This window comes from Ranitomeya imitator, chromosome 1, assembly GCF_032444005.1.
Source record: "Ranitomeya imitator isolate aRanImi1 chromosome 1, aRanImi1.pri, whole genome shotgun sequence".
Lineage (NCBI taxonomy): Eukaryota > Metazoa > Chordata > Amphibia > Anura > Dendrobatidae > Ranitomeya > Ranitomeya imitator.
In genome coordinates this window covers 690259426-690547783 of record NC_091282.1, presented here as the reverse complement: position 1 = coordinate 690547783, position 288358 = coordinate 690259426, and the positions used below count along the sequence as shown (strand labels likewise).

At 45.7% G+C, this 288358-nt stretch overlaps 1 protein-coding gene across 1 annotated transcript; it reads right to left on the bottom strand.

The window, feature by feature from the left end:
• Window positions 1–48691: 48691 nt before the first annotated feature.
• Window positions 48692–220947, bottom strand: SCFD1 (sec1 family domain containing 1). Its single transcript, XM_069730265.1, has 25 exons — window positions 220790–220947; window positions 216191–216261; window positions 203792–203880; window positions 203614–203704; window positions 203289–203411; window positions 195185–195272; window positions 183753–183842; window positions 179231–179286; window positions 166425–166510; window positions 164949–165048; window positions 149417–149556; window positions 138458–138548; window positions 133909–133982; window positions 131738–131819; window positions 91198–91294; window positions 69174–69244; window positions 65281–65360; window positions 65118–65180; window positions 64398–64473; window positions 63696–63749; window positions 60272–60324; window positions 59732–59765; window positions 58322–58387; window positions 56549–56617; window positions 48692–49459 (listed from the first exon to the last, which is right to left on the bottom strand). Exons 1-25 carry the CDS (start codon window positions 220818–220820, stop codon window positions 49436–49438), a joined length of 1899 nt encoding a protein of 632 aa, XP_069586366.1. The 5' UTR covers window positions 220821–220947; the 3' UTR covers window positions 48692–49435.
• Between the last annotated feature and the right edge of the window lie 67411 nt (window positions 220948–288358).

Here is a 288358-nt window from a genome sequence, read left to right as displayed (position 1 = left end):
TTCTCTTACTCTTGGGAAAATAAAAAATTGGGGGCGAAAATATCATTTTTGTGAAAAAATATGATTTTTTATTTTTACGGCTCTGCATTATAAACTTCTGTGAAGCAATTGGTGGGTCAAAGTGGTCACCACACATCTAGATAAGTTCCTTAGGGTGTCTACTTTCCAAAATGGTGTCACTTGTGGGGGGTTTCAATGTTTAGGCACATGAGGGGCTCTCCAAACGCAACATGGCGTCCCATCTCAATTCCTGTCAATTTTGCATTGAAAAGTCAAATGGCGCTCCTTTCCTTCCGAGCTCTGCCTTGCGCCCAAACAGTGGTTTACCCCCACATATGGGGTATCAGCCTACTCAGGACAGATTGTACAACAACGTTTGGCATCCATTTTATCCTGTTACCCTTGGTAAAATAAAACAAATTGGAGCTGAAATAAATTTTGTGTGAAAAAAAGTTAAATATTCATTTTTATTTAAACATTCCAAAAATTCCTGTGAAACCCCTGAAGTGTTAATAAACTTTTTGAATGTGGTTTTGAGCACCTTGAGGGGTGCAGTTTTTAGAATGGTGTCACACTTGGGTATTTTCTATCATATAGACCCCTCAAAATGACTTCAAATGAGATGTGGTCCCTAAAAAAAAATGGTGTTGTAAAAATGAGAAATTGCTGGTCAACTTTTAACCCTTATAACTCCCTAACGAAAAAAATTTTGGTTCCAAAATTGTTCTGATGTAAAGTAGACATGTGGGAAATGTTACTTATTAAGTATTTTGCGTGACATATCTCTGTGATTTAAGGGCATAAAAATTTAAAGTTGGAAAATTGCGAAATTTTCTAAATTTTCGCCAAATTTCCGTTTTTTTCACAAATAAACGCAAGTTATATCGAATAAATGTTACCACTAACATGAAGTACAATATGTCACGAGAAAAGCGTTCCAGAGTTATAACCTCATAAAGGGACAGTGGTCAGAATTGTAAAAATTGGCCCGGTCATTAACGTGCAAACCACCCTCGGGGCTTAAGGGGTTAAGAAATAAGAATTGATGTTTTTGGCATTAAAATGGACACTGTAGGTGCTTTCCTGTTCTCCACTCACTGCCGACTTTGATTCCCCATTGACTTGCATTGGGTTTCGTGTTTCGGTCGGCCCCCGACTTTTCGCAATAATTGGCCGATTTCACCCGACCCGACTTTTGAGAAAGTCGGGTTTCGCGAAACCCGACTCGATCATAAAAAAGTAAAAGTCGCTCAACTCTAATCAATTACTGATAGCTCAGTCATCAAATCTGGTGCAGGGGCGTGCTGAAGCTATTAGTAGCAGTTACTGACAGCTCACTCATCTAGTGTGGTGCAGAGGTATGCTGAGCTGTCAGTATTTTGATTGACAACTCAATTGTCCAATCTGAGATAGAGCTGCCTTAAGTGTTCCCTGTCTCAGGTGATTACCCAGCTACTTAGCTGGGCTGCCAGTCCCAGATCTCTGCCAGGCGTTAGTGTTAGGGGTCGAGTTCCCGCCTCTGCACAGGGGGAGTCTCGAACCATCTCCGCTGCGGTCTCCCATTCTTCTCCAGCCGCAGTGGAGCCTGCTCAGCGGACACATCTGTCTCAGCGTCTGGCTCAGCCTGATACTGTGCGGATGGTTGCTGCTGCCTTTCCAGGCTCAGCCATTGTAGCCAATACTGGTCAGCGGCGAGCTGACGTCTCTGGGACTAAGTCCTGCTTTTCCCCATCTGAGCATGCCCAAGGTAAGACCTCTCATTGGAGGTCGGGGGTCACATGCTCAGGTACTGCAGCTGCTCCCACTGGTCCTCTAGGAAGGTCCTGAAGTTGCTGCAGCTATAAAAGGTTGGCATGGCCGCACGGCCATGTGCTAGGATCAGCTTATGTCATGAGCTTTTGCTATTCAGTGGTCTTGTCTGCTCGTGGTCAGGGTCCAGCTGAAATAAGCCACTAGAATACCGGCACCTCCGGTGAGGAGTTTGTATGGTGCATTCAGGGCTGGCGTAAAGCCATTAGAATTCCGGCTCCACCGGAGAGGAGGTGTTTGTGTGCTTGCTGCTCCCTGACCACTGATTGCTTTTGCTTTGTTAGGCAGCTGTGTTCCCCTGTGACGCTAACAGGGCACAGCGTTTTCCCTACTGTGCGACTCTGAGAAGTAACAGAGTTCGCTTATACCGCCATATTGTGCCGCCATTTGCTAGCAGCAGGTTCATCTCCTGCATGGTGGACCCAGGACTGTGAACACAACAATAATAATATCTAAATATACTCGGTGCGTTCCGCCAGCCTTAACATAATCCTAGCGCCAGGGTCTGGCTAGCAATGGCGGACAAACAGCAATCTTTGCGGTGCATCCAGCAGCTGGAGGGCAGGTTGGCGGCTACACTAACTAGGTACAAAAAGAAAAATTCCTGTGGCGCAGTCTCTGATCAGCAGCGATACTGATCAAAGCGCTGTGGACACAGGAAGAGCACAAGTGCTCTGCGCGGGACGCCACACACAGGAAAAAAAGTGCGCTAAAAAATCAGTTGAAGGGGGAAGGAGGGGTACTGAAACAGGGATGGGGGGACAAGGAAAGGGGTGAGAGAGGTGCTGCTGCTGTGATCACAGGTGTCACACAGCAGGCAGATCACAGCACACAGCACAGCACAGAGCAGGAAGCTGGAGCAAGACGCTGAAGCAGCAGGCAGGAGATCGCTGGGATGATCACACTGGCCATCAATGGAGTCTTTGTCTCAGGTGATACAGAGGGGCTTAGACCACCTCTCTGCATGCCAAATCAGAGGTAAAGATGGCATGCAGGGCGTGAGCGCTATTTTAGATTAACCCCTTTGGCGCTGATTGGCTAGAAGCTATTGTAGAAGCACGGCTGTGATTTGGTGCTACGTCACAGAGCACAGGTCACAGCCTGTCACATGCTTTTTTTTTTCCAACAACTTTATTGTCAGCTTTGCTGTGATTGGCTGGTGAGAGTTCACCAGCCAATCCCAGCGATCGCCGACGCGCGCGGGGAGGGGGGGGGGGTATCAGCCCCATGTAGTGAAGTGCCGGGATGGTCTGCTATCAGGGACAGCAGCCATCCTCACCCGATCACCGCGCGATGCAGCTCGGTGGCCGGAAATAGCAGCGCTGTACTAGTACTGCAGTTTGCAGGAAAGCAGTTCCCGCAGAGCAGTACTAGTGCGGAGCATGTAAGGAAGGGGTGAAATCTATTTTTCAAGTTACTGAAAGTAGCATAAATTTTTCCATTGTAAAAATGGCTTATTTTTTTAATACCTTGCTCTCTCCATAAAGGGATTAATTTTAGGTTTTGAGTTGTCATTGCAAGTTCAATTGGAGTGTTTAACCCCTTAAGCCCTGAGGGTGGTTTGCACGTTAATGACCGGGCCAATTTTTACAATTCTGACCACTGTCCCTTTATGAGGTTATAACTCTGGAACGCTTCAACGGATCCCAGTGAATCTGACATTGTTTTCTCGTGACATATTGTACTTCATGACAATGGTAAAAATTCTTTGATAGTACCTGCGTTTATTTGTGAAAAAAACGGAAATTTGGCGAAAATTATGAAAATTTTGCAATTTTCCAATTTTGAATTTTTATGCAATTAAATCACAGAGATATGTCACACAAAATGCTTAATAAGTAACATTTCCCACATGTCTACTTTACATCAGCACAATTTTGGAACCAAAATTTTTTTTTGTTAGGGAGTTATAAGGGTTAAAAGTTGACCAGCAATTTCTCATTTTTACAACACCATTTTCTTTTAGGGACCACATCTCATTTGATGTCATTTTGAGGGGTCTATATGATAGAAAATACCCAAGTGTGACACCATTCTAAAAACTGCACCCCTCAAGGTGCTCAAAACCACATTCAAGAAGTTTATTAACCCTTCAGGGGTTTCACAGGAATTTTTGGAATGTTTAAATAAAAATGAATATTTAACTTTTTTTCACACAAAATTTATTTCAGCTCCAATTTGTTTTATTTTACCAAGGGTAACAGGATAAAATGGATGCCAAACGTTGTTGTACAATCTGTCCTGAGTAGGCTGATACCCCATATGTGGGGGTAAACCACTGTTTGGGCGCATGGCAGAGCTCGGAAGGAAAGGAGCGCCATTTGACTTTTCAATGCAAAATTGACAGGAATTGAGATGGGACGCCATGTTGCGTTTGGAGAGCCCCTCATGTGCCTAAAAATTGAAACCCCCCACAAGTGACACCATTTTGGAAAGTAGACACCCTAAGGAACTTATCTAGATGTGTGGTGACCACTTTGACCCACCAATTGCTTCACAGAAGTTTATAATGCAGAGCCGTAAAAATAAAAAATCATATTTTTTCACAAAAATGATCTTTTCGCCCTCAATTTTTTATTTTCCCAAGAGTAAGAGAAGAAATTGGACCTCAAAAATTGTTGGCCAATTTGTCCTGAGTACGCTGATACCCCATATATGGGTGTAAACCATTGTTTGGGCGTATGGCAGAGCTCGGAAGGGAAGGAGCGCCATTTTACTTTTCAATGCAAAATTGACTGGAATTGAGATGGGATGCCATGTTGGGTTTGGAGAGCCCCTGATGTGCCTAAACATTGAAATCCCCACAAGTGACACCATTTTGGAAAGTAGACCCCCTAAGGAACTTATCTAGAGGTGTGGTGAGCACTTTGACCCAACAAGTGCTTCACAGAAGTTTATAATGCAGAGCCGTAAAAATAAAAAATCATATTTTTTCACAAAAATAATCTTTTCGCCACCAATTTTTTATTTTCCCAAGGGTAAGAGAAGAAATTAGACCACAAAAGTTGTTGTGCAATTTGTCCTGAGTGCGACGATACCCCATATGTGGGGGGGAACCACTGTTTGGGCGCATGGCAGAGCTCGGAAGGGAAGGAGCGCCATTTGGAATGCAGACTTAGATGGATTGGTCTGCAGGCGTCACGTTGCATTTGCAGAGCCCCTGATGTACCCAAACAGTAGAAACCACCCACAAGTGACCTCATATTGGAAACTAGACCTCCCACGGAACTTATCTAGATGTGTTGTGAAAACTTTGAACCCCCAAGTGTTTCACTACAGTTTACAACGCAGAGCCGTGAAAATAAAAAATCCTTTTTTTTCCCACAAAAATGATTTTTAGCCCCCCAAATTTTTATTTTCCCAAGGATAACAAGAGAACTTGGACCCAAAAAGTTGTTGTCCAATTTGTCTCGAGTACGATGATACCCCATATGTTGGGGTAAACCCCTGTTTGGGCGCACGGGAGAGCTCGGAAGTGAAGGAGCACTGTTTTACTTTTTCAATGCAGAATTGGCTGGAATTGAGATCGGACGCCATGTCGCGTTTGGAGAGCCCCTGATGTGTCTAAACAGTGGAAACCCCCCAATTATAAATGAAACACTAATCCAAACGCACCCCTAACCCTAATCCCAACTGTAACCCTAACCACACACCTAACCCTGACACACCCCTAATTCTAATCCCAACCCTAATCCCAACCGTAAATGTAATCCAAACCTTAACCCTAGCCCTAACCCTAGCCCTAACCCTAGCCATAACCCTAACCCTAATGGGAAAATGGAAATAAATACATTTTTTTTAATTTTATTATTTTTCCCTAAGGCTAGGTTCACATTGCGTTAGCGAAAACCGTTTAGCACTAGCGGATTGCGCTAACGCAATGTCTTTTTAGGTGTCGTGTTTAGTGGTCGCGTTAACGTCCCCGGTCTGGAAGATCGGGGATCGGACCTCGGGCGCGCCGCGGACGCTGCAAGCAGCGTCTGAGGCGCGTCACAAAAGAATGGCACCTTGCTAGCGCGAGCCGAAAATGGCACGCTCTAGCGATGCGCTACACCCGAAAATCACATTGCTGTCAATGGTTGTGCTAACGGACCCGTTGCACGGCGTTAATTGTGACATTTTCGCCGTGCAACGCTGTCCGTTAGCGTTAACCCATTAACGCAATGTGAACCTAGCCTAACTAAGGGGGTGATGAAGGGGGTTTGATTTACTTTTATAGCGTTTTTTATATCGGATTTTTATGATTGGCAGCCGTCACACACTAAAAGACGCTTTTTATAGCAAAAAAGTTTTTGCGTCTCCACATTTTGAGACCTATAATTTTTCCATATTTTGGTCCACAGAGTCATGTGAGGTCTTGTTTTTTGCGGGACGAGTTGACGTTTTTATCGGTTACATTTTCGGACATGTGACAGTTTTTGATCGCTTTTTATTCCGATTTTTTGTGAGGCAGAATGACCAAAAACCAGTGCTCCCTGCAGGACCCGGATGCAGCCCGGCGGCCATTTTGGATCCGGGGACTGCATGGAGAAGACGCTCGGTACACGGTGAGTACATCACCGTGTACCGATCGTCTCAGGGAAGCCCGCAGGGAGCCCCCTCCCTGCGCGATGCTTCCCTGCACCGCCGGCACACCGCGATCATCTTTGATCGCGGTGTGCCGGGGGTTAATGTGCCGGGAGCGGTCCGTGACCGCTCCTGGCACATAGTGCCGGATGTCAGCTGCGATAGGCAGCTGACACCTGGCCGCGATCGGCCGCGCTCCCCCCGTGAGCGCGGCCGATTGCATATGACGTACTATCCCGTCCCTGGGAATTAAGTCCCAGGTCACCTGGACGGGATAGTACGTCATATGGGATTAAGGGGTTAATAACATTTTTTTTTTACTTATTCCTCTTTTCTTTTTTGAAAGCTTCTCCCAAGCATATAAAATCGCCGAAAAAATAGCGTGCTTATAAATATTATTGGGGGTTTTGTTTAGTATATATTGAAATAGAATTTCTTTTGGGGGTTTATTGTTATTTAAAGCACATTCCAAGTCTAACCATGTTGGAGGCTCATCAATTGAAAGTCAGTACTGGCTTTGTTTGATAAGGTTTGTTAAATAATATGCAGATACGTTAGGTAGGCCTATACCTCCAAAGGCTTTGCGTTTGTACAAAATACTAGTAGAGGTTCTAGCTTTTTTCTTATTCCATATGAATACCTTTATTATCGATTGGAGGCTTGCAAGAAAGGAGGTGGTAATTTGGAGAGGAAGAGTTCTTAGTATACACTATATAGTATTTTAGTGAGAATAAATGTCTTAATTACTAGTATTCTACCCCACCACGACAAACAGTCGTTTACCCCCACATATCGGGTATCAGCGTACTCAGGACAAATTGGACAACAACTTTTGGGGTCCAATTTCTTCTCTTACCCTTGGGAAAATAAAATATTGGGGGCGAAAAGATCATTTTTGTGAAAAAATATGATTTTTTATTTTTACGGCTCTGCATTATAAACTTATGTGAAGCACTTGTTGGGTCAAAGTGCTCACCACGCATCTAGATAAGTTCCTCAAGGGGTCTACTTTCCAAAATGGTGTCACTTGTGGGGGGTTTCAATGTTTAGGCACATCAGGGGCTCTCCAAACGCAGCATGGCGTCCCATCTTAATTCCAGTCAATTTTGCATTGAAAGTCAAATGGTGCTCCTTCCTTTCCGAGCTCTGCTATGCGCCCAAACAGTGGTTTACCCCCACATATGGGGTATCCGCATACTTAGGACAAATTGTACAACAACTTTTGTGGTCTAATTTCTTCTCTTACCCTTGGGAAAATAAAAAATTGGGGGAGAAAAATCATTTTTGTGAAAAAATATAATTTTTTATTTTTACGGCTCTGCATTAAAAACTTCTGTGAAGCACAGCGTACTCAGGAAAAATTGCGCAACAACTTTTGGGGTCCAATTTCTTCTCTTACCCTTGGGAAAATAAAGAATTGGGGCGAAATATGATTTTTTATTTTTGCGGCTCTGCATTATAAACTTCTGTGAAGCACTTGTTGGGTCAAAGTGCTCACCACACATCTAGATAAGTTCCTTAGGGGGTCTATTTTCCAAAATGGTGTCACTTGTGGGGGGTTTCAATATTTAGGCACATCAGGGGCTCTCCAAACACAACATGGCGTCCCATCTCAATTCCAGTCAATTTTGCATTGCAAAGTCAAATGGCGCTCCTTCCCTTCCGAGCTCTGCCATGTGCCCAAACAGTGGTTTACTCCCACATATGGGGTATCAGCGTACTCATGACAAATTGTACAACAACTTTTGGGGTCCATTTTCTCCTGCTACCCTTGGTAAAATAAAACAAATTGGAGCTGAAGTAAATTTTTTGTGAAAAAAAGTTAAATGTTCATTTTTATTTAAACATTCCAAAAATTCCTGTAAAACACCTGAAGGGTTAATAAACTTCTTGAATGTGGTTTTGAGCACCTTGAGGGGTGCAGTTTTTAGAATGGTGTCATACTTGGTTATTTTCTATCATATAGACCCCTCAAAATGACTTCAAATGTGATGTGGTCCCTAAAAAATATTGGCGTTGTAAAAATGAGAAATTACTGGTCAACTTTTAACCCTTATAACTCCCTAAGAAAAAAAAAATGTTGGTTCCAAAATTGTGCTGATGTAAAGTAGACATGTGGGAAATGTTACTTATTAAGTATTTTGTGTGACATATTTCTGTGATTTAATTGCATAAAAATTAAAAGTTGGAAAATTGCAAAAGTTTTAAAAATTTTCACCAAAATTCCATTTTTTTCACAAATAAACGCAGGTAACGTCAAAGAAATTTTACCACTATCATGAAGTACAATATGTAACGAGAAACATTGTCAGAATCGCCAAGAGCCGTTGAAGAGTTCCAGGTTTATAACCTCATAAAGGGACAGTGGTCAGAATTGTAAAAAATGGCCTGGTCATTAACGTGCAAACCACCCTTGGGGTAAAGGGGTTAAAAGCAAAAAATCCTGTTGCTCCTTTCTGCACAGTTCTCTTGTTTATTTGTCCACACTTTTGTGTGCAGCAGTCCTTTTTATTGCTGCCATACTTGTCCTGAGATCATTGTAGGGAGATTGAAATTGTACTACACAGCCCTTTTTTCATATATCTTCCAGCCACGTTCTGCCACTTATATTGTGTAGTGTAATACACTGCGCCTGAGTTTTGTTGCAGTCTCCCCCCCAAAAAAGGGAGATTTAAATTGGCACTAAGTGGATCTACGTCACAGTTCTGTTAGTTTGTCGTACATATTCCAGCCACGTTCTGCCACTTACGTTGTGTAGTGTAATACATTGGGCCTGATTTTTGTTGCAGTCTCCCCCCAAAAAAGGGAGATTTAAATTGCCACTAAGTGGATCTACGTCAGTTCTGTTAATTTGACGTATATCAGCCAGCCACGTTCTGCCACTTACATTGTGTAGTGTTATACACTGGGCCTGAGTTTTGTTGCAGTCTCCCCCCGCACCCCCCAAAAAAGGGAGATTTAAATTCTCAACAAGTTTATATACACCTTCTACCTTGTTTTACAGTACCACAAAACAGTCGTTATTTTTGGTTAGATTTTTCCAAAAATGAGGAAGTCTGGTGGAAGAGGCCGTGGGCGGTCGTTGCCAGCTGGTACTGATGGTGGTGGTGGAGCATCTGCTGGTAGTGGGAAAAGCAAAATAGCACCAAAGGCTAGAGGTGTTGAGCCAGCATCATCGTCTGGCTACACAAGGCCTCGAAGGCTCCCTTATCTGGGAGTATGAAAACAGGTTTAAAGCCGGAGCAGCAGGAAAAAGTTTTGGCTTTCCTTGCTGACTCAGCCTCTAGCTCTTTCGCCTCTTCAGAAGGTTTGAAATCTAAAAGCAGCGAGTCGTCAGTGGATTCTCCCGGTCAGGAACAAGTTGCTTCCTTGTGTCCTTCACTTAAACCAAAAGTGAAGAATGCGGCAGGCGACACTACAGTTTACTCCATGGAGTTCTTTACACATACCGTGCCTGGGTTAGAGAGGGAAATTGTTAAAAGCCCATTACAAGATGAATTGTACATGGAGTGCACAGATGCACAGCCACAGCTAGATTATTATGCTGTTCCATTGACTCAGATCACTGCATTGCCCTCGCAGTGTACTGAGCCAGAATCTGACCCTGATGAGACTATGGTGCCCCGTCACGAACGCTATAGCACCTTACACGGTGACACAGAGGAAGGTGCACATGACATTGAAGAGGAGGTGATAGATGACCCAGTTGTTGACCCAGATTGGCAGCCATTAGGGGAAGAGGGTGCCGCTGCCAGTAGCTCGGAAGCGGAGGAGGATGATCCGCAGCAGCCATCTACATCGCAACAACTTTCATCTGGCAGGCCCTTATCTGGCCAAAAATGTTTGTCAAAACCAAAAACAGTTTTAGGACAGTGTGGCCATCCGGTGAAAGTAGCATAGCGTGCAATGCCTGAAAAGGTAATCCATAGTAACAAGAGTGCAGTGTGGGAATTTTTTAACCAAGATCCGAATGATCGGTGCAAAGTTATCTGTAAGAAGTGCTCAAAGACATTTAGCAGAGGGAAGAATCTCCTAAATTTAAATACAACGTGCATGCATAGACATTTAACCAGCATGCATTTGCAAGCCTGGACTAACTACCAAACGTCCAGTACCATTGGTGGTGCACCTGCTCAGAATGAAGGTAGTCAGCAACGCTACATTGCTTCCCTCACTGTAAGCCCACCGGTTAGGACACCACCAGCAGCAAATGTGGAGGTATCGTCGCAAGGCCAAAGCAGTCAGGGAATCACAAGGTTCTTGGTAGGAAACACTGTAGGTAGGCCAACATCAAGAGTACCATCACCAACCCTCTCTCAATCTGCCATGTCCACCACCACCCCTGCTAGTTCCACCATATGCAGCTCTCCAGTCCAGCTCACCCTACAAGAGACTCTCGTTAGGAAAAGAAAGTACTCATCCTGTCATCCGCGTACATAGGGTTTGAACACCCACATCGCTAGACTAATCTCGTTAGAGATGATGCCCTACCGGTTGGTTGAAAGCAAAGCTTTCAAAGCCCTGATGGCCTATGCAGTACTACTCTATGACCTACCCAGTCGACACTTCTTTGCGAGAAAAGCGATCCCAGCCCTCCACCAGCATGTCAAAGACCGCATTGTCCATGCACTGAGGCAATCAGTCAGTAGAAAGGTGCACCTCGCAACAGCTGCATGGACCAGTAGGCATGGCCAGGGACGTTACGTGTCCATCATGGTGCACTGGCTTAATGTGGTGGATGCAGGGTCCACAGGGGACAGCCATAGTGGGACATTTCTGCCTAGCCCACGGTCTAGGAAACAGTTTGCTGTAGGCTTTTGCCACCCCTCCTCCTCCTCTTCCAGAAGTGAAAGCTTGTCCACAGAGCGCAGTCGCACGACCACTCCATCCGCAGCTGCCAGTGTTGCACACGAGGTGTTCCATTATGGAACAGCTAATGGTAAGCGTAAGCAGGCTGTGCTACCAATGAAGTGTTTGGGTGACAACAGGACACACCGAGGAAGTACTGGCCGAGTACTTGCAGCAAGAAACCCAGTCATGGCTGGGCAGAGTACATCTTGAGGCAGGCAAGGTAGTCAGTGATAACGGAAGGAATTTTATGGCTGCCATAGCCCTTTCAGAACTGAAACACATACCTTGCCTGGCTCACACCTTGAACCTGGTACTGCAGTGCTTCCTGAAAAATTATCAAGAGTTACCAGCCCTGCTCCTGAAGGTGCGAAGACTTTGCTCGCACATCCGCCGGTCACCCGTACACTCAAGCCCTATGCTGAATCATCAGCGATCGCTGAATCTTCCCCAGCACCGCCTAATAATCGACGTTGCAACAAGGTGGAACTCCACACTGCACATGCTTCAGAGGCTGTGCGAACAGAGGCGTGCTGTCATTTATTTGTGGGAGGATACACATACACGGGCAGGCAGTTGGATGGCAGACATGGAGTTGTCTGGTGTGCAGTGGTCGAAGCTCCAAGACCTCTGTCAAGTCCTTCAGTGTTTTGAGGAATGCACATGGCTGGTAAGTGCAGACGATGCCATCATAAGCATGAGCATCCCACTAATGCGTCTGCTGATGCAAAGTTTGACGCACATCAAGGAGCAGGTGTCTGCAGCCGAGGAGGAGGGAAGCCTTGATGACAGTCAGCCATTGTCTGCTCAGGGAACTCTCCTGGACAAGGTGGTGGACGAAGAGGAGGAGAAGGAGGATGATGGGGATGAATATTTATGGGAAGAGGATGCTTCTCGGGGCAATAGAAACTGGTGGCGTTGCAAGGTCAGGTACAGGGTTTTTGCGGGCCACAAGTGATGTTGATTTGCAAGAAAGTGCTCCTCAACCCAGTACAAGCAGTGAATTGACACCTGGAACATTGGCCCACATGGCAGAGTATGCTTGCGTATCCTAAAAAGGGACCCTCGCATTATCAAAATGATGACTGATGATGATTACTGGTTGGCCTGCCTCCTGGATCCACGATACAAAGGAAAATGACAAAATATCATGCCACATGAGAACCTTGAGCAAATATTGGCTACCAAACAAGCAACTCTTGTAGACCGTTTGGTTCAGGCATTCCCAGCACACAGCGGCGGTGATGGTTCTCACACGAGCTGTAGGGGGCAACATGGCAGAGGTGTTAGAGGTGCACAAATCCGAAGTGGCGTTGGACAGAGGTGTTTTATGACCAGGTTGTGGAGTGATTTCGCAATGACCGCAGACACGACAGGTACTGCTGCATCGATTCAAAGTGACAGGAGACAGCATTTGTCCAGTATGGTTACCAACTATTTTTCCTCCCTTATCGATGTTCTCCCTTACAGGTCATTCCCCTTTGATTACTGGGCATCTAAAATAGACACCTGGCCTGAATTGGTAGAATATGCATTACAGGAGCTCGCTTGCCCAGCTGCTAGTGTGCTATCAGAAAGAGTCTTCAGTGCTGCTGGTTCAATATTGACCGAAAAAAGGACACGTCTGGCTACCCGAAATATTGATGATCTAACCTTCATTAAAATGAATCAATCATGGATTTCAAATTATTTTGCCCCACCTTCCCCTGCTGACACGTAGCTTGCCTGAAAAATGTCTTGCTTTTGGCCTCCTCTTACGGACTGCTCCAATTCCTCCATTTGCAGCTGCTGAATGTCCACCATAGGCCATTTTTATAACTCCCCAAATGGGCTGACTCCTCCCACAGGGCCGTGGTCACCACTTGGTGCAAGCACCCGTGTGAGTGCCGTTTGCCTGGACAGGTGGGTGTGCCCACTCTTGGGCGACAGCACTGGCACAGAGTCCCTCATAGTACAATGAAGTGTCTCTGATGGTGGTGGTGCACAACCAACGTCAGACACACCGTCGTAATATGAAGGGCCCTGTGCCAGTACCGCCGCCCACGAGAGAGTGTTCCCCCCAGCTCGAACAGTGCTCTACCACTTGCAAAACTTACCTCTTCCTGCTCCACCACTGTGTAGTCTGTCCTTCAATGGCACTGCCAATACAAATTTGTTGAAATGATAGATGATAGTAAAAATATACAGGGGCCCTGGCCTCCATTTAGACCAGTTAATACTTTGCGCCAACTACCACTGTTTGCAGCAGAGGAGCCCACCGCTGTACCTAGCTATGCCACCAGTTTATTTATGAACATTTTTTTGCCTGACATTTATCCCACTTTATTATTTTGGCCTACTAACTGTGTCAGCCACTTATTACAGTTGTCCTCCACTGAACAAAGCTATGCCGCCTGTGTACTCGTTACCAATTTTGAACTGCATTTAGCCTACTTTTTTATTTTAGGCCTACTAAGTCTGTGTGAGCCTCTCATTACAGTTGTCCTCCTCCGCTGAACAAAGCTATGCCGCCTGTGTACTCCTCTTACCAATTTTGAACTGCATTTAGCCTACTTACTTATTTGGGCCTAGTAACTGTGTGAGCCTCTCATTACAGTTGTCCTCCGCTGAACAAAGCTATGCCGCCTGTGTAATCCTCTTACCAATTTTGAACTGCATTTAGCCTACTTTTTTATTTTAGGCCTACTAAGTCTGTGTCAGCCTCTCATTACAGTTGTCCTCCGCTGAACAAACTATGCTGCCTGTGTACTCCTCTTACCAATTTTGAACTGCATTTAGCCTACTTTTTTATTTTAGGCCTACTAAGTCTGTCTGAGCCACTTATTACAGTTGTCCTCCACTGCACAAAGCAATGCCACCTGTGTACTCCTCTTACCAATTTTGAACTGCATTTAGCGTATTTACTTATTTGGGCCTAGTAACTGTGTCAGCCTCTCATTACAGTTGTCCTCCACTAAACAAAGCTATGCCACCTGTGTACTCCTCTTACCAATTTTGAACTGCATTTAGCCTACTTACTTACTTGGGCCTAGTAACTGTGTCAGCCTCTCATTACAGTTGTCTTTCTCCGCTGAACAAAGCTATGCCGCCTGTGTACTCCTCTTACCAATTTTGAACTGCATTTAGCCTACTTATTTGGGCCTTGTAACTGTGTCAGCCTCTCATTACAGTTGTCCTCCTCCGCTGAACAAAGCTATGCTGCCTGTGTACTCCTCTTACCAATTTTGAACTGCATTTAGCCTACTTTTTTATTTTAGGCCTACTAAGTCTGTCTGAGCCACTTGTTACAATTGTCCTCCACTGAACAAAGCAATGCCGCCTGTTTAGTCCTGTTACCAATTTTGAACTGCTTTTAGCCTACTTTTTCATTTTGGGCCTATATCTGTTTCCTCCTCATCCTGCCCATTTCCCAGCCACTGCTAGATGAGTCTGCTGGTACATTGACCCAGACCACTACATTCCCCTTGCACTCTACACAGCCAGAATCTGACCCTGCTGAAACTCAGGTTCCCCTTCCCGCATACTATACCACCTTACACGGGGAGGAAGGTGCAGATGAAAGTGCAGGTTCCTTCATCAGGTGGGGGGGGGCATACTCGTTGGCACTGGCACAGGGCCCCTCATAGTACGCAAAAGTGTCTCTGGCAGTGGGAGGCGCCGCCCGCCGTCAAACACACCGCCGTACTATGAGGGGCCCTGTGCCAGTGCCAACTAGTGGGCCCCCTGCTTGCTCAGGATCACAGCACTTGCAAAGTTGAAATACTTACCTCTCCCTGCTCCACCGCCGTGACGTATTCCGCGTTTCCTGGGCCCATGAAAATCTTGAGCCAGCCCTACTCCCCCACAACTTTAGCCAAATTACCCCCCGTTTTCAATGCCTAACTATTATTATAAAGTAAATTAAAATTGACAAGCTTAAGAAATAAGAATTGATGTTTTTGGCATTAAAATGGACACTGTAGGTGCTTTCCTGTTCTCCACTCACTGCCGACTTTGATTCCCCATTGACTTGCATTGGGTTTCGTGTTTCGGTCGGCCCCCGACTTTTCGCAATAATTGGCTGATTTCACCCGACCCGACTTTTGAGAAAGTCGGGTTTCGCGAAACCCGACTCGATCATAAAAAAGTAAAAGTCGCTCAACTCTAATCAATTACTGATAGCTCAGTCATCAAATCTGGTGCAGGGGCGTGCTGAAGCTATTAGTAGCAGTTACTGACAGCTCACTCATCTAGTGTGGTGCAGAGGTATGCTGAGCTGTCAGTATTTTGATTGACAACTCAATTGTCCAATCTGAGATAAAGCTGCCTTAAGTGTTCCCTGTCTCAGGTGATTACCCAGCTACTTAGCTGGGCTGCCAGTCCCAGATCTCTGCCAGGCGTTAGTGTTAGGGCTCGAGTTCCCGCCTCTGCACAGGGGGAGTCTCGAACCATCTCCGCTGCGGTCTCCCATTCTTCTCCAGCCGCAGTGGAGCCTGCTCAGCGGAGACATCTGTCTCAGCGTCTGGCTCAGCCTGATACTGTGCGGATGGTTGCTGCTGCCTTTCCAGGCTCAGCCATTGTAGCCAATACTGGTCAGCGGCGAGCTGACGTCTCTGGGACTAAGTCCTGCTTTTCCCCATCTGAGCATGCCCAAGGTAAGACCTCTCATTGGAGGTCGGGTGTCACATGCTCAGGTACTGCAGCTGCTCCCACTGGTCCTCTAGGAAGGTCCTGAAGTTGTTGCAGCTATAAAAGGTTGGCATGGCCGCACGGCCATGTGCTAGGATCAGCTTATGTCATGAGCTTTTGCTATTCAGTGGTCTTGTCTGCTCGTGGTCAGGGTCCAGCTGAAATAAGCCACTAGAATACCGGCACCTCCGGTGAGGAGTTTGTATGGTGCATTCAGGGCTGGCGTAAAGCCATTAGAATTCCGGCTCCACCGGAGAGGAGGTGTTTGTGTGCTTGCTACTCCCTGACCACTGATTGCTTTTGCTTTGTTAGGCAGCTGTGTTCCCCTGTGACGCTAACAGGGCACAGCGTTTTCCCTACTGTGCGACTCTGAGAAGTAACAGAGTTCGCTTATACCGCCATATTGTGCCGCCATTTGCTAGCAGCAGGTTCATCTCCTGCATGGTGGACCCAGGACTGTGAACACAACAATAATAATATCTAAATATACTCGGTGCGTTCCGCCAGCCTTAACATAGCGCCAGGGTCTGGCTAGCAATGGCGGACAAACAGCAATCTTTGCGGTGCATCCAGCAGCTGGAGGGCAGGTTGGCGGCTACACTAACTAGGTAAAAATAGAAAAATTCCTGTGGCGCAGTCTCTGATCAGCAGCGATACTGATCAAAGCGCTGCGGACACAGGAAGAGCACAAGTGCTCTGCGCGGGACGCCACACACAGGAAAAAAAGTGCACTAAAAAATCAGTTGAAGGGGGAAGGAGGGGTACTGAAACAGGGATGGGGGGACAAGGAAAGGGGTGAGAGAGGTGCTGCTGCTGTGATCACAGGTGTCACACAGCAGGCAGATCACAGCACACAGCACAGCACAGAGCAGGAAGCTGGAGCAAGACGCTGAAGCAGCAGGCAGGAGATCGCTGGGATGATCACACTGGCCATCAATGGAGTCTTTGTCTCAGGTGACACGGAGGGGCTTAGACCACCGCTCTGCATGCCAAATCAGAGGTAAAGATGGCATGCAGGGCGTGATCGCTATTTTAGATTAACCCCTTTGGCGCTGATTGGCTAGAAGCTATTGTAGAAGCACGGCTGTGATTTGGTGCTACGTCACAGAGCACAGATCACAGCCTGTCACATGCTTTTTTTTTTCCAACAACTTTATTGAGAGTTCACCAGCCAATCCCAGCGATCGCCGACGCGCGGGGGGGGGGTTATCTGCCCCACGTAGTGAAGTGCCGGGATGGTCTGCTATCAGGGACAGCAGCCATCCTCACCCGATCACCGCGCGATGCAGCTCGGTGGCCGGAAATAGCAGCGCTGTACTAGTACTGCTGTTTGCAGGAAAGCAGTTCCCGCAGAGCAGTACTAGTGCGGTGCATGTAAGGAAGGGGTGAAATTTATTTTTCAAGTTACTGAAAGTAGCATAAATTTTTCCATTGCAAAAATGGCTTATTTTTTTAATACCTTGCTCTCTCCATAAAGGGATTAATTTTAGGTTTTGAGTTGTCATTGCAAGTTCAATTGGAGTGTTTAATAACATTTTTTTTTACTTATTCCTCTTTTCTTTTTTGAAAGCTTCTCCCAAGCATATAAAATCGCCGAAAAAATAGCGTGCTTATAAATATTATTGGGGGTTTTGTTCAGTATATATTGAAATAGAATTTCTTTTGGGGGTTTATTGTTATTTAAAGCACATTCCAAGTCTAACCATGTTGGAGGCTCATCAATTGAAAGTCAGTACTGGCTTTGTTTGATAAGGTTTGTTAAATAATATGCAGATACGTTAGGTAGGCCTATACCTCCAAAGGCTTTGCGTTTGTACAAAATACTAGTAGAGGTTCTAGCTTTTTTCTTATTCCATATGAATACCTTTATTATCGATTGGAGGCTTGCAAGAAAGGAGGTGGTAATTTGGAGAGGAAGAGTTCTTAGTATACAGTATATAGTATTTTAGGGAGAATAAATGTCTTAATTACTAGTATTCTACCCCACCACGACAAATCTCTTGTTCCGTAGAAAAGATCTCTATTTATTGCTTGTGAAAGTATTTTTAGATTTTTTTTTGTCATTATTAGGTTTAAATCTTTAGTAATAGTAATACCTAGGTACTCAATTTATTTTTCTGACCAACACCATGTCGAAATATTGTTAATTTTGTTTATTACAGATTCACTTATGTAAAACTAGATGGTGGCCTGATTCTAACGCATTGGGTATTCTAGAATATGTATGTAGTTTATTTATGAAAATTTTAGAATAATACAATGAATACACAGAATTTGGCCGGCCGGGCGCGTTACCACATTCTGAGAGCTATAATTTTTCCATATTTTGATCCACAGAGTCATGTGAGGTCTTGTTTTTTGTGGGACAAGTTAACGTTTTTATTGGTATCATTTTCAGGCAAATTACATTTTTTGATTGCTTTTATTCCGATTTTTGTTAGGCAGAATGAACAAAAACCAGCAATTCGCAAATTTCTTTGGGGGGGCGTTTATACCGTTCCGCGGTTGGTAAAATTGATAAAGCAGTTTTATTCTTCGGGTCAGTACGATTACAGCGATAACTCATTTATATTTTTTTTATGTTTTGGCGCTTTTATACAATAAAAACTATTTTATAGAAAAAATAATTATTTTTGCATCTCTTTATTCTGAGTGCTATAACTTTTTATTTTTTTGCTGATGACGCTGTATGGCAGCTCATTTTTTGCTAGACAAGATGATGTTTTCGGCGGTACCATGTTTATTTATATCCGTCTTTTTGATCACGTGTTATTCCACTTTTTGTTCGGCAGTATGATGATAAAGCATTGTTTTTTGCCTAGTTTTTTTAAATTTTTTTAGTGGGACACTTGTATAGGTCGGGTCGTTACGGACGCGGCGATACTAAATATGTGTACTTCTATTGTTTTTTTTTATTTACATAAAGAAATATATTTATTGGAACAATATACATATTTTTTTTAAATTTATTTAGGATTTTTTTTTTTTTTACACATGTAAATATTTATTTTTTTTTACTTTTTTCCAGGGTGGGACATCATGCTATAGTGTCAGATTGCTGATCTGACACTTTGCAAAGCACTGTGTCAGATCAGCGATCTGACAGGCAGTGCTGCAGACTTGCCTGCGCCTGCTCTCAGCAAGCCTCCTCCCTGCAGGACCCAGAAAGAGCCATTTTGGATCCGGGGCCTGCAGGGAGGAGACGCTCGGAACAACGTGATCACATCGTGTTGTTCCTAGGGTCTCAGGGATGCCCGCAGTGAGCCCCCTCTCTGTGCGATGCTTCCCTATGCCGCTGGAACGCTGCAATCATGTTTGATTGCAGTGTTCCATGGGTTAATGTGCCAGGAGCGGTCTGTGACCACTCCTGGCACATAGTGCCAGATATCAGCTGTGATAATCAGCTGACACCCGGCCGCGATCGGTCGCGCTCCCCCCGTGAGCACGGTTGATCGGTGATGACGTACTATCTCATCGGTGGTCATAGGGGCCCAGACCATCTCAACGGGATAGTATGTCTAATGTCAGAAAGGGGTTAAGATTTTAGAGTTTCCAGACTTAAAGGTTGACATAGACACAAATAATATGATTTTGATGGCACTTAGCAGGGAGGTTATTCCAAACATCTCGGAGAACAAACCACAGATCTTCTGTTTCTTTATGTAATTCCACACAGACTGGATGGTATGAGATTGGGGCTCTGTGGGCTCATATCATCACTTCAGGACTCCTTGTTCTTTATACTGAAGAAATACAGGCAGGTACTTATCCATCATGCTATACAATCAGGGAGGTGTCCGATAGGCCCCAAATTTATTCTGCAGCTGGACAACAGCAAACATCCAGTCAATGTCATTAAGAACTCTCTTCAGAATGAAAAAGAACAAAAAGTCCTGGAAGCGAAGATCTGGCCCTGATCTCTAAGATTTTAGGAACAACCTCCATGCAGAGTTCCTTCAAAAATGGTGTACAATATGAATCTAGAATTGACACTATGATGCTGTTTCGAAGGCAAATGGTCACATCAAATATTGATTTGATTTAGATTTCTCTTGTGTTCATTAACTTTATTTTTGTCAATTAACAAAATGCTAATTATTGTCACTTCTGTTTTTGAAAGCATGCTTACTTATTTGATCAACATTACTGCTACAGGCATTCAGATAAAACAACAACTATGTGCCTCTAAGGTCTCTAAGATCCTATCCCAATATGTAGTAGGACTAATAATAATATTAGCAAGTACCTCCAATTAGATATGTAGAATAGGTATAGTTTTTTTTTATACGCTATGCCACTTTCCTCGTGTGCAGGCATTGCAGGACCTTGGGTATCCATGGTCCTGCAATGCCTGTACAGTAGGAAAGAGACGTAGCTAATCAGAAAAACTATACTACATTTCTAATTGGAGGTATTTGCTAATATTATTATTATTACTCCTACTACATATTGGGATAGGATCTTGGAGATGAGAATACTTCTTTAAGTTTCTTCTGCCCCATTTAGAACACCGAAAATCGTCATCGGACAATCGTTATTCTATCTATTTATACATATGTATGTCCTGTCTCATTATAGTAATTCATTTTATTTCAACTAGCTAACACATTGCCAAAACATTTCTTTATTTTTCTTTTAAGTAACATATCTATGAAACTGCCCCAGCCCAAAATTGGAGATGCAAACCAGATAACAGAAGAGATCCAGATGATGAGAATGAGCATGGAAATCAAGTCTGTATCCATCATGTGAGCTATGAAATAGAAATAGGAATCATGAACATTCACATAATGACTCTCACTCAGGACGCTTATTTGCTCCTTTTACGCTGGATCCACAGTTTGCCTGGGGTTTCCTTTGGGAGGATTTTCCACTGGAAACCTTAGATGAATATATATATTGGGGGAATGCATAAGCCATCTGTTTAAGGCCACATTCACATGTTCAGTATTTAAGGTCAGTATTTGTAGCCAAAACCAGGAGAGGAACAATCAGAGGAAAAGTATAATAGAAACATATGCACCACTTCTGTATTTATCACCCAATCCTGGTTTTTGCTTACAAATACTTGTTCATAAATGACCAAATACTGAACGTGTGAACGTGGCCTAACAGATACATCAATTAAAAACAAAAGTAAAATTTGCTAATGTTAAAAAACTCAGCGTTAAATGGGTGCTTGTAATTGATGCCATGGAATCTATAGTATCACCCGTAGGCTACCATATCAAAACCATGGACATTGCACATTTTTACTGGATGTCTCTGAATTTGCATAGTGTAGTTTGCCGCCTTATTCTATACAGACAAAAAAAATGAAACTATTATATGTTCTGGCCAGCCAGAAGCCAAAAGTAAACTCTTAGCTTCTGTCTGATAAGTTATATGTTCTCCTGGACAACTCATACGAACTTCACCAATCATCAAATGTTAATACAATTGACAGACAGGAAAATATGAAATATTTCAAATTTGTCACATCAAGATTCAAGGAGGCGAAGACATGGGGTAAGTCAGAACTTGCACCATCAGCATTAATACTATACCTCGGTTGGGCTGGCCCCCCTTGAGATACCGAAGAAGGCTGATTGCCATAAGAATGCTAATCAGGCCAAAGAGGAGGATCAGAAAGCCATCAACCTAATAAGGTTGAAAAGACAATCAGGACAGAGTACAGATTCAAACAAGGCTCAGTGACTTGGTTTATCCTCAAATAATACTATATTCTTTTTCACCTAGACATAAATGTATCACTTGTATCATAAAACATCCACAAACTGAACCCTCACATTCCTCCCAGAGTGGTAATTGAATTTTATAGAAGTGGCAGGTGTAAAACACCACACATACCAAGTAAGGAGAGCACATGGACCCATTATAGCCACTGAGCCAATGCATATAGTCTATTTTCCACACGAAGCGATGGACTGCGTGAAAAAAAATTTACAGCTTGCATGATCTTGGTCCATTTCCAGATCAGAATAATACATTCAATGAAAGGCAGCTCCTCCACCAGTCCACAATGCAGATTGCGCATAGAAACCAGTCACATCCACAATTTGCAGTCGCAACTGCAGTCACAATTTTTAATATCGCCGTCTGAGCCCAGCTATTCTGGGGTTCTATTAAGAATTACTGTACATGTAAAGACAAAAACATTGCTTACACTATGGTGAAGAAGGACAATTTCACCTTCTTTTTTTGGTTCCTAAAATAATGCAGTTAGCTCTACTTTTTGCATTGTTTTAGAAGTCCTGAAATTGACTGGTCTCAGCTTGAATAATAGATAAAGTAACAAAAATCTCAGAGTGTAGATTACAAAAAAAAGAACAAGTAGTGGACATTACAAGCCAAAGTGAGTGTATTCATTGAAGTGAGGTACCACCGGCTGTGGCACTGTGGTGGACAAGCATAACCGGGACTGATGATACTGTATGTGTTTTTTGGAAAGTGCTGCATTTAGATTGTTCACAGTTTTCGATATACGTTTGGAGAAAATACTGCAATTTAAAGCAGAAGCCAAGATGTCTAGAGAAGGAGGAAGGGAACAAAAAGGTTTAGACTTTCTGCAACCATGTTCTCTATGTGTGACAAAGCTCCTGATGTACAGTACGTCATAGTCAAAAGTTTTAAAACTTTTTCACAAAGTTTTCTGCTTCAGTGTTTAGAGATCTTTGAGTCAGATGTTTCTCTGGTTACTTATAAGTATTTCACAAGTTTTTAAAGTGTTATTGACAAATCAAGTTTATGTAAAGACTCAATATTCACAGTGTTAACCCTAATTTTTCACTACATTTGCCCTTCAACCTTGGCAGCTGGATATCAGCTTCTGGGCCAAATCCTGACTGATGACCACTCATTCTGGTCTAATCAGTGACTGTAGATCAATACAATTTCTGTGCTTTTGTTTGTCCACAGGTTCTCAATGAAATTGACATCTTGGAATTTTCCCAGCCATGGACGCAAAACTTCAATGTTTCATTCGCTGAGCCACCTCATTATCACTTTTGCCCTGTATGTGGTCGGTCACCACCATGCTGGAAAAATCATTGTTAATCACTTAATAGCTCCTGGATGGTTGGGAGAAGTTGTTCTTGGAAGATCTTTAATTCCCATTCTTTTTTTCACGGCAGTGTTCTTGGACAAAATTTTTATAGCGTCCATTCCATGGATGAAAAGCTTCCACACGAGTGGTCTCCGGATGCTTTACTTTTGGCAGGACAATTGACTCATGAGCACCCACCATCTATTCTCCAATCATTCTTTCAGATGTCCCAATCTGTCTATAGGGGGCTTCATCAGAGAAAATATCTTTATCCCAGTCCACTACAGTCCAACCTCTGTATTTCCTGCAGAAACACAGACATTGTGATAAACTCCAAGCCATGATTAGTCAAGATTTGGCCCAGAAGTTGATATCGAGCAGCCAGGGTGAAGGGCAGAAGTCTTGAAAAATAAGGGCCAGCCCTGTAAAAATTAAGTGTTTGTTTAAACTTGATGAATTTGTCAAAAAAGTGTAGAAATGCTGATAAGTGTACTTCAGTAGTTAAAGAAATAGCTGACTCAAAGATCTAAAGAAACTGAAGCAAAATATTTTGTGAAAATCAAAATTTATGTCAGTCTCAGAACTTTTGGCCACGACTGTAGGAAGGAGAATTGTATGCAAGTCAAACTACTTGGTAAATTCATACACAAAAAAACATGTATAACCCCTTACATTGTCCATAAATCATAATATCCTAGTCCATGAAACAGCTCGACACTTCCTCGAGAGTAACCAAAATGGAGATTCCAGCATCAGATATGGTGAGGTTGAACATCAGTAGATCCTGAGAGTCCAAAGTTCTCCCGCGTCTACACAGAATGCAGATTACAGCTCCATTCCTCAGCCACTAGAACCAGCCTGAAGAAAGCAGAATTAATTCAATGTACAGCCTCGTTATGTCTATTTGTGGAGATTGAGATTAACCCCAGATACTTAACTTCATGTATTTGGGGTTAAAACATTTTTTAATTCGGTTTAATAAAGAATATTGCACCATTTTGGTTTTTACAAGCATTTAGTTTCCCTCCACATTCAACTTTGAAGTGGCCTATGGTCAAAAATAAGCCTAGAGCAGCCAGAAAACAAAACAGAAGCTCACCCATTGCATTGCTAGAATGAGCTCACTGATGGATTCTCAGTTAACCCATTCTGCAGCTAACAATAACAGAAAGGCTGTGGAAGGCAAGTGAGAGGTGGAGCTGCATATTCATGACTGTAATCGGTGGCACCACGTGATCGCACATACAGGAGAAGGTGCGGCGAGGACAGGATGCTGCGAGGGAGCCGGGTGAGTATTTAAATAACAGCGGGCGGGTGCACAAGGGGTGGGAGGGGTTCTTGGGGACAGGGATCTTTATTTTAAACACGGAAAAAGAAAAAAAAGGATTTTTCATATCTTCTATCCAGCGAACGCTGCTGGAGAGAAGATATGAATGACGGCTTCAGCACTATGTGGGGGGGACAGCGCTTACTGTAGCGCTGTCTCCTGCACGGCACACGGACTGCACACGGACAGTGTTTTACATGGATCCATTGACTTTAATGGGTCCGTGTAATCCGTGCGCTCCCACGAACACTGACATGTCTCCGTGTTTTGCACACGGACACACGGTCCGTGAAAACACTCTGACATGTGCAGAGACACATTGATTTCAATGTGTCTACGTGAGTCAGTGTCTCCGGTACGTGAGGAAACTGTCACCTCACGTACCGGAGCCACTGACATGTGAAACCGGCCTGACACTCATTAAGTCCATGCCTCAGAGACTGCAAGCTGTTATAAAAGCCAGAGGTGGTGCAACAAAATGCTAGTGATTGTTTGTTTGTTTTTCATGATTCCATAATTTTTTTTCCTCAGAATTGAGTGGTTCCATAATTTTTCCCCTATGCTTGTTTAAAAAAGTAACCATTACTGACTACCACATTTTTTGTTCTTGATTTCTTTTAGGCTGTGTGCACACGATGCGGATTTAGTGCGGATCCGCAGCGGATTTTTCTGCGCAGAAACGCTACAGATTCGCACTGTGATATACAGAACAATGTAAATCAATGTGAAAAAAAGGTTGTGCAGATGGTGCGGAAAAATCCGCGTGGAAACGCTTTTGTGCGGATCTGCAGCGTTTCTGCACCCCACCATTATAGAAATCCGCAGTGGTAAAAAGCACAGAAAATCTGCACAAAATACGTATCAATTCTGCATAAAAACCGCACATAAAATGCACAATATCCGCGGCAAATCTGCACCTGCGGATTCTGCCAGGAGATGCGGATTTTGTGCAGAAAATTCTGCACCCCATTCCGCAACGTGTGCACATAGCCTTAGTGTTTCTTAAAGCCAGAAAGTTGCCATTTGAAATGACTTTAGTTTTGTGCCATGTCTGTTATCTGCTTTTTTTCTACAAAATTAAACAGCTGAATGAACATCCTCCAAGGCCGGTGATTCCATAATTTTTGCCAGGGGTTGTATGACCACTTCCCAAGTTAAAGCTTGCAGAATTTCCGTTATGCTACACCTTTTTCCTACCAAGGAGGAGGCAAATATCAGAGTCTCCTTCATCAGATGTCCTTACACCGTTGGAAGCATTGGCCTGTGGAAAGGAGCTGTCTTTCAGGACCACATCCAAGATCTCTCCTTACAAATCTCTTGCATGATTACCAGTAGGTGCCATTTGGCTATTGGAGCAGGTGGGGAGTAAATTCTACTTTCCTTGATTTGACAGTGTTTGCAGCCTTGAGTTAATCCTCTCTGTCAGGGAATCATTGTGGCCAAGTAGTAACAGTGACCCCCTTTTCACACCTGAAGTTACATCATAAGCCGAACCGTAATCCTCTAAACACTTTTAGGCAATTGTTTACAGCATGAAAATATAAACTAATTTCCTGAATGCCACACTGAACTGAGGGAGTGTGATCATAATCCAACAACAAAACAATATGCTTTCAGTAAACAATATTATTCATTTTTCTAGCTCCAATCTCATTTGTATTTGTTTTCTACTGCTGAATTCACACCCCTGATGAAGAATGGCGAAACGTGAGTTGGGGTGACAGGGACACGGTGGAAACTGACTTCCATGTAAGTTAGTATTGTATGTATTTTTACTCCTTACAGTAGATCTAATTTAAGGGACATTCTACTTTAGCACAATTAAGCTATCCATAATGCGGCATATGCTTTAGTGTATGTGCACACGTTGCGAATTTGGCTGCCGATCCGCAGCGGATTGTGCTGCGGATTCACAGCAGTTTTCCATGCAGTTTACAGTACCATGTAAACTTATGGAAAACCAAATCTGCAGTGCCCATGCTGCGGAAAATACTGCACGGAAACGCTGCGGTTTATTTTCTGCAGCATGTCAATTCTTTGTGCGGATTCTGCAGCGTTTTACACCTGCTCCTCAATAGGAATCCACAGGTGTAAAAACGCAGGTGAAATCGCACAAAAAACGCGGTAAATCCTCGGGTAATCCAAAGGTAAAACAGTGCGTTTTACCTTCCGATTTTTCAAAAACTGAGTGAAAAAATCCGCACAGAAATCTGCAACGTGGGCATGTAGCCTTAGATTGTTACATCCATCTTACCTAGTCATCCTATACGAAACTTTCCCTGTTAGCGCTCAGCACCTTACTACTGTTTAATATTATATGATTTATTAGTTTTATCAATAAAGTATTTTTGGGCATAATATTCTCGTTTTATTGGGCTTTATTTGATTCCCTTTGTTTTCCTCATTTCATGAATTCTCTTAAAGCGTTTTGGGTATTTTTTGTGTTTGTGTGGCTAAAGACTATAATAAAATTATTGTAGGGAGAAAAATGGGGCATTGACCACTGCGCGTGAGTTTGCGGAGACAATGCAGCTGCCAGCCATTTCGCAAGTCACACTTCTTCTGAGCTCAGAGGAAACGTCTGTGAGCCACAAACTCTGTTTGGAATCGTGAATAAAGCGTATTTTAACTCACTGTAGTAAGTTAACCATTTTCCTCCCTACAATATGAAATGGACTTTTTCCTAGTGAGCCCCATCGAGAGGATTTACTAGCTGCTGTCTCTTGCCACAATTTTTTCGGAAGCAGTGCCATATCCCGGTTTTTCTATATTTACTATTATAAATTAAATTTATTTATACAACACTAAAAATGAGCAAATCGAAGCAAATTACATTTATGTCATGTGAAGAGGGAACATAGCTGATGAGTCTTAACATGGAGAAGCAGAAGCAGGAAATTCATTAGACATTTAGTGAAGAATGTGGATTGGAGGCAGGACGTTGTATTCTGAGCTCAGTCATTAACCCCTTAAGCCCCGAGGGTGGTTTGCACGTTAATGACCGAGCAAATTTTTACAATTCTGACCACTGTCCCTTTATGAGGTTATAACTCTGGAACGCTTAAACGGATCCCAGTGATTCTGACAATGTTTTGTCGAGACATATTGTACTTCATGATAGTGGTAACATTTCTTTGATATTAACTGCATTTATTTGTGAAAAAAACAGAAATTTGGCAAAAATTTTGCAATTTTCCAACTTTTAATTTTTATGCCCTTAAATCACAGAGATATGTCACACAAAATACTTAATAAGTATCATTTCCCACATGTCTACTTTACATCAGCACAATTTCGGAAACAACATTTTTTTGTTAGGGAGTTATAAGGGTTAAAAGTTGACCAGCAATTTCTCATTTTTACAACACCATTTTTTTAGGGACCACGTCACATTTGAAGTCATTTTGAGGGGTCTATATGATAGAAAATACCCAAGTGTGACACCATTATAAAAACTGCACCCATCAAGGTGCTCAAAACTACATTCAAAAAGTTTTTTTACCCTTCAGGTGTTTCACAGGAATTTTTGGAATGTTTTAAAAAAATGAACATATAATTTTTTTTCACAAAAAATTTACTTCAGCTCCAATTTGTTTTATTTTATCAAGGGTAACAGGAGAAAATGGACCACAAAAGTTGTTTTACAATTTGTCCTGAGTACCCGGATACACCATATGTGGGGGTAAACCACTGTTTGGGCGCATGGCAGAGCTCGGAAGCGAAGGAGCGCCATTTGACTTTTCAATGCAAAATTGGCTGGAATTGAGATGGGATGCCATGTTGCGTTTGGAGAGCCACTAATGTGCCTAAACATTGAAACCCCCCACAAGTGACACCATTTTGGAAAGTAGACCCCCTAAGGAACTTATCTAGCTGTGTTTTGACAGCTTTGAACCCCCACGTGTTTCACTACAGTTTATAATGCAGAGCCATGAAAATAAAAATTATTTTTTTTTCACAATAATTATTTTTTAGCCCCCAGTTTTGTATTTTTCCAAGGGTAACAGGAGAAATTGTACCCCAAACATTGTTGTGCAATTTGTCCTGAGTACGCTGATACCCCATATGTGGGGGTAAAGCACTGTTTGGGTGCATGGCAGAGCTTGGAAGGGAAGGAGCGCCGTTTGACTTTTCAATGCAAAATTGGCTGGATTTGAGATGTGACGCCATGTTGCGTTTGGGGAGCCCCTGATGTGCCAAAACATTGAAACCCCCCACAAGTGACATCATTTTGGAAAGTAGACCCCCAAGGATCTTATCTAGATGTGTAGTGAGAGCTTTGAACCCCCAAGTGTTTCACTACAGTTTATAACACAGAGCTGTGAAAATAAAAAAATAAAAATTTTCCACAAAAATTATTTTTTAGCCCCCAGTTTTGTATTTCCCCAAGGGTAACAGTTGAAATTGGACCCCAAAAGTTGTTGTGCAATTTGTCCTGAGTATGCTGATACCCCATATGTGGGGGTAACCACTGTTTGGGCACATGGCAGAGCTCGGAAGGGAAGGAGCGCCATTTGGAATGCAGACGTAGATGGAATGGTCTGCAGGAGTCACATTGTGTTTGCAGAGCCCCTAATGTACCTAAACAGTAGAAACCCCCACAAGTGACCCCATATTGGAAACTATACCCCCCAAGGAACTTATCTAAATGTGTTGTGAGAACTTTGAACCCCCAAATGTTTCACTAGTTAATAACGCAGAGCCGTGAAAATAAAAAATCATTTTTTTCTGCAAAAATTATCTTTAACACCCAGTTTTGTATTTTTCCAAGGGTAACAGGAGAAATTGGTCCCCAAAAGTTGTTGTCCAATTTGTCCTGAGTACGCTGATACCCCATATGTGGGGGGACCACCGTTTGGGGGCATGACAGAGCTTGGAAGGGAAGGAGCGCTATTTGGAATGCAGACTTAGATGGATTGGTCTGCAGGTGTCACGATGCATTTGCAGAGCCCCTGATGTACCTAAACAGTAGAAACCCCCCACAAGTGACCTCATATTGGAAACTAGACCCCCAAGGAACTTATCTAGATGTGTTGTGAGAACTTTGAACCTCCAAGTTTTTGACTACAGTTTATAACACAGAGCCGTGAAAATAAAAAATCATTTTTGTCCCACAAAAATGTTTTTTTAGCCCCTCAAATTTTTATTTTCCCAAGGGTAAGAAAAGAAATTGGACCCCAGAAGTTGTTGTCCAATTTGTCCTGTGTACGCTGATACGCCATATGTTGGGGTAAACCCTTGTTTGGGTGCACGGGAGAGCTCGGAAGGGAAGGAACACTGTTTTACTTTTTCAACACAGAATTGGCTGGAATTGAGATCGGACGCCATGTCGCGTTTGGAGAGCCCCTGATGTGCCTAAACAATGGAAACCCCCAATTCTAACTGAAACCCTAACCCAACCACACCCCTAACCCCAACCACACCGCTAACCCTGACACACCCCTTACCCTAATCCCAACCATAAATGTAATCCAAACCCTAACCCTAGCCCCAACCCTAACCCTAGTCCCAACGGGAAAATGGAAATAAATAAGATGCTTTTTATTGCAAAAAATATTTTTTTGCGTTACCAAATTTTGAGAGCTATAATTTTTCCATATTTTTGTCCACAGGGTCATGTGAGGTCTTGTTTTTTGCTGGACGAGTTGACGTTTTTATTGGTAACATTTTCGGGCACGTGACATTTTTGATCGCTTTTTATTCCGATTTTTGTGAGGCAGTATGACCAGGGCCGGCTCCAGGTTTTTGAGGGCCCCGGGCAAAAGAGTCTCAGTGGGCCCCCCCCCCCCCCCTTTAACACATACCCCGATTTATGATGCACAGATACGGCAGAGAAATGTATAGTACAATGCCAGATTTCACTTCTTACATGAGTGACAGCTATTGTAGATTCTGCAGTGTATATATACAGGAGGAAAGGTGCTGTGCAGTGTATATATACAGGAGAGGTGCTTTTCTGTTTTGAGTTTTTCTATGAAACAAATACTTTTCTACATAAACAACGTTGTTTGGTTTTGCGGCCCCAACAGATCTGTGCTACAAAGTAACAGGCGGCTCGGGCATTAATGAGGGACCTGATGCTGAATCCTTTCCACAAACCCTAATGACCCAATTAGTGCCCTGTCATTAGAAGCTCATTAAACGCCTCCCTGTCCTGAGCAGTCATGTACAGTATGGGGGGATCCTGCAGCCCACCCCCTGACTGCTCCATACCATACACTGCCCTCTGTCGCTCTCACTATTATCCTGTGCATTTCTCCTTCATCGTTACCCCATGTTACACTTGTTACCTCCCACTACAGAGTAGCAGGGCAGCCAATGTCACCCCCTCCCGGACCCTAATGGCAGCAGGAAATGTCTGCTCCTCTATTGGGTTGGAACCTGATTTAATCAAGGAATAATGTGGATTTGTTGCCGGTGGCTGCAGGGGAAGGGTTAAGTGATGCCATGTCCCTGGTGGGAGCAGTGGCAGCTGCTGGGACCTGGACAGAGACAACCAATGTTGCTGTGACTGCACAGTGTGATGTGGAGGAGAGAAGCTGAGACTCCGGAGCAGAAATCACCCACATGCCAGCACTGGGCAGAGTCCCTCCAGTCACCAGCCTGGGGCCACGGGGCCCCAACCTACAGCCCACAGCTCAGATTTATCCATGGCAGCAGCTCCCCTTCCTCCTGGCATCTGGTTAACCCCATTTATGCGGGTCGGATTGTTATCTTTAAAGTTCAGCAATAACCTTCATACAGATGGGAAGGGGTTAAGCTTCTTCCTACCCCACTGGTGCAGGTTTGGTGCAGCATGCATGTATTCTGGGTGAGCTGGGCGGCTACAGGCTGCACCCCACCAGCTGCTCCTCCAGACATCACCCACATTTTTAGGCAGCGGAGACAGACAGCAGCAGACTGAGCCACAACTGCAACCACTGCTGGATACCTTTGCACTCACTCAGGCACTGGTAGGACGGAGCTCCTCTGGAATCTGCCTGATAAACTTCAGCACTGTCTGCAGCCAGTCAGGGGGGAGAGCAGAAAACGTGCTCTCTCCGCCCACAATGTCACACTGGCTGCCTTCTGTTAACCCCTATGTGTGCCTGCCTGGCTGCACTGACTGAGAAGATGCTTGTGTCAGAGCTGGCACATAGGGGTTAAGAGAACGCAGCCAGCAGTGACTTTGTGGGGGGAGAGAGCATGTTATCTCCTGCTCTGCTCTCCCAGCTGTATCTATGACAGCATGAGTGGGCCCCCCTCTCTCCCCAGGGCCCCGGCATTTGCTCGGTGTGCCGGGTGCTGACGCCGGCCCTGAGTATGACCAAAAAACAGCTATTCATTAATTTCTTTTTGGGGGGGGGGGGGGCGTTTATACCGTTCTGCCTTTTTCTTTGGGTCAGTACGATTACACAGAGGGGCGTTTCCCCCCTCGGTGTACAGGTGCATTAGCCCTGAGCGCCACCTCTCTAGCTTCAGGCTACACAGTAACAGCGGTGAGGCACATTAAATTTCAGTATCAGCCCTGTGGGCGGTGTTAGGAGTGGGGGGCGGGACACTAGTAGCTATTTAGTGGGGTTTCCCAAGCAGACGGTAACCCTGATGAAGGACTGTGTTTCTTCGAAACGCGTCGGTTGTTTGCTTGGTCCCAATGTTGCTCCACACTTTTTGTGACGTCACACAGTGAGCGCTCCCGTCGGCCATTTTTTCTTCTTTTCCTTCACTGTCTCCAGGGACGCCACCGGCCGGGACGTTCCTTGTTTCCACGCCGACTCAAGGCCTTCCTGTTTGGCTGCTGCCACCTGGCGCTGGCCTCCTCGCCCAGTACTTGTTCCTAAGGATCTGCGTCTCATGTGCCGGACTCTTTCTGGGCGCTCGGATCCTTGGTACCTCTGGCACTACATCTAACATCAGACTTTGGTTAGTCAGACTCGTATTGGTTATTGCCAACACCTCTGGTACCACGTTGTGCTCAGCATAGTATTTATCACAGTGCACTTATCCTTACATTTTTTTTTCCATTATATGTAGCAGGGACTCAGCGGGGAGATTATTAATAGGGGTAACTTTGGTATACTCCACCTGTTGGTATATTGATTCCTCAGCACAGACAATTCCCTTTAGCGCGGTATCATCCTGTTTTACTAATATTGTTTACTTACATTGACAGCCCTGGCATCTGGCTGTTTTGATACCAACAGCAAAGGGTATTTTTTCTATTGGTAGCGCTGGTGTTTTCCTTTGTTATATATATTTTTTAACATTATTTTGCATGGATTCTTTTACTTTTATTGCCACTAGTTGCTCATTACTATATTTTCCTGTAAGGCACCCCAACATTAGTTGTGATTATTTGGGGGGTTTACCTAGTAGGTTTTTTTTGCTCCTTTTTAAAAAAATAAATAAAAGCGAAAAAAAAAAACTATACTCTTGACTGCAGCAAAGCATGCATGTCACCCACAGACAGGACTGATTTTTTAAACCTGTTTTTTCTTTTGCAATATTTTAAAGCCAAATCTTTTTGGCATTTACCTTGCAATTGTTTGTTGCTTGTTTTTGGGAGAGGGAATTGTGTTAAAGGAAAGAATCATCTTATTTCTCACTGCAAAATGCAAATAAATTTATATAATTTATACCATGTGATTTTCTGGATTTTTGTTTTGATATTCTATCTCTCAATGTTAAAATTAACCTACCCTTAAAATTATAGACTGTTCATGTCTTTGTCAGTGGGCAAACTTACAAAATCAGCAAGGGATCAAATACTTATTTCCCCTACTGTAATGGCGCCGACCTGACACTGTAGGTTACTCAGCACAATCCTGCTGACAGGTTCCCTTTAGTGTAGTACAGATATGATGTTGACTTTCTAATGTTTCTTGCTTTAATATCTTGCAGAGATTTACAAAGATAAAGTGTAATCTCTCGTAATCAGCAGGTCCTCTCTCTTTTATAGAGTGTAAGCTCTTTTGGTAGGTTGGGTTCTGTCTCGTCTGTAGAGTGTAAGCTCTTATGGTCAGTGGGGTTCTCCTCTCTCTCCTGTAGAGTGTAAGCTCTTGTAATCAGCAGGGTCCTCTCTCTCTCTGTCTTGTAGAGTGTAAGCTCTTATGGTCATTGAGGTCTTCTCTTCTATAGAGCGTAAGCTCTTTTGGATAGTTGGATTCTGTCTCACATGTAGAGTGTAAGCTTTTATGGTCAGCGGACTCCTCTCTCCTGTAAAGTGTAAGCTGGGTCCTCTCTTCTGTAGAATGTACAGTCATGACCAAAAGTATTGACACCCCTGCAATTCTGTCAGATAATACTCATTTTCTTCCTGAAAATGATTGCAAACACAAATTATTTGGTATTATTATCTTCATTTAATTTGTCTTAAATGAAAAAACACAAAAGAGAATGAAGCAAAACATTGATCATTTCACACAAAACTCCAAAAATGGGCCAGACAAAAGTATTGGCACCCTCAGCCTAATACTTGGTTGCACAACCTTTAGCCAAAATAACTGCAACCAACTGCTTCCGGTAACCATCAATGAGTTTCTTACAATGCTCTGCTGGAATTTTAGACCATTCTTCTTTGGCAAACTGCTCCAGGTCCCTGATATTTGAAGGGTGCCTTCTCCAAACTGCCAATTTTAGATCTCTCCACAGGTGTTCTATGGGATTCAGGTCTGGACTCATTGCTGGCCACCTTAGAAGTCTCCAGTGCTTTCTCTCAAACCATTTTGTAGTGCTTTTTGAAGTGTGTTTTGGGTCATTGTCCTGCTGGAAGACCCATGACCTCTGAGGGAGACCCAGCTTTCTCACACTGGGCCCTACATTATGCTGCAAAATTTGTTGGTAGTCTTCAGACTTCATAATGCCATGCACACAGTCAAGCAGTCCAGTGCCAGAGGCAGCAAAGCAACTCCAAAACATCAGGGAACCTCCGCCATGTTTGACTGTAGGGACCATGTTCTTTTCTTTGAATGCCTCTTTTTTTCTCCTGTAAACTGTATGTTGATCAATACGCAAATAGAAGTCAGGAAGGCAGCACAGCCCAACAGCGAGACTAGATATGGAGTCACTGGTTAAACAGCCGAGCCTAACACTTAGGGGAGGTGCTCACGTTAGAGAAAAAGTAGGCACATAGTAGCAAAAATAGAAAGAAACGTGGCAACACTCACCGACCCTGTGAAGCAGACTATTCCTTTATTGAAGCAATTGTGAGCGGGGACCCGTAGAAGCGCCGGTGTTGGTGTGAAACGGCTGTTGTCCTCTCCCCGCTCACCTCCTCTCGTTCCTTGTCTCCCCCGTGCCGTGAAGATGTGTTCACAATTGCTTCAATAAAGGAATAGTCTGCTTCACAGGGTCGGTGAGTCTTGCCACGTTTCTTTCTATTTTTGAAACTCTATGTTGATGCCTTTGCCCAAAAAGCTCTACTTCTGTCTCATCTGACCAGAGAACATTCTTCCAAAACGCTTTAGGCTTTTTCAGGTAAGTTTTGGCAAACTCCAGCCTGGCTTTTTTATGTCTCGGGGTAAGAAGTGGGGTCTTCCTGGGTCTCCTACCATACAGTCCCTTTTCATTCAGATGCCGACGGATAGTACGGGTTGACACTGTTGTATCCTCGGATTGCAGGGCAGCTTGAACTTGTTTGGATGTTAGTCGAGGTTCTTTATCCAACATCCGCACAATCTTGCGTTGAAATCTCTTGTCAATTTTTCTTTTCCGTCCACATCTAGGGAGGTTAGCCACAGTGCCATGGGCTTTAAACTTCTTGATGACACTGCGCACGGTAGACACAGGAACATTCAGGTCTTTGGAGATGGACTTGTAGCCTTGAGATTGCTCATGCTTCCTCACAATTTGGTTTCTCAAGTCCTCAGACAGTTCTTTGGTCTTCTTTCTTTTCTCCATGCTCAATGTGGTACACACAAGGACACAGGGCAGAGGTTGAGTCAACTTTAATCCATGTCAACTGGCTGCAAGTGTGATTTAGTTATTGCCAACACCTGTTAGGTGCCACAGGTAAGTTACAGGTGCTGTTAATTACACAAATTAGAGAAGCATCACGATTTTTCGAACAGTGCCAATACTTTTGTCCACCCCCTTTTTTTATGTTTGGTGCGGAATTATATCCAATTTGGCTTTAGGACAATTCTTTTTGTGTTTTCTCATTTAAGACAAATTAAATGAAGATAATAATGCCAAAGAATTTGTGTTTGCAATCATTTTCAGGAAGAAAATTAGCATTATCTGACAGAATTGCAGGGGTGTCAATACTTTTGGCCATAACTGTAAGCTTTTATGTTCAGTTGTATCCTCTCTCTTTTGTAAAGTGTAAGCTCTTATGGTCAGCAGGGTCCTCTCTCTCTCCTGTAGAGTGTAAGCTCTTACAGTCAGCGGGTCCTCTCTTCTGTAGAATGTAAGCTTTTATGTTCAGCTGTGTCCTCTCTCTCTTTTGTGGAGTGTAAGCTCTTATGGTCAGCAGGGTCCACTCTCTCTCTCACCTGTAGAGTGTAAGCTCTTATGGTCAGCGGGTCCTCTCTTCTGTAGAATGTAAGCTTTTATGTTCAGCTGTATCCTCTCTCTTTTGTGGAGTGTAAGCTCTTATGGTCAGCAGGGTCCACTCTCTCTCTCACCTGTAGAGTGTAAGCTCTTATGGTCAGCGGGTCCTCTCTTCTGTAGAATGTAAGCTTTTATGTTCAGCTGTATCCTCTCTCTTTTGTGGAGTGTAAGCTCTTATGGTCAGCAGGGTCCCCTCTCTCTCTCCTGTAGAGTGTAAGCTCTTATGGTCAGCGGGTCCTCTCTTCTGTAGAGTGTAAGCTTTTATGTTCAGCTGTGTCCTCTCTCTCTTTCTTTTGTGGAGTGTAAGCTCTTATGGTCCTCTCTCTCCTGTAGAGTGTAAGGTCTTATGGTCAGCAGGGTCCTCTCTCTCTCCTGTAGAGTGTAAGCTCTTACAGTCAGCGGGTCCTCTCTTCTGTAGAATGTGAGCTTTTATGTTCAGCTGTCTCCTCTCTCTCTTTTGTAGAGTGTAAGCTCTTATGGTCAGCAGTGTCCTCTCTCTCCTGTAGAGTGTAAGGTCTTATGGTCAACAGGGTCCTTGCTCTTCTCTGTAGAGTGTAAGCTCTTATGGTCAGCGGAGTCCTCTCTCTCCTTTAAGGTGTAAGATCTTATGGCCAGCGAAGTCCTCTCTCTCCCTCTCTCTCCTGTAGAATATAAGCTCTTATGGTCAGCAAGGTCCCCTCTCCTTCCCTCCACTCCAAGCGCATGCTCTGAACAATTACAAGCTTTCCAGGATTAAGATTCACATACATTTATTCATCATGAATCAATTTTGCGGGGAATATTCGGTAAAGTTGGCGAATTCGAATTTCAAAAGATCCACTCATCTCTTCTCATTACCCGTGTCTTGGGAAGGCATCAACAGTGAGCCATAGGCTGCACTGCTATTAATAAAAGATTTTTTTCCCTATCTAAGGATCTTTTCTGCACTGGCGCAAAGAGTTTCTCATTTTTTTCATAGCCATGTACCTTACATTTTATGCCTGTATGTTATTTCTTTGTATAACTTCTAGAATTACTTTGTATATATTTATTATATGGTTATTACAATTTTTTTTAATGTATTTAACATTTGGGGGATGGGATTTATATACCTATTTATGCTCTGTATTGTAATGCAGAGCAGCCAGGAGTGATCAGTTATTTCAGGGCCCCTGGGTTGGAAATGGTCAGTTGGGATTTTTCAATGTTTTTGTTTAGGGATGTTTTATAAACATTCATATTATATTTAAATGTCATATAACTGGTTTAAATATTATATAAAATTATATAACCATAAATACAAATACTTAAAAATAATAATATCTACCGTATATACTCGAGTATAAGCCCCATAAGATACTCCATAAAGGTTGATGGCCCCATAAGATTCTCCATAGAATAATATGTCACATATGCTGCTGCTGATTAAAAAAAATAAATAAAAAAATTACATACCTCTCATCGCTGGGGGAGAGGTGCCGGTTTCCTGAGCAGCCACCGCCATGCGCCGCTGTGTCTTACGGGTCTGTGAAGTGACTGTTCAGGCAGAGGATGTGCACTAAACACATCATCGCACCCTCTGACCTGAACGTCACAGCTAGAGGACGCGGAAGACATAGCCCGGTGGTGGAACGGGGACAGGTGAATATTGCATGGCTCACCCTCCCCCATCATACTCACCCCATACTGGTGCAGTCTCTGCTTCTCCGATGGTCTCAGGCGCCGGCAGCTTGTTCCTGTCTTCAGCGGCCACATGGTACAAGTAATGAGTGCAGAGTAGGAGGGCTTCATAAAGAAAAACTTACAGGTCTGTGAGAGCCAGAATTCTTGCTGGTTGGTAGCTCATCAAATACTTGATTTTCTCATTTTTATTTTTAGATTCTGTCTCTGACAGTTGAAGTGTACTTACGATAAAAATTACAGACCTCCATTATTTGTAGGTGGGAAAACTTGCAAAATTGACAATGTATCAAATACTTATTTTCCCCACTGTGTATAATATAAATAATAAAAATAAATAATAATACTTTATATGTAAATATTTTAAGTTTTTTTTTTGTTTAGGGATGTTGAATACATTTTTATATTTTATACATATTTGCTGCTTGATACCTCACAAGCTTTATGTTTGCACAATAAATGGATTACACAGAGACCAGATTAATAGATATTGATATAGATTGGATGGGTGAGCTGTGTCCACAAACTTTCTTGAATTACTGTTAAAATGTATGGCATCAAAACCATATTGGTGATCCTTGCTGTTAGCAGCAAATTATTAATCTAGGTGCATACTTTATATTCTGAACTCACTGTTGTAACTACGAACAAGGGAGCCAAAAAAAATTACTAACCTACCCTTTTCAAAAGTTTAAAAATGTATAATAGCCGCACGGCCATAAAAAACACTAACGCGTTTGGAGTCTGGCTGACTCAGGCAGTCATGAAATGCGTTAAATTTAATTTTATGTTACTATTTTAATGAAGTCACAAAGAATTTTTGCTTTTAAATCACTATTGCTGTATTGCAAAACCTCTTTTCATCATGTTGAACAAAGCTTCTTGATACCCCACAAGCGTTATCCGGGCACAGTGGATTACCAAGAGACCAGATCGAACAACATGTATAGATTTGGATGTGTGAGTTGTATCCACAAACTTTCTTATATTACTGTTAAAATGTATGGCAGCAAAACCAGAGAACCGGTAAATATTTGTCTAAGACTGAACCGGCCTCAGTTTTCAATACTTATTGCACTTTAACCCCTTTACCCCCGAAGATGGTTTGCACAATAATGACCAGGCCAATTTTTACATTTCTGACTATTGTCACTTTGAGGTAATAACTCTGGAACGCTTCAACGAATCCCGATGATTCGGAAATTGTATTTTTGTGACATATTGTACTTGATGATAGTGGTAACATTTCTTCAGTATGACTTGTATTTATTTGTGAAAAGAAAAACTTAATCAAATTTCAATTTTCATGCCATTAACCCTGCTGTTCTGTTCGGTCTGGGGAGACCTATTTTGAACTTTGGTATTTTTTGGGGTGTTCAAGATGCGGTTCTGAAACTTGTGGTTGATTGACTTAAATGAGGATGGGTCGGTCGGCCACGGGTTTCAGAGCCGCATCTTGAATATTTTAAAGAATATTGAAGTTCAAAGTCGGTCATTTTTGACCAACAGAACAGCAGGGTTAAATCACAAACCTATGTTACCAAAATAGTTAATAAATAACATTTCCCAGATGTCTACTTTACATCAGCACAATTTTGGAACTAATTTTTTTTTGCTATGAAGTTATAAGGGTTAAAAGTTGACCAGTGATTTTTAATTTTTTCAACAAAATTTACAAAACCATTTTTTTTAAAGGAACCACATCACATTTGAAGTCACTTTGAGGGGTCTATATGATGGGGTCACTTTTGGGTGTCTTCTATTATAAAAACTGCACCCCTGAAGGTGGTCAAAACCACATTCAAGAAGTTTATTAACCTTTCAGGTGCTTCATAGGAATTTTTGAAATGTGGGAAAAAAATAAACATTTAACTTTTTTCTCACAAAATTTACTTCAGATCCATTTCTTTCATCTTGACAAGGGTAACAGGAAAAAATGAACACAAAAATGTGTTGCGTAATTTCTCCTGAGCATGCCGATAGCCCATATGAGCAGGGCTGTGGAGTCAGAGTCGTGGACTCGGAGTCTGAGCCCATTTTGGTGGAGGCAGAGTTGGAGTCGGTATAAAATGGACCGACTCAGACTTCTAAAATATATAATAAATTGGGTACAGTAGTTCAATGCAGTTTGTGGGGAATATTTTGTTCATAAGAATTTGGGAAAGTTATGAAATGTAATATAAATGTCTGTCCTATTCCTGATCAAAGGTCTAGACTTTTAGCTGAGATGAATCTGTGCAAGAGTTTATGTTCATGATAAGTAGTGAGGCTCCTCCTCTACAGATAAGGGGAAAAATAACAAACACACATAGAAGGAAAACCTGCATTCATCTCAGAACTTCTGGAGTGAAAAGGAAAGCAGGATTAAAGAAGGTAAGCCCTTCTAAAGCATATCTAAACTTTCAATAAACTGTGCATAAATCAATAGTCCAGTATATGTTGTCTCTGTATGCTTGATGTTTTAGTTTGTTTTTCCTCTTAGCTCATGTTTGGAGAAGTTCGCTGCCCTGATGACTTATATACACTACACATAGAAAACAGTTTTTCCCCTTATATTCCAACATCTCAAATTCAGAAATACATTAACAGGATTGATGAGAACATATATTTGTGTGTGTTCTGCAATATTATTCATCACAAACATGCTTCCTCCCTCCTCCCCTCTTCATAGACTGTGAAGAAATATGATATGAAGCATTTAGTGAGCTGTACACTGAGACAAGCCTGACATTGTAAAATATGTTAGATAGCGTTATGCTGAGCTTTCAAACTTTATACTTATCATCTGTCCTATTGATTTATGCAAAGCTTGTTTTATTTATATCCTAAATTATACAGTGCATGATTACCTATTCTTGCAAGAATTACAAAATACCTTATTTTTTTACAGGACAAAAATATTTTGAGAGCGAATTTACATAATTACTTAATGTCTACGAAGCATCTTATGAAGTCAGCTGTATGTGAGCATTTTACAGTGACTCAAGATAAAAAAAAACATTTTGTGTGTCAGTGTATAAGTGACCCAGATGAAAACAAATGCTGTGATGCCAAAATCAGTGCATACTCAGGCAATGATAAAAATGCTCCTTCAAGAGCTTCCAATCTAAGAAGACATTTACAACGCTGCCACCCATAAATTTACAAAGCTGTGATTGATAAAGATCACAGCAGCACCAAGAAACCAGAGACCAGCACTTCCTGCCAGGCAAAGGAGGAGGAAAGAGCGTCTCAAACATCAGTTACAAGATATTTTGTAAGTGACAAAGTTACTGCAACAATGACAGAAGATGTGTTTGAAAAACATCTCATCGAGTTTGTTGTGAAGGACTGTGTACCATTATCATTATTTGCATGACCAGCTTTTACAGCTCTTAATGGAGAAAAGGCCCACAAATTTGGGGTTTCTCTTGAAAGAGAAAGTATTAGAAAATTAGTGATTGAAGAAGCCCTTAACCAAAAGGAAGATCTTAAAAAGACTCTCAAAAGATGCTTTGTATTTCTTAAAATGGATGCCTGCACACGTCACAGAGTGAACTATTTTGCTATCAATGTTCGATATGTTTGTGCAAACAAAAAAATTGTTACTAAGACGCTGGCAGTAAAAGATACTAAAGCTCTTCACAGCAGCCAGTTTCTCCACACCTTAGTGGAAAAAGTTCTGCAAGATTAAGAACTAAAAAACAGGTTCTTGCTAGTGTAAGCGATAATGCTGCAAACATGATAAGTAAAATTAAACTGATGAATGAGAATAATGAAGGTGAGCTAGAAGAACATTTCACATTCAGTGTGTTGAAGATGGAAGGCCTCAGTCCTGTTCCCATAACAGTGGAACAAACAGATATTACTACAGATGAACAGCAAAATGATTCTTTACAATTAGACGATCTTGTTGAAGATGCTTCACATCTCTTTCCTATTCATCACATGCGCTGTGTTGTGCACACGCTGCAGCTGGCAATAAGAGATAGTCTGCAAGAGGGACAAGCTGGAACTCTGATTAGCAAAGTGAGGAAATTGGCTATTGCTCCCAAAACCCCTAGAATTGATTCTATCTTCAAGAGACGTGCTGGAAAAGGGGCAATGGTGGATCAAGCCACTCGGTGGGGCAGCACCTTTTTAATGATTGAGTGATTGCTTGAGCTGAAACCCTTCCTTGTAGATATGGCCAACCTTCAGGTAACACTACATGAAGGTCAATGGACAAAGGTGGCTGAATTTAAGGAGTTTCTTCATCACCCATTTACAGTGGCTAAAAAGTTACAAGCTGAGGATTTAATTCCTGGCATTTTTTTTTATAAAGGAGCGGAAGAACTTGTTGTTTTGTCTGTCCCAAAGAGGAGGTTTAATCACAAATTGCATTGCTGCTTCAATGAAACAGAGAAACTGCTATTAGAAAATAAAACTCTTCTAGCAGCTATTTCTGTGGACCAGAGTCATTGTATATTGCTGGATGATCAACAGCTTACTAAAGGAAAATAAGCTTTGATTGAGGTAGCAGTTAAGATGAGCTACAGGGCTGCCAAGAGCAAGAGGACTCGGGTCCTGCCAGTGCTGCTGCTGCTGCCGTTCCTTCATCCTCATCAGATGAGGAGTTTGATTTCGACAAGTATTTGAACGACATGGGGCAGGTAAGGCGTTGCTGCAGGGAAAAAGATTCCACTCCCATAGAAAACAGATTGACCATATTTCAGCAACATTTTTCACTTGCTCTCAAAGAAGTAGAAGAGTTCAACCGTTCATCAAAACTGACAAGGCAATTCCTTTATACCCTGAAATTGCTAGAGATGTTGCTCATGTGGTTACTGATTTGCTACCAACCCAAATTAGTGTAGAGAGGTTGTTCTCTAGCCTTAAAATAATTAGGTCAGATGTGAGGTCATCTATGAAGGAGGATCTGATGGAGGTGATACTATTTCTCAGAACAAATTCATAGACTGCACAAATGCTATTCAGTACGTTTTTGTTGAAACTTACTGCATAGTGTATAATAAATTGTAAATATGAAAGTTTTTTGTTCTAAAGTTGTATTCCAATAAATATATTTTATGTTCTATCTAAATGGCTTGATTATTGCATCATAATAATGATTAAAAGCCTGATGTTACCATTTTACCACAGTAAATTTGTCACTTAAACATGAGCCATGTATGAGGGAGGTGGAGTCGCAGTCATTGAAATTGAGGAGTCGGGAGATTTAGCCTACCGACTCCACAGCCCTGCATGAGGGAGAACACCACTGTTTGGGTGCACGGCAGAGCAGCAAAATTTGCTGAAACAATTGGCGGATGCCATGTCGCATTTGGAGAACCTCTGATGTGCCTAAACAGTGAAAATCCCCTACAAGAGGCACCATTTTGGAAACTAGACCACTCAGGGAACTGATCTAGATTTGTAGTGAGCACTAGGGTTGAGCGACTTTTACTTTTTTAGGGTCGAGTCGGGTTTCGCGAAACCCGACTATCTCAAAAGTCGAGTCGAGTGAAATCGGCCGACTATGGCGAAAAGTCGGGGATCGACCGAAACACGAAACCCAATGCAAAGTCAATGGGAAATTCTCATTCATTCTCTCTCTCTCTCCTCCGTCCCTGAACAGAAAAGCTGGTGTTACACATTGCAAATCGCTACAGCGCACAAGCGACAAGATGGCGATAGGCGTCCACGCCCCTAAGACCTATGTCATCACTCTGCCAACGCTCCTTCATTGGCTGAAAAAATGGTGCCAAACGCGTCATACGAAACGCGACTTTGGCGCGAAGTGCCGACCGCATGGCCGATCCCACACTAGGATCGGGTCGGGTTTCATGAAACCCGACTTTGCCAAAAGTCGGGTTTCATGAAACCCGACTTTGCCAAAAGTCGGCGACTTTTGAATTTGTCCGATCCGTTTCGCTCAAGCCTAGTGAGCACATTGAACCCTCAGTGACTTCACAGAAGTTTATAACGTTGAGCCGTGAAAATAATAAAATCACATTTTCCTCACAAAAATGTTATTTCAGCCATAAATTTTGCATTTTCATAAGGCTAACAGGAGAAATTGCACCATACAATTTGTAGTGCGATTTCTCCGGAGTACGCAGATACTCCACATGAGGAAGAAAACTACTGTTTGGGCGCATGGAAGGGGTTTGAAGGGAAGGAGAGTCATTTGACTTTTTGAATGTAAAATTTCCTGGAATCACTAGCGGACGTCATGTCCCATTTGCAGAGCCCCTGATGTGTCTAAACAGTGGAAACCCCCCCACAAGTGACCCCATTTTGGAAACTAGACCCCTCAGGGAATTTATTTAGATGCGTGGTGAGCACCTTGAACCCCCAGGTGCTTCACAGAAGTTTATGACGTTGAGCCGTGAAAATAATAAAATTACCTTTTCCTCACAAAACTTTTGTTTTAGCCCCAAGTTTTTAATTTTTCTAAGAGCTAATAGGATTTTTTTTTTTTTTTTTTTTTAAACAAACTGAGGTTCATTTTTTCCTGCCTGCACCAATACCCTACATGTAATTGGGAAATATTTTTCAGGCACACGGTTATGGTTTACAGGTGCCTCACCCACTGGGAGAGCACCTGTGGTGCCAGAACAGCAGAACCCCCATAAGTAAGCCAATTTTACAAACTACACATCTCAATGAATTCATCTAGGGGTGCAGTGATCATATTGACAAAACAGGTGTGTCACAAAATATTATACCATTGAGCAGTGAAGAAAAAATAACTACATGTTTACCACCAAAATTTTATTTTAGCCTCAAATTTTACATTTTCACACAAGTGGGTAAAATGGCACCATAAATTGCCCCACAATTTCTACTGAATGTGGAAATACCCCATATGTGAATGTACAGTACTACTTAGCATTCCGTTCCTCCAGAGTCTCTCCATATGGCTATTTGCCTTCTGTAGCCAGACTTTCCTAGAACAGTTTGCGGACTCCATATGCAGAGCCCCTAATTGTTAGAAGAGCAGAATCCCCCCTCAAGTGACCCCAGTTTGAAAACTATTCCCCTTTGGGAATTTATCTACAGGTGTAGTGCTGATTTTTTACTCCATGGGTGTTTTCCAGAAGCATGCAGCAATAAATGTTGCCAAGTGAAAATTGCAAACTGCCGCTGTAGTGACCAGTACGTTTCAGTCACCAGTACGCTGCAGTCACCAGTATGTTATGCCCAGCCCGTGCTTCTGGAGGTATGCACCCATAAGTTAGGCGGGCTCTCATGGCTTAAAAAATGCCAAACATGTGGACTCTATATGTGGTTTAGGTACACTGTGGGGCTCAGACAAGAGGAGGCATTAGGATTTTGGAGAACAGAATTTGCTGAATTTCTTCTGGAGAGTTATGGAGCCACTTAGCTTTTCCAGAGTCTTTGTGATAACAGTAACATGGAAGCCCCCTATATTTCCATTAACAGATGACAGCCCTGAATGGGAACTTGCTTTTTTTGTGGATTGAGTTGAAGCTTTTATTGGGAACATTTTACATAACATTTGGGATCACACTTATCTGGCGCTCTACGCTGTACACTTACTTTGTTGTTTCCATCTAAATCTCTGAGTGACATGATTCAGATGAAACCCTTGAAGGATCCATTCACTATAATGAGGCAGCAGAGTTACTCTGGACTCCTTCTGGCCTCTGTTCAGCGGTGTCCTTCTTTTCAGAAGTGCACAAAACTAGTCCACCACACTTTTATGCTCGCCTAACGCAAGATCACAGGTCCTATGACATCTACAGTGCCTCCATCTGCCTCATTACAAAGAATATTCTGCCAGAAGTTCCATCTGAATCACGTATTTCAGAGATTTATACGACGTACAATAACAAATTGTATTGTGGTACCATGTTAGCCAGAAAAATAGATGTGAATACTTCCCAACGATGACAAAAGTATTCTCTGAGTGATACCTTTTTTCCTAACCAGAAAATAATATGTTTGCAAGCTTTCAGAGCACAGAAGCTCCTTCTTCAGGGCAAGATTACAAATAGATTAATAAGAAAAAACCACAACATTTAAAGAATAGTACAGCAGGACATTTGTTCAGGGGGTGGGAAGTGTGATGCCTTCTAAAGATAAGCCAAGGAAATCAAATTAAGCTTTAGTCACACTAAACAACTTACCAACGATCACGACCAGCAATACGATTTGGCCGTGATCGTTGGTAAGTCGTTGTGTGGTCGCTGGGGAGCTGTCACACAGACAGCTCTCTCCAGCGACCAACGATCAGGGGAAAGACTTCGGCATTGTTGAAACTGTCTTCAACGATGCCGAAGTCCCCCTGCAGCACCCGGGTAACCAGGGTAAACATCGGGTTACTAAGTGCAGGGCCGCGCTTAGTAACCCGATATTTACCCTGGTTATCATTGTAAAAGTAAAAAAAAAAAAAACAAAAAACAGTACATACTCACATTCTGATGTCTGTCACGTAGCCCGTCCACAGGGTTAAAACTGCTTTCGGCAAGAGCGCTGCTAATGCACACGCTGCTGCCGAGAGCTTCCCTGCACTGACTGTGTCAGCGCCGGCAGTAACAGCGGTGACGTCACCGCTGTGCTCTGCTTTACGGCCGGCGCTGACACAGTCAGTGCAGGGAAGCTCTCGGCCGGAGCGCGTGCATTAGCAGCGCTGCTGCCGAAAGCAGTTTTAACCCTGTGGACGCCGGGGGACGTGACAGACATCAGAATGTGAGTATGCAGTTTTTTTTTTTTTTAAACTTTTACAATGGTAACCAGGGTAAATATCGGGTTACTAAGCGCGGCCCTGCGCTTGGTAACCCAATATTTACCCTGGTTACAAGTGAACACATCGCTGGATCGGCGTCACACACGCCGATCCAGCGTTGACAGCGACCAAAAAATGGTCCTGATCATTCCTCAACAACCAACGATCTCCCAGCAGGGGCCTGATCTTTGGTCGCTGTCACACATAACTAGATCGTTAGCGGGATCGTTGCTACGTCACCAAAAGCGTGACGTTGCAACGATATCGTTAACGATATCGTTATGTGTGACTCCAGCTTTAGGCATTTTCTTACAAATGGAGAGGCAGTGGGAATGATGGTCTTTGTTATCTGGAGTCCGACTGGTGGAGGTGTGAATTGTATCTGTAGTGACTCATAAATCCAGATGTTAAACTGAGTCCTAGTGTCAAGGAATTGAACATCTTCATTAGCTTGAATTCCCAAATTTTTCTTACCCTGTCATCCTTAAAATGAGTAGTAACAGAGTATGTAGGGAAAAAGCAGATGTTTGGACCAATTACATCCAATACCTGGAATCGGCAGCTAAATTCCCCTTACGGTCCTAATAAACTTCAGCTGTAGAACATGAAATAGCATTACAGGAACTTGTATGAGCTTGAGATTTATGCAGAAAATAATGCAAATCTATGTTTAAAAAATATATGTTGTAGAAATAACATGAATCTCGCTAGGTTGCATAATTACATAGTTAATTAGCTCAACCATTCTAAAGACTTAGCTGGTTGATTTAGAAAAAGGCAAATCTCTGTCCAATGATTGCTACATTGACTCATGGTAGTTGGACAACTTCACTATATCAATTATGTATCAGTTAATGGTAAATTAGAAATAATCTTTGACATTTGTGATAAGCTGTGCATCTGGCTATGGATTAGAATGCTTAGTACTGTGCAGGGGAAAGAGGGGCAGTGAGGCATTTGCTCCAGGGCCGGTCCCCCATCTCATGCTCAGGGCTGGAGTTGCTAATTTAAATAGGTGACCGCTGCTGTCTTTAGCCCCAGCCAATGAGAGTGAGCAGAAGCCCTGCAGAAACCAATGAGAAGAGTTGGGCGAGGAACAATTACAGTGCTGAGCTCTTCCTCTCATAGCAATTCCGGCCTCCATCTGCTGTGATGTCACCAGCAGTCGGGAGAGGAGAATGACGGAGGTCCAGTGCGTCTGTGCATTCTCTCTACTCCTAAACAGTCCTCCATCTCTGATTGATGTTGATGACCCGTCCTGGGTCATCCACATAGCACAACGAAAACTTGTAGCGACGTAGTAGCATTGCTCACCCGCGCACTTTCATCTGATATCTGATTACATGATATATTTCACCGCATACACAATAATGTGCTTTGCTCTGCCCACAGTAGGACAGAGCAAAGTGTGCAGGCCTGCAATGCTACTACGCAGGTGCAAGATTTCTTTGCATTATGTGGATGATGCAGCAAGTGTCGTCAACATCAATCAGAGCTAGAAGATTGTGTTTAGAAGCAGAGAGGAGGCACAGATGTCTCAGCAATCACGCCAATCAGCCTGGACCATCCTCATTTAAATACCCACTTTTGGGGTTTTACGTGAAACCATGTAAACTTTGCCTTTTTTTCCTCTATGTTGTTTCAATACACACAAAGGAAATAAATGTGTATAACAAAACATGTGTAACTTGAAATCATTTTTTGGGAGAAATACTTCATTTTCTGCAACAAGTGCCAACTAGTGATGAGCGAACGTGCTCAGATAACATGTTATCTGAGCATGCTCACGTTTTTTCCAAGTATCTGTTAGGCAAACCCCGCATGTGTTGCGGCTGTCTAACAAACAGGCAATCCCCGTATGTGTTGCGGCTGCATTTCATATTTTCAATAATAATTGCTAAGCAAGATTAGATGTGTCCAACCTAAAAAATTAATTAAAGAACCATGAAGCATGCATCTGTTCCACGGTTACAGCACATCTCGGCGATCATTAGAATTCTCCTTTCTAAATTATTTTATCCTACAAAAGACTTTTAAAGGGTGCCCCAAAAATGTAATAAAAAGGCCCTCACCTCATAATTCAAACGACAGCCCATCCTAGTGACGAGTCAGTAAGGACTACAGTCTGAAGAAGCACAACTCCAGAAACCGATGTCTCAACTGTCAGAAGACCAGTATCGTAGGCACACATACAAGAGCTGCGAGAAAAATGTACGGTGGGAGAGGAAATCTTCTCGGCTGACTGAGCGCAGAGGAAAAAATCCTTTGTGCTCAGTCAGCAGCGAAGATTAATTTCTTTTCCCATCACACACGTCTTCGACAGCTTCTGTGTTTGTGCTTTCGATACTAGTCGTCTGTCAGTTGAGACACTGGTCTCAGAAGCAGTGTTCCTTCAGACTACAGGCTGAATAGGTGACATGTGAATAGGACAAGTTGCCTTTTGTATTAAGTGACATGGGCCATTTTATTATATTCTTTAGAACGTCTTTAAAAATACAAATTTCAGAGACTACATTTACACATCAGCTTGGTTTTGCTTTCCTTTATTTTTTTTCTAGTAGACATGGTATAAAAAAGAAAATAAATGGCAGTAACCAAGTGGTCATTCAGCATTTTTTTTGGTCTTTCCCTCCATTTGTATAGTATATCAGGTAAAAGATGGTGCAGTTAATGCTCTCACTGATCCATTTTATTGCTAAATTATCAGCTCTGTTGTCATCCATTGTTAAATTACCTGACCAACATTCTGTGGAACTTAAGTCAGTCACACTGTACAGGCCTACGACTCATATCAAGGCACCCCAAGAAATGTGTAGAAAGACCTACTTTCTTTTCACACAGATTACGATACAGGGTTTGGATAGTTGATGCTTTTGTAAGGGCCCCCACAATTTTGCCGTGTTGGCCTCGAATCCTGATCCAGTTAAATATATCGACTGTAAACATAAATTATGCTTTGCTTTATAAAATTATAAATTTTTTGTTTTATTTGGAAATGATCTCTGTGAACAGAGATTGTATTAATGCCTAGATACAGAGGCTGGACACCTCCAACATATTTAAATAAATGGAGTTGGTAGAAAACCCGGCAAGTCATATGTGTAGCATACAATAGACATCTGTGGGGAGTAGTTTCACCGTTCTTCCAGACTTGCAGATCCTGATGTCAGTGATGGATTAGTAGAACTGTACAAGTATGGTCCATATCTTTAGTCTCAGGGGTTTAGTTCACAGACACCACAGAGGACTGTAATGTGGCCACGGACGACTCTTACTTTTGTCCAAGATGAGACAACTGGAAGGGGAAAAGGGAAAACAAAAATTATTGAATTCATCAAAAACAGAATTGTACATGATATTATGAAGACAAGTAATGAAAAAGCAGTACTGAGGGATAAAACATTAACACATGTAAGATGATAGTGCAGCGAACAGGATGAACAATTACTTATTATGTCTGAGCAGTCAACTTTAACTAGATGTTCCCGAGATTCCCACTGTTTCAGCCTTTGTTCTTAGAGGCCACATAGCAACGTGTGCGGGTAAGAACATAATAATACCTTTCTTTCTTCACTTACTGGATAGGAATACAGCTCACTTTAATGTACAGTATTGCTGCACTACAAATTAAAGGTGTCACATATAAGAAAGAGGCGCTCATTTGTGCTAAACCCCCATGGTGTATTCTTCGTGCCTTTATGGGGCGCCTGCATTGTCCACAGCTTTAGGGTCGCTTTGTTGTCCACCATAGAGGGACAACTGCTTTACCACAATATACTCTTCCTCCCAACCTGTTTTTCCTCTCTCTTACTAATCTACAAACCTTAAAAAATCCCAACCTACACATTATCCAGGAGAGGTGATGGATGCCCAACAATGGCAGTCTACATTCACCACATACGTCACAAAAACAGGATTTTTGGTTGCTTACCGTAAAATCTGTTTCTTGAAGCCTCCATTGGGGGACACAGGAACCATGGGGTGTATGCTGCTGCCACTAGGAGGCTGACACTATGCAAATAAAAAAGTTAGCTCCTCCTCTGCAGTGTACACCCCACCGACTGGCATTATACTCTTCAGTTAGTGAGAAAGCAGTAGGAGATAATGAAACAAGGTTGAAAAACCATAACCACAAACTTGAGAACTGTAACGTGAGAACAGTCATAGAACAGATAACAACAGAAAACATTGGGAGGGTGCTGTGTCCCCCAATGGAGGCTTCAAGAAACAGATTTTACGGTAAGCAACCAAAAATCCTGTTTTCTTTATCGCCTCTCATTGGGGGACACAGGAACCATGGGACGTCCCAAAGCAGTCCCAAGGGCGGGAAAACAGACTTCCATCAGGTCAGAGGACTCACCACTGCCGCCTGCAGGATCCTTCTGCCTAGGCTGGCGTCCGCCGATGCGTAGGTATGGACCTTGTAAAATTTGGCGAACGTGTGGATGGAAGACCAAGTTGCCGCTTTGCAAAGCTGTAGGGCGGAAGCCCTGTGGTGCACCGCCCAGGAGGCGCCGACTGCCCGGGTAGAGTGAGCCTTAATCCCAGGAGGGGGCACTCTGTTCTTGACCCGGTAAGCCTCTAAAATTGCCGTTCTGATCCAGCGAGCAATAGTCGCTTTAGAAGCCGGCTGGCCTCTGCGTGTGCCATCAGGAATGACGAAAAAAGAATCCGTCTTCCGGAAAGAGGATGTTCTATCCAGATAAATCCTCACTGCCCTGACTAGGTCTAGCTTGTTCAACGATCGCTCCAGAGGATGAGTCGGAGCTGGACAAAAGGAAGGTAGAACGATGTCCTCGTTGAGGTGGAAACCACCTTAGGAAGAAAAGAAGGTGGAGGTCGGAAGACCACCTTGTCCTGGTGAATGACCAAAAACGGAGGGCGGCAAGACAGTGCCGCCAGCTCGGAAACGCGGCGAATGGACGTGATGGCCACAAGAAAGGCCACCTTCCAAGATAAAACTGATAGAGGAATCTCCCTAAGAGGTTCAAAGGGAGAAACCTTCAAAACGTCCAGTACCAGGTTTAGGTCCCAAGCCTCCACAGGGGCCCTGAACGGCGGGACGGCGTGGGCTACCCCCTGAAAGAAGGTCTTAATCTGTGGCCGAGAGGCCAAGGTCTTCTGAAAGAGGATGGAAAGCGCAGAGACCTGACCCTTCAGGGAACTAAGAGCCAGGCCCGAATCCAGTCCTGCCTGAAGGAAGGCCAAAAGAGAAGGCAGAGAAAAAACCATAGGCGGCACGCGGTTGGACTCGCACCAACGGAAGTAGGCCTTCCAGGTGCGGTAGTAGATCCTGGAAGACGAAGGCTTCCGAGCCTGAATCATGGTGTGAATCACCCGGTCCGAAAGGCCGGACGCTCTTAGAACCGCGGTCTCAACAGCCACGCCGTTAAACTGAGCGACCGAGAATTCGGGTGGCAGATCGGACCCTGGGACAGCAGATCGGGCCTGTCTGGAAGGCACCAGGGAGCGTCCGCGAGAAGGTTGACGAGCTCCGCGAACCAAGCTCTCCTGGGCCAATCCGGGGCGATCAGGATGACCGTCACCCCTTCCGCTTTGATCTTCTTCAACAGTTTGGGAAGTAATGGAAGGGGTGGGAACAGGTAGGGCAGCTCGAACTGTGACCAAGGAATGGCCAGAGCATCGACGCCCACTGCGAGAGGATCGCGGGACCTGGAGACGAATTGCGGAACCTTCCTGTTGATTCGAGACGCCGTGAGATCCACATCCGGAGTTCCCCATCGAAGACAAATCTGATGGAAGACCTCCGGATGCAGGGACCATTCCCCTGCCGCGAGACCCTCGCGGCTGAGGAAGTCGGCGGCCCAGTTTTCTACGCCGGGGATATGCACCGCGGATATCACCGGAACCGTTGCCTCTGCCCAAAGGAGGATCTTGGATACCTCGGCAAGGGCCAAGGAGCTCCGAGTCCCCCCCTGATGGTTGACATATGCCACAGCCGTGGCGTTGTCCGTCTGGATCCGGACTGGAAGGCCCCTGAGGATCCTTTCCCAATGGCGGAGGGACAGAAAGATGGCCCGAATTTCGAGGACGTTGATCGGCAGCGCAGACTCCTGCGTCGACCAACGGCCCTGAACCGTCAGGTGGCGAAAAACCGCACCCCAGCCGATCAGGCTGGCATCCGTTGTCACCACCTGCCAGTGAACCGGAAGGAAGGACCTGCCCTGGGAGATGAGAGGAGACGTCAGCCACCAGTTGAGAGACCGCTTGACCCGAAAGGAGAGTCTGATCGGCCGATCCAGGGAGAAGACCGACCTGTCCCACTGAGACAGAATGGCTTGCTGAAGGGGTCGAGAATGGAATTGGGCGAAGGGAATCGCTTCCAAGGTAGCTACCATCCTCCCCAGAACCTTCATGGCCGATCGGAGGGAGGGAGGCCGAGGACCCTGGAGCAAGAGTATGTCCCGACAAAGGGTGGATCTCTTGTCTTTGGGAAGGAAGACTCTGGACTGACGAGTGTCGAAGAGCATGCCCAGAAAGATGATGCGCTGAGAAGGAATAAGGCAGGACTTCTTCCGGTTGACCAGCCATCCGAAACGGGATAAGGTGTCGAGAACAATGGACAAGCTTTCGTGGGCCTGAGCAAAGGACGGAGCCTTGATGAGGATGTCGTCGAGGTATGGAAACAGGACCAAGCCTCTGACCCTCAAAATGGCCATCAGCGCCGCCATGATTTTCGTGAACACCCTTGGCGCGGTTGCGAGACCGAACGGCAGGGCGACGAACTGAAAATGATCTTGTTGCACTGCAAAGCGCAGGAAACGGTGATGTCCGGGAAATATTGGAACATGTAGGTAGGCGTCCTGGATATCTATAGAGCATAGAAATTCCTGAGCCTCCATGGAAGCAATTACTGAACGAAGGGATTCCATCCTGAAGTGTCTCAGGCGAACCCTCCTGTTCAGCAATTTGAGGTCCAGAATGGGACGAACCTTGCCGTCTTTTTTCGGTACCACAAAGAGGTTCGAGTAGAAACCCGTGTACCGTTCCTTTTCTGGGACGGGAACAATTACCCCGGATTTTAGCAGAGAAGCGATGGCTGCGAAGAAGCCCGGAAACAAAGCGGGATCTTTTGGAGGACGAGATTGGAAGAAACGATCCCTGGGTCGGGAGGCGAACTCTATTTTGTATCCCGAGGATACAACTTCCCTGACCCATGCATCCTCTACTGCGGAAATCCAGACGTCCCTGAAACGGAGAAGACGGCCCCCCAACCTGGGAGTTGGGCTGGAGTCTTGCCGAGAGTCATGCGGAAGTGGATCTTCCAGTCCTGGGCCTGGACGATCTACCCTGGGAATAGCGAGGACGCCAGGACGGAGTGGGCCTGAAGGACACCGCCTTCTTCTCTTGACGTGCCTGTGGCCTCTGTTGCTGCTGGGAAAAGGAGTTTGATGCAGCGAAGCGACGAAAAGGCCGAAACGAGCGAAACTGCCGTCTAGGGGGAGGGCGACGAGGTTTAGCCTGGGGGAGAAGGGAACTTGTGCCCCCAGTGGCGTCCTTAATGATCTGGTCCAGCTGGGAACCAAAGAGACGAGAGCCCTGGAAGGGCAGACTAGTGAGGGACTTTTTGGAGGACAAGTCCGCCTGCCAGGCCTTGAGCCAAACGGTCCGGCGGATGGCAACGGCATTGCTGGAAGCCTGAGCCGCACAAGAGGCGACATCCAGGGAGGCGGAAACCAGGTATTCACCCGCGTGGGAAATCTGGTTGGCAAGTTCCGCTAATTGCGCGGGAGGAGCCCCGTCCAGGATACCTCGCCGTAGATCCTTGGCCCATTTTGAGATGGATTTTGAAGCCCAAGTGGAAGCAAAGGCTGGGCATAGCGCTGCTGAAGCCGCTTCAAAGGCAGATTTCGCGAAGGATTCTATAACTCTGTCGTTAGAATCCTTCAGAGACGCTCCGCCGGACAGTGGAAGCACCGTGTTGGTGGACAGCCTGGAAACAGGGGGATCCACCGAGGGAGAGACCGTCCAATTGGCGGTAAGATCTGGTGAAAAAGGATATAACACCCCCAGGCGTTTTCCCCTCTGAAAACGTCTGGTCGGATTCTCTCTCTCTCTGGCCAGGATTTCCTCGAATTCAGGATGAGGAGCAAAAAATTTTGAAGGTGGTTTGGCCCGTCTAAACGAAACCGCCTGATCTGCGGGTTCCATAGAGGGATCCTTAATGCCACAGGTTTGGTTTATAGCCCGAATGAGGTTCTGGACCGACTCACTCATGGTGGCGATTTGGCTAGGATCCAGCTCCGAAATCTCCTCTGAGGGCGCATCAGATAAAGCCTCGCCTGACTCAGGGGAGGAGGAACGGTGCGACACCAACCGCGGGGGAGGGCCGGGCGGCGAGATGGAACGCGAAGAGGACTCAGACCGACGTTCCTGTCTGGACCTTTTGTAGCTTGGCAAGGAGGTCTCGGGTGGCGGTTCCTGCGACCCGCTGGCCACGGCAGGGGTCTGCAGGGGTAACCGATCCAGCGCGGACACCAAGGTTTGAGATACCCGTGTTAAATCGGCCACCGATTGTGACAGAGAGGCGGCCCAGCCTGGGATGGGGGGATCACTCTCGGGCGGAACAGTCGGGGGATCCTGGGCGGTGGGAACAATCGGGTTGCTGCAGGACTGACACAGCGGAGAGGACTGACCTGAGGGAAGTTTGCTGTTACAGGACGAACATGCAAAGTACGTGACTAAGGCAGAAGATGAAGAGGTAGGGGGGCGAGAGCGGCCCCCTTTAGAAGACATTTTGAGAGATCCCTGAAGATGCCAGTGGGTTAGGGGACAGTGGGGCAGAGAAGGGTGTCAGTCTGCAGTGCAGCTACTCACGGACCCGGTCCTGGAAGATGTCCCACTTGTTGCTGTATTCTTGCGATGCTGAGCCCACAGAAGATGCGGGCGAAGGAGCGTGGCGCGCTGCGTGAGGTGCTGCGAGGGCTGCTTGCTGTGTGAAGCGGCGCACACCAGCTGAGAGTCCCACGAGGAAGGGGGGCGGAGCCAGACGTAGAGGCGCCGGTGGGCAGGGCGCAGTATGTCGGGCGGGAAAAAGCCCGCCCGCAGAAGCGGAAATGGAGAAAGCCGACAACCGGAAGTAGGCCCCGGCCGAAGCCGGGGCCTAAATTAGGGACCGGCGGCCGAGAAAAAAAAAGGCCGCGGCGCCGAAATAGAGCGCCGGAAACAATGCGGCGTGAGGGAGGCTGGGGCCGCTGAAGGGCGCCGCAGACAACACCCTCCCGCGGCGCCAGAGCAATGCGCCGCAGGGAGAAGCGGCGTGACAGCCTGCAGGTCACAGAAGGGCGCCGCAGATAAACACCTCCTGCGGCGCCAGAGCAAAGCGCCGCAGCGAGAAGCGGCGCGACCGCCTGCAGGGCTGCCGCGCAAAGGATGTGCCCAGAGTAAAAACCGCAGCGCCGGTAATGCGCCGCGGAAGGAGCGTACGGCAGCCATAGAGCTGTCGTGGAAGAAATGCTGGCCACAGGGAAAAGAGCGCGGTGGCCTAAAAGGGGGGCCCCGCGCTGGAGAGCAGAAGGCCCCTGCAGAAAAGGGTAAGAAATGTGGAAATACCAGCCGCGCCACCGAAAGACAGGCGATGACCGGGTAAGCGAGTCGCCAGGGAGCCCCTAACAAGAACCCTATCAAAGGTCTGGGATGGGAGGGGAAGGGAGAATATACTCACCTAAAAATTCCACGCGTACTAACCTTGAAAAAGGGTTGAGACGTCCAGGGAGCTGATGGACGTCCTCGTCTCCTCAACCGACAGGCTCTGGTGGGCGAGTGGGTGGGTGACGGAGCCAGGACCGGACTTCTGAGCACGCTTGTGTGCTAGGCTCTTGGTCCTGGAGAGGGATCTATGAGGATACGGGGTGGCAGTACACACCGTACTCATAGTCCGCCTTGTGGGACTACAGGTGTGACTGTTCACCCTGTATCCCTCCGGGAAACCTGTAAAGGAAGCGACGCACATAGAGGTAGATAAGGGTCTAATGAAAGACCCGTGTCCACCTCCTACTGACACTAAGCTAAACTGAAGAGTATAATGCCAGTCGGTGGGGTGTACACTGCAGAGGAGGAGCTAACTTTTTTATTTGCATAGTGTCAGCCTCCTAGTGGCAGCAGCATACACCCCATGGTTCCTGTGTCCCCCAATGAGAGGCGATAAAGAAAAGGTATTGAAAAGCTCACGACTTATCGGTTTAAAAAATGTCTGTTTTCGGATGCATCTGTCACCTGTAGGCTGCCCATGTTAAATAAAATTACAGACTAATGTATAGAAAAAACCCCATATAAAAGATATACTTTATTAATAATGATATAAAAAGAATAAACATTACAAAAAAAAACTGTCTCAGGGGTGGGGGGGCACTTGCTAGATTACCTGCTTAACAAACTGTGCAGCGTTGAAGAGCTCGGTGCAGCCGTAGAGAATGTGCTTTGCTTGTTTGGTCTGGGAAGAGAACACGGGAAAGAAGAAAGTTTAACAAACACATGAAATGCAAAGGCTAAAATATGGAAGAAGGAAACAGCAGCGGTCCTACATGACCAAATGTATGGGAACACACAATTCAGGTTTCCCATTCAGTCCCATGGACACAGATTTATAAATTCCATCCTGTCTCCGTGCCGTCTGTCTTTACTAAACTTTGTGAAAGAATGACTCGTAAAGCGTTCTCTGATACCAGCGTGGTCCTGTGATGTTACATCGGTGGCGTCCTAAGTCAGTTCATAAATCTCTTCTCCATTAAATATTCCAAGAAGTGTGAGTGATATTATTGAAAAGTAGAATTGTTTAGGAACCAAAAGCTACTATCTCCAAAGGAGAACCCTGTTAAAATTACAGAATAGGATTGATGGACATTGAGGAGCATAGTGCATAAAAGTCATCAACCCTCTGCTAACTTATTAGCTGGAGGGTTCAAACCACCTCCGGCATTATCAGCACAAAAACATGGCATGGGTTTCAATAGCCGAGCAGCCTAATTCAAGTCTTACATCACCAAGCACAATGCCGAGTGAGTAAACGTAGTTGCCACTGGACTGTGGAGCAGGGGAAACATGTTCACTGCAGTGATGAACCACAGTTTTCTATCTGGCATTTGATAGATGAACCAGAGTTTAGCAAATGCCAGGAAAATGTTACTAGTCTTGTGAGGAAGGTTAATGTTAATACTATGGGGTTGATTTTCAAGAGTTGACCTAGGCTTAAAGCTAAGAGGTGTATTGTTTAGGTGTCCCAATTTTTCGATCCACTCTCAGTCAAAGGGTTAAAGAGAAAATGAATATATTAGAATTAGCAAAAATGGCCCTGTGAAGCGTTCTGAAGAGCTGACCATGCAAATAAATTCTATGCAGCAGGTAGCAAAGGAAAGACCAACATTAGCAATCGGCAGGAAGATCCAAGAACAAAGCAAAATCAGAGCCAGATGCCAACCATGAAATTTATTTTTTTGGGAAAGAGTGTCTACATGTCAATCAGCCAAAGTATCTGCTTGAGAAGGAGCTGTCCAAGAAAAGGTTACAATGAAGGAAAGAAAAAGATGGAAAGAATAGTGAAAATGCAGGAGAAGAACCACGGAATGATGAAGAGGTACAGCAGAATACAGCTGTCAAACAAGGGATAGTAAATATAAAAAATAACATACAGACAAAGAAGTGAAGAGTATTCTGAAGTGATAAACAGAATGTGAGAAAACTGAGGAAAACAAAAAGAAATCTATATCTACAATTAAAAGACCAATGACCACAAAGTTAGTGCGGTATTCCAATCTCCAATATGCTATCCCAATATATAGTATGTGGAATATTAACAAAATAAGCAAATACCCCCAATTAGAAATGTAGTATAGTTCTTCTGATTCACTATGTCGCTTACCCCATGTGCAGGGCATTGTAGTAGCTTAGGAATCCATAGTTTTGACCACTCATATAGTGACAGATACTTATTAGTGGTCTTAACCATGGATTCCTAAGCTACTACAATGCCCTGCACATGGAGTAAGCGACATAGTGAATTAGAAGAACTATACTACATTTCTAATTGGAGGCATTTGCTAATATCATTATTACTACATCTACTACATATTGGGATATGATCTTAGAGATGAGAATGCCCTTTTAAAAGCATGATAAAAAAAAGAGGCTCTCAGGTTACCTTTATGTAGTCCACTAGGTTCTGATACTCAATGTAGTTCCCTCCTCCTACCACAAATACAATGGCCTGCACAAAACACAATACATTCTTGTTAATTACTTTCACCAAATGCTACAAGTCTAAAGGTACCGTCACATTTAGCGACGCTGCAGCGATCTAGACAACGATGCCGATCGCTGCAGCGTCGCCGTTTGGTCGCTGGAGAGCTGTCACACAGACAGCTCTCCAGCGACCAACGATCTCACTTAGTAACCCGATGTTTACCCTGGTTACCATTGTAAATGTAAAAAAAACAAACACTACATACTTACATTCCGGTGTCTGGTCACATCCCTCGCCTTCAGCTTCCCGCACTGACTGAGCGCCGGCCGTAAAGCACAGCGGTGTTTGTTTTTTTTTACATTTACAATGGTAACCAGGGTAAACATCGGTTTACTAAGCGCGGCCCTGCGCTTAGTTACCCGATGTTTACCCTGGTTACCAGTGAAGACATCGCTGGATCGGTGTCACACACGCCGATTCAGCGATGTCTGCGGGAAGTCCAGCGACGAAATAAAGTCCTGGACTTTCCCCAGCGACCAACGATCTCCCAGCAGGGGCCTGATCGTTGGTCGCTGTCACACAGAACGATTTCGTTAATGATATCGTTGCTACGTCACAAAAAGCAACGATATCGTTAACGATATCGTTATATGTGACGGTACCTTTAGGCACTGGTGTAGCAAACATTAGAATAGACTCAGATTTATGACATTGCAACATGTGCACGGGTAGAAATGATCCAGTAACAAATGGCCGTCGCAACAGGGGCATGGTGGCATTACTAACGAGTGTGCATGGGCTCAGGCACATAAGTGTTTTTTAAGTCATGACAAGTGATGGCCTAATGCTAGGACCACCGGGATCTCCACTGATCACAAAAAGCGCCTGTATGGGGAACTGCATGAGGAGCGGTGCCAGTAGCTCGCCTCGACACTTATGGCACTGTGCAGGGTGAAATTCAGAAGGAGACGCTGTGTTCCATAAACACCACTAATAAATCGGAAATAAAAATAGTCTCATATTTCATGAGCTGCGAATGTTCTCTAAATATTGGGCAGCTTCTGCCTGTTTTTTATTGTAGAGGACTAATTCTAATAGTTTTTCCTGCAGAACGCTGAAAGGTTACCAGGTATATTTGTATCTCCCAGGCACATGAATATACTTTTATGGGATGTGAGTATAAGTGCAGCTAGGAAATGTAACAGTAAATAGCATTGCCACCAAACTAAAACAAAACAAACATCTTATTTACTTTGACTAATTGCAAAGATGCGAAAACATTAAATTATAGAGCAGAGGTGGTTAATAATCTACCCAACACTGAAAACTTTTTACATTTCCATGTGACCCTGCTGTCATTATACTTACCTCCTGAAAGGGATTTTTGTTCCTTGGTATAGAACTATTTTAAACACAAAAAAATTGTTTGGTCAAGTTAAGGCAATTTTTCCAAGAAAACACAATTGTATGTAAGATTATTTCATTTCAAAATTATTTCATTTAAAAACAAAAACAAAAAGTAAAAAACAAAACAGAATATCAATAGTTTAGGTTACATGTAATGATGCGCGAACGTGCTGGGATAAGGTGTTATCCGAGCTTGCTCGGGTACTAACCAAGTGACTTTGGCGTGTTTGAAAAATATGTTTGAGTCCCCGAACCTGCATGTCTCATAGCTGTTCAACAGCTGCAACACATGGTGGGATTGTCTGTTTGCTAGACAATCCATGCATATTTTGCGGGTGTCAAACAGCCATGAGACATGCAGGTGCGGGGACGCAAACATTTTTCAAACACGCCAAAGTCACTCGGTTAGTACCCGAGCATGCTCGGATAACACCTTATCCAAGCATGTTCGCGCATCACTAGTTACAAGCAGTCGACAAAAGGTATGCATATGCTCATCACCTGTCATTTCCACGTAGCATCTTGGGGTCAAAGTATCTGTAATCATCAGTTTCCTGCAGAAGGAAATCCCATTACGAAAATTTAGTATAAAAAATACCAGCTTAATGCAGATGGACATATTAAAGGGGTTGTCCAATACCTATAATGCTGTTTAGAAATACATATCTGTAAGCTCTAATTACATTTGCAATTTGCTTTCTTGTAAAATTCCCTACCCTGGTAATCCCTCTATCTGTTTTGCTACTTTACCTCTTGTGACTTTTGGGTCTCAATGGGACGTCACAGGAGGATGCCCCTGCAGTCATTTCTTGGCAGCTTCCCCTGAAACAGGACGACTTCCCTGATGTCATCCCAAATCAATAGTGGTGATGGTGGCAGAGAGGGGTGACAACCGCCTTATTTTACCGCCATCACATTTCTCTCAATGCTGTCTCATTCACTGAAATGAAACGTCATCAGGTGACGGTGATAGAAGCAGGGTAAGTGACGGCAGTACCGCATCTTGATGATGAACCATTTCAGTGAATGAAGTGGCTTTGACACTAGTGTGGCAGTACAGACTGAAAGTGTGGGGTGGTGGTGAAAAAAGCTGCAGTCACTTCTCCTGGCCTCCATCACCACGATTGATTTGAGGTGCCATCAGGGGATGGCGGTGACAAAGACTGTGGTAAGTGACCGCATTGCCGCCTTACTGATGAAATTCTGTTTCGAGGTTCAAAGGTGGTGGAAGGGTTATAAAACCGGTAGGCAAGTGACTGCAGGGCTATTCCCTAGTGATGTCCCATTTGCAAATGAACCGTTGCAGGAAGTAAAGTAAAAAACAGATATGTGGATTAGCTGTATAGGGGGAATGGAAAATAATTTTAAAATAAAGCAAACTACTAAAGTGGTTAGGGCTTACAGATGGTTATCCACAGGTATTTTTATGTATCGAACCACCCACTGTCACACGTGCCTAATATGGTTAAGGCCAATAGATATTTATGGACAACTGACATTCCTTAATTAACGTGCAAGATATTTTTCTACACATTTTTTTTTTAACACCAATGCTCATGAGTAATAAGACTATAATACATATTAAGTTCAAGTAAAGTTAAGAAATGTGTTACACACATAGAAGTATTATACACTGGCACTGTGCTGACAGAACAATAGGGAAGAGAGGGGACTAGATAAGGGTGGGGGAGTTGAGAAAGGGGAAGTGGAGCTGCTGGTGAGATGGCAGGGTCTGTGCTATACCCTGTCTGGAATGAAGCAATATAAAATATATCGATAGATCACCTGCGCTTATGGAGTGGTACTACTGGTGCATGCACTACAGCAACGCTTACACCAAAGGAAACAGAACAGGGTACGCTCTGTTTAAAGTATCAGGTTCAATAATCTGGCTGTGCCTCAGAGCTGTGTGTATGCTAAAACACTCCTGATCCTAGCGGGGTAATGACTTGTCTGTTAATAACTGATAGTGCCGAGGTTCTGCTTAGCATACAAACATACACTTACATTAAATCAGCTCAGTATGAGACAGTTTACTTAAATAATCCACAGACACGTAGTCATAGACCTACATGTAGTATCCCATGGTGGTCTTGTAGACCACGATGAACAATGTAAGTTTACAGTTGGATTCAAAAAATTTTTTCAAAAAATTTCTTAATCTTTTTATTAATATTTTAACCAATTTTCGTAATGAATCTTAGAATGGAACCAGGTGTATGTCCACCTGGCCTCTTAGATGTGTACGGTTTTTAGTTGTATAAAAACAAAAATAAATTATTACCTAAACCTACTTCTTATTAATCCCTGTGTATTTATCCCCCGTAACCCTTTCCCATCCCTTCTTTTCCCCTCTCCTTGTTCCTCCTCTAGTTAGGTCCCTATGACAGTTCATGGCCACGTACAGACACTATGTAGGTAATCATGCCACGGATGTCCGTACTACCTAGCAGCTATTTTTGGCACAGACCCGCTTTTAGCTTCACTTGTATAATTGCTATCTACCTGATCCAATTGTGGCCTGATATACATGCCTATCACACGTCACAGTATAGTCTATTACCCAATTAAGCACGTCTATGTTACTATCCGTGAGCTATAGGGGCAGGTCTCAATCAGGGGGGCGTAGGCTATATTAGGACGGGTCCTGCAGGGAACTCCAGCCCTGACGAAGGAGTGCTTCCTTCGAAACGCGTTGGATTGGTTGCCCTGACACTCGCCCACCCACCTTGTGACGTCACTACATTTACCACGCCCCCTACACACACACTGCTACTGCTCCGGTGTTGCTTCCGGCCGGGGCACGCTAGGAGTTGGCGGTTCCTGTCCCTTCTAGACAGTCAACGAGCAGTGACCTTCTGGAGATAGCCCCTCCCGGCACCTCTCCGCAGCCTCACGGTGAAGCCTGACACACTAACCCACAAGGAGTACGGACATTTACTGATCCTCGCAGCTACCCTCATCTCTGCAACTAATAAGTGTATGGTAACCAGAACCTCGGCACTATCAGTTATTAACAGACAAGTCATCACCCCGCTAGGATCAGGAGTGTTTTAGCATACACACAGCTCTGAGGCACAGCCAGATTATTGAATCTGATACTTTAAACAGAGCGTACCCTGTTCTGTTTTCTTTGGTGTAAGCGTTGCCGGAGTGCATGCACCATTAGTACTACTCCATAAGCGCAGGTGATCGATCGATATATTTTATAATGTTTTACACACACACACACACACACACACACACACACGGAATGAAATCATCAACTATAAAAGTGCCAAGATAATAAATCAAGAAATTGGAAAACTATGTAATGTTATCTCAGGGTTTTGCCTGTAAAATATTAGCTCAGTTTCGCAACCAAAACTCTTCATTTTCAGGGTTTAGCAGTTAGTAGAGGGATCTGGAGCATAATGATCCAGTGCACCATGAGCTCTGCACAGAAAACCGTCAAAGCTGTGACTGGAACTGGGCCGGACATTTACATGGAGATGAGACTTTGCATACAAACACATGGCCTCCAGAGCAATCAGTTTACGAGTGCTGGCAAGTCAATCGACTTTAAGGAGGGCATCCGGCTGGGGCCATCGTTCTTTCCAGAACACATGAACTGGTTTTTTTCCCCTCTCTATTTTTACTTGCGCTGAGTGCAAATAAAATAAAACTGCCAATAACAAAAAAAAAATAAACATATAAAGAGGAAAATAAAAACAACTGGTAGGAACAGAGTGATCCGGGATTAAATATATTTATTATGGTACTTTACAGAAGGAAAATCTGCAATTTATAATCCAAGAGGTCAATCATTACATAGAAAACGACTCCTGACATGAAAGACATCACCGGCAGAGCAGCACCTAAGGTGACGGCTGTGGTATGGCCTGCAGGAGTGTGTAACCCCCGCAGGAAAAGGACTCTTTCTTACCGGATTGGACTTCATTTCCATTAGACTATCAAGGACTCGAGTGACTGGCAAGTTCTATAAAGAGAAGAGTAGACAAGACGTACTTCTTAATGTGCAGAATAATTGGATATAGCACTGGTTTATTAGGTTTGAGCTGTATGATAGTTATGCAGAAGCCGCACAATGGACTACAAACTACTAACTGGACTTTCCTGGTCACAGAGACCTCTGGCTACAACTGCTGACATCTTCCAGCTGCCATTCTAAGAGTAGACACATTTACTATGGGCTCAGTGGGAGATGTGACAGAAAGTCCTGTGCCCTGTGTTTGTATCAAATGTCTAAACACATTCACAAAGCTTCTTGTTTTGCGCAGCCAAAGCAAACAGGATGGGGGAACTGGGCAGGATGGGAATGTAGCGTGATGAATCTATGACGGGGACATGGAAATGTTCAGCTCTACAGCACAGAAGCCTGCACCGATACCTCTCCTTCCAACTGAATAGCATTGACCCACATGAAGACTTCTTCAAGATAGGACCGCTGTGTGGTTTGGGTCCTCACAGTATAATGACTCGTGGGCTAACCTTCTGCACTCACTCATCGGACTTTTCTTTTTATAGGTGGCTCGATTACACTCACATCAGCTACCACTAGCAGATGGGATGCCAGCCAGCTGATTTTACACTTGTCAAAATAAATCTGCTTCTTTAGCCTGTTTACCTGCTGCTTTAGAACAAAGTTTTTCACCCCCTCCATGACAAACTGTGACCCCGTATTCATGACTCTGGAGAGCAGCCTGGAAGCATAAAAAGAAGTAGGTACAAGATGGTGCCAGCTACTACTCACTGAGCCGACTGCAAAGAAGGGGTCATTGTACATAAATAAGCAGTGTGTAGCTTCCAATGCTTCAGTGGTCTATGTGGTGTCTTACACTATTATGTGGAGGGAAGCTGGGGAACAAGAGACTCTCTGTGTACTACTTGTAAAATCCAGCCCGGTCGGTGAACGTTCTGCCATCAATAAAAATTGTTCAAAATACATTGGATTTTTGATTGACTATATGCACAATATCAGTACATGATGAAGTTAGGAGAGCTGTGATTGATCATCTCGACCGGGTGCTGGACTGGACTTCACAACTACTGGATTTCTTGGTGTGCTCGTTTGGCTGAGACCATGTCTCAGAATTGGGGAGAAACTAGGACGGAGCTTGTGAGAGTTATTATGTAAATGTGCAATTGTTCAAGACTATTAGGAGGGTCTAATGTCAAACAGGTCAAGGGTGAAAACATTACAAAATATATTACTATAAGAACACAGTAAATCTCAGTGTACTCTACGCACCACCAATAAAGAGCAAGAATTTCTGAAGCATGGAGCAAGGGGTTTCATTTTTATTAAATACCCTTTAATGAGTAGAAATTTTAAAGTAATCCTTACCCTTTGGATTTAGTAGCACCAATTCCATAGTTTGCTGGTGCTGCAGCCATCTTGGCAAAAGCCCTAGATAAATAAATGCAGACATATCCATATAAGAGGGGTCTTTGGTTTGCCAAAATCTGTTTGACGAGTAAAAGAATATAAAATGCACAAATGTCCTTACTTCCATTGCTTGATGTAGTTTAGTGGGGCCAAGCTACACCCAGCATCCTCTAAGGCTTTCTTATACTGATCAAGATCAATCTGTGGAAAGGAAAAACATGAATTAAATACATAATTATACAGATTAGCTTATTTAGCTGCTATTGTCCGAAGTTAAGAAGAGGGCAGTGTCTGCACATGGAGGGAGGAGAGGGCAAATCAGGAACACTTTGCTGCACTCATTAAGGGAAATAAATTAATTGTATTTTAACAGGCCGCATAGAGCAAATTACTGCTGTCCTTGATCCAATAAGTCTCAATTGAGTACTGAAATTCCACAACTAGCAGGTTCAATGTACACGTTATGTGCAAAAGTCTTGGGACGCCTACTAGTGATGAGCGACTATACTCGCTACTTGAGATTTCCCGAGCACGCTCGGAGGTCCTCTGAGTATTTTTTAGTGCTCAGAGATTTAGTTTCCTTGCCGCAGCTGAATGATTTACATCTGTTAGCCAGCATAAGTACATGTGGGGATTCCCTAGCAACCGGGCAACCCCCACATGTACTTATGCTGGCTAACCGATGTTAATCATTCAGCTGCGGCAAGAAAAACAATCTCCGAGCACTAAAAAATACTCTGCAGCTATTACAGCCTCTACTTTTCTGGAAAGACTTTCTAAAAGGTATCGGAGGGGTTTCTCTCTTCTTTGGAAATGTCAAAGATCCAGAGGAAGTGAGAGCAACCGCAGCTCTAACTACCTCCAGATGTCAGTGAAGGAGGGGACAGTGAAGTGGCCGCTGACTGGCCACAGTGATCGCGTGACACAATATCATGTGAGCCTTGGGAGCGCAAATGCTGACACCAGAGGTGTGTGAAGGAAACACTGGGATTTGAAAAAGGGTTGTTCGATTAGTGGACAACCCGTTTCAGAATTATTTTCAGCTTAAAAAAAAGAACAAGGAGTTCTGGAAGTGATGATATGGCCTCCAAGTAAACCTAATCTCAGCATCATCCAGTCTGTGTGAGATTACATGAAGAGAAAGAAGGTTTTGCGCAAGCCAACATCTACAGATCTGTAGCTAGTTCTCCAAGATGTTTGGAACTTAAACAACCTCCCTGTTAAATTCCTTCAAAAACTGCATGCAAGTACAAGTGTACCTATAAGAAGTGAAGCTGTTTTGAAGACTAAGGACGGTCACATAAAATATTAATTTGACTTAGATTTCTCTTTCGTTTATTCACTTTGCATTTAGTTCATTGTTAAAAATAAACTAATTGGCACTTCTCCTATTTTTGAAAACATTCTTAATTTGCAGAGTTTTTTTCCACACCTGCCTAAAGCTTGTGCACAATACTGTGGATCAATTTAATACTCTACATTCCTCATTCAGTACCAAAAAAGCCTTCCATTTATGTTTTTCTCCAAACAAAACAGAATCCATGCGTGAGAGACAGAAAGGCTTTCTTTTCGTAGAATAGGCCAAAATGATTTCCTTTAAAGTATGACTAACAAATAAAAACTAACCATTCCCATTGCACAAAGGAGGGTTGTTAGGCTAAAACAGAAGAATGCACCAAGCTTATTAAAATACATCACTCAGACATTCCACTTAGATACAGGATATGCTGGAAGAAAACAACGGGGCCGTTCCATCCTTCAGTTGTCTACGATCTGATGTTTGGTTCGGCTCCTCTTGTGTAGTGTTGGATTACATTTTAACTCTTGAACTTTTTCATCATTTCTGTTTAGCTACTCCATTAGCCCTTAGGGTCTGATCTTTTTATGTTGGATCCATTACAGATATGACAGATTCAACTTGTGCTGGATACCAATAACTTATAATGAATCTGACATTTCTGAGCACAACAATGGTAACCTGAGGGAAAGAACCTTGATGAGGATGCTAAGAGAACAGGTATGCCTTTCCATTCAAACATCGTCACAAAACCATAAAAAACAACAGGTATAATATAAACACAAAGATAAAAAGAAGCTCTCACAATCTGGAAAAAGAATAGATTTATAGATGCGAACAAATAATCTCTGGAGATGTACAGTTAATAACATGTAAATTCTAATATTAGTGACAGGTAGGAAAATATAAGAGCTTAACCCTTTCACAACATCCGCCGTACATGTATGCTGCAAGTTGGAAGTGGGTGTATGGAGTGGGCTCACGCAGCGAGCCAGCTCTATACCCGTCAGGTGATGGCTGTGTATTACATACTGCCAGGACATGCCACTAAAAATTGTGGGTGGAGTGGTGGTCCGACCGCGATTGTTAACCAACCTGTTAAATGCCACTGTCAATCTCTGACAGTAGCCTTTAACAAGCGCTGGTATGCATGCGTGTCATTCTCTCTGTTCATTGGCGCGACCGTGACATGATCGCGCGTCGCCGATAGGTTGTCATGACAGAAGGGGGACAGCTGATGACCCCTGTGCCTGTCGTTACGGAGCTCCTTTGAAACCCTGTTTGTGGCAGGGCTTAGAAGGAAATTGGGATTCTGCTAGATATAGTGTTTGGATGATCGCATCCAAGTCCCCTAAGGGGTCTAACAATAACAGTGAAAAACACAAAAAAAATTTTCAAAAAGGAAAAAAAAACAAAGTTCAAATCACCCCCCCTTCCAACATTGAAAATAAAGTTATGAAAAAAATGGGGGGCAAAAAAAAAAAACCCCACATGTGGTATCCCTGTGGCAGAAATGTCAGATCTATCAAAATTTAAAAACACTTAACCTGATCTGTAACTAAAAAAAAAAATTCTAGAACGCCAAAATTACATCACATCTATCCCAAAGTGGTAGTAATAAAAACGTGATCTCGCCCTGCAAAAAATAAGTAATCATACAGCTCCATCGGCAAAAAATAATAATATTACGGGTTTTGGAAAATGGAGACAACACCAAACATTTTCTTTTGCAAGCTTCAGATTTTCTTTACCACTACATTTTTTTTTTTTTTAAAACTGGACATATTTGGTATCGCCAGAATTGCCTTGATGAGGAGAATCATATTGCCAGGTTATTTTTTCCAAAAAATGTACACTGTAAAAACAATTCCCAACAACCAGTGCCATAATTGTGTTTGTTATTCACAATTTCTCCACAGTTGGAAATTTGTTTTTTACCCATTTTTTAGTACACTATGTGGAAATATGAATGGTGTCATTCAACAGTACAACTCGTCCCGCAAATAACAAGCCCTCATAGGTCTGTGGCCAGAAAAATAAAAATAAAAAAGTTATGGCTCTGGGAAGATGATAAAAATAAAAACGGAAATTGGCTTTGTTGTGAAGGGATTGTCCAGGCAAAATAAAAATGTTTCCAGAGTCTTAATATATTAAAAAAATAAGCAAAGCCTCTACGGTCACTTATCAGGATGCAGCACACACCGTTGTGTAGTCAACATCATAAGAAGCGGGAGCAGGAACGCTAGGACCTACGGTTGGCTGCTGTGGTCAGGTGACTGCAACAGCGTGTCATCGATGACATCAGTGATTATGCAATGCTGAAGTCACCTGACCATGGCAGCCAATCACACATCCCAGCAGTACTGCAGCCACTTTGAACCGTGATTACGTCCTTCCAGTGTAAGCGTAGACAGCGGAGCGGCCTGAGCTGGAAAATCCTGGATTTATGCTGGTAGGAGAGTATAGCTTCATTTGTTAATTTTCAATATAGTAAGCCACTTGTAAAAATTTTATTTAGCCAGGAAAACCCCTATAAGCTCACTGAGTCCTTTGAGAAGACAGAGAAAGACATTCAGAAGATGAATTAAAACCTTGGAATATTTCTCTCTGCAACAACATTTTCTTGACTTCAGATACGTTGGCATCTCATTCCATTTCATTCACAAAACCAATGAAATTTTTGTTTTTAATGATCAAAATAAAGCAGTTTTTGGTACCTCAGATGGGGGCTGTGCAGACGTGATGTAATAGATCAGAAACAACCGCATCTTGTCTTCTGGCGTCCCCGCTACAAACAAACAGTGGGAAACACACAAACATGTAAAACGTGCAATAAAAGAAACCATTTGTGGCATGACCACAAGTCAACGGAATAATAAATTATCGTTAATCCGGGAATAAAATTTTAAAAGGTGTAAAAGTAAACACTGGAAATGAGTCAGTGCGGCCTGAGGACTACGGTATTAAACACAGCAATAAGACGACACTGGGTTATTAGAGCGCTGCTAACAGTTATAGGAAATGGACAAGGATGTAACTACTGAAAAACAAGTAGCACAATGCAATCTGTCAAACAATTCCAAGTCGCCCGATGGGGCTCTAAACATTATATAGATCTGTTCAATATGCTAGAACATAAATGATTGGCATTTCTCCTCTACTTGGGCACTATATGTAGTGTCGGACTGGGATGCCAATGGCCCTTTAGTAACCAACTCCAGGGCCCCACTTTCCAGCTATATCCAAATCTGACATTATTCCCTGTCATGATACGCATACACATTTTACTAATTATTTTATTAAATTGCCATTTCTGCCCCATAAAGGCATTTTTAACTGATTTTCTGCTTGAGATACACTTTTTGCCTATCCATGTTTCTTGGTTGGTCTCTCAGATGATGTGACTTGCATGGCCGAGTCCAGTATAAAGTGCACATTTATATAAAATAATTAAAAGCAGCCATGTATAAATAAAGTTCGATCCGAATGAATACATTCAATAATTTTACGTTCACCTCTCTACGCTTAGAATGAACTTACTGCAAAGCCATCAAGATGTGATTCAAGTTTAGGGTAAGTTCACACAGGGCGTTTTTGCTGCTTTTTTTATGCTAATTTTCAGCTGCTTTTTACAGTACCAGCAAAGCCTATGAGACTTCAGAAACCTCATGCACTCACATTGGTTTTTTGTTTGATCAGTAGTTTTAGCTTTGCTGCCTTTTTTGGACATAGATCATATCACTTCTTTCAGTGTTTTTGCTGCGTTTGTCACCCATTGACTTTAATGGGTAATGAAAAAAGTGCAGCAAAAACGCAGTTATTATTTGCTACATTTTTGCGGCTGAAAATTCAATGACATTAGCATGGACAAAGAGAAAAAAAACCCGCACCAAATACGCAACAAAAATCACACCAAATATGCAACAAAAACGCACCAAAACCTGCGTTTTTGACGCACCTTCTTTCCTGCCAAGAAGATCAGGTTTTGCTGCAGAAAAAAAAGCAGCAAAAACGCCCTGTGTGAACTTACCCATTAGACTTTTAGTTTTTTGCTGATCCAAGAGTTATTTTTTTTAAACTATTTAGAAATTATTGAGATTTTTTTTTTTTTTTTTTACATAGGCCCTCCATTTCCACAGGCTGAAAAATAATTGAACACTTGACTAATTAGTGGTTTCATAAATCAGTGTGGCCTGTTAGCTCGTGATTTCATGACAGACTAAAGAGTATAAATGCTCTAAAGTTGATTAAGGCCCCCGATTCATCAAAGCAATTTTGGCAGAAATCTGGCATAAGGTGCTTTGAAAAGTTGCTACATTTTTGCATAACTCAGAGATGAACAAAAATTATATGACTTTTATTGTTTTCAATCCAGCTTCTTCAAAGTCTGCAAAAATGGGAATAGCTTTGGTAGGATGAGGGTATTACACTGTAGCTCTTCTAATTTATTATAAGCAGCGCCATTCCTTACTCCAGAAATCTTACCCTAGTGAGGGACTGGAATAAGATCTGTGGAGTGGTGCAAGGTTGCACATGACACTTGTCAGACACTCCTGATCCATTAAAGAGAATCTGTCAGAAGGTGATCTGGACTCATTTCGGGAAAATTATTAACTCCTTTACACAATAACACTAATCACTACAAATAACGCAACTTCAATTACACAACAGTCTGGTACTCTGTTTCAATTTAGGACCTAAGGGAACAATCCGACGGTCATTTCTACTAGAACAATCGCCGGTGATGATTTACGTCCATCCAGCAAGCATTGCCATCATTTCTTAATAAGTGCTCTTGAAGTTAACATCTTGGACAGATGGTCATAAGTTATGACTTTGCATCACTGGAAGTTTATTAAGAAGTTACAATTTACTGCGCCGTGCTAACATCATACAAAGCGCCACTCCCACACATTTCACGTGTGCAGCGGTTTTCTCGTATGAATCAGTCGGTGACTTATTCGAAGAATCTTGAGTCTTTTAAAGGCATCCGAAAATCTGAATTTATTACATGGGAACCCCGATCCCTGGATCCAATTCATAAAGCAAGTGATAATCTCTCTCACCTAATAAAGCATAACTCATTTCTTTGACGCAAGGCCAGGCAGCGGAGCTGAGAAATTATTATGGAAGTATAATAACAGCAGGGCAGCCACTCACAGAAGCCAAAGGCCAGCAGAATGTGGAATGAAAAGGTACTTGCTACAGATTAAATTTTCTACTAAACAATGTCTTAAACAATTCTACATGTGCATCTGCAGTGCTACGTATATATAGGTCAGTGGTCCCCAACTCCAGGCCTCGAGGGCCGCCAACAGTGCAGGTTTTCAGGATTTCCTTAGTATTGCACAGGGCTTGGAATCATCACCTGTGCAGATGATCACATTACCACCGATGCAATACTAAAGAAATCCTGAAAACCTGCACTGTTGGCGGCCCTCGAGGCCTGGAGTTGGGGACCCCTAATATAGGTATACAATGGTTCAAGGTGGTGCTACATCACAAGTCTACAAGGCAGCAATGCTGCTAACTCGGGTGACTGCGTCAAAGAGGACCTGTAACAGATCAAAAGTGGCCAGTGTTTGCACTTATTCATTACTATTGCTTTCCTGATTAATCCAATTACTTATATTTAGTCCGCCATATGGATCTAGAGACATGGGCCATTTAATTAGTACTAATTTTATGGTCTTTACCGAGGGGGCGTGACTTACAGGAAAATAATACAGAGCAGCCTAGACACCCCCCCGAGGATCCTGTGAGTCACAGCTCGTTGTGAAGACCATAAAAATTTGCATTAAAGGGAACACCACCACCATTAAGGCTGCTTTTACAGCATATAGGAATGATCTAAAAGTCCTTAATCCCCTCTGCAGATCCCAAAAAAAAGAGCTTTTATTATATTCACAGACGGCATGGTCTGGTCTGATGGGTCTTGATCGCAAGTAACTTGAACTAATTCACTGGTCACATTCCTGTGTTTGAGTAATCCCCATTAGTAATATGTGCTCCATTACGGACAATGCCATCCAGTGAACATCTTGTCGCATGTATGCAGTCCTTGACCAGTCGTTTGGGGGTGCACTCAGCTGTGAGAGATGTCTGCATGTTGTACATTCAGTTCCAAGGTATTGGATCTAAATGAGCAGCTGGCAACACTGTAATCCACTGACAAGATGGAAAAGAGTTTGCCAGAATTGCAATTTTTCGGTTGCCGCATTTCCCGAAAAATACATACAATAAGAAGCGGTGAAAGTGACGTAAGTAACACAAAATAGCATCAATAAAAACTACACTCGGCACCATAAATACAAACACTGACCCAGCTTCGTGGAAGGAAAAATTAAAGTTATGAGTCTCAAAATATAGCACAGTGTCTGCAAATTGAGATTCTGGTTTGGCTATTATCCTAAGTAATGTGACAAGGCTCGTTAAAGGGTCAACATTGACTTGTAGGATTGCTACCTTCCAATAGGTGACACTAGAGTTCTAGTTTTCTTCCGCTCTGAAGAGACAATTTGCATAATTAGCATATTACCCAGAGGAGCATTATGGCTTTAAGTCTCCTCATCTTGGCATGCTTAGCATGTCGATCTCTGCAAGGAGAAACGATACTTCTTGAATAACGGTCTGACGCCTCTCACACAGCCAAACCAGATCTCCGCTTTGCACTGACGAGGGGCAGTACCCCGAAACACAGTGTCTGCAAATTGAGATTCTGGCTTGGCTATTATCCAAGTCATGTGACAAGGCTCGTTAAAGGGTCAACATTGACTTGTAGGATTGCTACCTTCCAATAGGTGGTACTAGAGTTCTAGCTCTCTTCCTCTCTGAAGAGACAATATGCAGAATTATCAAAATATAGAAAAACAGATTATTATTATTTTTTTCTAACAAGTAAAGACCCGGGGAATCATATTGCCAGGTCATTTTTGCCACACAATGAAATAGTAAAAACAAAACCTAAAAAAAAAAAAAACAATGGCGGAATTACATTTTTTTCTCCACTTTACCCCACACATTTTTCCCCTTTCAGTACATTATATGGTACAATGAATGGTGATGTTGAAAACTATAACTCATCCAGCAAATAAATAGAAAAATAAAAAAGTGACTTATGGCAGAGGAGGAAAAAAAGAAAGCATAAAAACAAAAAAGTCTAGGTCCTAAGGAGTTTAAAACCGGTTTACACTTCTGACCATTACAACCCTGACTATCTGGGTTTCCTAACCTTAAAACCGTCACATAGCTGTTTATGAGGCTGTTAAAGCGAACCAGTCGGCAGGATTTTGCTAAGTAAACTACAGGCATTATCAGGTTGGCGCTCTTTTACCGATTAAAATGATACCTTGGTTGATGAAATCCGTCTTGCAGTTCTTATGCAATCAGTATTAGAAGTTTTCAGTTAATGATATGCCCATGATAAGCCCAAACATGTTCCTCATCATATAGACTGAGAGACACAGACTGTTTGTGCTTCGGGGCGGCCTGTGAACAGGACTTTCCTTGGTTTCTCTGGCTTAGAGCAGGAAGATAAGACTCTGCCTACAGTCCCGTCCCAGAGCACAGGCATATCATTAACTGAAAACTTCTAACACTGATTACACAAGAACCACAAGACTTTTCTTCACGCTAGATATCATTTTCATCAGTATAACGGTGTCAACCTGACTCTGCCTGTAGTTTACTTAGCACAATCCTGCTGACAGGTTCGCTTTAAGTTTTTATCAGGAGACCAACACTCTACCTGGACATCAAAATATATCCTCGATTTGTGAATGTTGGAATTGTGAAATCAGCTTAATGTAGAAAAAAGGTGACTGGACAAAAGTGTATAAACAAGAGTTAATTGTGAATTCCTTCACTGAGGACATCCATTTTATAGGTCATAGCTTATGTTTTCAATATCTGGTGTCAGTTATTCAACTCCTAAAACATTATATTTGGGAAGGAACTGGTAAATTGTGGCCACACGGATGACATGCTAAACAGCAATTGCTTATTCATTAGAACATTTTTTTCTACTGTGAACTGTTTCCATTTTAACTGTTTGTGTAGCTGGAGTGTAGACCTTTCCACAAAGTTACAAGTTGTCACTTATTTATAAGGGAGAATCTTGATTTGTTTGCTGATCTCATCGCCTACTACAGTACATCTACTAACATCACAACATTTTTCTTCCTTTTTCCTAATGTGCTATGAATAACAGCGATGTCCTCCCCAAAGGAAGAAAAAATGGACCTCAAAATGTAATAACACAGAAATAGATACCATTATGGTTTTCATGTACAAACCAGTGTCCTAAGTATCTACTATATAATTGTCTAAGGGTCACTTCCGTCTGTCCTTCTGTCTGTCACGGATATTCATTGGTCGCGGACTCTGTCATGGAAATCCAAGTCGCTGATTGGTCGTGGCAAAACGCCCACGACCATTGCCACGACCAATCAGCGACGGGCACAATCCAGCGGCAAAATGGCCGCTCCTTCCTCCCCGCAGTCAGTACCCGCTCCATACTCCCCTCCAGTCAGCCCTCACACAGGATTGAGGCCAGCGTTACCGAAGCGCGGTGTAACGCACTCCGGTAACGCAGCTATTAACCCTGTGTGACCAACTTTTTACTATTGATGATGCGTATGCAGCATCAATAGTAAAAAGATCTAATGTTACAAATAATAATAATAATAATAATAATAATAATAAAAAAAAAGGTTATTCTCACCCTCCAACGTGGCGCTGTCCTCGGCAGTGCAAGCGGCAGGTTCCGGTGCCAAGGATGCTATGCGAGAAGGGCCTTCCATGACGTCACGATCATGTGACCACGACGTCATCACAAGTCCTGCGCTCATACCAACCCTGGGACCGGAAGTTGCCGCGTGCACCGCACACAGGCGCCAGCACTACAAGGGGCCCTTGGAGGGTGAGTATATGTTTATTTTTTATTTTAAGTCTTTTTAAACCACTCATATAGTGCCCACATTGCTATATACTACGTGGGCTGTGTTACATACTGCGTGTTCTGCGTTATATATTACATGGCTGCTATGTAGTACGTGGGCAGTGTTATATACTATGTGGGCAATGTTATATACTGCGTGGGCTGCGTTATATACTACATGGCTGCAGGGCCGCCATCAGGGCATTACAGCCATGACTGGCGTATGGGGCCCGGTGGGCAGAGGGCGCCCGCAGAGGGGGCCGTCTAATCTGCTCAAAGGGCCCGCCTACAGGCGCTGCGGCACACTATTGACGTGCGGGCCCGCGCCCGGACGTCAGTAGTTAACAGCCGCCAGCCAGTCGGAGGCTGGCAGCTGACTTGAGCCGCAGTGCGCACTTCGCCGGCGTCTGACATCATTGTCCGCCGCCGGCGAGTGCGTGCTTCATCTGCGTGAAGGGAGTGAGCTTCGCCCGCCGCAGGAGCACGGCCAGGTAAGAACTCGTGTTTTTTGTTTTCTTTTGAGAGCGGCGATGCAGGGGGCCCCGGGGCAGAATGCTGGACACGCTGGGGCAGAATGCCGGACACGGGGGCAGAATGCCGGACACGAGGGGCAGACTGAGACACAGGGGCAGAATGCTGGACACGAGGGGCAGACAGACACAGGGGCAGAATGCTGGACACGGGGGCAGAATGCTGGACACGAGGGGCAGACTGTGAGACACGGGGCAGAATGCTGGACACGGGGAACAGACTGCTGGACACGGGGGGCAGACTGCTGGACAAGGGGGGCAGAATGCTGGACACGGGGGGCAGAATGCTGGACACGGGGGGCAGAATGCTGGACACGGGGGGCAGAATGCTGGACACGGGGGGCAGAATGCTGGACACGGGGGGCAGAATGCTGGACACGGGGGGCAGAATGCTGGACACGGGGGGCAGAATGCTGGACACGGGGGGCAGAATGCTGGACACGGGGGGCAGAATGCTGGACACGGGGGGCAGAATGCTGGACACAGGGGCAGAATGCTGGACAAGGGGGCAGAATGCTGGACACGGGGGGCAGAATGCTGGACACGGGGGGCAGAATGCTGGACACGGGGGCAGAATGCTGGACACGGGGGCAGAATGCTGGACACGGGGAGCAGAATGCTGGACACGCGGGCAGACTGTGAGACACAGGGCAGAATGCTGGACACAGGGGCAGACTGTGAGACACGGGGCAGAATGCTGGACACGAGGGGCAGACTATGAGACACGGGCAGAATGCTGGACACAGGGACAGAATGCTGGACACCAGGGCAGAATGGAGATACAGGGCATGACTGGAGAAACTGGGGTCATGACTGGAGACACAGGGGGCATGATTAGAGACATGGGGGCATTATTGGAGCCATAGGGGGCAGAATGGAGATACAGGCATGATTGGAGATACGGGCCAGAATGGACATACACGGTATGATTGGAGACACAGTGCAGGATGAAAGACATGGGGGCATGATTGGAGACAGATGGAGCAGGGTTGGAGACAGATCGTGCAGGATCATGGGACAGGATGGATACGATGGAGACAGATGGGGCAGGATGGGGAGATCATATGGGGCAGGATGGATACTCATGAGGGCAGGATGGGTGAACATATGGCTGAAGCCAGGAATGAGACACACAGGGCCAGGGTGGTGGATATTATTATTACCATAGGGGCTAATTAAGGGATATTATTACTGCAGTGATGTATTTATTTTATTTTTTGAGGACACTGTTTTAAATGGGGGGGGGGGGGGAGCGGTCCTGTTACTGTGTAGAGTCACACTGTCGCCTTTTTTTCTTCATGTGGTGTAATGTAGAAGTTGGGAAAAATTAAGTACTGTGTTCTACAAGCGGAGCTCGAGATAGCTGTGTTATTTCCTGCATAGACAAGTCCTGGCTGGATGAAGTGGTGGCGGTCTGTGCTGGATGAAAGATGAAGGGCTTCACCTAGAGACGTCACTGGTGAGTCAGTGTGTTACCTATACACTGACACTATACACTGTATACTATATACAGAGGTCCTATGTCCAATGTCATCGGTGATCACTGTATAACCTGTACACAGACACTGCATACTAAGTATAGATCTCCTGTGTATAATGGCACTGATGGTGATATTAGTATTGTTTTTTTTTATTACTGATCAGTATTGTATTCAGTCACTATGTGGTGGTAATATGTGGTCTGGTCATGGTGAGGTGGTATTTGTTCCTTGTATATGATATTATTCGGTCACTTTGTGGTGGTAATATGTGGTCTGGTCAAGGTGCGGTGGTATTTGTTCCTTGTATGTGATATTATTCGGTCACTGGTGGTAATATGTGGTCTGGTCATGGTGTTGTATTTGTTCCCTGTATGTGATATTATTGGTCATTTTAAAAATTGAAAAATAAATAAAAATATACCTAAATTGCATTGCATATTTTAACAAATATTTAGTAGGTTACAGCAGAGTAGGGCCCGCCCAAAAGTGTCTACCGTGTTGTAACGGGATCTACCAAGCTGGGGTACCTCTTTCAGTACCACCCCGTGTTTCAGGAGGTCCACTCTGCTTTTGCTGGATTCTGAATGAAGGACGCTGGCTGGAATTCCTTGATTACGTGAGAGCATATAAAAGCTGACTGCTACTCCACGTATTTCCAGTCTAAAAGAACACACTTTATTTACAGCACACAGAATATATAACACAGATACACAGGGCAGGCCAATAGAAAAAGCAGGCCAGACATACATTACAATAGCCGCAGGGGGCCGGAGCCTGCTGATATTTACTGTGGGAATTACAAAGGTGGGGGAGGTCAGAAGGAGAATATCTTGTTGACCAGGGGCGCAGCCTGTGGACTGATGCATTTCACATGGAACCTATTATACATAATATATACTGCATAACATATTCTTGGTGCTGGGGGTTCTGTAACACGGCTCCCTTTTTCAGCGACGCAATCTGCATACACAGTCTGATCCTTAACGGATCGGTTTGGGGATGACCGAAGTTTATGGGGTTGGTACAAGTTCCTTTTGTCGACTTAGTCCATCGGCATTACCGTTTTGTTTGCCGGGCCTGTAGTGGATGGTGAAGTCCAGATGTTGTAGGGCTAAACTCCACCGCAGCAATCTGGCGTGGTCTCCGGAGACCCGATTAAGCCAGACTAGGGGATTATGGTCCGTTAGGAGGGAAAACTGTCGTCCATACAAATATGGTTGTAACTTTTTGAGTGCCCATACTATTGCCAGGCACTCCTTCTCGATGGCCGCATAGCTCACTTCACGGGGCAGTAGTTTCCGACTCAGGTAAGCTACCGGGTGTTCTTGGCCATCCGGCCCGACTTGGCTTAGTACTGCCCCCAATCCAAACATAGAAGCGTCTGTGTGAACAAGGAAACGGATCGGGTGCAGCCAATACAGGGGTATTGGTGAAGGCGTCCTTCAGCTGGCGGAAGGCTTCCTCACACTCTGGGGTCCAGGTTACCTGGCGAGGTTGGTTCTTACGGGTCAGATCAGTGAGGGGCTTGGCCACGCTGCTGTAATTGGGAACAAATTTCCTATAATACCCCGCTGTCCCTAGAAACGCCTTGACCTGGGTTTTAGTGCGTGGGGTGGGCCATTTGGCTATGGCCTCAATCTTGGCTGGTTCTGGTCTCTGTTTCCCACTTCCCACCCAATGCCCTAAATACTGAACCTGTGCTTTGCCCACGTGACACTTGTTTGGGTTCAGGGTGATTCCGGCCTTGTGGATCCTGTCTAATACTGTCTCTAGGTGATTTAGATGCTCTTCCCATGTCGCACTGTAGATGGCGATGTCATCCAGGTAGGCACACGCATAGTCCTGGAGACCATCCAGAAGCCGGTCAGCCAGCCTCTGGAAGGTCGCCGGGGCAGTCTTCATCCCGAAAGGCATAACTCGAAACTGGAATAAGCCAAACGGGGTGACAAGTGCCGACTTGGGAATAGCATCAGGACTAAGGGGAATCTGCCAGAAGCCTTTGCATAGATCGATGGTGTTTATACATATTAGTCCAATTTATTTAGCAGAACACATTGAGCACAATGATAAACACACAGGGCCTGCCAGATGATATAACCAGACCACAAACAATGTATAGTTCAAAATATATATTTTATTTATACAAAAAAGGAATAAAAACATCCATATAATACAATCACATAAATGTGGAAAAAATACCTCCGAACCAATGTCTGGTTTAAAGTGCGGTGCATATAAGCTAAACAACAACCCCTCTTGGGTACTGTATGGTAAATATAAATCACTTATTCCTGGTTGTTGTTGCTTGAATGATAAATCTCTAGGTCAGCTTGAAGCAAGACATTCAATCAATTAGCGTATCAATGTGTTAGCACAATTTACTTGAACGCCAGCCAATAAGGCTTGTATGGACTAATAATACGTCAAGACTTGCTACCATAATGAAGCCTCTATATACCACTAATGACTAGAGATGCAGGCAATGCTACCATATATTCGGCTAGCTAAGATGTAAAACAGAAGACCATAATTACCTCTATGCACACACACGAGACCAGCATATACCCCTACGCGCGTTTCGATATGTTCTTCCTCTGGGGGCGACCCCTAAACGCAACATCTCTTGTATCACTTGTCGCATCCCTTCTCGTACAGACTCAGGGACGCGGAAGGGAGGTTGTCGCAGGGGGGGTCTGATCCTGTGTCTCAACCTTGTGTTGTGCCAGGTGAGTGTACCCGGGTTTCCCCAAAAACATCCTCTGTCGCTGCCTCAACTCCTCCGCCTGCTGTCTCTCCCAGGGACCTAAGTCTTCATCCCAGTGTACCTGGTCCCATGTTTTAGACTGAGTCCTCTCCCCTAAGACATCAGGCAAGGGAAGTCCGGCTAAATCCTCTGCTTCAGGTGCACAGATGGCCACTACCTCTTCAGGGCGCTCCCGATAGGGCTTCAGCATATTCACGTGGAACATGGGGATAACCCTGGGGTCGTCACAATCGGCGACATTATAGGTGGTGTCGGCTATTTTCCCCACTACCTGGTAGGGCCCCTCCATGCAGCTTGGAACTTGTTCTGCCTAGTGGGCTCTAACACCAGGACCTTCTGCCCTATTTCCAAGGTGCGCTCTCTGGCCCTCCGATCGTACCATACGCACTGGCGCCGCTGGGCCACCTGAATGTTCCCACGTACAGCCTGGGTCAGCTCCTGTAGGCGGTCCCAGAATTCCAGCACATAGGGTACAATAGGTACCCCTTCTATGATGCCCTCCCCTTCCCAGTGTTCTAGCACTAAGTCTAGGGGTCCCCTTACCCTTCTCCCGTATACCAGTTCGAATGGGGAGAACCCCGTGGATTCTTGGGGCACCTCTCGATAGGCAAACAGGAGGTGAGGCAAGAATTTCTCCCAGTCCCTGTAGGTCCTGGTAAAAGTCCCAATGAGTTGTTTTAACGTCCCGTTAAAGCGTTCACACAACCCATTGGTTTGCGGGTGGTACGGGGCGCTTCTAATGGACTTTACGCCGCACAACTTCCACAGTTGGTTGGTCACCTCTGCTGTAAACTGGGTACCCTGGTCTGAGATAATCTCCAGGGGAAATCCAACCCGTGAGAAAACCTGGAGCAGGGCAGCCGCCACCGTCTCTGCCAGTATGTTAGGTAACGCAACCGCCTCTGGATACTGTGTGGCATAATCTACCACTGTCAATATATACCTTTTCCCTGACGGAATGGGTTTGGCTAACGGCCCTATCAGATCGACCGCTACTCGGCTAAATGGTTCCTCCACAATGGGGAGGGGGCATAATTTGGCCGTGCACCGATCTCCCCTCTTGCCAATGCGCTGGCAACTGTCACAGGTCTGGCAGTATTGACGAACATCATAGGTTACCCCCGGCCAAAAGAAGTTTTGTGTCAGACGATGCCTGGTGTGACTGACGCCAAAGTGCCCGGCCAAGGGTATGTCATGAGAGATTCGCAGTAACTCCTGCCTATACTTCTTGGGAACTACCAGCTGTCGTTTTATAGTGGGGCTCGTCCCTGTGTGGTGCTGCTCTGTGATCCGGTAGAGGAGTCCCTGCTTCCATATAAACTGTTCCCCTTCCAGTACCCCTCTCCCCTCCTGTGCCTTCCCGCGATATCCCTCCAATGAAGGATCCTCAGGTATCTCCCTCTTAAATTCATCTGGGGTGGCCCAAGAAATGTGTCTGGCTATGGGAATACGTGTAGGGCTGGGATGTCTTACCTGGGCCTCCTGAGTGTGATTCCGCCTCCGCAGCTCGAGCTGGTCTCCGGGTGGTCACAGGATATGTCTCAGGCAGAGGGGCAACCGAGAAGGCAGACAACATGGGCCCCAAGTCATTTCCCAGCAAAACGTCTGCAGGCAAATCCTCCATCAAGCCGACCTCAACAAGGCCATCCCCAACTCGCCAGTTCAGGTGAATCCTGGCAGTGGGCAGTCGATGTATGGCTCCCCCTGCTACACGGACTGCCACTGTCCGGTTTGTCTTCTCTTGGACCCGGACGAGATGAGGCTTCACAATGGTCAAAGTTGCTCCGGAATCTCCTAGTCCCTGCATGCGTTTCCCATTAACCCAACACGACCTGTCGATGCTGTTGTCGATTATCTGCCCGGGCTGCCTGCACGGGGTCTACTTCATGCAGCACTTCCTCCATGTCTTCCACCCCTTGGTTAGTTGTAGCCCCTATAGCCCCAATGCCGGGTCAGCTTCGCGGCCCGGCGGAAGGTAGCTGTTCCCGCCTTTGGCCACTGGGTATGCTGAGTCCGGTTGGGACATTGTCTTTGCAGGTGGCCCAGCTGACGGAAGGTGTGGCATCGAGCCCCAGGGGAACTGTGGTAGGCCGGGTTTCTAGCTGGTCCCCCTACAATCTCCGGTGGTTTGGGGCCCTCCAGGTCCATGGGCGGACCCCTAGTGACCATCTTTGATCCGGACAACTGAGGCCTCCTGGCGTGATGATGTTCATTGGCCAGACAAGCGGCTTCCTCAAGAGTCATTGGCCGCCTGTCCCGAAGCCATTCCTATGTCTCGGGGTTTACTCCATTAAAGAATCATTCTAACAAGAAGAGCTGGAGGACGTCCTCCTTAGTGGTTGCTTGGCTCCCTTGTACCCACTGTAGTAGTGACCGCCGTAATTTACAGGCCCATTCAGCGTGGGTATCGGTTACTCGTTTTATAAGTCCGCGGAACTTTTGGCGGTATGCCTCTGGTGTCAGCGCATACCGGGCCACGATCACTTCTTTGATCCGCTCATAGTCCATACAGTCCTCATCAGGTACTGTGCGATAGGCGTCCGCTACCCGGCCTGTCAGCTTGCTGGCCAGAATCTGAACCCGTTCCTCAGGCTTCACTTGATGAAGGGCACACTGCCGCTCAAAGTCCTGCAGAAAGCCATCAATGTCTTCCTCTGCCTCCCCCAACTGTCGGAAGGCATTATACTGGATCTTTTGTGGCTTACTGTTGAAGGTACCTGGGCGGAGGCCAGAGCTCCCCTTGCTCGCTGACTCTCCTCTCTCCGCTCTGCCATCTCCATCTTGGCCAGCTCCACTTTGGTCCGCTCTGCCATCTCCATCTTGGTTAGCTCTATCCTGGTCCGCTCGGCCATCTCTTCCTTCAGATCAGTACGCACATCAGCCATCACCTCTCGTATGATCTCTACTGCAGGGTTTGGGCCATAGAACGCCAGTCTGTTCTTTACCTCCCTCTGGAGTTCGGTCTCCTCCACGTTCACATTGGGGGGCGCTGCACTGTCGTGTTCCATGATGGCTGCTATCAAATCCGCTTTTGTTTTGTTGCTGGCGATTAACCCTCGGGCTTCCACCAGATCTTTTAATGTAGTCCTCTTTAACTTCTGGTAGTTGTCTTCCATTCATTCCTTTCCTCCTGTAGACGGGGTATCACATCCCGCTGTCTGCCACCAGTGTAACGGGGGTCTACCAAGCTGGGGTACCTCTTTCAGTACCACCCTGTGTTTCAGGAGGTCCACTCTGCTTTTGCTGGATTCTGAATGAAGGACGCTGGCTGGAATTCCTTGATTACGTGAGAGCATATAAAAGCTGACTGCTACTCCACGTATTTCCAGTCTAAAAGAACACACTTTATTTACAGCACACAGAATATATAACACAGATACACAGGGCAGGCCAATAGAAAAAGCAGGCCAGACATACATTACAATAGCCGCAGGGGGCCGGAGCCTGCTGATATTTACTGTGGGAATTACAAAGGTGGGGGAGGTCAGAAGGAGAATATCTTGTTGACCAGAGGCGCAGCCTGTGGACTGATGCATTTCACATGGAACCTATTATACATAATATATACTGCATAACATATTCTTGGTGCTGGGGGTTCTGTAACACGTGTTATGGTGGTGGCTTAAAAAATCTTTTGGCCAAAACAAAAGCTGCTGGCTATATGTGTGATCTGGTGATGGGAACTGTTAATGTCTGATAGGTGAGAAGTGGAGTTTTTCCAAGAGAGAGCGGTGGGACTGTGGACAGTTCGAGGGGTGGAGGTGGGGCTGGGGTGGAGCCTGGGCGGAGTCTCAAGGGGGCCCCGAAAATTTTGCCAGTATGGGGCCCCGAAATTTCTAGTGGCAGCACTGCATGGCTGCTATATACTACGTGGGCAGTGTTATATACTATGTGGGCAGTGTTATATACTGTGTGGGCTGCGTTATATACTGCATGGCTGTTATATACTACGTGGCCAGTGTTATATACTATGTGGGCAATGTTATATACTGCGTGGGCTGTGTTATATACTGTTTGGCCTGTGCTATATACTGTGTGGCCACTGTTTTATACTGCGTGGCCTGTATTAATGCATCGGGTATTCAAGAATATGTCATGGCCTGTGCTATATACTATGTGGCTGCTATATACATACATATTCTAGAATCCCCGATGCGTTAGAATCGGGCCACCATCTAGTTGACAATATTCGGCTGCTTTCACAGCTGTATTTGGAAATTCTGTTCAGTTTTAAGAACAGAATATTCATGTTCAACATGGATCAGCCGCAGAACTGGTACAAAGAGAAGCAGAGGAGGCCCGATTATTATGGGGTAGGTCTGGGTTACGTTACCACTGACACATGATGAAACTCAGCCGGACATATAATAGTCATTGGGGTCCTTGGCTTCTGTTTACACCAGCTACGCGGCTGATCCGTCTTGGACATATTTCAAAAAGGTCACTTTTTCTAAGTTTTTAGTACATAAAACCCTGAAGTGTCTATGTGTTTTATTCTTTTATTGCATTTTAACGTCCTAATGATCACGCCTGAAAGACCTTTAATGACTGAACAAGTTGTCGATCAATATAAGGGGATATGGAGCAGATTCGAACTGGGGGATGGAACGATGCACTCGGCTCCTTGGCCACGTCAAGGGTGCACCGAGAACCCTTCATTTACATATCAAATACAACATTTTTTTTTTACATAAAAATAAATTTATTATACATACACTACAAGTACAATGTTTATAGGGGGCTAGGGAATGAAAGATTTCCTTTAGCTCTAAGTAATACACTTTTCTAAAACAGCAGGTCAAGTATTCAGTAATTATTTCCAAGACATGACAATGGTGCATTACCTAAACAGATACACTTAAATTCAGCTTCCTCTCCTAATGTGTTTCCATTATGGGGGGAAATAACAGATTATCCTTGCTTTTATCTCCCTACCGAATATAATAACTAGCCCTTAAGTCAAAATGTGTTTTACCAAACAAATGTCAGCAATTATGTGAAATGTCAATTAACCTCTGAGTAATGAGAAGTTCCTTCCGACACCAGGCTCTCTGGATTGCGATAATCCCACCAAAAAATGTGCTTCGGGAATAAAACAGACACAGGAACCATATCTACCCATGAATAGGCCACTCACATGAAAGCTGCTGTTTTCCATTAACAAGATAGGAGCAAGATCATTTTAATAAAATATTGTAAAGTGTCACGGCGGTAACGTTCATGCCTCCACAGCGCCCCTCTACTCACTGTGCTATTTTCCCCCACGTCAGGCAACTTCACTGAGTCTGCCTCTTGCAGCACTGCTAAATCTGATTCTGGTATTTATTTAGCTTTATGGAGGCATGACCTGTCTCTGCAGGAATTTCACCCTGCTGTGTCCTACAGAGATTAGGTTTCACAGCCTATCTAGCAGGGCCTTTATTAGGCAGCTCTGACTACCACTCCTTGCCCGAATGTTGGTTCCTGTCCTGATAGCACCCGTTTATGCATTCCACCATATTCTGTGTCCCGTTAATGACTTCGCTTGTTTACTTGTCCTGTAGGACCTCTCCGTTCCTGACCACAGCTATGTTTACTGATCCTGTGCTGCCGGCCCCGACCTCGGAACGTCTGACTATGCCTCTGTCTCACCCTTCTGTACCTTGTACCAGTGCCACTGACCCTATGGTCAGCTGCTGCAGACCAGGGCAAGTGCCAGGGCCCTGAGCAGGCAGGGGGCCCACTCGCTGTCGGGGACACCAGCGCATTATGGGGGCCCGATGGAAGCCCGAGAGTGGGCCCACATAATATGGGGCCCATTGTATATATGGAGCATCATATGGGGTCTATTATATATGGAGCATCATATGGGGCCCATTATATATGGAGCAACATTATATGGGAACTATTCTGTACGGAGCATTATATGGGACCCATTCTGTATGGAACAATATAAGGGGCTCATCATATACTGTATGGAGCATTATATGGGACTCATACTGTATGGAGCAATATATGGGGCCCATCCTATACTGTATGGAGCATTATATGGAGTCCATTATATATGGAGCAATATATTGGGCCCATCATATACTGGATCATAAACTGGAGCATAATATGTAGCCCATCATATACTGTATGGAACATTATATGGGACCCATTATGTATGGAGCAATATATGGGGCTCATTATTCTATATGGAGCATTATATGGTGTCCATTATACTGTATGGAGAAATATATGGGGTCTATTATATACTGTATGGAACATTATATGGGGTACATTATTGAGTATGAAGCAATATATGGGGCTCACTATACTGCATGGAGCATTATATGGGGTCAATTATTCTGTATGGAGCAATATATGGGGTTTATTATTCTGTATGAAGGATTATGAGGAGCTCATGATACTGTATGGAGGACTATAGTGTCCAGTTTCTGACCTATTGTACAATAGTTATTACTCATGTAATGTAAGAAGTGAAATCTTTGGCATTGTACTATACGTATATTTCTCTGCCGTCTCTGTGCATCATGAATTGTGGTATGTGGTGGAGGGGCCACTGAGACTCTTTCTACCGTGGCCCATGAAAACCTGGAGCCGGCCCTGCCTGGAGTTGTACCTGGTGAATATCGGTGGCAATGCCTGTCCTTACCTTCAGAGGCTCTAGTGAATACCCTGTAGTCAGTTACACCCCTCCAGGTTAACTCCGCCATTGGCGCAGTGGGTCCACACCCAGCAGAGTTACATAAAGCACATGCTGCGAAAACCCTTTTAACCTGAGTTGTGCCCATTACCAGTATAATCTTATTCACCTTGGAGCTAATACAAAACACATGCCATCCTGTAGACTGTAAGTCTGCAAAGGCAGGATCCTCTTCCCTCTGTACCAATCAATCATTGTTAGTTAACTTACTGTAACACAGTGATATCTGTATATTATATGTAACACCTCCCCATGTACAGCACCATGGAATCAACGGTGCTGTATAAATAAATAATAATACTAATATGGCTTGCAAATATAATGACCAAATATCATTATCAGAATAACATTATTTAGTAAAAAAAAGTTATAATTATTAGTGATGAGCGAGTATACTCGGTACTCGAGATTTCTCGAGCACGCTCGGGTGCCTACGAGTATTTGTAAGTACTTAGAGATTTAGTTTTCAGCGCTTCAGCTGAATGATTTACATCTGTTAGCCAGCATAAGTAAATGTGGGGGTTGCCTGGCTGCTAGGGAATCCCCACATGTACTTAAGCTGGCTAACAGATGTAAATCATTCAGCTGCGGCAATAAAAACAATCTCCGAGCACTAAAAAATACTCGGAGGTCACCTGAGCGTGCTCGAGAAATCTCGAGTAACAAGTATATTCGCTCATCACTAATAATTATGTCAATCACAATTAACAAAAGTATGAGTGAATCCACAAGAATAGGGTGATAGGGTGATTGGTGCTTCATGTTCTGGATAGCAGAGTGGTAATAAGGCTATGTGCACACGTTCACGTTTTTTCGAGATAAAAACGCATACATATGCATCCTATCATGCATCATCCTATCATGTATTCTGCAATTTTTGTGCACATGATGCGTTTTTTTTCCAAGAAAAAAACGCATCACGGTAAAAAAAAAGCAGCGTGTTCATTAGTTTTGCGGATTTTTTAGCGTTTTTCCCGTTATTTAATGCATTGGGAAAAAACGCACAAAAAACACGGAAAAAAACGCATGTGGATTTCTGGCAGAAATGTCAGGTTTTTTTTCAGGAAATTTCTGCAAGAAATCCTGAATGTCGGCACATACCCTTATAGAACTAAAAAAAAAGACAAAAAAATCTAATATTCAACCACCACAATAAATGCATACTACATTTTTTTTACCAAATGCAGAAAGAAACAAGTTATTAATTAAAAAAAATCTGCACTTATTAATCTCTCTAGTCCCAAAATAAGCAAGAAAGAAGTGTGTTTTTTAATAGTAAATGTAAGTATGGATACTCCTATTAAGGCCAGATCAATACAATATTGCTGTTCAAAGTGTCCCTAAAAGTGCAATCTGTACCAAGGGCGCCTTTCTGAAGAAGGCATGTATGAAAAGGCAGGAGTGAATATTAATGTCCCAGAGACCAAAGCAGCGAGACTTGCCATGAGGGTCACGGCTTGGAAGTGCTAATGATGTTTGTCAGTTTTCAGGAGCACTGGACGGATCGGTGCCAAGCATTTCCTGGCATCTTATACCAGACGGGAAGCATATAAATAAATAAAATGCGTTAATGAAAATGAGGCTTCTTCTGGCCACACTAAGCATACTATAAACTAGACTTTCTGACCTCATTAAAAATAGGTACAAATCAATGAATATCAATATTCCAATAATTATACATTGAAATAGCTGCTTTAAAGGAGTATTCTCTATTACTGCTGTAATTACACAGCTTGAAAATAAGCAAGTTTGCAATTAATTTGTTTTGTTATCTGCTATCATTCTCCTGCAATGAGAGCTTTTATCTTTCATAGTGTGCCGCTGGTTTCTATGACATTATTTCCTGCTCAGATCCAGGCTGAGTGTGCGCCATAGTTACATTCTAGGAGAGGAGTTAACTGCTAACATCTCAGTCACCTTTCTCCAGCCAATTGATTTCTATACAGCGGTTATCTGCTCACCTCCCTCCCACTCAGCTCCTGACAAGCTGCTGTTATAGATCTTGCAAAATTAAACCAGGAGATCCGGTCTGTCATACATCTTACACACTAAGAAATCTGCTCTAAGCTATGTTGGTGGCTTTTTGGCTTTTGAGTGTTGGTGCCTGTTTATGATAGGTCAGCATCACACAAGGAGAATTGCACGTTTCCAGTGAAACCTGTCTGATAACACCTAGCATGACTTTAAAAACTTACTAATTAGGGGCCAAATATTATGATTGCTAATATCTCTGCAACCAAGAGGTAAAATAAAAAAAAGTTTAATTCTGTTCTGCAACCACTATTACAACATATGTCTAGTTCAACATGAAACATTTGGAGAAAGGTTCTCTGTAAAAACAAGGACCTCAGGGCAGATCTGTTAACAGAGCTTTGTTAGCTGGATAAGAGAAACCTTTTTTAACGTTAACAAAAACAAATATACGGTAATTCCAAATTTATATAGTGACAATAATCTGCTTAAACTGTATACAATACGATCCCTGGTAGTAAATGCATTGGTATATGCAAACATTCTAGCGACACGAATAAAATTTTACAACATAGCAATCATGTAAGGCGAAGAAAAAACAATGACCAAGTTCGTTATAGAACAAAAATCACCAGTGTTAAAAGCTCCAAAACTTTCCCTTATGAAAACAACCCTTTTTACAGCGTCTTATATTTTAATAAGGGATGTGACTTTTTTGCTAGTGAGACAATGTTAATTGTGTCTTTTGAGGTTTTCATTGCCACTGTATTGGCGGTGATCCGCCTTATAATGAGTGGTAATTACAATCCATCCGGATCATGTTCTTCAACAGGATAAAAAAGGAATCTGCATTATTTTTGCATCCTGTTGAATCCTAATTTCAATCCTACATGCTGTAAAAAAAAAAATAAATCAGGATGGAGCAATGGCATATTGCCATTTAGATCAATGTTTGGAAACTAGGTGACATTTAATTGCAACCATGTCAGATACAATTCGATGATGAATTGTAAAAGTGCCACCTGGAAGTATAGGGGTGAGAATTCATCATGTATCATTTTCTGATGCATTAATGTGGCAAATTTGTCTGCAACAATTTCACGACTATTGCCGTTTTTATGCCAGCCCGGTTACTTTTACAACAAGTAAGCAGGGCTTAGCAGAAGTAGGGATGGTCAATCAGAGCCCTACAAATTCAATATAACGCATGCCAAAAAGTATCTCATAGATTAAAGGGAACGTGTCACCAGGTTTGGCAGATACGAGTTATGGCCACCCGCTTTCAGGGCTTATCTACAGCATTCTATAATGCTGTGTATAAACCGCCTATCCTTCCTGGAAGAGAAGAAAAATAACTATTGTTATACTCACCTGGGGGCGGTCCGGTCCGATGGATGTCGCTGGTCTTGGTCTGGCACCTCCCATCTTCTTATGATCGCCACCCTCCTGCTTGCGTTATGTGGATGACGAGTCACTGTGTTATCCACACAGGATCCCTGAAATTACGCTCCTGCACAGGCGTACTTCTCTGCCCTGTTGAGGACTTTGCTGCACAGGAGCGCCATGCCGGGGAGCCTGTGTAAAGCAAGCAGGAGGACGGCATCGCAAGAAGATGGGAGGCGCTGAACCAAGAAGAGCGACACACCTCGGACCGGATCGTCCCCAGGTGAGTATAATAAAAGTTATTTTTCTTCTCTTACAGGTCGGATCGGGGGCTTATATACAGCATTATAGAATGCTGTATACAAGCCTTGAAAGGAGGTGGCCATATCTCATAAGGGCTAAACCTGGTGACAGGTTTCCTTTAAGTAGGTTTACGATTATGGTGCATGGGCAACCTAAAGACGTGGCAATTTCACTTGGAGCTTAATGAATTTAGTGCATGTTACTACACATGAATTTTGATCAAAACTGGCATATGCATCAGCAGTTTTAATAAATTCACTCTATAGTACTATACTGTATGTGCTAAAAGCAAACATTTCCAGAGCAAAATATGACCACCAATTTCTCTTCGTTCCATATTATAGCAAAAGTATTACAAGGAAAAAATGTTTGAATATTTAGTGTAAAGAGGTGTTGGTGGTAAAACACACATATATGAAGTCAGATTAATGAACCAGTGCCATGCATAGAGGTGTGTGGTGCGCTCTCTGCCAGCAGCTTCCTAAAGGTATACCGTGAGGCCAGAAATGGGTAATCAACAAGGTGTTGAGTGTGGCATCTTTAAAAGCCAAGGCCTGAAAAGTGGGTTGAGGATTAGGAACAAATAAAAAACTAGCAGCGTATAACTCCTACTGACGTTTCTCGTAAGATTAAACTGTTCCTTAGTATTGGTCCCGAAATAAATAAAAACACATAAAACTTACCATCGGGGTCAGAGATGACGTCTAAAAGAGACTTATCCAAAGTAGATTTGCTCATCAACTTCTCTTCATATTCAAAATACACATCCAACTTCCTGGTCTAAAAAGGTGGAAGAAATGGCAATTAATAAGAATATACAAAGTTTAAGGCTTATTTTCAAGTTCCTTAAATAGATAAAACTACAAAGTCCTTACTTCTTATTAACCCCTTAATGACCGCCAATACGTCTTTTAACTGACCTGAGATATAAGAGAATAGCCTCCCCATACAGATGACAATCCAGCATCTGTCGGCTGTCCACTATAGCTGACAACTTGCTGTACCAGCCACGATCAGTATTTGCACCGTCTAAATCTGTTTAACCCCTTAGATGCTGCTGTCAATAGTGACTACATCATTATAAATGGTTAACAGAGTGTGGGGGCTTCTTCTTTGTCCCAATTGGTGCCCTCAGATCATGATTTTGTTGTCCTGATGTTTGCCATGGCAATTCATGACCAAATAGTGGCCTTAGAGTCTGACGGCTGTAGTAATCTGTTCAGAAGTTAGCAACATTTAGGTGGTAAAAATACACATTTTCGTTTCTGTCATACCACTTTGCATTAATTCCTGTAAAGCACCTGAAGGGTTAATAAACTACCTGACAGCAGTTTTCAATATGTTTAGGGGTGCTGTTTTTAAAATGGTATCACGTTTGTGGGTTTACCAATATATGGGACTCCTAAAGTCACTTCAAACATGGATAAGTCCCTAAAAAAATAAATTTTGTAAATTTCTTTGAAAAAATGAAAAATTGCTGCTACATTTTTAAACCTCCTAAAATGCTAACAAAATAAAATAACATTTTACAAATGGTCCTGATGTAAAGCCGACATGTGGGAAATGTTATTTATTAATGGTTTGCTGTTGTATGACTATCTGGATTAAAGGGATAATCATTCAAATTTAGAAAATTGCTAATTTTTTAACATTTTTCTCAAATTTTTGATATTTTTTATAAATAAACACAAAAAATGTTGAACTAAATTTACCATTATCATAAAGTATAATGTGTCACGAAAAAACAATCTCAAAATCACTGGGATTTGTTAAAGCGTTGCAGAGTTATTACCACATAAAGTGACACTGGTCAGATTTCAAAAATTTGGCTCGGTCACTAAGGGGTTAAACATCCTTTAAGTTTTGAAAAACAGAGGGATTTTTGATTTTGTAGATTACTGCACTTCCTCGTTGCCAGGGGTGCCGGCCACCCCTGCAGACTATCAGCGGTGATCAACTAGTCAAGAAGTGCAGTACTTACAAAGCTCTTTGCAATAGAGCTCGTGAGCGTGGCTGTGAAGCTAACAGTAACTATCTGGTATTACACTTATCTCACAAAAGACTTGTTGAAGCGGTCAGGATGGCTTGATTTGGCCAGCCATAGTGCCCCTGCTCTACTCCAGTGCTGCAGGGATAAGGCTGCCTTCGCATGCAGCAACGGAGGGCAAAAAGAACCGCCATCTTGTGGATCCCAAACTATCAATCATTCAGGAGCCCCCACCGTCCAGAAAGCCAGGACACTTAGGGGCATTGCCGTCCTGAACAGAGAAGAATGCCGAGATTAGACAGCTGTTCTGCTGATCAGCTACATAGCACTCAATCATCCCTCATATAATGTCCTGTTTAGAACGGCCAACCACACTTCTATGCATACAGAATAAGCGTGAACGTTTGCATAAAATATTATCTAATCGGCAGCACGTCACCTGTTTACATGGGCAGATGTGCTGCAAAGAATAATGATATTTTTTCAGGCTAACTTAAATATGAACATTCATTCAATCGGTCTCGCTTGTTCAGATAATCTGATAATTAAGAATTGGGAATGTTTTATGTATGCTTGTTATTCTATTAACTGCTCATCTAAATGGAGCCTAGTCATTTAAGTGATGCGATAATAATCAAAAATTAAAATAAGACAGACTATAAAGGCCCCACCTTAGACATTAGAATTATTTAGTCTGAACCCACCGATAACGATGGATTCAGCTGACAGTCAAATGAACATGAGGGCGCCAGCCGACTTATTGTCAAAGTAGATGTCAATCGGTCTTGTCTGATTTAGGACTGACGAGAGCTTTGTCCTCCCAGATATGAGCCGCCAATACAGATGTTTGTCGGCATCTCTCTCACATAGGATGTAGGAGCTCTCATCCGAAGGAACGCTCCAGTGTATGGGACAGATTACCGAGTAGGCCATTGGTCGAAGGATCATTCGGCCAAAACAAATCTAATGAGTGTGGCAGGTTTTAGACATGTGTAAAGACAGAAAACAACTAATAGACAGTTTAACTCCATAGCTTAACCTTTGCCAAGTGATCAACTGGGATGTCATTTAGACTACAAGATTGAAATAAAGGCAACTTCATAAATGGTGGAGCTGGGAAATAGCAATTCTCCCATAACTTTCTAAACAAAAGGCCATGTACACTTCTGCTTAGCATGCCAGGCTAGAGAATTCCAGAAAATGAAACAAAAATTCAGAACCACTGTGCCACTCGGGTAAAAAAAAATACCTATATGGCCAGCCAACCCTCGTTTTCCTCCCTTTGCTGCAACTGACAACCCCAAGATCATTTCTGAAGGACATAATCAGGTTAGGAATATTAGAATTTGTCCATGGTTGCCTCCTCTGACAATTATTGAGGAATGTAGAACTCTTATTTCACTGCTTTGCATGCAACTGGTAACTTAGCTGAGAACAAAACATGGAAGAAACTACAAATAGTAATAGTCCAGGTTATAAAGGAGCAGAAAATAAAGATGTATGAAACCCAGGAGAGCGTAACATATAATAGCTAACACATGACTTTTGTTCTTTCAGATCCAATAAATACTTTAACTGTATGCACTAAAACAGACGTTTCAGAAAAAAAAAATTTCTTAAAAGAAAAAGCAATAAATAAAATTGGCCTTTTATCAAATACTCTTATGTCGCAATTCTATATCATCTCGTAATTAGGATTAATTCACAAATGCCGTACTGAAGAATGAGTAAAAACAAATTCTAAGTGCACAATTGTGCACTAGTGATGAGTGAATGTGCTCGGAGAAGGTGTTATCCAAGCATGCTCGGGTATCTTCGGCGTACCCGAAAAATATGTTTGAGTGCCCGCGACTCCATGACAACAGCAACACATGCAAGGATTGCCTGTTTGTTAGCAAACCCTGCAGGTGTTGCACCTGTCAAACAGCTGTGGGGACTCAAACATATTTTTCGAGTACGCCAAAGACACTCAGCTAGCACCAGAGCATGCTCGGATAACAGCTTATCCCAGCACATTCGCTCATCATTAGTGTGCATGTGACCGTAAGGCAGGACCCAGGTAATGTCCACAATTTGGCAGCTCTGGTCTGAGTCTTCCTAAACAGTTATGTGGATAAAAAAAAAAACGCAAAGATTTTAGCTTGTCTAGTGGCAGATTATGAGGGTACTGATGGTAACCTCCTAGCAACTTTAAGCTGACTAATGAACTATGCTACTGATAAAAAATAAAATTGGGTTGTATATAGATGCCACCATCTATTTTCCTGCCATAATTACAGGCCAGTCCTTCAATCACTCATATCACTGTAAAATTATATACAAATAAAGCGTTCCAGTTATATATGGCCCCCTAAATTACATAAAAAGCGTTTTGAACCTTTACAGGGAACCTGTCACCCCCAAAATCGAAGGTGAGCTGAGCCCACCAGCATCGGTGGCTTATCTACAGCATTCTGCAATGCTGTAGTAAGCCCCTGATGTAACCTGAAAGATCAGAAAAAGAGGTTAGATTATCACCCAGGGGCGATCCGATGGGCGTCGCGGTCTGGGGCCTCCCATCTTCATGGGATGACGTCCCCTTCTTGTCTTCACACTGCGGCTCCGGCGCAGGCGTACTTTGTCTGCCCTGTTGAGGGCAGAGCAAAGTACTGTAGTGCACAGGCGCTGGGCCTCTCTGACCTTTCCTGGCGCCTGCGCACTGCAGTACTTTGGGCAGACAAAGTATGCCTGCGCCGCAGCGTGAAGACAAGAAGAGGACGTCATCGTAAGAAGATGGGAGGCCCCGGACCGCGACGCCCATCGTACCAGGACCGCCCCTGAGTGAGTAAAATATAACCTCTTATTCTCATCTTTCAGGATACATCGGGGGCATATCTACAGCATTACAGAATGCTGTAGATAAGCCCCTGATGCTGGTGGGCTTAGCTCACCTTCGATTTTGGGGGTGACAGGTTCCCTTTAAAGAACAAATTCTTCTGAGAAATCACACACTCTTCTACCAAAACCCTGTAGAAAAATAAAACTGCAGCTGTAAGATAAGATCCAATGTTGGACAAGTTACTTTTATTCTGGTAGTACAGGCGGCTCACAAGAAAATGCTAATACAAAAACCACAGATGATCCAGCTGATAAACTTAAAATCCACACATGAGAGCCAACACCTGGAATATCGCATACACTTACCAGATTCAAGTTAGTCTGCAGTTAGCTATTAGATATTAGTTAGCTATTCGATTTTCCATGCATGGTGAATTATACATAGAGTGGATATTGTTTGGGTAAAATTTTGATCAGGACTTTGAGACGTTTATTTTGACTACTTGTGGTCCTGGGTTATTCACATAAATCGCTTATGTCGCACATAAACGCACTCAATCGTACGTAAGTTCAATTTGAAAAGAGGTACCCTTGACCACTAGTACTCAAAATGAACATATCAATGTCCTGAACAACATTTACCAAAAAAATTATCCACTCTATGTGCAGTTCAGAAGTTATTCACGTAAATCGCTTATGTCGCGAATAAACAAACGCACTTAATCGTACGTAAGTTCAATTTGAAAAGAGGTACCCTTGACCACTACTACTCAAAATGAACATATCAATGTCCTGAACAATATTTACCCCAAAAAATATCAACTCTATGTGCAGTTCAGAAGTTATTCACGTAAATCGCTTATGTGGCGAATAAACAAACGCACTTAATCGTACGTAAGTTCAATTTGAAAAGAGGTACCCTTAACCACTAGTACTCAAAATGAACATATCAATGTCCTGAACAATATTTACCCCAAAAAATATCAACTCTATGTGTAGTTCAGAAGTTATTCATGTAAATAGCTTATGCCGCGAATAAACAAACGCACTCAATCGTACGTAAGTTCAATTTGAAAAGAGGTACCCTTGACCACTACTACTCAAAATGAACATATCAATGTCCTGAACAATATTTACCAAAAAAATTATCAACTCTATGTGTAGTTCAGAAGTTATTCACGTAAATCGCTTATGTCGCGAATAAACAAACGCACTCAATCGTACGTAAGATCAATTTGAAAAGAGGTACCCTTGACCACTAGTACTCAAAATGAACATATCAATGTCCTGGACAATATTTACCCCAAAAAATATCAACTATATGTGTAGTTCAGAAGTTATTCACGTAAATCGCTTATGTCGCGAATAAACAAACGCACTCAATCGTACGTAAGTTCAATTTGAAAACAGGTACCCTTGACCACTAGTACTCAAAATGAACATATCAATCTCCTGAACAATATTTACCAAAAAAATTATCAACTCTATGTGTAGTTCAGAAGTTATTCACGTAAATCGCTTATGTCGCGAATAAACAAACGCACTCAATCGTACGTAAGTTCAATTTGAAAACAGGTACCCTTGACCACTAGTACTCAAAATGAACATATCAATGTCCTGAACAATATTTACCAAAAAAATTATCAACTCTATGTGTAGTTCAGAAGTTATTCACGTAAATTGCTTATGTCGCGAATAAACAAACGCACTCAATCGTACGTAAGTTCAATTTGAAAACAGGTACCATTGACCACTAGTACTCAAAATGAACATATCAATGTCCTGAACAATATTTACCCCAAAACATCAACTCTATGTGTAGTTCAGAAGTTATTCACGTAAATCACTTATGTCGCGAATAAACAAACGCACTCAATCGTACGTAAGTTCAATTTGAAAAGAGGTACCCTTGACCACTAGTACTCAAAATGACCAGATCAATGTCTTGAACAATATTTACCAAAAAAAATATCAACTCTATGTGTAGTTCAGAAGTTATTCACGTAAATCGCTAATATCGCAAATAAACAAACGCACTCAATCGTACGTAAGTTCAATTTGAAAAGAGGTACCCTTGACCACTAGTACTCAAAATGAACATATCAATGTCCTGAACAATATTTACCCCAAAAAATATCAACTCTATGTGTAGTTCAGAAGTTATTCACGTAAATCGCTTATGTCGCGAATAAACAAACGCACTCAATCGTACGTAAGATCAATTTGAAAAGAGGTACCCTTGACCACTAGTACTCAAAATGAACATATCAATGTCCTGAACAATATTTACCAAAAAAAAATCAACTCTATGTGTAGTTCAGAAGTTATTCACGTAAATCGCTTATGTCGCGAATAAACAAACGCACTCAATCGTACGTAAGATCAATTTGAAAAGAGGTACCCTTGACCACTAGCACTCAAAATGAACATATCAATGTCCTGAACAATATTTACCAAAAAAATTATCAACTCTATGTGTAGTTCAGACGTTATTCACGTAAATCGCTTATGTCGCGAATAAACAAACGCACTCAATCGTACGTAAGATCAATTTGAAAAGAGTTACCCTTGACCACTAGCACTCAAAATGAACATATCAATGTCCTGAACAATATTTACCCAAAAACATATCAACTCTATGTGTAGTTCAGAAGTTATTCATGTAAATCGCTTATGTCACGAATAAACAAACGCACTTAATCGTACGTAAGTTCAAATTGAAAAGAGGTACCCTGGACTACTACTACTCAAAATGAACATATCAATGTCCTGAACAATATTTACCCAAAAACATATCAACTCTATGTGTAGTTCAGAAGTTATTCACGTAAATCGCTTATGCCGCGAATAAATGCACTTAATCGTACGTAAGTTCAATTTGAAAACAGGTACCCTTGATCACTAGTACTCAAAATGAACATATCAATGTCCTGAACAATATTTACCCCAAAAAATATCAACTCTATGTGTAGTTCAGAAGTTATTCACGTAAATCGCTTATGTCGCGAATAAACAAACGCACTCAATCGTACGTAAGATCAATTTGAAAAGAGGTACCCTGGACCACTACTACTCAAAATGAACATAACAATGTCCTGAACAATATTTACCAAAAAAAATATCAACTCTATGTGTAGTTCAGAAGTTATTCATGTAAATAGCTTATGCTGCGAATAAACAAACGCACTCAATCGTACGTAAGTTCAATTTGAAAAGAGGTACCCTTGACCACTACTACTCAAAATGAACATATCAATGTCCTGAACAATATTTACTAAAAAAATTATCAACTCTATGTGTAGTTCAGAAGTTATTCACGTAAATCGCTTATGTCGCGAATAAACAAACGCACTCAATCGTACGTAAGATCAATTTGAAAAGAGGTACCCTGGACCACTAGTATTCAAAATGAACATATCAATGTCCTGAACAATATTTACCAAAAAAATTATCAACTCTATGTGTAGTTTAGAAGTTATTCACGTTTGTCGCTTATGTCGCGAATAAACAAACGCACTCAATCGTACGTAAGTTCAATTTGAAAAGAGGTACCCGGGACCACTAGTACTCAAAATGACCAGATCAATGTCTTGAACAATATTTACCCAAAAAAATATCAACTCTATGTGTAGTTCAGAAGTTAATCATGTAAATCGCTTATGTCGCGAATAAACAAACGCACTCAATCGTACGTAAATTCAATTTGAAAAGAGTTACCCTTGACCACTAGTACTCAAAATGAACATATCAATGTCCTGAACAATATTTACCAAAAAAAATATCAACTCTATGTGCAGTTCAGAAGTTATTCACGTAAATTGCTTATGTCGCGAATAAACAAACGCACTCAATCGTACGTAAGTTCAATTTGAAAAGAGGTACCCTTGACCACTAATACTCAAAATGAACACATCAATGTCCTGGACAATATTTACCCCAAAAAATATCAACTCTATGTGTAGTTCAGAAGTTACTCATGTAAATGGCTTATGCCGCGAATAAACAAACGCACTCAATCGTACGTAAGTTCAATTTGAAAAGAGGTACCCTTGACCACTACTACTCAAAATGAACATATCAATGTCCTGAACAATATTTACCCCAAAAAATATCAACTCTATGTGTAGTTCAGAAGTTATTCATGTAAATAGCTTATGCCGCGAATAAACAAACGCACTCAATCGTACGTAAGTTCAATTTGAAAAGAGGTACCCTTGACCACTACTACTCAAAATGAACATATCAATGTCCTGAACAATATTTACCAAAAAAATTATCAACTCTGTGTGTAGTTCAGAAGTTATTCACGTAAATCGCTTATGTCGCGAATAAACAAACGCACTCAATCGTACGTAAGATCAATTTGAAAAGAGGTACCCTTGACCACTAGTACTCAAAATGAACATATCAATGTCCTGGACAATATTTACCCCAAAAAATATCAACTATATGTGTAGTTCAGAAGTTATTCACGTAAATCGCTTATGTCGCGAATAAACAAACGCACTCAATCGTACGTAAGTTCAATTTGAAAACAGGTACCCTTGACCACTAGTACTCAAAATGAACATATCAATCTCCTGAACAATATTTACCAAAAAAATTATCAACTCTATGTGTAGTTCAGAAGTTATTCACGTAAATCGCTTATGTCGCGAATAAACAAACGCACTCAATCGTACGTAAGTTCAATTTGAAAACAGGTACCCTTGACCACTAGTACTCAAAATGAACATATCAATGTCCTGAACAATATTTACCAAAAAAATTATCAACTCTATGTGTAGTTCAGAAGTTATTCACGTAAATTGCTTATGTCGCGAATAAACAAACGCACTCAATCGTACGTAAGTTCAATTTGAAAACAGGTACCATTGACCACTAGTACTCAAAATGAACATATCAATGTCCTGAACAATATTTACCCCAAAACATCAACTCTATGTGTAGTTCAGAAGTTATTCACGTAAATCACTTATGTCGCGAATAAACAAACGCACTCAATCGTACGTAAGTTCAATTTGAAAAGAGGTACCCTTGACCACTAGTACTCAAAATGACCAGATCAATGTCTTGAACAATATTTACCAAAAAAAATATCAACTCTATGTGTAGTTCAGAAGTTATTCACGTAAATCGCTAATATCGCAAATAAACAAACGCACTCAATCGTACGTAAGTTCAATTTGAAAAGAGGTACCCTTGACCACTACTACTCAAAATGAACATATCAATGTCCTGAACAATATTTACCCCAAAAAATATCAACTCTATGTGTAGTTCAGAAGTTATTCACGTAAATCGCTTATGTCGCGAATAAACAAACGCACTCAATCGTACGTAAGATCAATTTGAAAAGAGGTACCCTTGACCACTAGTACTCAAAATGAACATATCAATGTCCTGAACAATATTTACCAAAAAAAAATCAACTCTATGTGTAGTTCAGAAGTTATTCACGTAAATCGCTTATGTCGCGAATAAACAAACGCACTCAATCGTACGTAAGTTCAATTTGAAAAGAGGTACCCTTGACCACTAGTACTCAAAATGACCAGATCAATGTCTTGAACAATATTTACCAAAAAAATATCAACTCTATGTGTAGTTCAGAAGTTATTCACGTAAATCGCTTATGTCGCGAATAAACAAACGCACTCAATCGTACATAAATTCAATTTGAAAAGAGGTACCCTTGACCACTAGCACTCAAAATGAACATATCAATGTCCTGAACAATATTTACCAAAAAAAATATCAACTCTATGTGCAGTTCAGACGTTATTCACGTAAATCGCTTATGTCGCGAATAAACAAACGCACTCAATCGTACGTAAGATCAATTTGAAAAGAGGTACCCTTGACCACTAGCACTCAAAATGAACATATCAATGTCCTGAACAATATTTACCAAAAAAATTATCAACTCTATGTGTAGTTCAGACGTTATTCACGTAAATCGCTTATGTCGCGAATAAACAAACGCACTCAATCGTACGTAAGATCAATTTGAAAAGAGTTACCCTTGACCACTAGCACTCAAAATGAACATATCAATGTCCTGAACAATATTTACCCAAAAACATATCAACTCTATGTGTAGTTCAGAAGTTATTCATGTAAATCGCTTATGTCACGAATAAACAAACGCACTTAATCGTACGTAAGTTCAATTTGAAAAGAGGTACCCTGGACTACTACTACTCAAAATGAACATATCAATGTCCTGAACAATATTTACCCAAAAACATATCAACTCTATGTGTAGTTCAGAAGTTATTCACCTAAATCGCTTATGCCGCGAATAAATGCACTTAATCGTACGTAAGTTCAATTTGAAAACAGGTACCCTTGATCACTAGTACTCAAAATGAACATATCAATGTCCTGAACAATATTTACCCCAAAAAATATCAACTCTATGTGTAGTTCAGAAGTTATTCACGTAAATCGCTTATGTCGCGAATAAACAAACGCACTCAATCGTACGTAAGTTCAATTTGAAAACAGGTACCCTTGACCACTACTACTGAAAATGAACATATCAATGTCCTGAACAATATTTACCAAAAAAAATATCAACTCTATGTGTAGTTCAGAAGTTATTCACGTAAATCGCTTATGTCGCGAATAAACAAACGCACTCAATCGTACGTAAGATCAATTTGAAAAGAGGTACCCTTGACCACTACTACTCAAAATGAACATATCAATGTCCTGAACAATACTTACCAAAAAAAATATCAACTCTATGTGTAGTTCAGAAGTTATTCACGTAAATTGCTAATGTCGCGAATAAACAAACGCACTCAATCGTACGTAAGTTCAATTTGAAAAGAGGTACCCTTAACCACTAGTACTCAAAATGAACATATCAATGTCCTGAATAATATTTACCAAAAAAAATATCAACTCTATGTGTAGTTCAGAAGTTATTCATGTAAATCGCTTATGTCGCGAATAAACAAACGCACTCAATCGTACGTAAGATCAATTTGAAAAGAGGTACCCTTGACCACTAGTGCTCAAAATGAACATATCAATGTCCTGAATAATATTTACCAAAAAAAATATCAACTCTATGTGTAGTTCAGAAGTTATTCATGTAAATCGCTTATGTCGCGAATAAACAAACGCACTCAATCGTACGTAAGTTCAATTTGAAAAGAGGTACCCTTGAACACTAGTACTCAAAATGAACAGATCAATGTCCTGAACAATATTTACCAAAAAAAAATCAACTCTATGTGTAGTTCAGAAGTAATTCACGTAAATTGCTAATGTCGCGAATAAACAAACGCACTCAATCGTAAGCAAGTTCAATTTGAAAAGAGGTACCCTTGACCACTAGTACTCAAAATGAACACATCAATGTCCTGAACAATATTTACCAAAAAAAATATCAACTCTATGTGTAGTTCAGAAGTTATTCATGTAAATCGCTTATGTCACGAATAAACAAACGCACTTAATCGTACGTAAGTTCAATTTGAAAAGAGGTACCCTGGACCACTACTACTCAAAATGAACATATCAATGTCCTGAACAATATTTACCAAAAAAATATCAACTCTATGTGTAGTTCAGAAGTTATTCACGTAAATCGCTTATGTCGCGAATAAACAAACGCACTCAATCGTACGTAAGTTCAATTTGAAAAGAGGTACCCTTGACCACTAGTACTCAAAATGAACATATCAATGTCCTGAACAATATTTACCAAAAAAAATATCAACTCTATGTGCAGTTCAGAAGTTATTCACGTAAATCGCTTATGTCGCACATAATCAATCGTACTCAATCTAACAAATTTTGTCCCAAAAATTCAGAACTCTATGTATTTTTGAAGAATTATACAAAATATGCTAACTCCACATGTGAGACATTTTATAGGTACCTCACTGTTTGCTATCATAACTTACTTGAAGTTTCCATAAGGGTTTAACCCACTAATCGATGTTTAATTCAAGGGTTGTTGAACAGATGCTAAGTTTGTGTGTGAAATTACACTTAATAAAGTTTTATATCAAATTATTTATATGTAATTGTATCGTCATTCTTAACCTTTTTTAACTTTACATAGTGGTTCTTCTGTAGACAAGGGGGTCAGTGGGTGCTCTCGTCCGCTGTCCCGACCGCCTTTACAAAGACAGCACGGACCATGGCTCATCCCAACTGAACGCCCGACCTCCTCAACAGTGGGTGGAACACTACTCAGACAACACAGGGTGAGGGAATCACAATATTAGGACTTTCTTGGATCTCCAAACAATTAATGGCATATATCACACAACCAGCAAAACACAAAATGTAACAGGCAACAGTTTCTCACCCTTCCACTGGCTCACCAGGGTTTATAATATCCGTTCATCAGAGCTTCCAGGGCTACTTACTCCAAGCCAGCAGCACCCTGCTTTCGGCGGGCACCCACCGAGAACGGAATAATGCCAAATTTAGGAAGCTGACTGAGTACCGCAAATTCTGTAGTCAGGTGACTGGATTATCCCAAGCTGTATACCATCCTTATGTAGTCTTTGATATCTCAGCCGAATCCTTGCATTTGGTGCTAAAGTCCATGTAGTCTTATAATCCATGTTCAGTTATGGCCTGCAAATCGGATCCGCAGATCAAAAATTGGTACCATGCAGCAAGAGAGACTTGGTCACTGGACAGTCCTTCTATACCCCTGAGCTCTCAATTCAGACTTGGGGCTTCATGATTGGTGGAATAAGAGTGTGCTAGATTGGCTAGATTCCAAGCCGCAAACATAATATCCTTAGTACTAATGGTGTCTAAAGGCCCCTTCACATTAAGCGACGCTGCAGCGATACCGACAACGATCAGGATCGCTGCAGCGTCGCTGTTTGGTCGCTGGAGAGCTGTCACACAGACAGCTCTCCAGCGACCAACGATCCCGAAGTCCCCGGGTAACCAGGGTAAACATCGGGTAACTAAGCGCAGGGCCGCGCTTAGTAACCCAATGTTTACCCTGGTTACCAGCGTAAAAGTAAAAAAAAAAAAAACACTACATAGTTACATTCCAGTGTCTGTCCTCCGGCGCTGTGCTTCTCTGCACTGTGAGCACCGGCCAGCCGGAAAGCACAGCGGTGACGTCACCGCTCTGCTTTCCGGCTGGCGTTCACAGTCAGTGTAGGAAAGCACAGTGCCGGAGGACAGACAGCGGAAGGTAAGTATGTAGTGTTTTTTTTTTTTTTTTACTTTTACGCTGGTAACCAGGGTAAACATCGGGTTATTAAGCGCGGCCCTGCGCTTAGTAACCCGATGTTTACCCTGGTTACCAGGGGACCGGCATCGTTGGTCGCTGGAGAGCTGTCTGTGTGACAGCTCTCCAGCAACCAAACAGCGACGCTGCAGCGATCGGGATCGTTGTCTGGATCGCTGCAGCGTCGCTAAATGTGACGGTACCTTAAGCCAACTAGAACGCCAATCATACAACCCTGATGCAAGATAGCCACACAAATTTACGCCCTGCAATAGCTAACATGCACGTTGTAACGTTTCGTAAACTCAAACCTGTTAGTTCAACGATGGGTATAGACTCAACCACTGAGTCATAACTAAAGTCTCTTATCTGCCTTTGAAAAATCTTAATGTGCCTATGGCTGCTCTTCGTACATCAAAACATTCCTAAGCCAACAACCTAAAAATTTTATGCGCATTAAAATTATCCACTGTGTTTAAAATACATGAATGTTCCACTTTTCTCAATGACACAACTCACTTTAGTTGCATTTCATAGATATTACAAGGATTGGTAACAAATAAAATGTATGCCTAATAATCAGTTTACTAAAACCATACTACTAAATCAACAACCTTGATCAGGTACATAAAACTTAATAATCCACATATTTTGAAATTATTGTCAGTGACATGAATTTAATTAGCATTTATAATATGTATACTTTCTAATATTATAAATTAATTTCACATAATTTGTGCATATAATACATAGACTATGAATATCTATTTGAAGCACTACTTCCTTGCACACTATTGACAAGATGATACTTGTCAACAATATTTATACATACACTGATACTTGTCAACAATATTTATACATACACTGTAGCAGTTTCGTATTAAGACAAAAATTTTAAAGCAAGACCTCCAATATCTAACCTTTTTGAGATATCAAAACAAAAATTATTCAAAAAATTTACATTAACCCCTTCATGACCCAGCCTATTTTGACCTTAAAGACCTTGCCGTTTTTTGCAATTCTGACCAGTGTCCCTTTATGAGGTAATAACTCAGGAACGCTTCAATGGATCCTAGCGGTTCTGAGATTGTTTTTTTGTGACATATTGGGCTTCATGTTAGTGGTAAATTTAGGTCAATAAATTCTGTGTTTATTTGTGATAAAAACGGAAATTTGGCGAAAATTTTGAAAATTTAGCAATTTTCACATTTTGAATTTTTATTCTGTTAAAACAGAGAGTTATGTGACACAAAATAGTTAATAAATAAGATTTCCCACACGTCTACTTTACATCAGCACAATTTTGGAAACAAAATTTTTTTTTGCTAGGAAGTTATACGGGTTAAAATTTGACCAGCGATTTCTCATTTTTACAACGAAATTTACAAAACCATTTTTTTTAGGGACCACCTCACATTTGAAGTCAGTTTGAGGGGTCTATATGGCTGAAAATACCCAAAAGTGACACCAGTCTAAAAACTGCACCCCTCAAGGTGCACAAAACCACATTCAAGAAGTTTATTAACCCTTCAGGTGCTTAACAGCAGCAGAAGCAACATGGAAGGAAAAAATGAACATTTAACTTTTTAGTCACAAAAATGATTTTTAGCAACAATTTTTTTATTTTCCCAATGGTAAAAGGAGAAACTGAACCACGAAAGTTGTTGTCTAATTTGTCCTGAGTACGCCGATACCTCATATGTGGGGGTAAACCACTGTTTGGGTGCACGGCAGGGCTTGGAAGGGAAGGAGCGCCATTTGACTTTTTGAATGAAAAATTGGCTGCACTCTTTAGCGGACACCATGTCACATTTGGAGAGCCCCTGTGTGCCTAAACATTGGAGATCCCCCACAAATGACCCCATTATGGAAACTAGACCCCCAAAGGAACTAATCTAGATGTGTGGTGAGCACTTTGAACCCTCAAGTGCTTCACAGAAGTTTATAACGCAGAGCCATGAAAATAAAAAAAAAAATTTCTTTTCTCAAAAATGATTTTTTAGCCCGCAATTTTTTATTTTCCCAAGGGTAACAGGAGAAATTTGACCCCAAAAGTTGTTGTCCAGTTTCTCCTGAGTACGCTGATACCCCATATGTGGAAGTAAACCACTGTTTGGGCACATGCTGGGGCTCGGAAGTAAAGTAGTGACGTTTTGAAATGCAGACTTTGATGGAATGCTCTGCGGGCATCACGTTGCGTTTGCAGAGCCCCTGATGTGGCTAAACAGTAGAAACCCCCCACAAGTGACCCCATTTTGGAAACTAGACCCCCCAAGGAACTTATCTAGATATGTGGTGAGCACTTTGAACCCCCAAGTGCTTCACAGACGTTTACAACGCAGAGCTGTGAAAATAAAAAATCATTTTTCTTTCCTCAAAAATGATGTTTTAGCAAGCAATTTTTTTTTCTCAAGGGTAACAGGAGAAATTGGACCCCGGTAATTGTTGTGCAGTTTGTCCTGAGTATGCTGGTACCCCATATGTGGGGGTAAACCACTGTTTGGGCACACGTCGGGGCTCGGAAGTGAGGGAGCACCATTTGACTTTTTGAATAAAAGATTGGCTGGAATCAATGGTGGCGCCATGTTGCGTTTGGAGACCCCCTGATGTGTCTAAACAGTGGAAACCCCTCAATTCTAACTCCAACACTAACCCCAACACACCCCTAACCCTAATCCCAACTGTAGCCATAACCCTAATCACAACCCTAACCCCAACACACCCCTAACCCTTATCCCAACTGTAGCCGTAACCCTAACCCCAACACACCCCTAACCACAACCCTAATTCCAACCCTAACCCTAAGGCTATATGCCCACGTTGCGGATTCGTGTGAGATTTTTCAGCACCATTTTTGAAAAATCCGCGGGTAAAAGGCACTGCGTTTTACCTGCGGATTTACCGTGGATTGCCAGTGTTTTTTGTGCGGATTTCACCTGCGGATTCCTATTGAGGTGTAAAACGCTGCGGAATCCGCACAAAGAATTGACATGCTGCAGAAAATACAACGCAGCGTTTCCGCGTGGTATTTTCCGCACCATGGGCACAGCGGATTTGGTTTTCCATATGTTTACATGGTACTGTAAACCTGATGGATCACTGCTGCGGATCCGCAGCCAAATCCGCACCGTGTGCACATAGCCTAATTCTAAAGGTATGTGCACACGCTGCGAAAAACGCTGCGGATCCGCAGCAGTTTCCCATGAGTTTACAGTTCAATGTAAACCTATGGGAAACAAAAATCGCTGTACACATGCTGCGGAAAAACTGCACGGAAACGCAGCGGTTTACATTCCGCAGCATGTCACTTCTTTCTGCGGATTCCGCAGTGGTTTTACAACTGCTCAATAGAAAATCGCAGTTGTAAAACTGCAGTGAAATGCGCAGAAAAACCGCGGTAAATCTGCGATAAATCCACAGCGGTTTAGCACTGCGGATTTATCAAATCCGCTGCGGAAAAATCCGCAGAGGACCAGAATACGTGTGCACATACCATACCCTAACCCTAACTCCAGCCTTAGTGGAAAAAAAAAAATATATATTTATTTTATTATTGTCCCTACCTATGGGGGTGACAAAGGGGGGGAGGGGGGTCATTTACTGTTTTTTTTATTTTGATCACTGTGATAGGTTTTATCACAGTGATCAAAATTCACATTGGAACGAATCTGCCGGCCGGCAGATTCGGCGGGCGCACTGCGCATGTGCCTGCCATTTTGGAAGATGGCGGCGCCCAGGAAAGAAGACGGACAGACCCCGGGAGGCTCGGTAAGTATAAGGGGGGGGGGGAGATCAGGGCACGGGGGGCGTCGGAGCACGTGGGGGTGGATCGTAACACGGGGGGTGGATCGGAGCACGGGGGGGTGGATTGGAGCACGGGGGGGTGGATCGGTGTGCGGGGGTTGGGATTGGAGCACGGGGGGAGCGGGCAGGAGGACGGGGAAGCAAGCGGACCACAGGACGGAGGGGAGCGGACCACAGATCGGAAGGCTGGGGGGGCGATCGGTGGGGTGGGAGCACATAAGTGTTTCCAGCCATGGCCGATGATATTGCAGCATCGGCCATGGCTGGATTGTAATATTTCACCAGTTTTTTAGGTAAAATATTACAAATCGCTCTGATTGGCAGTTTCACTTTCAACAGCCAATCAGAGCGATCGTAGCCACGGGGGGGTGAAGCCACCCCCCCTGAGCTAAAGTACAACTCCTCCTGTCCCTGCAGGCCGGGTGAAATTACAGTTAACCCTTTCACCCGGCCTGCAGGAGCCCAATCCGGCCATGACGCATATGCTGCGTCACAGGTCGGATTGGCACAGGTTTTCATGACGCATAGGTGCGTCAAAGGTCGGGAAGGGGTTAAGCAAGTACATTTTTAAGTAAAATGTTGAGACTGATCTCATCATTTACTTTTATTCATAAACATATTAAAAATTTTATATACCCAAATATAAATTTAACTTTCAAACAGGACAAACACAACAACACTGAAATTCAGACTTGAGGTTACAGTGTAAGTTAACTCCAGTATGCCAATTCAACACTTACCATGGACAGATGACGTTCACAGACAATCCTCCAAGTAGGGCCGCTCTATGGCATACTTCAATGGCTTCCAAGTGAGTGTATCACTTCAGAACAGATCAGTGATGACATGGACTCTTTCAATGCCTAGCATGGGTTGAGTTTCTTAAAATTTGGTCACACATGATGGTATTCTGTTTATTACCATGTGATAAGACCCTCATTGTTTCTACAAGACTCTAAAGGTACCGTCACATTAAGCGACGCTGCAGCGATATAGGCAACGATGCCGATCGCTGCAGCGTCGCTGTTTCGTCGCTGTGTGGTCGCTGGAGAGCTGTCACACAGACAGCTCTCCAGCGACCAACGATGCCGAAGTCCCCGGGTAACCAGGGTAAACATCGGGTTACTAAGCGCAGGGCCGCGCTTAGTAACCCGATGTTTACCCTGTTTACCATTGTAAATGTAAAAAAAAACAAACACTACATACTTACATTCCGGTGTCTGTCCCCCGACCTCAGCTTCCCTGCACTGTCTCAGCGCCAGCTGGCTGTAAAGCAGAGCGGTGACGTCACCGCTGTGCTTTACGGCTGGCGGGCGCTCACAGTCAGTGCTGGAAGCTGACGGCGAGGGGACAGACACCGAAATGAAAGTATGTAGTGTTTGTTTTTTTTTTCATTTACAATGGTAACCAGGGTAAATATCGGGTTACTAAGCGCGGCCCTGCGCTTAGTAACCCAATGTTTACCCTGGTTACCAGTGAAGACATCGCTGAATCGGCGATGTCTGCGGGAGATCCAGCGACGAAATAAAGTTCTGGCCTTTCTGCTCCGACCAGCGATGTCACAGCAGGATCCAGATTGCTGCTGCGTGTCAAACACAACGAGATCGCTAGCCAGGACGCTGCAACGTCACGGATCGCTGTCATTCTCATTCAAAAGTTGCTCAGTGTGACGGTACCTTTAGGAGTGTAGGTTTAAGGTACCTTCACACTAAACGATATCGCTAGCGATCTGTGACGTTGCAGCGTCCTGGCTAGCGATATCGTTCAGTGTGACAGGCAGCAGCGATCAGGATCCTGCTGCGATGTCGTTGGTCGGGGATAGAGGGCCAGCACTTTATTTGGTCGCTGGCTCTCCCGCAGACATCGCTGAATCGGCGTGTGTGAAGCGATGTCTTGACTGGTAACCAGGGTAAACATCGGGTTACTAAGCGCAGGGCCGCGCTTAGTAACCCGATGTTTACCCTGGTTACCATCGTAAAAGTTGAAAAAACAAACACTACATACTTACCTACCGCTGTCTGTCCCCGGCGCTCTGCTTCTCTGCTCTGGCTGTGAGCGCCGGGCAGCCGGAAAGCACAGCAGTGACGTCACCGCTCTGGTTTCCGGCCGCTGTGCTCACAGCCAGAGCAGAGAAGCAGAGCGCCGGGGACAGACAGCGGTAGGTAAGTATGTAGTGTTTGTTTTTTTAACGTTTACGCTGGTAACCAGGGTAAACATCGGGTTACTAAGCAAGGCCCTGCGCTTAGTAACCCGATGTTTACCCTGGTTACCGGCATCGTTGGTCGCTGGAGAGCTGTCTGTGTGACAGCTCTCCAGCTACCAAACAGCGACGCTGCAGCGATCCGGATCGTTGTCTGGATCGCTGCAGCGTCGCTTAGTGTGAAGGTACCTTTACAGTTCCTGTTAACTCATATAATTACCTTTGCCAGGGAAGGTCACAGACTCAGATAAATCAATTATGCTAACCTTTCATTGTATTGCTCGATTCTATGTAAATTAGCTGACTATCTCATCTCTGTTAGACACCATTAGTACTAAGGATATTATGTTTGCGGCTTGGAATCTAGCCAATCTAGCACACTCTTATTCCACCAATCATGAAGCCCCAAGTCTGAATTGAGAGCTCAGGGGTATAGAAGGACTGTCCAGTGACCAAGTCTCTCTTGCTGCATGGTACCAATTTTTGATCTGCGGATCCGATTTGCAGGCCATAACTGAACATGGATTATAAGACTACATGGACTTTAGCACCAAATGCAAGGATTCGGCTGAGATATCAAAGACTACATAAGGATGGTATACAGCTTGGGATAATCCAGTCACCTGACTACAGAATTTGCGGTACTCAGTCAGCTTCCTAAATCTGGCATTATTCCGTTCTCGGTGGGTGCCCGCCGAAAGCAGGGTGCTGCTGGCTTGGAGTAAGTAGCCCTGGAAGCTCTGATGAACGGATATTATAAACCCTGGTGAGCCAGTGGAAGGGTGAGAAACTGTTGCCTGTTACATTTTGTGTTTTGCTGGTTGTGTGATATATGCCATTAATTGTTTGGAGATCCAAGAAAGACCTAATATTGTGATTCCCTCACCCTCTGTTGTCTGAGTAGTGTTCCACCCACTGTTGAGGAGGTCGGGCGTTCAGTTGGGATGAGCCATGGTCCGTGCTGTCTTTGTAAAGGCGGTCGGGACAGCGGACGAGAGCACCCACTGACCCCCTTGTCTACAGAAGAACCACTATGTAAAGTTAAAAAAGGTTAAGAATGACGATACAATTACATATAAATAATTTGATGACATAAAACTTTATTAAGTGTAATTTCACACACAAACTTAGCATCTGTTCAACAACCCTTGAATTAAACATCGATTAGTGGGTTAAGCCCTTATGGAAACTTCAAGTAAGTTATGATAGCAAACAGTGAGGTACCTATAAAATGTTTCACATATGGAGTTAGCATATTTTGTATAATTCTTCAAAAATACATAGAGTTCTGAATTTTTGGGACAAAATTTGTTAGATTGAGTACGATTGATTATGTGCGACATAAGCGATTTACGTGAATAACTTCTGAACTGCACATAGAGTTGATTTTTTTTTTTGGTAAATATTGTTCAGGACATTAATATGTTCATTTTGAGTGCTAGTGGTCCAGGGTACCGCTTTTCAAATTGAACTTACGTACGATTGAGTGCGTTTGTTTATTCGCAACATAAGCGATTTACGTGAATAACTTCTGAACTGCACATAGAGTTGATATTTTTTTGGTAAATATTGTCCAGGACATTGATATGTTCATTTTGAGTAGTAGTGGTCCAGGGTACCTGTTTTCAAATTGAACTTACGTACGATTAAGTGTGTTTGTTTATTCGCGACATAAGCGATTTACGTGAATAACTTCTGAACTACACATAGAGTTGATATTTTTTTTGGTAAATATTGTTCAGGACATTGATATGTTCATTTTGAGTGCTAGTGGTCAAGGGTACCTCTTTTCAAATTGAACTTATGTACGATTAAGTGCGTTTGTTTATTCGCGACATAAGCGATTTACGTGAATAACTTCTGAACTGCACATAGAGTTGATATTTTTTTGGTAAATATTGTTCAGGACATTGATATGTTCATTTTGAGTACTAGTGGTCAAGGGTACCTCTTTTCAAATTGAACTTACGTACGATTGAGTGCGTTTGTTTATTCGCGACATAAGCGACAAACGTGAATAACTTCTGAACTACACATAGAGTTGATATTTTTTTTTGTAAATATTGTTCAGGACATTGATATGTTCATTTTGAGTAGTAGTGGTCCAGGGTACCTCTTTTCAAATTGAACTTACGTACGATTGAGTGCGTTTGTTTATTCGCGACCTAAGCGATTTACGTGAATAACTTCTGAACTACACATAGAGTTGATATTTGTTTTTGTAAATATTGTCCAGGACATTGATATGTTCATTTTGAGTAGTAGTGGTCCAGGGTACCTCTTTTCAAATTGAACTTACGTACGATTAAGTGCGTTTGTTTATTCGCGACATAAGCGATTTACGTGAATAACTTCTGAACTGCACATAGAGTTGATATTTTTTGGGGTAAATATTGTTCAGGACATTGATATGTTCATTTTGAGTAGTAGTGGTCAAGGGTACCTCTTTTCAAATTGAACTTACGTACGATTGAGTGCGTTTGTTTATTCGCGACATAAGCGATTTACGTGAATAACTTCTGAACTACACATAGAGTGGATAATTTTTTTGGTAAATATTGTTCAGGACATTGATATGTTCATTTTGAGTACTAGTGGTCAAGGGTACCTCTTTTCAAATTGAACTTACGTACGATTGAGTGCGTTTATGTGCGACATAAGCGATTTATGTGAATAACCCAGGACCACAAGTAGTCAAAATAAACGTCTCAAAGTCCTGATCAAAATTTTACCCAAACAATATCCACTCTATGTATAATTCACCATGCATGGAAAATCGAATAGCTAACTAATATCTAATAGCTAACTGCAGACTAACTTGAATCTGGTATACACTTTCTTCTTTTCCCTTCGCCCACACTATGACCGTAAGGTACCGTCACACTAGACGATATCGCTAGCGATCCGTGACGTTGCAGCGTCCTCGCTAGCGATATCGTCCAGTGTGACAGGCAGCAGCGATCAGGCCCCTGCTGTGCTGTCGCTGGTCGGGGAAGAAAGTCCAGAACTTTATTTCGTCGCTGGACTCCCCGCAGACATCGCTGAATCGGTGTGTGTGACACCGATTCAGCGATGTCTTCACTGGTAACCAGGGTAAACAGCGGGTAACTAAGCGCAGGGCCGCGCTTAGTAACCTGATGTTTACCCTGGTTACCATCGTAAAAAAACAAACACTACATACTTACATTCAGCTGTCTGTCCCTTGCCGTCTGCTTCCTGCACTGACTGCTGGCCGTAAAGTGAAAGTGAAAGCACAGCACAGCGGTGAGTCACACAGCGGTGACTCACCGCTGTGGCTGTGCTGTGCTTTCACTTTACGGCCAGCAGTCAGTGCAGGAAGCAGACGGCAAGGGACAGACAGCTGAATGTAAGTATGTACTGTTTGTTTTTTTACGCTGGTAACCAGGGTAAACATCGGGTTACTAAGCGCGGCCCTGCGCTTAGTTACCCGATGTTTACCCTGGTTACCGGGGACCTCGGGATCGTTGGTCGCTGGAGAGCTGTCTGTGTGACAGCTCTCCAGCGACCAAACAGCGACGCTGCAGCGATCCGGATCGTTGTCGGTATCGCTGCAGCGTCGCTAAGTGTGACGGTACCTTTAGGTAACAAATAGGTGAAAAAAGTCAGGGAAGATTAATTAGCTTTAGATCTTAAGGTCGATAAATCAATCTGGTCTGATGGGCTGACACGTGACACCACCAAGCGGAAAGGTCTTTGGACAAGACTTGGGTGGCTGGAACTTTTCTGTTTATGGTGGAGAAGATACTGGTGAATACTAACAGCTATGTAAGCCCGGGATAAAGACAGGGGCTGCTTGTTGAAATCTTTCAACCTGCTGGGGTGTTATGAGACACAAACACTGAGTCAAAGCACTGACTTAATCACCCGATGTGCCAGCGAGCTGCCAGCAACACACCAGAGGAGCTGATTGATGGTCAGTTTCCTTAGGACGATGCAAAATGCAGATGGAATATGAGCAGTAGGGACAGAGATCACATATCACAAGCAACATATGAAGACTTCAGAGTTCTGGCCAAAAGACTATACAAGCGCATAACTGTGAGAAAGTGTCTACACAAAAAAAAAAAACTGATTAAACAGGCAGACGTCTTCATTCACACAGTTGACCGTACAATTAATTATATTTTATGTAGCGAATACATAATGGTAAGTGACTGATGAGATGTCACAACACAAAGCAGCATTCATAAGGCAAAAGTAAAAAGTCTAACTATTTCCTTCAATGTTCTAGCGCTTGGTACACCGTCTTCTGACGCATACTCACACTTTTTCAGATCCCACATGCAACAACCTCACACTGTACACATCCATAGGACACTGACAAGCTGCTCTCAGTGAGGGAACTAGTATTCTATGTACATCCCCATAACAACGATAACAGAAAATGCCGGGGGTCTATTATATAAAAATGTGTTTCTACTGAATTAAACTTTATGATGATTTAAGTGCTAAAGTGTCAAACCTTGCAAAAGAAATCTCTCAGCTTATCATTTATAAATAGTTGATGTACATAAAGGAGAAAACTTTCGAGAGACGGTATATCAAGCATTTTCTGTGCAATTTGCTGACAAGCCGTAATAAACATCTGGAGATGCTGAAGAGAATTGCACAAACCGCATGTAAGTGTTATAAATAAAACATTAGATCAGATATATTTCCTTTAAGGGAAGATTGGCAAAAAAAAAAAAGAGGTTTTGCACGGAAGCCGGTTCTTTTATGTCGAGCAGTGTCAGAGGATAAGGGTCTCTATTCACCTTTCATGTCCGTTTCTGAATATGTCACAATAGCATGTAACCAGGCTGTTCCGACACGTGGCAGATTTTTAACTGGACAGAAAATTTTCAGTGTATTAAAGTAAGAGATATCTGGGGCGTGGCCTAGCGACGAATGTGAGCGGACGTGCGAAGGGTCTCTCTCCCTGCACCGCTCCTTAAACCTACCCTTTCAGGCGCCGCCGAACGCCGAAAACCGGGCAGAGGGACCCCGCAAGTCCCCGGCGAGGGGAAGAAGGCTCCGGAGTTGATAAGTGGTGAGGAGCGGAGATGCCGCGCCGCAAACAGTCGGCGCCTGCAGCCGGCGCGAAAATTCAAGATGGCGCCGTGGCCGAGGAGGAGGCGGCCAGGGCCAGCGCTACATACCGCCGGAGGCTGGAGGTAATAGCCCGGCTGGAGCGATTTGCCCGCACGGAGGAGGGGGGAGCCCTGCTGCTGGGTCCAGAGGGACTTGAGGTGGAGGAAGCCCTGATGAGGCAAGAAAGTGGAGGGGACGCTGGGACCGGTGAAGTGGAGGTGCAATGTTCCCCAGGGAGGGCGCAGGGAGCGCACAGTGCAGAAAGTGTGACACCTGCTGCTAGCCCTGTGCAGACCAATGACTCTGATGTGGTACAGCAGCCAAGGATGGGGGAACCAACACTGCAGGACATTTTCTCTGTCGTTATTCACTGCAAATCTGCCTTGGCCGCGCTGAATCTGAGGGTGGATGATCTGACAGTTGAAATAAAGTCCCTTAACTCTGCTATGCGCAAAGTGGAGAAAAGAGTGGAGGTGGTGGAGGAGCGTGTGGGCAGTGTGGAGGATCAGACAAACGAACTGTTAAAAAGAGAAAAGAAATATATTCAACGAATTGCAGAGCTGGAATTTAAGACAGACGATTTGGAAAACCGATCTCGGAGAAACAATTTAAGAATAATTGGGGTGCCGGAGAAGGTGGAGGGAAATAATTCCACTGAATATATTGAGGCATGGCTCAAGAACTCGGTGGGAGGAGCAGACCTTACCAAACATTTCTCGGTGGAAAGGGCTCATCGGGTCCCCACTCGCCCTCTGCCGCCCGGCTCGGCCCCTCGTGCCATATTGGCAAAAATTCTGGACTACCGGGATCGGGAGACTTTACTGAGAAAGGCCAGGCTGAGTGATGGCCTGAGCATAAATGGGAATCGGATCTCCATTTATCCGGACTACTCGGCATCGGTGCAGAAACTTAGAATGAAGTTTGGGGAGGTCAAGCGACGGCTCCGTGAACTGGACCTAAAATATTCAATGCTCTACCCAGCTAAGCTTAGGGTGGTGGCGCTGGACCGTGTTCAATTTTTTCAAAATCCGGAGGAGGCGATGCAATGGCTGGACACCAACGCCAAGAAGATTGGCACTGAGCGGAACCGTTAAGACTGTTTCGGAAGGATTGTGACTCTGCTGGTTCTGCCTCTCTTCGTTGGAGGGGTCCTTTCTGAACGTTACTGTTGCAGATGGTTCAACTGCACCTAACGTTTACAGTATTATGTTCGGCGGCGTAATGAATATTTCATATTGGTCGCGGTGTGGGGGGAAGAGATGGACGGCAAAAGACTTAGTTCTAGGGTATACTAAGTGCCCTCGGTTCTCATATAGAGAAAGAAAGTTCGGAGTATCTGAGTTATCTTGAGTTTTAGATGGGGAAGGTTGGGTTAGTTGTTGGGATGGGGGGTGGGAAGGGGGGGGAGGAGGGCATTGGGGGAGACCTGGGAGAGACGATTCTTATTTTATACCTTTTTCTAAGGAAATGGGAGGGAAGGTTAATATTATAAGTTGGAATGTTAGGGGGCTAGCGGACGCTACTAAACGTGCGGCAATATTTCAGTACTTAGTGAAACAGAGGCCCTCGGTGATATGCCTGCAAGAAACTCACTTAGTGGAGGAAAAAGTAGATATGTTACAGAAAAAATGGGTGCGCAGGGCATATCACTCGACTTTCTCTAATTATGCAAGGGGGGTGTCTGTTTTGATCCATACTAGTACTCCATTTGAGGAAGTTGAGGTTAAAATTGATAAAGATGGTCAGTATGTCCTTTTGGTGTGTAAAATTCTTAACCGTCTGATTTGCATTGTTTCAATATATATACCCCCGCCGTATTCTGGTAAGAAAATTCAAGAGATTTTGGAGCATATGAGAGGGTGGGTCGGGGTTCCTCTTCTGGTGGTTGGAGATGTGAACAATATTGCCGACGACCATTGGGATAAGAGTAATCACGCTCCGCTACGTAGGGACGGTAATGGCACTCCTTTTGGGAATTACCTTAGAGAAATAGGCTGGATTGACTTATGGCGGGTTCGAAACGCTAATACTTATTCTTATTCCTGTTACTCGACCACGTATGGTTCTATGTCTCGTATCGATGTCGCCATGGGCAATGATGGGATGAACGAATTGTTAAGTGAGGTGGAATATAATCCCAGGATTCTATCAGATCATAGTCCAGTTCGGGTCTCATTAAAATTATCTGAACAGGTTGGTTCACGGAAGATGGGATGGAAGGTTCACCCCTCCTGGTTACAACTCTTGGACATGGAAAGGGTGGGGGCTGAAATAGAGGAGTTTTTTAGGATTAATGACGGGAGTGCGGAATGCCACGTAGTATGGGACACCATGAAGGCGTATTTAAGGGGGATTCTGTTTCGTGACATTTCACGACACAAGACTAGGACTGGAGTACAGGATCAAGCTATTCTGGAAGAACTGAAGGCAGCTGAGGCAGCATTGGGGGCCCATTGTACTAAGGAGTCTCAGAGTCGGATGAGGAAGGCCCAAGAGGAGGTCAATCAATTATATTTGAGAAGGGCGGAGAGATTGCGGGCCTTTCAAAAAGCATCTTTCTATTCAGAGGGGGAAAAGGTGGGGCATTTACTTTCGGTAGTGGCGTCTGCACAGAGGGACTCCTCTCATGTCTACTCCATTAGGAGGGAAGATGGAATATTGGTTACTCAGGGGGAGCAGATTTTGGAAGTGTTTAGGAAATTCTACAATAAGCTATATACTTCAAGTGTGGACAGGGGGGCTGAGGACATGACGGGCTACTTGGAGGGGATTGACCTGCCTAGGTTGAGCAAAGAAGACTGTGAGTTGTTGGAGGAGCCGATTGGGGAGGAAGAATTGGGGGCCGCTTTGGCGGGGGTTGCTGGGGGCAGGGCTCCGGGGGCGGATGGTATTCCAGCTGAGATGTACAAGGTATTGAAAGAAACTTTGTTGGCCAAACTGTCGGAGGTGTATAATAGGTCATTGGAAAGAGGGGAGTTACCTGTTTCAATGAGAGAGGCTATCGTGGTCGTTATCCCTAAGGCCGACAAGGACCAACAATTACCAGAATCCTATAGACCAATCTCACTTTTGACGGCTGACATTAAGATACTGGCAAAAGCTCTGGCAAACAGGTTATCTAGGGTGATTGACAGACTGGTTCACCCGGATCAGTCAGGCTTTATGCCCAATAAATCAACGGCACTTAATCTGAGAAGGTTATTTTTAAATTTGCAAATCCCTTCTGACAATGTTGGCAAACGGGTTGTGGTATCCTTGGACGCTCATAAGGCTTTTGATTGCGTGGAGTGGAGTTATTTGTGGTCAGTACTGGAACGAATGGGGTTTGGACCTAAATTTATCTCATGGGTGCGGCTGTTGTACTCTTCTCCGGTGGCCAAAATTAGAGTGAATGACGCTCTCTCTGAGACTTTCTCTTTATCTAGAGGTACTAGACAGGGCTGCCCTCTGTCCCCGCTGCTCTTCGCCTTGGCGGTGGAACCCCTTGCCGCAAAGATCAGAGGGTCCCGGGAGGTGAAGGGTTTTATGTACGGGGAGGCGGAAGAAAAAGTAGCGTTATACGCTGATGATATCCTGCTCTTCTTGGAGGATTCCGAGGGGACCTTGGTAAAGACGGAGGCCATTATTGAGGAATTCGGGAGTTATTCGGGCTTAAGGATCAATTGGGACAAATCGAATATGATGTTGATAGATGGGGATAGTGGGGACGGTGATGGGGGGACTCTGTCACAAGGTTGAGGCTAGTTGAGAAATTTAAGTACTTGGGGATTCAGATCGCACTCCCTCTGACTAGCTTTGAGGAACTGAATTTGGCACCTCTTCTGCGTAAGATACGTACCAAGGTCCAGGCGTAGAAAAAGCTACACTTATCGGTAATTGGTAGGATAAACCTGATAAAGATGATTGTGATGCCGCAGTTACTCTATGTGTTGCACAATTCCCCTATATGGATATCGCAGAATAGGTTTCGGAGGATTAGATCTTTGTTTGGTGAGCTGATCTGGGGTGGGAAGAGCCCCAGATTTAAACAGGAAACCCTACAGAGACCAAAGACGGAGGGAGGGGTGGCATTGCCCAATCCGTGGTTGTATTTTTTGGCCTCACAGTGTCAGCATTTCAAGGGATGGGGAGAGGGGTCAGGTGGGATGCGGGCACCTTGCAGCCTGAGATCATTGATTGGGACAAAGGTGTTGAGTGAGGGCCTAGAGGGGGGACATTTCCGTGAGAAAGGTTCTAAATTTTGCACTGTAAGGCTCATTCACAAGGTGTGGGATAAAGTTAAAGGAATTAGGGGTGTACGGGCACTCACTAGATTCTCACCCATTTGGAACAACTGTGTCCTACAGGAGTTTAGACAGATGGAGGGATTTCATATTTGGAGGGAGGCAGGCATCTCTCGGATGGGCCAGATTTTACATCAGGGTAGAATTAGAGACTTTGAGATATTGCAGGAAGAATTTTTACTCCCGGAGTCTGAGATGTACCAATACCGTCGTCTTTCTCATGCGTAACGGGCACAGTGTAAGAGAGGGCCTGTTGAAATCCAGGTGGATCTTATGCTGGATTTTATCCTTGAAGGGGGAGGCACGAAGGGGGTGATTTCGGGAATATATGAATTCCTTCTATTTTCTTTTCTGGCGGAGCACCCTATTAGAGCAAGGGTGAAATGGGAGGCTGACCTGGGGGCGATTGATGATGACCGATGGGAATCAGTATTGGATTATGTGCCCAAGATATCAATGAGTGAGCCTGGTAGGCTGTCACAATTATTTGTCATTCATAGGGCTTACAGAACCCCAGACATGTTATTTAAAGCCGGATTAAGGCCTAATTCAGAATGCCCTAGATGCTCGCAGTCCGAAGCGGGCATCCTTCATATGTTGTGGCAGTGCCCCAGGCTGTCCTCCTTTTGGGTGGTGGTGTTGAATAAAGTGGGTTTGGCATATAGTTGTAATGTGCCTCGGGATCCTCTGGTTTGTGTTTTGGGCTATGTGGAGGAGGTAATAACTGATAAGCTGTATAAAACGGTTATAGCTAGACTGTTATTTATTGCGCGAAAGTTGATTGCCAAATTCTGGATTAGGGAAGAGCCACCAACAAGGAGAGACTTTATGAAGCAAGTGGACCATATCATTGCTTTGGAGAAGAGTATCTACGTTAGGAGGAACAAGATGGACCTCTTTGACAGGTTGTGGAGCCCGTGGCTCGAATCAATGTCACCTGAAGACCTTTTGCCCCTATGGAAATATTTTTTTTGACAAGTCATCTTCCTCTTCTTGTACTTTTGTATGTGATAATTTAGTGGGGGATGACTCTTGACAGGTCTCTAGTGGGTGGGGGGAAGGGGGGTGGGAGTTTGGTTTGGGACTAAATAAGTTTTCTAACAAAAAAAGTATTGTGTATTTGTATATTGCTGAAAACAAACTATTCCTTTTATTGTTTATGCACAATTTTGATGGTTTAATAAAAATATCTGATTCAAAAAAAAAAAAGTAAGAGATATCTGAGTTTAGCCAAAGGCAATCCACAAGCTGCGGAAAGCCTACAGTGGGCATAGACTGGTGTTGTGAACTAACGGGAATGCCAATGGTTTTCCCAATATAAAGTACGACCAGCACCTGTAAGCCCTCCATTACAGCATTCTAGGCTGCCATATGTCTGTCCCCAATTCACTAAACAAGGCACAAAAAGGAGCTTTTATTATGCTCATAGATGGCGCGGTCCGGTCCAAAGGGCGTCTCTGGTCTTGATCCGATGCCTCCTTTCTTCTTACAATCGCAATCCTCCTTCATGTGGATGATGTATCCAACATCATCCACACATTGTCCCCCATCACGCTCCTGCGCAGGCGCACTTCTCTTGTCCCTGCCGAGTGCAGAGCACAGTACTGTAGTGAGTATGTGCCGGGAAAGACCAAAGAGAACCGGTGACCCACTAGGCAAAGCCGGCGCATGCTTATTATATTGCTTTGTACTGCCTTCAGCAAAGCAAAGAGAGGTACGTTTGCACAGGACCGCGATGGAGGACACTGTATGGATGATGTTGGATGTATTGTCCACATGAAGCAGGGAAAGAGGACGATGACTGAAGAAAAGAGGATGCACCGAGTCAAGACCAGAGATGCCCATGGGACCAGACCGTGCCGTCTGAGTATATCAAAAAGGTCTTTTTTGTGCCTTGCAGAGCGGATTGTGGACATACTTACAGAATACATATTGGAAAACCTGGTGACAGGTTCCCTTTAAAGGGTATTTGTCTGCAATGTCAATACACTCCACACCACATATATTGACATGTACATCGTTGTAATGTAAATCCTTCAACACTATTATATCTTCTATCTGATGCTGTATTCCTGAGTCATTTGTGTTTTGTGTCTTCACTTCAATTGAGTCTGTTAAGTGCTCTGGATGTGACCGAGCACTTAATTAGAATCTGCATCCAGAGCTTTGTACCCAGCCCAGCAACAGTCTCTTTAGTCTGATTGATCATTGTCTGTTTGTTGTCAAGTGCCAGTTAAGAAAATTAAACAGTAAGCTATCAATCAAGCTAAAGTGACTGGTGCTGGGCGGAAGATCATCCTCAGGAGACACATGAATTAAAACAAACACATTTGAATATAAGTGAATCATGAATATAGCAACAAAAATAAGATATAAAACTGTTGATGGATTTACATTTCAAAGACCTGCATAGCCATATGTGCAAGTTTGGGGTTGATCTTACTGACGGATTGCCTTTAATTGTCAATTTGTGATGCAGATTTTCACATTTGCAATGCAATACCCATTGCGATACCCATCCCGAGCCTTCAATAAAATGTGAATGTAAAATCAGCAAATCAGACGGCCATTTTCCTGAAGCCGAGTTCGCATCTCGGCTGCAGGAAAATGGCCGCCGCGATCTCCATCTGCGCACGCGCGGCATCCCGTGGCCATTTTTCTGAAGCCCCGGGAAGCCGAGAAGAACCATCTGCGCATGCGCGGCCTCACGAAGATGGCCGCACCCACCGATAAACGGCTGAATAGCGCAGATCACGCTATTTTCCTTGAAGCTGCGCAGTGGATTCGCCACTTGGACATGCGCACACCACTACACCACCAACGGAGATCTGGGGGAGAAACAGCGCTGTCACCACGCCCATATGACCTGACCAGCGTGAGTGATAGCCCAAAACGGCGACTTTACAAAGGTATTTCGGCAGCATAGGTGGGGAATAAAGGCTCCAAAATACACTAATGTAAAGCCCAGCTCTGCCCCTATTTAACGCTATTTTTAAATAGCTTCTTGAAAAAACGGGGTGACAGGTTCCCTTTAATGCATATCAGTATCTGCCAAACTGAAGTCACACAGACTGACAGGCCATGAAAATCCCTCTAATTCAACTTATGCTATGAATATATCTCTTCCCTCTTTTACTATCGCACAACTAAAAGACGACTTCCCGTTCCAATGGGCCACCAATCATTTGGACTACTTGGGAGTGAAACTAACTCCAGGCTATAACTCCTTATATACTGCTAATTACCCTCATATGCTTCGTAAAATCTGTTTAATACTTCAGGCACAGGGTAAATTGCATCTCTCCTGCCTTGGCCGAGTATGTGCATTAAAGATGACCATCCTCCCTAAACTGCTTTACCTATTCTGAGTTCCGCCAGTCTCGGTCCCTACCCAATATCTTAAAATAGCTCAACGAGCAGTTAATACCTTTGTTTGGAGGGGCGGCCTCCCCAGAGTAAATAGAGCCACTCTTTACCGCCACCGCCTACAGGGTGGCTTAGGGGTGCCAAACATCTCTAAATATTATCAAGCAGCCCAACTGGGCCATCTGACTCTATACCACGCCTATTCCGAACCCCAGTGGCGTAACTACAAAGTGAGGGGCCCCGATGCGAACTTTCAAATGGGGCCCCCCCGCGCCAAAATATTTCCCACCGAAATTCACATTTTCCCTATTCATTTCGCACACTATAGTCGTGTTGCAATGTTGTGTAGTCTGACCTAATACTGCCCTGTACTCGCTGAGAAAAATGATTTTATAACTAACATGTCCCTATAGTAATATGTCCTCCCTCGCTCTAATTCCAAGCGCACTCCCGGCGTTTGAACTCTGTGTGCTGTTTCTTCCTGGTATGACGCTGCAGTGCGTCATTTCCAGACCTGTGCAGTGTGGGGGTGTATTGGGTGTACTGGTTGGCTCTGGAGCATACGCACTGCACATTCTGACACTGGCAAGTACACGCAATACTCCCCCACAGTGCACATGCTGGGCTCTGCCCACAGCCGTGTACAGCCCGTACACACACGGCTTCGCTCCGAGAACCCGTACACACACGGCTCTGCTCCGTACACCTTGTACACACACGGCTCCGCTCCGTACACCTTGTACACACACGGCTCCGCTCCGTACACCTTGTACACACACGGCTCCGCTCCGTACACCTTGTACACACGCGGCTCCGATCCCTACACCTTGTACACATGCGGCTGCGCTCTTTACACCTTGTACACACGCGGCTCTGCACCGTACACCTTGTACACACGCGGCTCCGATCCCTACACCTTGAACACACGGCTTCGCTCCGAGAACTCCGTACACCTTGTACACACGCGGCTCCGCTCCCTACACCTTGTACACACGTGGCTCCGCTCCCTACACCTTGTACACACGCGGCTCCGCTCCCTACACCTTGTACACACGCGGCTCCGCTCCCTACACCTTGTACACACACGGCTCCGCTCCCTACACCTTGTACACACACGGCTCCGCTCCCTACACCTTGTACACACGCGGCTCTGCACCGTACACCTTGTACACACACGGCTCCGCTCCCTACACCTTGTACACACGTGGCTCCGCTCCCTACACCTTGTACACACGTGGCTCCGCTCCCTACACCTTGTACACACGCGGCTCCGCTCCCTACACCTTGTACACACACGGCTCCGCTCCCTACACCTTGTACACACACGGCTCCGCTCCCTACACCTTGTACACACGCGGCTCCGCTCCCTACACCTTGTACACACGTGGCTCCGCTCCCTACACCTTGTACACACGCGGCTCCGCTCCCTACACCTTGTACACATGCGGCTGCGCTCTTTACACCTTGTACACACGCGGCTCTGCACCGTACACCTTGTACACACGCGGCTCCACTCCTTACACCTTGTACACACGCGGCTCCGCTCCATACACCTCTTACACACGCAGCACCACTCCATACACCCCATACATACACGAATCCGCTCACCTCTTTCACCCACGGCTCAGCTTTGTACACACCTGACTCCGCTCCGTACACCTTGCTCCACTACATACATACACGGCTCCGCTCTGTACACCTTGTACACACACGGCTCTGTTACATAAACATCCCCTCATTCAGCACCATGACAATCAAGCACAGCAGAGTCCTGCATAGTGCATACACTGAGGCCACTGATCATGTGACCCCTGACTCCTCCCCTCCTGTGACCTCATCACAGGTCCTGTGCGCATAGAACAGGTAGGTGTGTGTGTGTGTGTGTGTCAGCAGCACATCACTCACCAGCTAATGCCTGCCATCTCTCCAGCTTCAGTCAGTGACACGCACAGCCCTTCTGCTAGGTCACATGTCCTTCACGGACACGCTTACTCGCCGCACACTGCTGAAAGTCTGGGGAAGCTGTGGGCGTGGCCAGCAGGATGCGTGCGTGACTTGTCTCCTTCCCCTGCTACTTGTTTGCTGGACTGGGCGGGCCCTGAAAACACTGTGGGCCCCGTCGCAGTCGCGACCCCTGCGACCGCAGTTGTTACGCCCCTGCCGAACCCTCTCTGTGGCTTGCTTTAGAGGCCTCAGAGTTCCACTCGAACACTCTTGATACAATATTGTGGATTCTCCCAATGCAACGTAGAAATATTTCAAATCCTATTCTAGTTCATTCACTTAAAATTTGGGACTTATTGAAATATTCTTCGCAGCTAATACCTCCATTTCTGCCCTTGGCCCCCCTCTGGGGTAATACCCAGTTTTTCCCGGGCGTAGATTATCTCAGGAACATTCGCTTATGGGTCGCGGCTGGAATAACAAGAGTTCATCACCTTTTCAACGTAGATGGGATTGTTCCACTTTCGGTCCTGAGCGAAAAACATAATCTCCCTCCTGGAGAAATATTCCGCTATTTACAACTTAAAAATTTTGTCTAATCTTTATTAAAAAACTCTACCCCTCCTTATTCCTTCACCCCCTTTGAACAGAGATGCCGCCAAAACCCACATGCTCCGGGCATTATATCTCTCCTTTATTCACACATTAACTCACCCTTTCACAGGCGATGCTTAGGCTATACAGCTCGCTGGGAGTCCGATATTGGTTCTACCCTAACAGACTTGGAATGGACCCAAATTTAGTCCTCCTCCACTGGAGGAATGCTAAATACCCTCATGTTGGAAACTAATTACAAAGTGCTAACTAGATGGTACTGGACTCCAGCCAGAGTAGCAAAGGCAGTTGCTAACTACTTCCCGAATTGTTTTAGAGAATGTAACTCTACAGGAGATATGCTTCATATCTGGTGGCTATGCCCAACTGTACGGGGGTCTTGGACCAGGTTATACCACCTGATCCTCTCTATAACGAATGTTAACCTCAAGAAAAACCCTTGGGAAGCCCTATTAAACAAGCGTATCCCCAGTATTCCTAAATATTACCGAGCCCTCGTCACATTTATATTCTTAGCAGCTAAACAAATTATAGCATCGGCATGGAAAAAAACAAACTTAGAACTATCTGGGGTTAAATCATGTCTCTCTCTTGGAACAAGATAAACGAAAAACTATCGGCCATACTCACAGACAAAGTGGGCAAATTTGAACTTATCTGGCTTCCATGGGCTGAATATGCAAACCATACCCCTTTCGCCATACCGGTATCTCGGATGACAAACTCTGATTCTCAGAACTCCGATTGAACTATCCAACTGGGAATGGACGTAATACAATTTCTTCTCGAGTCTTTCCTCCCCCCTCCCCCCACTATGTATTTTGTCTGTTTGTTAATATGTTAACTGGGTATATTTCCCTTTTCTCTGTTGTATATTGTAACATGCGAATATACCACAGTTTTTTTCCCTCTGTACCGTATTTGCAAATTTCAATAAAAATTTATTGTTTAAAAAAATTCCTCTAATTCAATGTACTTAATAAAAGACATGAACAAATGAGCTTTAATGTTTCCTGCTCTATTACAGTGGCTCTGGAGCATCTTTGTAAGGCTCAAATTCTATAGAAGGCTGTTTCTTTTTAATGGTACTCCACTTCTTTTCTCATTTTTATTTTATAGGTCAATAAAGAAAATCCAAACAGCTATTTGTCTTGGGACACACCGTACAGACATGTCAGGGGATGACATATGCGTGGGAACGATGACTCCCACAATTTGCAATCTGAATATCCTACTTAATACCCTCTACAGAGATTAGTAAATTCATTACCTAATAACACACAGAATTTGAAATATGTTTCAATGGCTTAAAATAAGCTACAGACTTAAAAAAATAAAAAAGAGTACAACAGGCTAATATGATCTTCATTTTTTAGAATGTGTTTCAAGTTTTGTTTTGTTTTTATGCCAGAAAATTGGAAACTGCAAAACATTTTCAGTTTGGAACAAATTTTTCCACAGAAACATCATTCTCAATTGGCTTGACAAACAAATTATCTTAACCTACAACTTAATCTGAAAAAAGCAAGAATAGCTGGGATGTGCAATTAGAGCTGACACACTTCATAACACAGAGTTCTGGTGAGAGGCTTCTGGATCAGGCCGACGTGCAGCAGCTCGCGGCACACAAGGTCTGGCAGCAGAAAGCCGCAGATCATCTGTCTCTCATTGCTGGACTTTGTGTTTATGATCACTAATCACTGCTCTGTGATCACATACTAAACCCTGGACTTAGGAATAAAGGCTACCGAGGATCCTATGAAGATGCGGAACAGCTTGTGGATATACAGTAGTTCAGCGATCCACTATGTAAACGTTTAACTTTAAGATTAGCCATCGCTTACATTTAGATTTCATAAATCGCACAGAGGCTCATTTACTCGTGGAAATAAGCAACTTTGTAATATACAGTTAGGTCCATATATATTTGGACAGAGACAACATTTTTCTAATTTTGGTTATAGACATTACCATAATTAATTTTAAACAAAACAATTCAGACGCAGTTGAAGTTCAGACTTTCAGCTTTCATTTGAGGGTATCCACATTAAAATTGGATGGAGGGTTTAGGAGTTTCAGCTCCTTAACATGTGCCACCCTGTTTTTAAAGGGACCAAAAGTAATTGGACAATTGACTCCAAGGCTATTTCACGGACAGGTGTGGGCAATCCCTTCGTTATGTCATTCTCAATTAAGCAGATAAAAGGCCTGGAGTTGATTTGAGATGTGGGGCTTGCATTTGGAAGGTTTTGCTGTGAAGTAAACATGTGGTCAAAGGAGCTCTCCATGCAGGTGAAACAAGCCATCCTTAAGCTGCGAAAACAGAAAAAACCCATCCGAGAAATTGCTACAATATTAGGAGTGGCAAAATCTACAGTTTGGTACATCCTGAGAAAGAAAGCAAGCACTGGTGAACTCATCAATGCAAAAAGACCTGGGCGCCCGCGGAAGACAACAGTGGTGGATGATCGCAGAATAATCTCCATGGTGAAGAGAAACCCCTTCACAACCGCCAACCAAGTGAACAACACTCTCCAGGAGGTCGGCATATCAATAACCAAATCTACCATAAAGAGAAGACTGCATGAAAGTATATACAGAGGGTTCACTGCACAGTGCAAGCCACTCATAAGCATCAAGAATAAAAAAGTGAGACTGGACTTTGCTAAAAAACATCTAAAAAAGCCAGCACAGTTCTGGAAGAACATTCTTTGGACAGATGAAACCAAGATCAACCTCTACCTGAATGATGGAAAGAGACAAGAATGGTGAAGGCGTGGTACAGCTCATGATCCAAAGCATACCACATTATCTGTAAAACACGGCGGAGGCAGTGTGATGGCTTGGGCATGCATGGCTGCCAGTGGCACTGGGTCACTAGTGTTTGTTGATGATGTGACACAGGACAGAAGCAGCCGAATGAATTCAGAGGTATTCAGAGCCATACTGTGTGCTCAGATCCAGCCAAATGCAGCCAAACTGATTGGTTGTCGTTTCATACTACAGATGGACAATGACCCAAATCATAAAGACAAAGCAACCCAGGAGTTTATTAAAGCAAAGAAGTGGAATATTCTTGAATGGACAAGTCAGTCACCTGATCTCAACCCAATTAAGCATGCATTTCACTTGTTAAAGACTAAACTTCAGACAGAAAGGCCCACAAACAAACAGCAACTGAAAACCACCGCAGTGAAGGCCTGGCAGAGCATCAAAAGGAGGAAACAGCATCTGGTGATGTCCATGAGTTCAACACTTCAGGCAGTCATTGCCAACAAAGGGTTTTCAACCAAGTACTAGAAATGAACATTTTATTTAAAATTATTGAAGTAATTGGACCCTTTAAAAACAGGGCGGCACATGTTAAGGAGCAGAAACTCCAATTTTAATGTGGATACCCTCAAATGAAAGCTGAAAGTCTGAACTTCAACTGCATATGAATTGTTTTGTTTACAATTCATTGTGGTAATGTCTATAACCAAAATTAGAAAAATGTTGTCTCTGTCCGAATATATATGGACCTAACTGTAGCTCATCAGGGAAATCTGCTTCTTTAACCACTTGGATCTTTCCCTCTCAATTTACATGTACAGTAAAATCTGTATACAGTGAAGAAAGATTTTCCCATTACGGAGATAGGACATGACAGTTGGTGCTTGTAAAATTCTATGGAAGAAGGAAGGAAGGAAGCGCAAGACAAAGATACAGACATTACGCTGCAAGTTCTCCAACTATCACCAGCTACAGCGGATGGAAAAATCTGTATTTACGAGGACAGATTGTACCCAGGAATGGGCAATTCTGAGACTGAAAGTGACATAAAATTAAAAAATCATCACAGAATAAAGGCAGCCATATTTACCAACTCCAGGACACAATAATAATGCACTGCAGGATACAATAGATCCCCATGATAAACAACGACTCACTCATCGACCATTCATGGAGGAGGTGGATGCCTAATATTATAAATGCACACCGATGAGGCTTGTATGGGGCGCCAGTCACACATCTGGCTTACTGCCTATTGATGACGCTCATATTATTAGATCATGGGGCTGCACAGCACTATATAAGTGCACCCCCCAGCGACAGACACCCTAGTTCCCCATTCCAACACTAAAGGCCTGGCTGCACTCCGGAAAAGGTGAAAAATGGGCAATAAAAAAAAAAAAAGATTAAAGAGATGCATAAAATCCATAAAACACTGGTTGGTATTTGGGCCAAAATATGTAAGCTAGCTCACATCAAGGGTCCTCATTGTCTTGAGAGTCCCTACACTAACACATGTGTTTGTATTTGTAATACTGGGCAGCGAGCCCCTCCATAAACGGTTGGTGTTTGAGTGCCTGCTCCGTCAGTATGTTGCACCTGTGCTGCTCCCGCCTTTAACATGGGGTCCGCTGTATCCTGTGAGTGCATGTTTATCGTGTCTTGGTGTTGGTAGATACAGCTGCCATTTTACTGTGATTACTCCAGGAGGAGAAACAAGTGCATTTCTCGGATAAGATATATGACAAAGTTTCTATTTTTCACATGTACTATTGATTTATGTAAAAAACAAACAAAAAAAAACAGCGGTTACTATTCAAAGGGTGTCTGTGGGTGGGATGTACCCTCTTAAGCTGTCTACAGTATATGTGCAGGTATGTAATAAAAGATGAATAAAATGATACCTTGATATCAGAAATCTGATATCTTATTCCAGAGAAATCCACATTTTTCTTCATATATAAAATGAGCTGGGCATAGATCTCCCTGAGAATCGGTCTCCAGAGCTTATTTTACATAAAAGGGGTGTTAATAATGTGAGACATGCAATGATGGACAGTCTGCTCTCGTGATCTGCATGTCTCACACTGGTAATGCCCCATCATTTACACTAAGCTTTGGGGGCAGATTCTCAGGGAGATCTATGTCCAGCCCACAGATCTTAAGAGCTCATTTACATATTAATGAAACATGAATTTCTCTGGGATAAGGCAACAGATCGCAAACATGAAGGCATCATATTATTCAGCTTCCTATGACCTGCGTGTCTATAATAGAGAGCTTTGGAGGGTTGAGCCTATTTACAGACTCCCTTTAAAGCTTAACTAGTAGTGATGAGCGAACGTGCTCGGAAAAGGTGTTATCCAAGAATGCTCGGGTGCTAACCAAGTGTCTTCAGCGTGCTCAAATAATATATTCGATTTCCAGCAGCTGCATGTCTAGTGACTGTTTGACATCTGCAACATATGCAGGGATTGCCAGTTTGTTAGGCAATCCTGCATGTGTTCTGGCTGTCGAATAGCAGTGAGACATGCAACTGCGGGGACTCAAACATATTATTCAAGCACACCGAAGACACTCGGTTAGCACCCGAACATGCTCGTATAACACCTTATCTGAGAATGTTGGTTCATCACTATTACCTAGACAACCATATCACATATTTATGGATTTGATCAACATACAAAACCATTCAATGGCTCCTCAGAACACAGAAACAAGAGCTGTCACTTTTGTACCGAGGAGCGTAAACCTATTTCTGCCTGATCGAAAATCTACACTGAAGCAGTCAACACATCACATCCATTGTGGATTGGGGTAAAGTCAGATTGGTGGTCTTTTCATTGATTTGCAGCAGAAATTCTATTGTGATTTTTGCCCGAGTTTAGCCTTACCCTTAGGAGTGAAGGTGAAATAATTGTTTGCCCATTATCTGGCATGGCCATAGCTGTGAGAATAGTGATCGTAAGTTGGCTTTAATCTAAGCAGCAGAGCGCTAGCGGTCTTCAGCAGAGTGCAGCTTACATCGGAGCCTATCTAAGATGTTCCATAAAGGGTATTAAAGCACTTGACCTTTCATACAATCTGTAGAGAGTGAACAATTTAACATATCACAACTGACCTTGATATGCTCCAAAACGGCAGTGGCCACATTAGTATGTAGATCTATGAGCCTCTTCTTCTCTAGAAGTTCTGGAAGAGAGCTGAAGGACATAAGAGGAAGAGATAATCACTCAAGATAGTGCCACTCAGTAATCATAAGCCAGGGAAAGATGGCGATATCAGAGGACCCAAAATATTAGCAATCTTAACTAGAGTTGAGTGAATATGTCCAGAATCGGTCGCCGGATATAAATTTGACATATTCGTGACAATATTGGTACCCTATTTGTGCTGAGTTTATGTTTGATGATATGTTCAGAATATGTTCGGTCATTTCTACACCCGCTGACTCCAATTACGTTAGTATGTGTTCAGCGAATATTGCTAAAACAATATTTGCCGCCGATCGTAATCGGAACCGAATTTTGAAAAATTCGCTCAACTCTAATCCTAACTTTATATGGGAGTTAATGTGCCAACTTTTCGATTTTTGCCTGGTATATAACTTTAGGAATTAAATGCAAAGCAATTTTAATATAAATAGCAACAGGGAAATTAGGTCGGGTTCACATCATATTTTACCCTCACTTCAGTGGCTTTGTCGGGGCTTACATCTGTCGAACACATCTAGGCGCGTGCCTTAACCCCTTCATGACCGTGGGATTTTTCATTTTTCCGTGTTCGTTTTTCACTCCCCTCCTTCCCAGAGCCATAACTTTTTTAATTTTCCGTCAATTTGGCCATGTGAGGGCTTATTTTTTGCGGGACGAGTTGTACTTTTGAACGACATCATTGGTTTTAGCATGTCGTGTACTAGAAAACGGGAAAAAAATTCCAAGTGCGGTGAAATTCCCAAAAAAGTGCAATCCCACACTTGTTTTTTGTTTGGCTTTTTTGCTAGGTTCACTAAATGCTAAAACTGACTTGACATTATGATTCTCCAGGTCAGTACGAGTTCATAGACACCTAACATGACTAGGTTATTTTTTATCTAAGTGGTGAAAAAAAATTCCAAACTTTACTGAAAAAAAAAAAAAATGCGCCATTTTCCGATACTCGTAGCGTCTCCATTTTTCGTGATCTGGGGTCGGTTGAGGGCTTATTTTTTGCGTGCCGAGATGACGTTTTTAATGATAGCATTTCGGTTCTTTTGATCGCCCGTTATTGCATTTTAATGCAATGTCGCGGCGACCAAAAAAACGTAATTCTGGTGTTTCGAATTTTTTTCCCGCTACGCTGTTTAGCGATCAGGTTAATGCTTTTTTTGAATTGATAGATCGGGCGATTCTGAGCGCGGCGATACCAAATATGTGTAGATTTGATATTTTTTTTATTGATTTATTTTGATTGGGGCGAAAGGGGGGTGATTTAAACTTTTATATTTTTTTTTTATTTTTTTAACATTTTTTTCAACTTTTTTTTTTTTTTTTTTACTTTTGCCATGCTTCAATAGCCTCCATGGGAGGCTAGAAGCAGGCACAACGCGATCGCCTCTGCTACATAGCAGCGATCTGCTGATCGCTGCTATGTAGCAGATATGGAGGTGTGCTGTGAGCGCCGACCACAGGGTGGCGCTCACAGCCACCGGCAATCAGTAACCATAGAGGTCTCAAGGACCTCTATGGTTACAATGGAGACGCATCGCCGACCCCCGATCATGTGACGGGGGTCGGCGATGACGTCATTTCCGGCCGCCCGGCCGGAAGCGGTAGTTAAATGCCGCTGTCTGCGTTTGACAGCGGCATTTAACTAGTTAATAGGTGCGGGCAGATCGCGATTCTGCCCACGCCTATTACGGGCACATGTCAGCTGTTCAAAACAGCTGACATGTCCCGGCTTTGATGCGGGCTCACCGCGGAGCCCTGCATCAAAGCAGGGGATCTGACCTCGGACGTACTATCCCGTCCAAGGTCAGATAGGGGTTAAAAAGACATATATGGACGAAAATTATGTCTGAAAGCACAAAGTGACTCCGTCTGCCTCATTACAGTCATTAGCCCCATCAGGGCAAATGCTAAAGGCTTCAGACATAAGCCCAGACGGAGCCACTGTAAAATGAAGTATGACTATAACTTTAATCAATAAAAGCACAGAAACGGAAATAAATATATATGTTTAACATAAAAAAGCAATCAATAGATAATTTCCTGGTGAAATATTTTCTATATAAAGCACCTTCCCGGAACCTACCTGACTGCAGATGTAAGTTTTGCAGTGTTGTCAGACAACATACTAATAGCACCTTCGTCTTCACCTTCCAAGCCCTGAGATAAAAAAAACAAAGATTTGTGAAATAAACTGCCATATGTTTTACAAGGAAAAAAAAAATATTGTGCCGAGTTAGCCAGTAGATAGAAAAATACTCAACACTGAGAGTCCTCGGTGGTTGATGCCTTTTAACCCCTTATTGACAGAGCCAATTTGGTACTTAATGACCAAGCCAATTTTTACAATTCTGACCACTATCACATTATGAGGTTATAATTCTGGAACGCTTTAACGGTTGCCAATGATTCTGTTTTTTCGTGACATATTGTACTTCATGTTAGTGGAAACATTTCTTCGATATTACTTGTGATTTATTTATGAAAAAAATGGAAATTTGGCGAAAATTTTTAAAATTTTTAAATTCATACGTCACACAAAGTAGTTAATAAATATCATTTCCCACATGTCTACTTTACATCAGCACAATTTTAGAAACAACATTTTGTTTTGTTAGGAAGTTATAAGGGTTAAAAGTTGACCAGCGATTTCTAATTTTTACGACAAAATTTACAAAACCATTTTTTTTTTAGGGACCATCTCACATTTAAAGTCACTTTGAGGGGTGTACATGACAGAAAATACTCAAACTTTACACCATTATAAAAATTACACCCCTCAAGGTGCGCAAAACCACATTCGAGAAGTTTATTAACCCTTTACGTGCTTCACAGGAACTGAAGCAACGTGGAAGGAAAAAATGAACATTTAACTTTTTTTTGCTAACATTTTACTTCAGAACCAATTTTTTTTTATTTTAACAAGTGTAAAAAGAGAAAATGAACCATAAAAGTTGTTGTTCAATTTCTCCTGAATACGCCGATACCCCATATGTGGGGGTAAACCACTGTTTGGATTCATGGCAGGGCTCGGAAGAGATGGAGCACCATTTGACTTTTTCAATGCAGAACTGGCTGGAATTGAGATGGGACGCCATGTCACGTTTAGAGAGCCACTGATGTGCCTAAACAGTGGAAACTCCCCACAAGTGACAACATTCTGGAAATAAGACCCATTAAAGAACTTATCTAGATGTATGGTGAGCACTTTGAACTCCCAAAGTGCTTCACAGAAATTTATAACGTAGAGACGTGAAAATAAAAAATCATATTTTTTCCACAAAAATGATCTGTTCACCTCTAAATTTGTATTTTCACAAGGGTAACAGGAGAAATTGGACACCAAAATTTATTGTGCAATTTATCCTGAGTACGCTGACATGTGGGGGAGGGGAGGGGGCACTGTTTGGGCTCACGGTAGAGCTCAGAAGGGAGGGAGCACCATTTGACTTTTTGAGTGCAAAATTGGCTGTCGCGTTTGGAGAGCCCCCGATGTGCTTAAACAGTGGAAATCCCCCAATTCTAACTCCAACCCTAACCCCAACACACCCCTAACCCTAATCCCAACCCGATCCATAACCCTAATCACAAACCTAACCCCCAAACACCGCTAACCCTAATCTCAACCCTAACCTCAAACCTAACCCTAATCCCAAACCTAACCCTACTCCCAAACCTAACCCTCATGCCAACCCTAATGCCAACCCTAACCCTAATGCCAACCCTAATCCCAACTCTAACCCTAACTTTAGCCCCAACCCTAACACTAACTTTAGCCCCAACCCTAACTTTAGCCCCAACCCTAACCCTAGCCGCCCCAACCCTAGCCCCAACCCTAACTTTAGCCCCAACCCTAACCCTAGCCCCAACCCTAACCCTAGCCCCAATCCTAACCCTAGCCTCAACCCTAACCCTAGCCCCAACCCTAACCCTAACCCTAACTTTAGCCCAACTCAGTTTAGCCCAACTGTAACCCTAATTGGAAAATGGAAATACGTACTTTTTTTAATTATTTTTTTCGCCGGTAAACTGTTAATACCGGCGATCGCAAAAAAGGGGTCGGTAAAAACCGACCCCGATCATGTTCTTTGGGGTCTCTGCAACCCCGGCAGCCGAGACCTGAAGATCTGCCGAGTGTCGGCCGGCGGGCGCACTATGTATGCACCCGCCAATTTTTTGCAGGAAGAAGATGGCGGCGCCCATGGGGAAGCACGAGGAGCACAGGCAGACACGGGTAAGTATCGGGGACCCCATTTATCTGTCCTCTGATGTGCGATCACATCAGAGGACAGAGAAATTAAATGGCAAATGGTGTTTTTTTTCTTTGCGGTTGCTGGTAAACGGTTAATTACCGACGATCGCAACCTGGGGGTCGGTAAAAACCGACCCGAATCATGTTCTCTGGGGTCTCGGCTACCCCCGGCAACTGAGACGCCAGAGAACATCTGACACTGGGGGGCGCTATACACTTTTTCCACAGCACTGTTAATTAACGGCAATGTGGTTTAAGTACCCTTAACTACCGCCGTTAAAAGGCGTATCAGCGGTCGTTAAGGGGTTAATGGCTAACTGAAAAGATGGTAACAAATTGCAAGCTTTCAAGACTACTCAGGTCTCTTCATCAGGCATAGATTAAAGGGAACCTGTCACCTCATTTTTGAGCTATGAGCTGTGGTCACTGCCTTTCATGGCTTATCTACAGCATTTTGTAATACTGTAGATAAGCCCCGATCTAACCTAAAAGAGAAGAAAAACAATTATATTATACTCACCCAAGGGCGGTCCGGTCCGATGGGCGTCGCAGGTCCAGCGCCTCCCATCTTCATGCGATGTTGTCATCTTCCTTGAGCTGTCGCGGCTCCTGTAGTGCGCAGGCGCCAGGAAAAGTCAGAGAGGCCCGGCGACAAGAATCAAGGAAGAGAATGACATCGCATGAAGATAGGAGGCGCCGGACCCGGATCTGCGACACCCATCGGACTGGACCGCAGCGGGATCGCCCCCGGGTGAGTATAATAGAACGTTTTTCTTCTCTTTCAGGTTAGATCAGGGGCTTATCTACAGCATTATAGAATTCTGTAGATAAACCCCAAATGGCTGTGACCGCAGCTCATAGCTCAAAAATGAGGTGACAGGTTCCCTTTAATACAAAATCTGAAGAAACACATATACACAACAGGACACAGGAATAATGCAATAAATAAGACAAGTGCTGGGAAGCAGAACTATGGATATTGGGCGAGGAGTGACCACTGTGGCAGTATTTGAGTTCATACATAAGGAGCGTGCAGGATTTATTTTCCCCCGATAGAGGTCTGCTCCAGGGTTGTAATTCCCCCATAAGGTCTGAGGGACACATTATTTACTGATACTTCTGATTCACATCACTTGTCTTATTACTGCTCTATTCTACCGTATGTCATGCAGTGTATAAATATGTGACTCTTCAGATATTTTTCACTACCATATGGGAAAAATATTAATTCACATGGCTATTGTATAAAATCACTGTATGTTTCTGTGTGTTACAAGAACACTTAGACCTCAATTCATCAAGAATGGTGTTTTTCATTGCAGTCTTGATGAAGGGGTAAAGTGGAGTGCGAGGATCCTGATTCATTAAGACATCTTAATGAATCAGGCGAAGTGTGTGCCACTAATCTTGGGGGTTGAAGTAAGATATGTGGAGTATGCACTTGTACCTTTTTCTCTATATGACGGTTAGATCCCAGGTCATTTATGGTGGTGCCCTCTTTTTTCCTTCACATATGTGGAGTATGGAATACCACCAAATTCATGACAAGCAGGGATTAACCTGCCCTAGCTCCACTCTCACCTTGTTGGAGCTGGACAAAAATGGCGTGGAAACACAAAAAGTTGTAAAATTCTTGCTCTGCTTTGGGTTGTGCAAACATTTTACAACTTTTCAAAACTTTTCTGGCATAAGAGCTCTGATGATTCAGTGCGTTAGTTCTTACACTACATATACCAGTAAGGAAAGAATAAATGCAAATGAAGACACGAGGCTAAGATTTCTTCCAGACACCGCACGCCACGGAGCCTGGAAGAAATCATTAGCATACAGAAATAAAATCCGATATCTCAATAAGACCATTAATATGAGGCATACAGGTAGGACTAGTGTAATATTTCTATCACCTGTATGCCCATATTAATAAGTCATATACGCCCCAGGGGGTGACAGATTCCTTTTGATTACTGCAAAGAAGGGAATGCTTGGCACATGACTTATTCCTTCTAAAGCTTCACAAAATACGAGCGGGAACACATTACATGTGTGGACCAGGGGGCACTCAAGTGTGCAGGAAAAATGAAGGTGGCAGCTAAAGGGTTCATTACAGTTAGAGCTTTCAGAATGTGGACAATCAAACCATAAGTGGTAGTAATGGCAGTCACTAGAACAGCATTTATATAAGAGCTGGAGGCTTTTCTGACAAACATTGGCATTATGTGGTATAGGTAATCTAGGGATAAAGAATGTATCACTGGTGGAGAAAGGATGAACTTGGTGGACTTGATTTTGTCTCAACCTATATTACCACGTAATGATAATGCAGCAAACAAGTCCAAAGGAAAACACAATGTGATATTTTCTCATGGTGATGGCATGATCTTACCATTATGGTTTTCAGTCTTTTCACTTCATCCTCTTGGTTGCGGTAAGATTCCAGCTCTTGCTGCACTGATTCAGCAACTTCAGGGAAGGGGCTGAGGGAAATCACAAAGAGTGCATTAGTCTGAGCAGCAAACCCTGCGTACCCTGCTGTACAGTGAGGTGTATGGTCCTAGTTATTCACCGTATGGAGTGGTAGGAAGCCTCAATGGTCCTCAGCATTAACTCTCCTTATCTGCCTTTTTTTGTTGAATTAGCTGGGGGACTATAGGCCCCTTCACATTAAGCGACGCTGCAGCGATACCGACAACGATCCGGATCGCTGCAGCGTCGCTGTTTGGTCGCTGGAGAGCTGTCACACAGACCGCTCTCCAGCGACCAACGATGCCGGTAACCAGGGTAAACATCGGGTAACTAAGCGCAGGGCCGCGCTTAGTAACCCGATGTTTACCCTGGTTACCATTCTAAAAGTAAAAAAAAACCAAACACTACATACTTACCTACAGCCGTCTGTCCTCCAGCGCTGTGCTCTGCTCTCCTCCTGTACTGTCTGTGTGAGCACAGCGGCCGGAAAGCAGAGCGGTGACGTCACCGCTCTGCTTTCCGGCTGACCGGCGCTCACAGCCAGTACAGGAGGAGAGCAGAGCACAGCGCTGGAGGACAGACGGCTGTAGGTAAGTATGTAGTGTTTGGTTTTTTTTTTACTTTTAGAATGGTAACCAGGGTAAACATCGGGTTACTAAGCGCGGCCCTGCGCTTAGTTACCCGATGTTTACCCTGGTTACCAGTGAAGACATCGCTGGATCGGTGTCACACACGCCGATCCAGCGATGTCAGCAGGAGTCCAGCGACGAAATAAAGTTCTGGACTTTATTCAGCGACCAACGATCTCCCAGCAGGGGCCTGATCGTTGGTCGCTGTCACACATAACGATTTCATTAACTATATCGTTGCTACGTCACAAAAAGCAACGATATCGTTAACAATATCGTTATGTGTGAAGGTACCTTATAGCTAAACGTACCGTCACACTAAACGATATCGCTAGCGATCCGTGACGTTGCAGCGTCCTGGCTAGTGATATCGTTCAGTTTGACACGCAGCAGCGATCAGGCCCCTGCTGTGATGTCGTTGGTCACTGCAGAAAGTCCAGCACTTTATTTCGTCGCTGGACTTCCTGCTGACATCGCTGAATCGGTGTGTGACGCCGATTCAGCGATGTCTTCGCTGGTAACCAGGGTAAACATCGGGTTACTAAGCGCAGGGCCGCGCTTAGTAACCCGATGTTTACCCTGGTTACCATCCTAAAAGTTAAAAAAAACAAACGCTTCATACTTGCCTTCCGCTGTCTGTCCTCCGGCGCTGTGCTTTCCGGCACTCACTGTGAGCACAGCGGCCGGAAAGCAGAGCGGTGACGTCACCGCTCTGCTTTCCGGCAGCTGTGCTCACAGCCAGTACAGAGAAGCAGAGCGCCGAGGACAGACAGCGGAAGGTAAGTATGAAGCGTTTGTTTTTTTTACTTTTGGGATGGTAACCAGGGTAAAAATCGGGTTACTAAGCGTGGCCCTGCGCTTAGTAACCCGATGTTTACCCTGGTTACCGGCATCGTTGGTCGCTGGAGAGCGGTCTGTGTGACAGCTCTCCAGCGACCAAACAGCGATGCTGCAGCGATCCGGATCGTTGTCGGTATCGCTGCAACGTCGCTTAGTGTGACGGTACCTTTACTTAAAGGCTAGATTACATAAAATTAGTCACTTAGTTGTGTTAACCCCTTTACCCCCAATGGTCGTTTGCACGTTAATGATCGGGCCAATTTTTACAATTCTGACTACTGTCCCGTTATGAGGTTATAACTCTGGAACGCTTCCATGGATCGCAGTGATTCTGACAGCATAATTTTGAAACCAAATTTTTTTTTGTTAGGGAGTTATAAGGGTTAAAAGTTGACCAGCAATTTCTCATTTTTACATCACCATTTTCTTTTAGGGACCACATCTCATTTGAAGTCAGTTTGAGGGGTCTATATGATAGAAAATACCCAAGTGTGACACCATTCTAAAAACTACACCCCTCAAGGTGCTCAAAACCACATTCAAGACGTTTACTAACTTTTCAGGTGTTTCACAGGAATTTTTGGAATGTTTTAAAAAAAAATGAACATTTAACTTTTTTTCACACAAAAAATTACTTCAGATCCAAATTTTTTTTGTTTTCCCAAGGGTAACAGGAGAAATTGGACCCCAAAAGTTATTGTGCAATTTGTCATGAGTATACCAATACCCCATATATTGGAGGGAACCACTGTTTAGGCGCACGGCAGAGCTCGGAAGGGAAGGAGCGTCGTTTGAGTTTTCAATGCAAAATTGGCTGGAATTGAGATGGGACGCCATGTCACGTTTGGAGAGCCTCTGATGTGCCTAAACAGTGGAAAGCCCCACAAGAGACCCCATTTTGGAAAGTAGACCCCCTAAGGAACTTATCTACATGTGTGGTGAGCACTATGATCCCCAAATGATTCACAGAAGTATATAATGTAGAGCTGTAAAATTAAAAAATATTTTTTTTTCACAAAAATGATCTTTTCGCCTCCAATTTTTTATTTTCCAAAGGGTAACAGGAGAAATCAGACCCCAAAAGTTGTTGTGCAATCTGTCCTGAGTACGCTGATACCCATATGTGGGGTAAACCACTGTTTGGGCGCATGGCAGAGCTCGGAAGGGAAGGAGCACCGTTTGATGACTTTCAAAGCACGATTGGCTGGAATTGAGATCAGACGCCATGTTGTGCCTAAACAGTGAAAAACCCCCAATTATAACTCCAACCCTAACCCTAATCCCAACCCTAACACCTTAGCACTAACTACACCCCTAACCCGAACATGCCCCTCACCCTAATCCCAACCGTAAATGTAATCCCAACCCTAACTTTAGCCCCAACCGTAACCCTAACTTTAGCCCCAACCCTAATGGTAAAAAAGAAATTAATAATTTTTTTTTACTTTATTATTTTTCCCTAACTAAGGGGGTGATAAAGGGGGTTTGATTTACTATTTATAGGGGTTTTATGTTTGGCATCTGTTACACACACAGACGCTTTTTATTGCAAAAAATAGATTTGCATCACATTTTGACAGCTATAATTTTTCCATATTTTGGCCCACAGAGTCATGTGAGGTCTTGTTTTTTTTGCGGGACAAGGTGATGTTTTTTTTATAGGTGCCATTTTTTTTTTATCGCTTTTTATTACAATTTTGGGGAGCCAGAATGAACACAAAATAATTATTTTTGCATCGCTTTATTCTGAGGGCTATAACTTTTATTTTTTCGCTGATGACGCTATATGGCGGCTCGTTTTTTTGCGGGACAAGATGACGTTTTCAACTATACCATGTTTATTTATATCTATCTGTTTGATCGCATGTTATTCCACTTTTTGTTCAGCGGTATGATGATAAAGGGTTGTGTTTTTTTTTACGGTGTTCACTGAAGGGGTTAATTGAGACAGTCTTATAGGTCGGGTCGCTACGGACGCGGCAATACTAAATATGTGTACTTTTATTGTTTTTTTTAGTTAATAAAGAAATGTATTTATTGGAACAATTTTAATTTTCTTTCTTCTTTATTTAAGAATTTCTATTTTTACACAGTAAAATATATATATATATTACATTGTCCCAGGGTGGAACATCACTGTATAAAGTCAGATCGCTGATCTGACACTTTGCACAGCACTGTGTCAGATCAGCGATCTGACAGGCAGTGAAGGAGGCTTCTCAGGTCCTGCACTCAGCAGGCACTGAGAAGCCACTTCCCTGCAGGACCCGGAAGGACCCCACGGCCATCTTGGATCCAGGGGTCTCCATGGAGACCCTCAGGACAAGGCGATCACTTTGCGTTGGTCTGAGGATCTGAGGGAAGCACGCAGGGAGCCCCCTCCCTGCGCAATGCTTCTCTATGCCACCGTAACGCTGCGATCTTGCGGTCCGTGACAGCTCCTGGCACCTAGTGCCGGGTGTCAGCTGCGAGAATCAGCTGATACCCGGCCACGATCAGCCGCGCCCCCTCCGCATTGGACGTACTATTCCGTCTATGGGAATTAAGTCCCAGCTCACATGGACGAATAGTACGTCCAATGCCAGAAAGGGGTTAAAGGGGCTGTCCGGTCTCAGAAGGAAAGTCTGCAGTGACTCTATGTGACCACAGATTTGCCGAATCAAGACAGTGTGTGATTTGCAGATGGTCATGGTTCCCCACGTCATTAAGGCGATCACGTGACTGAGAATTTAGAGAAGCGCAGGACTCTAGACGGCACGTTACCGCAGATATTCAAATCACATACATGTGGCCACCCAAGTCTATTGGCAAGAGTAAAGCCAGCAAGGTCAAAATGTTCGGTGGATATGCCACAAGCGTCTGAGATTGGACACCCCTTTCCCGACAGGGCCAATTCGCTGTTTCAGTCTTTCGCTCCCCTTCTTCTCAAAACTTTTGAGCAACCAGGCAACCCCCATATGTACTTATGATGGCTAACAGATGTAAATCATTCAGCTGCTGCAAGAAAAACAGGATTTTTGGTTGCTTACCGTAAAATCTGTTTCTTGAAGCCTCCATTGGGGAACACAGGAACCATGGGGTGTATGCTGCTGCCCCTAGGAGGCTGACACTATGCAAATAAACAAATTAGCTCCTCCTCTGCAGTGTACACCCCACCGACTGGCATTAAACTCTTCAGTTAGTGAGAAAGCAGTAGGAGAAAGAACAAGGTTGAAAAACCATAACCACAAACTTGAGAACTGTAAACGTGAGAACAGTCAGAGAACATATAAAACAAAAACATTGGGAGGGTGCTGTGTCCCCCAATGGAGGCTTCAAGAAACAGATTTTACGGTAAGCAACCAAAAATCCTGTTTTCTTTATCGCCTCTCATTGGGGGACACAGGAACCATGGGACGTCCCAAAGCAGTCCCAAGGGCGGGAAAAAACAGACTTCCATCAGGTCAGAGGACTCACCATTGCCGCCTGCAGGATCCTTCTGCCTAGGCTGGCGTCCGCCGATGCGTAGGTATGGACCTTGTAAAATTTGGCGAACGTGTGGATGGAAGACCAAGTTGCCGCTTTGCAAAGCTGCAGGGCGGAAGCCCTGTGGTGCACCGCCCAGGAGGCGCCGACTGCCCGAGTAGAGTGAGCCTTAATCCCAGGAGGGGGCACTCTGTTCTTGACCCGGTAAGCCTCCAAGATTGCCATTCTGATCCATCGAGCAATAGTCGCTTTAGAAGCCGGCTGGCCTCTGCGCGTGCCATCAGGAATGACGAAAAAGGAATCCGTCTTCCGGAAAGTGGACGTTCTGTCCAGATAGATCCTCACAGCCCTGACAAGGTCCAGCTTGTTCAACGATCGCTCCAGAGGATGAGTCGGAGCTGGACAAAAGGAAGGTAGAACGATGTCCTCGTTGAGGTGGAAGGTGGAAACCACCTTAGGAAGAAAAGAAGGTGGGGGCCGGAAGACCACCTTGTCCTGGTGAATGACCAAAAACGGAGGGCGGCAAGACAGGGCCGCCAGCTCGGAAACGCGGCGAATGGACGTGATGGCCACAAGAAAGGCTACCTTCCATGATAAAACTGATAGAGGAATCTCCCTAAGAGGTTCAAAGGGAGAAACCTTCAGAACGTCCAGTACCAGGTTTAGGTCCCATGCCTCCACAGGGGCCCTGTACGGCGGGACGGCGTGGGCTACCCCCTGAAAGAAGGTCTTAACCTGTGGCCGAGAGGCCAAGGTCTTCTGAAAGAGGATGGAAAGCGCAGAGACCTGACCCTTCAGGGAACTAAGAGCCAGGCCCGAATCCAGTCCTGCCTGAAGGAAGGCCAAAAGAGAAGGCAGGGAAAAAAACATAGGCGGAACGCGGTTGGACTCGCACCACCGGAAGTAGGCTTTCCAGGTGCGGTAGTAGTTCCTGGAAGACGAAGGCTTCCGAGCCTGAATCATGGTGTGAATCACCCGGTCCGAAAGGCCGGACGCTCTCAGAACCGCGGTCTCAACAGCCACGACGTTAAACTGAGCGACCGAGAATTCGGGTGGCAGATCGGACCCTGGGACAGCAGATCGGGCCTGTCTGGAAGGCGCCAGGGAGCGTCCGCGAGAAGGTTGACGAGCTCCGCGAACCAAGCTCTCCTGGGCCAATCCGGGGCGATCAGGTTGACCGGCACCCCTTCCGCTTGATCTTCTTCAACAGTTTGGGAAGTAATGGAAGAGGTGGGAACAGGTAGGGCAGCTCGAACTGTGACCAAGGAATGGCCAGAGCATCGACACCCACTGCGAGAGGATCGCGGGACCTGGAGACGAACTGCGGAACCTTCCTGTTGACTCGGGACGCCGTAAGATCCACATCCGGAGTTCCCCATCGAAGACAAATCTGATGGAAGACCTCCGGATGCAAGGACCATTCCCCTGCCGCGAGGCCCTCGCGGCTGAGGAAGTCGGCGGCCCAGTTTTCCACGCCGGGGATATGCACCGCGGATATCACCGGAACCGTTGCCTCTGCCCAAAGGAGGATCTTGGATACCTCGGCAAGGGCCAAGGAGCTCCGAGTCCCCCCCGATGGTTGACATATGCCACAGCCGTGGCGTTGTCCGTCTGGATCCGGACTGGAAGGCCCCTGAGGATCCTTTCCCAGTGGCGGAGGGACAGGAAGATGGCCCGAATTTCGAGGACGTTGATCGGCAGAGATGACTCCTGCGGCGACCAGCGGCCCTGAACCGTCAGGTGGCGAAAAACCGCACCCCAGCCGATCAGGCTGGCGTCCGTTGTCACCACCTGCCAGTGAACCGGAAGGAAGGAACTGCCCTGGGAGATGAGAGGTGACGTCGACCACCAGTTGAGAGACCGCTTGACCCGAAAGGAGAGTCTGATCGGCCGATCCAGGGAGAGGACCGACCTGTCCCACTGAGACAGAATGGCTTGTTGAAGGGGTCGCGAATGGAATTGGGCGAAGGGAATCGCTTCCAATGTAGCTACCATCCTCCCCAGAACCTTCATGGGAGGGAGGGAGGGAGGTCGAGGACCCTGGAGCAAGCGTATGTCCCGACAGAGAGTGGATCTCTTGTCTGTGGGAAGGAAGACTCTGCTCTGACGAGTATCGAAAAGCATGCCCAGAAAGATGATGCGCTGAGAAGGAATAAGACAGGACTTCTTCCGGTTTACCAGCCACCCGAAACGGGCTAAGGTGTCGAGAACAATGGACAGGCTTTCGTGGGCCTGAGCGAAGGACGGAGCCTTGATGAGGATGTCGTCGAGATATGGAAATAGGACCAGGCGCCTCTGACTCTCAAGATGGCCATCAGCGCCGCCATGATCTTCGTGAACACTCTTGGCGCGGTTGCGAGACCGAACGGCAGGGCGACGAACTGAAAATGATCTCGTTGCACTGCAAAGCGCAGGAAACGGTGATGTCCGGGAAATATCGGGACATGGAGGTAGGCGTCCTGGATATCTATTGAGCATAGAAACTCCTGAGCCTCCATGGAAGCAATTACTGAACGAAGGGATTCCATCCTGAAGTGTCTCAGGCGAACTCTCCTGTTCAGCAATTTGAGGTCCAGAATGGGGCGAACTTTGCCGTCTTTTTTCGGTACCACAAAAAGATTCGAGTAGAAACCCGTGAAGCGTTCTTTTTCTGGGACGGAAACGATTACCCCGGATTTGAGCAGAGAAGCGATGGCTGAGAAGAAGCCCGGAACTAGAGCGGGGTCTCTTGGAGGACGGGATTGGAAGAAACGATCCCGAGGTCGGGAAGCGAACTCTATTTTGTATCCCGAGGATACAACTTCCCTGACCCATGCATCCTCTACTGCGGAAATCCAGACGTCCCTGAAAAGGAGAAGACGGCCGCCCAATCTGGGAGTTGGGCTGGAGTCTTGCCGAGAGTCATGCCGAGGTGGATCTTCCAGTCCTGGGCCTGGAGGATCTACCCTGGGAGAAACGAGGACGCCAGGACGGAGTGGGCCTAAAGGACACCGCCTTCTTCTCTTGACGTGCCTGTGGCCTCTGTTGCTGCTGGGAAAAGGAGTTTGACGCAGCGAAGTGACGAAAAGGCCGAAAAGAACGAAACTGTCGTCTAGGAGGAGGGCGACGAGGCTTAGCCTGGGGGAGAAGAGAACTTGTACCCCCGGTGGCGTCCTTAATTATTTGGTCCAGCTGGGAACCAAAGAGGCGAGAGCCCTGGAAGGGCAGACTAGTGAGGGGCTTTTTGGAGGACAAGTCCGCCTGCCAGGCCTTGAGCCAAATGGTCCGGCGGATGGCAACGGCATTGCTGGAAGCTTGAGCCGCACAAGACGCGGCATCCAGGGAGGCGGAAACCATGTATTCACCAGCGTGGGAAATCTGGTTGGCAAGTTCCGCTAATTGCGCGGGAGGCGCCCCATCCAGGATACCTCGCCGAAGATCCTTGGCCCATTTTGAGATGGATTTTGAAGCCCAAGTGGACGCAAAAGCTGGACATAGAGCCGCTGAAGCCGCTTCAAAAGCAGATTTCGCGAAGGATTCTATAACTCTATCGTTAGAATCCTTCAGAGATGCTCCGCCGGACAGAGGAAGCACCGTGTTGGTGGACAGCCTGGAAACAGGGGGGTCCACCGAGGGAGAGGCCGTCCAATTGGCGGTAAGTTCTGGAGGAAAAGGATATAACACACCCAGGCGTTTTCCCCTCTGAAAACGCCTAGTGGGGTTCTCTCTCTCTCTGGACACGATTTCCTCGAATTCAGGATGAGGAGCGAAAAACTTTGAAGGTGGTTTGGCCCGTCTAAACGAAACCGCCTGATCTGCGGGTTCCGTAGAGGGATCCTTGATGCGACCTGTTTGGTTTATTGCCCCAATGAGGTTCTGGACTGTCTCACTCATGGTGGCGATTTGGTTAGGATCCAGCTCCGAAGTATCCTCCGAAGGCGCATCAGATAATGCCTCGCCTGACTCAGGGGAGGAGGATCGGTGGGACACCAACCGCGGGAGAGGGCCGAGCGGCGAGATGGAGCGCGAAGAGGACTCAGACCGACGTTCCTGTCTGGACCTTTTGTGGCTTATCAAGGAGGGCTCGGGCGGCGGTTCCTGCGACCCGCTGGCCACTGCAGGGGTCTGCAGGGGTAACCGATCCAGCGCGGACACTAGGGTTTGAGATACCCGTGTTAAATCGGCCACCGATTGTGACAGAGAGGCGGCCCAGCCTGGGATGGGGGGATCACTCTCGGGCGGAACAGCCGGGGGATCCTGGGCGGTGGGAACAATCGGGTTGCTGCAGGACTGACACAGCGGGGAGGACTGACCTGAGGGAAGTTTGCTGTTACAGGACGAACATGCAAAGTACGTGACTAAGGCAGAAGATGAAGAGGTAGGGGGACGAGAGCGGCCCCCTTTAGAGGTAGACATTTTTAGGGACCCTGAAGATGCCAGTGGGTTAGGGGACAGTGGGCAGAGGGGGGTGTCAGTCTGCAGTGCAGCTACTCACGGACCCGGTCCTGGAAGATGTCCCACTTGTCGATGGAGTGCCCTGAGGAGCTGTATTCAGCGCAGATAGAGCTGTGCCCACAGAAGATGCGGGTGCGCTTGCGAGAGCTGGTGCTGCTGCCGGTACAAAGCGGTGCTCACACCAGACGAGTGTCCCAGGAGGAAGGGGGCGGAGCCAGACGCAGGGGCGCCGGTAGGCAGGGCACAGTAAGTCGGGCGGGAAAAAGCCCGCCCGCAGAACCGGAAGTGAGGAGCCGAGAAACCGGAAGTAGGCCCCGGCCTAAGCCGGGACCTAAATTAGAGGCCGGCGACGCCGGAGAAGGGAACCGCGGCGCCGGAGCAGTGCGCCGCAGGGACTGAGAAGAGCGGCAGCCTGCCAAGGCTGTCCGGGAAAGCGGAAGTGGCGGGGTCGCGGCGCCAGAAGTAGGCTCCGGCAGAAGCCGGGACCTGAATTAGAGGCCGGCGCCGCCGGAAAATCGCGCCGCCGGAGAATCGCGGCGCTGGAGCCCCGCCGGAGCGCCGCCGGAGAATCGCGGCGCCGGAGCGCCGCCAGAGAATCGCGGCATCGGAGCGCCACAGAAAGTAAGTGGCACGGCATCCTGCCAAGGACGCCGTGCAGACACAGGACGCATTGTGGCCCCCGAGCAGTGAGACCGCAGGGGGAAGCGCGCGCGGCAGCCTGCTAGGCTGTGACTCTGTAAGGGGCTGTGCGGCTGCAGGGAGAGAACTGCGGCCGCTAAGGAAGAAGAGCTTATGGCTGTCCCTGGGATCCCTCTAAAATAAACGCCATGAGGGAGGACAGGGGGACATCTGGAGAAAAGATCCCGGGGGAATGGAGGGGAAATACTCACCTAAACATCCCACGCCGTTACTAACCTGAGGGGAATGAGACGTCCACGGAGCTGTGATGGACGTCCTCGTCTCCTCCAACCGACAGGCTCTGCTAGGCGAGTGGGTGGGGGACGGAGCCAGGACCGGACTTCTGAGCACGCTTCTGTGCTAGGATCTTGGTCCTGGAGAGGGATCTATGAGGATACGGGGTGGCAGTACATGCCGTACTCATAGTCCGCATTGTGGGAATACAGGTGTGACTGCTCACCCTGTATCCCTCCGGAAAAAACCTGAAAAGAAACGACGCACATTGAGGTAGATAAGGGTCTAATGAAAGACCCGTGTCCACCTCCTACTGACACTAAGCTAAACTGAAGAGTTTAATGCCAGTCGGTGGGGTGTACACTGCAGAGGAGGAGCTAATTTTTTTATTTGCATAGTGTCAGCCTCCTAGGGGCAGCAGCATACACCCCATGGTTCCTGTGTCCCCCAATGAGAGGCGATAAAGAAAACTAAATGTCCGAGCGCTAAAAAATACTCGGAGGACACCCGAGCGTGCTCAAGAAATCTCGAGTAACGAGTATATTCGCTCATCACTAAGAATAACAAAATATAGTAAAAAAAGAAGACGTAAACTTTACCTGCCTTTGTGTTTTTGCCAGAATTTATCCGCCACTGTTAAATCGTAGGACTTCTTGTTCTTCTTCTTAGGCCGGGCACCAGAAGGGCTGCTTTCCACTGATGCAGACTCCTCCAGATTTACTCTGTTTAAGTGAAAGTCCTACAACAGAAGAGATGACTATAAGGCACATTCAGGAAAGATTGGTCGTCTCCTAAAGAAGGAAGCAAAAATCTTGAAGTAAAGACAGCATCAATGCACTTCTTCAACTGCCCATAAAAATGTAGGCTATCAGCTCATGAGGGATATCATATTAGGTAAGGTTCACAGCAAAGAGGATCGCCTTGTTGTTGGCTGCTGGGCACACATGCATTAGCTAATTTATGAGCCAAGTATTCTCATTTTTACCTATTTTCTAGAACAGTAATACATTTCCAATCTCATGTTTGCATACTATAGTGTTACAGAGTGGAACTTTATTTTGTTGCTAAAGACCATGAACTGACTCTGGAGCATCGCTAGACAATACAATGATCTAGGTGACTGCCAACTTTACACCATGTATCGGACCCTGAAAAAGCTCTGGCCCTCTACATAGAGGGTTACAGCCTCCAGCACTCCTTTCTGACTTCTATCTGTATTATCACAAAATTCACAAGGCACCAATGATTTAAATAGACTAGAAACATTTCAAAATCTTCCTTCCTCTATAATGACTTAAAACAAATCCGTAGTAGTAACGTCAAAATAATACTTCATACAAAAGAACCAGAGTCATGAAAAAACATGCAAATTCCGTAAAAACAAATCTTTATACGAAATAATAAAACAGTCATTCTCAGATATGGGATAACTTCACGCATCAAACAGGCAATCCTTCCGTGTATTGTGGTTGTCAAACAGTCACGAGACATTCAGCCATGGGATGGGGACTATAACATATTTTTCGAGCACGCTGAAGTCACTCGGTTAGCACTTCAGCATGCTCAGATAATACCTTATCCCAGCACGCTCGCTCATCACTACTTCTCACATCAAAGCTCAAACTCTCGTCATGGATAGTATCCGATGCTGGGTCAAATGGAGGTAAGCATTCTGAGAACTATGGCAAAACCGTCCATGACAGCGCTGCTTCTAATATGTGATTGCAAGGTCCTCTTTGATGCTCGTATGGGCAAATGCAGGAATACGATTAGTACTATACTGGTGCTGCGACAGCAAAGTGCGATGACCACAGGAGTCTGAGATAGATGTATACTATGTATACTGTGTCCCAGTCAGGAAACGGCGCAGGATTGAGTAGAGTAAGTACATAGTCTTTGTTTTTTTATTACGGTTATAAGAATTTAGAGGATCGAAGTAAGGGAGCATTGAAGCCATTAAGCTGAATGTAAGACTATATTTATGTAGTCGTGCCCTAAAGTTTGTGTCACTCTCAACACCCATGACTGACCTTTAGTTATGGAAAGGAAAAAGTTAGGTATTCACAATGCTGGAAATAGGAGCTGACAAAACGTTCCTAGCGATCACTGTGCACTAATCAGAATACTTAGCAGCAGGTTACAGCATAGTCCTCCCTCTGAGTTCCAGATCCTCCATTTCTCCCCGTGCTCCTTGTGGATCATGCTGGACTCACTCAGCCAGGCTATATTTCTCCAGCACTCATCTTACTACCACTTAGCATGCGGAGAATAAGCACCTGAGGAGGAGATGCCCTCTGTCAGCTCCAATCAGTTACTTAATGTGTTAACTGGCTCAGGATGCCTCGTTCCAATCACCGGACCGCAGGAAAACAGAGCTCTGCTCCACCGGCTCCTGAAGACAGATGGAAATTGGAGCAGAACAGCTAACTCTTTTTCTAAATGAGATCCTCTCTAGAACACACAATAAATAATACCCATCATACAGAATATGCTCATCTATACTACAAGGGCTCTTGGACATGGCACAGAAGAAGTCCTTTTGCACGCCTAGCAATGCCTACGTACATAACAATAACTATAGCATTATTGGAAAAAAGACAGCACTTTATAGAACAATACTATTTGGATGGAGGTTACTTATGGATTCCCTATAGTAGGCTGATCACCTTATGGGCTAGTGTGCGTGATACAACACCTATATGTGCGTGAATGGTTACATCGGCGCGCCTCCTTCAGGAAACTCGCTCTGATCGTATATAAGGGTATGTGCCAACGATCAGGAACTGGCAGCACTTTGGACGCAGCGCATGTCTGCTGCAACCAAAGCGCTGCTGGCTATTGAATGCAGGTGATTCCGCATGTGTTCACTGAACCGTGCGGATTTACCGCATCCAATACATTGTACGGGTGACATTTCTCTTGCGGAAACTAGCGTCTCCGCAAGATAAATTAATATGCTGCGGTCTGGAAAGACGCGCCGTATGTCCCTCTCTGCGGGCGTCTCTGGACCCATAGTGGACATGGAATTTCTTGAAATCCCATCCACTATGCTGTAACATCTGGACGCTGTGGGTTGGACCCTGCACAAGTACGCAGCAGCCGACCTGCAGCGTTTACTGATTGTCTGCACATACCCTTCAAGAGGAATTTTTGTGCTGCGCTGCTCATCGGGTAGGGTAGCCTTGTGATTTGGGAGCATGTTGAAGCTTTTATTGTTAACAGGTGAACGCTTTTCATGGTCGAACCGATCAGCATAGTTATTGTCCTGAATTATTGACCCTGAAAAGCCGACCTATTACCAGCGAAAGTGTCTCAATAAAATAAGTGAACGAGAAACTCTATTTTAGATATACACATTACAGACAAAACATGACTAATGGAATATGCTGCAAAAGGTTTGTTCAGAGTTTTTCTTGATAATCCACATAAAAGACTTATTCAAAAATTATTCAACGAGTATATGAAATGGTTTTATATGTGGATTTTAAAGTAGATCCACTTCAAAATCCACAGTAAAAAAAAAACAAAAAAAAAACAACCCACACCGACACGCGTTTTGTCTTAACCAGCTTTGTCAGGGAGTGAGGGGGGAAACGCCACTCGCAAGAGGAAACTTGTCACATTAAGTTTAAATACCTACAGTGTATACTTATAATCTCGGCGATTTTAGTTCCTGTGGCGGTACTGACCACGAATCAAAACAAAAACTACTACATTTCAAATATATCAAACTCCTACCTGCACTTTTGACACTTTTTTGGCCACACAATTTGGCCTTAAAGATCTGATAGTATCACTAGCCAAAGTGGGTGCTATCTGCATGGCAGCATTTTGTATGGATCACATACTATTTGTTCTCATTTGAATCTGTATATAACCTCCTTTTCCCTCTGGACACTGGTTCACTACTGTCTGCGTGTGCACCCCTTGTTTTTTACTATTGTTTTATTATCACGCATTGTTCTGTTATCGCCTGAATGTTAATAAAATACGTATTTTTCACCATTCTTTCACATTGGACTTTAAGGTTGGATTCATTTCTCGTTTTCTCTACTATGCACACCGAGTAGCACGTTTAATCCTATTTTTTAGGGGTACAATGCACAAACATGTGGGAACACATGCCTTTTATACAATGTGTGTCACCCTACCATGTCTGTTAGTCCAATTTGATCCTGTTATAGACTGGAGTGGAACAGTGATATTACTTACACCAGTTTCTGGAGTAAATTCATAGTACATTTTTAGTTAGACCAGACCATTTTGTATAAAAATAACAAGTGCAGAGGGAAAAAAAACAGAAGTGGCATATTTTTCCACAAAACAAACATCTTCCAAAATTTGTAATTTCCTTTCTAACCGAATTCTGGTGCAGGCGACACATGAAACGTCCTCCATAAAGTCTAGGAGAGTGCACCAGGGCTGGTGTACCAAGGTGGCATGAAGGAATCCGAGAGTTGTAAACTTAATAGGAAGCCGATGGAACCCAAAGATGCCCTGTCTGGGAAATGAATGAATGTGCAAAGGAGGAGTAAAGGTGTTGCCCAGGTTTTATTAGGCCATTATAAAAATATTTCGGCAAACAATGTTCTTTTTGGGCAATTTTTCCCTTTTCCTTTGCACCGGATTTGATAAACCCCCTATGACTCGTTTAAGATCTGGAAACTCTGAATAGTCAACTTCTGCGGAGGATTCCCAAGGCTTTCCATTATGTCATGGCCCTCATGATACAGTACACTGTCCTGCTAAAAGGATAAACATGGCACTCAAACATGGAAGATCTTGTCTACAACCATTCAAGGAAAGTTCTGAGGGAATATGTCTAGCACCAATGGACTTGTTTCATTGACCTGTTTGAATATTTGGATGATCACAGCGTTCTGAAGTCGGAAAGCGTAATTACATAGAAATGCTATAAAATGTTTTGCTGACATAATTGATGAAGTGTTTTTGGCCAGTGTAACGTGCGCTGAGGTTTACAACCAGGGTCTTTTTACAAAACTCCATAATAAAATCTTATGAAACTATCCTGTGTGTCAGTCCCGTGTCATTTTCAATATTCTTGTTTACATCCAAAGGTAGTAAACTACATCAACCTAATACTACATTGAGCCCTGACTATAGACTGACAGCACTTACGGTAGCTACGCTGACCCATTATAGCAAACATCCTACACAGAGGTAGTATACAGCAGGTAAAATAAGAATTGAACATGTTACCAATTTTCTAAGTAAATCTATTTCTAAAGAAGCTATTGACATGAAATTCTCCCCAGATGTCGGTAACAACCCATCCAATCCACACAGGCAAATAAATCACCATAGATGTCTATAAATTAAGTTATGAAGTTATGTGTAATAATGAGAAATGACACAGGGGAAAAAGTATTGAACACACTTACCGAAATGTATTTAATACATTAACAAATTCCTTTGTTAGTGATGACAATTTCAAGACGCCTCCTCTATGGAGAAACTAGTCGCAGATATTGCTCAGATGTGATTTTGGCCAATTCTTCCACACAAACACTCTTCAAATCCTGAAGGTCCCTTGGGCTCCTTCTATGAGCTCTTAACTTTAGTTGCTTCCATAAATTTTCTATTGGATTCAGGTCAGGCGATTGGCTGGGCCATTCTAGCAGCTTTATTTTCTTTATCTGAAACCCACTGAGAGTCTCCTTGGCTGTGTGTTTGGGATCATTGTCTTGCTGAAATGTCCAACTTCATTTCATTTTCATTCTGGTAGATGGCAGCAGATTTTTATCAAGAAGGTCTAGGTACATTTGTTGATTCATTCATCCTTCCTTCAATAATATGAAGTTTCCCAGTGCCTACTTCTGAAAAACAGCCCCACACCATGATGTTCCCAACTCCAAACTTCACTGTTGGTATTGTGTTTTTGGGGTGATAGGCAGTGTCTTTTGACCTCCAAATACGGTGTCTATAATAGCATTCAAGGAGTTCAATTTTGCTCTCATCTGACTAGACTATATTCACTCAGTATGCCACAGGCTTATCTAAATGTTGTTGAGCAAACTTTAAACATGTTTTTTTTTATTCAGCAATGGAGTCTTGCGTGGTGAGCGTGTAAACAGGCCATGAGGTTGAGTGCATTACTTATTTATTCAGCAATGGAGTCTTGCGTGGTGAGCGTGTAGACAGGCCATGGAGGTTGCGTGCATTACTTTTTCTTTGATTCAATTGTACCTGCTGATTCTAGGTCTTTCTGTAGCTCTCCAAAGGTGCTCCTTAGCTCTTCGGCAGCTCTTCTGATAATTCTTTTCACTCCTGTCTGAAATTGTGCAGAGAGCAACTGGTCATGGCTGGATATGGTGAAATGATGTGCTTTCTACTTCCGGATTATGCCCCCCCCCACCCCCCAACAGTGCCCACTGGAATCTTCTGTAGTTTAGAAATTCTCCTGTAACTAATGCCATCAGTATGTTTTGCAACAATAAGGTTGTGAAGGCCTTGCGTTAGCACACTGGTTTTGCCCATCATGAGAGTTTTTTTGTGTGGCAACTTGGTAATGAGACACCTTTTTATAGGACATCAGTTGAGTCAGCTAAATTATTTGTCACTAAATGACAGGATTGCTTTATAATTACTGATAGACTAGTGTCATGACTTTCCATGGCTTTTTGCACCTCTTTTTCTTCATGTGTTCAAAACATTTTCCCTATGTGATTTCTCATTATTGCGCAAAGAAACAAAACAGAAAAAGAGCACTCCCTGTGTAACACCGCAGGGTTATCGACAGGATGGCAGTATGTATGTATGTCGCTCACCTGAATGAGTTGTGCAAGGCACAACTCCGACGCAGGTATAGAACCAATGATAGAAAGCTGCTGCCCGGCCACTGTGCTCAAACACGGCATTGGAGAGGAGACTCAAGTTACGGGAGAAAAATTGCAGCAGTGATGTCCGGCCGCTTCTTAGGAGGAACGGTGGACCAGGTGTAGATTATCAGATTTCTTAAAAAAAAACTATAAAACAACATGTTTCAGTGTTGGATCAATATGTTCTTCATGTACCTGAAGGATAAAGACTTGATCCAACTGTGAAACACGATGTTTCATAGTTTTTTTTAAATAAATATCATCTTCTACACTTGGTTCACTGTTCCTCCTAGGCAGCGACTGGACATCAGCGCTGCAATTTTTCTCCCGTAACTTCATTTCTCATTACACCTAATCTAATTAATAGACATTATGGTTTGATTTCTTTGCCTGTGTGCATTGAACAGATTGGTACCAATATCTGGTGGGAATTTCGTGTCATTAGCTCCTTTAGAAATATATCTATTTTGAAAATTGGTGGTGTGTTCAATACTTATTTCACCCGCTGTATGTGTTGCTGATGTGATTAGCGCATGAAGGATGGGCTGAGAAATTAAAAAGTGGTGCAAATCTACCTCTGTGAGACCTATTAAAAAGATTATCCATTCCTGGACATTTGGCAGAATGTGTCCTAAATGTTGGAAAGATGGTCGTCCCATCAATCTCAAGCAAGGACACTTCCACAGACATGGGGAGACAACTGTCCTGACAGCACAGGACTGGACCTAATAACAACATCCGCATCTATCATATATATATGCATATCTAAATCAATCTATATAATTGTCTAAGGGTCACTTCCGTCTTTCTGTCTGCCTGTCTGTCTGTCTTGGAAATCCCAAGTCGCTGATTGGTCGTGGCAAAACGGCCACGACCAATCAGCGACGGGCACAGTCCGGCAACAAAATGGCAGCTCCTTACTCCCCGCAGTCAGTGCCCGCTCCATAATCCCCTGCAGTCAGCGCTCACAAAAGGTTAATGGCAGCGTTAACGGACCGCGTTATGCCATGGTGTAGCGCATTCCGTTAATGCTGCTATTAACCCTGTGTGACCAACTTTTTACTATTGATGCTGCTTATGCAGCATCAATAGTAAAAAGATCTAATGTTAAAAATAATAAAAAAAATAAAAAATCATTATATACTCACCTTCCGTTGGCCTCCCGGATCCAGCCGAGGCCTTTCCCGCTCCTTGCGACGCTCCAGTGACCGGTCCATGCATTTCGGTCTCACGAGACCGCTACGTCATCATCTCGCGAGACCGCAATGCACTCTTGGGACCGGAGCGTCGTGAGGAGCATCGGTAAACGCCTCGGCTGGATTCGGGGGGCCGACGGAGGGTGAGTATATAACTATTTTTTTATTTTAATTCTTTTTTTAATAGGGATATGGTGCCCACATTGCTATATACTACGTGGGCTGTGTCATATACTACATCTCTGTGCTATATACTATGTGGGCTATGCTATATACTACATGGCTGTGGTTTGTATTACGTGGCTGGGCAATATACTACATCGCTGTGCTATATATTATGTGGGCTGTGCTATATATGTGGCTGTGGTATATATTACGTGGCTGGGCAATATACTACATCGCTGTGCTATATACTACGTGGCCTGTGTTATATACTGCATGGGCTGTGTTATATACACTACGTCTCTGTGCTATATACTACGTGGCTGTGCAATATATTATGTGACTGTGCTATATACTACGTGGCTGTGGTATATATTACGTGGCTGGGCAATATACTACATCGTTGTGCTATATACTACGTGGCCTGTGTTATATACTGCATGGGCTGTGTTATATACTACGTCTCTGTGCTATATACTACGTGACTGGGCAATATACATAGTAACATAGTTATTAAGGTTGAAGGAAGACTATAAGTCCATCTAGTTCAACCCATAGCCTAACCTAACATGCCCTAACATGTTGATCCAGAGGAAGGAAAAAAAAACCCATGTGGCAAATAGTAAGCTCCACTTTGGGGGAAAAAATTCCTTCCCGACTCCACATATGGCAATCAGACTAGTTCCCTGGATCAACGCCCTATCAAGGAATCTGCAACATATACCCTGCAACATTATGCTTTTTCAAGAAAGGTATCAATCCCCTCTTAAATTTAAGTAATGAATCACTCATTACAACATCATACGGCAGAGAACATGAGTTTGTCATCCACCCATACACCCAGGTCTTTTTCATTGACTGTTTTGCCCAGAGTTTTAGAATTACCGTATATACTCGAGTATAAGCCGACCCCCCTAATTTTGCCACAAAAAAACTGGGAAAACTTATTGACTCGAGTATAAGCCTAGGGTAGGAAATGCAGCAGCTACCGGTGAATTTCAAAAATAAAAATAGATGCTCCATACCGTTCATTATTGCCCCATAAGATGCTCCATATAAAGCTGTGCCACATATAATGCTCCATACTGTTCATTATGGCCCCATAAATGCTCCATATAAAGCTGTGCCCCACATATAATGCTCTGCACCGTTCATTATTGCCCCATAGATGTACCATAGAAAGCTGTGCCATATAGTGCTTGCACCGTTCATTATTGCCCCATAGCTGTGCCATACAGTGCTCTGCACCGTTCATTATTGCCCCATAGATGTACCACAGAAAGCTGTGCCATATAGTGCTCTGCACCGTTCATTATTGCCCCATAGCTGTGCCATATAGTGCTCTGCACCGATCATTATTGCCCCATAGATGTACCATAGAAAGCTGTGCCATATAGTGCTCTGCACCGTTCATTATTGCCCCATAGCTGTGCCATGTAATGCTCTGCACCATTCATTATTGCCCCATAGATGTACCATAGAAAGCTGTGCCATATAGTGCTCTGCACCGTTCATTATTGCCCCATAGCTGTGCCATGTAGTGCTCTGCACCATTCATTATTGCTCCATAGCTGTGCCATATAGTGCTCTGCACCGTTCATTATTGCCCCATAGCTGTGCCATATAGTGCTCTGCACCGTTCATTATTGCCCCATAGATGTACCACAGAAAGCTGTGCCATATAGTGCTCTGCACCGTTCATTATTGCCCCATAGCTGTGCCATACAGTGCTCTGCACCGTTCATTATTGCCCCATAGATGTACCACAGAAAGCTGTGCCATATAGTGCTCTGCACCATTCATTATTGCCCCATAGCTGTGCCATATAGTGCTCTGCACCGATCATTATTGCCCCATAGATGTACCATAGAAAGCTGTGCCATATAGTGCTCTGCACCGTTCATTATTGCCCCATAGCTGTGCCATGTAGTGCTCTGCACCATTCATTATTGCCCCATAGCTGTGCCATATAGTGCTCTGCACCGTTCATTATTGCCCCATAGCTGTGCCATATAGTGCTCTGCACCGTTCATTATTGCCCCATAGCTGTGCCATATAGCGCTCTGCACCGTTCATTATTGCCCCATAGATGTACCATAGAAAGCTGTGCCATTGCTGCTGCTGCAATAAAAAAAAAAAAACGCCATACTCACCTCTTGCTGCTTGCAGCTCCTCGGCGTCCCGTCTCGGCGTCTCTCCGCACTGACTGATCAGGCAGAGGGCGGCGCGCACACTAGTACGTCATCGCGCCCTCTGACCTGAACAGTCAGTGCAAGAGGACGCGAAGACATAGCGGCGCCTGGCAGGTGGAATGCGGACAGGTGAATATGTAATACTTACCTGCTCCCGGCGTCCTGCTCCTTCCCCAGGACAGCTGGTCTTCGGGTGCCGCAGCCTCTTCCTCTATCAGCGGTCACAGTTACCGCTCATTAGAGAAATGAATATGCGGCTCCACCCCTATGGGAGTGGAGTCCATATTCATTACTTTAATAAGCGGTCCCATGTGACCGCTGAACAGGGGAAGAGCTGCGACACCCGGAGACCGTGGAACTGCAGGGACAGCGCCAGGAGCCCCGGAAGCAGGTAAGTATGCCTCAGCGCCCTCTCCCCCTCACCCGCCGACCCTGCTGCCAACCGTGACTCGAGTATAAGCCGAGAGGGGCACTTTGAGCCCAAAAATTTGGGCTGAAAATCTCAGCTTATACTCGAGTATATACGGTAAGCGCATAGTTATACATCTTATTACTTCTACCCAAGTGCATGACCTTACATTTATCCCCATTAAAGCTCATTTGCCATTTATCAGCCCAAGCTTCTAGTTTACATAAATCATCCTGTAATATAAAATTGTCCTCCTCTGTATTGATTACCCTGCAGAGTTTAGTGTCATCTGCAAATATTGAAATTCTGCTCTGAATGCCCCCTATAAGGTCATTAATAAATATGTTTAAAAGAAGAGGGCCCAATACTGACCCCTGTGGTACCCCACTGCTAACCGCGACCCAGTCCGAGTGTGCTCCATTAATAACCACCCTTTGCTTCCTATCCCTGAGCCAGCTCTTAACCCACTTACACATATTTTCCAACATACTACGTGGCTGGGCAATGTACTACGTGGCTGGGCAATATACTACGTGGCTGGGCAATATACTACGTGGCTGGGCAATATACTACGCGGGCTGTGATATATACTACGTGGGCTGTGTTATACGCTACTTGGCTGTACTATATTTCTCTGCTGTATCTGTGCATTATGAATCGTGGTATGTGTTAAAGAGAGGGGCCCACTGAAACTCTTTTGCCCGGGGCGCTCAAAAACCTGGAGCCGGCCCTGGCTTCACTGATTTTTCGCGGCCCGGCGTGACCAATCAGCAACAGTCGCAGTCCGCCCGCGAATTGGCACGGGATTTGAACCACGCTTCGCTAATTGGTCGCGGCCGGCCGGCCAAATCCTGTGTGTAAATTGCATTATTCTAAAATCTTCATAAATAAACTACATACATATTCTAGAATACCCGATGCGTTACAATTGGGCCACCACCTAGTATACCATAAATGCCCAAGATTGGACAAACCCTTTAATTATGCTATTCGAATTGTCAGGGCATGTGATATTTATGACCCATGAGCAAAATCGGTCATCAAAATCAGATTAGTGGAGGTCCATCACCTAACATGTCCACTGATTATTACCCAATCAAAAAAGCTTGGAAAACTCTTCTTAAAATCAATAAATCTTTACTAAAACACAATAATTAATAAAACATATAAATTATAGGGTAGCACATGATTGGACAATACATGGTACATTCAAGTACGAAGTGGCATTAAACAATTATTTTTTAAAAATACATGATTGTTCTCAGACAAAAGCTGTTCTCATTATTTGGGATTAGGGAACTATATTCACTATATATCCACATAGATCATAATAATCTCATTATCAAAAAAAGACTACAGTCACAATCTCCATAAACACGTTGTACAAAATCAAGGAAAAGAATGCATAGGACAGTTGTATATACCATATTATTTTATTGTTATACTGCCCTCTAGTGGGATGGAAAGAATTACATCTTGTTGAAGATTTAATACATATAGCCCACTGCAGTCTTCCCTATAGTTCCTTATATGCATTTTTCAGAGTATACCAAGCACCAATCAATAGTTATGTATATCTTTATTTATAAATCTGTATCATAGTAGCAGCAAAAATACATAAACAAATAATTTTCTAAAGTGCTAAGTTTATTATCATAATACATTGGTGCAAGGGAAGCCTCATAACAAATATACATACAACCGTTTAGAGCGACATACCACAAGTTCAAACTTGAGTACAATGTGTGAGAGCCCCCTAACGCGCATTTCGTGTTGTTGCTTCTTCCGAAGTGGTTTTTTGTTTTTTTTTCACGTCCACCGATTAGCTGCTATCCATCCCAGATGGATGAAAACACTGAACAGAGCTGCTCCGTTCCGTGTGAAGCAGCTGCTGCCCCATTCCGCGAGTGGCATCCGCTGCTCCGTACAACAGAATAGGAGCTGATCTGCAGTACTTGGCAGCGACAGCAACACAGTGAATAACTCTGTTCAATGGTTTCATCTGGTAGCTGTCAATCTAAGCAGAGGAGGTGCCTCAATTTGAGGCCGGCCTCACACTAGCGAGTTTTACGGACGTATGAGAGGTGCAGAAAATACGGATTGCATACGGTGCAATGCTTCTCTGTGCCCCAGCTCCTATCAGCCGTATTTTACTGATCCGAATTATACGGTCTTCTACGGCCGTAGAAAATCGCAGCATGCTGCGTTTGTCACCGTACTGCGCAAAAAATCCGCCAATGAAAGTCTATGGGGGCCAGAAAAATACGGATTACACACGGACCAACAGTGTGACTTGCGAGGAATACGCAGCGGTGTTAGAGAGAAAAGCCGGCAATTCAGTGCGGTGTACAGTAAAATGACACTGACAGCTTACAGTAGAATAGCTATAATAAATGCCTACACATAGTATAGGGATATATATAGCAAAGTTATTGATAGATCGGGTGATTCTGAACGCGGCAATACCAAATATGTGTAGATTTTATTTTATTGTTTTATTTTGAATGGGGCGAAAGGGGGGTGATTTAAACTTAACTTTTTTTCCATATTTTTAAAAAAAAAATTTTTTTTTACTTTTGCCATTGCCATGGCTATGGGAGGCTAGAAGCTGGCACAACTCAATTGGCTCTGCTACATAGGAGCGAAGCTCAGATCAGGCATGCTATGAGCGCCAACCACAGGGTGGGGCTCATAGCAATCCGACATCAACAACCATAGAGGTCTCAAGGAGACCTCTGGTTGTTATGCCGACGTATTTCTGACCCCCGATCACGTGACGAGGGTCAGTAATGCGCTCATTTCTGGCCCGATGGCCGGAAGCGCTAGTTAAATGCCGCTGTCATCATTTGACAGCGGAATTTACTACCGTATATACTTGTGTATACGCCGACCCAAGTATAAGCCGAGACCCCTAATTTTGCCACAAAAAAACTGGGAAAACTTAATGACTCGAGTATAAGCCTAGGGTGGAAAATGCAGCAGCTACCAGTAAATGTCAAAAATAAAAATAGATACCAATAAAAGTAAAATTAATTGAGACATCAGTAGATTAAGTGTTTTTGAATATCCATATTGAATCAGGAGCCCCATATAATGCTCCATACAGTTCATAATGGGCCCCATAAGATGCTCCATATTAAAATATGCCCCATATTAAAATATGCCCCATATAATGCTGCACAAATGTTGATTATGGCCCCATAAGGCTACTTTCACACTAGCGTCGGTACGGGGCCGTCGCCATGCGTCGGCCCGACGTACCGACGCAAACTGCGAAAAAGAGAGCAACGTGGGCAGCGGATGCAGTTTTACAACGCATCCGCTGCCCCATTGTAAGGTTCGGGGAGGAGGGGGCGGAGTTCTGGCCGCACATGCGCGGTCGCAAATGGCGGATTCGACGCACCAAAAAACGTTACATGGAATGTTTTTTGTGCCGACGGTCCGCCAAAACACGACGCATACGTCGCTAATGAAAGTCTATGGAGAAAAAACGCATCCTGCGGGCAACTTTGCAGGATGCGTTTTTACTCCAAAACGCCGCATTGCGACGTACGTCAAAAAACGCTAGTGTGAAAGTAGCCTAAGATGCTCCATACATACATTTGCCCCATACAATGCTGCACAAATGTTGATTATGGCTCCATAAGATGATCCATACAGATATTTGCCCCATATAATGCTGCACAAATGTTGATTATGGCCCCATAAGGCTACTTTCACACTAGCGTCGGTACGGGGCCGTCGCCATGCGTCGGCCCGACGTACCGACGCAAACTGCGAAAAAGAGAGCAACGTGGGCAGCGGATGCAGTTTTACAACGCATCCGCTGCCCCATTGTAAGGTTCGGGGAGGAGGGGGCGGAGTTCTGGCCGCACATGCGCGGTCGCAAATGGCGGATTCGACGCACCAAAAAACGTTACATGGAATGTTTTTTGTGCCGACGGTCCGCCAAAACACGACGCATACGTCGCTAATGAAAGTCTATGGAGAAAAAACGCATCCTGCGGGCAACTTTGCAGGATGCGTTTTTACTCCAAAACGCCGCATTGCGACGTACGTCAAAAAACGCTAGTGTGAAAGTAGCCTAAGATGCTCCATACATACATTTGCCCCATACAATGCTGCACAAATGTTGATTATGGCTCCATAAGATGATCCATACAGATATTTGCCCCATATAATGCTGCACAAATGCTGATTATGGCCCCATAAGTTGCTCCATAGAGATATTTGCCCCGTACAATGCTGCACAAATGCTGATTATGGCCCCATAAGATGCTCCATAGAGATATTTACCAATATAATGCTGCACAAATGTTGATTATGGCCCCATAAGATGTTCCATAGAGATATTTACCAATATAATGCTGCACAAATGCTGATTATGGCCCCATAAGATGCTCCATAGAGATATTTGCCCCATATAATGCTGCACAAATACTGATTATGGCCCCATAAGATGCTCCATAGAAATATTTGCTACATATAATGCTGCATAAATACTGATTATGGCCCCATAAGATGCTCCATAGACTATTATGCCCCATATGCTGTTGATGCGATTAAAAAAAAAAACAAAAAAACAAATACTCACCTCTTGTCGCTCAAGCCCCCGACACTTGCTATAGCCACATCCCCCGCTCCTGGGTGCCGCTGTGTCTTCCGCATCCTCTGCACTCATGTTCAGGCAGAGGGCGGCACGCACACTAATCGTCTCATCGCGCCCTCTGACCTGAGCGTCACTGCAGAGGATGCGGAAGACGGAGCGGTGGAACTCCCTATGGAGTGGAGTCGGGTCCATATTCATTACTGTAATGAGCGGTACCATGCGACCGCTCAATATAGGAAGAAGCTGTCAGCGCCCGGAGAACCAGAGACCTGCAGGGACCGCGCCAGGAGCAGATGAGTATGATTAGACAGCTACTGCTCCCCCTCCCCTGCCAACCCCTGGCAATGACTCCAGTATAAGCCGAAAGGGGCAATTTCAGCCTAAAAAATGGGCTGAAATTCTCGGCTTATACTCGAGTATATACGGTAGTTAATAACGGCGGGTGGATCTCGATTCAAAACAGCTGACATGTCCCGGCTTTGATGCGGGCTCAACGCCAGAGCCCGCATCAAAGCAGGGGATCTAACCTTGGAGGTACTATCCCGTCCGAGGTCAGAAAGGGGTTAAAAGCACCACTCCAGCGCTGACATAAAAAAAAAAAAGTGGTGCTTTAAAAAAAAAAAAAAAGTCATGTGACTATTTCTAAAGAAAACAGATGTTACATGTCTGCAGAAAGTAACATCCTGTCACACATGAAAGTTTCATTTAGGAAACAAAAGCTCACCAGAACATCGTGCACCAAGGCCTGGTATGTCCACGTGTGGTGTAGAGGCGTAGAAAGGTCTATATTTCTATCCACAAGAACTAGCAAAGGCCTCTGAAAACTGAAAGAGAGAAAAAAACAAAATGAGCGTTAACCATTGCAAACTGGAGGAAGCTGATAGCCTCACAAATAATAGCATTGTGATCTCTCAATGAAAGAGATAATTAACCTCCAATATACGACTAGACGAGCGCTGGCTGCAAGTTTACAATGAACATTACTGTCCTGATACATCAAAGCTGCAGAAATATAAACTTTTTTAAAATTTTATAAAATAAATCTATACAAAAAGTATACTGGAAATTCAGATGAATGGATCGCTTGGCACAACCCTGGTCCACGGTCATGGTTAGCATTTTCTGGCCATGGACAGGAGCTGCGGGATTTTTCTAAGTCTGAGTTCCTCTGTGCATTTTGTTTTTACTTGCCGGTCTGGTGTGACGTCACCTGTGCCACATACAGATGATGGTGACGTCTCACCAGACCGGCTAATCATAAGCCAGACCTCCATATTATGGAGGGTAAGGATATTGGAGAAGCTCCTGTCCATGGCCGAAGAGCACTGACCTGGACCATCATTATCCGTTGGGTGACAATTGGGAGGCCCTAATACACAGTAGGTGGTGGGCCAATCCTTGTGGGTTTGGCTGACATTTAGCTAATGTTTATATGGGCTTTTACTTTGGAAAGGTTAGGCAACATTAGGTGTAGCTATCCAAATATGTGCATTCACAGTGGGCAGTCTCATTTACATCTAAAAAAAAACTGGGGGGCCCTGCCTTTAGTCCCCTCTGAAGAGTGAGGGAAGTTTGAATTTATCATGATTTCATCCGAACATAGCAGAAAAACTTTTCAGGGTCACCTCGAAGCTCCATATACAACGTTGAAAAGACTCCCCGGGTCATTCTCTGTGCCGTGATGGGGTGGATCCACAAACGGCGTCGTCGCAGACGCATGACACGCTGTCTCTCTTCCTCTTTTTCAATCACAATAGCTTTTAATCGATTCGCCTCTGTGATGAAATCCACGTTGTTCTGCAGAATCTTTGCAATAATGCCATTCATCTTGCTCTGTCTCTTGCTCCTCTCCAACCCGTCGCAGATGTTAAGAACACTGTATATATAGTTTTCAGCCGACCAATCACCTTTTTAGCCTTTCAGGGGGCGTTTTTAAAGCCGGATCCGTAAAAAACCGGAAAGAAAACCGGACGAACCGGAGGCAACCGGATGAGCCGGATCCGGTTTTTCGCCGGTTCCGGACACCTGATCTGGCTAAAAAAACGGATCCGACTCATCCGGTTGCCTCCGGTTTCTTTAAAAAAAAAAAACGGATCCAGCGATGCGCCGCGCCGGCATCCGGCAAAAAACCTGATGTGTGAAAGCAGCCTAACAGTGAAGAAAAGTTGTAAAGTATAAGAAAGTCTATTAAGATTATTACCTGAATTGTCCTGTCCCAAGGTTATCTCCAGTAAACAGACTATTTCTGGCATCTCTAAGATTTTCACGCAACTTTTTATCCAGTTTCTAAAAAGACAATATTATGGTATTAACATGAACAGACAGACAAGTACTGTTCTGGCATAACTCAAGCTTTCTTACATTACATGGATAACCATTCCTGTAAATAGACACTCTGATGTATGGGGGTGGGGGGTGGAGGGGGTGGGGGGTCTCTAAACTAATACTAATTAGGTAATGTCCAAAGTAAAGCAAACTTTAAATAAAAGGGAAGCGATCATCAGAAAGTCACCTATGGTTTAGATCAGGTTTTTTGTTACATGTATATATATAAAAAATAACAAAAGAGGGCTTTTTGTGTACTCACCGTAAAATCCTTTTCTCTGAGCCGAACTCATTGGGGGACACAGAACCATGGGTTTATGCTGCTGCCACTAGGAGGCTGACACTAAGTAAATACAAAAATGGTTAGCTCCTCCTCTGCAGTATACACTGCCCACTGGCTCCGGATAGAACCAGTTCAGTTACCAAGCAGTAGGAGATTAACAAAAATCAACCGTAGGTACAACATGTCAAAACTATAACACTCAACATAGGCAACAAGTCAAAAAAGGGTGGGTGCTGTGTTCCCCAATGAGTAGCTCGGAGAAAAGGATTTTACGGTGAGTACACAAAAATCCCTGTTTCTTCTTCGCCACATTTGGGGACACTGGACCGTGGGACGTCCCAAAGCAGTCCCTGGGTGGGAATTTACAATATAACAGAGTAAACTCACAGCGCCTGATGTCTAAAGGTGCGCTACCACTGCCTGCAAAATTCGTCTACCCAGGCTCACGTCTGCAGATGCCTGAGTATAGACATTACAATGCTTTGTGAAAGTATGCAGGCTAGACCAGGTCGCAGCTTTGCAAACCTGCTCAGCAGACACTTGAAGCCGAATGGCCCACGAAGCCCCCACCGACCGAGTGGAATGTGCCCTGATCCCCGCTGGGATAGGCTTGACTATGACGCGATAAGCTTCTTGAATAGTCGATCATATCCATCTGGCTATTGTCAACTTAGAAGTGACCAATCTGTTGTGAATTCTGTGGCTGAATTCACTCCTGTGGTCACAAGTGGTATTGCAGCCTCTGGGCTTCCTCCCTCAGGTGTTTTGGTGAGCTCGTTGGCTGCCTTGCTATTTAACTCCACCTGAGTCTGTCTTCCTTGCTCCTTGTCAATGTTCCAGTGTTGGATCTGAGCTACTGCATCTTTCCTGTGGCCTGCTGCTCTGCTAGATAAGTGTTACTTTGTTTTTGTTTCCGTTTTTTCTGTCCAGCTGTGCTATTCTCTTTTGCTGGAAGCTCTGAGACGCAAAGGGTGCACCGCTGTGCCGTTAGTTCGGCACGGTGGGTCTTTTTGCCCCCCTTTGCGTGGTTCTGCTTTAGGGTTTTTTGTAGACTGCATAGTTCTCTTTGCTATCCTCGCTCTGTCTAGAATATCGGGCCTCACTTTGCTGAATCTATTTCATTCCTACGTTTTGTCTTTTCATCTTGCTAACAGTCATTATATGTGGGGGGCTGCCTATTCCTTTGGGGTATTTCTCTGAGGCAAGTCAGGCTTGTATTTCTATCTTCAGGCTAGTCAGCTCCTCAGGCAGTGCCGAGTTGCATAGGTAGTGTTAGGCGCAATCCACTGCTGCTTTTAGTTGTGTGAGGATAGGTTCAGGTATTGCAGTCTGCAGAGATTCCACGTCTCAGAGCTTGTTCTATTGTTTTTGGGTTATTGCCATATCACTGTATGTGCGCTAATTACTGCACACTGTGTTGCCTGATAGCACAGCATAACAGTACAAGGAGCCAAAACCAATGATTCTCAATAGAGGGAAAAAAGAAGTCCTGACATCATTTTTTTTTTCCTCAGCTCTGTCTTCAGTTTTTTTTTTTTTTTCCCCTAGACATTAGAGTGCTTCAGGACACAGCTGTGGACATGGATATTCAGACTCTGTGCTCCTCAATGGATAATCTCGTTATAAATGTACAAAAGATTCAAGATACAATTGATCAGAAATCTATGTTAGAACCAAGAATTCCTATTCCTGATTTGTTTTTTGGTGACAGAACTAAGTTCCTGAGCTTCAAAAATAATTGTAAGCTATTTCTGGCCTTGAAACCTCATTCTTCTGGTAATCCTATTCAACAGGTTTTGATTATTATTTCTTTTTTGCGCGGCGACCCACAGGACTGGGCGTTTTCTCTTGCGCCAGGAGACCCTGCATTGAGTAATGTTGATGCGTTTTTCCAGGCGCTTGGATTGCTTTACGATGAGCCTAATTCAGTGGATCAGGCTGAGAAAAATTTGCTGGCTTTATGCCAGGGTCAGGATGATGTAGAAGTATATTGTCAGAAATTTAGGAAGTGGTCAGTACTCACTCAGTGGAATGAATCTGCGCTGGCGGCTTGGTTCAGAAAGGGTCTCTCTGAAGCTCTTAAGGATGTTATGGTGGGATTTCCTATGCCTGCTGGTTTGAATGAGTCTATGTCCTTGGCCATTCAGATCGGTCGTCGCTTGCGCGAGCGTAAATCTGTGCACCATCTGGCGGTATTGTCTGAGAGTAAACCTGAGCCTATGCAGTGCGACAGGACTATGACTAAAGTTGAACGGCAAGAACACAGACGTCTGAACAGGCTGTGTTTCTACTGTGGTGATTCCACTCATGCTATTTCTAATTGTCCTAAGCGCACTAGGCGGTTCGATAGCTCTGCCGTCATTGGTACTGTACAGTCCAAATTCCTTCTGTCCATTACCTTGATATGCTCTTTGTCATCGTATTCTGTCATGGCGTTTGTGGATTCAGGCGCTGCCCTGAATCTGATGGATTTGGATTATGCTAAACGTTGTGGATTTTTCTTGGAGCCTTTGCGGTGTCCTATTCCGTTGAGAGGAATTGATGCTACACCTTTGGCCAAGAATAAGCCTCAGTACTGGGCCCAGCTGACCATGTGCATGGCTCCTGCACATCAGGAAGTTATTCGCTTTCTGGTACTGCATAATCTGCATGATGTGGTCGTGTTGGGGTTGCCATGGCTACAAACCCATAATCCAGTATTAGATTGGAACTCTATGTCGGTAACCAGCTGGGGTTGTCAGGGAGTAGATGGTGATGTTCCATTTTTGTCTATTTCGTCATCCATTCCTTCTGACATCCCAGAGTTCTTGTCTGACTTTCAGGATGTATTTGAAGAGCCCAAGTCCGATGCTCTACCTCCGCATAGGAATTGTGATTGTGCTATCAATTTGATTCCTGGAAGTAAATTCCCTAAGGGTCGTTTATTTAATTTGTCCGTGCCTGAACACACCGCTATGCGCAGTTATGTGAAAGAATCCCTGGAGAAGGGACATATTCGCCCATCGTCATCACCATTGGGAGCAGGGTTCTTTTTTGTAGCCAAAAAGGATGGTTCACTAAGACCGTGTATTGATTACCGCCTTCTTAATAAGATCACTGTTAAGTTTCAGTATCCCTTGCCATTGATATCTGACTTGTTTGCTCGGATTAAGGGGGCTAGTTGGTTTACTAAGATTGATCTTCGTGGTGCGTATAATCTGGTGAGAATCAGGCAGGGAGATGAATGGAAAACGGCATTTAATACGCCCGAGGGTCATTTTGAGTATCTGGTGATGCCGTTCGGACTTGCCAATGCTCCATCTGTTTTTCAGTCTTTTATGCATGACATTTTCCGTGAGTATCTGGATAAATTCCTGATTGTTTACTTGGATGACATTTTGATCTTCTCTGATGATTGGGAGTCTCATGTGAAGCAAGTCAGAATGGTTTTCCAGGTACTGCGTGCTAATTCCTTGTTCGTGAAGGGATCAAAGTGTCTCTTCGGTGTGCAGAAAGTTTCATTTTTGGGGTTCATCTTTTCCCCTTCTACTATCGAGATGGATCCGGTTAAGGTCCAGGCCATCCAGGATTGGACTCAGCCGACATCTCTGAAAAGTCTGCAGAAATTCCTGGGCTTTGCTAATTTTTATCGTCGCTTCATCTGTAATTTTTCTAGCATTGCCAGACCATTGACCGATTTGACCAAGAAGGGTGCTGATTTGGTTAATTGGTCTTCTGCTGCCGTGGAAGCTTTTCAGGAGTTGAAGCGTCGTTTTTGCTGTGCCCCTGTGTTGTGTCAACCAGATGTTTCTCTTCCGTTCCAGGTCGAGGTTGATGCTTCTGAGATTGGAGCAGGGGCGGTTTTGTCACAGAGAGGTTCTGGTTGCTCAGTGTTGAAACCATGTGCTTTCTTTTCCAGGAAATTTTCTGCTGCTGAGCGTAATTATGATGTGGGCAACCGAGAGTTGCTGGCCATGAAGTGGGCATTCGAGGAGTGGCGTCATTGGCTTGAGGGAGCTAAGCATCGCGTGGTGGTATTGACTGATCATAAGAATCTTACTTATCTCGAGTCTGCCAAGCGCTTGAATCCTAGACAGGCCCGTTGGTCGTTATTTTTTGCTCGTTTTGATTTTGTGATTTCGTACCTTCCGGGCTCTAAAAATGTGAAGGCGGATGCTCTGTCTAGGAGTTTTGTGCCCGACTCTCCGGGGTTATCTGAGTCGGCGAGTATCCTCAAGGAAGGAGTCATTGTGTCTGCCATCTCTCCTGATTTGCGGAGAGTGTTGCAGAAATTTCAGGCTAATAAACCTGATCGTTGTCCGGCCGAGAAACTGTTCGTCCCTGATAGGTGGACTAGTAAAGTTATCTCTGAACTTCATTGTTCGGTGCTGGCTGGTCATCCAGGAATCTTTGGTACCAGAGAGTTAGTGGCTAGATCCTTCTGGTGGCCATCTCTGTCACGGGATGTGCGTGCTTTTGTGCAGTCCTGTGGGATTTGTGCAAGGGCTAAGCCCTGCTGTTCACGTGCCAGTGGGTTGCTTTTGCCCTTGCCGGTCCCGAAGAGGCCTTGGACACATATTTCGATGGATTTCATTTCTGACCTTCCCGTTTCTCAAAAGATGTCGGTCATTTGGGTGGTCTGTGATCGCTTTTCTAAAATGGTCCATCTGGTGCCCTTGGTTAAATTGCCTTCCTCCTCTGATTTGGTGCCTTTGTTCTTCCAGCATGTGGTTCGTTTGCATGGCATTCCTGAGAATATTGTTTCTGACAGAGGTTCCCAGTTTGTCTTGAGGTTCTGGCGAGCCTTTTGTGGTAGGATGGGCATTGACCTATCTTTTTCCTCGGCCTTCCATCCTCAGACTAATGGCCAGACCGAACGAACCAATCAGACCTTGGAAACATATCTGAGATGTTTTGTTTCTGCTGACCAGGATGATTGGGTGTCATTTTTGCCGTTGGCTGAGTTCGCCCTTAATAATCGGGCCAGCTCGGCTACCTTGGTCTCTCCATTTTTCTGCAATTCTGGGTTCCATCCTCGTTTCTCTTCAGGACAAGTTGAGTCTTCGGACTGTCCTGGTGTGGATTCTGTGGTGGACAGGTTGCAGCAGATCTGGACTCAGGTAGTGGACAATTTGACCTTGTCCCAGGAGAAGGCTCAGCTTTTCGCTAATCGTAGACGCCGTGTGGGTCCCCGACTTCGTGTTGGGGATCTGGTTTGGTTATCTTCTCGTCATATTCCTATGAAGGTTTCCTCTCCTAAATTTAAACCTCGTTTTATTGGTCCGTATAGGATTTCTGAGATTCTCAATCCGGTGTCTTTTCGTCTGACCCTCCCAGACTCCTTTTCCATACATAATGTATTCCATAGGTCGTTGTTGAGAAGATACGTGGCACCTATGGTTCCATCTGTGGAGCCTCCTGCCCCTGTTTTGGTGGAGGGGGAATTGGAGTATATTGTGGAGAAAATTTTGGATTCTCGTGTCTCTAGACGGAAACTCCAGTATCTGGTCAAATGGAAGGGTTATGCTCAGGAGGATAATTCCTGGGTTTTTGCCTCTGATGTCCATGCCCCAGATTTTGTTCGTGCCTTTCATGTGGCTCATCCTGGTCGGCCTGGGGGTTCTGGTGAGGGTTCAGTGACCCCTCCTCAAGGGGGGGGTACTGTTGTGAATTCTGTGGCTGAATTCACTCCTGTGGTCACAAGTGGTATTGCAGCCTCTGGGCTTCCTCCCTCAGGTGTTTTGGTGAGCTCGTTGGCTGCCTTGTTATTTAACTCCACCTGAGTCTGTCTTCCTTGCTCCTTGTCAATGTTCCAGTGTTGGATCTGAGCTACTGCATCTTTCCTGTGGCCTGCTGCTCTGCTAGATAAGTGTTACTTTGTTTTTGTTTCCGTTTTTTCTGTCCAGCTGTGCTATTCTCTTTTGCTGGAAGCTCTGAGACGCAAAGGGTGCACCGCCGTGCCGTTAGTTCGGCACGGTGGGTCTTTTTGCCCCCCTTTGCGTGGTTCTGCTTTAGGGTTTTTTGTAGACTGCATAGTTCTCTTTGCTATCCTCGCTCTGTCTAGAATATCGGGCCTCACTTTGCTGAATCTATTTCATTCCTACGTTTTGTCTTTTCATCTTGCTAACAGTCATTATATGTGGGGGGCTGCCTATTCCTTTGGGGTATTTCTCTGAGGCAAGTCAGGCTTGTATTTCTATCTTCAGGCTAGTCAGCTCCTCAGGCAGTGCCGAGTTGCATAGGTAGTGTTAGGCGCAATCCACTGCTGCTTTTAGTTGTGTGAGGATAGGTTCAGGTATTGCAGTCTGCAGAGATTCCACGTCTCAGAGCTTGTTCTATTGTTTTTGGGTTATTGCCATATCACTGTATGTGCGCTGATTACTGCACACTGTGTTGCCTGATAGCACAGCATAACACCAATCCCTTCCGGTGTCCCACTGGGAGCACGAACAGACCTTCCGTCTGTCGAAAAAGTGCCGTCCTAGACACACTTTCTGAGAGCCCTTAGAAGATCCAAGGAGTGAAGAGCCTTCTCCACGTGGTGCGCCGGGGCAGGACAAAACGAAGGAAGTATGATATTCTCGTTGAGGTGGAAGGAAGACACCACCTTTGGAAGAAAGGTAGGACACGTTCTGAGGACCACTTTGTCTCGGTGGAATGTAAGAAAAGGAGCTCGACAGGAAAGAGCAGCCAACTCCGAGACTCGTCTGATTGAAGTAATAGCGACAAGAAAAGTCACCTTACAAGAGAGGAGAGATAGAGAGATGACCTGCAACGGCTCAAAGGGAGATTCCTGCAGGACGCCTAGGACCAGACTAAGGTCCCAAGCCTCTAGAGGTGCTCTATAGGGAGGCACCATGTGGGAGACTCCCTGAAAGAACGTTCTCACCAGGGGTTTGGAAGCAATTTTACGCTGGAAAATAACTGACAAGGCCGAGACCTGCTCCTTAAGGGAGCTCGGCGATGGCCCCAAGTCCAGACCGGATTGAAGGAATTCCAAGTTGGTGGGAATGTTGAAAACCCGCAGAGGGCGACCTCTACTTCTGCACCATTCAAAGAAGATCCTCCAGGTTCGATGATAGATGCGCAATGACACCGGCTTTCGAGCATTGATCAAGGTAGAAACTACTTCTCGGGAAAAACCCGCTCGAGTCAGAACCCAGGATTGAACGGCCAAGATGTCAAACCCAGGGCCCCTGAGTTCTGGTGGTAAATCGGACGCTGAGAAAGTAGATCCGGACGATCTGGTAGTCGCCAATGAACATCTGCGATCAGTTGGACCAGCTCCGTATACCACGCTCAGCGAGGCCAATACAGAGCAATGAGAATCACCGGCACCCCCTCCGCCCTGATGACCCTCCAAAGCAAGGGCAAGGGAGGAAACAGGTAAGGAAGACGAAACTGACTCCAGGGAAGGACCAGTGCGTCCACCCCGATTGCTCTTGGGTCCCGAGATTGGGCCACAAACTGAGGTACCTTGGCACTGAACCAGGAAGCCATCAAGTCTATGTCTGGAGTACCCCAACGAAGGCAGATCTGTTGGAAAATGTCCTGATGGAGAGACCACTCTCCCGAGACAAGACCTTGACGGCTCAGGAAGTCTGCGGCCCAATTTTCCACCCCTGGAATGTGAACGGCCGATATGACCAAGTGGTTCATTTCGGCCCAGCGAAGAATGTGTTCTACCTCGCGCATTGCAACCTTGCTGTGGGTGCCCCCCTGATGATTTATATATGCCACAGCCGTGGCATTGTCCGACTGGATACGGATGGGGCGTCCTGCTAGGAGATGATGGAACCTTGCAGGGACAGCCAAATCGCACGGATCTCCAGGGCATTGATTGGAAGGCGAGACTCGTGAGGATATCAGCTACTGTGCGCAGTGTGGCATGCTGAAGGGGACGAAGATGCAGTTGCGTAAATGGAATTGCCTCCATTGCGGCCATCATCTTCTCGAGAATCCTCATGCCGAAATGAATGGAACAGGGAGACGGTTAACGGAGCTTTCAGACCCCCTGTTGAAGAGCTAGGACCTTGTCCCGAGGGAGAAGCACCAACCCTCGGGAAGTGTCCAGAGTCATGCCCAGGAAGATCTGCTGAGATGGAAAAGGAGACGACTTTTTTAAGTTGATCAACCAGCCCAGCCGAGAAAGAGTATCCAAAGAAATGCGGATGCACTCCTCAAAGGCTTGGAAAGATGGGCTTTTGACCAGTAAATCGTCTAGATAGTGTTGCATGACTAGACCCCCAGAGTGTAGGATGGCTATGACCTTTGTGAAAACTCTGAGGGTGGTGGCGAGGCCAAAAGGTAAGGCCGTGCAGTGAACTGAAAATGTTCCCTGCAGACAGCAAAGTGAAGGAACCTTTGGCAAGGTGGGAAGAATGGGATGTGAAGATATGCATCCCGAATGTCGATGGAGGCTATGAACTCGCCCTGCTCCATTGAGGCGATGACGGAACGAAAGGACTCCATCCTGAAATGTCGGACTTTGACAAATCTGCTTAAGAGCTTTAGATCCAGGATGGGTCTGACTGTTCCATCCTTCTTGGGAACCGTGAACAGATTTGAATAAAAACCTCGTAACCTTTCGTTTTCTGGGACCGAGATAATGACCCTGTCTCGGCGAAGTGACTCGATGGCCAGGAAAAAAGCCTGAGCTCGCGTTCCCGCTTCGGGATGCCAGGAAGCAAAAAACTGGGTTGGGAAAGGGGGGGGGGGGGGAGGGGGTTGAAGAAAATTCGATTTTTTATCCGAAGGACACCAGATCCCTGATCCACTCGTCATGAACGACTGCAAGCCAGATATGGCGAAACAGGGGAGGGCGGTCGCCTACTCTGCTGGTGTCGTCCGGACAAGGTTGCGAGTCATTTAGTTGAAGATCTTTGGGGTATGGATCCCATAGATCTAGACTGCATGGGGCGGCCCCTCCAGGAGTGGTTGGGCTTGTACGAGGTCTGTGGACTTTTGTCTCTGACAGCGCGACGACCCGAACCGAGGGAACTGGCCGTAGAGGACCACCCGTAAATGCTGCGAAAAGACCGAAAACGAGCCTGCGGCTGTCGGCGGATCTGTTGCTTAAATCTCTGCTAGGGAAGGGATTTACTCCTCCCTCCAGTAGCATCCGAAATCAGTTGGTCCAGCTTTTCGCCGAATAAGCTGCCACTTAGATAGGGAAGGGACGCTAAGGACTTCTTAGATGCAGAGTCCGCTCACCAGTTCCTCAGGCATAGTGCCCTACTAATCGCCACTGCATTTGAAGCTGTGAGTGAGAGAAAATAGCCGCGCCCGGGAAAGCGTTAACTAAGTAATCACCAGCCAAAGAAATTTGATTAGCCAACTCCGCTATCTCGGAGGGGAGATCACTCTTCTGTAAGGCCTTATGCAGAGAATCTGCCCAAAAAGTCACAGCCTTGACTACCAGGTAGCTGCAAAAGAGGGAAAAAGTGCTGAGCCTGATGCCACAAAAACCGAACAGGCGAGGCTGTCAATTAGGCGATCTTTGGGATCCTGGATGGAGGATCCGTCCGGAAAGGACAGAAGAGTTTTGGAGGACAAACGGGAAATGGGAGGATCCACTGGGGGGGATTCTGTCCATTGTTTGCAGAGGTCAGGAGAGAAAGGATATCTCGACTCCAGAGATCTCTGACCTGCAAAGCGTTTGTCCGGACGCTACCTATGTAGCTGAACTATGTCCTGGAACTCCGGGTGATTGGCAAACACCCTCTGAGGACGCTTGGTTCTTTTGAAGAACACCGCATTGTCGGTATGGGAAGCCGCGGGTTCCTCGTCGACCTGCAGTGACTGGTTAACGGCCTTAATGAGACTATCTACAGTAGTCTGATAACCTGGCGACTCCGGTTCAGAGTCATGATCGCTATAGGCGCCTGGAGAGGGAGAGCAGGAAGCGGAGCCAACGGACGCCAAGGCAATGGAGGGCCTGAGGGACGAGCTATGTACACGCTTTCTAGACGCCCGTTTGTGTCTCGAACGAGAACGGCCCCTGCCGGCCAATGGTTCCCATGCTGTATGGGGAATTTGCTTGGGCAGGCGGATTAGTGGTCCTGCTCGTGGAAGGATCCTAGAGGGAATTAGTCACTTTTGTCAAGGAAGCAATAGATTGCGAGAGTGACAAAACCCAATCAGGGATACTGATCACCGTGGGCTCAGTTGCAGTGGGGGCTCCTGAGCGCATTTAGGGTCACAAGCATGACAGAGCGGAGCAGTATGTCCGCTTGGTAGCGCAGCCTGACAGGAGGTGCAAGAAGTGAAAAACACTATGTGTTTTCAAAGACTTTATAGAGGTTTTAGGTAGAGACATAATGTACCCTGTTAACCTCCGAAAGTACTGCAGGGATGTTGCAGCTGAAAAATCAGCGGAGCACTTTGTGTGCGGCTGAAATATTAGCAGAGCACTTTGTGTGCTGGCTGGCTATATAAAAGGGGGACCTGCGGTAGTGTGGCAGAGCTCTTACCCAGGTCCTGTGCCCATGTCTCCGCGGAGCAGCGCTGTCCCTGGTGTAGCGGTGTGGTCCCTTCAGCGTTAAAGGGGCTGAAGATGGCCGCCGAGATTAGGAGGGTGCTTCTCGTACACTGTACGAGAAGCGCCAGACCGGTGGTTGGGGCCTCGGGCATGATGCACGCTGTGGGCGGAGTTTTTCAAACTGCGGCCTAGTTAAGGCCGAGGCCGGGGGCTACATTAGCGGAGCCCAGCCATGAGAAGCGGCCGGGCCCACGATGCGCTCGGGAGCCCCCCCACCCTCGCCAGCAACTCACCGCTGAAGTGGGAGGATGGAGTCCCGTCCGGCGAAGGTAGGAAAGTGGGGGGACGGTGCAGGAACCCTCGATTCACCAGCTCCTTTGATGGGGAGGTGGAGAGGGACTGTCCAGCTCCATGCAGCACTGCTGTTTATACAGTGGTGGTGCAGAGGGGGAGCAGCACGGACGCCAAGGGGAGGGAGCCTCTGTGTATCCTAAGGGTTCGTTCCCCTAGGATTTCACAGGGCTGTGTCCGGCTGTGGCATCCCACGTCGCAGGAGAAAGTACGGGGAGGCGACACTCGCCGTGCTCGTCTATTGACGTTTGGGGGAGATCGGCCCCTTGAAATGGTCGGTCGCCCCAGTCTCCCTCTTGAGCAAAAGGTTAAAAATATAAAAAATAAAAATGAAAGTAAAAATAAAAAAAGTGTGGTCTGAATACTAGACCCCAGTGTGACTCCTACGGACACTAAGCTTGAACTGGTTTGGTTGGAGCCAGTGTGTGTGGTGTATACTGCAGAGGAGGAGCTAACCCTTTTTGTATTTACTTAGTGTCCTCCTAGTGGCAGCAGCATACACCCCCGGTCCTGTGTCCCCCAATGTGGTGAAGGAGAAATTAGTAATCTTGTACTTCACAGCGACTACTGAACCATTTTTAGACTCATACTTTTTATCCTTTCAAGATGAGTTTTCATTAAGTTCCTTATCGGCAGAGGCGGGATTACACTGGCAGGTAACACCTCTATACCAAGTATACGCCAATCACAATAGACAATGTCACAGCTGAACTTTCCCCCCTTCCTTCACAGTGATCTTTGCACATGCTCATTACACACTTCAATACAGAAGCTATGGTCTGGGTCTGTACATTGTGGCTAATGTACATGTTGATTTCCAGAAACATCAGGAAGTTGGTCTAAAAAAACCTCAGGGGCCAATGTGAAAATTGCTAAATTTTATTTTGTTTTAAAGATTGTCATTTAAAATAAGTAACTAAATAAATCAACATTTAAAAAAATACATGTATCAGAAGCAACTGATTTGAGCAATAGGTCATTTTTTGGATATCTTCCCTTTATACCAAGGACACTTTTTACTTTTGCAATGTTGTCTTTCCTCCCTTTTTGCCATAGCCGTACCTTTTTTTTTTTCCGCCATTGTTTTCATTTTTACCGAGCTCATGTGTTGTAAAAACAAACTGATAACTTGACTTTGCATCTCATTATGAATTTTTCTTTTTTTTATAGCTCGCTGCTTTTAAAAGCCTTACATTTATTTTCTTTTACAGCCTTTTATGAAAGCTAGATCTTTTTTCATAGCTGGAGCTGAGTGAGGGCCTAGTTTCTCCAGAGGAAGCTGTACTTCATAATAGTACTATTTTGGGGTACGTACATCTTTTTGATTGCTTTTCATTCCATTTTTTGGGAGAGGTAAACTGACCAGAAAAGGGCAATTCTGATGCTTTTATTTTGTTCTTTTAACGATATTTATGGCCTTTCGATGAGGTGAAGAGTGATTAAACAGACCACCCTCCCTTAGCAGATATCTGCTGTCAGAGGCAGGTGCCGGCTGTATAACACAACTGTCACCAGCAATGTACGGACTGTGGACAGATATTGGGACAAATATCCTGACAATGTATCGAATAGATAATGTAATTCTCACCACTGCGACCATCTCTGCTGCATTACCCCTTGGACATCTGATAATGGGTACTGCCCCTATAAAAGAGAAAAATCCACACCTCATTAGTACTAACAAATTCCCATTCACTCTAGACTCATTAAAGCATCCCTGCGGCCGGAAAAACCATAATAACTTATTGTTATATCGCAGAATATATATTCTATAATTATATATTGTTACTATATATATATATTGTGACACCCCCACCCTTATCATGGGTGATTTCAACATCCCCATTGCCTCTCCCCATCTGCTTCTCACCTTTTGGCTCTAACCTCCTCTTTCGGCCTCTCGCAGCATACTAACTCGCCAACACATGAAGATGGAAACTCCCTTGACTTGGTCTTCTCCCGGCTTTGCTCAGTGGATGATTTCACAAACTCCCCTCTCCCACTCTCTGACCACCACCTTCTTTCATTCTCTATCAAGAACTGCCATCCCGCTCAGGTCACCCCCACTTTCCACACTTATAGAAACATACAGGCCATTAACACCCAGGAACTTATGAAGAACTTGCAGTCCTCATTGGCCCCAATCTCCTCCATCTCATGTCCTGATTCTGCTCTGAAGCATTACAATGAAACCCTGCAAAGTGCCCTGGATGAAGCTGCTCCTCCTATACATAAAACAACTCGGCACAGACGGCAACAACCGTGGCACACGCTGCAAACACGTTTCCTGCAGCGGTGCTCCAGGTGCGCAGAACGTCTGTGGAGAAAATCTAATCTACCCGAAGATTTCATCCATTATAAGTTCATGCTAAAGACATACAATTCTGCCCTTCACCTCTCCAAACAAACCTACTTCAACACCCTCATCACCTCCCTGTCCAATAACCCTAAACGTCTCTTTGACACGTTCCAGTCCCTACTCAACCCAAGAGCGCAGGCCCCAACCACGGATCTCCGTGCTGACAATCTGGCCAATTACTTCAAAGAAAAAATTGACCATATTCGACAGGAAATCATCTCCCAATCTCTTCATACCATGCACTGTCCTCCCTCCCCCACTGCATCTAGTTCACTCTCTGACTTTGAACCAGTTACAGAAGAAGAAGTAAGCAGGCTCCTTGCATCTTCTCGCCCGACCACTTGCACCAGTGACCCCATTCCGTCACATTTCCTCCAGTCCCTTTCCCCGGCTGTCACCTCTCACCTAACAAAAATATTCAACCTTTCCCTCACTTCCGGTATTTTTCCCTCCTCATTTAAGCATGCCATCATACATCCATTACTTAAAAAACCATCCCTCGACCAAAACTGTGCCGCTAATTATAGACCTGTCTCTAATCTTCCCTTCATCTCTAAACTCCTCGAACGCCTGGTCCACTCCCGTCTTACCCGCTATCTCTCAGATAACTCTCTTCTCGACCCTCTTCAATCTGGTTTCCGCTCTTTACACTCTACTGAAACTGCCCTCACTAAAGTCTCTAATGACCTACTAACAGCTAAATCTAATGGTCACTACTCCATGCTAATTCTCTTGGATCTCTCTGCAGCATTTGATGCTGTGGATCATCAGCTCCTCCTCACTATGCTCCGCTCCATCGGCCTCAAGGACACCGTTCTCTCCTGGTTCTCCTCCTATCTCTCTGACCGATCCTTCACTGTATGTTTCGCTGGTTCCTCCTCCTCTCACCTTCCCCTTACTGTTGGGGTTCCTCAAGGATCAGTCCTAGGCCCCCTCCTCTTCTCTTTGTATACTGCCCCTATTGGACAAACAATCAGTAGATTTGGCTTCCAGTACCATCTCTATGCTGACGACACCCAACTATACACTTCTTCTCCTGATCTCACGCCTGCCTTATTAGAAAACACCAGTGATTGTCTTACCGCTGTCTCTAGCATCATGTCCTCCCTCTATCTGAAACTAAACCTGTCAAAAACTGAACTCCTCGTGTTTTCTCCCTCTACTAACCTACCTTTGCCTGACATTGCCATCTCCGTTTGCGGTTCCACCATTACTCCAAAGCAACATGCCCGCTGCCTTGGGGTCATCCTTGATTCTGACCTTTCATTCACCCCCCACATCCGATCACTGGCTCGCTCTTCTTACCTGCATCTCAAAAACATTTCTAGAATTCGCCCTTTTCTTACTTTCGACTCTGCAAAAACTCTTACTGTTTCACTTATTCATTCTCGTCTGGACTATTGTAACTCTCTACTAATCGGCCTCCCTCTTACCAAACTCTCCCCGCTCCAATCTGTCCTGAATGCTGCTGCCAGGATCATATTCCTCACCAACCGTTACACCGATGCCTCTACCTTGTGCCAGTCATTACACTGGTTACCCATCCACTCAAGAATCCAGTACAAAACTACTACCCTCATCCACAAAGCACTCCATGGCTCAGCACCACCCTACATCTCCTCTCTGGTCTCAGTCTACCACCCTACCCGTGCCCTCCGCTCCGCTGATGACCTCAGGTTAGCATCCTCAATAATCAGAACCTCCCACTCCCGTCTCCAAGACTTTACACGTGCTGCGCCGATTCTTTGGAATGCACTACCTAGGATAATACGATTAATCCCCAATCCCCACAGTTTTAAGCGTGCCCTAAAAACTCATTTGTTCAGACTGGCCTACCGCCTCAATGCATTAACCTAACGATCCCTGTGTGGCCTATATTAAAAAAAAAAAAAAAATTAATTAACTGGTTCATGCAGCTTTACATGAACACCCAAGCCTTACACTATGGCTGGTCCGAATAACTATAGCAATTGTTACCATCCACCTCTCGTGTCTCCCCTTTTCCTCATAGTTTGTAAGCTTACGAGCAGGGCCCTCACTCCTCTTGGTATCTGTTTTGAACTGTATTTCTGTTATGCTGTAATGTCTATTGTATGTACAAGTCCCCTCTATAATTTGTAAAGCGCTGCGGAATATGTTGGCGCTATATAAATAAAAATTATAATTATTATTATTATTACTAGATGGTGGCCTGATTCTAACGCATCGGGTATTCTAGAATCTGCATATCCACGTAGTATATTGCCCAGCTACGTAGTATATTGCCCAGCCACGTAGTATATTGCCCAGCCACGTAGTATATTGCCCAGCCACGTAGTATATTGCACAGTCACGTAGTATATTGCCCAGCGACGTAGTATATTGCCCAGCCACGTAGTATATTGCCCATCGACGTAGTATATTGGCCAGCGACGTAGTATATTGCCCAGCGACGTAGTATATTGCCCAGCGACGTAGTATATTGCCCAGCGACGTAGTATATTGCCCAGCCACGTAGTATATTGCCCAGCCACGTAGTATATTGCGCAGCCACGTAGCATATTGCAGTGACGTAGTATACAGCACAGAGCCACGTAGTATATTGCCCAGTTACGTAGTATATTGCCCAGTGACGTAGTATATTGCCCAGTGACGTAGCATACAGCACAGAGCCACGTAGTATATTGCACAGCGACGTAGTATACAGCACAGAGCCACGTAGTATATTGCCCAGCCACGTAGTATATTGCCCAGTTACGTAGTATACAGCACAGAGCCACGTAGTATATTGCCCAGTGAAGTAGTATATCGCACAGCGACGTAGTATAAAGCACAGAGCCACGTAGTATATTGCCCAGTCACGTAGTATATTGCCCAGTTACGTAGTATACAGCACAGAGCCACGTAGTATATTGCACAGCTACGTAATATATTGCCCAGCCAGGTTTGTCACAGGTTAAAAAATAAAAATATACTCACCTTTCCGAGGGCTCCTTGTAGTCCACGGCAGCTTCCGGTCCCAGGGTTGGTATGAGCGCAGGACCTGTGATGACGTCGCGGTCACATGACCGTGACGTCATGGCAGGTCTTTCTAGCGCAAGTGAGCAGGGCCTGTGATGACGTCACGATCACATGACAAAAGAATTCGGCCCGTCGCATTGCGTCGGGCCGAGATTCCGATGCTAGCGTTGTTAGCGCTGCACAACGGGTGCAGCGGATGCATTCTCCGGCGCATCCGCTGCCCCATTGTGAGGTGCGGGGAGGTGGGGGCGGAGTTCCAGCCGCGCATGCGCGGTCGGAAAAAGCGGTCCGTCTGGAGCAAAAAAACGTTACATTTAACTTTTTTAGCTCCCGGCGGTCCGCCACAACACGGCCCAACCGTCGCACGACGGTTGCGACGTGTGTCAATACATCGCAATGCGTCGGTAATGTTACTTTATGGGGCAAAAACGCATCCTGCAAACAACTTTGCAGGATGCGTTTTTTCCCCTAAACGACGCATTGCGACGTATTTAAAAAAACGCCAGTGTGAAAGTACCCTTACTCCCTTTAAAAAGGTGGCGAACTTTTGAACACATCGAAAATGTTGTGACTTCAGAGTTGGCTTTGCTGTAAAAGAAGGCTGGGTTTAGCTGAAGGACATGGGCCACTGATGGCCCAACAGAAACTTACCCAGAAACCTACTACAGAATAGCTTTTTTTCTTAAAATAACTTAAGGCAGGTATAGAAGGGTTACAAAAAGTAGTCACACCAGCATGTGCCAATAATTACCTAGTGTGACGAAGAAGCAGAAAAGACTGTCCACAATAGTATCCATGATCGTTTCCATCTCCGTGTCTGTGATGTCTGGTCTGTTCAAAGCTGAATAGAAAAAGTGAAATCTATACTAATATTTTACTTCGCACAATACATAAATATGGTACATAAAGCTCTATCAATGTAAGAAATGTGAATATAATCACTCAACATGTTTATACACATAGTCATCAAGTCAAGATCTGTCTGCTTAGGACTTATGAAAAGCGACAGTCATTTCTGGCTTCAGTGTGTGGCTACAAGGACGGACAGGAGTTTACTCAATTATTTTCCTCTACACTAGTCAGCAAGTCAATATTAACCTGCATCGGCCTGAAGGATCACAATCCCGAAATACAAGTATGGTTTGTTAAGGCAACTCTGTCACTCTCATATCATTTAACCTCTTCATGCCGCCGACAATTTCCATTTTTCCGCACCTTCTTCCCAGAGCCAATAGCCTTATTTTTTTTGTTTACACAGACATAGGAGGGCTTGTGTATAGCAGGAGGAGTTGTACTTTTGAAGGACACCATTCATTTTATCACATAATGCATTGGAAAAAAATCCAAATGCAGTGAAATTGTGGAAAAAAATTCAATCTTCACATTGTTTTTTGGGAATTTATACGGTGTACATATTGTGGCAAAAATGACCTCGCAATAGGAATCTCCTCATCAATATAATTAAAGCGATACCAACATGTTCAGTTTTTATAATTTTAGTACCGGGAAAAAAAAAATCAGATGTTTGCAAAACATTGTATTCTGTGTTGTGCTGCCATTTTCCGAGACCAGTAACATTTTTATTTTTGGCCAATGGAGCTGTGTAATAGCTTATTCTTTGCAGGGTGAGACAAAATACTATTTTGGGATAGATGTGGCTTTTTGATCGCCTGTTTAAATTGTTGCGACCAAAATAGGGATTCTTGTGTACTCACCGTAAAATCCTTTTCTCCGAGCCACTCATTGGGGGACACAGGACCATGGGTGTTATGCTACTGTCTCTAGGAGGCTGACACTAGGTTGAGACAAAAAAGGTTAGCTCCTCCCCTGCAGTATACACCCTCATGCTGGCTTCCAGAGACCCAGTTCAGTGCAAAAGCAGTAGGAGATTAATAATATATCACGTAACATTAAAGTATAACATGTCAAAGAAAGTCAAAAACCGAAAAAGGTAACGAGCCGAACAGGCTAACAGGGTGGGTGCGGTGTCCCCCAATGAGTGGCTCGGAGAAAAGGATTTTACGGTGAGTACACAAAAATCCCTATTTCTCCGTCACCACATTGGGGGACACAGGACCATAGGACGTCCCAAAGCAGTCCCTGGGTGGGTAACAATACAACCAAATAACTCCGTGTACCATCTGACAATAAATGCGTGACGGCCGCTTGCAGAATACGTCTGCCAAGGGCCGCATCCGCAGAAGAATGAATGTGGGCATTGTGCTTTGTGAAAGTATGCCAGCTGGACCAGGTTGCGGCCCTGCAAACTTGCTCCGCCGTTGCCTGGTGTCGGATGGCCCAGGAAGCACCCATCGACCGAGTGGAGTGTGCTCTAATCCCCGCCGGGATAGGACTGCCCCTGACCCGATAGGATTCTTGGATAGCAGACCGAATCCATCTGGCTATCGTGGCCTTAGACGCAGCCAAACCCTTTCTGTGACCCACCGGGAGAACAAAGAGGGAGTCCGATTTGCGGAAATGAGCAGTTCTGGAAATGTACCTCCTAAGGGCCCGTACCACGTCCAAGGAATGAAGGGCCTTTTCGACCCTGTGTTTTGGCTGTGGGCAGAATGAGGGAAGAATGATGTCCTCATTAAGGTGAAAAGATGAGACCACCTTAGGGAGAAAGACCGGAGATGGGCGTAGGACTACCTTGTCCTGGTGGAAGGCAAGAAAGGACGCCCGGCAGGATAAAGCGGCCAATTCTGAGACCCGTCTGATAGACGTCACTGCTACAAGGAAGGCAACCTTCCAGGAGAGGACTGCTAGCGGAACGTCCTGAAGAGGTTGAAACGGAGGTTCCTGAAGAGCGCTCAGAACCAAATTGAGATCCCAGGTCTCTAACGGCATTCTGTAGGGGGGTGCCACATGGGAGACCCCCTGAATGAAGGTCCTGACTTGCAAGTTGGCAGCGATCTTACGTTGGAACAACACGGATAACGCTGAGATCTGACCCTTGAGGGAACTGAGCGCCAGGCCAGAATCCAAGCCGGACTGGAGAAAATCCAAAATGGAAGGGATTGAGAAAACGAGCGGAGGGCGACCTCAGAGCCTGCACCACGAGAAGAAGGCTTTCCAGGTGCGGTGATAGATGCAAGCGGAAGACACTTTGCGAGCGCTTAACAAGGTGGAAATGACCTGCCGAGAGAAACCAGCTCAAGTTAGAATCCAGGTTTCAACAGCCACGGCGTTAAACGTAGGGCCCCTGAGCTCTGGTGGTAAATCGGCCCTTGGCGAAGCAGATCTGGGCGGTCTGGTAACCGCCAGGGTACGTTGGATACGAGCTGAACGAGCTCCGCGTACCATGCGCGACATGGCCAATCCGGGGCGACAAGGATGACCGGAACCCCCTCCGTCTTGATTTTCTGGATCACCTTCGGCAGTAAGGGAAGCGGAAGAAACACATGGGAGTTGGAACCGATGCCATGGGGATATCAGTGCGTCCACTCCGATGGCCTGGGGATCCCGATAACGTGCTATGAAGTTGTGAACTTTGGCGTTCAGACTGGACGCCATAAGATCCACGTCCGGGGTTCCCCAGCGAATGCAGATTTGCCGGACAACCTCTGGATGAAGTTCCCACTCCCCCGAGGCAAGACCGGAATGTGCACCGCGGAAATGGTAGAGAGTGGTTGGCCTCGGCCCAACGAAGCATGTGGGAGACTTCCTGCATTGCCGCCCTGCTGCGGGTAACCCCTGATGGTTTATATACGCCACCGCTGTGACGTTGTCCGATTGAACTCGAATTGGGTGACCCGCGAGTAAGGGGGTGAAAGTGTCTCTGGGCGAGTCTGATCGCTCGAATCTCCAGGATGTTTATAGGGAGCCTCGACTCCCGAATTGTCCACCGCCCCTGGGCAGAGTGGTGAAGAAACACCGCTCCCCAAACGAGGAGACTGGCGTCGGTAGTTACCACTAGCCAGCGGATCGGGAGAAAAGACTTCCCCTGGAGGAGAGATGATCCCAGAGTCCACCATGTGAGGGCTTGCCTGATCCGTGGGGGCAGAGGGCATGGCCGATCGAGGGATAAGGGACTCCTGTCCCAGTTGTCCAGCAGAGCCTGTTGTAAGGGGCGGAGATGGAGTTGAGCGTAGGGGACCGCTTCTATTGCGGCCACCATTTTTCCCAGGATCTCCATGGCAAACCAGAAGGGTCTTGGGCGAGGATGACAGAGCGTCCGAACTCCCTGCTGAAGCTCTTGGGCCTTGGACCGAGGAAGCAAGACCAGTCCCCTTGATGTGTCCAGGATCATGCCTAGGAAGGAGATCCGTCGGGCAGGAATGGGAGACGACTTGTCCGAGTTGATTAACCAGCCCAGGCGCGAAAGAGAATCCAAGGTATTGCAGACGCTTGCTTCGCAGGCCTGATAAGACGGACCTTTCATGAGGAGGTCGTCCAAGTATGGCAACACGACCACTCCACGAGAGTGAAGAATGGCCATGACAGCCGCCATGCCTTTTGTGAACACCCTGGGCGCCGTGGAAAGACCAAAGGGTAGGGCCGTGAATGGAAAATGGTCCTCTAGGATGGCAAAACGGAGGAACCTTTGATGTGGCGGAAAGATTGGGATATGAAGGTAATCATCTTTGATGTCTATTGATGCTAGGAACTCCCCTCTCTCCATCGAGATGATGACCGACCGGAGAGATTCCATCCTGAAGTACCGTACTTTTACGTACTTGTTTAGGAGCTTCAGGTCCAAAATGGGGTGCACCGTCCCGTCCTTTTTTGGCACAACGAAGAGTTTTGAGTAAAAGCCTCTGATTCTCTCGTGTTCCGGAACTGGAACAATGACCCCGCTTTGGCGGAGGGATTCGATGGCGCAGTGAAGGGCGTGAGACTGAGCTCCCGAACTTGGGAGACAAGAGGGAAAAAACGTGCTGGAAGCGGATAATTCTATTTTGTAGCCAGAAGACACCAGATCTCTGACCCATTCGTCGTGGACGACAAAGAGCCAGACTTGTTGAAAAAGAAGCAGACGCCCCCCTACTTTGGAGGTGTCAACTGGAATGGTCCCCGAGTCATTGCGAAGGCAATCTGGCAGGCCTGGACCTGCCTAGGCTTTCCTCGCCAGGACTGATTCGGCCTGAAAGGTCGAGAATCTCTGTCTGAGCGTGCGGATCCTTCTGATCTGGATGAGGCGGCGGAATTGGACCAGAATGGGCTACTGCGAAAGGGCTGAAAGCAAAAATATTGTTGGCGCTGAAAAGCAGCTTTGGGCCTGTGTTGCGGGAGGAACTTGCTCTTTCCTCCTGTAGCGTCGGAAATAAGCTGGTCTAGTTTTTCTCCAAAGAGACGCCCGCTCTGAAAAGGAAGGGAAATCAGAGACTTTTTTGAGGAGGAATCTGCACGCCACTCTCTGAGCCAGATAGCTCTCCTAATGGTGATGGCGTTCGAAGCCGCAGTTGCTGCACAGTCCGCTGCGTCGAGAGACGCATACATCACATAATCTCCAGCCATGGCAATTTGTTTGGCCAGGTCCGCCACCTCAGACGGAAGTTCCTGTTCCTGAATGGATTTTGCGTGGGCATCTTCCCAGAAAACCATTGCCTTGGCAACCCAAGCCGCAGCGAAGGAGGGAGATAGAGAGGAACCTGAGGCTTCGAACACTGAGCGAGCTAGGGAATCTAGCTGGCGTTCTGTGGGATTCTTAATTGAACCACCCTCAGGAACGGATAAGAGAGTTTTTGGTGGCTAAGCACGAAACCGGAGGATCTACTAGTGGAGATTCCGTCCAATCTTTAACAAGATTTGCAGAAAAGGGATACTTCGATTCCAGGGCCTTTTTGCCTGTAAAATGCTTATCCGGACGCTCCCTGAGTCGCCTGACTATATCCAGGAAATCTGACCCCTGCTGGCTGACGATTCCCCTGTTACGGAGGGATCTCTTAACCCAGGAAAAAGAGAGCCCCGCTCCCCAGAGGGGTCCTGAAGGGATTTAATCGCTTTGGCTAAAGAATCCATGGACTGTGACAGTGACGCGACCCACTCAGGGGGACTAGATACACTGGGGTCGGTGGCGGCGGAGGGTTCCTGGGCACCTGGGGCATCGCAGGCTGAGCAGAGGGGGGAACTCTGAGGCCGAGGAAGTGGAGCCTGGCAGGTGGTACACGCAGTAAAAAAAGGTAGTATGCACCTTTGTGATCTTTTTGGTCCTTGACTGGGACATGGTGTACCCTAATGTAAGAGATAGTGCTTAGGGTCTATAGACTATGGAAGCGAGGGCAACGCTGCAAGGGAGAACCTAACGTGGTCTCCTTACCCGTGGTCCTGTGTCCCGCAGAGAGAGAGAGAGGCGGCGGCGGTGCTGAAGGGGCGACAGCCGGCGTTCAGAGCGCTGCACGTGGAGGAGCTGGGGCGTGCAGTGAGGAGAAAGATGGCCGCCGGGGGTTGGGAGGGTAATCTCGCAGAGAGCGAGAAGCGCCAGGACCGGGGTGCGGAGCCGCAGGATGGCGCGAAAAGGGGGCGGAGCCTATCGGGAGGTGGCCTGTGCTAGGCCGAAGCCGGGGACTAAATTTGCGGCTTCGGCCTGGCACGCAGCCGCGGAGCGCCGGCGCCTAGGGGAGACCCTGAAAAAAAGTGAAGAAGCCCTCCGGAACCGCTGGGACGACCGACCCCCTCCTCCCCCCATGTTATGGCACTTACCCCGAATAGAGGGGGAACGCAGAGACGCTTGCTGCAGGTGAGCTGTGCCCGCGGTGATTAGGACGGTGCAGGGTTGGGGGAAGCCTCTATCCACCATCCCCATGAGAGGGGGGTGGAGAGAAACCATCCGCCTCCTTCCATCATCCGCTTTCTCAGTGGTGATGCAGTGGGGGCTGCACGGACGCCACAATGCAGTGCCTCTGAACAGCCGAGGATAAAACCTGGTGGGCAGGGCAGAATGTCCGGCAAGAAAGACCAGGCTGCAGAGAGGTAAAACTCCCGTGCTCGCCTGTTGTTGGTTCGAGGAGATCGGAGCCTTGAAAGGTTCCGTCGCCCCTTCGTCCGGTAAAAAAGAGAGAGTTAAATCAGGTGTGCCTCCTACGGACACTAAGCTTGAACTGGGTCTCTGGAAGCCAGCATGAGGGTGTATACTGCAGGGGAGGAGCTAACCTTTTTTGTCTCAACTTAGTGTCAGCCTCCTAGTGACAGCAGCATAACACCCATGGTCCTGTGTCCCCCAATGTGGCGACGGAGAAAAAAAACGGAGAAAATTTTTTTATTCTGGCGTTATTGAATTTTTTTCATTTCCGGTGTTTACCATGTCTGTGTTTTCCCTCACGGTATGAATTACTAGATTAGAGTGTGGGTACACACAGTTCTCTCCCCCACCTCCTGCATTTCTAGATTGGAGTGTGTGCACATACAGCTCTCTCCCCCACCGTCTGCATTTCTAGATCGGAGTGTGTGCACATACAGCTCTCTCCCCCACCGTCTGCATTTCTAGATCGAAGTGTGTGCACATACAGCTCTCTCCCCCACCGTCTGCATTTCTAGATCGGAGTGTGTGCACACACAGTTCTCTCCCCCACCGTCTGCATTTCTAGATTGGAGTATGTGCACACACAGCTCTCTCCCTCACTGTCTGCGTTCCTAGATTGGAGTCTGCACACACAGTTCTCTCCCTCATCTGCGTTTGTAGATTGGAGTGTGTGCACACACAGTTCTCTCCCCACCATCTGCATTTCTAGATTGGAGTGTATGCACACACAGCTCTCTCCCCCACCATTTGCATTTCTAGATTGGAGTGTGTGCACACACAGCTCTCTCCCTCACCGTCTGCGTTTCTAGATTGGAGTGTATGCACACACAGCTCTCTCCCCCACCATCTGCATTTCTAGATTGGAGTATCTGCACACACAGCTCTCTCACTCACTGTCTGCGTTACTAGATTGGAGTGTGTGCACACACAGCTCTCTCACTCACTGTCTGCGTTCCTAGATTGGAGTGTGCGCACACACACAGCTCTCACACTCACTGTCTGCGTTCCTAGATTGGAGTCTGCACACACAGTTCTCTCCCTCATCTGCGTTTGTAGATTGGAGTGTGTGCACACACAGTTCTCTCCCCACCATCTGCATTTCTAGATTGGAGTGTATGCACACACAGCTCTCTCCCCCACAATTTGCATTTCTAGATTGGAGTGTATGCACACACAGCTCTCTCCCCCACCATCTGCATTTCTAGATTGGAGTATCTGCACACACAGCTCTCTCACTCACTGTCTGCGTTACTAGATTGGAGTGTGTGCACACACAGCTCTCTCACTCACTGTCTGCGTTCCTAGATTGGAGTGTGCGCACACACACAGCTCTCACACTCACTGTCTGCGTTCCTAGATTGGAGTGTGTGCACACACAGCTCTCTCCCCCACCATCTGCATTTCTATATCGGAGTGTGTGCACACACAGCTCTCTCCCCCACCATCTGCATTTCTATATCGGAGTGTGTGCACACACAGCTCTCTCCCTCACCGTCTGCATTTCTAGATTGGAGTGTGTGCACACACAGTTCCCTCCCTCACCGTCTGCATTTCTAGACTGGAGTGTGAGTGCACATAGCTCTCTCCCTCACTGTCTGCATTTTTAGATTGGAGTGTGTGCACACAGCTCTCTCCCCCACTGTCTGCATTTCTAGATCGGCGTGTGTACACACACAGTTCTCTCCCCCACTGTTTACATTTTTAGATTGGGGTGTGTGCACACACAGCTCTCTCCCCCACTGTTTACATTTTTAGATTGGGGTGTGTGCACACACAGCTCTCTCCCCCATGTCTGATTTACAGATTGGAGTGTGTGCACACACAGCTCTCTCCCTCACTGTCTGCGTTCCTAGATTGGAGTGTGTGCACACACAGCTCTCTCGCTCACCATGTGCATTTCTAGATTGGAGTATGTGCACACACAGCTCTCTCACTCACTGTCTGCGTTCCTAGATTGGAGTGTGTGCACACACAGCTCTCTCCCCCACCATCTGCATTTCTATATCGGAGTGTGTGCACACACAGCTCTCTCCCCCACCATCTGCATTTCTATATCGGAGTGTGTGCACACACAGCTCCCCCCCCCCCACAGTCTGCATTTCTAGATCGGTGTGTACACACACAGTTCTCTCCTCCACTGTCTGCATTTCTAAATTGGAGTGTGTGCACACACAGCTCTCCCCCTCACCGTCTGCATTTCTAGATTGGAGTGTGTGCACACACAGCTCTCTCGCTCACCATCTGCATTTCTAGATTGGAGTATGTGCACACACAGCTCTCTCCCTCACCATCTGCATTTCTAGATTGGAGTGTGTGCACACGCAGCTCTCTCACTCACTGTCTGCGTTCCTAGATTGGAGTGTGTGCACACACAGCTCTCCCCCCACCATCTGTATTTCTAGATTGGAGTGTGCACACACAGCTCTCTCCCTCACTGTCTGGGTTCCTAGATTGAAGTATGTGCAGACACACAGTTCTCTCCCCCACTGTCTGCATTTCTAGATTGCAGTGTTTGCACACAGCGCTCTCTCGCCCACTGCCTGCATTTCTAGACTGGAGTCTGTGCACACACAGCTCTACCCCCACCATCTGCATTTCTAGATTGGAGTGTGCGCACACACACAGTTCTCTCCCCCACCGTCTGCATTTCTAGATTGCAGTGTTTGCACACACCGCTCTCTAGCCCACTGTCTGCATTTCTACATTAGAGAGTGTATACACACAGCTCTCTCTCCTTGCCTGCAGCTACACTCTACTGTATATAGTAGTGGAGCAGCAGCAAGATGTGCGCACAGACAATCAATCTAGGAACTCGAGACAGAAAGTGAGCGCAGGCATCAGCTCACTCCTGAGCTGCACTCTCCATCACCAGAGGAGGAAGGGGTATCCAAACTCAGGGGGCAGAACTGTGTCCTTAAGCTGCTTGGCCACAGTAGGTGCAAAATGCACACAAATAAGCATGAGGGAATAAAGAGCATTTTTGTGCAAAAAAAGTAAGTGATGTTTGTACAGGGGCTAAGATAAGATCTATAATATAACGCTGGGAGCGTCACTCTGTCCGAAGCCTTAATAGACTGCGCAGGCGCGACGCTCCTAGCGTTACATTATAGAAAAAATGCCGCCGAGAGCAGGGGGTCGGGAGCACGGGGACGCCGTCTACATATGTGCGCCCTGATTATGCAAATAATCCACCGCCATAGTAAGTTTTTACTTACGCTATTCGTTTCGGGCGCCATTGTCTTGCTCTTCCTGGTGCCGGAATCGGCGCCTGCGCAGTCCGCGCTTTCCGGCGCCAGAAAGCGCGGACTGCGCAGGCGCAGATTCCAGCACCAGGAGAAAGACAATGGCGCCCGAAACGAATAGCGTAAGTAAAAACTTGCTGTGCCATGAGGCTGTGGAACTTCAGGCCACAGCAATTTGTTACTTACGCCATTCCTTTCCGGCGCCATTGTCTTGCTCCTCCCGGTGCCGGAATCGGCGCCTGCGCAGTCCGCGCTTACCAGCGCCATTTTCTTGAAGACACACAGCAGTGTGTCTTCAAGAAAATGGCGCCGGAAAGCGCGGACTGCGCAGGCGCCGATTCCGGCACCGGGAGGAGCAAGACAATGGCGCCGGAAAAGAATCAGGTAGCGTAAGTAACAAATTGCTGTGCCATGAGGCTGTGGCACTTCATGCCACAGCTATTTGTTACTTACGCCACCTGATGGGGGTCATAAACCTTTATGGAGCAGCCTATGGGGCATATGGATGGGAGCAGCACATTACAGAACGGGGGCGCAGGATGGGAGCAGCATATGACAGAATAGGGCAGCACATGACAGAACGGGGGTGCAGGATGGCAGCAGCACATGACAGAACGGGGGCGCAGGATGGGAGCAGCACATGACAGACTAGGGCAGCACATGACAGAACGGGGGTGCAGGATGGCAGCAGCACAGGACAGAACGGGGGTGCAGGATGGAAGCAGCACATGTCAGAACGGGGGCGCAGGATGGCAGCAGCACATGACAATGGGGGCGCAGGATGGGAGCAGCACATGACAGAACGGGGGTGCAGGATGGCAGCAGCACATGACAGAACGGGGGTGCAGGATGGAAGCAGCACATGACAGAACGGGGGCGCAGGATGGGAGCAGAACATGACAGAACGGGGGTGCAGGATGGCAGCAGCACATGACAGAACGGGGGTGCAGGATGGAAGCAGCACATGATAGAACGGGGGTGCAGGATGGAAGCAGCACATGGCAGAACGGGGGCGCAGGATGGGAGCAGCACATGACAGAACGGGGGCGCAGAATGGCAGTAGCACATGAAAGAACGGGGGTGCAGGATGGAAGCAGCACATGACAGAACGGGGGCGCAGGATGGGAGCAGCACATGACAGGATGGGGACGCAGGATGGGAGCAGCCAGTGACAGAATGGAGGCGCAGGATGGGTGCAGCACATGTCAGAATGGAGGCGCAGGATGGGTGCAGCACGTGTCAGAATGGAGGTGCAGGATGGGTGCAGCACATGTCAGAATGGGGGCGCAGGATGGGAGCAGCACATGTCAGAATGGGGGCGCAGGATGGGAGCAGCACATGACAGAATGGGGGCGCAGGATGGGTGCAGCACATGACAGGATGGGGACGCAGGATGGAGCAGCACATGACAGGATGGGGGCGCAGGATGGGAGCAGCACATGACAGAATGGGGGCGCAGGATGGGTGCAGCACATGACAGGATGGGGACGCAGGATGGAGCAGCACATGACAGGATGGGGGCGCAGAATGGAGCAGCTCATGACAGGATGGGGACGCAGGATGGAGCAGCACATGACAGGATGGGGACGCAGGATGGAGCAGCACATACCAGGATGGAGACCATATACCAAGATAAATGCTCGCCACCCGGGCGTAGAACGGGTTCAATAGCTAGTCCATATATAACTAGATTATTAGTTTAAATTGTGATTCCAGGGTGATGGACTACCCAAATGGGTTCTTACATGGTTAAACATGTAAGAAGTTTGGTCTTTTATTAGAAAGGAAAATATTTAAACAAATCACTTGTACAGAACTGACACAAAGTACTGGTGGTATTAATCAGTACTCCAGCGTGACAGCCATGCCCAAGGGTATCCCCTTGAATTAAGGGAATGTAAAGACAAACCCATTCCCTGACCCCCAAAGATACGCTCACTTATAGTAGGGGACAACAGATTAGGCATATGTACTTACCTCTATAGGAAACAAGCTCCTTGTTCTGGTTGCACAGCACAAACATGTCGTCCTCTAACGTAATGAAATTCAGGTACTGATCAAAAACCTGAAATAAAAGGAAAAACAATTTCGTACAAACTCTCTACTACAGACTGATTCATGCAAATTCTACTGTAGTAGCTTATATACTTGATATAACAATATGACAGAAAAAAAAAAAACTATGGGAGAAACGTATTTTTTTCTCACTATTTCATGGCATTTTAGTAGAGTATATGGTAAATCAAAAGGTGTCATTTAAAACTACAGTACAACACATATTGTAAAAAACTGCCCTAATACAGTTATGGTGGCAGAAAGCAAGTCATGGATCTAGAAAGGATAAGAAAAATGTTGGCTGTAGCAGAAAGGGGTTAAAGCCTTACCATGCCTTATACAAGTTTAGATGAGGACTCTGACCGATACAAGGCCAATAAAAATTGTCCTAAAAAACTGAATGGAACCCATTATGGGGAAGATGGTTGTCCCTCCATTCTGCATTCCTGCCCCCGTTCTCATACTCTGCTTCTAGCAGGTTCATCTTTTACCAACACCACTCTGGTCCCGTGGCACCATCTTGGCCTGATGGAAAGTCAAAAGTTACGCCACAAGAGCTCAATGCAACTCTTTGAGAGCTAGAACGAGGCTCTCATAGATTTGCATTGAAAAGTGACCTCCGCACCACTCCATGAAACCCTAGAGCTGCGAGCAGGTCACTTTTTGTCAGAGACCGATGGGAGTAATGCTGGAAAAAGGATGAAAGAGGCGGAAGGCAAGTATCAGACAAGGGCAGGAGATTTCCATTTTAAAGCACCACTCCAGTGGTGCAAAAAAAAAAAAAAAGGAAAATCACTAGTGATGCTTTAAAGTACAGACTTAGAGAAGTAATCCACATGGTTAATGTTCTTTAATCAGTATTTGAAGTTTAGGTATAATAAGCTTTAGTTGCACAAGGGTGGAACTGTGGAAGGGTCTTGTGCTCCTGCCTCGGCCCTTCTACATGCCTGTGGTCTCTGTATCTGCTTTTTGTTTGAAGGTTTGCACGCCACCTTCCTCGCCATTTGTGCCGCATGCATAGAGTGACCTCCTGACAGTCAGTAATAAAATTTCACCGGTGGCGACAAACGTGCAGATAGAAATGTGGGCTCAATGACAAGCCGAGATCTCAATCTACGCATGTGCTGTTACCGATGCCATTTTACTGAAGACCACCGGGAGATCAAGTGTAGTTCAAGGCAAGGAACGCTCCAGAGAGAACTTTCAAACAAGAGGCAGATACAGACACCAGAGGAAGCTGGGGGGGCTGACGCAGGAGCTGAAGAACCTACCAACACTCCCGACCCTATGCACCTACAGCTTATTATATCAAAACTTCAAATGCTGATTGGAGAACAACCACTATGTGGATTTCTTCCCTAAAGGTATGTATTTAATCAGTATTATAGCACAATTATGGCCATGCCTTTACTGTAACATGCAAAATCATGATGATGGGCGCTTTTAAATCCACTTTCCAAAGAAGAAGTACTATTTCACGGATGTGCAAAACCTTTGGTCTGGTAACAGTACGTGACCCTGCAGACCTCCGGCAGTGTATCATTAACAGATGTGCCAGTCTAGCAGGCCTTCATGTAAAACCATCTCATGTATAGAAAGAGGTTGCTATATTAATTGTGCTGTACAGAGAAGCCCGCTTCCAATCCATTTTTCCAGAGCCCCCACTACTGTGCTTTAGGCAGCCCCCAAATCTAAAAGTTTCATTGTCAGAAGCTCCCTGTCCTCTCAAACAGCTGCAGGAATCTTTCCTTGCAACCAGAAAAATGTAAAACCTGTCCATTTATAATGACCATGGGACAAGATAAAGATCCATTATAAACCTCAGTTAGTGAGAAAGCAGTAGGAGACAAAACAATAAGGATGAACCATAACCACAAACATGAGAACTGTAAACATGAGAAACATTCATAGAAGACAGAAAAACAGAAACTGAATAACATGGGAGGATGCTGTGTCCCCCAATTAAGGCTCCGAGAAACAGATTTTACGGTAATCAACCAAAAAATCCTGTTTTCTCTATCGCCTCTCATTGGGGGGACACAGGAACCATGGGACATCCCAAAGCAGTCCCTGGGGTGGGAAAACCAGAATTCCATCAGGTCAGACGACTCACCACTGCTGCCAGCAAGATCCTTCTGCCGAGGTTGGCATCCGCCGAAGATTAGGTATGGACCTTGTAAAATTTGGCGAACGTGTGGATGGAAGACCAAGTTGCCGCTTTGCAAAGCTGTAGGGCGGAAGCCCTGTGGTGCACCGCCCAGGAGGCACCGACTGCCCGGGTAGAGTGAGCCTTAATCCCAGGAGGGGGTACTCTGTTCTTGACCCGTTAAGCCTCCAAAATAGCCGTTCTGATCCAGCGAGCAATAGTCGCCTTGGAAGCCGGCAGGCCTCTACGCGTGCCATCAGGAATGACGAAAAGAGAATCCGTCTCCCGGAAAGCGGCCGTTCTAGCCAGGTAGATCCTCACTGCCCTGACAAGGTCCAGCTTGTTCAACGATCGCTCCCGAGGATGAGTCGGAGCTGGACAAAAGGAAGGTAGAACGATGTCTTCGTTGAGGTGAAAGGTAGAAACCACCTTAGGGAGGAAGGAAGGCGGAGGCCTGAGGACCACCTTGTCTTGGTGAATAACCAAGAAAGGAGGTCGGCAAGAAAGGGCCGCCAAAGAGGCTCAAAGGGGAACCCCTCAGAACGTCCAGCACAAGATTTAAATCCTATGAATCCACAGGGGCCCTGTAAGGAGGGACAGCGTGGGCTACTCCTTGAAGGAAGGTCTTAACCTGTAGCCGAGAAGCTAACGTCTTCTGAAAAAGGATAGAGAGTGCAGAAACCTGGCCCTTTAGGGAACTAAGAGCAAGGACCGAATCCAGCCCTGCTTGAAGGAAGGCCAGAATGGAAGGCAGGGAAAAGGAAATGGGTGAAACGCGGTTGGACTCGCAACGGAAGTAAGCCTTCCAGGTACGATAGTAGATCCTGAAAGACGAAGGCTTCCTAGCCTGGATCATAGTATGAATCACCCGATCCGAAAGGCCGGACGCTCTTAGAACTGCGGTCTCAACAGCCACGCGGTCAAACTTTGCGACTGAGAATTCTGGTGGCAGATCGGACGCTGGGACAGCAGATCGGGTCTGTCTGGAAGGCGCCAGGGGGCGTCCGTGAGAAGATTGACAATGTTCGCAAACCAAGATCTCCTGGGCCAATCCGGAGCGATAAGAATGACCGGCACCCCTTCCGCCTTGATCTTTTTCAACAGCTTGGGGAGCAAGGGAAGGGGTGGTAACAGATAAGGGAGCACAAACTGCGACCAAGGGACGGCTAAAGTGTTGACGCCCACTGCGAGAGGGTCGCAAGACCTGGAGACGAACAGAGAAACCTTCCTGTTCATTCGGGACGCCGTGAGGTCCACGTCCGGAGTACCCCATCGAAGACAAATCTGATGGAAAACCTCCTGATGCAAGGACCATTCCCCTGCCGCGAGGCCCTTGCGGCTGAGGAAGTCGGCAGCCCAATTGTCCACGCTGGGGATATGCACCGTGGATATCACCGGAACCGTTGCCTCTGCCTAGAGGAGGATCTTGGATACCTCGGCCAGGGCCAAGGAGCTTAGAGTCCCCCCTGATGGTTGACATATGCCACTGCCTTCGCATTATCCGTCTGGATTCGGATTGGTAGACCCCTAAGAATCCTTTCCCAGTGACGAAGGGACAGAAAGATGGCCCAAATCTCGAGGACATTGATCGGCAGGGTTGACTCCTGCGCCGACCAACGACCCTGAACAGTCAGGTGGCGAAACACAGCACCCCAGCCGAGCAGACTGGCGTCCGTCGTCACCACCTGCCAGTGAACTGGAAGGAAGGACCTGCCCTGGGAGATGAGAGGTGACTTCAGCCACCAGTTGACGGACCGCTTGACGCGGGGAGAAAGTCGGATCGGACGATCCAGGGAGAAGACAGACCTGTCCCACTGTGACAGGATGGCCTGCTGAAGAGGTCTTGAGTGGAATTGGGCGAAGGGGATCGCTTCCAATGTGGCAACCATCCTTCCCAGAACCTTCATGGCCGATCGGAAGGAGGGAATTCGAGGGCCCTGGAACAAGCGAACTTCCCGACGAAGGATGGATCTCTTGTCTTCGGGAAGGAAGACTCTGGTCTGACGAGTGTCGAAGAGTATGCCCAGAAAAACGAGGTGCTGAGAAGGAATAAGGCAGGACTTCTTCCGGTTGACAAGCCACCCTAAACGGGCTAGGGTGTCGAGGACGATGGACAAACTTTCGTGAGCCTGAGAAAAAGACATGGCCTTGATGAGGATGTCGTCGAGGTACGGAATAAGAACCAGGCCTCTGACCCTCAAGATGGCTATCAGCGCTGCCATGATCTTTGTGAAAACCCTGGGGGCGGTTGCAAGACCGAACGGCAGGGCGACAAACTGAAAATGCTCCTGATGTACTGCAAAACGCAGGAATCTGTGATGTCCCGGAATATCGGGACATGGAGGTAGGCGTCCTAGATTTCTATGGAGCACAGGAATTCCTGAGCCTCCATGGAAGCAATTACTGAATGGAGGAATTCCATCCTGAAGTGTCTCAGGCGAACCCTCTTGTTCAGCAATTTGAGATCCAGAATGGGACGAACCTTGCCGTCTTTTTTCGGTACCACGAAAAGATTCGAACAGAACCCTGTGAACCGCTCTTTTTCTGGAACGGGAACGATTACCCCGGATTTGAGGAGGGAGGTGATGGCTGCTAAGAAACCCGGAACTAGAGCGGGGTCTCTTGGAGGGCAGGATTCGAAGAAACGATCCTGGGGCTGAGAAATTAACTCTATTTTGTATCCTGAGGATACCACTTCCCTGACCCATGCGTCCTTCACTGAGGTGATCCAGTCGTCGCTGAAGAAGAGGAGACGGCCGCTCAGCTTGGGAAGTGCGCTGGGGCCTTGCCGAGAGTCATGCCGAGGTGGATCTTCCAGTCCTAGACCTGGAAGATCTACCTTGGGAGTAGCGGGAACGCCAGGAAGGAGCGGGTCAAAAGGATACAGTCTTCTTCTCTTGACGAGCCTGCGGCCTCTGCTGCTGTTGGGAAAAGGAGTTTGACGCCGCGAAGCGCCGAAAAGGCCGAAAAGACCGAAATTGCCGCCTAGGATGAGGCCGGCGAGGTTTGGACTGGGGAAGAAGGGAGCTTGTGCCCCCGGTAGCGTCCTTAATAAATTGGTCCAGCTTGGAACCGAAGAGACGAGATCCCTGAAAAGGCAGACTGGTAGGGGATTTCTTTGATGACAAATCCGCCTGCCAGGCCTTGAGCCAAACGGTACGACGGATGGCAACAACATTACTAGACGCCTGAGCGGCACAAGACGTGGCGTCCAGGGAAGCAGAGACCAAGTATTCCCCAGCGTGAGAAATCTGGGTGGCAAGTTCCGCCAGCTGTTCTGGAGGAGCTCCAGGCAGAATGCCCCGATGGAGTTGTTTGGCCCATTCGGATATAGACTTTAAAACCCAGGTGGAAGCAAAGGACAGGCATAGGGCAAACACGGCTGCTTCGAAGGCCGACTTAGCAATGGACTCTATGAATTTATCGTTGGAATCTTTCAGAGATGCTCCGCCAGACAGCGGGAGGACAGTGTTGGTGGAAAGTCTAGAAACTGGCGGATCCACTGAGGGAGAAGTCGTCCAGTTGTCGATGAGATTCGGGGAAAAAAGGATATAAGACGCCAAGACGCTTCCCTCTTTGAAAACGTCTGGTTGGGTTCTCCCTTTCTCTGGTCAGAAGCTGATCGAACTCAGGATGAGGAGCGAAAACCTTGGAAGGTGCTTTTGACCGTCTAAATGAAACCGCCTGATCTGCGGGTTCCGTATAAGGATCTTTGATGCCACAGGTCTGGTTGATTGCTCCAATGAGACTCTGAACCATACCCCTCATGGTAGCGATTTGGTTCGAATCCAGCTCCAAATTATCCTCTGAAGGCGCATCAGAGAGAGCTTCGCCTGACTCAGGTGAGGAGGACTGGGGGAAAGCCGACCGCAGAGAAGGACCGTGTGGCGAAAAGGAACGAGAAGAGGACTCAGACCGGCGTTCCTGTATGGATCGTTTGCAGCCTATAATGGGAGGCTCGGACGGAGGTTCCTGCGATCCGCTGGCTACTGCAGGGGTCTGCAGGGGCAATATCAAGTATGGACACAAGGGTCTGGGACACCCGTATTAGATCCGCTACCGATTGTGACAACGAGGAAACCCAGCCTGGGGTGGAGGCTTCGCTCTCAAGCGGAGCAATAGGGGGAACCTGGGCGGTGGGCATAATGGGGTTGCTGCAGGCCTGACAGAGGGGAGAGGACTGACCTGACGGAAGTTTGCAGTTACAAGACGAACACGCAAAGTGTTTGACTAAGGCAGAGGAAGTAGAGGAAGAAGAAGTAGGAGGGCGAGAGCGACCTCCTTTAGAATTAGACATGGTGAACGAACCCCTGAGTAATGCCAGAAGGTTGGGGGACAGGAGTGCAGAGGAGAGTGTCAGTCTGCAGAGCAGAGCTACTCACAGCAGATGAGGCGGTTCCAGATAGAAAAAGCTGTCCAGCTTGTAGAAGATACCACAGGGAGGATTTCTGCAGCGATCCAGTCAAGATGTCATCTGGAGGGAAGAAGGACGCCCGACTGTGCGCTGAAAAGGGCGAGAGGCAAGCGTGGCGCTGAAATGCAATTCATCAGCGCACAGTGGAAGAAGGGGGCGGAGCTAGCCGCATGGGTCAGGAGCACCAAGATGGTACCGGTGGGCAAGGAGTGATGGTCGGGCGGGAGAAAAGCCCGCCCGAGGAAACAGGAAGTGGGCAGAATCGCGTCGAGGACCGCGGAACCGGAAAGGTGCGGGCGCCGGGTAAAACGGCAGACAGAGAAATATGCGGCCGCAGCAAAAACAGCGCGGCTACCTGTAGGGCTGCCGCGCCGCTCAGAGCAAGGTGCGGCCGCGAGAAAGGCAGTGCGGCTGCCTGGAACAGTGCGGCCGCCTGTAACAATAAGGCCACCAGAGGGGAAGCAACGTGGACGCCCACAAGCGCCCGAACGGAGCGATGACTCTCGCCCCATATTTCCCCGCCCGCTGAAAACGATATTAAAGGAAACTCTAGGAACCCCCCATGACCACCCCGACTTGAGGAGGGACCCAGAGGTACGTGAGGGAAGGGGAAAGTGGGATACTCACCTAAACATCCCACGCCGTCAATTACTAACCTCATACTGGGGAAGGTATCAGACGTCCAGGGCTGGTGATGGACGTCCTCGTCTCCTCCAACCGACAGGCTCTGGTGGGCGAGTGGGTGGGGGACGGAGCTAGGACCGAACTTCTAAGCACGCTTGTGTGCTAGGATCTTGGTCCTGCTGTCGGATCTTTGAGGATATGGGGTGGCAGTACACACTGTACTCATAGTCTGTATTGTGGGACTACAAGTGTGACTGTTCATCCTGTATCCCTCCGGAAAACCTGTAAGAAAACGACGCACATTGAGGTAGATAAGGGTCTAATGAAAGACCCGTGTCCACCTCCTACTGACACGAAGCTAAACTGAGGTTCATAATGCCAGTCGGTGGGGTGTACACTGCAGAGGAGGAGCAAACTTTTTTGTGCATAGTGTCAGCAGCATACACCCATGGTTCTTGTGTCCCCCAATGAGAGGTGATAGAGAAACATTCACACTCCTTATCTATGAACTGTTCCAATATTTATGAACACAACTGTTTATCACTCTCCCATAATGATAGCTCTGCTATTTGCCATTGTATTATTTCAGTGCTGTGTTGTGTACAAATATGTGATTCTTCAGAATTTGTATTAGTCTATGCCTGATGAAGAGGTCTGTGTAGTCTCGAAAGCTTGCAATTTGTTACCATCTTTTCAGTTAGCCATTAAAAGGTATCAACCACTGAGGACTCTCAATTCTAAATAATTTTCTATCTACTGGCTAACACGGTACCAAGATCTATATCTTTCCTGCTGTACAGAGAGACAGCCATGGACGGGATCACATTAACCCCTAACATCACCTTTGAGACGTGCGATACTGTGTTGGCGGTAAGGGCTGCGCTCGCAATGTCTTCCAGTTTACTGCGGGATATTGCAGAAATGAAGTTCAGATAATAAGACTCGTATAGCTGTGTTCTCAGGTCCTGTCATAAAAAGTAAAACAACAAGGCTCACACAATTGATCCAATCGCAAGCACAAAACAATTGCTTTATAAGAATTCTATGGGGTGTAGTAGAGAATATTGAGACATTTGGAAGAAAATGGAATTCATTCTGCAAGCATTACAGTACAGGGGTATACGCATCAAGGCTGGGGTACTCGTGTTTTTAGGTTTTCATACTTACCTGACAAATTCTGTCTACATTTTCCTCTGTAGGCATCACAAAATATATGGCAGGAACGTCTGGGATGGCGTCACGGTCAGTGTGCAAAAGGCTGTAGATAAAAAGCAAACGACTTGTCACATCTCGTCAATGTTGTTGTCAATCTCCTCAAACATAACAATATTTTTCCTAAACTCACAGGTGTAAGGTGACCCCCATTTCTCGCAGCTCCTTCACAGACAGCAAGGGAGAGATGATATCTTGGCCAAAGCGATCGTAAATAAGAACCTGCAATAAGCGTTCAATGAAGAGAAGTTAATATGGCTGGACAGAAAATGAATCTTCATACAGCGATTCATGCTGATCTGTCTGCTGTTACTGTAAGGCTGAATTCTCAGTGCAGATTTTCTTGCAGAAATGTCTATCACTAAATCAGTGGCATTCACCTGGTCTCTGTTACAAAAGTCTAGTCTGCCAACCCCCTCATTATTAATATTATGCATGCTATGGGCAAGCAGGAGGTTTTTCATGAGTTTGCTGCATTACCACTTCAAAAAAACGCTTGAAAGACCCTTTCCCTTCTAAAACCTTGTTGCCGTTTGTATGTTCAGTCTTTTGAGCTAAAGGTTTTGTAAACCTCCTGGTGAAAAAAAGATATTGCATCTCATGTCTTTAAAGTGTCTCCTGAAGGAAGCTGCTCCAAACTAGGCACTGTCCAATCAAGGGTAGGCAAGGGTATGGGCACATGCTCTGTCGTGTGGCGCCTCTTCTAACCCTGAGACGGTTAAAAAGTGAAAGCCTCAGGTGTTTTTATACAGTGGTGTCATCTACAAAACTGAAAAAAACTGAACTGGAGTATAAGTTGATTTTGGATGCAAAATGGGAGCAAATTCACACTGGCCATCAAACAGACAAAAACAGAAAATGAACAAATGTAAAAGCAATAAGTAAATAAAGTAAATAAGCGATAGTGCATATAACGTAGGGTACATAGTAGTGATGAGTGAATACATTCGGCACTATTCGTTACAAGTACAAATAGTACGGTACTCGGGCTATTCGTTACTCAGGGAGTAATTTGCCATTCGCCTCGGTATATTAGAGTGACTCGCTCAGCATTTTTGGCACTTTATTTGCAGCCAATGAACATGCTGGGCTTGCGTGCCAATCACAGTAATATCGGCACCGTCTTTGGTATTGCATTACTGTGATTGGGTGCCAGAACACTGGATGTTTGTCACGCTGTGCATGACAGCGCGGCAAACACTGCTTCTCATCGGCGATGAAATCATCAAAAGACAGCGTGAGCGCGCAGCTGTGATCAGAGGTATAAAGTTTACCTACCATCGTTGGTGTCAGCGGATGGGACTACAGCTCCCATCATCTGACAACTGCTAATAACAGTGAGAGCAGAAGCGGCTAATGGGAGTATTCATCAGCTGGCTGCTGCACTGTAAATAAATACCGTATATACTCGAGTATAAGCCGAGAATTTCAGCCCAAAATTTTGGGCTGAAAGTGCCCCTCTCGGCTTATACTCGAGTCACGGTGGGCGGCAGGGTCGGCGGGTGGGGGGGAGAGGGCGCTGAGGCATACTCACCTAGTCCTGGCGCTCCTGGCTCTCCCCCTGCCGTCCCACGGTCTTCGGTGCTGCAGCTCTTCCCCTGTTCAGCGGTCACGTGGGACTGCTCATTAGAGAAATGAATACGCGGCTCCACCTCCCATAGGGGTGGAGCCGCATATTCATTTCTCTAATCAGCGGTGCCGGTGACCGCTGATAGAGGAAGAGGCTGTGGCACCGAAGACCGTGTGACAGGCAGAGGGAGCGGGACGTCGGGAGCAGGTAAGTATGTCATATTCACCTGTCCCCGTTCCACACGCTGGGCGTCGCTCCATCTTCCCGGCATCTCTCCGCTCTGACTGTGCAGGTCAGAGGGCGCGATGACGCGTATAGTGTGCGCGGCGCCCTCTGCCTGATCAGTCAGTGCGGAGAGACGCCGAGACCGGGCGCTGAGGAGCTGCAAGCAAGAGAGGTGAGTATGGCGTTTTTTTTTTTATTGCAGCAGCAGCAGCAATGGCACAGCTTTCTATGGCACATCAATGGGGCAATACTGAACGGCGCAGAGCACTATATGGCAGCTATGGGGCAATACTGAACGGCTCAGAGCACTATATGGCAGCTATGGGGCAATACTGAACGGCGCAGAGCACTATATGGCACAGCTATGGGGCAATACTGAACGGCGCAGAGCACTATATGGCACAGCTATGGGGCAATACTGAACGGCGCAGTGCACTATATGGCACAGCTATGGGGCAATACTGAACGGCGCAGAGCACTATATGGCAGCTATGGGGCAATACTGAACGGCGCAGAGCACTATATGGCAGCTATGGGGCAATACTGAATGGCGCAGTGCACTATATGGCAGCTATGGGGCAATACTGAACGGCGCAGAGCACTATATGGCAGCTATGGGGCAATACTGAATGGCGCAGTGCACTATATGGCAGCTATGGGGCAATAATGAACGGCGCAGAGCACTATATGGCACAGCTATGGGGCAATAATGAACGGCGCAGAGCACTATATGGCACAGCTATGGGGCAATAATGAACGGCGCAGAGCACTATATGGCAGCTATGGGGTAATAATGAACGGTGCAGAGCACTATATGGCACAGCTTTATATGGCACATCTATGGGGCAATAATGAACAGTATGGAGCATTATATGTGGCACAGCTTTATATGGAGCATCTTATGGGGCAATAATGAACGGTATGGAGCATCTATTTTTATTTTTGAAATTCACCGGTAGCTGCTTCATTTCCTACCCTAGGCTTACACTCGAGTCAATAAGTTTTCCCAGTTTTTTGTGGCAAAATTAGGGGGGGTCGGCTTAATCTCGGGTCGGCTTATACTCGAGTATATACGGTAATTTAAAAAAAAAAACTGCATGGGTTCCCCTGTATTTTTGAGAACCAGCCAGGCAAAATTCACAGCTGGGTCCTGCAACCCTTAGCTGTCAACTCTAGCAAGGCTGGTTATCAAGAATTTCTCATGGTGATCTACTGTGAAGACACTGAGCTTGAACTGGGGTGACTGGCTTTTTCCCCACAGTGCTGAGGTCCCAGCAGTTCAGCCTGGCTGGGAACGTAGCCTCAGTGACCGGCAGTATCCACAATGATGTCACCGCTAGTCACTGCGGCTGCACTCACAGCAGCTCATTCACCAGTCGTTCTCAGCCTGGATGGTCGCATTTTGGTACCGTCCAGGTTGAAAACTATTAAGCCCCCAGACATGGATTACAGCGTGAGACAGAACGACCGACAGGTGAGAGATATTGTTGTTTTTTATTTCGTTTTATTACAGGAGACGAGAGATTCAGTGGAATTATGTGTTAGGCGAGTATAACTGTGTTTGCTATCTACTATATAATTGTCTAAGGGTCACTTCCGTCTTTCTGTCTGTCCTTCTTTCTGTCACGGATATTCATTGGTCACGGCCTCTGTCTGTCATGGAATCCAAGTCGCTGATTGGTCTCGCCAGCTGCCTGTCATGGCTGCCGCGACCAATCAGCAACGGCCACAGTCCAATTAGTCCCTCCCTACTGCCCTGCAGTCAGGGCCCGGTGCCCGATCAATACTCCCCGCAGTCACCGCTCACACAGGGTTAATGCCAGTGGTAACGGACCACGTTATGCCGCGGGTAACTCACTCCGTTACTGCCGCTATTAACCCTGTGTGACCAAGTTTTTACTATTGATGCTGCCTATGCAGCGCCAATAGTAAAAGGATCTAATGTTAAAAATAATAAAAAAAAATAAAAATCATTATATACTCACTTTCCGCCACCTTTCCCGCTCCTCGTGACGCACCGGTAACCGCTCCATGTAAGCGGCAGGTTCCGGTGGCAAGGATAGTATGCGACAAGGACCTGCCATGACGTCACGGTCATGTGACCGAGACATCATCACGGGTCCTGCGCTACCAACCCTGGGACCGGAAGCTGCCGAGTGCACCGCACACAGGCGACGTGACTACAAGGGCTCCCTCGGAAGGTGAGTATAATTTTATTTTTTATTTTTGAACCTGTGACATACGTGGCTGGGCAATATACTACGTAGCTGGGCAATATACTACGTGGCTCTGTGCTGTATACTACGTGGCTGGGCAATATACCACGTGGGCTGGGCAATATACCACGTGGGCTGGGCAATATACCACGTGGGCTGGGCAATATACCACGTGGGCTGGGCAATATACCACGTGGGCTGGGCAATATACCACGTGGGCTGGGCAATATACCACGTGGGCTGGGCAATATACTACGTGGGCATCCATATTCTAGAATACCCGATGCGTTAGAATCGGGCCACCATCTAGTTTTTAAATAAAAATGGAAAAGTGTGTTTGATTTAATTTCTAATAAAATACTTTATTCTGGCTGTGTCTTTATTTACCATATAACTATAGGATTAGTAATGGAGAGGTGTCTTATAGAAGCCTCTCCATTACTAATCCTTGGTCTGACAATACAAAAGTGATATCAACCCCACAAATATAAACCCCACTTGCCACCGCTACAGGGCATGTGGGGAGAGTCAGGCAAAGTGCCAGAATTGGCGCATCTTATAGATGCGTCTTTTCTGGGCGGCTGCGGGCTGCTATTTTTAGGCTAGCAGTGGGTCAATATCCATGGCCCCTTACCAGCCTGAGAATGCCAGCCCTCAGCTGTCTGATTTAGAAAGGCTGCTTGTCAAAAATAGGGGAACACACACCTTTTTGAATTATTTAAATTAAAAAATATGGCGTGGGGATCCCTCTATTATTGATAACCAGAGGAAGCCTTGGTTTTTCATTTATTTATTTATTTATTTATAGCGCAGGCAGCTCCTGCTCTCACTGTTATTAGCCACAGCCTGTGTAGGCTGAAGGGAGTAAAAGTCATCAGTCACCACCTCCTGTCATTGTTCTCGCTTGAGGACGACTAGGGCAGAATGATGAGAGTTGTATTCATCGCCAGCAGAGCAGGGGAGAATGATGAGAGCCGTTTTCAGCATCTGGTGCCGGGAACAGCGCTTACTGTACCTCTGTTTCCCTGGTGCCCGTTGTGTGGTACTGATGCAGCACATGGCCTGCACACGGTTGCCACATGTATTACACACACGGCCATCTCAGGTACCATTTTGACGTTGGCCCAAGCGCTGTGGGATAATTTTGGCGCTTGCGCTAATGTCAGATAGGTGAAGTGAGTTCATTGGCTGTGAACTGCCAGGACCTTTCTGATGGCATCAGGCGCATGAGAACTTTCTCACGCTGCTAGCGATAGCAGACGCTGCTCAGTGTCTCTGCTGCATGGCAGGCTGTATAGTTGCATCATGCAATCATGCTGCCTGCCATCTAGATGTAGCAGAGCTAGACCCGTCGTGGGACAAATGGATTATCTTCTCCTCAGCGGAAAGGTGAGAAATATTTTTGTTCTTTATTTTAACTCTTTTGTAAAAGATAATGTTGTCGGTGGAATGGGCGATGTCATAAGTATGGCTTAATTAAGATTTATTAAAGTAGTCAGTGTCATTCTTTCAATTAAAGGACTTTTTTTCTGGGTATCCGTGTTTTTATACAATATGACTATAGGATTAGAAATGAGGCCATCTTATAGAAGCCTCTCAATTACTAACCTCGGGGCAATACAAAGGTGACATCAACCCCCTCAACTATCACCCCACTTGCCACTGCTACAGGGCAAGTAGAAGAGCGAGGCTTTTCTGGGGTGACTGAGAGCTGATGTTTTTAGCCGGGGGAGGGGGGGGGGCAGAATTCATGGCCACTTCCTAGGCTATTAATATCAGCCCACAGCTGTCTGCATAGCCTTTGCTGGTTATTAATTATAGGGGGACCCTACGTCATTTTTTTGGGTGGTTCCCCATTTTAATAGCCAGTAAAGGCTAAGTATACAGCTGTGAGCTGATATTAATAGCCTGTGAAGCTCCATGGGTATCACCCCCTTCACAGGCTATAAACATCTGCGCCCAGCCGTCGGCTTTCCCTATGCTGATTGAGAAAAATGATAATTACTTACTGGTAATTTGATTTTCCAGATCCATGACGGCACCTAACGTGAGAGATGGTCCCAGCCCCCCCAGGAACAGGAAACCTGCATAGGAGATAAAAGATGGGGGTGGCACCTCTCTCCTCAGTTTGTTGACAGAGTATGTAAGGTAACCGCTTCATTAGTTCAGGTTCAATGTAATATTACATTTATCTCTATCGTTGCCAGAGGCGCAGTTATATTTCCCCATCAGTTTTTTTTTGTTCTATGTATATATTTTTATCTTAACTCGTATATACATTTTATATACATGTACCCCCTTTATATATCTATATATATATCGATATATATATCTATCTCCTAGGGTGGGACAACAGCCGATAAGACTTTCCTCCCAAAGGCAAGACTTGAAAGCCCCAAGTTTAACCTACAGTGGCGAAAGAAGGTAGAGGGTGAAGACCATACTGCCGCATTACAAATTTGCTCTATTGACGCGTTTGCTCTCTCCGCCCAGGATGTGGCGATAGCTCTTGTGGAGTGTGCCATCACCCCTAGTAGAGGGCATTGCCCTGCAGATGAGTAAGAGAGTGCAATAGCCATGCGGAGCCACCGTGCAATAGTAGATTTCGTGGCTTTTTTACCCCTGTTTGCTCCCTGAAAGGAAACAAAAAGGGCTGAAGATTGTCGCCAAGATTTTGTCATCTCCAGGTATTGGATTAGGCAACATCTGACGTCCAGGCAATGAAAGGTTTGTTCTCCCTGGGATTTTGGATTGGAACAAAATGAGGGTAAAACTATCTCCTGGTCCCTATGGAATTTTGAATTGACCTTTGGTAAGAAGGCCGGGTCAGTTTTGATTATTACTCTGTCTTCCAGATTTGTAGTGTATGGAGGATCAATAGATATAGCCTGGATCTCACTAATGCGTCTGGCAGACGTCAGGGCAACCAGGAGAACCGTTTGTAGGGTTAGGTTTTTTTCCAATATGGAGCTAAGAGGCTTAAAAGGAGGACAAGTTAAGGCCTGGAGAACTAAATTTAGATCCCAGGGAGCAACTTTTGGCCGAGGTTTAAATGGTCTGGCTGTGAAGGAGGCTCGGATGAACCTGTACACCCAGGGGTGATCAGCCAATTTTTTATCAAATAAGGCGCCAAGCGCTGAAACTTGCACCTTTAGGGTGCTGGTAGATAACCCCCGTTCCAGACCCTTTTGGAGGAACTCTAAGACTTCTCTTATTGGGACTTTCTGAGTGGTAGTTGATAGGCGTCGCCCTGAGAACTCTAGAAATTTTTTCCAAGATTTTTTGATATTTATTAGATGTAGTTTTTTTCCTGCTGGATAGCAGAGTAGAAACTAACGGAGCTGAGAAACCCTTTCCTAGTAGAAGCCCCCTCTCAAGTTCCAGGCAGTGAGATGCAGATTGTGCACTTGAGGATGGAACACCGGACCCTGGTGTAGAAGGTTCGGCACCTCTGGAAGGATCCATGGGTCCGATATGGACATACGCCTGAGCCAGGTGAACCAGGCCCTCTTCGGCCAGAAGGGTGCAATCAGTATTATTCGTGTTCCCTCCTCCCGGATCTTTTTCAACACTGTCGGTATCAGCGGAAACGGAGGAAACGCGTAGGCCAGATGGAAGTTCCATTGGTGCAACAGCGCATCTACTCCTTCTGGGTTCTCTTGCGGGTTCAGGGAATAGAACCTTTCTACCTTCCGATTTTGTTTTGTGGCAAAGAGGTCTATCTGTGGGATACCCCAAAGGGCACAGATTTCCCCCAAAATTTCCTGGTTTAAAGACCATTCGTTCTGATGTAGCATATGCCTGCTTAAGTCTAAGTTCACATTAGCGTTGCGCCGCTGTTGCGTCGGCGACGCAGCGGCGACGCGCCCCTATGTTTAACATAGGGGACGCGTGCGTCTTTTTGGTTGCGTTTTTCGCCACGTGCGTCGTTTCCGACGCTGGCGTCGGACGCACGAAAACGCTACAAGTTGCATTTTCTGTGCGTCCGATTTTGGTCAAAAACGACGCACGCGTCGCAAAACGCGCGCGTTTTTGCGCGCGTTTGCGCGCGTTTTTCGATGCGTCGCGCGTTGCGTCGCCGACGCAGGGCGGCGCAACGCTAGTGTGAACGTACCCTAAGAAGTCTGCAACAAGATTGCTTGTTCCTTTCAGATGAGTAGTTGTCAATGATAGGAGGTGATTTTCTGCCCAAGAAAACAGTCTTTTGGTTTCTTCTAACAGAGATCTTGACCTTGTTCCCCCCTGACGATTTATGTAGGAGACTGCCGTGCTGTTGTTGGACAAGACCACTAGGTGTTTCCCTTCGACAATTTCTTCTGTTTGCAGAATTGCTAGCCTTATTGCTGTTAGCTCCTTTAGGTTGGAGGATGCTGATTCCATCTGAGGATCCCATCTGCCTTGCAGAATCTGATGTTCTAAATGTGCCCCCCAGCCGAGAGGGCTCGCATCCGTGGTTAGCACCACCGGATCTTGGGCTGACCATGGTACCCAGTTTTTTAAATATTCTATTTTTAGCCACCAAACTAAAGAGTCCTGCACTTGTGGCCATAGAACGATTTTTTGGTTTAGATTGTGGGGATCTTTTGCCTGTTCAGTCAGTATTTGCCATTGTAACTCCCTTGAATGTATTTGTGCCCACCGAACCGCTGGGATCGTGGCTGTCAACATCCCCAGAAGGGACATGGCTTCTCTTAACAAGATGGGCCGTCCCGATTGCGTCTGATTTATTTTTTGTTTTATGGCGTTGATTTTCCTGTCCGGAAGGATACAAATTTGCCTGATTGAGTCCAGTTGAATTCCTAGGAATTCCTGTATCTGGACTTGATGCATCTTTGATTTTTTTAAATTGATCAGCCACCCCAATTTGGACAATAGGTCCCGTACTTTCGAGACTGCTACTACGCATTCTTCCTGGCTGTCTGCTACAAGGAGAAAGTCGTCTAGATATGGTATTAGTAAGATATTTTCCTTTCTTACCAACGACGCTATCTCTGAAATTATCTTTGTAAAGATTCTGGGAGCCACAGACACCCCAAAAGGAAGACATTGGTACTGTAGATGAGTGGGGATTTGATTTATTTCTACTATTAGTCTTAGGAATTGTTGATGTTCTACACAAATGGGAACATGATAATAGGCATCTGTGAGGTCTATTACTGCCATGTAACAGCCTAGATATAGCAGTTTTGTTGTAGTTTTTAACGTCTCCATTTTGAATTTGTCTACTTTGATGTATTGGTTTAGGGATTTCAGATTGAAGATCGTTCTCAGAGAACCATCTGGCTTCGGTGTGAGGAATAGGGTACTGTAAAATCCTTTCCCAACTTCTTGTGTTGGTACTTCTACGAGAACTTGTTTCTCCCTGAGGAGATGAACTTCCCTTTCCAATGTTGCTTGATTCCTTTTTGCGACATGGGTAACTTATACTCGATGAGGAGGGAGGGAGGTGAAATTCAGACGCAGGCCTTCGGTTAGTAGGGATACTACCCACTGTGATGTCTGCAATTTTTCCCATTGGTGGACAAAAAAACGAAGTCTTCCTCCCACCCGGATATCGGCGTCATTGTTGTTGTTTGGGGTCTGATTTCTGAGGAGGCTTATTAAAGAGATATCCTCTTTTTCTTCTCTCACCCCAGGGTTTCCCACGGGTGGATCTATCCCCCGGCCGACCCAAACCTGCTTTTCCTGAACCCCGAAAGGAACGCCGGTTATCACTACACCGCCGTCTTGAGAAGGGGGGAGGTGGGAAGTGTTTCTTCTTATCTGCAGCCTTCTCTAGAATCTCATCGAGTGCCTTCCCAAATAGATACTGGCCCTCACAAGGGACTGCACATAATTTAACTTTGGACTGAAAGTCAGCTGACCAATTTTTAAGCCATAATGCCCTTCTGCCAGAGTTGGAGAGGGCACATGCACGGGCAGAAAAACGCACTGAGTCAATGGCGGCATCTGCGAGGAAGCCTGCCGCATTTTGAAGAGAGGGTATTACCTCTAAGAGTCTCTCCTCAGGGCATTTGTCCCTTATTTGCTCACTCAACTCCTCTAACCACTTTATCATGGCCTGAGCTGTACAAGTGGCGGCTACTCCTGGCCTAAATGCCCATGTTGATGCTTCCCATGCCGATTTTAATAAGGCGTCCGCCTTTTTATCAAGAGGGTCTTTAAGGGCCCCCATGTCTTCGAAGGGAAGCGCTATGCCCTTGGAAGTGCTTTTCAATTGCAGAGTCCAATTTAGGTGCTTTCTCCCATTTTTCACAAATTTCTTCCTCAAACGGATATTTGCGTTTAAGGGTCTGGGGAACTGACATTTTTTTAGTTGTTTTTTTCCACTCTTTTTTAATTAAGTTTAAGACATTATCGTGAAAGGAAAAAACTCTGCGTTTTTTTTACTTCTAGGTTGCTAAACATAGAATCCTGGGTTGTTTTATGTTCTTTTGGTGTTTCAACCCCCAATGTTGCTCTAACTAGCTTAAGCAGTTTCCCAACATCCTCAGCTAGTACATACGGCCGACCACACTCCTCATCCGAAGAGTCTAAGTCTGAATCACCATCAGGTGGCAATTCCCCAGGTTCGCCTTCTGATTCCACGTCAGAGGTTTGGGCAGGTCTAGGAGGTGGATTCCCGGAGCTACATAGCCCATGCTGTTTCATTTGCTCCTTCACTGTGATTTTTACTTCATCCCTAACGATATTCTTTATATTTTGGAGTATTGATGAGGACTCCCCGGCCACCGTCTTTTCTATACATAAACGACAGATCCGTTGTAATAAGTTTTAGGGAGAGCTTTGTCACAGAGTGCGCAGACTTTGTTTTTCTGCTTGGCCGTAACCTTCCTCCCCTGCACAATATAATACAGAAACACTTCGTTACTGACATGTCATTTTGCCTTACAAAGGCACTCACCCACCGAACCTTTACCACGGGGGTCTGTGGAACGTCCACCGGTACTGGTGATTCCACAGTCGGGTCCGCCATGTTGAAGAGGCTATTGGCACTTGCTGTTATGCTTTGCCTCTTAATATAGTATAGGGGAGAGCGGTGTGAGCGCCCCTGACTTCCTCCCACCTGGGAGTGTCAGCACAGCGCTCTCCTCGGCATGTGACGCTACTTCCGGTTGAACCAGGAAGTACTTCCACTCACCCCGGCGCCAGCTTAGTGATGGGACATGCTCTTGCCCTGGTCCAGCCTCCAGCCAGGAGCGGACACCAGGGAGCCCCCCCGCGGGACGGACGCCACCGCTCCTGATCACCGTGAGTGATGTGGCCCTATGCGCCGCCCCAGATGCTCCCGCTGTGGGCCTCGGTCTCCAGACCGGCACCTCCAGAGAGATCCCTCTAGGACGATGCCGCAGGTTCCCCGCAGGAACAGGAAACCAAACTGAGGAGAGAGGTGCCGCCCCCATCTTTTATTTCCTATGCAGGTTTCCTGTTCCTGGGGGGGCTGGGACCATCTCTCACGTTAGGTGCCGTGATGGGGAAGGGAAAAATTACAAGGGAGCCCATGCCATTTTTTTTCTGAAAAATAAACTTTTAATAATTAAATACATGTACAGTAAGCTGCACACACACACTGCACTAATTGCATATGTCAGACTGAAATCTGTATAACTATCTATTCAATGTGTTAATAGTGTATGTAATCCATCTATTCTACGCTGTTGGTTCCTGCTGTGATTTTGCAGTATGTGGCTGCTGAATTGCCGGCCTTTCTTAGATAGATAGATAGATAGATAGATAGATAGATAGATAGATAGATAGATAGATAGATGTAATATATATACATATATGTGTGTGTGTGTGTGTGTGTCACTGACATATCTATCTATTCTATTATATATCTATTATATGATAACCTGTCATTCTGATTTTACTGTACGCGGCAGATGAATTGCCGGCTTTTCATCTATATCCATCTATCCAATCCATTTTAGCTTTTTTGTTGGGTCCAGCAGAAAAATATTCGGTTTTCCCATTGACTTACATTGGATCCGTTATTCGGTACGAATATACAGTTATTAGAAAGTATTTGTGCCGATTTTCCCGAATTCGAATATTTCACTATTCGCTCATCACTAGAACTTCGTAAACTCCCTTAATTTGAGTTTGACATAAGGTTTACACAGCTAACCATTTGTTCCATATTCGGGACCCTGTCCTGCTTGGCAGTTAGTCACATTCACGTCACTTTGATACATAGCAAGGTTTTAATACTAACGTTTAGGACGTCCCGATTCTGGTACACCTTGGCACTGGTGGGATGGCTTTTACGCTTTTTTTTTATTAAAAAAAGATCAAAACAGTGTTTACTAAGTGCCCTATGTTATTTACATGCAATATTGCTTTTACTTACTTACAGCAGTGTAAATGATCATTTTGTTTAGGTCTTGGATTTTGCAAAAAGTTGCAAAAATCACCTAAGGAAAACCCTCTTCAAAACCGAAAAAAAGAGGTATAACATGGAAAAAAAAGACTAAAGGTTTGAAGGAACCTTTCACCACAAAGCAGAAACAAGAACGCTTACCTTCCATACTGGCTCCCCGGTTGTGCTCTTCACAACTGGAACATTAAAATTCAGCATACGTTTTAAAGCAACTGAGAAAAAACAAAAACAAATTCATAATCCAACTAATAAGTTTAGCATAGCTGTGGATTCTGCACAAAAAAGGCACAGATTAGCCCAGCTAAATAATCACAATAATACATGTGATCCAGATCGTACATCTGTTTTCAGACGTAACGTGTTTAAAAAAAAAAAAAAAAAAAAAAGTCGATTTGCCCCCCAAAAAATCTGAGGCTTGTGAACACAGCCTCGTATCATAGCCAATGTGAACAGAGCCTACCCTACATGCAGATGCCAAGAAGAAATCCGCTATTTTTAGTTTAACTTTGGGAGGAAAAAGAGAAAATAAAACAGTTGAAGATAATTATTGTGTTGCAAAACTAATCAACTTTTTGGGTAAACTCACATACAGCTGCAACAACTTTTTGTGTGGATTAGGGCCCATTCAAACCTCACAACACAGACACATTAATTCCAATTGCAACATTCACACGTCTATTTTTAATTTATTTATTTTTTATTTTGCAAACTGATGGATGGCCATTAAAGATAAAAAAAATCGTCATGCCCATCTTCATCCAATCTGCGGATCAATTTCACCCATTCAAGAAAATGGCTCCGTTCTCCACTGAGCAGTTGATAAAAGTTTAAGACCATGTTCACTAGTTGTGATTTGCTGCGTTTGTTTCCGCAGGCAAAACCTGCTCTCTTGGCAGTAAAAAAGCAGCTTAAAAAAAAAAAAATCAGGTTTTGCTGTGTTTTTCTGATGATGATGTACCTTCCTTAATGTTTTGGGACAAAAAGTGCAGAAAACCTGATACATGCACTTTTTGCACTTACCAATTGCCTTCTTTGCGTGAAAAACTGCTGCAAAAACGCTAAAAGAAGTGTCATGCTACAGTTTGCAGAAATGCAGCCGTTTTCCAAATCAGTCAGGAAAAACAAAACAATGTATGTGTGTGTGAGATTTCTGCAAGACTCTTAGGGTATGTGCACACGTATCTGCGTTTTTTTCTGCGAATTTATCGCGGTTTCTATTGCGCATTCCGCTGCGGGTTTACACCTGCAGTTTTCTATTGGAGCAGGTGTGAATCCGCGCAAAGAATTGACATGCTGTGGAATGTCAACCGCTGCATTTCTGCACGTTTTTTTCCGCAGCATGTGCACTGCGGATTTCGTTTCCCATAGGTTTACATTATACTGTAAATGCATGGGAAACCGCTGCGGATCCGCAGCAAAATCCGCAGCACGTGCACATACCCTTAAGGGTTGATTGTGACTTGTAGGATCGCTACTTCCAACAGGTGGCGCTATAGAGTTCAAGTCCTCTTTTTCTCTGAAGAGGCAATTTGCATATGAAATTTCTGAAATCTTGCAGCTTTTGCTGGTACTGTAAAATGCAGCTTAAAAATTGCATTAAAAAAGCAGCAAAAATGCAACGTGTGAACAAAGAGTTTGGGCATTTTTTTTTTACAGACAAAAAAACTGAGTGACCCATGGATTCAAACTGCAAAAAAAAAAAAGTAAGACACAGACCAAGAATGGAAAAAAAACGAGAAAAAAAGACACTAAAATCTACATGAGGCCAAACAGTGACAATCTTCACCAATCTACATTAAAATATTTATAGATAAAGTTTGTGAAAACCCTATTCAGTATCCACAAAAAAAAAAAAAACTTGAGTGGAATTGAAGATACACTTGCAGAATTACAAGCAGATCAAGAGAATAGAGCAAATTATGGTGGTCGAACTCTGATCCGATTCTCTTGGATGAGAAGATGCAAAACCAAATGTCTCCATCTTCTCCATTCTGTCAGTGCGTAGAAATCGGACTGCAATCAGATGATATCCATGCTCATTGACTTGTATGGGTATGTCTCGTCCAATCTACATTGCAAATTGCAGCATGCTGCATTTTTTTTCTCAAGCTAAATCAGTACAAGGTAAAAGTGCTGATCAGCACTACCCATTACAGATCATTGGACCAAGTGATGGCAGATTAAAAAAATCTAGTAGCACTAGTCCGATTAATACGGAGATGTGAGCGAGCCCTTAAAAATAGTCCAGACTGCACACGGACTTTTTTTTTTTTAAGTTCTGCTCCAAAAATTTCGTAGAGTGAAAACTACACATTTTGGGGAAGTTTTGAGATTTGGAGGAAGATTACTAACGCTAAAGGAGCAAATTACCCACTAATAGTTGTGAAACATCAATATCAAATCAGGGCCTATGTCCATTCAGGGATGCAGACAGCTGATCTGTGGGGTGACGGGTGTTAGACCCCCATCATCTTGACATTAAGGATGGGCCATCAGTATTAATGACGTAGATGTGACCGAGCAGAGGTTTATTCAGTGAGGAAGACAGCTGCCAGACCCCTCAGGAGCCGCTTATCCATGGGGACAAAGGATCAGGCATGTCCAAACCCAACATGCCCCCACAGCACACCAGGCTGTATACACTTACTACTAGGAACCAATGAGTATAGGAACAATACACATTAGGGGATGTGTGTCCTGGCGGGGTTTCTGAAGTACAGGGTGGGCCGCTGTCCTATCAGCCACTCCATGCGGCCACACACGGAGACCGCAGTCACCACACACGGGAACACGCATGGAGACTATGGTCGCCATACACGAAAACTAGGGACGCACACACAAAGACTACAATCGCCACACACGGGAACTAGGGGTTCTGGGGGCATTGTGCATTTACATTCTCCTTTAGACTTATAGGGACCTTGCTGGAGGCTATATACCATGGTGGGGCGGTGTATGTTATCAGGTTTCTATTATGGTTAACTGTGTGCATAAATGTTGTTATATTGTCTAGCACAGCTTGTTCAGTACTACTTGGACCATCTATAGTCAAATTGTTAATATTGAGTGCATAGGATTGAGAGACATTTACAATTCTTTGTGCATACTCCATCACTGTATGTGAATTGCTTTTTGGCACACAGTGTTCACGGGCATATATGTACGGAGGGTGTTATATATGGTTTTAATTGTTTTTAATCATGTTACCAATAAAGCTTATGTTATTTTCACTTTAATTTTGGTGGTGTGCAGATACTTTGGTGGCTCCTGTTTCTTGTGCTCTTTGTGACACGGGAACTAGGGGGGCATACCTGGAGACTACGGTCGCCACACATGGGAACTAGGGAGGCACACTTGGGGACACGCATGGAGACTATGGTCGCCATACACGACAACTAGGGAGGCACACACAAAGACTACAGTCGCCACACATGGGAACTAGGGGGGCACACACGGAGACTACGGTTGCCACACATGGGAACTAGGGGGGCACACACGGAGACTACGGTTGCCACACATGGGAACTAGGGGGGCACACATGGAGACTACGGTCACCACACATGGGAACTAGGGAGGCACACTTGGGGACACGCATGGAGACTATGGTCGCCATACACGACAACTAGGGAGGCACACACAAAGACTACAGTCGCCACACACGGGAACTAGGGGGGCACACACGGAGACTACGGTTGCCACACATGGGAACTAGGGGGGCACACATGGAGACTACGGTTGCCACACATGGGAACTAGGGGGGCACACATGGAGATTACGGTCGCCACACACAGGAACTAGGATGGCCACACATGGAGACAACGGGGCAACAAACAATGAGACTACAGTCGCCACAAACACAGAAACCAAGGGCCATATACTGAGGCTACAGTCGTCACACGCGGAGACTACGGTCACCACACATGGAAACTAGGGGGGCACACACACGGAGACTACGGTCGCCACACACGGGAACTAGGGGGGCACACATGGAGACTACGGTTGCCACACATGGGAACTAGGGGGGCACACACACGGAGACTACGGTCGCCACACACGGGAACTAGGGGGGCACACATGGAGACTACGGTTGCCACACATGGGAACTAGGGGGGCACACACGGAGACTACGGTCGCCACACACGGGAACTAGGGGGGCACACATGGAGACTACGGTTGCCACACATGGGAACTAGGGGGGCACACACGGAGACTACGGTCGCCACACACGGGAACTAGGGGGGCACACATGGAGACTACGGTTGCCACACATGGGAACTAGGGGGGCACACACGGAGACTACGGTCGCCACACACGGGAACTAGGGGGGCACACATGGAGACTACGGTCGCCACACACAGGAACTAGGATGGCCACACGGAGACTACGGGGCAACAAACAATGAGACTACAGTCGCCACAAACACGGAGACCAAGGGCCATATACTGAGGCTACAGTCGTCACACACATGGGAACTAGGGTGGGGGCCACCCGCCATCTCCCCACATCACGGCCACAAATCCTCCACACATTCAGCACTTTGGGGGATTTTTTTTTTTACCACAGAAGCTGTCTACAACCCATCACTTGGAATGACAGCCAACAGCAGGGTCACTTTATGTATCATTAGCAACAGATGACGGTTACTATGGTGACGCAGGCTCCACACTAGCAGAGCACCCGTCCACGCCGCACGCAGGCCTCCACATCCCATACACCACACTTAGCTCATTTACTTCTCACCCGTCTGTTTTTCCCGGATAGAGGCAGCCATCTTTTGTTTCTCCTCCTCTCCTCGTGACGTCACGTACGGTGACGTGGCAGCCACGGCTCACCGTATGGCCAGCTGCATCTCCATAGCGACCGGTTTGGAACCTGGAAGCGATCCTCCTTTTGCTATTGGCTGAGCAGCTAACACGTGCCCACCTCCAGTTTAAACCCGGAAGTGTGTGCGTTCCACGGCCGAGAACGGAAACAACCGTCATGTCTTTGCACCGTATATGTGCTGGATTGTGCTGTCTCCATGGTGTGAGGAGGCCCAGGCCACAATGGCCGCGTTACAGGGAGGTGTAGGTGTGCATGTGACATCATGGACCTTATTCTTCATTAGGGAAGGTGGTGCTCTGGATTATTTGGTTCACGCGCACGTGAGTAGCGCTTGTTCCAGGTAATGAAACCAACCAAAACCTGAAACAATGGACAGCAATGAGTCCAGACAAGGGATAGTAATTGAAAATGATACCTAGTGGCAAACAATAGTACTATATGACAAAGGCATCTCCGAAACGCGCGTCGGGGTGTGCGTGACATCGGGACTTTGGCGGCTCTTCAAGGTATATGTCCCCCCCCTTTTTTATTTTCAACTTTGTCACTTTAGCACTTTGGGTTGATGAGTTCTGCTGTCTAGCTTGACACTTATGCACTTTAATCGCCCTCACTTGGGGGTGTCCTCCTCCCCCCCCCCCTCATTATTTTTGGACACAATTTTTATGGAGATATTTATATTTTTTGTTACATTATTTATCGGAGGTATTTTAGATGATTTTTTTTTTTTCTTTTATGTATTCACATATGCTTTAACCATACTCCCGTCCCTTATCTTGCATCTTTATTTCCTTTGGGTCCACCGTTTGTAATATGGTTTTATTTACATAATCATTTCTTCATTCTAATTCTATTTTTATATCTTTCATCCTGATACGTTTACATTGCTCATATAGTACTACTGTTTGCCACTATCATTTAACCCCTTCAGGACCTTGGGATTTTCCATTTTTCCGTGTTTGTTTTTCGCTCCCCTCCAGAGCCATAACTTTTTTATTTTTCTGTCAATTTGGCCATGCGAGGGCTTATTTTTTGCGGGACGAGTTGTACTTTTGAACAACATCATTGGTTTTAGCATGGCGATACCAAATATGTGTAAGTTTGATTTTTTTTTTTTTATTGATTTATTTTGACTGGGGCGAAAGGGGGGTGATTTAAACTTTTATTTATTTTTTTCAAATTTTTATTTTTTTTTAACTTTTGCCATTCTTCTATAGCCTCCATGGGAGGCTAGAAACTGGCACAACACGATCGCCTCTGCTACATAGCAGCGATCTGATGTTCGCTGCTATGTATCAGAATTGCAGGTGTTCTGTGAGCGCCGACCACAGGGTGGCGCTCACAGCTGCCGGGGATCAGTAACCATAGAGGTCTCAAGGACCTCTATGGTTACAATGTACAAGCATCGCCGACCTCCGATCATGTGACGGGGGTCGGCGATGCGATCATTTCCGGCCGCCCAGCCGGAAGGGATAGTTAAATGCCGCTGTCTGCGTTTGACAGCGGCATTTAACTAGTTAATAGGTGCGGGCAGATCGCAATTCTGCCCGCGCCTATTACGGGCACATGTCAGCTGTTTAAAACAGCTGACATGTCCCAGCTTTGATGCGGGCTCACCGCCGGAGCCCACATCAAAGCGGGGCTTCTGACCTCAGATGTACTTTATTAACTAGGGGTTAATAAAGGTATAATTTTCAATTAATATCCCTTCTCTGGATTTCCATGGCCATCCATTGTTTCGGGTTTTGGTTGGTATCTTCACCCTGAGTGGTTTCCACTCTTTCTTAAGGTACCTTCACACATAACGATATCGTTAACGATATCGTTGCTTTTTGTGATGTAGCAACGATATCGTTAAGGAAATCATTATGTGTGACAGCGACCAACGATCAGGCCCCTGCTGGGAGATCGTTGGTCGCTGAACAAAGTCCAGAACTTTATTTTGTCGCTGGATCTCCCGTGGACATCGCTGGATCGGCGTGTGTGACACCGATCCAGCGATGTCTTCACTGGTAACCAGGGTAAACATCGGGTTACTAAGCACGGCCCTGCGCTTAGTTACCCGATGTTTACCCTGGTTACCCGGGGACTTCGGGATCGTTGGTCGCTGGAGAGCTCTCTGTGTGACAGCTCTCCAGCGACCAAACAGCGACGCTGCAGCGATCCGGATCGTTGTCGGTATCGCTGCAGCGTCGCTTAATGTGAAGGGGCCTTTACAGAGCAGCGGGGTTACATCATATATTTATCTATCTGTATATCAGATTGATTTTTATATATGTGTATATGACCGTGCAGTGTTTTTGTAGTGCTTATCTTGTTGCAAGTTTGGGCACCCCTGGTCAAAAATTGCTGTTATTGTGAACAGTTAAGCAAGTTGAAGATTAAATAATTAGTGATGAGCGACGAATAGCAGTATTGTTCAGGTCTAAACGAGCACGCGCGGGTGGTCTCCGAGTATTTTGTAATGCCTGGACATTTCGTTTTTGTAGCATGAGCTGTATGACTTACGGCTGCTGGACAGTCTGAATACATGTTGGGATTGCCTGTTACGGAATTCCCTCATGTATTCAGGCTGTCCAGCAGCCGCAAATCATGCAGCTGAGGCTACAAAAACGAAATGTACAGGCACTACAAAATACTCAGAGACCACCCGAGCAACAATGCTATTCGCTCATCACTAGAAATAATCTTTAAAAGGCCTGAAGTTAAAGATGACACATTTCATTGGTATTTTAGGCAAAATAAATTAAATATGTCATTTTACATCTTAAAAATTACAAAAAGGAAAATGGGCACCCTTGGAGACTTGTGTGCTCAGATAACTTTGATCAAAGTTCTAGTCCTTAATTAGCCTGTTGACAGTGAACAAGTCATAACGTTATCATTAGGAAAGGCCCGGTGATGCAAATTTCCAAGCTTTATTAAATGCCAGCCTCCTCTAACCTTGCATCAAAAAACAGCAGCCATGGGTTTTTCTAAGCAGCTGCCCAACACTCTGAAAATGAAAATGGTGGAGGCCCACAAAGCAGAAAAAGCTATAAGAAGCTAGCAAAGTGTTTTCAAGTTGCTCTTTACTCCATTTGAAATGTAATTAATGGCAGTTACCAGAAACAGTGGAGGTCAAGATAAGGTCTGGAAGACCAAGCAATATTTCAGTGAGCACAACTCGTAGGATTGCTAGAGAGGTAAATCAGGACCCCCTGCTTGACTGCAAAAGATCGACAGAAAAAATTAGCAGACTCTAGAGTTGTGGTACATTGTTGTACTGTTCAGAAACACCTGCCAAAAATATGACCTTCATGGAAGAGTCATCAGAAGAAAACCTCTCCTGCATCATCGTAAAAGTCAGCGTCAGAAGAAAGCAAAGCAACATCTAAGGCTATGTGCACACGTTGCAGATTTCTGTGCAGATCTTTCCGCACCGTTTTTGATTACCCGCGTATTTACCGTGGATTTTGTGCGGATTTCACCTGCAGATTCCTATTGAGGAGCAGGTGTAAAACGCTGCATAATCCACCCAAAGAATTGACATGCTGCGGAAAATACAATGCAGTGTTTCGTGCGGTATTTTCTGCACCATGGGCACAGCAGATTTGGTTTTCCATAGGTTTACATGGTACTGTAAAACTGATTGAAAACTGCTGCAGATCCGCAGGCAAATCCGCAACGTGTGCACATACCCTAAATAAGCCTGATGCATTTTGGAAAGAAGATGAGGTTAAAATAGAACTCTTTGACCACAATGATAAAAGGAATAATAGAGAAAAATTGGCACAGAATTTCAGGAAAAAAAAAATCTCGCCAACAATTAAGCGTATAAGCTTCGAGGTTGTTTTGCAGCCAATGGCATTGGGAACATTTCCGAGTAGAGGGAAGAATGGATTCATCAAATTCTTGATGCAAACATAAGAGCACCTGTAAAAAGCTGAAGTTGAAAAAATTATGGCTTCTACAAATGGGAAATGATCCTAAACACACGTCAAAATCCACAATAGATTACCTCAAAAGGCGCAAGCTTAAGATATTACAATGGCCCTCACAGTCCCGATATGAACCTCATGAAAAGGCTCACAGATCTGCATTTAGAAAATCGGTCTGATGTTGGTCCCGAGAAGTGGACAAGTGTAATGCAAATACCATGGGATTTTTCTCACTTGGCATCCATATAACAATGTATTTTTATCATCAGCTTTTACATACAGGAAGTGTCATTTCATGCTAGTTTCGTAGCTAATAAACTTTGTAATTATATAAAGACTAGATGGCAGCCCGATTCTAAAGAATCGGGAGTCTAGAATCCATATATACTTTATTTATTCAAATGTAAGAATAATACAATTAATAAATAATAGTAAGAAAGAACAAAAATAATAGGCAGTATATGGAGAAAACACCAAACAAAAGTTCAAAATTGGTGTGAAAATGTCACTGAACCACTTCACAACTAAATATATATAGTTTTGGTAAATGGTATTATCATTTTTTTGACGAAATTCGTCAGGAGCTTGAAGAGCAACGTCACTGGGCCCGCCTCCACGCAGTAGAAACTTGCTGTGAGGTAAAAATTCAAAAATCACACCAAAATGGCGGGCGGAGTGTGTCACAGTACGGCACGTTTCTGATTGGTCGCTCGCAGCAGGCGGCAACCAATCAGACACTGGACACTGTTGACGTCACTTATCTCCGGACATTAGCTCCGGACATTAGCTCCGGACAAAGCCACGGAAGTTGGCACAAATTGCAGGAAGTAGTATTCTAGGCAATTATATATTAGATATGGATTCTAGACTCCCGATTCTTTAGAATCGGGCTGCCATCTAGTCTACTATATAATTGTCTAAGGGTCACTTCCATCTGTCTGTCTCACAGATATTCATTGGTCGCGGCCTCTGTCTGTCAAGGAAATCCAAGTCGCTGATTGGTCGCGGCAAAACAACCACGACCAATCAGCGACGGGCACAGTCGGGAAGAAAATGGCCGCTCCTTACTCCCCGCAGTCACTGCCCGGCGCCCGCATACTCCCCTCCAGTCACCGCTCACACAGGGTTAATGCCGGCGGTAACGGACCGCGTTATGCCATGGGTAACGCATTGAGTTACCGCCACTATTGACCCTGTGTGTCCCCCACTTTTTACTATTGATGCTGCCTATGCGGCATCAATAGTAAAAAATGTAATGTTAAAAATAATAAAAAAACAAAACCTGCTATACTCACCCTCCGTTGTCCGCTGAGTCGGCCGCCATCTTCCGTTCCCGGCGATGCATTGCGAAATAACCCAGAAGACTTAGCAGCCTCGCGAGACCGCTAAGTCATCTGGGTAATTTCGCAATGCATCCTGGGAACGGAAGATGGCGGCAGCCGCGCGCTAAAAGGGGCCCTCGGATCCGAAGGTGAGTATGTTAGAACTACAAGGGGCCCTCGGATCCGAAGGTGAATATGTTATAACTACAAGGGGCCCTCGGATCGGAAGGTATGTTTATTTTTTATTTTTTAACCTGTGACATACGTGGCTGGGCAATATACTATGTAGCTGGGCGATATACTACGTGGCTCTGTGCTGTATACTACGTCACTGTATACTACGTGACTCTGTGCTGTATACTGCGTCGCTGGGCAATATACTACGTCGCTGGGCAATATACTACGTGGACATGCATATTCTAGAATACCCGATGCGTTAGAATCGGGCCACGATCTAGTTATTAATCACTAGCTAAGGGAAAGCAGACTGATGTTTATAGCCTGGGAAAGTGGGTACTAAACATGGAGCTTCCCGGGCTGTTACTATCAGCTCACAGCTGTCTTCTTTAGCCTTTGCTGGTTATTAAAATGAGGGACTCTCTCCATGCACTAACCCCCCCGCCCGCCCGCCCGCTCGCTCTTCTCACTTACCCTGGTGCAGTGGCAAGTGGGGTAATAGGGTTGGGGTTGATGTCAGCTGTTTTATGGAAATATCCATGGCCCCTTAACCTATTAACCCCATTACGACTTATGATGTATAGGTATGTCAGATCACCTGTCCCTGTTTGCGGGCTTCGGCAACGAGTCCCTAATGTTTCCGAGACGTCAGCTGATTTCATAAGCTGACATGTGCCCCTAACTGCCGCAGGTGGAATTGCAATCCACTCGCAGCTGTTAACATATTAAATAAATCTCTGACAGTGCCGTGAAATTGCAAGAAAAGTGCAATTTAACAAGTTTTTTTATTTTTTTACCATGTTCACTAAATGTTAAAACTGATCTGCCATTTTGATTCTCCACGTCATTACGATTTCATATATTCCAAAATGTCTAGTTCCTGTTTTAAGTGGTGAAAAAAATCCAAAGTTTCTAATAAGTAAAAAAAAGGTGCTGTTTTCCAAGACCCGTAGTGTCTCCATTTTTTGTGATCTGGGGCTGGATGAGGGCTTATTTTTTGCGTGCCGAGCTGATGTTTTTATTGATACCATTGTGGTGTAGATACGATCTTTTGATCGCCCATTATTGCAGCGACCAAAAATCTGTAATTCTGGTGTTTTGATTTGTTTTTCATGTTACGCTGTTTACCGATCGGATTAATACTTTTCATGGAGGGTGATTTGAACTCTTATATTTTAATTTTTTTATATATTCTTTTTAATTTTTTAAACGTTTTACTTGCTGCAATAGTCTCTATGGGAGACTAACAAAAATGCTCACTTGCTATGAGTGCCAACTGCTAGGCAGTGCTCATAACAATCTAGCAATGACGACCAAAGGGGTCTGCTGCAGACCCTGGGTTGTCATGCCAACCCATTGGCGACCCGTGGTCTTGTGACATGGATACCGATGGGCGGGATAAGCGACGCACTTCCGGCGCGATTGTGTTAAATGCCACTGTCAGAGATTGATAGCAACTTTTAACATGTTAACACCTGCAGGTGGATCACGATTGCACTCCTGGCTGTTAGGGGCACATGTCAGCTGATGAAATCAGCTGACATGTGCTGGAAAAGTTGTGGGCTTATTGCCGGAGCCTGCAGCGAACAGGGAGCCAATCTTAGACGTACCTATATGTCTGAGGTGTGAAAGGGGTTAAAAATATAAAACAATATATAAAAAGTTCAAATCACACCTTTTGCACCATTCAAAATAAAAAAAAAACAGCAAATATTTGGTATCACCGCATTCAGAATTACCCGATCAATATATAAAAAGTAATCATATCGATCAACTGCATAATGAGAAAAAAATCAAACCGAATTATGTTTTTATTGTCACCACAACATTGCAATAAAATGCAATATCGGGCGATCAAAACATTGTATCACAAAATGGTGTCAATAAAAACATCAGCTCCAGATCCCAAAAAATGGACTTTCTCTTTCGCCTCATTGGGGGTCACAGGACCATGGGTGTATTGAAAAAGAAAAAAGAAAAGCAGCACAGCCTGCAATAGAGACTTAGTCTATAATCAGTCCTGAAAGCCAGAAACCTGACGGTATCGGAAGGTGCTTGCGTATGAAATGAGAAAATATCATGTAGCAATCATAGAACAAAAAACGCGGCGCGGACCCGTAGAAGCGCTGGTTGTAGCGTGAAACTGCCGTCGTCCCTTTCTGCTCACCTCTCCCGTTGTTTCACTCCCCCGTGCCGTGAAGAGGTTTTATTGTGTACTTCATTAAAGACAAGCCCTCATCACAGGATCGGTGAGTGTCGCCGCGTTTTTTGTTCTATAATTGCTACAGGACCATGGGTGTGTGCTGCTGCCACCAGGAGGCTGACACTAAATTAATACAAAAAACATTAGCTCCTCCTCTGCAGTATACACCCACATGCTAGCTTCCAGGAGACCCAATTCACACTTAGTGTCTGAAGGAGGCACACTGGTCTGGTCTTCAGACCCTTTATTATTTTAATTGTTAAATTTTCTCTCTTTGATTTTAATTTTTTTTTTTCCCCATAATTGATAAGAAGGGGCAACGGAACCTTTCAAGGCTCCCCTTTCCCCGAAACATCAACAGGCGAGCACATGCGACTGTCGCCTCCACGCATTCTCTCCTGCAACATGGGATGCCATGCCTGAGCTGGTTTAGGGGTGACGGGTCCTTTAAAGGGCACCGATCTCCCCGCACAGACTTATGGACGAGCACATGGGGTGTCGCCTCCATGTATCCTCTTCCGCAGCCAGGCCTAAGCTGAACAACTTGCCCTGTCCATCCTGAGGGATTGAACCCTGAGGGATTGAATGCCAAGAGTGTGCAAAGCAGTCATCAAAGCAAAACGTGGCTACTTTGAAGAACCTAAAATAGAAGACATATTTTCAGTTGGTTCACACTTTTTTGTTAAGTATACAGTCATGGACAAAAATTTTGAGAATGAGACAAATATTAATTTTTCCAAAGTCTACTGCTTCATTTTTTCTAATGGCAATTTGCATATACTCCTGAATGTCAGAGTGATCAGCTTAACAGCAATTACTGTACTTGCTAAGTCAATATTTGCCCAGAAAATGAACTTTAACCCCCAAAACATATTTCAACATCATTGCAGTCCTGCCTTAAAAGGAGCAGCTAACATCGTTTTAGTGATTGATCCATTAACACAGGTGTGGGTGTTGATGAGGACAGGGCTGGCAATCAGTCATGATTAAGTAAGAATGACATCACTGGACACTTTAAAAGGAGGCTGGTGCTTGGTATCATTGTTTCTCTTCAGTTAACCATGGTTGTCTCTAAAGAAACACGTGCAGCCATCATTGCACTGCACAAAAATGGCCTAACAGGGAAGAGTATCGCAGCTACAAAGATTGCACCTCAGTCAACAATCTATCGCATCATCAAGAACTTCAAGGAGAGAGCTTCCATTGTTGTCAAAAAGGCTCCAGGGCGACCAAGAAAGACCAGCAAGCGCCAGGACCGTATCTTAAAACTGTTTCAGCTGTGGGATCGGACTACCAGCAGTGCCGAGCTTGCTCAGGAATGGCAGCAGGCTGGTGTGAGTGCTTCTGTACGCACTGTGAGGCAGAGACTCTGGCCTGGTTTCAAGGAGGGCAGCAAAGAAGCCACTTCTCTCTAGAAAAAACATCAGGGACCGACTGATATTCTGCAAAAGGTACAGGGAGTGGACTGCTGAGGACTGGGGCAAAGTCATTTTCTCTGATGAATCCCCTTTTCGATTGTTTGGGACATTTGGAAAACAGCTTATTCGGAGAAGAAGAGGTGAGCGCTAGGGTTGAGCGAAACGGATCGTTCATTTTCAAAAGTCGCCGACTTTTGGCAAAGTCGGGTTTCATGAAACCCGACCCGATCCCTGTGTGGGGTCGGCCATGCGGTACGCGACTTTCGCGCCAAAGTCGCGTTTCGTATGACGTGCTTGGCGCCATTTTTTTCGCCATAATCGGCCGATTTCACTCGACTCGACTTTTGAGATAGTCGGGTTTCGCGAAACCCGGCTCGACCCTAAAAAAGTCAAGGTCGCTCAACCCTAGTGAGCGCTACCACCAGTTTTGTCTCATGCCAACTGTAAAACATCCTGAAACCATTCATGTGTGGGGTTGCTTCTCAGCCAAGGGAATCGGCTCACTCACAGTCTTGCCTAAAAACACAGCCATGAATAAAGAATGGTACCAGAATGTCCTCCAAGAGCAACTTCTCCCAACCGTCCAAGGGCAGTTTGGCGCCCAACAATGCCTTTTCCAGCATGATGGAGCACCTTGCCATAAAGCAAAGGTGATAACTAAATGGCTCATGGAACAAAACGTAGAGATTTTGGGTCCATGGCCTGGAAACTCCCCAGATCTTAATCCCATTGAGAACTTGTGGTCAATCATCAAGAGACGGGTGGACAAACAAAAACCAACAAATTCTGGCAAAATGCAAGCATTGATTATGCAAGAATGGACTGCTATCAGTCAGGATTTGGTCCGGAAGTTGATTGAGAGCATGCCAGGGAGAATTGCAGAGGTCTTGAAGAAGAAGGGTCAACACTGCAAATATTGACTTGCTGCATTAACTCATTCTAACTGCCAATATAACCTATTGGTACTCATAATATGATTGCAATTATATTTCTGTATGTGATATAAACATCAGACAATCACTAATAAAAACCAGAGGGCAGCAGATCATGTGAAAATATAATTTTGGTGTCATTCTCAAAAATTTTGGCCAGGACTGTATAATTCCACATGTGTTAATTCATAGTTTTGATGCCTTCAGTGTGAGTTTACAATTTTTATAGTCATGAAAATACACTAAATAGCAAAGCCACTAGAGACAAAGTCTACAAAAATTCAATTTTCAACAGCAGAAAAAAAGGCAGCAACACTTACCGGACCAGATCTTGGAACACATGCACAGCAGGGTGCAGCCAGCCCATAAAGCAAGATGTTACCAACAGGTGCAAAATACCAGATCAACAGCCACTCTCCACATACCCACTCCTGGAGGGGGTGACTGCTCAGTATACAATTGCACAATAAAGGCCCACATAGGGCGTTGTTCACACAATGGTACTGCATAGGGTCTGGTTCACAGCCTATTAGTCACGCCCCTACTTTTCAATTAGGCAGGCTGGCCAGTACACTTTCAATGCATCCCAGTGCGAACACCCCTCATGTGAGACCGAACGTGTTTGGGCTTGGCTGCACCCCGAAAAATATAGTGCAAAAATATACAAAAATAGTGAGGTATAGGTCATGAAAATACAGAAAAATCTTTAAATGAGAAGGTGTGTCCAAACGTGTGCTCTGTACTGTATATATATATATATATATATATATATATATATATATATATATATATATATATATCATACACTATGTCCCAGACCAAGGCACTCGAAGTCTAGTAAGACTCACAAGGTCCTTTATTCTTCATGCACCTCCTGCCAGTTTGCATTCACCAAGGCGCAGTTTTCATCTCTGTATGTCCTGCGACCCTAAATACGCTCAGGACCCCTCCTGCCACAGCCACTACCGACATCGCCGCACTTAAAGCTCCAACTGCACCTAGTGAGCCCTGTGCGCCGGGTCGCGCTGAGTGGGCTGCGATGTCGCAATCCATGGCATATCTAGCCTAAGCTATTGAGTCCCTCCGTAGTCACCCCGGAACTAGCAATGTTCCCCTGACAGACACCGTGAGGAACCAGGGGTCACAGTCTTTCCAGAAATGTACAGCCGTCCAGAAAATGGACACGCAGTATCGCTCCCGAGCAGTCAGGTGCCACAGCATCTGTAAGCTCTGTCCCGTTCTCCCTCTCCAGTGGAGCATAGTGACCAAGATTCGGAGTACAAATCCGATGTCTCTCTGGATCTGAATGCCTCAGAATTTCAGAGGACGGTAGATTCCCTCATTGAGGCGGTCAATAAGACTCTGGAGCTTGATGAGGAATCCAGTCTACCCCGAGTCACCCGGTGGTCCTGGCAAAGAACAAACCTCGTGACAGAATATTTGCCGGTCATCCCGACTTTCAGGCCATAATTGATCGGGACAGGGAGCGACCGGATAAGCGCTTTTCCGGGCAGAGGCCTCAAGATATCCCTTTTCAGCTGATCTAAAGAAAAATTGGGCTGAATCTCCTGTTGTAGATCCTCCTGTATCCCGGCTAGCTACCAAACCCCTCCTAGCCCTTCCAACAGGCTCTGCAGTCAAAAATCCTATAGACCGACAGATTGATAATTTGGCTTGTTCCGTATTTGAGGCATCAGGCTTGGCACTTTTTCCATCTTTTGCTACGGTGTGGGTAGCCAAAACAATTGTTCTCTGGTCAGAGGCCATAATCTCCTCCACTCAGAGCTATGATCTTTCTCCAGAAGTAGCACAATTCGCTGCTCAAATCTCTCGAGCTGGAGACTATTTAATTCACGCCGCTCTGGATGCAACTAACTGCTCTTCACTAGCGGCGGCCAACGCCATCTCCATCAGAAGAGCCTTATGGCTCAGAAAATGGAAAGCGTACTCTATGTCCAAAAAGTCTCTCGCATCCCTTCCTTTCCAGAGTGGTCATTTATTCGGAGAAAAATTAGACCAGCTTATCTCAGATTCTACTGGAGGGAACAGTAAGTTTCTCCCTCAGCAAAGACTTAAGTACCCCTTTTGGCATCAGCATCAAAGCAGTTTTCGCCCCTTTTGTGCCAATTCAGGCGGTTCTTCCGCCAATACCTCCAATGCAGGGAGCTCCCCATGCAGAGATAGAGGAGGTCAGGTATCCCACAGACCTAACCAACAATGGAGGGGTTGGCCCAGACCCTCCAGGTACAAAGGATCTAGGTCACAGAGAATTTCCTCTCAATGACTCCTGGCTTTATCTGGTCGACACCCACAAGGTAGGCGGCCGTCTGGTTCTTTTCAGTCAGGCCTGGCTCCCTGTCGTCCACAAGTGGGTCAGGGATCTCGTGTCGTCCGGAAACAGAATCGAATTTTTCACATCTGAGAGGCACAAGGGAGAATTCATTTTGTAATTTTAAGTCCAGGACATCTTCCCATCCTGAAATGTGCCCCTACTCTTGGGATTCCACAGGCTCCTTGCTTTATTTTAATGAAACGAGCAATGTTATGACCTGGTGGTTAGGAGCACCCGGAATGACCTGATAGTTAAAACTCACACAGGACAAGCTCTAGGATGTGGGAGCTCTGCTGACCGCAATCCCTAATCCTATCACACACACTAGAAATAGCCGTGGAGCGCTCCTGACGCTCCCTAGGCACCTCGTCACAGCCTAAAAGCTAGCTAGCCCTAGAGATAGAAAATAAAGCCTACCTTGCCTCAGAGAAATTCCCCAAAGGAAAAGGCAGCCCCCCACATATATTGACTGTGAGTAAAGATGAAAGTCACAAACGCAGAAATGAAACAGGTTTCAGCAAAGGGAGGCCAGACTTACTAAATAGACAGAGGATAGGAAAGGTAGCTTTGCGATCAGCACAAAAAACTACAAAAGACCACGCAGAGTGTGCAAAAAAGACCTCCGCACCGACTAACGGTGCGGAGAGGCCACTTTGCATCCCAGAGCTTCTAGCTAGCAAGACAAAATCATGATATCCAGCTGGACAAGAAAACAATGAACGAATTAGATACTATCAGGAACTTAGCTTCTGCTGGAGTAGACAGGTCACCAGAAAGATCCAAGAGCGAACTGAACCAATGCAGAAACATTGACAGCTGGCATGGAGTAACGATCCAAGTGGAGTTAAATAGAGAAGCCAACCAAAGGATAAACCATGTCACCTGTGTAAGGAACCTCAGAGGCAGCAGCTCCACTGACAGCCACCAGAGGGAGCCCACGGACAGAACTCACCGAAGTACCATTCACGACCACAGGAGGGAGCTTGACAACAGAATTCACAACAGTACCCCCCCCCTTGAGGAGGGGTCACCGAACCCTCACCAGAGCCCCCAGGCCGATCAGGAAGAGCCAAATGTAAGGCACGAACTAAATCGGCAGCATGAACATCAGAGGTAAAAACCCAGGAATTATCTTCCTGACCATAACCCTTCCACTTGACCAGGTACTGGAGTTTCCGTCTCGAAACACGAGAATCCAAAATCTTCTCTACCACATACTCCAACTCCCCCTCGACCAACACCGGGGCAGGAGGATCAACGGAGGGAACCACAGGCGCCACATATCTCCGCAACAACGACCTATGGAACACATTATGGATGGCAAAAGAAGCTGGAAGGTCCAAACGAAACGACACAGGATTAAGAACTTCAGAAATATTATATGGCCCAATGAAACGAGGCTTAAACTTAGGAGAGGAAACCTTCATAGGAACATGACGAGATGACAACCAAACCAAATCCCCAACCTGAAGTCAGGGACCAACACATCGTCGGCGGTTAGCGAAAGGTTGAGCCTTCTCCTGGGACAATGTCAAATTGTCCACCACATGAGTCCAAATCTGCTGCAACCTGTCCACCACAGTATCCACACCAGGACAGTCCGAAGGCTCAACCTGCCCTGAAGAGAAACGAGGATGGAAACCAGAATTGCAGAAAAAAGGAGAAACCAAAGTAGCCGAGCTGGCCCGATTATTAAGGGCGAACTCAGCCAAAGGCAAGAAGGACACCCAATCATCCTGATCAGCAGAAACAAAGCATCTCAGATATGTCTCCAAAGTCTGATTAGTTCTGTGAAGGAATATATTAAGAAGGATTCTCCATTTTGTGCTTTTCGACTCCATTTTGTTGTTTTGAATATAAATTTTGTCAGTAGGCTAAAATTTACAGCTGTTATGAGACCTTGGTGAGACCTTGATTGTTGCAACCTGGGCAGAACATGAGACTGAGGGTGTATTGTTCTACGAGACTTTGACGTACAGACTGTTCCTGCATTCTTATAGGTTAAGAACCGTGAACGTGTTCTTATGCTGATTGGTTGAAGTATAATTTCTATGACTATGAAAAGTCAGACAATAAACGGGGGGGGGGGGGCCCAGAGATCTGCTCGATCCCCCACACAGAGGCACGAGTCTCCGTCTGGTCATTTTCAGTTGCCGGCAACGCCCTTTAGATTAATTTGGAAATCACTGAGTCAACCGTGAAGGATCACTTTAGATCCTCCCTCAACAGCTTGGCGCCCAAAGTGGGGCCCCAACCAGAAGCCGCTGCCCCCCGGAGGACAACCAGACAAAAGACCCTCGGAGCGGACACGGGCACTGGAAAATTGGGACCGATCATCCCCCACAACACCCACAGTAAGTTGGCAGTTATACTGTCCAGACTGACCGTTTGGTGTGGTTTTCCTGTATTTGTGCTGCAAAGAGGATCTGAGGTTTGTCCCCGATGGTGGGGTGATTTTTGGGTGGAATCATATAGAGGTGTAGTTCCGTTGGGAGCTCAGTGCTCGAACCGTACCTCATAAGGGACGGAAACCCCGGATTGACCAGTGATGTAATTCTCTTTATAGTCAAAATATCCTGAATTCCTGATCATTGTTAGAATCAGGCGCGGTGAGGTGATCGAAGATTGGGTAGGATACGTAACTCAGGACTATATAGAAGTATACAGTGTATATATCCAGAGGTATCCGGAGGGAAGTTTAAGACGCCCTCCTCCTTTCACTGAGTACCGCGTTTTTGGGTTGTGGGGGACAGAGAGACCCGTGAAACAAACCGTAAGGCCGCTCGGTATTGTGCACAAGTAAAGTAAGGATATTTAGCTCAAAAGGTGAATCATGTTTCCGTGGAACAAAAAGAAGACTTTGAATTTGTGTGATGAATCTGATACCGTTAGTCTTATGATTAAAAGACGGGGAAAGAAATCTGTCAGGAATGCAGGAAAAATATTCTCGATTATGGGTTTTCCTAAGGGCGGGAGGCTACAGCCTACGTTATGGGACGAAGGTATCAGAAAGAACAATGTACTTGTTTTATTATGCATACCCCTCCTCACATGTAAAGCGCCATGGAATAAATGGCGCTATAATAATAAATAATAATAATAATAATAATAATAACAAGGGAAGGTTGATTGATAATGGTTTGTTTAAAGATGCTGTGGAATTCCGTGGTCTGGCACATGAATTATGTGACGAAGGGTATGTGGAGGTAGAAGAGGAAGTGAGTTCTGACTGTCTCTGTTATTGCTATGTTGAAAAAGGAAAGCTGTCTACTCCTATGATGAAGTCCGGATGTTTTGTGGTGCAGGAAGGTATTGAGAAAGCGATTGAGAGTAATGTGTCAGAAAGACAAACAATTAAAAATGATGATCTGGAACAGGGAGTCTCCCTGCTAGATGATGAGGTCCCTCCCCAGGAAATCAAGCCTCTTCTCCCGACTGTAAGCTCTGTGCCCCTTAACCCCAAAGCTCCAATATATTCTGGGTTGCCAAAACTCAGTGCGCACCCACCCTATGATCCTGCCGGGTGGATTTGTGATGTATGCGGAGTTACTAATTCTCAGTGGAGACAGGTCTGTTACAATTGTGGAGCGAGGAGACTCGGGGTCGTAGCCCCCACCTTTCCCTTGCTAAACGCTGACGGCACCTATTATCGGCCACCGCCAGCACCAGCTCCTGTTATGCCTAGTATTGCGAGTGGTTATGAGTAGGGTTGAGCGAAACGGGTCGAACATTTTCAAAAGTCGCCGACTTTTGGCGAAGTCGAGTTTCATGAAACCCGATCCGACCCCTGTGCGTTGTCGGCCATGCGGTACGCGACTTTCGCGCCAAGGTCGCGTTTCAATGAAATTTCAGGAAAACATACTCAGAAGGGAGGTAAGAACATTTCTAAAACAATCCACAGTGAGGAGATTGGAACAAAACAAAATCCTCTAAACTGCATGCTCGCAAACGCCAGAAGCCTGACAAACAAGATGGAAGAACTAGAAGCAGAAATATCTACAGGTAACTTTGACATAGTGGGAATAACCGAGACATGGTTAGATGAAAGCTATGACTGGGCAGTTAACTTACAGGGTTACAGTCTGTTTAGAAAGGATCGTAAAAATCGGAGAGGAGGAGGGGTTTGTCTCTATGTAAAGTCTTGTCTAAAGTCCACTTTAAGGGAGGATATTAGCGAAGGGAATGAGGATGTCGAGTCCATATGGGTTGAAATTCATGGAGGGAAAAATGGTAACAAAATTCTCATTGGGGTCTGTTACAAACCCCCAAATATAACAGAAAGCATGGAAAGTCTACTTCTAAAGCAGATAGATGAAGCTGCAACCCATAATGAGGTCCTGGTTATGGGGGACTTTAACTACCCGGATATTAACTGGGAAACAGAAACCTGTGAAACCCATAAAGGCAACAGGTTTCTGCTAATAACCAAGAAAAATTATCTTTCACAATTGGTGCAGAATCCAACCAGAGGAGCAGCACTTTTAGACCTAATACTATCTAATAGACCTGACAGAATAACAAATCTGCAGGTGGTTGGGCATTTAGGAAATAGCGACCACAATATTGTGCAGTTTCACCTGTCTTTCACTAGGGGGACTTGTCAGGGAGTCACAAAAACATTGAACTTTAGGAAGGCAAAGTTTGAACAGCTTAGAGATGCCCTTAATCTGGTAGACTGGGACAATATCCTCAGAAATGAGAATACAGATAATAAATGGGAAATGTTTAAGAACATCCTAAATAGGCAGTGTAAGCGGTTTATACCTTGTGGGAATAAAAGGACTAGAAATAGGAAAAACCCAATGTGGCTAAACAAAGAAGTAAGACAGGCAATTAACAGTAAAAAGAAAGCATTTGCACTACTAAAGCAGGATGGCACCATTGAAGCTCTAAAAAACTATAGGGAGAAAAATACTTTATCTAAAAAACTAATTAAAGCTGCCAAAAAGGAAACAGAGAAGCACATTGCTAAGGAGAGTAAAACTAATCCCAAACTGTTCTTCAACTATATCAATAGTAAAAGAATAAAAACTGAAAATGTAGGCCCCTTAAAAAATAGTGAGGAAAGAATGGTTGTAGATGACGAGGAAAAAGCTAACATATTAAACACCTTCTTCTCCACGGTATTCACGGTGGAAAATGAAATGCTAGGTGAAATCCCAAGAAACAATGAAAACCCTATACTAAGGGTCACCAATCTAACCCAAGAAGAGGTGCGAAACCGGCTAAATAAGATTAAAATAGATAAATCTCCGGGTCCGGATGGCATACACCCACGAGTACTAAGAGAACTAAGTAATGTAATAGATAAACCACTATTTCTTATTTTTAGTGACTCTATAGCGACAGGGTCTGTTCCGCAGGACTGGCGCATAGCAAATGTGGTGCCAATATTCAAAAAGGGCTCTAAAAGTGAACCTGGAAATTATAGGCCAGTAAGTCTAACCTCTATTGTTGGTAAAATATTTGAAGGGTTTCTGAGGGATGTTATTCTGGATTATCTCAATGAGAATAACTGTTTAACTCCATATCAGCATGGGTTTATGAGAAATCGCTCCTGTCAAACCAATCTAATCAGTTTTTATGAAGAGGTAAGCTATAGGCTGGACCACGGTGAGTCATTGGACGTGGTATATCTCGATTTTTCCAAAGCGTTTGATACCGTGCCGCACAAGAGGTTGGTACACAAAATGAGAATGCTTGGTCTGGGGGAAAATGTGTGTAAATGGGTTAGTAACTGGCTTAGTGATAGAAAGCAGAGGGTGGTTATAAATGGTATAGTCTCTAACTGGGTCGCTGTGACCAGTGGGGTACCGCAGGGGTCAGTATTGGGACCTGTTCTCTTCAACATATTCATTAATGATCTGGTAGAAGGTTTACACAGTAAAATATCGATATTTGCAGATGATACAAAACTATGTAAAGCAGTTAATACAAGAGAAGATAGTATTCTGCTACAGATGGATCTGGATAAGTTGGAAACTTGGGCTGAAAGGTGGCAGATGAGGTTTAACAATGATAAATGTAAGGTTATACACATGGGAAGAGGGAATCAATATCACCATTACACACTGAACGGGAAACCACTGGGTAAATCTGACAGGGAGAAGGACTTGGGGATCCTAGTTAATGATAAACTTACCTGGAGCAGCCAGTGCCAGGCAGCAGCTGCCAAGGCAAACAGGATCATGGGGTGCATTAAAAGAGGTCTGGATACACATGATGAGAGCATTATACTGCCTCTGTACAAATCCCTAGTTAGACCGCACATGGAGTACTGTGTCCAGTTTTGGGCACCGGTGCTCAGGAAGGATATAATGGAACTAGAGAGAGTACAAAGGAGGGCAACAAAATTAATAAAGGGGATGGGAGAACTACAATACCCAGATAGATTAGCGAAATTAGGATTATTTAGTCTAGAAAAAAGACGACTGAGGGGGCGATCTAATAACCATGTATAAGTATATAAGGGGACAATACAAATATCTCGCTGAGGATCTGTTTATACCAAGGAAGGTGACGGGCACAAGGGGGCATTCTTTGCGTCTGGAGGAGAGAAGGTTTTTCCACCAACATAGAAGAGGATTCTTTACTGTTAGGGCAGTGAGAATCTGGAATTGCTTGCCTGAGGAGGTGGTGATGGCGAACTCAGTCGAGGGGTTCAAGAGAGGCCTGGATGTCTTCCTGGAGCAGAACAATATTGTATCATACAATTATTAGGTTCTGTAGAAGGACGTAGATCTGGGTATTTATTATGATGGAATATAGGCTGAACTGGATGGACAAATGTCTTTTTTCGGCCTTACTAACTATGTTACTATGTTACTATGAAAAGCGCCATTTCTCAGCCAATGAAGGTAAACACAGAGTGTGGGCAGCGTGATGACATAGGTCCTGGTCCCCACCATCTTAGAGAAGGGCATTGCAGTGATTGGCTTGCTGTCTGCGGCGTCACAGGGGCTATAAAGGGGCGTTCCCGCCGACCGCCATGTTACTGCTGCTGATCTGAGCTTAGGGAGAGGTTGCTGCCGCTTCGTCAGAAGCAGGGATAGCGTTAGGCAGGATACATTAACCACCAAACCGCTTGTGCTGTAGCGATTTGCACTGTCCAACACCACCTTCGGTGTGCAGGGATAGTGGAAGCTACATTTTTTTTTTTTTCTCAGCGCTGTAGCTCATTGGGCTGCCCTAGAAGGCTCCCTGATAGCTGCATTGCTGTGTGTACGCCGCTGTGCAAACCAACTGCTTTTTTCAAAGCACAAATCCTCTTGTTCCTTCCTTTCTGCAGAGCTATCTCGTTTGTTTGTCCACACTTTTTATTTAATTTGTGCATCAGTCCACTCCTTATTGCTGCCTGCCATACCTGGCTGAGATTACTGCAGGGAGATAGTAATTGAAGGACAGTTCCTTTTTTTTTTTGTGTGGGAGATTAAGATTGGCATTTCTGCTAGAGTGCCATCCCTGTCTGTGCCATCTCTCACTCAGTGGGCCATAGAAAGCCTATTTATTTTTTTGCTTGATTTGGGTTCTAAAATCTACCTGAAAAAATCACTACATCAATCAGTGGGAGAAAAATATTGGCCTCAGGGCTTGTGTGCCACTCCTGACTCCTGTGTGTGCCATCTCTCAGTCAGTGGGCCATAGAAAGCCTATTTATTTTTTTGCTTGATTTTGGTTCCAAAATCTACCTGAAAAAATCACTACATCAATCAGTGGGAGAAAAATATTGGCCTCAGGGCTTGTGTGCCACTCCTGACTCCTGTGTGCATCATCACTCACTCAGTGGGCCATAGAAAGCCTATTTTTTTTTTTTTGCTTTATTTGGGTTCTAAATTCTACCTGAAAAAATCAATAAATCAATCAGTGGGAGATTAATATTGGCCTTTGGGCTTGTGTGCCAGTCCTAAGCGTGCCATCTCTCTCACAAATAGTGGGCCATAGAAAGCCTATTTATTTATTTATTTTTTGTTTTATAAATTCTCCCTGAAAAAAAAAGGGAGATTAATATTGGCCTTTGGGCTTGTGTGCCAGTCCTAAGCGTGCCATCTCTCTCTCTCAGATAGTGGGCCATAGAAAGCCTATTTATTATTTTTTTTATTGGGTTTATAAATTTTCCCTGAAAAAAAAAAAAGTGGGAGATTAATATTGGCCTCTGGGCTTGTGTGCCAGTCCTGAGCGTGCCATCTCTCTCACAAATAGTGGGCCATAGAAAGCCTATTTATTTTTTTTCTTGAAAAAATCATTTTATTCTATTTTTTTTTTTCTAAAGTCTCCCTGAAAAAAAAAAAAAATCAGTGGGAGATTAATATTGCCCTTTCTGCTTGTGTGCCAGTCTTGACTCCTGGGTGTGCCATCTCTCTCTCTCTCCCCAATTGTGGGCCATAGAAAGCCTATTATTTTTTTAGCTTGATTTGGGTTCCAAAATCTACCTGAAAAAATCACTACATCAATCATTGGGAGAAAAATATTGGCCTCTGGGCTTGTGTGCCACTCCTGACTCCTGTGTGCGTCATCTCTCACTCAGTGGGCCATAGAAAGCCTTTTTTTGTTTTATTTGTTTTCTAAATTCTCCCTGAAAAAATCATTTTATTTTATTTGGTTTCTAAATTCTTCCTGAAAAAATCATTTTTTTTTATTATTTTTTTTTTCTAAAGTCTCCCTGAAAAAAAAAAAAAACCAAATCAGTGGGAGATTAATATTGCCCTTTCTGCTTGTGTGCCAGTCTTGACTCCTGGGTGTGCCATCTCTCTCTCTCTCTCTCTCAAATTGTGGGCCATAGAAAGCCTATTAATTTTTTTGCTTGATTTGGGTTCTAAAATCTACCTGAAAAAATCACTACATCAATCAGTGGGAGAAAAATATTGGCCTCTGGGCTTGTGGGCCACTCCTGACTCCTGTGTGTGCCATCTGTCACTCAGTGGGCCATAGAAAGCCTATTTTTTTTTTATTTGGTTTCTAAAGTCTCCCTGAAAAAAAAAAAAAAAAAAAAAACAGTGGGAGATTAATATTTACATTTGTGCTTCAGTGACAGTCCTGCGTGTGTGGCATCTCTCTCATTTGTTGCCACCAAAAACAGAGTGTGTAACATTGTGCCTGATTTTCGTTGTGGTCTCACCCACCTGTAAAGGGGTAGCTAAATCATACTGAAGTTATAGCTCACCGTGTAAGTTGTGTGACAGCAACAAATACCGTTAGTTTGGTTACGTTTTTAAAACAATGAGGAAGTCTGGTGGAAGAGGTCGTGGCCGGGGGCGTTCATTGTCAGCTGGTAATGAGGGTAGTGGTAGTGGTGGAGCATCAGGTGGTCGTGGGAAAAAAAATATTGCACCTAAGTCTGGAGCTGTGGAGCCAGGTTCGTCGTCTGGCTACACAAGGCCTCGAACGCTCCCTTTTCTGGGAGTAGGAAAACCGCTTTTAAAGCCGGAGCAGCAAGAGCAAGTTTTGGCTTATCTTGCTGACTCAGCCTCTAGCTCTTTTGCCTCCTCTCGTGAAACTGGTAAATGTAAAAGCAGCGCGTCGTTAGTGGATGTTCACGGTCAGGGACAAGTCGCTTCCTTGTCCTCTTCAGCAAAAACAACAACAGAGAAGAATGCAGCAGGCGACACAACGGGTTACTCCATGGAGCTCTTTACACATACCGTCCCTGGCTTAGAAAGTGAAGCAGTTAACAGTCCATGCCCATTACAAGTTGAATCTGACATGGAGTGCACTGATGCACAGCCACAGCCAGACTACTATGCTGGTCCTTTGACTCAGACCACAACATTGCCCTCGCAGGGTAATGATCAAGAATCAGACCCTGATGAGACTATGTTGCCCCATCACGAACGCTATACCACCGACCGACACGGTGACACAGACGAAGTTGCACACGAGCTACAAGAAGAGGTAATAGATGACCCAGTTGTTGACCCCGATTGGCAGCCATTGGGGGAACAGGGTGCAGGCGGCAGCAGTTCTGAAGCGGAGGAGGAGGGGCCACAGCAGGCATCAACATCGCAACAGGTTCCATCTGCCGGGCCCGTATCTTGCCCAAAACGCGTGGCAAAGCCAAAACCTGTTGGAGGACAGCGTGGCCATCCGGTTAAAGCTCAGTCTGCAATGCCTGAAAAGGTATCCGATGCTAGAAAGAGTGCAGTCTGGCATTTTTTTAAACAACATCCAATTGATCAGCGCAAAGTCATCTGTCAAAAATGTTCAACTACCTTAAGCAGAGGGCAGAATCTGAAAAGTCTCAATACAAGTTGCATGCATAGACATTTAACCACCATGCATTTGCAAGCTTGGACTAACTACCAAACGTCCCTTAAGGTTGTAGCACCCTCGGCCAATGAAGCTAGTCATCAACGCAACATCCCTTCCGGCAGTGTAGGGCCACCATTTTCCGCACCACCTGCAGTATCTGTGCAGGTTTCTTTGCCAGGCCAAAGCAGTCAGGGTCAGGGAATCACCAGTTTCGTAGTAGGAAACACTGCATCTAGGGCACCGGCGGCAACAATACCATCTCTCACCGTCTCTCAGTCTGCCATGTCCACTGGCACCCCCGCTAGTTCCACGATCTCCAGCTCTCCAGTCCAGCTCACCCTACATGAGACTATGGTTAGAAAAAGGAAGTACTTAGCCTCGCATCCGCGTACACAGGGTTTGAACACCCACATAGCTAGACTAATCTCGTTAGAGATGATGCCCTACCGGTTAGTTGAAAGCGAAGCTTTCAAAGCCCTGATGGACTACGCTGTACCACGCTACGAGCTACCCAGTCGACACTTTTTTTCCAGAAAAGCCATCCCAGCCCTCCACCAGCATGTTAAAGAGTGCATCGTCCATGCACTCAGGCAATCTGTGAGCACAAAGGTGCACCTGACAACAGATGCATGGACCAGTAGGCATGGCCAGGGACGTTACGTGTCCATCACGGCACACTGGGTGAATGTTGTGGATGCAGGGTCCACAGGGGACAGCAATTTTGGGACAGTTCTGCCTAGCCCACGGTCTAGGAAACAGTTGGCTGTAGCCGTTCGCACCCCCTCCTCCTCCTCCTCCTCGTCCTCCTGCAGAAGCGAGAGCTCGTCCACAGACCGCAGTCGCACAACCACTCCATCCGCACCTGCCACTGTTGCACACCAGGTCTCCCATTATGGGGCAGCTACTGGCAAACGTCAGCAGGCTGTATTGGCTATGAAGTGTTTGGGCGACAACAGACACACCGCGGAAGTTCTGTCCGAGTTCTTGCAAAAAGAAACGCAGTCATGGCTGGGCACTGTAGATCTTGAGGCAGGCAAGGTAGTGAGTGATAACGGAAGGAATTTCATGGCTGCCCTCTCCCTTTCCCAACTGAAACACATTCCTTGCCTGGCTCACACCTTAAACCTGGTGGTGCAGTGTTTCCTGAAAAGTTATCCGGGGTTATCCGACCTGCTCCTCAAAGTGCGTGGACTTTGCTCACATATCCGCCGTTCGCCCGTACACTCCAGCCGTGTGCAGACCTATCAGCGTTCTTTGAACCTTCCCCAGCATCGCCTAATCATAGACGTTGCAACAAGGTGGAACTCAACACTGCACATGCTTCAGAGACTGTGCGAACAGAGGCGGGCTGTTATGTTTTTGTGGGAGGATACACATACACGGGCAGGCAGTAGGATGGCAGACATGGAGTTGTCAGGTGTGCAGTGGTCGAAGATTCAAGACATGTGTCAAGTCCTTCAGTGTTTTGAGGAATGCACATGGCTGGTTAGTGCAGACAACGCCATAATAAGCATGAGCATCCCCCTAATGCGTCTGCTGATGCAAAGTTTGACGCACATAAAGGATCAGGCGTCTGCAGCTGAGGAAGAGGAAAGCCTTGATGACAGTCAGCCATTGTCTGGCCAGGGCAGTGTACAGGACGAGGTAGCGGGCGAAGAGGAGGAGGAGGACGAGGAGGATGATGGGGATGATTATATTTTTAATGAGGAAGCTTTTCCGGGGCCACTGGAAATTGTTGGCGCGGCAAGGCCGGGTTCTGGTTTTTGGAGGGACACAAGTGACAGGGATTTGCCTGAAACTGCCCCTCAACCAAGCACAACAGCAGATTTGAGAACTGGAACTTTGGCCCACATGGCGGATTATGCCTTACGTATCCTCAAAAGGGACACACGCATAACTAAAATGATGAACGATGACGATTACTGGTTGGCCTGCCTCCTTGATCCTCGCTATAAAGGCAAATTGCAAAATATAATGCCACATGAGAACTTGGAAATAATATTAGCAACTAGTGTTGAGCATTCCGATACCGCAAGTATCGGGTATCGGCCGATATTTGCGGTATCGGAATTCCGATACCGAATTCTGATACTTCCCGCGTATCGGATACCGGAATCGGAAGTTCCCAGAATTCAAACTGAACGCAGCAGCCAATGAGGAATGATTGGAAGTGTGGGCACATCCTGTTTAGCATGGTGGGCATGTAAGTACTGGCAAGGCTGTGATTGGCTGCTGAAATGATGTCACTCTGCACTATAAAAAACGCTGCCGCCATTTTGCGCTCACTCTGCTGTGATTTCAGTTAGGGACAGGACGCTGTGTTCTAACTGAGGGCCAGTTGAGCTAGCTAATTGCTTTATTTTCCTTTCCAAAGGATAATTTAGCAAAACGCTGTGTGTTCTTCACTGTTCACCTTGCTCTTGCCTTGCAGCGCTGTTTTAACAGCGTTCTGCAAGGTCTCGGTGTGTGTGTGCAGCTCACTCTGTAGTCTGTGTGCAGCCATATACCCGGTTGTATTCAGCTCAGGGGGGGTTCACACTGCCTCACACAGTTGTCCTTTTTTGCTCATAGTGCAGCCTGCTGCACATTTTTTCTCAAATTTCCTATTAGTGTTTTTCCACCCGTCTCCAGCTAAATTGTGGAAAAACACTACATATGATAACCTAGAGGGGGGTTTTTGGGCCTTGCAGCGCCGTTTACGGCTGTCTGCACGGTCTCCGTGTGAGCCCAGCTCGCCCTGTAGTCTGTGTGCAGCAATAGCCGGTTGGATTCAGCTCAGGGTTCGTTACTGGCTCATACCTTGAGAAAAATTTTCCTTTTTTTCAAATAGTGCAGCCTGTTTAAAAATTTTAAAAAAAATTCCCTATTAGTGTTTTTCCACCCGTCTCCAGCTAAATAGTGGAAAAACACTACATAGGATAACCTAGAGGGGGTTTATTGGGCCTTGCAGCGCCGTTTACGGCTGTCTGCACGGTCTCTGTGTGAGCGCAGCTCGCCCTGTAGTCTGTGTGCAGCCATAGCCGCTTGGATTCAGCTCAGGGTGCGTTACTGCCTCATACCTTGAAAAACAATTTCCTTTTTTTCAAATAGTGCAGCCTGTTTAAAATTTAAAAAAAAAAATTCCTATTAGTGTCTTTCCACCCGTCTCCAGCTAAATAGTGGAAAAACACTACATAGGATAACCTAGAGGAGGGTTTTTTGGCCTTGCAGCGCCGTTTACGGCTGTCTGCACGGTCTCCGTGTGATTTAAACTAGCTCTGTAGCCCGATCTGCACAAAAAAAAAAAGTAAAGTTCCCCAAACACAACTTAACACTTGTGTAGGCCACATTTGAAAAATAAAGTTTAGTCCACACTTTACAACATTAGTGTTTCTTACACCTGTTAGGAGGAGCATTTCAGGAATAAGCACACTAAGGCCTTAGTACTTTTCTGCTTATCTTTATCTGTCAACCAAGATGAAGAGGGCAGGGAGTAAGGCACGTGGGCGTGGAGCAGGGAGAGGAGCAGGGAGAGGACGTGGTAATTCTGTGCCTGCTGCGGGCGCCGGTGACTCGTCGTCACTCAGTTTCAGCAGGGAACAGTCCTTCATGCGCAGCTTTGTCGGAGAGCGCCGTGCACTGCTGCTGCGTGAAGACCAAATTGAAGCCGTTGTCGGGTGGATGGCAGCTAACGCCTCGGCATCGACTTCAGTTAGTGCCACATCCTCTCAGGCACAGAGCACTGGAGAGCAGCCATCTGTCTCTTCACCACCTGCCAAATTGGCCAGGCAGTCAGAGAGCCCAGGACAGGAGCCGTCTCTACTTCTGTTCTCTGAATCTCTTGGCTTGGAAACAGGGGGCCAGCCAAGCAGCATTGGAGAAATGGAAGAAGAGGCAGTGTGCAGTGATGCCCAACAGCTTTTTCTCTCTGACTCTGAAGAGGCAGGTGGGCCAGTGCCTCCGGTGACCACAGCGCAGTACGCATCTGATGATGAAACTCAGGTGCCGCTTTCTGATGCGTACTGTGCTGCCGAGACTACCCAGGAGAAGCAGTTGGTGGCAGAGGGTAGTGGAGATGATGAGGTCCTTGACCCATCGTGGCGTGAGGAACAGGAAGGTGGTGGGAGCAGCTCTGAGGAAGAGCTTCCCCTTACGAGCCAAAGAGGGAGAGGGAGGGGGAAGACTGCGGAGCCTGTAGCCTCCACTTTGGCACCCGTTAGGAGCCTGTCTCTTTCCAAAGCCAAAAAGGGCGCTCCCAAGACTTGCAGTGCCTGGTCCTTTTTTGACACAGTTGCAGATGACATTTGTTTTGTCAAATGCAAGCTGTGTCATCAGAAAGTAAAAAGAGGGAAAAATGTCAGCAACCTCAATACCACAAATATGTGGAAACATGTGCGGACCAGGCACGCGGTGGAGTTACAGAAACAGACTGAAGATGTAGGCCAACCAACAGCGGCAGCTACCACCTCTTCAGCTCGTGTTGCCTCTTCCTCCAGCTCACGCACAGCTGGTTTGGCTTCCTCCCAGGATCGCCATGGAAGAACCTCTGGCACTGTTGTCCAGAGACCTTGTGTAATTCCACCCACAGCACCACCTTCCCAGTCATCCTCACACTCCCAGTCTACTCTACAGCCATCGGTAGTACAGGCATGGGAGAAAAGGCGGGCATTCTCGGCCAACCACCCCCGAGCACAGGCTCTGAATGCAGGCATTGCCAAACTGTTGTCCCTGGAAATGCTCTCGTTCAGGCTGGTGGAGACTGACAGCTTCCGTGACTTGATGGCATTGGCAGTCCCACAGTACAAGGTGCCCAGCCGCTTTTACTTCAGCAGGCAGGCTGTCCCTGCCCTGCACAGGCATGTTGAGGCAAACATAAAACATGCGCTACTGAACGCCGTCAGTAGCAAGGTCCACCTCACCACCGATGCGTGGACCAGTCAGCATGGACAGGGGCGATATGTTTCCCTCACTGCCCATTGGGTTAATGTTGTTGAGCCAGGTACAGATCGTGCGAGTGGCGCAGGACGTGTCCTGCCCACTCCAAGGATTGCAGGAATCCAGTCTGTACGCATCGACTCCTCCTCTTACACCAGTTCCTCAGATTCCTCTCTGCAGGATCCGTCACAGTCCACCTCCACATGGACCCGTGAACGTTTACCTATGACCGACATGAGCACAGCCGTAGCCAAACGTCAGCAGGCCGTCTTGAAACTAGTTTCATTGGGGCATCGAAGCCACACAGCACAGGAGCTCTGGAATGCCATCAAGCAGGAGAGCGATGTGTGGTTACTGCCAGCGAATCTCCAGCCAGGCATGGTAGTGTGTGACAATGGCCGAAATCTGGTGGCAGCTTTTGCCCTTGGCAACCTCACTCACATCCCATGTCTGGCACATGTGCTCAATTTGGTTGTGCAGAGTTTTCTGAGGGACTATCCGGATCTTGATGCCCTGCTGCACAAGGTCCGCCTAGAGTGTGCTCACTTGCGGCGTTCCAGCTTGGCCAGATCCCGCATTGCTGCTCTGCAGCGCCGATTCCGCCTTCCGGAACACCGCATCATATGTGACCTACCTACCCGGTGGAATTCCACGTTACATATGTTGGAGCGGTTGTGTGAGCAGCAGCAAGCAGTTATGGAGTACCAGCTGCATCAGGCGCAAAGAAGTCGCAGTCAGCGCCGATCAGACTTCACAACCACAGAGTGGGCCACTATGAAGGACGTCTGCCAGGTTTTGCGTCCTTTTAATTATTCCACGCGGATGGCAAGTGCAGATGATGCACTAGTCAGCATGACTGTCCCCCTTATCTGCCTGCTTCAGCAAACTTTGCAAGGGTTAAGGGATGATGTTGTGGAAGAGGTGGAGGATGAGGAGTCACCTTTTCCATCAGCTTCTGGAGAGTCAGCGCCACGTGGTTCCTCACAAAGGGGTACGCAAGGGCCAATTTGTGAGGAGGATGAGGAGGAGTCAATGGAGGAGGAAGAGCTCCGTCCAGAGGAGGGAGCGACACAATTGTCCAGTGGTCAGTGTGTACAGCGAGGGTGGGGTGATGACGAGCGGGCAGAGATCATGTCTCAAGCAGGGGACAGCGTTTCTGGGCCAGTTGGCACTCTGCAGCACATGGTGGATTTCATGCTGCAGTGCCTGAGAAATGACCGCCGCATCGACCACATTCTCAACATGCCTGATTATTGGGTGTTCACCCTCCTCGATCCTCGCTACCGGGACAACGTCCAAAACCTCATCCCTGCGTTGACCCGGGAGCGTAAATTGCGGGAGTACCACGACACACTGGTGAATTCCATCATCTTCTCCTGTCCAACTGAGAGGAGTGCTGCTAGTGCTTTACAAAGCAGCTCAGTGCGTCGAGGCAGTGGGGGAGGCTCTGCCCAAAGAGGGAGCAGAAGCAGTGCCTCTGCCCAAGGCAAGCCCAGTATGGCACAACTCTGGCACACTTTTGTGTGCCCGCCCCAAATGTCTACACCATCACCGGCGGCTCCAGTCAGCAGGAGGCAACGGTTCCGTCAGATGGTGACAGACTACATGGCTTGCCCTCTTACTGTACTCCCAGACGGCTCTTCCCCGTTCAAGTTTTGGGTCTCTAAGCTGGATACATGGCCAGAGCTAAGCCAGTATGCATTGGAGGTGCTGGCTTGCCCTGCGGCTAGTGTCTTATCGGAACGTGTCTTTAGTGCCGCAGGTGGTGTACTAACAGACCGTCGCATGCGACTATCCTCCGATAACGTTGACCGGCTTACTTTCCTGAAAATGAACCAGGCCTGGATCTCGCAGGAATTTGCCACTCCTCTGCCTGATTAAGTAATTGGGTGTCATCCAGGTCTCCTGCTGTGTTCATCTTTCTACCACCTGAACTGCTATTCCTGGGCTCCAACACCGCCAGTTGCGGCTCAGAAGTGCAGGCTGCACAGTAAAAACATACGACCCAGTGTTATTGGGTTTCAGTAACGTCAGCTGATCCCCAGCTGTGTAGCCGGCAATGTGTCCTGCGACCGCCACGCTGGCACAACAACCTAAATGTAAGGGAACCTGTTTCCCCCCCCCCCCCCCCCGTCGTTTGTTACTGAAAGAGCCATCTTGTGCAGCAGTAATGCTGCACAAGGAAAAGGTAGCTCTTTTTTTTTTAGCTCCTTGCACACGCAGAACTTAACACTTATAAAATGTGTTCACTGATACCGTTATACTGTCCCGGAGCTGGGACTTTCCTTCGTAATGTGACGCAGCACAGCCGTCATTCCTACCCCCTTGGTGCCATGCGCTGCCTCCTCAGCGTTGTTTTAAGCTGTCACGGAGCCTGCGCTGTTCTGTTATCCCTTGGGCATGCCCTATTTGCGCTGCCTGTCTTCTGACATAATTTGGTGTCAGGCTGGCTGCGCCTGTGCGGCCGCGCTGCCCGAGATCCCGCCTCGCAGTGTCTTCTGATTGAGTCACACTGCGGGCCTGGGATCCATGGGCATGCGCAGTGCATATCTTCCCCTCGGGGTCTCGCTCATTTCCCTCCGCCTTCTTTAGACTGTGCGCCGTCAGCTGATCCCTAATAGCATGCCACGGCCGTGACACCGCACAGTCTGAAGAAGAGGGAAGGAGGGGAGTGAGAGTCAAGGATATGCACTGTGCATGCCCATGGTTCCAAGGCCCGCAGTGGGATTACGTTAGACGAGACTGCGAGGTGGGATCTGGAGCAGCGTGGACGCACAGGCACTGACAGCCTGACACCAAATTATGTCAGAAGACAGGCAGCGCTAATTGGGCATGGCCAAGGGCTAACAGAACAGCGCAGGCTCCGTGACAGCGTAAAACAACGCTGAGGAGGCAGCGCACGGCACCAAGGGGATAGGAATGACAGCTGTGCTGTGTCCCATTACGAAGGAAATTCGCACCTCCGGGACGGTTTAACGGTATAAGGGGACACATTTTTAGTGTTTACTTCGGTGTTTGCAAGGAGCATAATTAAAAGAACCACCTTTTCCTTTTGCATCCTTAGTGCTGCACAAGATGGCTCTTTCAGCTACAAACGTCTTGGGGGGGGGGGTTAAAGGTTCCCTTTCAACTTGCTCCAATCAGGCTTCGGCCTACACTCTGTTCCTCTGCTCCTCCTGCTGTCCCTGGGCTCTAACACCGCCAGTTGGTGCCTGGAAGTGCTGTGTGCACAGTCAACAGTCGCTCCTCTGTTATTGGGGTTCAGTAACGTCAGCTGATCCCCAGCTGTGTGTGCGGCAATACCTCCAATCTGCTCCTCCTGCTGTCCCTGGGCTCTAACACCGCCAGTTGGTGCCTGGAAGTGCTGTGTGCACAGTCAACAGTCGCTCCTCTGTTATTGGGGTTCAGTAACGTCAGCTGATCCCCAGCTGTGTATCCGGCAACGTGTCATGCGACCGCCACGCTGGCACAACTAAAATGTAAGGGGACCTGTCCCCCCCGCCCCCCTAGGCGTTTGTTACTGAAAGAGCCACCATGTGCAGCACTAATACTGCACAAGGGAAAGGTCGCTCTTGAAATTATGCTCCTTGCAAACGCTGAACTACACACTCATGTAATGTGTCCCCTCACACCGTCCAACCGTCCCGGAGGTGGGACTTTCCTTTGTAATGTGACGCAGCACAGCCGTCATTGCTACCCCCTTGGCACCGTGCGCTGCCTCCTTAGCGTTGTTTGATTCCGTCATGGACCCTGCGCTGTTATGTTATCCCTTGGCCATGCACAGTTTGTGCTGCCCGTCCTCTGACATCATTTGTTGTCGTCCTGGCTGCGCCTGTGCGTCCACGCTGCCCGAAATCACACCTCGCAGTGTCGTCTAATGTGATCCCACAGTGGGCCTGGTATCCATGGCCATGCGCAGTGCATATACTAGCCTCTCACTCCCCTTCTTCAGACTAGGCGGCGTCAGCTGATCCCTAATAGCATGCCACGGCCGTGACGCCGCACAGTCTGAAGAAGCAGGAAGGAGGTGAGTGAGAGGCGATGATATGCACTGCGCATGCCCATGGATCCCTGGCCCGCAGTGGGACTACATTAGATTACACTGCAAGGTTGGATCTCGGGCAGCTTGGACGCACAGGCACTGCCAGCCTGACACCTACATGATGTCAGAAGATGGGCACCGCTAACTGTGCATGGCCAAGGGATAACATTACAGCGTGGGCTCCGTGACAGAACCAAACAACGTTGAGAAGGTGGCGCCCGGCACCAAGGGGGTTGGAATGACGGCTGTGCTGTGTCACATTACAAAGGAAAGTCCCACTTCCGGAATGGTTTGACGGTGTGAGGGGACACATTATATGAGTGTGTACTTCAGCGTTTGCAAGGAGCATAATTTTCGGAGCCACCATTTTCCATGTGCAGTATTACTGCTGTACAAGATGGCTCTTTCAGCAACAAATGCCTGGGGGGGGGGGGGGTTAAAGGTTCCCTTTCAACTTGCACCACTGCAGGCTTCGGCCTACACTCTGCTCCTCTTTGATTCCCTGGGTTTCAACACTGTCAGTTGCCACCTGGAAGTGTTGTCTACACAGAAAAAACACTAGGTGATGTGTCAGTGGGGTTCAGCACCGCCAGCTGTTCCCCTGCTGTGTAGTCGGCAACGTGTCCAGCACAAGCCACGCTGGCACAACAGAACAAAAGCTGCCACCAGTGCAGGCTTCGGCCTAGACTCTGCTCCTCTCCTCCTCCTGCTGACCCTGGGCTCAAACACCGCTAGTTTTTGCCCGGAAGTGCTAGCTGCACAGAGAAAAACACCAGCCAATGTGTTAGTGGGGTTCAGCACCGCCAGCTGTTCCCCTGCTGTGTAGCCGGCAACGTGACCTGCAAACGCCACGCAGGCACATGAACTGAAATTAAAGGGAACCTGGCCCCACCCCCCCAGGTGATTCTATGTATAACAGCCACCTAGTACAGCAGTACTGCTGCATTTGTACAAGGTGGCTGTTTTTTTATCCTTGCCCACGTAGAATTAAACACGTAAAATATGTGTCTCATTACAGACCATTACAATGTCCCTGAGGTGTGACTTTACTTTTTAATGACACGCACCACCCCCCTTGGTAGCGCTGCCTGTCTTCTGACATCATTGGTTGGCTGCCTGTGCCTGTGCGTCCGCCCTGCCCGACACAACCCCCCTCGTTTCATATATTTTGGCTGCGAGGGTGTGATTGATGGGCATGTGCAGTGCATATGTTCGCCTGTCTTAACTCATCTCCTTCCGCCTTCTTCAGACTGTGCGGCCTCCTGGCCGTGGTAGGCGATAAGGGATCAGCTGAGGCCGCCCAGTCTGAAGCAGGTGTAAGGACATGTGTGAGCGGCAAACATATTTACTGCACAAGGCCACGAATCCCAGCCACGCAGTGTGATTTTTTGAAAACACACTGTGGGCCTGGGATTCATATCCATTGCTAACCGCAACGGCCAACATGAAATGAGGTGAGAAGACAGGCAGCGCTCACAGCGCATGGCCAAGGGATCACAATAGCGCAGACTCCTGTACAGCTAATACAACGCTCAGGAATCTGCACCCACCACCTAGGTGTAAATTTTGATACCTGTGCTGCGTCTCCTTAAAAAGACAAGTCACGCCTCCACTACTGTTTGACAGTTTAATGGGCTAAATAGTGTACATGTTTTATTCAGCGTGTGCAAGGAGCAAACTAAATAGAGCAACCTTTTACTTGTGCAGCATTAATGCTGCACAAGGTGTGGCTCTTCTACCTTGCAACACCTGAGGGGGGGTTAAAGGTTACCTTTGGAATTGGTTCAACTAGGCTTCGGCCTACACTCTGCTCCTCTCCTCCTCCTGCTGACCCTGGGCTATAACACCGCCAGTTTTTGCCCGGACATGCGAGCTGCACAGAGAAAAACACCAGTCAATGTGTCAGTGGGGTTCAGCAACGCCAGCTGTTCCCCTGCTGTGTAGCTGGCAACGTGTCCTGCAAACGCCACGCAGGCACATGAACTGAAATTGAAGGAAGCCTGCCCCCCACCCCCAGGTGTTTCTATGTATAACAGCCACCTTGTACAGCAGTACTGCTGCATTTGTACAAGGTGGCAGACTTTTTCTCCTTGCCCACGTTTAATTAAACACGTACTAAATGTGTCTCATTGAGACCATTCCACTGTCCCTGAGGTGTGACTTTCCTTTCTAATGATACGCAGCACCACCCTTGTTAGCGCTGCCCGTCTTTTGACATCATTGGTTAGCTGGCTGCGCCTGTGCGTCTGCCCTGCTCGAAACAACGCCCCTCTGTGTCTTATTTTTTTGGACAACGAGGATGTGATTGATGGGCATGTGCAGTGCATATGTTTGCCTGTGTTCACTCATCTCCTTCCGCCTTCTTCAGAATGGGTGGCCTCATGACCGCGGCATGCGATAAGGGATCAGATGAGGCCGCCCAGTCTGAAGCAGGTGTAAGGACATGTGTGAGCGGCAAACATATTTACTGCACAAGGCCACGAATCCCAGCCACGCAGTGTGATTTTTAGAAAACACACTGTGGGTCTGGGATTCATGTCCATCGCTAACCGCAACGGCCGACATGAAATGAGGTCAGAAGACAGGAAGCGCTCACAGCGCATGGCCAAGGGATAACAAGAGCGCAGACTCCTGTACAGCAAATAACAACGCTCAGGAAGCTGCGCCCATGCACCAAGGTGTTATTTTCGACACCTGTGCTGCTTTTCTTTAAAAAGACAAGTCACGCCTCCACTACTGTTCTACAGTAGAATGGGCTAAATAGTGTACGTGTTTTATTCAGCGTGTGCAAGGAGCAAAATTAAGAGAGCAACCTTTTACTTGTGCAGCATTAATGATGCACAAGGTGTGGCTCTTGTACCTTGCAACACCTGAGGGGGGGTTAAAGGTTACCTTTGAAATTGGTTCAACTAGGCTTCGGCCTACACTCTGCTCCTCTCCTCCTCCTGCTGACCCTGGGCTATAACACCGCCAGTTGTAGCCTGGAAGTGCTAGGTGCACAGAGAAAAACACCCGCCAATGTGTTAGTGGGGTTCAGCACCGCCAGCTGTTCCCCTGCTGTGTAGCCGGCATCGTGTCCAGCACAAGCCACGCTGGCACAACTGATCAAAAGCTGCCACCAGTGCAGGCTTCGGCCTACACTCTGCTCCTCTCCTCCTCCTGCTGACCCTGGGCTCTAACAACGCTAGTTTTGGCCCGGAATTGCTAGCTGCACAGAGGAAAAACACCAGCCAATGTGTTAGTGGGGTTCAGCACCGCCAGCTGTTCCCCTGCTGTGTAGCCTGCATCGTGTCCAGCACAACCACGCTGGCACAACTGACCAAAAGCTGCCACCAGTGCAGGCTTCGGCCTACACTTTGCTCCTCTCCTCCTCCTGCTGACCCTGGGCTCTAACACTGCCAGTTTTTGCCCGGACATGCGAGCTGCACAGAGAAAAACACCAGCCAATGTGTCAGTGGGGTTCAGCAACGCCAGCTGTTCCCCTGCTGTGTAGCTGGCAACGTGTCCTGCAAACGCCACGCAGGCACATGAACTGAAATTGAAGTGAGCCTGCCCCCCACCCCCAGGTGTTTCTATGTATAACAGCCACCTTGTACAGCAGTACTGCTGCATTTGTACAAGGTGGCTGACTTTTTCTCCTTGCCCACGTGGAACTCAACACGTACAAAATGTGTCTCATTAGAGACCATTACAATGTCCCTGAGGTGTGACTTTCCTTTTTAATGACACGCAGCACCCCCATTGTTAGCGCTGCCCGTCTTCAGACATCATTGGTTGGCTGGCTGTGCCTGTGCGTCCGCCCTGCCCGACACAACGCCTCTCGTTGTCTCATATATTTTGACTGCGAGGGTGTGATTGATGGGCACGAGCAGTGCATATGTTCGCCTGTTTTCACTCCCCTCCTTCCGCCTTCTTCAGACTGTGCGGCCTCATGGCCGTGGCAGGCAATAAGGGATTAGCTGAGGCCGCCCAGTCTGAAGCAGGTGTAAGGACATGTGTGAGAGGCGAACATATTTACTGCACAAGGCCACGAATCCCAGCACCGCAGTGTGACTTTATGGAAAGGCACTGTGGGTCTGGGATTTATGGCCATCGTTAACCGCACCGGCCAACATGAAATGAGGTCATAAGACGGCCTGCACTAACAGGGTATTGCCAAGGGATAACACAAGAGCGCACTCTCCTGTACTGCAAATAACAACGGTAAGGAGTCTGCGCCCAGCACCTAGGTGTAAATTTTGACACCTGTGCTGCGTCTTCTTCAAAAGAAAAGTCACGCCTCCACTACTGTTTGACAGTATAATGGGCTAAATAGTGTACGTGTTTTATTCAGCGTGTGCAAGGAGCAAACTAAATAGAGCAACCTTTTACTTGTGCAGCATTAATGCTGCACAAGGTGTGGCTCTTGTACCTTGCAACACCTGAGGGGGGGTTAAAGGTTACCTTTGAAATTGGTTCAACTAGGCTTCGGCCTACACTTTGCTCCTCTCCTCCTCCTGCTGACCCTGGGCTCTAACACCGCTAGTTTTTTCCCTGAAGTGCTAGCTGCACAGAGAAAAACACCAGCCAATGTGTTAGTGGGGTTCAGCACCGCCAGCTGTTCCCCTGCTGTGTAGCCGGCATCGTGTCCAGCACAAGCCACGCTGGCACAACCGACCAAAAGCTGCCACCAGTGGAGGCTTCGGCCTACACTCTGCTCATCTCCTCCTCCTGCTGACCCTGGGCTCTAACACCGCTAGTTTTTGCCTGGAATTGCTAGCTGCACAGAGAAAAACACCAGCCAATGTGTTAGTGGGGTTCAGCACCGCCAGCTGTTCCCCTGCTGTGTAGCTTGCAACGTGACCTGCAAACGCCACGCAGGCACATGAACTGAAATTGAAGGGAGCTTGCCCCCCACCCCCAGGTGTTTCTATGTATAATAGCCACCTTGTACAGCAGTACTGCTGCATTTGTACAAGGTGGCTGACTTTTTCTCCTTGCCCACGTGGAACTCAACACGTACAAAATGTGTCTCATTGAGACCATTCAACTGTCCCTGAGGTGTGACTTTCCTTTCTAATGATACGCAGCACCACCCTTGGTAGCGCTGCCCGTCTTCTGACATCATTGGTTGGCTGCCTGTGCGTCCGCCCTGCCCAACACAACGCCCCTCGTTGTCTCATATATTTTGGCTGCGAGGGTGTTATTGATGGGCATGTGCAGTGCATATGTTCGCCTGTCTTAACTCATCTCCTTCCGCCTTCTTCAGACTATGCGGCCTCATGCGATAAGGGATCAGATGAGGCCGCCCAGTCTGAAGCAGGTGTAAGGACATGTGTGAGCGGCAAACATATTTACTGCACAAGGCCACGAATCCCAGCCACGCAGTGTGATTTTTTGAAAACACACTGTGGGTCTGGGATTCATGTCCATCGCTAACCGCAACGGCCGACATGAAATGAGGTCAGAAGACAGGAAGCGCTCACAGCGCATGGCCAAGGGATAACAAGAGCGCAGACTCCTGTACAGCAAATAACGCTCAGGAAGCTGCGCCCATGCACCAAGGTGTAAATTTTGACACCTGTGCTGCATCTCCTTAAAAAGACAAGTCACGCCTCCACTACTGTTTGACAGTATAATGGGCTAAATAGTGTACGTGTTTTATTCAGCGTGTGCAAGGAGAAAAATTAAGAGAGCAACCTTTTACTTGTGCAGCATTAATGCTGCACGAGGTGTGGCTCTTGTACCTTGCAACACCTGAGGGGGGTTAAAGGTTACCTTTGAAATTGGTTCAACTAGGCTTCGGCCTACACTCTGCTCCTCTCCTCCTCCTGCTGACCCTGGGCTCATAACACCGCCAGTTTTAGCCTGGAAGTGCTAGCTGCACAGAGAAAAACACAAGCCAATGTGTAAGTGGGGTTCAGCACCGCCAGCTGTTCCCCAGCTGTGTAGCCGGCAACGTGACCTGCAAACGCCATGCAGGCACATGAACTGAAATTGAAGGAAGCCTGCCCCCCACCCCCAGGTGTTTCTATGTATAACAGCCACCTTGTTCAGCAGTACTGCTGACTTTTTCTCCTTGCCCACGCGGAACTCAACACGTACAAAATGTGTCTCATTGAGACCATTCCACTGTCCCTGAGGTGTGACTTTCCTTTCTAATGATACGCAGCACCCCCCTTGGTAGCGCTTCCCGTCTTTTGACATCATGGTTAGCTGGCTGCGCCTGTGCATCCGCCCTGCGTAAAACAACGCCCCTCGTTGTCTTATTTATTTTGTCAGCGAGGGTGTGGTTTATGGGCACGAGCAGTGCATATGTTCGCCTGTTGTCACTCATCTCCTTCCGCCTTCTTCAGACTGTGCGGCCTCCTGGCCGCGGCATGCGAAAAGGGATCAGCAGAGGCCGCCCAGTCTGAAGCAGGTGTAAGGACGTGTGTGAGCGTCGAAAATATTTACTGCTCAAGGCCACGAATCCCAGCACCGCAGTGTGACTTTATGAAAAGGCAGTGTGGGTCTGGGATTTATGGCCATCGTTAACCGCAGCGGCCAACATGAAATGAGGTCATAAGATGGGCAGCGCTAACAGGGCATTGCCAAGGGATAACACAAGAGCGCAGACTCCTGTACAGCAAAAAACAACGCTCAGGAAGCAGCGCCTAGCACAAAGGCGTTATTTGGGACACCTATGCTGCGTCTCCTTAAAAATACAAGTCACGCCTCAACTACAGTTTGACTGTAGAATGGGCTAAATTGTGTACGTGTTGCATTCAGCGTGTGCAAGTAGACAAGTTAATAGAGCAACCTTTTCTTGTGCAGCATTAATGCTGCACAAGGTGTGGCTTTTGTACTTTGTAACACCTGAGGGGGGGTTAAAGGTTACCTTTGAAATTGGTTCAACTAGGCTTCGGCCTACACTCTGCTCCTCTCCTCCTCCTGCTGACCCTGGGCTGTAACAACGCTAGTTTTTGCCCGGAAGTGCTAGCTGCACAGAGAAAAACACCAGCCAATGTGTTAGTGGGGTTCAGCACCGCCTGCTGTTCCCCCACTGTGTAACCGGCAAAGTGTCCTGCAAACGCAACAAAGACACAAAGCTGACTCAAGTGCAGGCTTCGGCCTACACTCTGCTCCCCCTGCTTACCCTTTGCTCCAACACCGCTAGTTGGGGCTGTAGGAAGACAATGTTTGATAGGCAAAGCATCCGGGTTCCAGCACCGCCAGCTGGTTCTCGGCAGTGTTTTTGTCACAGGCACTCCCTCGTGCCAAACCTGGTTTCAGCACCGTCAGCTGTTTCCGGGTTGTGTCAAACTCGCTGAGACGCCTATGCTTGCCCCGTCGTGTTGCAGTCGGGTTAGCCAACTCCAGGGTGCCTCCAGTTTAGGAGCTTCCTATGTGGGCTGCGTGAACTGGTAGTCAAGGCTGGTTCTGTAGTGCCAGTAGGCCCAGCTCCCCCTGTAGGACTGTTGGGGTTCGGTAACTGCGGCTGCCTCGCGGCCTAGCTGTTCTCTCCTCTCCTGTGGACCTTCGGGTCCACCACCTGGTTCCAGCACTGTCAGCTGGTTCCGGGCCGAGCCTTTGGCTTAGGTGCCTCCTCCTGGGTATCCGAGTTCCGCCAACGTCAGGCGGTCCTTGGTAGTGCTTTTAAGCGCGGGCACCTACAGCTTAGTAACCGGGTTCCAGCACCATCAGCTGGTCCTCGGTCGTGCCATTGGCTCTTGCACACTGGGGCAACGCATCTGGGTTCCAGCACCGCCAGCTGGTTCTCGGCAGTGTTCTTGTCACAGGTACTCCCTCGTGCCAAGCCTGGTTTCAGCACCGTCAGCTGTTTCCGGGTTGTGTCAAGCTCACTGAGACGCCTATGCTTGCCCCGTCGTGGTGCGGTCGGGTTAGCCAACTCCAGGGTGCCTCCAGTTTAGGAGCTTCCTATGTGGGCTGCGTGAACTGGTAGTCAAGGCTGGTTCTGTAGTGCCAGTAGGTCCAGCTCCCCCTGTAGGACTGTTGGGGTCCGGTAACTGCGGCTGCCTCGCGGCCTAGCTGTTCTCTCCTCTCCTGTGGGCCTTCGGGTCCACCACCTGGTTCCAGCACCGTCAGCTGGTTCTCGGCAGTGTCTTTTGCTCTTGTACATTCTGCTCCCCATCCTGGTTCCAGTACCGTCAGCTGGTTCCGGGCAGAGCCTTTGGCTTAGGTGCTACTCCTTCTGGGTATCCAAGTTCCACCAACGTCAGGTGGTCCTTGGTAGTGCTTTTAAGCGCGGGCACCTACAGCTTAGTAACCGGGTTCCAGTAACGTCAGCTGGTCCTCGGTAGTTCCATTGGCTCTTGGACCTTCGGCTACCCATCCGGGTTCCAGTACCGTCAGCTGGTTCCGGGCCGAGCCTTTGGCTTAGGTGCCTCCTCCTGGGTATCCGAGTTCCGCCAACGTCAGGCGGTCCTTGGTAGTGCTTTTAAGCGCGGGCACCTACAGCTTAGTAACCGGGTTCCAGCACCGTCAGCTGGTCCTCGGTCGTGCCATTGGCTCTTGCACACTGGGGCAACGCATCTGGGTTCCAGCACCGCCAGCTGGTTCTCGGCAGTGTTCTTGTCACAGGCACTCCATCGTGCCAAACCTGGTTTCAGCACCGTCAGCTGTTTCCGGGTTGTGTCAAACTCGCTGAGACGCCTATGCTTGCCCCGTCGTGTTGCAGTCGGGTTAGCCAACTCCAGGGTGCCTCCAGTTTAGGAGCTTCCTATGTGGGCTGCGTGAACTGGTAGTCAAGGCTGGTTCTGTAGTGCCAGTAGGCCCAGCTCCCCCTGTAGGACTGTTGGGGTTCGGTAACTGCGGCTGCCTCGCGGCCTAGCTGTTCTCTCCTCTCCTGTGGGCCTTCGGGTCCACCTCCTGGTTCCAGCACCGTCAGCTGGTTCCGGGCAGAGCCTTTGGCTTAGGTGCCTCCTTCTGGGTATCCGAGTTCCGCCAACGTCAGGCGGTCCTTGGTAGTGCTTTTTAGCACGGGTACCTCCTGCTTAGTAACCGGGTTCCAGTAACGTCAGCTGGTCCTCGGTAGTTCCATAGGTTCTTGAACCTTCGGGTAGCCATCCGAGTTCCAGTTCCATCAGCTGGTTCTTGGCATTTTCTCAGCCTTCTTGTACCTTCTGCTACATTTCCAAGTTGAAGACCCTAAAGTCGACGACCCGGAAGACCACCCCGATGACGACGACGACGACGACCCGGAAGACCACCCCGATGATGACGACGACGGCTGAGACGACGACGGCGGAGATGACGACACTGGAGACGACGACCCTGGAGACGACGACATGGAAGACCGAGAAGCAGAAGAACAAGAGGCTGCAGAACAAAGAGCAGAAGAACATTAAGCATAAGACTTAATATCAGAGCAAAAGATATTATCTAAATTATATGCAGAAGAAGACTAAGCAGTGTATGGGGGTGAGTCCGTTCCTCCTCGTGGTGCCCCTGGATAAAGCCTGATGCTGCAGGCCAAACTGAACGCGGACAAATGTAACTTTTGTGACTGGCAGAACGGAAGGTGTAATCTTCAAACTTTTATAGATAACTATGGGAATGCCTGTCACAAATGAGAATATGATGAAGAAGTAGAATAGGAAGAATAATAACAGTGGAATAAAAAGAATATGTAGAATAGGAAGAATAATAATAGTTGAATAAAATGAATATGAAGAATGTAATAAAAAAAAAAAAAAGGTAAAGGATGAAGATGATGAATAAGGTGAAGAAGAAGTTGATGTCAAAGATGCTGCTGATGATGATGAAGATGAAAGTGTGGGAAAAGTAAAAAAAAAAAGAAAAAAAAGAAGGGGAAGGGCGTGGAATAGTGAAACATCAATATCTGACAAAATAATAAAAAAAAAATTTACATAGTCAATATCTTTGTCACTCCGAACGTCTTAAAAAAAACAAAAAAACATGCTATTCTATTTGATTGGGATAAACCTCTATGACTTTAATGTCTCCGCCACCTCCCCAAATACATCCGGCATTATTCTTAGTTGTTTTCCTTCATGTAGAATGAACCTACAAGGCAAGAAAGGGTTTATTTTAATTCCGATATTTTGGTCCCATTGACTTGCATTGGGATCGGGTATCGGTATCGGCGATATCCGATATTTTTTGAATATCGGCCGATCCTATCCGATACCGATACTTTCCGATATCGGAAGGTATCGCTCAACACTATTAGCAACCAAACAATCAACTCTTGTTGACCGTTTGCTTCTGGCATTCCCTGCACACAGCGCCGTGATCGTTCTCACACGAGCTGCAGGGGCCAGCAGACCAGAGGTGTTAGAGGGGCAGAAATCAGAAGTGGCGTTGGCCAGAGGGGTTTTCTGACCAGGTTGTGGAGTGATTTTGCTATGACCGCAGACAGGACAGGTACTGCAGCATCAATTCAAAGTGACAGGAGACAACATTTGTCCAGTATGGTTACAAACTATTTTTCATCCCTTATCGACGTTCTCCCTCAACCGTCATTCCCATTTGATTACTGGGCATCCAAATTAGACACCTGGCCAGAATTGGCAGAATATGCATTGCAGGAGCTTGCTTGCCCAGCAGCTAGTGTCCTATCAGAAAGAGTATTCAGTGCTGCAGGTTCAATACTAACAGAAAAAAGGACTTGTCTGGCTACCCAAAATGTAGATGATCTAACCTTCATTAAAATGAACCACAACTGGATTTCGAAATCTTTTGCCCCACCTTGCCCGGCTGACACCTAGCTTTCCTATGAAAAGGTCTTGCCTGTGGACTATTCTGAATGACTTTTCCAATCTCGTAATTTTCTGCACCTGATTGTCCAGCATACGACAGGTTTACACCTCCCTAAATGGCCAAACTCCCCACACAGGGCCGTGGTATCGCCACTTGGCGCCAGCACCCGTGAGAGTGCTGTTTTTTTTCTGAAGAGGTGGGTGTGCCCGCTTTTGGTCGACGGCACTGCCTCTGGGTCCCTCATAGTACAATAAAGTGTCTCTGGCGGTGGTGGTGCGCACCCAACGTCAGACACACCGTTGTAATATGAGGGGCCCTGGGCCTGTACCCCCGGCCACAAGACAGTTCCCCCCCCAGCTCAAACAGTGCTCTACCACTTGCAAAATTATCTCTCACAGCTCCACCAATGTTTAGTCTATGCGCTGACATCCTTCAATGCCTGGCACTGACAATACCATTGTATTGACATTTTTGTTATGTTAGGCCTTCGAAGCCTGTCTGCGGTCCCTCCTTCCACTAGGCCTCCACTGACCATTGTACTGCTGCCCGTGTACCCCTGGAACCAATTTTAAATTGCCAACAGCCCAATTTTGTTATGTTAGGCCTTCGAAGCCTGTCTGCAGTCCCTTCTCTCTACTACTACTACTACACTGACCAGACCACTGCTGCCCGTGTACCCCTGGAACCAATGTTAAATTGCCTGCACCCCTATTTTTGTTATGTTAGGCCTTCGAAGCCTGTCTGCGGTCCCTCCTTCCACTAGGCCTCCACCGACCATTGTACTGCTGCCCGTGTACCCCTGGAACCAATTTTAAATTGCCAACAGCCCAATTTTGTTATGTTAGGCCTTCGAAGCCTGTCTGCAGTCCCTTCTTTCTACTACTACTACACTGACCAGACCACTGCTGCCCGTGTACCCCTGGAACCAATGTTAAATTGCCTGCACCCCTATTTTTGTTATGTTAGGCCTTCGAAGCCTGTCGGCGGTCCCTCCTTCCACTAGGCCTCCACTGACCATTGTACTGCTGCCCTTGTACCCCTGGAACCAATTTTAAATTGCCAACAGCCCTATTTTTTTATGTTAGGCCTTCAAAGCCTGTCTGCGGTCCCTCCTTCCACTTGGCCTCCACTGACCATTGTACTGCTGCCCGTGTACCCCTGGAACCAATTTTAAATTGCCAACAGCCTTATTTTTTTATGTTAGGCCTTCGAAGCCTGTCTGCGGTCCCTTCTTTCTACTACAACTACACTGACCAGACCACTGCCGCCCGTGTACCCCTGTAACCTATTTTAAAGTGCATACAGCCAATTTTTTTTCTCTATTTTACAATTATAAAGCCCAGATGGACTACGCTGTACCACGGTAAGAGCTACCCAGTCGTCACTTCTTTTGCAAGAAAAGCCATCCCAGCACTACAGCATCATGTAAAAATCTGCATTGTCCATGCTCTCTGGCTATCTAATAGTAGAAAGGTGCACCTGACAACAGATGCATGGACCAGTAGGCATGTCCACGAAAGGTTAGATGTCCATTACGGCGCACTGGGTTAATGTTGTGGATGCATGGTCCACAGGGGACAGCCTACAAAGTCTGTCTGCGGTCCCAAATATAAATTGTCCTCCGCTTACCACACCAATGCTGCCTGTGTACCCCTGGAACATTTCATAAACTCCATTGACCAAAATTTGGGGTTTACAGCCTACTACCAGTGTCTGCCGCTCCAAGGTGTTCCCCGGGTTGCCTTTTCTGAGCTTTGATCTTCAGGCTCTTCTTAAGTAGTTGTTGAAAACAACACTGCATTCGGCCTACAAGTTGGGTCTGGGGTGTAGAGATGGTGTGTTCCACTCCAAGGTGTCCCCCAGGTTTCCTCGCCATTGCTGCGATCTTAATGCTCTCGTTTAGTAGTTGTTGGAAACTACACTGCATTAGGCCTACAAATTGGGTATGGGGTGTAGAGAGATGGTGTGTTACACTACAAGGTGTTCTCCAGGTTGCCTTTCCTGAGCTTCTATCTTCAGGCTCTCATTAAATTGTGGTTAAATGGAACAACTGCATTTGGCGTACTAGTTGGGTTGGGGCCTACTATCGGTGTCTGCCACTCCTTGCTGTTCTCCTGGTTTCCTGTCCTGAAATTCCATTTTCAGGCTCTCGTTAAGTAGTTGTTAATGTTAGACTGCATTTGGCCTACTAGTTGGGTTGGGGCCTACTATCGGTGTCTGCCACTCCTTGCTGTTCTCCTCCACTGAACAAAAGCTGTGCCGCCTGTTTACTACGGTTGCCAATTTTGAACTGCATTTCGACTACTTACTGATTTGGGCCTACTCTCTGTGTCAGCCTCTCATTCCAGTTGTCCTCCACTGCAATGCCCCCTGGTTAGTCCTGTGTTACCAATTTTGAACTGCATTTAGCCCACTTTATTCTTTGGGCCTATATCTGTGTTTCCTCCTCATCCTGCCCATTGCCCAGCCAGTGATAGATGAGTCTGCTGGTACATTGACCCATAACGCTAGATTCCCCGTGCACGCTACACAGCAAGATTGTGACCCTGCTGAAAGTCAGGTTCCTCTTCCCGCATACCATACCACCTTACACGGGGACAAAGAGGAAGGTGCAGATGAAAGTGCAGGTTCCTTCATCAGGTGGGGGGAGGAATACTAGTTGGCGATGTCACTGGCACAGGGCCTCTCATAGTACGCAAAAGTGTTGCTGCCGGTGGGAGGCGCCCCCGCCGTGCAAACACACCGCTGTACTTTGAGGGGCCCTGTGCCAGTGCCAACGAGTGGGCCCCCCCTGCTTGCTCAGGATCACAGCACTTGCAAAGTTGAAATACTTTCCTCTCCCTGCTCCACTGCCGTGACGCGTTCCAGATTTCCTGGGCCCACTAATTACTTGAACCAGCCCTACCCCCCACAACTTTAGCCAAATGACCCCCAATTTCAAATGCCTTCCAATTATTATAAGCTAAATTACGATTGACAAGCTTCAGTAAAAAGAATGGATGTTTTTGCCATTAAAATGGGCAGTGTAGGTGTTTTCCTGGCCTCCACTCACTGCCGACTATGCTCCCCCATTGACTTGCATTGGGTTTCGTGTTTCGGGCGATACCCGACTTTTCGCGATAATCGGCCGATTCCACTCGACTCGACTTCTAAGATAGTCGGGTTTCGCGAAACACGACTCGACTCTAAAAAGGTCAAGGTCGCTCAACCCTAGTTATGAGTATCCGCCCCACCTAACTTAGTCACTCGGTCAGAAACAGGATATACAGAGGAGATAGAAGATTTCCAGGAAATGTATTCTAATGTTATTCCTGGACCCCACAGCCATGATGTGCTCTTTAGGATAGGGACAGGGGATCTCACAAGACAACATGTTGGGGCCATAGTAAATGCCGCAAACAATCAACTCCACCATGCTGGAGGACTGGCTGCAATGATTTCACAGAAAGGCGGACCCATGATACAGGAAGAATCTAATTCGTATGTACAAACTTATGGCCAGGTAGAAACAGGACAGGTCGCAGCAACCAGAGCAGGACAGCTGCCGTGCCAATATGTGATACATGCAGTGGTACCACGATATAATCCTACCAATATCCCAAGATCCCAACAATTACTTACCGAGGCTGTCCAGAATGCAATCCTGTATGCCTCCTCTGTTCCCCCCGGTACGATGCCTCAACGTACAATGGCCATACTATTAATCTCTGCCGGTATCTTTCAATATCCCAGGAAGGATGCCGCTATGGTCATAGTATCAGCAATAGAGCGCTGTATACAGGAAAACCCCATAAAATTGGAGGAGGTCTTTGTTCTCGATAGCCACCTAACGGCCCATCAGGCAATACAATTTGTAACTGTAGCAGAGCCTCCTGCCCCGCTTCTGCAGCAGATGCCTCTTGTGCCCGTACTACCGCCACCTCCTCCCGCCCCTGAGTCAGTAATATCAGAGTTTGAAGAAGATGATGTGAAATCTACTCCTGACAGGCCAAAGTATACCCCCTTTTCTCCATCCCAGATAAACACCCTTTGTAACCAGTTACCAGACCCAGAAACATCCCCCATGGCCTTCTATAGACAAATAGCAGCGAATCGAGAGATTTATTCCACTCCCCGGAGAAATCTGTTACACTTACTCCAGGTGAAGACTGGGGAGGGATATTTTCCAATTATTGAGGGTGGCATAATGTATAATGTGAACCTGGATGGGGGAACCTATGAGAGTGGTGTTGATTTCTGTAATGCTTTAAAGGTTTGGGCACAAGATAGATTAGCGGACCAAGCTACTTCCCTCACAGATGTCACACAGGACAAGGGGGAGACTGCTGAGAAGTTCTATGGGCGTCTTATGGTAGTGTTTAAAGATTTGGGGTTTTCACTGTATAATAAAGCCCATTCACACCTTGTTGTGGCAGCTTTGATGTCCGGCCTTAAATCTGAATTGAAAGAGTCAATAATGTCAGTTAGACCTGACATCGAGAATTCCACTCTGGACGATGCACTAATAGTAATTAAGAGTTTTCAAAAGAACTTAGCCCGTTCTGCATCAGCAGGAAAGGCAAAGGTTAAACCAGTAGCCACAGCGATCTCCACTCCAACTCTAGCCCCCACCCCAGGAACAAGGTCGCAGCTGGTTCCTTATCAGTGGCACACACAACAGACTTCAGCTCCAGTCCTCCCACCATACACGAATTCAGCTCTCTACTCCAGTATTCCTTTTAACCCTATGTCCGGGAATCTCACTCCCCAGCCCCGCCGCACCAGTTCTCGCAGTGCTGGCGCTGTGGCCGACCCGGTCACTTTCAGAGAGATTGTCACACCCCTGCTGACAGATGCTACCCTCAAGTCCCCCCTTCCAGTCGCAATCTGAATACTGGAAACCCTAGGGGATACTCTAGTTACGGACAACCTCAAAATCCTGATAATCGCCCATACTGAAGGGGTGACCAACCAGGGTCTGCCATCACAATGTCCTCCACCAAACCTGGGGCATGCTCATCTGTCACGCTTCCTGTCGGGGGCACTCGTTAAGTTTATGGTAGACACTGGGGCGGCCAACTCTATAATCAAGTCATCAGATGTACCTACGGATATCCCTATTCAATTCTCGGATCAAGAACTTGTTTTAATTGGAGTAGATGGCAGACCCAATAAACATACTCTCACAAAACCCATCCCTGTAGGACCTTTCCCTGAAGTTACTGCTCAGTTCGTAATCTCTCCCTCATGTCCGGTAAATTTACTGGGGGCAGATTTATTATCACAGTTCCGCTCCAGAATACAATACCAAGATGATGGTCAGATGGTCCTCACATTATATAACCCCTATGCAGATAAAGATAGTGAGATCTGTATCCTACATGCCCTTCCTACGGTTATGATGGCCCTGATAGGCCCAGATCCACCCCCAATCATGCCTGAGGACCAGCGACTCACCCCATATCTCTCAGAGATACCACCTAAACTTTGGTCAAAAGGGCCAGATGATATAGGGAAAATGCCTGTAGATCCAGTAAAAGTGTTTCTCAAACCTGGTGCCCCTTTTCCCAAAGTCCATCAGTACCCTTTGAGACATGATCAGGAGCAGGGCCTAAAAAGGCAAATACAAACGTTACTCGATAATGGTGCCCTGGTACCCTGTGTTTCCCCATGTAACACACCCTTGTTTCCCGTTAAGAAAAAGACCCCACCCGGCCAACCCCCTGTGTACCGGCTGGTACAAGATCTACGGGCAGTTAATGCAGTTACTGTTCTAGAAACTCCGGTGGTGCCTAATCCACATACTCTTTTGTCCCAGATACCTCAGGATGCTGCTTGTTTCACAGTCATCGATCTTGCAAATGCCTTCTTCAGCATTCCATTACACCCAGATTGCCAGTTTCTGTTTGCTTTCACTTATCAGGGACGACAATTGACGTGGACAGTTATGCCACAAGGGGCCCAAAACAGTCCCAAAAATATGGGCGAGTGTCTTTAACCCTGACAGTTAGAATATCCTTATGTCACGCTGCTTCAGTATGTGGGTAACCTTTTGTTGTGTGTACAGACAGAGCAGGAAGCCATTGTTGCCACTGTTAGTTTTCGCAAGTATCTAGCAGATCTGAACTGTCGGGTTTCGGCCTCGAAACTTTGGTTCTGCCTTGGTCAAGTGATATTTTTGGGTCACTGTCTCCTTCAGGGTGCCAGACACCTCACAGAAGAAAGAAAAATAGCCGTCAGCTCCCTTCCTTTCCTAAAAGATGAGACTGAACTCCAGCGTTTTCTTGGACTATGTACTTATTGTGTCAGTGGATATCGGACGCATCCCGCATAATGCAGCCTCTCTACAATGCCCTGAAAGACGGTTCAAGATATGATGAGTTTGGCAGATTCCACACCGGATACGCTGTTACTACGGAAGACACTGTATTGTACGGAGCTGCACTCCCTCCCTCCCTGTCAGGATAAGAAGCAGAACTTCAGGATCTGTCTACTGCATGTGTTCTGGCCAAAGACAGGCGGGCTAAGATATACACGGACTCACAGTATGCATTTGGTATTGCTCATGATTTCGGAGCTCTATGGGCCAATCGAGGGTTTATTACTACCGCCGGGACTCCAGTGAAGAATAATGAAGCTGTTAAAACCCTCATGGACTCAATCAAATTACCTACCCAGGTGGCCATTATCAAAGTTAAGGAGCACGGTTCTAGGAAAAGTCCACAGACTGTTGGTAACGCCTTTGCGGATATGCAAGCAAAAGCCGCTGCTCTCCTACCCGTTGAACAGACCATACCAGCTATGGTGACCACATGCTCTCAGCGTAAACAGTTACAAGAAACACTGACTCTACAGGAACCTGATGATCTATGCCAGACTGAGGTTTTCTGTCGGACCCCGCGAGACCGTTTAATGACGATGCAGAGAATGTCCCCAAAGGAAGAAGTGACGCAGTGGAAGGCTGATGGAGCACGTATGGACAATGGTCTCTGGAAAAAGGACCAACTTGTGTGTCTCCCTAAGCGGATGTACCCTGCTATTGCCACGTGGGCGCATGGGCCCACATATCGAGGAAAAAACCAGGCCCTTGCCCTGGTACAAAAATTCTACTAGGCTCCAGGTATTTCTATAGTCCTGACAGCACTCAATCGTGCATGTAATATCTGTCAGACCTGCAATCCCGGTCAACTTCAACGTGTACCCCCAAAGCACCTTGCTAAGCCCGAATATCCTTTCCAAAGGCTCCAGGTGGACCACATCACATTGCCTAAGTCTGGAAGGTATGAATATTGTCTGGTGGTTGTCGACATGTTCTCCAATTGGCCGGAAGCATTCCCCGTTACCAATATGACTGCAAAAGACCACAGCAAAGAAACTGGTGATGGAAGTTATATGCAGATATGGTGTTCCAGAAGTTGTTGAAAGTGACCAAGGCCCGGCCTTTTCTTTTCATGTGTATCAGGAGGTTCTGACAATGCTTGGATCCACTGTAGCCCTCCATACTCCGTACCATCCACAATCCAATGGGAAAGTTAAGAGGCTGAACGGCACACTGAAGGGACAATTGACCAAAATGATGCAGGAGACTACGACTCCATGGCCAGGGCTCTTACACGTTCGTACTACCCCTATTGCAAAACATGGCCTGTCCCCATATGAGATATTGTTTGATGCTAGGCCCTCAGTTGCAAATTTCCAGCATCAGCAGTTGTCAGAGGAAACTGACCGTACTGTTCAATATGTTATTCAGCTTAGTAAAAATCTTGCTAACACCCATGCTCTAGTTTCTTCTTCCCTTCCAGATCCAGCAGAAACAGACATTTGTCAGAACTTGAAGTCTGGTGATTTTGTGGTCGTGAAAAGGCATGTCAGAAAACACGGACTAGAACCCTTGTATGACGGTCCCTACCAAGTCCTCCTCATCACCCCTACGTCAGTGAAATTGGAAGGAAGGACGACGTGGATCCACGCATCGCACTGCAAGCTGGTCAAACAGACTAGTAGCAAATAAGGGAACATAATGTTTTGGTTTTTCTCATTTTCCATATTATTGGTAACCGCATGGGACAGCCTAAATTCCCCAACATCCTTGAATAATAAGTTTGTACAACATCATGAAAGATTACTGAGAGATTTGTTGAATAATTCCCAGTCTGTGGCAGATTGCTGGATTTGCACATTCACCAGTGTCAGCCACAAGTATCCCCTTTTTGGCTATTCCTTTCTTTCAATTTTCTTTTTATTGAAGTTTTAATAATTACAGACAAGTGGAACGTCAAGAACTACGAATGAGCATATCAAAGTGCAAAAGAACATGTGACAAGTTAGCGATATAAACTCAGGCCAACTGACACTAATAAGTCCATATACTTTTAAAGAAAATGAGTCTAACAACTCGTTCAAAATTGTTAATACGGGAGTAACTTTATAGATTTAGAGAGATGAGAAGGTATAGGGGGGAACAGAGAGAGATAGAGGTAAGATAGGGGGGGGGGAGGAGGTGGGGGGGTGGGTTAGGATGACACCTTGAGGATTGAATGGTTTATTATGCTATTGCAAAGTAAAAAGTATTTTGGGTTCTGAATTGGATCCATGAATTCCAAGTGTTATAGAACTTATCAGTGGTATGATTCACTCTTGCAGCTAATTCTTCTATGTGGAACAATTGCTCAATTTTGGAGTAAAGCTGGCTGGAGGTGGGTATGTTCTTAGTATTCCAATATGACGGAATTAAAGATTTCCCAGCCGCTATAATGAATTGAGCCATTTTGGAGACATTCTTTTCATTTGGCCAAAGAGGAAGATTTAAAAGGACATTTTCCGGTTTCAGAGTTGTCTGTTTTCCCAAAACCTTATATATAATAGAGTTAATCTCACTCCAAATTGGAGTAAGTTGCGAGCAGGACCACCACATGTGTATGTAGGAACCATCCGCTACTTCACATCTCCAACAGTTGGTATTTATATTGCAATGCCATCTCTGGGTGAGTTTGGGCGTTATATACCATCTGGAGATAATTTTATACGAATTTTCCTGAATCCGCACACATGTAGATGGACCATGCGAGTTTCTATATATATATTTAGTTTGTGTTTCAGAGAAGGAGGTACCTATGTCTTTTTCCCATCTAGCCAAATAAGCACGTTTCAATGGTGTATCAATATTAATTAATGATTGATATATTATTGAAAGGGTTCGGGTAGGGGTTTTCGCTCTTGCACATAAGATTTCAAAGGGGGTTAGAGATCTATTAGTGTCAATCAACCGGTACTTTTGGTGAAAAAGATAGGAGAGTTTGCCATGTTGCAAGAACGTTAGACCCGAGAGTCCAGGTATTTTGTTTAAATCTTGTAAGGATAGTAGTACTCCATCCTTAAACAACTGTTCTATTGGTATGTGCATAGCGGTACTGGGAAGTGAGTCTAAGAGATCTGAGATTTTAGTCAGTGGAGATAGGGGTGGGGCTAAGGACATGCCTAGTTTCTCCCAAATTTTAACTGTGGCTATTGTGTGTACATTTGTTATTTTGTATGAGGACAGATCTTTGTTTTGTCCAAGTAGAATGGAACGCAAAGGGAGAGGAGACATTGCTTCTTCTATGTTTAACCATTGTTTATCATCCGATTTTCTAATCCAATAGATCATTCTTGTTACATGTGTTGCTTGGTAATATTTTACAATATCCGGGGCACCCATTCCTCCGAAGTCTTTCGGCAGAGTAAGGGTCTTAGAATTAATGCGTGGTTTTCTTTTTTGCCAGATATAGCTGAAGAATAAGGAGTGTAATTTGGACAGGTAAGAGAGGGGGATTTGGATTGGGAGCATATTAAAGATATAAAGAAATTTTGGTATTATTAAGCTTTTTAAGATGTTTTTCCTTCCTATCCAAGACAGGAAAGTGTCTTTCCAGGAACGGATTCGTGATGTTGTGGTCGTTAATAATTGATTAAAGTTAAGAGTAAAGAGATCTTTGTCAGATGCACATAGCTGTATACCTAAATATGTTAGACTTTTCGTTTGCCAGGGAAAGGGAAATGCAGATTTAAGGTTATTTACTACTTTGACTGGTAATCCTAAGTTCAGTAGTTCAGATTTTGTTTAGTTTATTTTGAAATTAGATAATTTGCTATAGATCTCCATAATATTCATTATGGCTGGAATGCTCCTTAAGGGTTTAGAAATGATTAATAATAAGTCGTCTGCAAATGCCGCAGTTTTATAATGTATGCCCTTAATTTGCAAACCTTCTATACTAGCGCATTGTTGAATGGCCTGCAGAAGAGGCTCCAATGACAGAACGAAGAGTAAAGGAGACAACGGACAACCCTGTCTTGTACCGTTGAAAATCTGAAAAGAGTCTGTAAGGGCCCCATTTAGTCTAATTCTAGCTGTGGGCTCTGAGTACATTGCCATTATTGCAGTTGTGGTTGACAGGGGGAAGCCAAATTTTGATAAAGTTTCCTGCAGAAACGTCCAGTCAACCCTATCAAATGCTTTTTCAGCATCTATACCCATTAGCGCCAATGGTATTTTCTTCAGCTTCGCGTATTGCATCAAGTGCAATACTTTATATGTGTTATCTTTCCCCTCTCTACCTTTCACAAATCCAGATTGATTTGGAGAGATTAATTGTGGTAGCACGATCGCGATTCTGTCTGCCATCATTCTCGCATACAGCTTTAGATCCATATTTAACAATGATATAGGCCTATAGCTGCCACATTGTTCTGGATCTTTTCCTTCTTTATAGATCAATGAAATTCTAGCTTCCAGAAACTGGCGAGGCGCTTTTTCACCTTTCTGTAGGGAATTACATACATTTAGGAGGTGAGGAAGTAGGATGTCTGAATTGGATTTATAATACTGAGCTGTAAAGCCATCCGGTCCTGGGGCTTTCCCTTTGGGACATTTTGACAGGGCCGTCCGTAGCTCCTCAAGTGTAAATGGTTTAATTAATTGTTCTTGATGGGAAGTGGAGAGAGTTGGGAGATTTAAGGTTTCAAAGAAAGTTTGGATTTCTTGCTTTCTCTGGGTTTTCTCTTTTTCCCCCTCATTTGGGCACAATTGGTATAAAGATTTGTAGTAGTTTAAAAACTCTTTTTCTATCTGGGAATAATTCTGGGTTGTGTGACCAGTTTTCGTTTTAATGGAGTGAATGAAAGTGCGAGCCTGTCTCTTTTTAATTAGTGACATGGTTAATTTAGAAGCTTTATCCCCGTGTACAAAAATGCGATTTTTCCAAGAGGTAAAGAGCTTAGCCGATTGCTCCCTAAGGATATCTTTTAATCTCTGTCTTTTCCCTGTAAGTTCTAATAGTATTTGCGACTGTAATGTTTTCTTATGTTGAGATTCTAGATGTATTATTTCACTATAGAGGGAATCTAATGCTTTGTTTTTTATTTTCTTTAAGTAGGACGCAATAGAGATAAGTTCTCCTCGTATTACTGATTTGTGCGCTTCCCACAATATTAAGGGAGATATCTCGGCTGTATGGTTTAGTTCAAAATATCTTTTTATGGCTTTTTTAATACGATCTTTGGTCGTGGGATTGTCTAATAGAGTGGATCTACTAGGGCTGAATTGATTAGATAGGGTTAGCTCCATTATTACATACGAGTGATCAGAGAAGAGTGAGGGGACTATATCTGTTTGTTGTATATTGGGTAACAAGGACCGTGGAACAAACAAGTAATCAAGTCTATGGTAAGAGCCATGTGGGTGAGAGAAGAAGGTATAATCACGTTTAGCTGGGTGCATGTAGCGCCAGATATCGATTAAATTTAGGGGGAGAAGAGCTTGCTTCAACCTTGCTAAATCTCTCAAAGAGATTGCGCTTTTTTTCTTAGTTGTATCAATAGATGGTTCAAGGGCCAGGTTAAAGTCTCCTCCCATTATGAGTGAGCCTTCTCCAAAGTCTCTTATTTTTTTAAATATGGACAGAAGCCATTTTAATTGTTTCCTGTTTGGGGCGTACACATTGCAAATAGTGACAGCCACTCCCGCCAAGATTCCTTTTATCAGTATATAGCGGCCATTTGCATCTACTTTTTGGTCGTGTAGTAAGAATGGAATATTTTTAGCTATGGCTATCGATACTCCCCTTGATTTTGCTTGGGGGGAGGTGGCATGAAACCACCTGTCATAGTGCGATTTCCCAAACGAAGGAACTTTGTTAGCAGTGAAATGGGTTTCTTGGAGTAGTAGTATGTCAATACCTTGTTTTTTGAAGTGTGAAAGTGTTTGGCCTCTGGGGATCGGAGAGTTGAATCCGTTGGTGTTGAAAGTGGTTACTTTGAATACCTTCTGGTCATCAGCCATCTGGATGTATCACACAGCGACAATGGATATCTCAAGGTGCCTGGGGGGAGGTGAAGGGAGGGGGGAGAGGAGGGTAGGAAGAAAAAGAGAGAGAGGGGGGAGGTGTAGAAGATTCATGAAAAAGAAACATTAGAAATTGATGGGGCATAGTAAAGTACCCAACAGAGTATAACAAATTAAGAAAAATCTGAGAGTGATAAGTTTCTGCCACCTAGATGGAGGCAAATTAACCAGTTATTGCAGTTTCATTACTAAGGCAATGAACAACAACAAAAAAAAAAAATCTTAGTATGTCATAAATTCACACAATTAGTTAATCACAGCAAAACATTAGTAGAAATTATATTAAAGCGGTTTCAAACGCTGTCTAAACAGCCAATGTAGCTGACTTTAATGTCTTCAGGTTTCCGTGTCCTTAGTAGGAGTCGTCCTGCATGAAAGGTCTCGATATCCGGGTATTGGTCCAGGTGAATATCCAATTCTTTGCAGACTTTACGAATGTCGGCTGAAGATCTTGCTTGTAGTCTTCTATCTTCTGTGATAATCTGTATCCCAAACGGGTAGAGCCATCGGTATTGGTATTTTCTCTGTAGAATCGCCTCAGTGACCGGTTTGAGTAGGTAACGTTTTTTCAATGTAATCGCTGACAGGTCTTGGAAGAGCTTGAGGTGTGATCCTTCAAATTCAATGTCACGTGCCTCTCTTGCACGTTTTAGTATTAGGTCTTTGGTGCGGAAATCTAGGAACCTGCACAGTACATCCCGAGGTGGATCTCCTTGCTTGGGCCTAGGACGGAGCGCCCTATGTATTCTTACAATCTCGATGGTTTGGGGGTCTTGCTCCAAGAGTAAAGGCCCCTTCACATTTAGCGACGCTGCAGCGATACCGACAACGATCCGAATCGCTGCAGCGTCGCTGTTTGGTCGCTGGAGAGCTGTCACACAGACCGCTCTCCAGCGACCAACGATGCCGGTAACCAGGGTAAACATCGGGTAACTAAGCGCAGGGCCGCGCTTAGTAACCCGATGTTTACCCTGGTTACCATGCTAAAAGTAAAAAAAAACAAACACTACATACTTACCTACCGCTGTCTGTCCTCCAGCGCTGCGCTCTGCTTCTCTGCTCTCCTCCTGTACTGTCTGGGAGCCGGAAAGCAGAGCGGTGACGTCACCGCTCTGATTTCCGGCTCACAGCCAGTACAGGAGGAGTGCAGAGCGCAGCGCTGGAGGACAGACAGCGGTAGGTAAGTATGTACTGTTTGTTTTTTTTTACTTTTAGCATGGTAACCAGGGTAAACATCGGGTTACTAAGTGCGGCCCTGCGCTTAGTTACCCGATGTTTACCCTGGTTACCAGTGAAGACATCGCTGGATCGGTGTCACACACGCCGATCCAGCGATGTCAGCAGGGAGTCCAGCGACGAAATAAAGTTCTGGACTTTATTCAGCGACCAACGATCTCCCAGCAGGGGCCTGATCGTTGGTCGCTGTCACACATAACGATTTAATTAACGATATCGTTGCTACGTCACAAATAGCAACGATATCGTTAACAATATCGTTATGTGTGAAGGTACCCTAAGGATCGGAAGATTTCAGTTGCTGCGGTGTTTAGCGCTTCGGAGGCAACAGATTCCGGGAGGCCTTTTATCCGAATATTGTTTCTGCGCTCTCTATTTTCATGATCTTCCAGGGTGGAGTGGACAATTTGTAATTGTTCCTCTTGGGCTTTGATGCAAGATAAGATAGCATTGGAATATTCTGCTCCGCTACTCTGTGCACTCTCCAAGGACTCCAGTCTATGACCTTGTTGGGAGATTTCCTGTTTGATATCGGATAGTTCTTTTCCGATAGGCTCCAAGGTCTTAGATAAAATTCGTTTGATAAAAGAACGTGTCACTGGTTGGTCCTTGGGGCCCGAGCCTATATCAGAGTCACTTTCCATATCTGTATCTGTTTCTCCTTCCGGGAGAAAACTTGGTGGGTAGTTTGTTTTAGTAGTACTGGGGTCAGCGAGGCGATTTTTTAAATATTTATCCAGATCCGATTGAGTGGCTAGAGAAGTTGATTTGGCTGTTTTAGGCGTTTTAGTGCTTGATTTAACCATTTTTGTTGTGTGATAAGATATAAGAGATGCTTATGATTCCTCCTCCAGGTAGCAGATGTGGAGGTTATAATTTCATATTTCTCAAGTGTTAGTAAGGCAGCTGAATAATTTAGGTGCTGTAAATGCGGCTATGTTTGTCAGAGAGCGCCTGTTCTCAATTTAGCCACTAGGTGTCAGCCTATTGTCATACAATTGCCTTCAGACAATAACAGGTCTCTTGTTAGTTAAGTTCCCCAAATAGAATAAGTGATTTTGCAGGAATGAATAAGTTGAGGGCTGCGGGAGTAAGCCACTTATAGGCAGAGGAGCTTTTGCCTTCAGGGTCAGGGACCTGGTAGAAAACGGTGCCAATTCTGACAGAGGATCCACCAACACCCCGATATCCCCTCAATTGAGTGCAGCAGTTGCAGTGACTGTGAGAGTTCAGGTCGGAAGGAGCAGCAGGGAGACGGGCTCACCGCAGGAGGGACGCCTCAGTTCGAGCACCTGTCAGTTCGTGCACACGTGGGATTGCCCGGATCACAAGGCGCTGTGAAGGTGGGTTAAATCTTTACCAGAGTTGTTGTAGTCTTTCTCCGGGAGAGAGAGATGGTAGCAGAGCCTCTACCACGATGCGGGCAGGAGATATGTCCGACAGGCTTCGGGCCTACTCAAAGGCCTCAGTCCTCCGCAGCACCCACAGCTCGAGTTCGTGCCCAATAAAGTTGTAGGATGCCACTAAAGTCTTTTGGCAAGTGGATGCCACCTTGTGATTGTATGGATGGACGTTATATAGCTTTAGATTAGTTAGATTAGGGTAGCTATCAGAGGAGCTCCGTGGGTGCACGTCTTTCTCCTTCAGCTGCTAGCCACGCCCCCACCTTTTTGGCTATTCCTGTCCCACCTGAGGAGTTGTTTGCTTGGACTAGCTGTTCTGACACATTCGCTAACAATGCCACAGATAATGCGAAGTTATGGAATACTACTGTCGGTATACCTATTGTGGGATGGGTGGGGTACCCCTGGTGGCAAGGTAACCTTTCAGGAAGCGATACACACCTTCAATATCTAGCCTATGAAGGAGGAGCTTGGGTACCTAAGAATAAGACTAGCCTAACCAATCTAGGGCAAGTTCCAACGTATGGTTTACAAATTAGTTTTGATGTGACCTCATACTCTACTGATGCTTTCAAACCAATATTTTTAGAAAGGATGATACATAATACGTTATGGAAATTTTCTAGTCTGTTTTTACAAGGTTTTAAAAACATCTGTGCTAGTGTTCCTGGTAATATACCTTGTAGTGAGTCCTCTGGATATGTGCCAGGAACCCCCACTTGTGGGAATCCTGATGTAGGTTATTGTAGTCCTCTAGGACAGTCTCCACCTTGGTGTATACTTCAGAATGTGTCTGCATTTATAGATTTAGTTCATAGATTGGTACTGCAACATTCAGCCTTATGGGATTTACCTGTTGATATGTTCTGGGTGTGTGGAGACAATGCTTATAAATGGTTGCCAGTAGGTGTAAAGGGCATCTGCACTCTAGGTCGATTGACCCCGGCCACCTTTGTCCTCTCAAGTAAACAGTTAGATACACAGACTATACCCAAACATACATTATATAAAAGAGCTGCAGATAACTCACCCCGCCCTTCAGGGAGACCACATATAGTACAGATGGGTATAGCCAATAAAATTGTCAGTTCTATTTTTATTTACCCTATGATTACACAAATGTGGGATAAATTGGTTAGGGCCACAGATTATCTAGATGATCAAATTTGGGATATATTGGATATACTTAATACTACTGTCGCTGTCCAAAACCAACTTATCATAGTTATTAATCAACATACTGTAGTACTGGACTACTTAACAGCAGCACAGGGTGGTATGTGTCAGGTTATTGGACCCGCTTGCTGTCATTATATAGATCCCAATAGTACAATGAAGTTAAAGTTAGAGGACATTCAAAGACTTAGAGATCAATATGATAAAGACAATGACCGTAATAAGGACAGTTGGTGGGCAGACACCTTTTCCTTTCTTAATCCAGCCAATTGGTTTAAGGGATTTGGGGGCTGGATAGCTGGAATCTTGCAAAGTTTGTTACATGTTGCTGCCTTTATCCTTGTTATGTATGTAATACTAAAACTTGTTCTTTGGTGTATTTCTGTATGTATTAGGAAATTCTGCACTAAGACAACTAATGATGAAACCAAAAGCGTTGCCACCCCTGCTCTTTTCTACACCGATTTCACAAAGTTACCTGATGAAGATGTTGAAGCCAAGTGCATGGCTATCTTCAAAAGATCCCAACCACTGTTATCAATAATTGTTATTCTTAAATTCTAGTATACAGGGGGGACGGGTATGCCGCAACAGCCATGACTGGTAACATGGCACCAGTCATGTGAAGACCAGTACCCCTCGAGCTTATAGCTTGGGATTGTACCTCGGATGCTGGACATTAGTTAACAAAATTTATCTAGGGGGGAATGTGAAGGAATATATTAAGAAGGATTCTCCATTTTGTGCTTTTCGACTCCATTTTGTTGTTTTGAATATAAATTTTGTTAGTAGGCTAAAATTTACAGCTGTTATGAGACCTTGATTGTTGCAACCTAGGCAGAACATGAGACTGAGGGTGTATTGTTCTACGAGACTTTGACGTACAGACTGTTCCTGCATTCTTATAGGTTAAGAACCGTGAACGTGTTCTTATGCTGATTGGTTGAAGTATAATTTCTATGACTATGAAAAGTCAGACAATAAACGGGGGGGCCCAGAGATCTGCTCGATCCCCCACACAGAGGCACGAGTCTCCGTCTGGTCGTTTTCAGTTGCCGGCAACGCCCTTTGGATTAATTTGGAAATCACTGAGTCAACCGTGAAGGATCACTTTAGATCCTCCCTCAACAGTTCGTTCGGTTTGGCCATTTGTCTGAGGATGGAAAGCCGAAGAAAAAGACAAATCAATGCCCATCTTCGCACCAAAGGACCGCCAAAACCTTGAAACAAACTGAGAACCTCTGTCCGAGATGATGTTCTCCGGAATGCCATGCAAACGAACCACATGCTGGAAAAACAATGGCACCAAATCAGAGGAGGAAGGCCATTTAGACAAGGGTACCAAATGGACCATCTTAGAGAAGCGATCACAAACCACCCAAATGACCGACATCCTTTGAGAAACAGGGAGATCTGAAATAAAATCCATGGAAATATGCGTCCAGGGCCTCTTCGGGACCGACAAGGGCAAAAGCAACCCACTGGCACGAGAACAGCAGGGCTTAGCCCAAGCACAAGTCCCACAGGACTGCACAAAAGAACGCACATCCCGTGACAAAGAAGGCCACCAAAAGGATCTAGCCACCAAATCTCTGGTACCAAAGATTCCAGGATGACCAGCCAACACCGAACAATGAACCTCAGAGATAACTCTACTAGTCCATTTATCTGGGACAAACAGTTTCTCCGTTGGACAACGGTCAGGTCTATCAGCCTGAAACTTCTGCAGCACGCGCCGCAAATCAGGGGAGATGGCAGACAAAATTACCCCCTCTTTAAGAATACCCGCCGGCTCCGGAACACCCGGAGAGTCAGGCACAAAACTCCTTGACAGGGCATCAGCCTTCACATTCTTAGATCCTGGAAGGTATGAAACCACAAAATCAAAATGGGAGAAAAAGAGCGACCATCGAGCCTGTCTAGGATTCAACCGTTTAGCAGACTCGAGATAAGTCAAATTCTTGTGATCCGTCAAGACCACCACGCGATGTTTTGCTCCTTCAAGCCAATGTCGCCACTCCTCGAATGCCCACTTCATGGCCAACAACTCTCGATTGCCAACATCATAATTGCGCTCAGCAGGCGAGAATTTTCTAGAAAAGAAGGCACATGGTTTCATCACCGAGCCATCAGAACTTCTTTGCGACAAAACAGCCCCTGCACCAATCTCAGAAGCATCAACCTCGACCTGAAACGGGAGCGAAACATCTGGCTGGCACAGCACAGGGGCAGAAGAAAAACGACGCTTCAACTCCTGAAAAGTCTCTACAGCCGCCGAGGACCAATTGACCACATCAGCACCTTTCTTGGTCAAATCAGTCAACGGTTTAGCAATACTAGAAAAATTAGCGATGAAGCGACGGTAAAAATTAGCAAAGCCCAGGAACTTCTGTAGGCTCTTCACAGATGTCGGCTGAGTCCAATCATAAATAGCCTGAACTTTAACAAGGTACATCTCGATAGTAGAAGGGGAAAAAATGAAACCCAAAAATGAAACCTTCTGAACTCCAAAGAGACACTTTGACCCCTTCACAAACAAGGAATTCGCACGAAGGACCTGGAACACCATTCTGACCTGCTTCACATGAGACTCCCAATCATCCGAAAAGACCAAAATGTCATCCAAATATACAATCATGAATCTATCCAGGTACTCTCGGAAGATGTCATGCATAAAGGACGATGGAGCATTAGAAAGCCCGAATGGCATAACCAGGTACTCAAAATGACCCTCGGGCGTATTAAATGCTGTTTTCCATTCATCGCCCTGTTTAATTCGCACAAGATTATACACCCCTCGAAGATCTATCTTGGTGAGCCAACTAGCCCCCTTAATCCGAGCAAACAAATCAGACAGCAGCGGCAAAGGATACTGAAATTTGACTGTGATCTTATTAAGAAGGCGGTAATCAATACAAGGTCTTAAAGAGCCATCCTTCTTGGCCACAAAAAAGAACCCTGCTCCCAATGGTGACGACGACGGGCGAATATGACCCTTCTCCAAGGATCCCTTTACATAACTCCGCATAGCAGCGTGCTCTGGCACAGATAAATTAAACAGACGGCCCTTAGGAAACTTACTACCAGGAATCAAATTAATAGCAGAATCGCAATCCCTATGAGGAGGTAGGGCACCGGATTTAGGCTCCTCAAATACATCCCGGTAATCTGATAAAAACTCAGGGACTTCAGAAGGAGTGGAAGGCGAAATTGACAGCACTCGAACATCACCATGTACCCCTTGACAACCCCAGCCGGACACAGACATAGATTTCCAATCAAATACTGGATTATGGACCTGTAGCCATGGCAACCCCAAAAAGACCACATCATGCAGATTATGCAACACCAAAAAGCGAATATCCTCCTGATGTGCAGGAGCCATGCACATGGTCAATTGGGTCCAATACTGAGGTTTATTCTTGGCCAAAGGCGTAGCATCAATTCCTCTCAATGGAATAGGATACTGCAAGGGCTCCAAGGAAAAATCACAGCGCCTGGCAAACTCCAAGTTCATCAAATTCAGGGCAGCGCCTGAATCCACAAATGCCATAACAGAATAGGACGACAGAGAGCAAATCAGAGTAACGGACAAAAGAAATTTAGACTGTACCGTACCAATGGTGGCAGACCAAGCGAACCGCTTAGTGCGCCTAGGACAATCGGAGATAGCATGAGTGGATTCACCACAGTAAAAACAGTCCATTCCGACGTCTGTGTTCTTGCCGTTCAGCTCTGGTCAAAGTCCTATCACACTGCACAGGCTCAGGCCTATTCTCAGAGAACACCGCCAAATGGTGCACAGCTTTGCGCTCACGCAAGCGCCGATCGATTTGAATGGCCAAGGACATAGACTCATTCAGACCAGCAGGTGTGGGAATTCCCACCATGACATCCTTAAGGGCTTCAGAAAGACCCTTTCTGAAAATTGCCGCCAGGGCACATTCATTCCACTGAGTAATCACAGACCACTTTCTAAACTTCTGACAGTACACCTCCGCTTCATCCTGACCCTGACACAAAGCCAGCAAGATTTTCTCTGCCTGATCCACTGAATTTGGTTCATCATAAAGCAATCCAAGCGCCAGAAAAAATGCATCAACATCACGCAATGCAGGATCTCCTGGCGCAAGGGAAAATGCCCAGTCTTGAGGGTCACCACGCAACAAAGAAATAATGGTTTTTACTTGTTGAGCAGGGTCACCAGAGGAGCGGGGTTTCAAAGCCAGAAACAGTTTACAATTATTTTTGAAATTCAGAAACTTAGATCTATTCCCAGAAAATAAATCAGGAATAGGAATTCTAGGCTCTAACATCGGATTCTGAACCACAAAATCTTGAATGTTTTGTACCCTTGCAGTGAGATGATCCACACAAGAGGACAGACCTTGAATGTCCATCTCTACACCTGTGTCCTGAACCACCCAAAGGTTTAGGGGAAAAGAAAGACAAAACACAGTGCAAAGAAAAAAAATGGTCTCAGAACTTCTCTTATCCCTCTATTGAGATGCATTAATACTTTGGGCCAGCTGTACTGTTATGACCTGGTGGTTAGGAGCACCCGGAATGACCTGATAGTTAAAACTCACACAGGACAAGCTCTGGGATGTGGGAGCTCTGCTGACCGCAATCCCTAATCCTATCACACACACTAGAAATAGCCGTGGAGCGCTCCTGACGCTCCCTAGGCGCCTCGTCACAGCCTACGAGCTAGCTAGCCCTAGAGATAGAAAATAAAGCTTACCTTGCCTCAGAGAAATTCCCCAAAGGAAAAGGCAGCCCCCCACATATATCGACTGTGAGTAAAGATGAAAGTCACAAACGCAGAAATGAAACAGGTTTCAGCAAAGGGAGGCCAGACTTACTAAATAGACAGAGGATAGGAAAGGTAGCTTTGCGATCAGCACAAAAAACTACAAAAGACCACGCAGAGTGTGCAAAAAAGACCTCCGCACCGACTAACGGTGCGGAGAGGCCACTCTGCATCCCAGAGCTTCCAGCTAGCAAGACAAAATCATGATATCCAGCTGGACAAGAAAACAATGAACGAATTAGATACTATCAGGAACTTAGATTCTGCTGGAGTAGACAGGTCTCCAGAAAGATCCAAGAGCGAACTGAACCAATGCAGAAACATTGACAGCTGGCATGGAGTAACGATCTAAGTGGAGTTAAAGGGGTTGTCCACTACTTTCAATTAACCCCCCAATGTACCCCCCCGGGGCCCCTAATGAATTGTGCCATTACCTTCTATTGACGTTTTCGCCTGTGAGCGGCGCTATGGCTGCAGCTGGGTACGGGTCACATGACCCCCAGACTGCAGCCGCCGCTCATTTCCGCCGACGTCACGTCAATTTCCAGGCTCTAGAAATTGACGTGACGTCAGCAGCAGGCGTGACCAGCCCCCACAGTCTGCAGTCACTCAGCAAGAGTAACTGGGCTGGGGGTGGGGCTGAGGGCGGGGCTGGGGGCTGCCTGCAGGGCTGTGCTGAGGGCGGGCGGGGCTCTGTGTGTGCTCACTGCTCAGTGGCATGCTGGGATCTGAGGACGGGGCTGTGCTGCGGTCGCCGGGGGTCTGCCCGCCGGCGCTGGTGTTTCTGCCCGCCGGTGCTTGGGCCCGCCGGCGCCGGTGTTTCTGCCCGCCGGTGCTTGTGCCCGCCGGCGCCGGTGTTTCTGCCCGCCGGCGCCGGTGCTTGTGACCGCCGGCGCTGTGCCTGTGTGTGTGTGTGCCGGCGCTGTGCGTGTGTGTGTGCCGGCGCTGTGCGTGTGTGTGTGTTTGCCGGCGCTGTGCGTGTGTGTGTGTGTGTGTGTGGGCGCTGTGCGTGTGTGTGTGTGTGTGTGTGTGTGTGCCGGCGCTGTGCGTGTGCGTGTGTGTGTGTGTGCCGGCGCTGTGCGTGTGTGTGTCGGCGCTGTGCGTGCGTGCCGGCGCTGTGCGTGTGCGTGTGTATGTGTGTGCGCCGGCGCTGTGTGTGTGTGTGTGTGCCGGCGCTGTGCGCCGACGCTGTGTGTGTCGACGCTGTGTGTGTGTGCCGGCGCCGTGCGTGTGTGTGTGCGCCGACCCTGTGCGTGTGTGTGCAGGCATCGTCCGATGGGACTACAAGTCCCATCAAGCTCTGCCTGCTACACTGACAGTGAGTGACACATTAGCCAATGATGGGACAGTAGTAGTCCCATCATCCGGCTAATGTGTTGAATGTAAAAAAAAACAAAACACAGTACGTACATACATACAACACACCATGCGACTACATGCACCATGCGACGACATGCACCATGCAACGACATGCACCATGCGACGACATGCGACATGACCATGCACCATGCGACGACATGCGCCATGCGACGACATGCACCATGCGACAACATGCGCCATGCGACGACATGCACCAAGCGGCGACATGCGACGACATGCGACATGCACCATGCGGCGACATGCTACATGCACCATGCGCCGACATGCTACATGCACCATGCGACGACATGCTACATGCACCATGCGACGACATGCTACATGCGCCGGCATGCACCATGCGACATGCACCATGCGACGACATGCAGCATGCGACGACATGCACCATGCGCCGACATGCGACATGCACCATGCGACATGTGCCATGCGACGACATGCGCCATGCAACGACTTGCACCATGCGACAATATGCGACATGCACCATGCGCCGACATGCTACATGCACCATGCGCCGACATGCACCATGCGACGACATGCAGCATGCGACGACATGCACCATGCGATGACATGCACCATGTGGCGACATGCGACATGCACCATGTGGCGACATGCACCATGCGGCGACATGCACCATGCGACGACATGCGACATGCACCATGCGACATGCACCTACATGCACCATGCGACGACATGCGACATACAGTACATACATACTACAGACATACAGTACATATAACATAGAGTACATACTCACCATCACTTGTCACTTTGTTCCCCGAAGCCATTGTCACCTGTAAAAAAATATTAAAATAATTAACAAACAATATACTCCCTGTCCGCAGAAATCCAATTAAAATGAGTGTCCCACGACGATCTCCCGTGGAGAGCAGGAGCATCAGTTGATGCGACCACTCTCCAGAGGCTCCAGGAACACAATGATGGAAGGTATCCTTCCATCATGTATTCCTCACAAAGTATTCCTACGCCCCTGTGAGAAAATAGTCCCTAGTCTCACTATTGGCATTGCTGGGTGAGACATTTTCCCACGCAGCAATTGCCATAAAATGAGACCAGTGAACTAGAGTAACCTCAGTGATGCACTGCAGGAGCCATTGTCTCCTGTCAGTGTGTCACTGAAGGTCCTATAGAGCAGTGACATCACCCGATGTCACTGTTCTATAGGGGAGATCGTCGTGGGACACTCGTTATTAATTGGACTGCGTCGGACAGGGAGTATACGGTTTATTATTTTACTTTTTTTTTGCAGGCGCTGAAGTATGGCAAGTATGGTTAAATGAAGAATATTAAAATACTTTTTTCCAAATGTGTGTGTGTTTTATTAAACCTTTCTTACTATTGGATTAGTAATGGATAGGCGTCTTATTGACGCCTCTCCGTTATTAACCCGGCTTAATGTCACCTTACAATAGCAAGGTGACATTAACCCCTTATTACCCCATATCCCACCGCTACTCGGGAGTGGGAAGAGAGGGGCTAAGTGCCGGAATTGGCGCATCTTACAGATGCGCCATTTCTGGGATGGCTGCGGACTGGTATTTGTAGCCGGGGGGGGGGGGGGGGGCAATATCCATGGCCCCTCTCTAGGCTATGAATATAAGCCCGCAGCTGCCTTTCTGGCTATAAAATATAGGGGGACCCCACGTCATTTTTATGGGGGGTCCCCCTATTTTAATAGCCAGTAAAGGCTACGCAGACAGCTGCGGGCTGATATTCATAGCAGGCTACAAATATTGGTCCCCGGCCGTCGGCTTTCCCACTCTGGCGCAGAGAATTGCGCGGGAGCCTACGCCGTTTTTTTCTTTAATTTTTAAAAAATTCAACGCTCATTAAGGCCTCTTTCACTCTTGTGTCGGTACAGGTCCGTCGCTATGCGTCGGGCCGACGTACCGACGCACGTTGTGAAATTTGTGTACGAAGTGGGCAGCGGATGCAGTTTTTCAACGCATCCGCTGCCCATTCTGAAGTGCGGGGAGGAGGGGGCGGAGTTTCTGCCGCGCATGCCCAGTAGAAAATAGCGGGCGCAACGGCCAAAAAAAGTTCACTTGAACGTTTTTTCGTGCCGATGGTATTCCAAAACACGACTGATCCGTAGCACGACGGACGCGACTTGTGGCCATCTGTCGCTAATACAAGTCTATGGGTGAAACGCATCCTGCGAGCACATTTGCAGGATCCGTTTTTTTCCACCGGAACGTTTTTTTTCCGCCGGATGTTTTTTTTTTCCACCAGATCTATTTTTTCCACCGGATCCGTTTATTTTCGCCGAATCCTTTTTTTTACGCCAGATCCGTTTTTTCTCATAAAGTTGTATTAGCGCCGGATTAGACCTGATGGCCACACGTTTCATCCGTTTTTTGCAGGATACGTCAAAAAAGCTGTTTCCGCCGGACGGAAAACACATACAGAGAAACGGTTTTTCGGTACGTCGAAAAAATGCACAGCGACGGATCTAGCAAAAAAACGTGTGGCCATCAGGCGCACTCCGGCGCTAATACAACTCTGAGAAAAAAACGGATACGGCAGAAAAAAAAAAGATCCGGCGAAAAAAAACGGATCCTGCAAATGTGCTCGCATATAGTATATAAGACAGCCTCCCCCATAGAATAGAATATACCCCCCATAGTATATAAGACAGCCTCCCCCATAGAATAGAATATACCCCCGCAGTAGTATATAACACAGCCATATCTATAATATAACACTGGGAGTGTCACTCTGTCCGAAGCCTTTATAGACTGTGCAAGCGCCGGCGCAGTCTGGACCCCACAGAGTGAAGCTCCCAGGAGATCGAGGTATGCGTAAACACTGAACGCACACCGCGATCTCCAACGGAGAGGCAGGGACGCGCCAGGAGGGTAAGTATAAGCTATATTCACCTGTCCCCCGTTCCAG

Coding starts and splice junctions, on each gene's coding strand:
- SCFD1 (XM_069730265.1), bottom strand. CDS start 220,820: ATGGCTGCCTCTATCCGGGAAAAACAGACGG. Junction 203,705..203,791: donor ATGGGGGTCACCTTACACCT/GTGAGTTTAGGA, acceptor TTTTATCTACAG/CCTTTTGCACACTGACCGTG. Junction 59,766..60,271: donor ATGCTACGTGGAAATGACAG/GTGATGAGCATA, acceptor TGTTTAAAATAG/TTCTATACCAAGGAACAAAA.